The following is a 260,108-nucleotide window of genomic DNA, read 5'->3' on the forward strand; positions in this document are numbered from 1 at the left end:
GTGGGAGTGGCTGTGCTACTGGCATCTAGTGAGTAGAGGCTAACAAACAGCCCGACCCCCCGCCCCACAAGGAATAACCCAGCCCCAATGTCAGTAGTGCCAAGGTTGAAACACCCTGAACTAAAGTGACTTCTTTCTTCTGAGTAACAGGGCTCCTTCAGCATGTGTTACAGGACCTAAAAGTCCCTTTGTGGCAGATACTTTCAGCTTTCTTTGGCCTTCCTGTTAAAAAAAAAAGTCTCCTCTGCTCGCCCCTACGGAGGGCATGCTGAGGTCACTGGTTAGGGAAGGGCCAGCTCCACCTTACTTCAAGTGCTACTTATTTAAGCTTTTTTTAAATTAATTTTTATTGGAGTATAGTTGCTTTACAATGTTCTGTTAGTTTCTACCGTACAGCAAAGTGAATCGGTCATATGTACACATATATCCACTCTTTTTTAGATTTCCTTCCCATTTAGGTTACCACAGAGCATTGAGTAGAATTCCCTGTGCTATACAGTAGGTTCTCATTAGTTATCTGTTTTATGCATAGTAGTAGTGTATGTGTGTCAGTCCCAATCTCCCAATTCATCCCACCCCCCCTAAGCATTTTGAAAGGTAATTTTAGCATTATTCTGCATTTGTACCCTGCCAACAGACTGGAACACATTTTAGGCAAAAGTACGTTTCCTTTTTCAGAGGACCAGAGTGGTTCCCCGGAATTTTTGCAAACCTGTGTAACATGCCTGTTGTCCTGTTTAAGAAATCTAAGTTGTCCTTGGGTTAGTGATTTGTATCACATCTTAGGAGCGTCCAGCTCAGTAGATGCAGCTGCATGCCCACAGCGAGAGGAGGAGGGACAGGGACGGGAACTCCCCAAGGCTTCCGGCAAAAATGATTTCAGTATTTTTTAAAATGCCTATTTCTAGACACAAGCCAACCTTATCTGGTACTCAACTGACGATTGAGCCTCGGAGGATAATTTTATATAATAGTCAATTTTCATCTTTCCCAGAGACTCCCAGTCTTTACATGAAGCTTGTATAGCCTCGTCTCCTTTAACCTAGTTCAGATTTGCCTTAAGAATTTATCTTGATTTATGTCCAAGAAATACCCATATGTTCTAATAAACTCCTTAACTTGAGTGAATTTGAGCTTAAATAATGGCATATTGATTTCCTTCTCCAGAGTGCATGGGTTTCTGAGAAGAGCCAAGCACCATGCTGTAGGAGAGGCCAGTGGTCAGATCATGGAAGCTGGAAGGAAGAATTCTTTTGTTCTGTTTTTTTCATATCTTTTTTTTTTTTTTTGGAGTATAGTTGCTTCACAATATTATGTTTATACTGTACAGCAAAGTGAATCAGCTATACCTACAATCCCACTACTGGGCATATACCCAGAGAAAACCATAATTCAAAAAGACACATGCACCCCAGTGTTCACTGCAGCAGCTATTTACAGTAGCCAGGATGTGGAAGCAACCTAAATGTCCATCAACAGAGGAATGGATAAAGAAGATGTGGTACATATATACAATAGAATATTACTCAGCCATAAAAAGGAACGAAATTGGGTCATTTGTAGAGACATGGATGGACCTAGAGACTGTCATATACAGAATGAAGTAAGTCAGAAAGAGAAAAACAAATATCGTATATTAATGCATATATGTGGAATCTGAAAAAATTGGCATAGACAATCTTATTTACAAAGCAGAAATAGAGACACAGATGTAGAGAACAAACATATGGATACCGAGGGGGAAAGTGGGGTGGTGGGATGAACTGGGAGATTGGAATTTACATATATACACTATTGATACTATATATAAAATAGATAACTAATGAGAACCTATTGTATAGCACAGGAACTCTACTCAGTGCTCTGTGGGGACCTAAATGAGAAGGAAATCCAAAAAGGAAGAACTCTTTGTGTAGAAGGATTTGTGCTAACTTTCTGCCCTTTCGGGGTATTAGCACTGAGCAGGCTATCAATGTCATTCATTCATTAACATTAATGATGTTAATTAACATCATTTTTTAATTTATTTACTTATTTTTGGCTGCGTTGGGTCGTTGGGTCTCTGTTGCTGCGCGCGGGCTTCCTCTAGTTGCGGCGAGCGGGGGCTACTCTTCGTTGCGGTGCACAGGCTTCTCATTGCAGTGGTTTCTCTTGTTGCGGAGCATGGGCTCTAGGTACACAGGCTTCAGTAGCTGTGGCACGCAGGTTCAGTAGTTGTGGCTCACGGGCTCTAGAGCGCAGGCTCAGTAGCTGTGGCGCACGGGCTTAGTTGCTCCGCGGCATGTGGGATCTTCCTGGACCAGGGCTCGAACCCGTGTCCCCTGCATTGGCGGGTGGATTCTTAACCACTGCGCCACCAGGGAAATCCCAACATCATTAACATTTATTGATGTTTACAGCACTCCAGACACCTTACTAAGTGCTTTGCCTACAGGAAGTCCTTTAAACCTCACCACAACCATATGATGAAGGTCGCGGCATTAGATGAAGACACTGAGGCCCAAGAGGCCCACCGAGGCGGGGAATCACACCGTTGGGAAGTGGCAGAGCTGGGATTCTGACCCAGACTCTGTCTTCAGAGTACACACACACCAACCACACTGCATCTCACTGCGCCGGTTGATGTGGTGGATGAGATGGGAAACCCAGCAGGGCGTCCAGCAGAACACAGTCCTGGTCTCTGAGGAGCTGATGTTCCAAGGCCTCTGTTTGTAAGTTTAACTGCTTGGATATTACAAACACCTGAGTTAGAAACAATCATTATCAGATTTCTTACACTACCTTGGTAGGGCTATACCCTCAGAGCCTTTCCAGACTAGCACAGACATTCAGAAGTCGAGGAAAGGAACGGTGACTGGCAGAGAAGATGTAAGAGGAAGCGAGCAGATGCCGAGGTTGGGCCAGTAAGCGCTTGTGGTTTGTGCCTTCATTTTTCCACTTTAATACACACCTTAAACGTCACCAATTTGTAAATGCTGAAGAGGGTGTGGAGAAAAGGGAACCCTCTTACGTTGTTGGTAGGAATGTAAATTGGTGCAGCCACTATGGAGAACAGTATGGGGGTTCCTTAAAAAACTTAAGACAGAGTTACCATGTGATCCAGCAATCCCACTCCTGGGCATATATCCAGAAAAGACAAAACCTCTAATTCAAAAAGATACATGCACCCCCAATGTTCACAGCAGCCCTATTTACAATAACCAAGACATGGAAGCAACCTAAGTGTCTATCAACAGATGAATGGATAAAGAAGACGGGTGTGTGTGTGTGTGTGTGTGTGTGTGTGTGTGTGTGTGTGTATATATATATATATAGATATATAGGAATATTAGCCATAAAAAGGAATGAAATAATGCCATTTGCAGCAACATGGATGAACCTAGAGATTATCATACCAAGTGAAGTAAGTCACACAGAAAAAGGCAAATATCATATGATATCGCTTATATGTGGAATCTAAAAAAAATTATACAAATGAACTTATTTACAATAGAGAAATAGACTCACAGACATAGAAAACAAACTTACAGTTATCAAAGGGGAAAGGTGGGGAGGGAGGGATAATTTAGGAGTTTGGGATTAACAGATATACACTACTATATGTAAAACAGATAAACAATAAGGACCTACTGTATAACACAGGGGACTACATTCAAGATCTTGTAATAACCGATAATGGAAAAGAACGTGAAAAAGATATTTATATAGATATAGATATTTATAGATATAGATATCTGAATCACTTTGCTGTACACCTGAAACTAACAACATTGTAAATCAACTATACTCCAATTTTTTTAAAAAAGGCACGAATTCGTGACTTCTTTAGAGTCCCACACTTGCTCCTGCCTCAGGGCCTTTGCCCCTGCTGTTCCTCTGCCTGGAAGGCGCTTTCTCTAGATTGCTTCATGGCTAGTTCCTCCTCCTGGGTTCAACCGAAACACTAACTCCTTGTGCCTTCTTGGTGTCCTCCTCAGAGCTCACCACCATCTGTAATGATCTGTTTGATATGTCTCCCCCCACTGAAATGGGGGAATGGAGTGGGGACAGGAACCAGGGTTGTTTTGTTTATGACGGTCTCACCAACCAGAACACAGTACCAGGTATAAAATTCAGTGAATTTTTGGTGAAAGAATGTAGGGATTTTCAAAATGTTTTTTTAGTTCTTTTATTTATTTTTAATTTAATTTATTTATTTTTGGCTGTGTTGGGTCTTCATTGCTGCGCGTGGGCTTTCTCTAGTTGCGGTGAGTGGGGGCTACTCTTCGTTGTGGTGCGTGGGCTTCTCATTGCAGTGGCTTGTTGCGGGGCATGGGCTCTAGGTGCACGGGCTTCAGTAGTTGTGGCACACGGGCTCAGTAGTTGTGGCTCACGGGCTCTAGAGTGCAGGCTCAGTAGATGTGGTGCACGGGCTTAGTGGCTCCACGGCATGTGGGATCTTCCCAGACCAGGGCTTGAACCCGTGTCCCCTGCATTGGTAGGCAGATTAACCACTGCACCACCAGGGAAGCCCCGGGATTTTTTTTTTTTAAGTGGAAATTCTAGGGTGATCATGGGACAGTTCACAAACCCAGAGGAATTTGGTAATTTCCTGTGCTTTCTTGAGTTGCTGGCAATTCCACTCTCCATTTGCCTTGCTCAGCTTGAAGAGGAAGCTGCCACCCAAAGACCCCACTTGCCCTCTATACCTGCCATGGTGGAAATTAGCACTAGGTACCTGCTTCCCCTGAGAGCATTCAGGAAGATGCTCAGTCCTCAACTCCAAAGGTGCCCAAAGGGCTCTGGTTTGAAACTCCACACTCCCTGGATTCTTGCCGGCCTCACTTCCCCCTTCCTCTCCACCAAAGGAGGTGAGAAAGAGAACTTCATTTCTTCTGTTAGTCTTCCCTGTTGATCATTTGATATGCTCTTTGCCATTTCAGCCATTGTTCAGCCTTTTTTTTTTTTCCATTTCTGTGATAGCACCAGAGCAGTGATCATTTACTGGATTTTTAATGTGCGAGGCATTTGTTCTGCATATATTATCCCCTTTAATCCTCACAACCACTCCATAAGGACATAAGATAGCTACCATCATCACACCCCCTTTTTTTTTTTTTTTTTTGGCTATGCAGCTTGTGGGATCTTAGTTCCCCAACCAGGGATCAAACCACTGGGCCTCCAGGGAATTCCCATCACACCCCATTTTTTAACATGGGGCTCAGAGAGTTCAAGGAACTTGCCTAAGGCCACACAGCTAGATTTGACGCCCTGCAGTCTGGCTCTAGAGCCTGCCTCTTAACCACTGCTGCACACCACTTATCAGTGCTTGTGAGAGCCGTCACCTCCTGTCCGCATGCCTCTCCTCCACTACACCTTTTTTGGGGGAGGTGGCGGGGGGCCATGTGGCTTGCGGGATCCTAGTTCCCTGACCAGAGATCAAACCCCGGGCCCTTGGCAGTGAAAGCTCAGAGTCCTATCTACTGGACTCCCAGGGAATTCCCTCCACTGCATCATTGATGCTCCCTTCAGTCCCTCCCTAAGGAGGGATCTCACACAAGGGAAGGGCTATTTAATGTGCTGGAGAGCAGACGGATGGACGTATTGATAGATCATTGTGGCACTGGCTCCAGAGGGCAGAGAGCACAGCCCACTACTGACATCTGCTGGCTGTGGGGCAGAAATACAACCGTGGGCTCATGCAGTTAAGTCTACATATTTCAAAGTTATATGTCAAGCTATAAGCTTTCGAATAAAACAGACCCTAACCTCCTTCCTTGATAAATACCTTTGTAATACCTGCAAGTCCAGGTTCAAAAGTTGAATTCTCAGGCTCCCCAGAGTTCCCCATGCCAGAACAGAGCAGTGGGGGGAGAATTGGCCTTTGTCCTGCACCCTTTCTCCTCCCGCCTCAAGCCTCAACTTGCACCACAGGGCTTTGAATGTGTGTGTGGATATCCAGCTCTGTCCAAACCCGCTGCAGGGGCTTCCCTGGTGGCACAGTGGTTAAGAATCCTCCTGCCAGTGCAGGGGACACAGGTTCGAGCCCTGGTCCGGGAAGATCCTACATGCCGCGGAGCAGCTAGGCCCGTGCGCCTAGAGCCCGTGCTCCGCAAGGAGGAGTAGCCCCCGCTCGCCGCAACTAGAGAAGGCCCGTGTGCAGTAACGAAGACCCAACGCAACCAAAAATAAATAAATTTATTTTTTTAAAAAAACAGCTGCGAACACGCTGCCTCCCAGTCACACTTCCAGCTTAGAGGCGCTCACACCAGCTGTGTATTTGCTCTCAGAAGTAACTCAGGCAAGAGATTTCCAGAGACCCTGGAAGAGAGCTCAGGGCCTGAGGGTGGGGACTTCCCGGGTCCTGCACGACTGGAATGTGGTCTGAAAGGGGGTGGCACAGGTTCGGGTGAGCACGGAAGGGAACCCACTTGGCCTGTGGACCCCTGGCCTGTGGGCAGGGAGTGGCTGGAGGAGGGCCAGCGTGGAGTCCTCTAAGGCACAGTGGCCAAGGTCCAAAGGCTTGCCCAGCTCTAAAGTAGCGCACCTGGGAAAACAGAGGACTGGGGACAATGGGAGGGCGCCAAGAACACACTCCCACCGGCCACGGCAAAGGGTCATAACGGCTAACACTGTTGGGCGCTGCTTCCCCGGTGCCCTTCTGTGGGCTTCATGTATATTGGCTCTTTGATCCTCACTACCACCCTGAGGCAAAATAACATTATTACCCGGATGTTAGAGATTAGGCAACCAAGTTATAAGTAACTTGCCCAGTGTCACACAGATGGCATTGGGGTCTTAACCTCGGTAGTCTGGCTCAAATCCATGTACTTAACTAGCATGATACAAAAGGATGAAAGAATTCTGGCAATAAAGGGATGCTGAAAGATATGTCAGTTGTATCTCAAGGACTTCCCTGGTGGCGCAGTGGTTAAGAATCCGCCTGCTAATGCAGGGGACACGGGTTTGAGCCCTGGTCCAGGAAGACCCGCATGCCACGGAGCAACTAAGCCCGTGCGCCACAACTGCTGAGGCTGCACTCTAGAGCCCGCGAGCCACAACTACTGAGCCCGCATGCCTAGAGCCTGTGCTCCGCAACAAGAGAAGCCACCGCAATGAGAAGCCTGCGCACCGCAAGGAAGAGTAGCCCCCGCTCGCCGCAACTAGAGAAAGCCCGCGCGCAGCAACGAAGACCCAACACAGCCAAAAATAAATGAATGAATACATTTATTTTAAAAAATTATATCTCAATAAAATGGGGAGGGGAAGAGCCAGGAAATTGTTAACAGAAAGAAAGTAGGTCCAACCGTACTGATACCAGACAAGAATTGGAAGAGGAAAGCTTTGAAAGGGCCAAAGAGGAATATTTCACATTATCAAATGGTAGGCTTCATCAGGAAGAAAGGGCAGGAACCCTTTATCCACCTAACAGCTTCAAACTATAAATCAAAAGCTGACTGAAGTACCCTTTAACAATGACAAAGCCAGAACCAGATGGGAGACTCACACGCCTCTCAGAGAACATCAGATAAAGAACATTTAAAAAATAATAACATAAAGGGCTTAAATATTCAATATATTATCTACAGCTAATGTCCTGATTAGTGAAAGACCAAAAGCTGTTTGTACCATGTGAATTTTCTACCATGTGCACAAGAAAGAAAGGTGCCTCCGTTTAAAAAAAGGTAAGAAACAGCAATCTGACACGTCTCAATTTTAGCTGTCAACACTTTTCTGCATCTCAGCTGGGCTTTAAAAGTGAGATAGAACCAAAAGAAGACTTCTTCTTTCCAAGCACAGCCAGATGTGTCCATGGCCTTCTGAATCCAAATAAAATGTAAGAGTATCTTCCTTTTTTCAGAAAATCTTTCCATACAGTATATGCATTGTTTTATCAGGGTTTGGAAAGAAAGAAAACTACATGCATACTCAGTTCCAGCTCCTGAAAATGGCTGAATTATTTTCCTTGGTTTCCAGCACAGCAGCAGTTGTGGGAAACCTAAGAGTGTGTGTACGTGGCAGGAGGGAGGATGGGGATACCCAGGGAATCTTCATGGATCCCCCACGCCCCACAGAGGATGGAGAGAGAGCACCCACAAGCCTTTCTGTGGCCCTCACCCCTGTAGTTCTTGAGGCTGCTACGGGTGAGGGGAGAGCGCCCCGCTGGAGCCACGTCCACAGACATGATAACCCGGGCACATCTTGAGGGCTTCCTACAGAAACGGGCAGTGATGCTAGGCAGACACAAGATGCCAGCCAGCTTCCTTCCTGATTGGCTCTCGGAGATGAAAAACTGTTAAGTCATCAGGGTTGCTCTCCCCAGGACTAGAGGAAGATGTCCAGGAAAGCAGACTAGTATGATCAAGATGATTGCTTATACTGTTGCTGCGATGATGAAAATATATCTTTTCCACCAGTGTCCTAATAATGTACACCTTTCTCAATGGACTTCACCTATTTATATAGGGCATTTAATTCAACACTCAACAAATATTTATTGAACAGCTACGCTGTGCTAGGTGCTGGGAGTATAGCTGTAAATAAGAGAAAGTCCTTGTTTTAATAGCGTCCTTAGGCAGGTGTGGGAGGGACAATTGAAAAAGACAATTGGGGACTTCCCGGCAGTCCAGTGGTTAAGACTCCGGCCTCTTAACGCAAGGGCCACAGGTTCGGTCCCTGGTTGGGGAACTAAGATCCCGCATGCTTCACAGCGCGGCCAAAAAAAAAAAAAAAAAAGGAGACAATTGCAGGGAGTGATAAATGCTGTGAAGAAGATGATATAATGGAGGTAGGGCTGTCAGATAAAATACAGGACACTTGATTCAATGTGAATTTCAGATAAACACTATGATTTTTTTAGTGTAACTACGTCCCATGCGATATTTATACTAAAATATCATGCATTGCTTTTCTGAAATTCACATTGCACCAGGTGTCCTGTATTTCGTTTGCTAAATCTGGCAACCCTAAATGTCTTGTTATTGGGTGGTGAGGAGTGGGTAATTTCGTTTGGAAAAGAGTGGAAGGCCTCTTTGAGGAGGTGACATTTGAGCTGGAATCTGAAGGTGCAGAAAAGCCAGTCTTTCAAGGATCTAGAAGAGCCTTCCAGACAAAGAGGGGAGAGCATGTAGGAATGAGGTAGGAATAAGCTTGGAGCTTGGAAGAACAGAAAGGAAGGTAGGGTGGCTGAGCTGAGTGAGGGTGGAGGGAAGCAGAAAGGAAGGTGATGAGTCAAACGGGTTGGCAGGAGTCAGATCTTGTGGGGTTTGTGGACTATGATGAGAGAGGTTGAGTAACTTTACCAAAAACTTATAACTACAACCCTTCTACTCAAACAGAGCAACTTTTTACATTTTATACATAGGAGTTGCTTTTACATGTCTGTAGCCAGGGTGCAGTCAAAGATAAACACAGCCAGACATTGTTAAAGTGGTAAAAACAGATTTTGTTCTGTAATTACTGGTGGGGAAAGAGCTGAGCTCATTCTGGACTTGTGCGGAGGTGATTGGATGTTTTAAAAGGAGAATGAGGGAGTAAGGAAAGAACAGGGGCTCAAGTGAAAAGTTAGAGAGTTGGTCAGTGTAAATGTGATGAGGCCAGCAGTGTCTGCTAGCTGGGAATTACCAAAGTTAGGCTTCTAGCCTCCCACAGAGACTGGGAGACAGAGACCCTACCTTCCTGATGATTACATTTCAAAGGAAGGGCTTTCAGGTCCTTAAGAAAGACATTGCTGAAGTGTAGGAGATACGTATACCTCTCAAAAGGACAGAGGAAGGAGTTCACAATTGTAAGCCCTTTTCAGTAAATGCTTTAAGAAAGGGAGGTTGGAGCCCATCCTCAGATCTTGGTTAGAAAAAAACAGTAAATTCTCCTGGTGGCACTGAGTTTTCTCAGGCAGTCTTGAGGGGGTGGGGACACTGGGGTCACCCTAGGGACACAGCCTTGTGTTGCTAGAAGCCATGTTCGAGATTGGTCAGCGCTTAGTGTAGAAGTTTGGACGGAGTCACCACGGGCTGAGAGCTCTGCTGTCCTCAGTGCCTATATCCTTTTGTTCCTATATTTGTTTCCTCGAATGATGACCAAATAGCATGACATTCAGTCCCAGAAGTAGCAAGCTAGCAATTCCAAGGGATGGGCTCTGAGGGGAGACAGCTGAGCCTGTTGAGGCAGGCAGAGGAGGTGGCCAAAACAGAGGGTTGGGATTTCCATAAGTCACCATTGGTTCCTCTTTCCCACACTCAGTGTGACATAAGATCCTATGGGCTCTACCTCTAAAATATATCCTGAAGCTGTCCACTTCTCTCCACGTGCACTGCTATTCACCCTAGTCCAGGCCTAACGTCTCTTTCCTGGATGCCTCCAGCAGCTTCCTCACTGGTCTCCCTGCTTCAAGGTCTTTCCCCCATACAGTCCAAGCAGCAACTGGTGGACCTTTTAAAATATAAATTTGGTGGTCATCCTGTAATGGGTGCACTTAAGACATAACACTGGCTTAAGAGGCCTGCATCATCTGGCCCCTGCCGACCTAACTTCATCTCCTGCCATGCTCCACTTTATTTTTTAAGCCCCAGCCTAGCCCAGTCCTGCCTCAGAGCCTTTGCTATTAGCATCCCCTCCTCCTGGAACGGTCTGCAGGCTGATCCACAGCTGTCTCCTTGTTGAAATTCAAGTCAATTGTCACTTGTTTAGGGGTCTCCTCTGGCCATCCCATTGACATTCTACGTCACTGCTGCCACATCATTCTGTTTTTAAATCCTATGAGAAGACTCATAGCACTTATCAAATTTGAAATTATCTTGTTTATTCCGTTCCTCCCTCTAAAACATAAGCTCCATGAGGGGCAGGCAGTTCTCTTCGATTGGAGACGCTTTGGACATGACTTTGGGCAGTTCGTTCAACAGTTATATAAGACCTACTAGGTGCCTGACATCAAAATAGGCCACAATGCAGCGGCCACTCGCCAAATCTGTGCTCGTCTCAGAATCGGCATTGTGATGTCCGATGGAGCGTTCAAAGCCAAAGGGCAGGGCTTCCCTGGTGGTGCAGTGGTTGAGAGTCCGCCTGCCGATGCGGGGGACACGGGTTCGTGCCCCGGTCCGGGAGGATCCCGCATGCCGCGGAGCGGCTGGGCTCGTGAGCCATGGCCGCTGAGCCTGCGTGTCCGGAGCCTGTGCTCCGCAGCGGGGGAGGCCACAGCAGTGAGAAGCCTGCGTACCGCAAAAAAAAAAAAAAAAAAAAAAAAAAAAAAGCCAAAGGCCATTGTCGCTTGTGACGTCAGCACACACAGAGCGGGGCCGCGATTGGCGATTCCAGCCGAGGTGGAGCCGAGCGCCCTCGGCCCCGCCCGTTGCCTCGGCCCCGCTCACGCATGCGCCCCGACCACAGCCTCGCCGCCGCGCCATTTTGCCGGGGTTTGAATGTGCGGTGGAGCGGCAGCAGGGGTGGGTATTGCCGGCTACGGTCTGCGGCTGAGATTCCCTTCTCCGTACCCGTACCCCCACAAGGTAAGGCGCGGGCGTGCACGGCCTGGCACAGTGGCCTCTTGGGACCCGGCTGCGGGAGGGATGAGGCGCTCCCGGCACTTCCGAACGCTGGGAAGCAAGGACCGCACCTCTGGGCGAGAGCGGATTATGGGCCCGTGTCCCGGGCAGCGCCCTCGGGGAGGGTCTTCGCCTGCGGGTCTCGTCTCCTCTCGGCACCCCAGGTCTGAGGCCCAGGCCCGGCGGCCCCCGAGCCTGCGAGGGGCGAGGGCTGCCCAGGCGCGGCCTAACCAGAGCGGCCCAAGCGCCCGCCCCTTCCCCTCCAGCACCGCGCTGATTGGCCGCGCCGCTCGGGAAGGCCGCCTCTCATTGGTGGCGCCCGCGCGTCCGTTCTCGGCGCTCCGGGCCACCCGCAACGCGAGCGGAGTGCGGCAGCCAGGCCTGTCCGGCGGCTGAGCGGGCTTGCGGGCAGCCGCCCCGACCGCTTCTTCCCCTGGCCTCACTTTCTCATTAAGGAGGCGGTGGAGCGGCACCTCCCAGTGCTTCAGCCTCCGCGACTGTAACACGGGCTTCGTGGTCTCACTTTGGTGAGTTGCTCGTGAAGATTAGCTTGTAGTCCGTGCACTGGGGAGTCCACGCACCTGCGCGGTAACACGGGGTCCGCCTCTTGGGGGAGACGCTATGGCGTGGTATACCGTTCGGAGCGTGGAATTCAGCGTTGAAATGAGAAGGCCTGAGCCCATTCCAGATTTAGCCTCTCCCTAGGGGTGTAGCTTAGGGCTGGTCTCTTCATCTCTCCGGCCTCCACTTCCTTATCTGCACAGTGGGGTTGAAAACGTCTACTTCGTTAAGTGGCTGAGGATCCACAGAGTTACTACCGTGGTTTACAGAGTCCCGTCGGTGGTGACCATTGTCCGCCTCTCCCATCTGTCTCTTCTCCTTAGCCACTGTAGCCATACTGCTGACCTTTCTTTTTAAATGTTCCGAGCTCATGTCCTCCATAAAGCGTTTGGACGCGCCATTCCTCTGCTTGGAAATTACCAGCATCAGGTCTTTGATGGTTCCTGTCTTTCGAGTTTCACTCGCCTTACGCCTTTTTTGGCCAACCTCTCAAAAGATCTCTTTCCTTCAACTCTCCATCACATCACCCGAGGTTTAGTTACTTCACAGCTTTTATCATAATCTAGAATCACGTGTAGTTTGTTTATTGTCTTCCTCAACTGCTAGGATGTAAAAAAGCAAGGACCTCGCCTGTCTCATTACTGCTGTACGCAGATGGCTGTTGCTTGCCACGTGTTAGATGTGCAAGTATTATTCCTTGGAATAATAATGCACAGAAAGGGGATTTTTACTCTTAGATCCCAACAGTGCTCCTTTTCTCCTCCACTTGGGCCCCCATAGTCAAATTTTGGGCCCTTTTTTGTGTGTCTCCATATTTTTGCATAATTCTTGGGACTTGATCTACCCAGCCTCTTCCCTCTTAAGACCCTTTATCTTTCATTTCTTTACATCAGTGCAAGAGAGTTCTCTCTCCCCTTCTGTTTACTTTGATTTTTGCTGGTTGGAGACTGGGATAGAGGGAAACCATTTCCTATATAGTATTAGATGGGTTTGGGGGCAGTGTTCTACCTTTGGTATTAATTTGTTCCTTTATTCATTTAATAACTTGATTGAGCATCCACTTAATCTCTGTGAATACAGTGAAGAAACAAAAATGGACAAAGTCCCTTCCCTTGGGAAGCTTATATTCTAGTGGGGGAAAGAAACAAGAATACACATAAATGACCTAGATAATTTCAGATAGTGACAGATGAAGGCGACTTCTCTGAGGAGGTGGCATTTGAGCTGAGACCAGGAAAGATGAGGGAACAGAACATTCCAGGCAGAGAGAATAGACAGTACAAAGGGCTCGGGACAGGAACAAGCCTGGAATATTTGAAGAAAATCCAACTTGCACAGAGTAGTCTATGAAGGGAGAGGTATCCAGGGGCCAGATCACATAGGGCTTTGCAGACAATGTAAAAAGTTTGGATTTGCATCTCATTGGTATGTTCTTGTGATTAGAAAGCAGAGGGTGGGGCTTCCCTGGTGGCACAGTGGTTAAGAATCTGCCTGCCAATGCAGGGGACGTGGGTTCGAGCCCTGGTCCGGGAAGATCCCACATGCCCACTAAGCCCGTGAGCCAAAACTACTGAGCCTGTGCTCTAGAGCCGCGAGAGCCACAACTACTGAGCCCACGTGCCACAGCTACTGAAGCCCGCACGCCTAGAGCCTGTGCTCCGCAACGGGAGAAGCCACTGCAGTGAGAAGCCCGCGCACCGCAACGAAGAGTAGCCTCTGCTCTCTGCAACTAGAGAAAGCCCGCGTGCAACAACAAAGACCAACGTGGCCGAAAATAAATAAATTTTTTTTTTTTTTTTAAAAAAGCAGAGAGTGGATTGAGGTGTTGGGGTATGTTCTTGATGTGTGTGTGCACCAGATAGTTTTCATTTATTGGATCTCTTTCCCTTTCCCCAAATGTAGGGCTTCAGGAATGGTTCTCTAATGTGGAAGAAATATCTAAGGAAAAGGCACACATCTTGGATCAACTTATGTCACAGATGTCTGTGAGATGGCCTTGGAAAGCAAAGCTTTTATTCCAAAAATCTTCACCTGTAATTGAGGGCCAGTGAGAAGAGGCTAGACTTAGGCCCAGCCATTCTTTCAATAAGAAGAACTTGGGATTTAGATAAGTCTGTCATAATTGATTTATTGTGGTACATATTTTTTATTTTTTGTGTATTGGTAGGGATTTCCAAAAATAGCTCAGTGGAGAAGTAAAGTATCACGCCTTATTCAAAAGCAAAAGAGTGAATTTTTTCACTTCTAGTTTGAGTCTTTAAAGTCAGTAACACTTTTTACATTTATATATTGCTAACATTTCCAAGTGTCAAAGCCCCTTCACCTGTGGCAAATAAGATAATTTAATTAGACCTTGATCTTGCTGATATATTGTGAAAACCTGTGAAGTATTCTCTAAAATTACCTGATTGGTCATACTTTCCCAAATCAAGGCTAAGCTTATAAATTGGGTGTATAGGCATTGTCACTGAGGAGATAGAAAAAGGATTTGTTGACATTTAGTCCCTTAACTAACATTAAAAATATAGGACTTACCTAGTATTTTAACTTTCAGGGTTGTAGCATGCATATTTATATCTTCCCCCCCAACGCCTCACAGTTTTTCCCCCTACACACTTTTTTTTTTTTTTAATTTAAACATAGTCCCACCCTAGCACTTCAACTTTGTTGTTTTCTGGGGTCACTCTGTCATGTGCTCTTAGAATCAGTTGTCTCCAGTTCTTCCTGTTTGTCACAGTCAATTGACCAAAATAAATGTGAAGAATGATAGTGCTTTTTTTTAAAATTTATTTATTTATTATTTATGGCTGTGTTGGGTCTTCGTTTCTGTGCAAGGGCTGTCTCCAGTTGCGGCAAGCGGGGGCCACTCTTCATCGCGGTGTGCGGGCCTCTCACTATCACGGCCTCTCTTGTTGCGGAGCACAGGCTCCAGACGCGCACGCTCAGTAATTGTGGCTCAAGGGCCCAGTTGCTCTGCGGCATGTGGGATCTTCCCAGACCAGGGCTCGAACCCATGTCCCTGCATTGGCAGGCAGATTCTCAACCACTGCGCCACCAGGGAAGCCCCAATAGTGCTTTTCGATGGGGAAAAAAAAATCAGTAAAGGGTATGTAGCCTTTGAAAATCGTACAACAAATATGTAGTAGGTACCCATCACTGTTTTAAGGGTCTAGGGAGATAGCAGTGAACAAAACACAAAGTCCCTGCTCACATGGAGCTTACAGTCTAATGGAGGGAAAAGCATAGTAAACAAGAAAGCAATTCATATGCCTGATAAAATTGACTTGGAAAAACAGAGTAAGAGAATGGAGAGTGGCTGAGGTGGGTGCTCTTTTAGATATGATGGTCCAGGACAGCGCCTCTAAAAAGAGATGACATTTGCAAAGAGACCTGAATGAAGTGGGCAGTGAGCCACAAAGCTCTCCAGGGGCAGAGATATCCAGACAGACGGGACAGTAAGTGCAAGCCTCCGAAACAAAAGTGCTAGCACTGGCAGATATGAACAGTAATACAGGACAGATTTCAAATGCACATCTTTCTTCAAGCATTTTTGAATGAACAGAAACTAATTATGGCAGTAAGTTGGTCACTGTTTATCTGATAGGTGTAACTGAGTTACTACATTATGTCGGGCCTGCTAGTAACTGATCCGCAGAGAACAGTCTCCAATCCAAACTGGATCCATGTTTTAGCTGGTTCGCTGACATATTGTCTTAGCCATTAGTTCATGCAACAAATGCTTAATGAATGTCTGCTGTGTGCCAGGCAGTGTTGAAGGTCCTGGGTATACGGAGAGGAAGACCTACAAAGTCCCTGCCCTAAGGAGCTTACAAATGAGATAACAAGTCAAAGATCTCTCAGATGAGGATAAATGCTATTAACAGTACAATAGGGATGAGGTAGATGATAGTCACGGAAGGCTCTTTTGAGGATTTGACAGTGGGCTGACAGCTGAATGATACCTGATATCAAATTAGAAGGAAGGGCGTTATCACAGGCAGAGAGAACTGTCTTTGTCTGGTTTGAGGAACATAAAGAAGGCTTTGGGGGCTGGAACATAGGGGCAAGAAGAAGGTAGGAGACAAGGTTGACAGGTGCCAGATTGCATGGGACTCTGTCATGAAGAAAGTAAAATGCAGATTTATTGAGGAGTGTCTTTAAAAACTGAACAAAATAGATCCAGTTAACATCTATAATCCCCTCAACACACACACAGTTTAACGTGTTGCCTTGCATAAATCCCAAAAGGTAGAATAATTTGCATGTGGCAAAGTAAGTTTTTTTTTAGCTCATATATACTGATGTAAACGGTTTTGTTTGGCACAGCAAACTTTCATGATTTCATAACAGATTCAGCATTGCAACACAAAAAAGAATGGGAAATGAATTGATTAAATCACTGCTTTCCAACATGTGTTCCATAATAAAGTGGTTCGGTGGGCAAGTGATGGGAGGAACTCGATTAAAGAACGTTAAATGGATAACTTACTCTTTGAGTTCCTGAAGGCTTTGAAGTGAATCTCCAAAAGAGGGGGAATATGATGCGTAGCATTTTCCAAACTTTTGGTATAAAAACCAGAAAGAGTAGCCTCTTGATAAATTATGTGTGTGGTTAAGCAGGGCTTGGTATTCGTGCCCATAGAGTGGTTTGCCCTGGGTCAAAGGAGGTGAATATATAGGTGGGGGAATCTACTAAATCAGTCAGCATATTGGCTTCCCTTATGATAAAAACGACTGTACTGAGGAGAATACAAAGTTTCAAACAGATCAGTCTCCTAAGCAGGTTGTGGTTTCTGGCTGTGGAGGAGTACTCCGCACAAGCACAGCATTAGCTATAGCCCTTATAAAATCTTCCTAGCTTTTTTTTTTTTTTTTTTTTTTTTTAGTGACAAGACGAAGTGTTATGGCTTTTTTTTGTTTGGATCAGTCTTGTTCAAAATCTCAGTCATCTTTGATTTCTTCCTCTCCCTTCTTCTAATCTGGCTGTCTTTTCACGTCATCCTTTCTATCGCTGTCGCTGGTGCTTCCGCTCTAGTTCAGCCCTCTGTCGTTATTTCCACTTGAGAGGCAGCCTTGGGTAGTAGGAATAGGGTAGATCTATAGGGTCAGACTGATTTGAATCTAATCTTTATTAATTGTATGCTTGGGGAAAGTTAGTTAATCTCTCAGAGTTGCCTTCCTTGATTGTAAAATGGTTATTGTGTGAAATGATGTGAAGCATATCTTCTAGCACTGTGCCTGGTTCATGTTTGTGACCCTTCCCCCATTTTACAAAAGTGTCCTAATCTTCTGTTCTCTTCCTCGACTCCAGTCTGTAAACCATTACCAGCCCAAAGTACATATATTCCACTTTTATTAAGTTTTTACCCATTTCAATAAACCTTTAGTGCCTTCCTCTTGTACATTAAATCATGAAATTCTTCAGTTAAGTATTGGGGAACCTATATGATCTGATCTCAGCCTCCAAGTTCACTGTTCCCCAAAGGAGCTATGGATTCTTCCCATCTCTGTACTTTGCTCATACTATTGCCTGTATGAGATGGGTCCTCGTTCCACTTGGCCTATCCAAATCTATGTATCCTCTGGGAAGTCTTGGACCACAAATACTCCAGTGACTCTCTTAACCTAGCAGTTAAGTCGCTGTCTGTGTGATTCATTTGGCACTTACACTCAAAAGTGTTTCAGAATTCAGATTTTTTTTCTTTTGAAATGCACTTGCTGTAGATTATACTGCATCCCCAGTAGGGCATGCGGTATCGCCCCGCAATCAAATACATTATTTAGTAAAAAATTTACATACTAAGTGAGATATTCATATTTACAGCCTCGGACAGTTCAGGCCAGGTTTTGTTGCCAAGTGAGTTTGCCACAAACTTGTTTAAAAAAAACTCAGTTTGTAGATGTTTGGATCTCAGAACTGCAGGAAAGGGATTATAGGTCTGTAGTTGGTATTTCAGTTTTCTCTTGTCTTCCAACTAGGCTTTTATTTTTATTTTATTTTTATTTTTTTTTGGCTATGTCGGGTCTTAGTTGCGGCACTCAGGATCTTTTGTTGTGGCCCACAGGCTTCTGTCTAGTTGTGGTGCCATGGGCTTAGTTGCTCCATGGCATGTGGGATCTTCCTGGACCAGGGCTCGAACCCATGTCCCCTGCATTGGCAGGTAGATTCTTAACCACTGCGCCACCAGGGAAGTCCTCCTCGTCTTTTTGATGATCACCATTCTAACAGGTGTGAGGTGTTAATCTCATTGTAGTTTTGATTTGCATTCCCTCATGTTTAATGATGTTGAGCTCCTTTTCATGTACCTTTTTGGCCAACTGTATGTTTTCTTTGGAAAAATGTCTGTTCAGCTCTTCTGCCCATTTTTTCAATTGGATTTTTTTTCCAAGTTGTATGAGTATTTTTTATATATGTTTTGGAAATTAACCTTTTTATCAGATATGATTTGAAAATATTTTCTCCCATTTGGTATGTTGTCTTTTCATTTTGTTGATGTTTTCTTTTGCCATGCAGACACTTTTTAGTTTGATGTAGTCTCACTTGTTTATTTTTACTTTTGTTGACTTTGCTTTTGGTGTGGAAAATTGCTTTTTAATTATAATCACAGCTGTCATCTCATGAACCCCAAAATTATCTTCCCAGGTACAAATTCTCAGTATGTAGTTTGCTGTCAGTACCTATGGTTGCATGTTGTACACAAAGGAATGTATTCTAGTTTTTTATCTCAGAACTCTGTGGGATCCTTAGAATTAAGGATGCTTAGAATTTTAATTTTTTATTGTGGGGCTTTAAAAAAATAAACCTAGTGATTTGTGTTTTTAACCCTTAGCTTATGGTATGTTTTTCCTTCTTTGTCTCAAAATTATCCCACTACTGTTTCAAAAAAGCCCACCTTATCTTCTGGAACCTTGTCTCAGCTAAGAGTAAGCAAGGCTTATAGCCCACACATAAAATGTAACAAGTAGATGACTTTCAGAGAGAGGGACACCCGTAATATAAAATGATTCTTTTATGTAAATCACTGCGTCCCCATGTGACCAATTACCCAAACCTCATTTTTTGTTTCAGGTTCTGTGGCAATGGAGCTCAGCGATGCAAATTTGCAAACGCTAACAGAATATTTGAAGAAAACTCTTGATCCTGATCCTGCCATCAGACGTCCAGGTAAAGAAAATAAATACTGTTTTGTGATTGATTTATTCTTAAAGGACAGGTGAGGGAAACGTTTGTGCAATATGCCTGTTTGTAAATAAAATTTTGAATTCTTATGCATAGTTTATTTTTCATTCTCTAGCCATAAAGTCTTTAGTTGGCTGCTTATAGCTGCTGTAACATATGGTGGCGTGGGGTTTTTTTTGTTTTTGGTTTATTTTTTGAGTAAAATAGCTTTTATCCCTTCTGGGGTAAAAAGGACTGGTAAGTTTAGGATGCTTTGTCCCTTGACCTTTCTGAAAATCGCTATACACCTGCCTGTTTTAGAGATAAAATAATTAGGGCAGAGAGGTAAGAGTTAATTGCCTAAAAAGTGATTAAGTGAATGAAACTAGGTAATCAGACACTGTCTCTTAAATCACCATGTTGGGTTTGATTTAATTAATATATTTTAAGATCTAGGGTTCCTCCTACTCTCTCCCCCCTTCCAAATTTGACCAGTTTTCATTAGAAACTTAGTATAAGCTTAGAATTATAAACTCAGATGCCCGCAGGAGTCACACGTAAAGGTAAATGAAGGAGGCAGGCCAAGGGGGTTAAGTGCCTTGGTTAAGGGGCAAATATTATTTGGAACCAGCTAACTCTGGGGGATTCACACCAGTCTTTCAAGATCAGATTTCCAGCTTTGCTTGAAAAATAAGTATATTTATATGAAGTGTTCTCATCTTTTTTTTTTTAATTTTTATTTATTTATTTATTTTTGGCTGAGTTGGGTCTTTGTTGCTGTGTGTGGGCTTTCTCTTGTTGCGGCGAGCGGGGGCTAGTCTTCGTTGCAGTGCACAGGCTTCTCATTGCGGTGGCTTCTCTTGTTACGGAGCACGGGCTCTAGGCGCGCGGGCTTCAGTAGCTGTGACACCTGGGCTCAGTAGTTGTGGGTCGTGGGCTCTAGAGCGCAGGCTCAGTAGTTGTGGCACACGGGCTTAGTTCCTCTGTGGCATGTGGGATCTTCCCGGACCAGGGCTCGAACCCATGTCCCCTGCCTTGGCAGGCGGATTCTCAACCACTGAGCCACCAGGGAAGCCCGTCCCTCTCATTTTTAAATGATAGCAATTAACTTCAAAAATTTTTGAAACACCGTGCAAACCAAATAAATTTCTGGGGGCCACGTGTGTCTTGTGGGTAGTAAGTTGATGATCCTTCTTGTAAGCCGTGTTAACCGGAAATGCTGATGTGCATTCTCATAAAGAGGATTTTGGAAGCACCCCATGAAGACCCAGATGAATGCGTGCACATACATGTTATGTTTATATGTTATATATAATACGTAGAATCGTACACATGTTAATGCATCCATCCTAGTCTAGAGAGGCCTTTGTGATTTCTGTGAGGGAAAATTGTGATTTTCCTGTTAGTGCTTAGAGAAGTAATTTGTTCTTGGATAAAAGGAAATTAATGGCTCTAGTCTTAGACGTTCCCAGAAAGCCTCTGCCAACACTGTCTAATAAAAATTATTTTTAATAATTGTGTCTTTGTAAGGTTGAGGTGCTGTTGTCTTATGAATCAGGGACAAAATGTGGGAATAAATTGTTGTTTCTGAGAAGAGTTAAGAACAGAGCATTTCCAAGGGGTTGCTGGATGTGAAATACTGACCAGCCAAACATTGACGCAGCCAAAGCCTTCTGTAAACCTCACAGACCATACAGAACCAGAGTGTGTCCCGTCCTGAAAAATATTTTCCAGTTCAGCATTCTTCATCCTCCAAGGAACCACATGGTAGACACAAAGCAGGGCAGCTTTGAGGGTGGAAGTTAAACTCTTGGGACTCAATTTGGAAAGAAGAAAGGTGTTAAATCATATTAAATCGTAGAAGATAATACATGCTAACAGCAGACCTTTTCAGTAAATATCGGAACCTTGGAATGGATGTTGCCTTATGAAGAAGCTTAAGACAGGAAAAATTAGAAGTGCTATAAACCTTCATGGTGTGACCTGTAAACCTAGGAGATTTATTATCCCTAAGTGTAGTATGAGTTTAAAACGTATGGGTAAAATCTTTGTATAAATTTATTGCTGATATTAGAAATGTTTAATTCAAGAAGAAAACTGAGGGCTAGTATGGTAGAATAAGGACTGGACTAAAACGTTTACAGTGATGAAATCTTCTAGCTGTGTGATCTTACTTAACCTCAGTGGCCTCGTCTTTATTTTCTTTTTAACATCTTTATTGGAGTATAATTGCTTTACATTGTTGTGTTAGTTTCTGCTGTATAACAAAGCGAATCAGCTATATGCACACATATATCCCCATATCCCCTCCCTCTTGCGTCTCCCTCCCTCCCTCCCACCCTCCCTATCCCACCCCTCTAGGTGGTTGCAAGCACTGAGCTGATCTCCCGGTGCTAATTACACTATTTACATTTGGTAGTGTATATATGTCAGTGCTACTCTCTCACTTCATCCCAGCTTACCCTTCCCCCTCCCCGTGTCCTCAAGTCCATTCTCTACGTCTGTGTCTTTATTCCTGTCCTGCCCCTAGGTTCATTAGAACCGTTTTTTTTTTTTTTAGATTCCATATATATGTGTTATCATACAGTATTTGTTTTTCTCTTTCTGACTTACTTCACTCTGTATGACAGACTCTAGGTTCATCTACCTCACTACAGATAACTCAATTTCGTTTGTTTTTATGGCTGAGTAATATTCCATTGTATATATGTGAGTGGCCTTGTCTTTAAAATGAGGATAATACTACCTACCTCTCTGGGTAATAGTGACAACATATGTGAGTAAAGCACGAGATGCATATGGTTAATAATAATATGTATTAGCATAAATTAACTCATTTAATCTTAATCACAGTAGTATAAAAGAAATATTACTGCCATTACTAATAGTACTAATAGTAATCCTTCTGGAACAAGACGGAGTGTATGAATTTTGCCCTAAGGTCACTTAATCTCTCTGAGAAGCAGATTGTCCTTCACATGGGGTGATCATCTGATCAGGCCACCTTACAGGTTTGTGAGAATTGGGTGAGTTAACAGATGGTAAAGTGATCTGAAAACCGAGGTATTATATAAATTTAATGTAACATCATATATAGTTCATTTAATAGATAAGAGAAGTGAGGCACTAAAAGATAGGTTCCCTAAGGGAAAAAATATCCTAATCTTTCCATGATGCTTCAGTGAGAGATATGCATAGTTCACATATTCATGAAGTCTTAAGATTAGGTTGTAATAACAAATCTTCTAACATGGAAATTGTTTTACAGCTGAGAAGTTTCTTGAATCTGTAGAAGGCAATCAGAATTACCCACTGTTGCTCTTAACATTACTGGAGAAGGCTCAGGATAATGTTATCAAAGTGTGTGCCTCAGTAACATTCAAGAACTATATTAAAAGAAACTGGAGAATTGTAAGTATTTTGTGAGTACATAGTTTAAGACCCTGCATGTTTATAAGATTGATATATGCAGTGTTCCTGAACGATTCAGGCACAGATTAAAGATAAAAGCAGGACCCTCCTCAACAAAATATTAAAAAGTCAAATCCAAAAATGTATCAAAAGTATAAAAATACCATGACCAAGTGGGATTTATCTCAGATATGCAAGGCTGGTTCAACATTCAAAAACCTATCGACTAAGAGAAGATAAATCACATTATTATATCATTAGGTGCAGAAAAAGCATTTGTCAAAGTCCAACTCCCATTCATGGTAAAAACTCAGTAAATTTGGAATAGAGAGGAGTTTTCTCGGCAATGTAAAGACTGTGAAAAACCTATAACTAACATCATACCTAATGGTGAGAAACTTGAAGCTTTCCCACCAAGATCAGTTACAAAGCAAGGGTGTCCCCTCTTACCACTCCTTTTCAACATTGTGTTGGAAGTCTTTTTTATTTTATATATATTCTTTTGCCATGGCATGTGGACCTTAGTTCCCAGTCCAGGAATCGAACCTGTGTCCTCTGCATTGGAAGCACGGAGTCTTAACCACTGGACCACCAGGGATGTCCTTGATAATGCAGTAAGAAAAGGAAATATACCATTTGGAAAGACATAAAACTGTCTTTGTTCTCAGATGACATGATTGTCCATGTAGAGAATGCAAAAGAATTGACAAAAGTTAAACAGGGGCTTCCCTGGTGGCGCAGTGGTTGAGAGTCCGCCTGCCGAGGCAGGGGACACGGGTTCGTGCCCCGGTCTGGGAAGATCCCACATGCCGCGGAGCGGCTGGGCCCGTGAGCCGTGGCCGCTGAGCCTGCGCGTCTGGAGCCTGTGCTCTGCAACGGGAGAGGCCACAACAGTGAGAGGCCTGCGTACTGCAAAAAAAAAAAAAGTTAAACAGGACGTTTTTTATTTAAATTCATATCAGTTAAGTCAGCTTCATAACCCAGGCTGCTAGAGACTGTGAGACTTTGTTTTAACATCCAGTTTGGTTGAAATTTAACTTTAGCTTACTATCTACTGAAGAGACATTACATGGGAAGATACAGTCTAAATGAGTAATTGAAGCAATTTCTATTGTAAACAAGGAAGAATTATATAAAGCTGGAAAAAAACACATTTTATGTATATATATATGCATTCTACACATATATATGTGTAGAATGCAAAATAATTTAGATTTGAAGTTTTTGGTAAGGGATTTGTCCTGTGTCTTGTGGGATATGGGAAATATTTTCTAATCATAAGGTAAATCTTATTATGCTGCAAGTTTAATGATCAGTATAGCTATACATTGAGAAATGGGTATCTTCCCTACCTTAGCTTCTTCCCTACCTTAGCTTATGACAGTGGTTCTAAATTGGGGGTAGTTTTGCCAACCTGGGGATATTTAGAGACGTTCTGGTTGTCCACGCTGGGGGTGGGGTGGGGAGGGTGTCTGGCATCTAGTGGGTAGAAGGTGAGGGTGCTGGGAACCATCCTACAGTGCACAAGAAAGATCCCCATAACAAAGATTTATCTGACCCAAAATGTCAGTAATGCCGGGGTTGAGGTAACTCTGGGTTAGGATAAAGAAAAAAGTGAGAAATGTTTTTAGTAATAGCAGTAATGATACTTAGAAAGTATTAAAGTTGACAGAAAGAGTCAGTTTTTCTAAAAAATCAGCTTTAAATCTGGTTAAATATTTATTTAGAATCTTTTTTCCTCATTCCATAGAAGAATTCAAAAACAGTAAATATTGTTTTTAAGCTTAAGTCAAGCATTCTCACATGTGAAGAAATGACTTAGTGAATTTTAGAATGTTTAAAAATCCATTCATCTACTTGTAGACATGCAAGCCCTATCCCCTGTCTTGATTTGTAAAACTAGTGAGATCCAGAATCTGTTTGGGCGATGTAGTCCTGGATGCATTCAAACTGGTAATGGTCAAGAAGTTTTCATTGAAAAGACTTTTCTTTGACTTAAGGTAACAGTCAAATTGAAGCTTTTGAAGATGAATATCGGCTGAGTAGCATATATGTATAAAGATTCCCCCCCCCGCCCCGCCCCGCGGTACGCAGGCCTCTCACTGCTGTGGCCTCTCCCGTTGCGGAGCACAGGTTCTGGACGCGCAGGCTCAGCGGCCATGGCTCATGGGCCCAGCCGCTCCGCGGCATGTGGGATCCTCCCGGACCGGGGCACGAACCCGAGTCCCCTGCCTCGGCAGGCGGACCCCCAACCACTGCGCCACCAGGGAAGCCCTGTATAAAGATTTTTAACCACATGTTCTGATTAGTTTACTTACAGAACTGAGATTCTTTTCTTTTTTTTTTTTTTTGCGGTACGCGGGCCTCTCACTCTTGTGGCCTCTCCCGTTGCGGAGCACAGGCCATGGCTCATGGGCCCAGCCGCTCCACGGCATGTGGGATCTTCCCGGACCGGGGCACGAACCCGTGTCCCCTGCATCGGCAGGCAGACTCTCAACCACTGTGCCACCAGGGAAGCCCAGAACTGAGATTCTTAATTGGCATCAGGGAGTCAGAGAAGCTCCTTAATTTGTATGTAAAATATTTGCATTTGGGAAGGAAGGTACATTTTTCTGCAGAAAAATGCTTCCATCAGATTATTAAAGGAATCTGTGACCCATTTATGTAGAATGAAGGCCCTACCTTCCTCTATTTTTCTTAGGAAACCAGGAAATGAGAAATGGTTCTGTTTTATCTACAAACCCGTACAGTAATAGATATGGATTTATGTCACTTGCTTATTAATGTTTTGCTTTTAGGTTGAAGATGAACCAAATAAAATTTGCGAAGCCGACCGAGCAGCCATTAAAGCTAACATAGTGCACTTGATGCTTAGCAGCCCAGAGCAAATTCAGAAGCAGGTATGTGAGGCCCTGCTTGTTAGGTGGGCTTGTTTGTAGCGCTTTCAGTCTAATTAGTCTCTTTCCTCCCCACAGTTAAGTGATGCCATTAGCATTATTGGCAGAGAAGATTTCCCTCAGAAATGGCCTGACTTGTTGACAGAAATGGTGAATCGCTTTCAGAGTGGAGATTTCCATGTTATTAATGGAGTCCTTCGTACAGCACATTCTTTATTTAAAAGGTATTGATATATAAATTCATATTTTTAAAATACTTGTTTCAGATATTTTTGCTTGTGTGTATTTTTGTGATTATGTCATTCTTTATGATAATTCTAGAATAAGAGCATAAGCCTCTCATTATTGTGTTTGTTTCTTCTGAAGTGTAGGATGTTTATTTCATATTGCCCTATTACTTGTGAAATACCCGGTCTTGATAAACCGTGCTTGAATTCCCTTTTTATTTCAGAAAGCTGTCTAGCCATAGATGTTTCTCTAATCTAGCCTTGAAGACCTAAAGTCAGTTAACCAAAATTTGTAAATTTGCCTCTTTTACCTTAATTTTCTAGATATCGCCATGAATTTAAGTCAAATGAGTTATGGACTGAAATTAAACTTGTTCTGGATGCCTTTGCTTTGCCTTTGACTAATCTGTTTAAGGTATGTGATAACATCTTGGTGGTATTTTTAAATTACTTAATATTTTAAAGTGCTTGAATATTTGTATAAATTTTGTTTAAGAGATTGCTTTGAAAGTGTATTTGATAGGTAATGGTTTAGAGCAGCATTTCTTTTGAAAAATTTCAAATCTACACCAAAATAGAGAAGCTGGTAGAATGAAATCCCATGTATTGACTACACAAGTTTAATGGTTACTAGAATTTTATTTCTTTTTAATTTGTTCTCTCCCTTTGATTCCATACGAATAGTTAAAAGCAAATCCCAGGCGTCTTATTATTTCACTCAAGTATTTGAGTATGTGTCTCTAAAGGAATGGATCTGTATTTTGATTTGACTGTTTATGGAGTTTAATTTATATATCCGTACATCATCTTATAGCACATAAGGAACTTTCCTAGATATCTTTCTGAAACTCGTTTAAGATCGAAAGAGAAGTATTGTTAACCTTTTTTTCCAGATAAGGAAAGTGGAGGGTTCGGTATCACACAGCTAATAAAAAAGAGAGCCAGGCCTCAAACCTAGTTTTGCTAACTTGAGAAAAGCTGCTCATTTCCTGTTTTCAGAAAGCAAAGTTGTGTGATAATCACAACTTTCTAAATTACAGAGTATGCACAGGATTTTTCATGGTTAGGATATCTTACTGATAGTACATTTTTATTTTTAAAAATAAAATTGGACAAAATGTCAATATTTTTCACCTATTGGACTAGCAAAGATTTTTATTTCTTTTTAATGACATTAAAAGTTTTAGCCAGGAGCAGAGAGGGACGGGTGGGAGGAAAATGTTTTAGCCAGAGTCCAGTGAAATGAACACTAGTGTCCTGTCCATTGGGTTATAAATGGTACTAGCTTTCTGGAGTTGGACATTTCATTGAGAAAACCATAATATTCATATTTTCTAACTCTGGGATATACTTAGCAACGTTTGTTGAGTGTCTTTTACATTGTAGGTGTGCACAAATTACAAGGGCCTTTTATGTATATTTTCTCATTTTATTCTCATATTTTATGAGGTAGGCATTATTCTTAATTACAGACAGATATGGAGATGGGGGCGCAGTAAAATAACTTACTCAGAGTCATGCTTATTATGAGTAACAGGGTCTGGGTTGTATCCAGATCTATCTGGCTTCCAGAACTCTTACTCATAGCATACTGTTCTCTACTGGTAATACAGTTGTAGAATCTCAAACTCAGAAAACTAGAAGTGTGCCCAAAGTTTTATACATAAGCTTGTTTATTGCAGTTAGAATAACAAACAGTTGCAAACAACCTACAGGCCAGGTGGCAGGGAATTATTTAATGAGTGCATATAAAGACAGTTTTGTGTAATATAGTTACAGACATGCACAGAGGAGAGTAGAAGGATCTAGTCCAAAATATTAATATTGGACTTTACAGTAGTGCTGTGATGGACAACTTAAAAATATATATTTTAATGTGTTTTTTCAAAAATTCTAAATGACTGTATACTACTATTTAAAATCCAAATTTTGGAGAAGATGTATGAATAGTTTCAGCCTAATACAAGGCTTTTTCACTAAGGTTTACAATACACTAAAACTGTCTTTCTAAATTCCTTTCCAAGGCCACTATTGAACTCTGCAGCACCCACGCAAATGATGCCTCTGCTCTGAGGATTCTGTTTTCTTCCCTGATCCTAATCTCAAAACTGTTCTACAGTTTAAACTTTCAGGTAAGTTTCGTTTTATTTCTTGCTTTTGATTCTTATTCATTGATGTCATATATAAAGTTTTTCACTTGATAAAGACTTCTTTGCTAGCATTGATTTCCCCCCCTCACCCTGAAACAATAGACATTGGTTGCTTGTGTTCTGATTCCCCGCCATTCTTTTTTTTTTTTTCTTACAAGAGATAAATAAACTGACACCAAGCATTGTAAATGGATGACCACAACAAAAGCAACAATGATTGCAATTACCAAACACGAAACACACTCATACTATGTCATAATATTGACATTCAGTCCAGTAATCCTCCACTGTAACAGCTCCTTTACTTTGCAGTGAAAATTGATTTGTATATTTTTTGCCTCTGAGTCCTTGTGGGATTTTTTTTTTTTTATTCAAACAGAAAGTCACAATTATATAATCATCCTCATCAGTTCACTCAGTCCCATGTAATTAATTTTTTTTCATCTTGATCTTTTGTTAGCACTTTTATGAATTCATCAGTTTTCCCATTAGAGTTCTGAAAATGCTTATTCATTCAGTTCAGTAGTATAGTCAGTTACCAGAAACCTGTACTTGTCATAGTCTTTTCCATGAATTCCTTGAAGATGAAACCCTTTTATAGGAACTTTTTTTTTTTTTGTGGTACGCGGGCCTCTCACTGTTGTGGCCTCTCCTGTTGCGGAGCACAGGCTCCGGATGCGCAGGCTCAGCGGCCATGGCTCATGGTCCCAGCCACTCCACGGGATGTGGAATCTTCCTGGACTGGGGCACGAACCTGTGTCCTTTGTATCGGCAGGTGGACTCACACCCACTGTGCCACCAGGGAAGCCCTTATAGGAACATTTTTGCAAAAGCATCAGAGTACACCCAGAACTGTCTGTAAATGACAAAAGACTTAAAAATGACCATGGTTAAAGTTTTGATGGAAGTTCATAATAATGCAGTTGACAAGGAAATTTAGTTATTTCTGAGATATACATTTTAAAGTAATAACTAGAATTATGACTTATAACATTATACCGGAACGTATAAGATTCTTAGAAATTTCATGTAATGTCTGAAACATTTATATTAACATATTTCCATACAAATAACCCAAAGAAAGTTTAGTATTAGTTTTTTTGTTTGTGTATTTTTTTATACTGCAGGTTCTTATTAGTCATCAGTTTTATACACACAGTGTATACATGTCAATCCCAATCGCCCAATTCAGCACACCACCATCCCCACCCCACCGTGGTTTTCCCCCCTTGGTGTCCATACGTTTGTTCTCTACATCTGTGTCTCAACTTCTGCCCTGCAAACCGGTTCATCTGTACCATTTTTCTAGGTTCCATATACATGCGTTAATATACGATATTTGTTTTTCTCTTTCTGACTTAATTCACTCTGTATGACAGTCTCTAGATCCATCCACGTCTCAACAAATGACTCAATTTGTTCCTTTTTATGGTTGAGTAATATTCCATTGTATATATGTACCACAACTTCTTTATCCATTCGTCTGTCGATGGGCAATTGGACTCCCTGACTTCAGACTATACTACAAAGCTACAGTAATCAAGACAATATGCTACTGGCACAAAAACAGAAAGATAGGTCAATGGAACAAGATAGATAGCCCAGAGATAAACCCACGCACCTATGGTCAACTAATGTATGACAAAGGTGGCAAAGATATACAATGGAGAAAAGACAGTCTCTTCAATAAGTGGTGCTGGGAAAACTGGACAGCTACATGTAAAAGAATGAAATTAGAACACTCCCTAACACCATACACAAAAATAAACTCAAAATGGATTCGAGACCTAAATGTAAGACTGGACACTATAAAACTCTTAGAGGAAAACATAGGAAGAACACTCTTTGACATAAATCACAGCAAGGTCTTTTTTGACCCATCTCCTAGAGTAATGGAAATAAAAACAAAAGTAAACAAATGGGACCTAATGAAACTTCAAAGCTTTTGCACAGCAAAGGAAACCATAAACAAGACGAAAAGACAACCCTCGGAATGGGAGAAAATATTCGCAAACGAATCATCGGACAAAGGATTAATCTCCAAAATATATAACAGCTCATGCAGCTCAATATTAAAGAAACAAAACAACCCAATCCAAAAATGGGCAGAAAACCTAAATAGACGTCTCTCCAAAGAAGACATACAGATGGCCAAGGAGCACATGAAAAGCTGCTCAGCACCATAATTATTAGAGAAATGAAAATCAAAACTACAGTGAGGGCTTCCCTGGTGGCGCAGTGGTTGAGAGTCCGCCTGCTGATGAAGGGGACACGGGTTCATGCCCCGGTCCAGGAAGATCCCACTGCCACGGAGCGGCTGGGCCCGTGAGCCATGGCCGCTGAGCCTGCGCATCCGGAGCCTGTGCTCCACAACAGGAGAGGCCACAACAGTGAGAGGCCCACGTACAGCAAAAAAAAAAAAAAAAAAAAACACAAAAAAAACTACAATGAGATATCACCTCACACCAGTTAGAATGGGCATCATCAGAAAATCTACAAACAACAAATGCTGGAGAGGGTGTGGAGAAAAGGGAACCCTCTTGCACTGTTGGTGGGAATGTAAATTGATACAGCCACTATGGAGAACAGTATGGAGGTTCCTTAAAAAACTAAAAATAGAACTACCATATGACCCAGCAATCCCACTACTGGGCATATACCCAGAGAAGACCATAATTCAAAAAGACATATGTATCCCAATGTTCACTGCAGCACTATTTACAATAGCCAGGTCATGGAAGCAAAGCTTACAGCTTTTAATGGAAGCATATCTGGGAGACAAAAGACTGAAGAAACAGACTTGGGAAGGTGTAAGAACCAGTGGCATTTGAGAGGAAACACAGCCACGATCTTATAGCAGAAAATGCCTGGTCACCCGGTTGCTACTGAGGTGGTGGTCTCCAGTCATTCTTTCTGTTCTTGAGTTATTACTTTAAGATTCAGGGCTCCAGGAATGAGAAGGGAGTCTTACTGGTACAGACTCCTATACTGAGATGCAAGAGAAAGGATGTAGCTTTTTTGTTGCCTCTAGCCAGAGCCAAGTACTTGGACTTAATCCTCCCAACGTGATTGTACTCACAGTGGTAGGGAGAGCATTCCTCAAAAGGAATAGGTAGAATGAATATGAGATGAACAGCCCAAAATGGCATACCTTCAGTGTGCAGCTAGACAGCAATTTGAGAAATTCTTAAGGATACCACTGGGTTCTTGTATACCTTATTTTGAGTTCTGCTTCCTAGAAGTCAGGTAGAATGAGGTGATTAATAACTTGTTAGTCACGGAAGCCTGATAGGAAGGGAGGCATAATCTTTACCCTTGGATTTATCCCTCATTAAGAGGGCAGTATTGTGCCACAGGAAATCAGTAACTGTATAAGACAGTAAGCCTGACTTGGCGGTCATCTTACAGTAAATGCAGTAGTTCAGAAAGGAAAAGGAATGTGTTGGTAAGCACTGAGTTTTGTAAGGAAAGTTTTCAGTCTTAGCTGAACCTTAAAGGAATAAGTAGATTTACATTGGGACAGGAACAGGTGGCATCGTTTGCGGTTGAAAGCTTACTGAGACAGTCAGAATGGTTTACTTATCTGTCAGACCTAGCTGGAGCAGAGAATTCTTGTCAAAATAGGTATCCATTGACTTAGCTGAGAAATGTGAGCTTGAGTCTGTAGGCATGTGCAAAACATTTGGCGTGGTGGGGAAAACTTACTAAAATATAACAATTACTTCAACCAAAAGTCTCAAGTCACCATTTATTCTTTAGGATCTCCCTGAATTTTTTGAAGATAATATGGAAACTTGGATGAACAATTTTCATACCCTCTTGACATTAGATAATAAGCTGCTGCAAACTGATGTAAGTATTATTTAAAATATTTCCCAAGTAAGCTTTTTTTTAAGAATTATTTGAAATATAATGTTAAATGTCAATTATATCTCAATTTTTTTTAATGTTAAAAAAATTATTTGAGTGCCCTCAGAACACTGGAGGGAGGATAATTGTAATGTGCAGAATTACCCTTCTTATAGTCCTGACTTAAGTCACAATTTATGGATAAGGCTGTTTTATTACATTATTGAAAGTAAGGCCTCAGGAGTATTCACATTGTGAACATTTTATGAAATAGAAAATCATTTGTCATTGAAGATACTAAGAAAACTTAAACCTCTCTAATGGCCTCTTGAAAAAGTCATCTACAGTGTGGGAAAGAGGGGACATGAAAGTTTGTAATGTGTAAAAGTTTCTGATCTGAGTTTTGTAATATGTACTTTCAACATGTAGCACTCTGTGTTATTCGTTTGCTTGTTTATTAATATATTTATGATTTACCTCTTTCTCAACAAACAAAAAATGTAAAAAGTAAAATATTAAGAATATTTCAACACCAGATAAAAATTACAGTTGGTGATGCAGATCTGTTTGGGTGGCACGCAGAGGGAGAATCATTACTGTGGGTGTACAGCAAATTTTGTCTGAGATTTTTACACAACAAGAAGCAACCAAAAAAAAAATAGAGTTCCAATAAAATAACTCCTTCAGTCCACTAGGAAGAAACCACTCCCTCAGAAAACAAAGCTTGTCTTTACACTTAAGTCTAAAGGAAGTTTTTCACTTAGGATTCTTAAGGGAATTGTTTGCCCATTTAAATGCATCATCTCACTGTGTGACATCCCTTATATTTATGCCTTGAGGAGCTGTTCTTTTATCTCTTCTCAATTTGAGTTCTTTGGCACATAATATAGCTCAAAAAGTATTTGTGATTGCTGTTATATGTAGTAAGCATTATTATATCAGTCACTGTCATGGTTTCAGGTGGGGTTGGCAAGCTTTTCCTATAAAGGTCCGAGTAGTAAATATATTTGGCTTTGTGGGCTATATACTCAACTCTGCAGTTGTAGTTGAAAGCAGCCATAGGCAATACTATAAATTGTATAAATGAAAACAAAGAATGTGTGTGACTGGGTTTTAATAAAACTTCAGAAATTAGGCAGCAGGTTAACCCCTGCTTTAGGTTGTTCAACATTTTATAACCAGAATATTATTTGTGAGAATGTTATAGCATTAGCTTATTGGGAAGAGAACACATTTTAATATATTTGAAATGGGAACCTTTTGGGAGATAGCAAGACTATGTTACAAAGGAAAATGTGATACGATTTTTATTACTCAGGTTTTTGTAGGAATATATTATTTTCGATTTAATATGTAAATATTTTATAATTCAGCAACCAGAAGAAAAAGCTTTATTTATTTACTTAAAATATTTATTCACGCATGCATGCAGTGCCGTGTCTTAGTTGAGGCACATGGACTTCTTGGTTGCGGCATGCACGTGGGATCTAGTTCCCCAACTGGGGATCAAACCCAGGCCCCCTGCATTGGGAGCACGGAGTCTTACCCACTGGACCACCAGGGAAGTCCTGAAAAGGCTTTATTTAACTTGAAAACTTTTGAGAACTGCTCTCATTGATTAATAAATAAGAAGCATTTCGTCTTGTATTTGTTTGATAGACCAGGTGAATAAATTTACAGTGGCGTAGATGTAGTTCACAGCACTTGGCTTTGATGTAAAATTTTTAAAGAGTTCAGGAATTACAGCTACTCTCCATGTTTATGATAGCGTTGAAGTTGTATGTTTGAGTTTTCCGTTTTCTCTTATGTGAGGATGAAGAGGAAGCAGGCTTATTGGAGCTCTTAAAATCCCAGATTTGTGATAATGCCGCACTCTATGCACAAAAATATGATGAAGAATTTCAGCGGTACCTGCCTCGTTTTGTCACAGCCATCTGGAATTTACTAGTTACAACAGGTCAAGAGGTTAAATATGACTTGGTAAGGTGATGGTGGAGACAAATAATTAAGACATCCCCTCCCCCCCCATGAAATAAATGGTTCCGTTTGCTCTTAAAAATATGCTTATTTTTGTGTTTTATTCCAGTTGGTAAGTAATGCAATTCAGTTTCTGGCTTCAGTTTGTGAGAGACCTCACTATAAGAATCTATTTGAGGACCAGAACACGCTGACAAGTATCTGTGAAAAGGTTATTGTACCTAACATGGAATTTAGAGGTAATTGTGGCAAAGTGTAAAGCTTTTTCAGGAGATTAATTAAGAGCTTGTTTTTTAAAAGAGTATGTTAGTATAAATTTAAGAATTTAAGAAGTCTTCTCTGTGTTGCTTTTTGTGACATATTCAGTCTAAGTTTTGTTGGATTTAGTATTTCACCAAGGCAGAAGCTATTTTTGAACAGTTGACTTGAGACAAGAAGTGATTGATGACTTTTAAATACAGAGTTGAAGCCCACCTAGTTTGTGCTTAAGGTTAAAACAGTCCTAAGAGTCTGTATTTGTACAAAATGTCTTTCTGACAGTTGGGAAGAGCAGTCATTAGATCATTCATTCAGGAACAAAATGAGGAAATAAAAGTGTAACGTGGGGCTTTATTTCCTTTCCTTTTTTCATAAAACTATATGTAAAGGACAGATCTTTAATCTGATACTGTCTGTCCTACTTGTTTTGGTGTTGAAATGACTGTTTATGAAATAATGGTGATAGTAGTTGTTAGGTTGTTTGTTTAATGTCCTTATCTGGCAGAATAACAAGTTGGCATCCCTAGATTGGTCTCCCAACACTTTTGAAGGTTGGTGATGAAGTCCAGTTCTGTGGACGTTCACATTGGAACAAGTGAGCCTATCTCGCAGCTGTATGCATTACCTATTACCTAATCTTTCAGGGTAGCGTTTGCTGCTCTAATGATTAAGAGTATATGAAGTAGTCATTTGTTGGGAAAGAACACTTTGCTGTAAAACATGGCAATTCCACATACTCTTCTGCACACTCAACTGTAAAGGTAGAATGACTTGCCATGTCTTTCAAGAGGTGATCTGAAATGTCATCTTGCTTTGTAGCTGCTGATGAAGAAGCCTTTGAAGATAATTCTGAGGAGTATATAAGAAGAGATTTGGAAGGATCTGGTGTGTATTTTGGTTTTTAGCTGTTGGTCTCTTAGCAAGCCAGTTTTAAAGTTGCTCTCTGTCTAATAAATACGGGGAGGTGAGGGAGTCCTGATAAGTGTGTCATTTCAGCTGGCTTTCATTGGAGAACTGTTTTCCTTCTTTAACTTGTACATGGTAGAAAGCAGCTCTTTATACGAGCTATATCAAAGTATCAGATGTAGAATTACTTGTCTTCTCTTTTTTATATACTTATTAGTGTTTATCGTACTATTATGGTCTTTCAGTTTTGTTCTCATTTTACATTTGTGGGGAATTTTTTCATTGTTTTTGTTGCTGTTAGCTCTCAGATGGCAATTTGTTTTCTTATAAACTTGGTCGGTTGGTGGTGGTTTCTTTCTCCCATAATGTATTTCCCTTTGATTTTGTAGATATTGATACTAGACGCAGGGCTGCTTGTGATCTAGTACGAGGATTATGCAAGTTTTTTGAGGGACCCGTGACAGGAATCTTCTCTGGTTATGTTAATTCCATGCTGCAGGAATATGCAAAAAATCCATCTGTCAACTGGAAACACAAAGATGCAGCCATTTACCTGGTGACGTCTTTGGCATCAAAAGCCCAAACCCAGAAGGTGAATCCTTTCAGTATATTTTTATTTCTAAAACATAGTTGTTGGTACCACAGAAGTCAAAAAGAAGTGATATATTTCTGGTTATATAGCCTACTCTGTTAGATAATGTGTCAGTTCTGATTAGAATTCATATGGTTTCCAAAGATGGCTTTATACTGATGTATTAAGCACTTAAGTTTCTTATGGACCAAAATATCAACAGATGCCACACTTGCTTCCTTAGCTGAGACTCAGTATATAAAACGTGCTAAACTTAAATTTAGCTGTTCTTTAATTCAGGGAAGTTTCTTTATTATCTATTAGAATAGTCTTATATGTAAGTAGTTTGTGTTTTGAAGTATTCATTTCCATCTTCAACCTGGTTTTCTAAAGCTGCCTAAATTTGCAGTGTGGTAAATAATTACAGATTTTTCATGTTATTTCACTGTTATGAATTTGTTTTTTAGCATGGAATTACACAAGCGAATGAACTTGTAAACCTGACTGAGTTCTTTGTGAATCACATTCTCCCTGATTTAAAAGCAGCTAATGGTGAGTTTTGTGAAATGTTTTTAGTACAGCTTACACTATACCTGCAGTTATTTAAAAATACATTTATTTATTTATTTATTTATTTGTCTGCACCAGGTCTTAGCTGCAGCGTGCAGGATCTTTTAGTTGTGGCATGTGGGATCTAGTTCCCTGACCAGGGATCGAACTCACGTCCCCTGCATTGGGAGCGCAGAGTCTTAGCCACTGGACCACAAGGGAAGTCCCTACACCTGCAATTTTTATTTTTAACTAAAAAATGAGTACCGTTACAGCTCTATATCACCATGATACTGAAAGTGGTGGCTCCTATCCTTATTGCAGTTACTTTAGTGGATAAAATCTCAAATGGTTGCCCCAGATCTTGCCCAGGTGAAATTAACTTTCCATAAAGAAAATGTCTCTTATGTAGAAGGAAAACAGGAACAAGTGAGACTAAATTGTCACTGTATATTTCTAATGTACATATAATAATGCACTAGAAATTATACTTTGGTTTTTGTTTTCCTTCTCATTTAAAAAATGAACTCTTGGGGGACTTCCCTGGTGGTTCAGTGGTTAAGAATCCTCCTGCCAATGCAGGGGACACGGGTTCGAGCCCTCACCCGAGAAGATCCCACATGCCCCGGAGCAGCTAAGCCCATGCGCCACAACTACTGAGCCTGCGCTCTAGAGCCCACGAGCCACAACTACTGAAGCCCTCATGCCGAGAGCCCATGCTCCGCAACAAGAGAAGCCACTACAATGAGAAATGCATGCACCACAACGAAGAGTAGCCCCCTCTCACCGCAACTAGAGAAAGCCCGCGTGCAGCAACAAAGACCCAATGCAGCCAAAAATAATTAATTAATTATTTAAAAAATGAACTCTTGGGAATTCCCTGGCAGTCCTGTGGTTGGGACTCCGTGCTTCACTGCCGGGGTTCAATCCCTGGTCAAGGAACTAAGATCCCACAAGCTACATGGCGAAAAAGAAAATAAAAATACAATATTGGGTTGGCCAAAAAGTTCGTTTGGGTTTGTCCAAAATATGTTAAGGGACGAACGAACTTATTGGCTAACCCAATAAAACTAAAAAAAAAAAGAACTCTTAAAAATTGAAGTAAATTTAAAGTACTTGAAACTAATAAATACTAAGGATACTTTCATATGTTTACAAAAATATGTTGATCAAGAGATATTCTTCTAAAACTTTGTGGAAAATTTAAATACACTAATAGGTAGGGATAATATTACAAAGAACTTCCATGTTACTATCATTCAGCTTCAGGAACTTTTAACAATTGGCCGATATTTTATCCCTTTCACTAACTTACTTCCCACTACTAGTGCAAGCTCCTCTAGAGAGACTTGCTCTTGATTCAGAATAGCTTCAATTTTGGAAGAAGATACTACTGTTATTTCATGGTCCAAATCATTTTTGTTCAATTACATAAGTAACACACGTTCATTTGTAATGAAACTTAAAGATAAGGGGGAAAAATAAAATTATTTATAAACTTACCAGTATTAATAGCTGTGTAGTAGATCATTATATAATTAAGCTTTAATTACTTGACATTTTGTTTACCAGAACCATGTTTTTAAAATCTGATAATGTTGTCACTAGTTTGGGAGTTAACAGTCCTTAGCACTAAAATAACTGTGACTTTTTTTTTTTTATATAGTGAATGAATTTCCTGTTCTTAAAGCTGATGGTATCAAATACATTATGATTTTTAGGAATCAAGTAAGTTGCTTTTCATTTATATATTATATGCCACTTAATCTCTTAAGAGTTTTATTGTATACTGGCTTCTCTTCCCTTCTGTGCAATCATTCGATATCCACATCTAACAAAATTAACAATAACTCCTTGAACTTAGGATGCCAGTAGAGACTGTCATACAGAGTGAAGTAAGTCAGAAAGAGAAAAACAAATATTGTATATTAACGCATAAATGTGGAATCCAGAAAAATAGTACAAATGAACCGGTTTGCAAGGCAGAAAGAGAGAGACAGATGTAGGGAACAAATGTATGAACACCAAGGGGGGAAAGCAGGGGTGGGGCGGGTGGGATGAACTGGGAGATTGGGATTGACATACATACAGTAATATGTATAAAATAGATAACTAATAAGAACCTGCTGTATAAAAAAATAAAATTCAAAAAAATAAAAAAATAAAAAATTAGGATGCCAGACCATGATTAATTTTCCTCAGTTTCTCTAAAATACTGTTTTACAGTGATTTTATTAAAATTTGGGATCCAAACAAGGTCTACACGTTGCTTATGGTTGATTATGTCTCACGTCTTCTAATTTACAACAGAGGGGTCCTTCTTCCCCTTTCTTTATTCATGTCATTTTTTGGAGAAACCAGTCATTTACCTTGCAGAGTTTCTCATTCTAGTTCTGGCTGATTGCATCCTCAGAGGTATGATTTACCTCTTGTTCTCTGTTCCCTGTATTTCTAAATTGGTAAATCTGGAGGCTTGATTAGATTTTATTCCTCTGGTAGGTGGGGGGTGGCGAGAGTTTGTCACTGGTATACTTTGCTTCATTTCACTAGGACACGTACATTGTCTCATCCACTTTCAGTGATGTTAAGAGTGATCATTGACACATTTTTTAATTGAGATATAGGTAACCTAATATAATATTCACCATTTTTAAGTGTATACTTGTGTGGTTTTTAGTATGTTTATTTTTTTGTACAACCAACACCACTGCCTCATAGATTATTTAATTACCAATTTGAATGGGAAAAACAGGATAAATGTTTGTGTGTTTTTCCCGTGTCAGTTCAGAGTAATGAGTTTAAGTGCCTTACCAGCCTCCAGAGGACAAATGAGTGATTTTTTGACTCTCTAGTTGTTCCTTCTTTGGCCAGTAGGAGCCCCATTATGTAGGTTCCTGTGTCCCCTTGACACACTTAGTAGCCTTTAACAGTTTCCCTTCTTTCATATATGACAGAGTATTCCATGTTCATCTTGTACATTTCCTGCCCCAGACCTGAACTAGCCACACTTGAAGGTGGGAAATTTTATTTAGAGACTATAATCTAGGTGCTAGGGAAATTGGTTTTAGGCTTTTTCATAGGAGAGAGCCAGAAAATAAATAATACCAATATTATTACTAAAGTAATGGTGCTGAATGCTGTTTGATTTCTTTGTGTTTTTTATATCCTTCGTATATTATCCTATTAGGCATGTATAGTCAAGAAATACTATGTTTAAAGCAACCTGAAATTATTCTTTGTGCATTTTTGCCATTAACTTGATAAATAATTAGATTCTTCTGTTTGTGGGGTTTTGTTTTATTTGGGGGGGCATGAGAAAGGTTACTTTACACACCTCCAAAGTCAGGCATGGTACATTCAGAAAGGTCTAGCTTTCCTCCCTGTTCCTTCTCTCGTCCTGAAAGTAACCATTTTTTACCAAGTTTTGGTTTATGTTTCCATTAGTTAATTTTAAAAATATACCCTAATACTGTCCTAGATATATTTATGTATTTCCCCTCCTCCTACACAGAAGAGAGTATGCTAAACACGCTGTTTATCACTTTGGTTTTTTTTCTTTTTTGGCCGTACCACGTGGTTTACAGGATCTTAGTTCCCCAACCAGGGCTTGAACCCGGGCCCATGGCAGTGAAAACTTGGAGTCCTAACCACTGGACCACCAGGGAATTCTGACACCTTGCTTTTTTTCACTTAGTAAATCCTGGATGTCATTCCATGGTAGTATTTACACAGTTCCCTCTTTTTTTTTTTTTTAATTTAAATAGCATAGTACTCTGGGTGGCTCTCCTGTGGTTTACTCAACCAGTCCCCCAAGAGGTAGATGTTCTGGGTGTTTTCTAACTTCCACTATTTTAAATAATGCTAATTATTTGAAACAATAGCTTTGTATGTGTCACATAGTGTTTTTGCCATTGTAACTTTGAGATAGATTCCTAGAAGTGACGTTACTAGATTAGAGGGTAAACTTATATGTAATTTTGCCAGATCTTGCCAAATCTCCACAGGGGTTGTATCATGTTGCATTTAAAAAAAAAAAAAAGCACCTATTTCCCCAAAGATGTTGGAATTTTGCCATTTTGCCAAACTCACAGATGTGAAATGGTATCTTATTGTAGTTTTACTTTGTATTTTTCTTAGAGTTTAAAAGCTTATCTTGCCATTTATTTATTTATTCTTAGTTTTTATTGGAGTATAGTTGATTTACAATTGTGTGTTAAGTTTCAGGTGTACAGCAGAGTGAATCAGTTACACATATATCCATCCTTTAGATTCTTTTCCCATATAAGCCATTACAGAGTATTAAGTAGAGTACTCTGTGCTATACAGGAGTTCCTTATTAGTTATCTGTGTTATATATAGTAGTGTGTATATGTCAGTGCCAGTCTTCCAATTTATTCCCCCCCCCGCATCTTTCCATTTAAAGGGCCATTTTCATTTCTGCGAACTATCTATTCATATTTTTTGTCCATATTTCCATCTGATTGTTGGTCTTAATTTTTAGAAAACATGTAATTTCCTTCTGATTATTATTATTTTTTAATGGTAGAAGATATATTATTTCATCTACCTATATATGTTCTCAGGCGCGATCAATTTTATTGATTCCACTGGACCAATAAAAGCTAAAAGTCAGTCCAGCAAGTTCACTGAGACTCTGGATCCACCCCTTCAAGTCACTGATGGAGTCTTTTGGTCACAACCCTTTCCTTGTTAAAGCTCTTCACAACAGCTTCCCAAACATGTTCAGAATCAAAATACCCTTCACATTTGTCATTTCTTGATTCATATATTTTCCAAATAGTTTGAACCGTGAATAAGAATTTGTGGATCCTGAAGTATATAGTTTTACAACATAAATCTCCTTTATAAAACTTTATCTTCATATCATTCCCCATTTTGATCAATCACATTCAGCCTCCAGCCAACTGTAGCACTCTCGACCAGAGAAGGGAAAACAGACCCACACCTGGGGCTGCCCCTTGTGCAGAAGTACTCCGTTTCCTATGTTGGAAATGCAGTGGGCATTTTTAAACCACCGATTATTCCACCATTAAGTTATCTGCTGTTGTCTGTCTGAAGATCACAACATAGAAATTTATTAACAGCCACCCCCCAGGGAAGACAGATAAATTCTATTAGTTCTGTCTACTTCAGGGCTGAATACCATTTTGACAGTTAGCTGTGATGGAGAAAGAGTGTAGCTTACATTTACTAAGTTTTTACTGTTTGTCAAGTACAGTGTTAATGCTTATGATGGAATCCCACCTCATTTGACTTATACACATTCAGTTATTGGGCCTCAGCAAAGAGAATGAAAGAGAAAAACTCCACCACCTAGTGCCTGTCAATGAGCAGACACCCCCCAGAGTGGGGAGACTCCAATCTACTCTTCCCTCAGTGAGCCTCGTCTTTTTTTTTAATTGAGAAATAACTGACATTAATTTCAGGTATACAGCATAATGATTCATACTTGTATGTATTGTGAAATGATAACAGTAAATCTAGTTAACATGTCACTATACACATTGACAATTTTTTTTCTGTTGAGAACGTCTGAGATCTGTTCTCTACATGCAGTATAGAAGCAACTAGTCACTGTACATTGCATCCTCATGACTTGTTTTGTAACTGGAAGTTTTTACCTTTTGACCCCTGTCACCCATTTCATCCACTCCCCGCCTCTGGCAACCACCAATCTGTGCTCCGTAGGAGTTTGTTTTTCTGGTGTTTTTTTTATTTTTTTTTTCCTGTTTTGTTTTTTAAGGTTCCACGTGTGAGATACATGGTGTTTGTCTTTCTCTATTTCACTTAGTATAATGCCCTTAAGGTCCATACATATTGTCGCAAATGGCAAGATTTTCTTTTTTTATGGCTGAATAACATTCCATCTGTGTGTGTGTGTGTGCGCGCGCGCGCACGTGTGCACTCCACACTTTCTTTATCCATTCATCCACTGATGGACACTTAAGTTGCTTCCAAATCTTGGCCATTGTTAATGCTGCCTGTGAGCTTGCGGGTGCCTGTAGCCATCTCTGTGTCTTCTTTGGGAAAATATTCAGGGGAATTCCCTGGTGGTCCAGTGGTTAGGATTCAGCGCTTTCACTGCTGGGGCCTGGGTTCAGTCCCTGGTCAGGGAACTAAGATCCTGCAAGCCATGCAGTGTGGCCAAAAAAAATAAGAAAGAAAATATTATTCAGCTCCTCTGCTGAGTTAATTGGATTGTTTTTTGCTGTTTAGTTATATAATCCTTCTGATTCTTAACACTGTCACTTTAATTTTAGTGACACAGAAAACAAAACAGCACAGTTCGTCTTACTCCCTCCAGTACCTCCACCAAATTACCCTGCAGCCATCTTGTAAATTATTTTAAACACACAAGCAGGAATAGAGAATAATTTAATGATACATAACCACCACAAATCTTAACTCCAGGCCATAATTACTTAAACCTACACACACAGTGGAGGGACGCAGGGCACGCCCTCCCCATTCCCATTCTATTCTCTTTCTCCCCAGAGACAATGAATGAATTCAGTGTAAGTGATTATTTATGGCTTTACACGTTTGTTTCCACAAAAATTCTATAGTATTACATAGGTGTAAGTTTTTTATTTATTTAAATGATACCCTACTATAGGTATTGGTCTACATATCTAGTTTTCTTTCGTGCTTAACGTTGTTTTTAGTAGATGTGTTAGAGTTCATTTTTAATAGCTGTGTAGTATTTTTTTTTTTTTTGCGGTAAGCTGTGTAGCATTCTATCATAAGAACATGCCACCGTTTATTTCCTGTGGATGATTCTTCAGTTTCTTGATTTATACTTTTTATGTGTCTTTGACAGGTATCTACCAGGGTTACATGCAACCTTGTGAAGCTGTTCTGTTTTAAAGATTAAAGGATATGCTAAAGTTTTAGAGGTTTTTAGTGAAGATTAGTATGCTTATGTTTATGCCATTTCCCCCCCCCCTTTTAAGAGGAGAAAATGAGGCACAAAGAGCTTGAATGACTTTTCTAAGAAATACTTGCTAGTGAAAAGTATGGTTCTAAGATTAATGAAATCTCTGCTTCTCCATGATATTATTATTTTACCCTAACCATAGTTTTATGCTCAGAGAAAGAGAATTGGAAGAGTGAGTGTGAGCTGAACCATTATGTGAAGGTAGAAGTTTTGATTTTTTCACCTGTATCATCTCCATTGTAATAGTGGCTGAAAAAAAAAACACTTTTTAGAATCAGCAAGTCACTCTCTTAGAGCTGTCTTTTACTCAAGATAGTATCAGTGAGTTACAGCATGTATATTGTTTTTTTCAGGTACCAAAAGAGCATCTTTTAGTCTCTATTCCTCTCTTAATTAATCATCTTCAAGCTGAAAGTACTGTTGTTCATACTTATGCAGCACATGCTCTTGAGAGAATGTTTACTATGAGGGGGCCTAACAATGCCGCTCTGTAAGTATTTGATGCAATATATTTTTTCATCTCGGGGTGAAGACCATTCTGTACTGGTCAAAGATATCTCAGTATATTCATAATTTCATTAGTAGTTAAAAAAATAAATGTGTATATTTTACTCATTTATACTATGCCTCGTTCCAAAAGGATTTGAGACTGCATGCCAGAGTAGACACATTCTGACAATAAAGTTAAATGGAGGAAATTGGAGCAAAGGAAAATAACTGGGGTGTGAGGTTAATAAACAGAAGTGTGTCAGAGGATCCTGTACAGTAGGTAAAGAAAGAAACTTGTGGATTTTATGTGGAGTCCTCTAGCGGCCAAGGCAGAGAGAAACTTGGTGAGTTAAAATGTCCATAATGTCCGTGAGATTAAAATTAAAAGTTATTCAGAAGTGGGCCTTTGTTAAGGGAATACAGTGTAGTAGCCCTGTTCATAGCAACATCATGCAACAGAGTTATTTTCACCTTGCTGTTTTTGTGATCTTATTTAGTGCTGAGACATGACACAGCTGAGTGAAAGTAATTCTCTAGGGTCCAAGGCAGTAGCTGTTGTGGCCTGATCCAAGGATAAAATGCAGAGGATTGGGTGGTCTGCATGTCTTTCAGGCCTTTTCTTCAACAGTGTTATTTCTTGAAACAGCTTTAGGTAAGAGATGGAAAACATTCTAGGTTCTTTCTTTCATCAAGAACTTGAAGTACAGATATGTACAGTGGCCAGTTAAGGGTTGAAAGGTTATCCTTTAGGCGAGTTAAGCCAGTACCTGTCTTCAGGCCCAGAATTTACGCAGAAAACATTTCCGAACTTGCTCCACCTCCAGGAAAGCTAGATGACTGAGAGTCCGGGCTCTGTTCTCGATGGTGACAGATGTGATCCAGGGATGACCTCAACAGCCGTAGACAATGTTGGGTTTGCTGGGTTTGTTTAATTGTGTTTGGTCCCAGATATGCCTTCTTAGGAACTTAACATGAGCACTTATAAAAGCAATATTTTCCTAAGCTGTCTTCCGACTGTCAGTGGTGGGAGATGGCTCACTTTTATGCCAAGAAGTGTGATTTAGTAGTTGCGAAGGGTGTTCCAAAGTGACAAGCTCAAGAGTTGGTAGTGACTGAAAGCTGTTTTTTCATCTATAGCTTTACAGCTGCAGAAATCGCACCGTTTGTTGAGATTCTGCTAACAAACCTTTTCAAAGCTCTCACACTTCCTGGCTCTTCAGAAAATGAATATATTATGAAAGGTAGGCCGTTTCCCTGGTGTACAGACTATAAGTATCTAATTTCAGACTACAGGGGTGGTAAACACTCTGAGTTGTACTTCAGGTTATGTAGTCTATGAACCAGATACTGTTTGTCAAGCATTAGGTAGGTTTCGATATTTTTAAATGAAAAATAGTTTAGTTTGTTGGTGTTTTCAGAAAAAATTTTACCCTAACTTGATATAGAACTCCTCTTACTAAAGAAAAGGTAGCAAACTCCTTTTTTCTTTTCCTAGGTTGAAATTCTTGAGGGCAAAGATGAGCTCAGACAACATTTATTGACGGCATGTTCTGCTAGGTCTTGGTGTGAAACCTGGGTGTATTTGATAGACCCCGCACAGATCCTGCCTTCGTAGAAATACTGCCAGGGACACAGGCAGCTGTTAACAATCTGTCAGGTGCTCCATTAGGAGAGTGTTTTGGGAACAGCTCTGGGACAGTCTTAGTCTTACTTGCGGTTGCATTCCAAGAGTCTAGCATGGTGGATGACTCATAGGAAATGCTTTTTTTTTTTAAATAAATTTATGTATTTTTGGCTGCATTGGGTCTTAGTTGCTGCACACGGGCTTCCTCTAGTTGCGGCGAGTGGGGGCCGCTCCCCGTTGTGGTGCGCGCGCGGGCTTCCCACTGTGGTGGCTTCTCTTGTTGCGGAGCACGGGCTCCAGGCACGCAAGCCCCAGCAGTTGTGGCGCTAGGGCCCAGCTGCTCCGCGGCATGTGGGATCCTCCCGGAGCAGGGTGTCCCCCGCACTGGCAGGCAGACTCCCAACCACTGCGCCACCAGGGAAATCCGGAAATGCTTTTTTTTTTTTTCTTTTCGGAAATGCTTTTTAATTCCCAGTGCCTCTGGCTTGGTCAGGACCCGTGTGTGTGTGTGTGTGTGTGTGTTTTCAGGACTGTATTTCTCCCAAGAGTGATGTGTAACTACTTTTGTTGAATGTCCATTTCTGTGAGGTTGCTGACTGGTCCGTGGTCTTCATTGCTGTGCTCCTAGGGTTTGCAGGAGCGCCCAGTATGTAACAGCTTCCCAGTAAATACTGTTGTGTGAATGAATGTGAGGATTCTGTGCCAGCCCAGAGGAGGGGCGCTGATCCATCCTGTAGCCCTCAGCTTTCTCTAGCAAGTGATATCTAGGCTGAGGTGCGGGATAGGTAGCAGTTAGCTACTTGGAGGGTGAGTCTTTGGCATCACTGCAAAGTCGAGGAGGCAAGAAAGGATAACTTTCTATCTATCCTGTGTGCCTAGCATACAGTAGGTGCTCTACTTAGTAAACATCTATTTTGTTTGTGCAAAAATAGCCATCATATATTTTTAGCTTGATAATGTATTTCTCTCCTGTGCGCAGTGTTTTTAGGTGTCTGTTAATGAGCAGTTAATTCTGTAATATGGGCCTTAGCTTTACGTGTATTTTTGGATTTTTCTCAGGCTCCTAGTCTCTCTTTTGGGGGGTGATGGGCAAGTGGCCTTCTCTTTCAGCTTCTGGTAGGCTGTGATCATACTTCCAATAGGCTAGAGGTAAAATTTCATGCCACTGATTTCTAAGTAAAGGAGACTCAAAACAGACTCCCTTCCACCTGCTGCCCGCCGTGTCCATCCACTACTTCACCTGCCTCCTCTTGGTCTGCTTCTTTAGCCACTTCATTATTTTTTATTGTCCCTTAAGCCTTCTGGAAATAACACTTCCCAGCTAAATTTTGTTGCCAATTGTTGGTCTAATTTTAAAAGGGAGGGAAATTTAGATGATTTTTAAATGTAGAGAGCTATCTGGGGGTTGTGTAAGAGTCTTAAGATTTTAGTTTATGAATCAGTGGACTTTTTTCTCCCACTAATCACTCTTTTATTCTGAAGTTTAACTATTTGTTTTTGCTCTTTTCATATTTTACAGCTATCATGAGAAGTTTTTCCCTCCTACGAGAAGCCATAATCCCCTACATCCCTACTCTCATCACGCAGCTTACACAGAAGCTATTAGCTGTTAGTAAGGTAACAGAACCAGTTCTGAAAGTGCAGTTGCTTTTTAACCTAAATGCTTCAGACTGTTTGAGCCTCAGAACTCCCTGGCAGTCGGTCGGACAGAGAGAGCTCTGTGACTCCTTCCCGACCAGCAGTTAATGTGTGATTCTGAAAGTGTGGGGTGACAGAGATGGGAGCCTGGGCAGAACTCTCCTTTAAGTGTAAGCTCAGAGACTTCAAAACATTTTATTCTCGCTTTAAAAAGTAACGGGTTCATTGAAGAGAATTGAGAAAGTACAAACAATCTGAAATGATCTTAGATGGAAGAAGTAGGCTTTGCACCAAATGGACACAAAAGCAGCTATTCAGACTAATATAAAATGATGACTGAAGTCCTTGTGTCTGTTCTTCCTGACTCATTTCCCCAAAAATAAAATTCACTTTCTTTGATCAAAGATTTTAGATATTTTGATCCATATTTAAATATTAATACCAAGTTTTAGAAAATAAATCGGTTTAAGGCTAATAAAATTCCTTTGTAGACGCTTATTCTTAATTACTCTATGATAAGGAGATGAAGTCATAGGAAGTATTAGAGAGACTCAAAATAGTGATCCTGTTTGCACCAAATTCTGGGTAAGGGCCTTGGGCCTACTTGGGTTTGGGGGAATTGAGAGAAAAGAGACATAGGGCCTCTCCACTTTCACCTGCCCCTGTACATACACACTTATCTTCTGAGTTCATCAGCTTCATATGGTAGCCTTCCAAGAAGGATTTTGTTTGAAAAAGAAAATTGAAAATGATATGAAGGATTGTCACGGTGCAGATACAGACATACTGAGGCCCACAGAGGTTAAGGTTTGCCTGAGGTCCCACACACGGCTAGTGGCAGAGTCAGGCCTTTTATATCCCTGCTCGTTTCTCCCACCGCTGTTTACAGTGACGACTCTAGGAGAGCACACAGGTTTAAGAAAGCTCCTTGCAAGCGCTGGGAGCTTGGGCTTACGTAGTCACCTCCCCGTGATTCGGAAGTGTTTTTTCATAAGTAGACTTTTGCTCATTTAAAAAAAAAAAATCCAAACAGGTATTAGTATTACTTCATTTTCTGAATTTTAAAGGCACTGTAAAATTTTAACATATATGCAGGCTTTTTAGTGTAATTTGTGGGGTTTTTTTTAATATTGATTTAAAAAAAATGGCATCTCTTTCAGTGTGCTTTTAGTAAGGTTAAATGTTTTAGGTTATTTTTAATATAGTCAATTGGATTATTAGAGTCATAAGCTTTTTTTTTTAATTTCAGAACCCAAGCAAACCTCACTTTAATCACTACATGTTTGAAGCAATATGTTTATCCATAAGAATAACTTGCAAGGCTAACCCTGCTGCTGTTGTCAATTTTGAGGAGGCTTTGTTTCTGGTGTTTACTGAAATTTTACAAAATGATGTACAAGGTAAGTAAGTTATTTTTCTAGTTGAATAAAATTATTCAAGTGATTATAAAATGCAGTCTGCCTAAGAGATATGTGCCTTTTTTGTCAGAGTCATTAATTCTGAAGCTGACAGCTCTGTTTTTACTTTTATCAACAGAATTTATTCCGTATGTCTTTCAAGTGATGTCTTTGCTTCTGGAAACACACAAAAATGACATCCCGTCTTCCTATATGGCCTTATTTCCTCATCTCCTTCAGCCAGTGCTTTGGGAAAGAACAGGAAATATTCCTGCTCTAGTGAGGCTTCTCCAGGCATTCTTAGAACGAGGTTCAAATACAATAGCAAGTGCTGCCGCTGACAAAATTGTGAGTCAGATTTTGATGTAACTGTAATTTTCTAAGGTAACTGAGAAAAACTAGGGATGGCAGATTCTTTAAACTTTTTAAAAAATTTCTTAAACTTAATAAAAAGGGAATTAATTAGAACATGTAACAGAATTAATTAGTAGAAAACATTAATGTATATTTTATTAGAACTAGGTATCCTTTAGTAATATTTATCTCTGGTGGAAACTAAAAGAGTAAGAGCCAAATAGGTTAATTTCAGGAACTTAACTTTAAAGGCTTGTTGTGTTTTTTTTTTTTCCTCTACACTTCAGAAGTAAGAAAAAGAGAAAAAGGGTTAGATTATGACAGCATGCACCCTTTTCCAAAATATATCACCTGTTTAACTTCTGGAACAATTAATCCTTGTTGCTTCTTTAACTAATTATTTAATCTAATTTGTTGTAGCCTGGCTTATTAGGTGTCTTCCAGAAGCTGATTGCATCCAAAGCCAATGACCACCAAGGTTTTTATCTTCTAAATAGTATAATAGAGCACATGCCTCCGTGAGTATGAATATAACCTCATTGTACATTTAATTGAGGCTTCTGTTAAGTACTCAGAAAAATGCTGAATTTATATTGTTGCTTTTTATTCACTTCTTTAGTGAGTCAGTTGACCAATACAGGAAGCAAATCTTCATTCTACTATTCCAAAGACTTCAGAATTCCAAAACAACAAAGTTTATCAAGAGTGAGTAAAATCATTTTGGTGTTACTATAGAAATAATGAAGGAAAGAGGCTAAAAACCCTTAGACTTTATATGTACATATAAACCTTTTAACAGTTATAAATTTTATATATAAAATATTTTAAGATGCTCGTATTCTTCAAGCACTAAATCAGTTTCAATATATTGTGTTCCAGAGGTTAGTTTGTAAGTTTAAATATCAAAACATTTTTCATTTTTAATAGAAATATCATAAAGAAATATAAATCAGAGACTGTATGTAAAGCCTTTTTATGACTGTAGTGTAAAGGATGTTAAATTGTATTAAAAGGCCAGTATTGATGCCAAAGTTAGTCATTGGGTTTTAATGATTTGTGAATATTTCATTTGGCAGACTTTCACTAAATCACTTATTTAATGCAGTGAGTCCTCTGTATTGATACTCTGCACCTCCTTTCAACAGGTTTCTTAGTGTTTATTAATTTGTATTGCATAAAATACGGGGCGCTAGCACTACAAGAAATATTTGATGGTATACAACCAAAGTAAGTCTGTTTTCATTATTTATTATCCTGTTTTTAAAAGCAAAACATTTGACCTCTTAGTCTCTATTTTATAGATGACTTTATAGTTCTTGATGCACAGTGATAGTTATCTTTGTGGTTTCCAAAATATTCTTGGGGGGTTGGGTTGTAAAGGAAATACTGCAAACGTTTTCCTAATTCCCGAAGGTCTCCCCACACACACCCCCCCCCCCCCCCGCCCCCTGCCCCATCCCCCGGCATTCTCTACAGCCAGTGTTCTATGTTGTGTTTAGACAGCTGGCATTGTCTCCCGGAGCCTGCCTCTCTGTTAGGGCCAACTGTGATTTTTCAAATGAGAAGAGTTTGGATCAGTGAAATTTTGCTTTTGACTTAGTATATATGCATAAGAATGTAGTTAGGCAGCATTTCCCATGTAGTAGGGAAAGGAAGGATGGAAAGGAGGACAACTCCTTGGAGAAAAACTTTCCGCATCTGTATTGTACCAAAAATAATTCCAGATTGATTGAAATGTAAAAAAAATGAATTAACCTGAAATGTACCAGAAAATATGCTTTTCGAGCTATAGGAAATTGTGAGGAAATCAGCAGTTTCATTCAGTGCTGGTGGTGCCTAAGTTGGTATGGTCTTTCTGTAGAGCAAAAAATACGTACTTGTTACCTAGAGCATCAAAATGTCCATGCTCTTTATCTACTATTTCCACTTGGAAGAATTTAATAAAATAAATTCTTCATAAAATAATGAGAGTATAAATTGAGAATTTTACATTGAGAATCTTACAGCATTTAGAATTATTAAAAACTTTACTGCTAGGATGTTTGCGACAACATTCATAGGCCAAATCATTTTTTTAAAATACAGCCATTAACATTTACATACTTAAAGGTATGTAAGCATAGAAAGTTGGGAAGCTTATAATCCAAAAATGTTAAAACTAGTTAATGCTGGATGGTGGGGTGATGGTAATTCTTTTTTTCTTATCTGTTTTCTGATTTCTAATTTTTCAAAGATTTCATGAGTAATTTGTAAAAACATACAAGACCAAAAGAATGGCTGTAAAGATTTTCCTTGAGCAGAGGCTTAAGGTAGTATTCACAAAAGATGATGACAGTTGGTCACAGAGTAGAGGTTTGATGTTTTTGTTCTGTCATTTTTAGGTCTCTCCCATTCAGTTGACCAAAATTAACAGCCTTATTTTGTATTTTGTTATATTCATAAGGAGTCGCTGAGCATAAATAATGTAAGCATCTCACTGTTAAATTAGACTATAGTGGTATAATGAAATACTGAATGAATTTATTTTGCATTGATTCATAGAATGTTTGGAATGGTTTTGGAAAAAATCATTATTCCTGAAATTCAGAAAGTATCTGGAAATGTAGAGAAAAAGATTTGTGCGGTTGGCATAACCAAATTATTAACAGAATGTCCCCCAATGATGGATACAGAGTATACCAAGCTATGGTAAGTACTCCATGCTAAGGTGTTTTGGAAATTACAGTTTCTTTCCCCTGTGACTACAAAATTAACCAAGCTTATTCTCTTGGGAGCCAAGAGAATTTGGTTCTGACCTCAGCCTCCCCCCTAGCAACCATGAGATCCAAGACATGACTTGTGGGTTCTTCTGAGCCTACCTAGAAAGATCTTGTTTCCTGATTAACTTTTTTTTTTTTTTTTTGGCCGCGCTGCACAGCATGTGAGATCCTAGTTTCCCCGACCAGGGATCAAACCCATGCCCCTGGCAGTGGAAGTGCAGTCTTAACCACTGGACCTCCAGGGAAGTCCCCTGATTAACTTTTCTTTGTAGGGGAATTCATGGACCCCTTTGAAAAGCCTGGTGAAAGTCCGTGGTTTAGATGATCTCTAAGACTTTTATGATAGTCACTCGACTAAACCGGCCTAAGTCCTTAAGAGGAGAAACTGAATAGGCCAAGAGAAGGTTTATGTGCTTGTGCTTGATGTCTAGCTCGATGTGCAGACCTAGCTTTTCTTGACCTTTTGCCTCTCCCTTACTATGGTTTCACTCAAGTAGCCTTCCGTCAAGTGACCTGACAACTTGAAGCTTATTTCTTCTGACTTAGAAGCATTGGATTGCCTTGGTCTGGCTTGATGCCATATGGCCTTCTAATCAGCCAGGCCTGGGTCACTCACACAAGCCAGCTTTGGCGGCTCTGGGAAAGAGACATTGGGGTGCTGTGGCCAGAAGAACTGAATGGTTTCTGGTTAGGCATAAGCACCATTTCATTCGTAATTTCAAAGGTCCCTTATTACTCTGGAGACTACGAGTCTACAGTCTTACGTCTTTGAGGAAGCTGCTCCTTATTGTTTAAGTCTTCAGAGCAGTTACTTCAGTCTTTTTGTCATCTTCCAATCCAGGACTCCTTTATTACAGTCTCTGATCGGCCTATTTGAGTTACCTGAAGATAATACTATTCCTGATGAAGAACATTTTATTGACATAGAAGACACACCAGGATACCAGACTGCCTTCTCTCAGCTGGCATTCGCTGGGAAAAAAGAGCATGATCCTGTAGGTCAAATGGTGAACAACCCCAGAATTCACCTGGCACAGTCACTTCACAAATTGTCTACTGCCTGTCCAGGAAGGGTAAGTGTCTTTCTGGTCAAAGAACTCTGTCATTCATCTTCCCATTTTTGAAGGCATGAAAGCAGTTGAGTTACTTGGGGATCCCTTAAACCATTATTGGTGATGGACCGCCCTTCTCAGAGCTGTGGCAGCTCCCCCGTAGAAGGGCGGCAAGTGCGGGGGCGTTGTGTTTGTACGTTGGGATCTCTAGCAGCTGTACGTGTGCTTCCCATCTTGTGTAGGTTCCCTCAATGGTGAGCACCAGCCTCAACGCAGAAGCGCTCCAGTATCTCCAAGGATACCTTCAGGCGGCTAGTGTGACGCTGCTTTGAACTGTATTTTTTGAATTGGCTTAGTCCAGGATGGTTTCTGAGGACATCGTGGAGACGTCTGAGCACAGCCGTGTTAAAACAAAGCAAGTGTTCCTTTTGAACTTGTCTATTAAATGTTGCTTTAAGCTGAACCTTGAGAAAATTAGGTGGTTTGTGTGATCACAAATATAAGTGGGTGACTTTTTCAGTTTGCAGCTACAAAGACAAGTTTTACTAGCTTAGTGTATGACATTGAGTTGAGCATTTGCACAGTTTTGATAATTCTAAAATTTGACAGACACTTAACTGTAACTGTGGAGGTTTTTTTTCTGTTACTAAATCCTTTTGTTTTGAGGCTGTTCGTATTTCTCTCGTCCTTTGTGTTTTTGTCCGTTTCCTTAAGCTTTTATTGGAAATGTCAGTAAGCAAAGAAATCACTTATGTAACTTGCCAAGAAATGCACATTTCATAGTTTTAAATCTGTAATCAGCAATAATAATAAAAAAAAAAAAGAGCCCTAAAATCTGTATCTAAGAACATCTTAAGCCCAGGCTTTTGGTGCTGATATTTTTATAATGAAGAGTTTAATTGTTCCTCTCCTGGACTTCATAAAATCCTAATTTCTTAATAACTCAAACTCAGGTTACTTAGTCTTTTTTACAAGGGAAAGGGAACAATTACTGCAGACTTGGGGCTCATCTGTTAGAACTTTCTAGCTAGACCAGTTCCTGGACGGCAGCATGAACTTTATTTAGGTAGATGGTTTCCTCTGTGAATTGGAAAAGAAATGCTCTGCCTGGCTTCACAAGGCTGTTGGGACTGCTTTAGACAGTGCAGGTGTTTGCTCTTTTTTTGCAGTGTCTTTCTTCTCTGAAGATCAGAGGTTACAAGGAACTTTTCCAACGGTGACATCTTAGAACCTGCGGTCTAGGAGGAACCTACAGGTGTCAGTCCATCTTGGCAAAGGCTGCCAGTCTGGCTCCTCCCTGGACTGGGCCCAGGGGTTCCATGGCCTTTATCTTTAGGGGGTAAAAAGAATCAGACTGTTGACACTTGGAGAGGCACAGTTTCTATGTATACTTAGTGCAGTTAGACTGGAATCTCATTCTGTGCAGATTATGTGGATTTGTTTTTTTCAAATCTCAGGCACCTGACTTGAATGCTTTATTTTCTTCACATGTTGGTTTTGTTGTGTTGCTTGAGAGATTTCCAGCTTAATCTAGTGTACTGCACCATTTTTGTTTTGACCCAGTAATGGAAGTATTAAATCATATAATTACTACATGGCTTAAAAGTGGTCACTGGCAGGCAGATGTTGAGATAGCACTGAGATCCATTTTTCAACTATGAACATAATACAGGCGAAAAGTCTGAAATGGCAAACAGAATTGGTGATGGTTTACGTTTGGCGCTCAGACAAGCTCTCGTGTTTGGCTCTGTGCTTGCTAAAGCTGTTGGTTAACAGTTAAGTAAATGCAGGGATAGTTACTGTTCTGGAGGACCCTTGTTTCAGCATCTTGATCAGTCTTCTGAGTTTAAGTTCTGAATTTTTTCCTTCCTCAGTTAGAACAGTTGAACGGAAGGTGGTTTCTCTCTGTAAACAAGCGCACCTTTTTAAATAGTTCCTGAACAGGAAGGCTGGCACTTCTACTCTGGCATAATTCATGAATATTTTGTTAATGGTTTTTTAAAATGTTCTAAAGTGAGGTTGTACAGATTTTAAGAGATGGCAGGCTGAAGCTGCTGCGCTGTGTTTGGCTAAGTCTTAGTGACTGTTCCTCAACGGTGGCGGCAATTCTTCGTGTGCAGGAGGAGCTGGGCTCATACTCTGGGACCAGGCCAACCTGGGTTTGAATTCCACCTCTGCCACTGACTGAGGCCTTGAACAAATGCCTTGACCGCTATGCTTTTATTTACTCTTATGAAAAATGAGGGTACTACTACTTAACTTCACGACAGTTTTAAGAATAAAACAGCTTGGTGGGAAGACTCTGGAGGAGTCCTGGCCTAGGCAAGGCCCTCACTCTCAGGACACTTTTAGACACGGGGCAAACGTCATTGCAATGTTCCTCATGAGAGTCTTGTGTCGGATCCACGGATTCTCCGTGCTGTTTGATCATTATCTCCTCTTTTATGTGTATTTTCCTTGTGGAAAATACAGGAAAAGATTTGAAAATAAAAAATCATCCATACTCCTACCTTCTTTAAGCATTTTAATTTTCTTCTTTCCTGCCTAAACAAAGTTTATTTTTTTTGGCTGCGTCGGGTCTTAGTTGTGGCATGCAGGATCTTTGTTGTGGCGTGCAGGTTTTCTCTTCTCTAGTTGTGGTGCGTGGGCTCTGCAGTTTGTGGTAGGCTGGCTCTCTAGTTGAGGCGCACAAGCTCAGTAGTTGTGGCATGCGGGCTTAGTTGCCCCGGGGCATGTCGGACCTTAGTTCCCCCACCAGGGATTGAACCCGAGTCCCCAGCATTGGAAGGTGGATTCTTTACCACTGGACCACCAGGGAAGTCCCTGTAAATACAGTTTTATATGCTTTTTTAAAAACCTTTTAACATTTAAAACACTTACTTGGCAAATATATATATATATATTTTTTTTTTCTTGCTGTATGTGGGCCTCTCACTGTTGTGGCCTCTCCCGTTGCAGAGCACAGGCTCCGGACACACAGGCTCAGCGGCCATGGCTCACGGGCCCAGCCGCTCCGCGGCATGTGGGACCCTCCCGGACCGGGGCATAAGCCCGTGTCCCCTGCATCGGCAGGCGGACTCCCAACCACTGCACCACCAGGGAAGCCGGCAACTATATTTTTCAGTGGTTATGTATGGTGTTTATCATTTGGATATACCACTACCAAGTTATACAGTCACTGTTGGACACGTAGAGATTTTTTATTTTATAAATAATTCTTGAGGTGGACATCCTATATATGCCAATATTTGTCTACGTCTGTTTCCTGAAGGTGGAATTATTGGGCCAGGTTGTGCCGATTTCTGTAGCACATCCCTACCCACACCGGGCCTTACTTAGTTACTTCATTTATTTGTGGGGCATAATGAATGTGGCACTCAGTCAGACTATTAGCTGCGTGTGGTAGACGTCTAATTAATTAGTGAATAGGGCTTGTATCTGAGCGGCAAGTCTCTGCCCTCCCAGAGGCAACACCTTTCAACTAGTACTGCCTGTAATCTTCATTCTTCACCACTTAATTCTTCATCTTCTTGATACATCAACCGTAAGACTTCATAACTCCCTGCTATGACAAATCAGAACTTGGCTCACACCGCTTACTTCCAGCCTACCTTTTACAGTTCTCTTCATCTTTAATAATAACCCTAACTGTAGTCCCATCAACTGTGGCCCTCGTGTCGGGTCCTCTGTACTGATAACAGGACGTCTCCCACCGTCCACCTCTGCCTTCATTTTCACGCTGTCACAGCAGATGGCTTTTCATCCTGTGCAGTAGTCCTTTTGTGTGCTTCATCTGTAGGTATCTTTTAAAAGGTGAGAACAGATAAACAGTATGTGAACTGTTACAATGGTGTGAATAGTATTCAGAGCTGGAGCTGGGCAGTGTGTAGAGATTATATTTCTTCCTCTCAAGGTTTGACTCTTGCATCCATCAGAAGAGAATGTTCTTAGAGTCAAGGTCAAATGGATTGGGCTTTGCCCTCATATTCTGTCAGTTGCTCAGAGCAAACCATGCCCCATTTTATCTTGTGATACATTCGGATCCTGACTGGTTTTCATTAGCTTTCTTCATTCTGAGTGTTACATGGGAACCCTTCCACTCTTCTCTGAGATGTTCTTTTTACAGCTCACTGGCTCTCGTGGGCCATGCAGCTTCTTTAGGTTAATTGCTAGGACTCCCAGCTGAGCCTCCCTCTTCCAGTGTTTCATGGAACCTTGAGAACCAGATGTGAGTCTTCGGTCTGAGAATGCGACAGGTCCAAATCCTTCTTTCCTGAGAGGTGGAGGAAATTACCAGCTTGCACAGCTGGGTGGACCTGGGATTCAAACCCAGGCAGCATGGATGGCGTCCGGAGCACAGGACTTGGCCACTATACCATGGCTTTGCAAAAGTTAGAAACAGGTAATCAGTTAATAAGGGCGTGACTGTGAGGTAAACACTATGAAGAGCCACCATCATCCACCAACCTTTCTCTGGGGTTCCTGCATGACAGGTAATAAAGACTTTTTCAAAAGCTCACATGTGGTTGGAGAAGTCAACTTTCTCCCTTATAATGTGGATGATGTGAGAGAAAAACTGGACAACGTGGAAGGAAGAGCCACCGCAGACAGGTCAGGGGGAAGTTTCTCAGACCTGATGCAAAAGGAGGATGACCGGCGGAGGAGTGGAAAGCAAAATGAGAGTTTGTTTACCTTACGTCGGAAAGATGGTCCATCTCCTTGGCAAGCAGTTAAGGGTCAATCCTCCTGAGTCTAGAGAGGGAAATGCTACTCTCAGGAAACTGGATTTCTCAGCAGACGTCAGCTGCGAAGACAGATCCTAAACTGTCTCCTCGTGGGTCCGCAGGGCAGTGGGGAGGAACCTAGCACCCACCAGGTCCTGCCACTCTCAGACAGAGCAGGGCTTAGTGTCCTAGGCAGGCCATACAGTCCCACTCCTGAGAGCCAAAGTTGAGCTGGAGCCAGCCCCACGCAGAGGGCTGCCTCCGTCGTGACTGTAGATCTCAGGCTGGAAGAAGTCTCTGCGATGGTGCCTGCAGAGAAACCTTCCCAAGGAGAACCAGGGTGGCGGCAACGAGCTAAGCCAGCGGCTGCAGGTTGAGCATTCCAAACCCCCATCCTCCTAACAGGCTGTTGAGGACACTGCCTTCAGTCCCCAGGACAGACTGCCTCTGGGCTGGGACAGCACAGTGCAGAGCCTAAAACAGTGAGGCCAAAGCTGCCTGCCCTCTGTTTAGCCAAAGGCAGCATTTCTCAACATGATTCGAAGGATTTGGGGCTACCATCCAAAGAGCATGTATCATTTACAGTTGTATGTTTCGTATTAGAAAAGAAGTCACTAGCGACTTCATGGGTGTTACTGCTTGAGGACAGTTGTTCTCAAAGTACATCTACATCACCTGGGACTTTATTAGAAATGCACGTTCTTGACCCCAGACCTACGGCATCAGCACATCTGGGAAAGGGACCCAGCAGCCTTTTTAACCAACAGCCCTCCCAGTGAGCTGATGCTCATGAAGAAGCCAAGAAAAACCGAATCAGAAAGACACGCAGGCGCGGCACAAGCTGTGAACACTGTTAGAGTCCAAGGTTCCATGGCCTCAGAAGTCAGAAGGGATCATATTGTAAAGATAGGAAATTAACAAAGGGTGGCAGGCGGAAGACGGCTGTGGCAGCTTAGGGCCCAGAGGAGCCACAGCCTTCATGGGCCTCTTCCAGAACTCAACCACTCCCTCCAGCCGTAGCTGAGACGGACCTGAACTCCTGTTGTCATGGCATCTGTCTCCACGTTTTCTTGGGAGAGACCTGGAAGTGGACTACGGTCTGCAGCCCAGGGAGAAGAGCCCTGCCAGCTGGACAGGAGGACAGAATGGGGGAGAGGAGGGCTCCAGACGCCTCCAGCAAGGAATTGGGCCAATGCCTCTCCATCAGCCACCCTGAGCAGTGGGACTCTAGAAACTGCCTGGGAGCAAGCAGCTTCAGAGTCTGTCTCTGGGCTCCAAGAACAACAGAAGGTACTGACTTCTGCAGTGACCGCACTGCAGTCTCTGAGCCGCTACTTACATGTTGGTATTCACCCACCTACATTACAGCATCTTGGCCCTTCGTGAGGTGATCTATTTACAGGCGCTCTTCACAGCACGGAAGCCTTATCCACACCCAATCCACCGTCCACCAGGCTGCTCCTCGCTCGGGGCCTTGGGAAAATGTTACCTGGCCAAGGGGAGCAATGACAAAGGTGGTCAAACCACCTCAGAAAGAGTCGGGCCAGGTCTGGGGCCACTCAGGCTTTGGGGATTCAGAGGACACACTGGTTGCCAACAAACACTCTACACCGTAACTCCCCAAACACAGCCATACGACATGTCCAAAAATCATGGTCCCTGGGCTAAGGAAGGTCTGAGCGTTTGCAGTTTTCTTAGCTGGATTCAACCTGGTTTACATTATTCTTGTCCATGAGCCCAAGGAGCCAATCAGAGAGGAAAGTAAGCTATTAGGGGTCCAGAGGAACATTTTCAGATATGCGTCCTGAATCTACCAGGTGAGCATATGCTCAGCATACAGACCTGTGGGGAGGTGGCGATATTTACACAGTAAAACACAGGCCCAAGGGAATCTCAGGCCATTTCCTGGGGCAGGCTTTTGGCAGCTGGAGCCAATACACGATTAAAAAGGCAGGCAAGAAGAGTCTGAGGAAGCGACACAGGATTCTGTTAGATCTCACTCCAAAGTGGCACCAACTGCCCACTACTGAATCCAGGCTCAGCAATGTCAGAGGTCAGAGAGAGACACCCCTGTCACTGCTTCTACTGCAGCCTAAAGAAATGAGGACAGCCACAGTGAGCTGAAGGCTGGATCCAGCTGGCTCTGTAGGAGGGCAGCAGGGGACAGGCATACCTGATCCTCTCTGGGACCACCGAGCTCCAGGTTGTTCAGCTTTACAATGGGTGGCGCCACTGCATGTGCACTGCAGACACAATCATGAAAGAAGTGCGTGTGAAAGGGGGTGGAAATAAACGATAGGGTTTGTGTTTGGATAGAGGGCTTTTAGGGATAACTTACAAATTTTTCACAGTTTACTTTCAAAGGTCCTTTTTAAAATTACCAATACACAAAGACTGCTTTATAATTTGTCATCACAGGCCTACTTCCAACAAAGTAGGTTTTGATGAAAATATTTGTAAAAGAATGTACAAAGGAAATTACTTTTAAAATATCAAACAAGTTATCAAGCACATATTAAAGCAGTACCAATTTCCCAAATTACGTATAATTTTTCCTAATAAAAATTGGTATGCCAAGAAGTCTGATTAGAATATGGAGTTGTAAAAATTACAGTTTCATATGTATATTCTATATATACATTGTACATATACATTAAACACACCACTGCAAGCACACAGTGCCAAATACCAAGAAAACAGCTCTGCTGCTTTGATGACTAGAAACCACACCCTCTCCAGTCTCAGTTAGCCTTGCATCTTAACACACATCTCTTTAAAAGCCTATTTAAGAAAATTGGTTAACTCCTCCCTGCCAATCCAGCAGTGCTTAAGTGCTCAACAATCCATTATTTATGGATTTAGAAAGTTTTTCTTGTCTGTTTTTAAGGGTACACAGATGTTTAAGCACTTAAACCAGAGATGGTAATGTCGGAAGTTTCTGAAGTTAAGTTTCATACAAACAAACAGCTACACATCTCCATCCTCAGGTTTATTTCCTGGTGGTTGTAGTCTACTGAGCTCCTGTTAGCTTCTAGAGAGCAAGCAGCAGCATACTGCTTCTTGGGAATGGCCGGGTGTCTTTTCCCATGGGTCACAAGAACCCCAGACTCAGACCTTGGGACCCAGGCCAAGGTCTCCGTCACTGGGCATTCACCCTGCAAAGCTGGGCACATTAGCTCAGTGAGCTATGGAACAAAACCTAGATTCAGAAATGACACTTTTTTTAAGAGCTACAGTTCACATTGCTCAGCTCAAGAAGGCCTTTAAAAATACAAACCAGAACAAAACCCTGCTATGGGGAAATCATCCTTACTCATTAATATCTCCCTGTGATAAGAGGAACTTAACGAAATTGACCTAATGTCAGTGCACCTGTTGTGGGGTGACTGAATCCTAAGTCTGTCTTCCCCAAAGACAACAAGGAGCTGCTCCACCTTTGCAGATCGATGCTCCTCAAATCCTAAGACCCACTAGTCTTACTGTGGCTGACTCGCAGCTCTGATTTTTTCAGACCTGCCTCTCAGGTGCCTTCATGTCTGCTTTTCTGCCTGTAGTCTGGAAACCAGGACTGCATGTTGTCCCAAGGGCTAGTTTTGAGCCAAAGTTCTTGCAACTCTTAGAGATCATGTTGGGATAAAACTTAGTGCAAACTCGATTCCCAGGCAGTTCTCTCAAAGCCTGTTGAGACAGAGATACTGCAGGTAAGTGAGTCCTCAGCAGGCGATGACAGCTACAGGGCCTTCACAGAGGCAAGACTAGTTTGAGAGTTTACAATGTAAGAATAGTCAACGACATCCCATCTGGACAGCTTTCCAAAGCAACCAAAATACACCTTCAAAAAAATCTGTCAAAGAAACCTGTAGATCCTTCCTAACAATATCCCGGATATTAAGAGGAAACTTCCCCTTCTTGGAGTGCTGTCAATGAGGGCCAACTGGACTGCCAATTAGAAGTCATGAATTACTTCTAAGACTGTACTGTCCAGCCCTTTCCATCTTTCCTTCACAGTGTGGAGGGTCACCGGTTGGAAACACTGTGAGGCAAGGAGGCGAGAGCTGGGCAGAGGCAGCAAGATCTCAGGGCAGGAGTGGAGGGAGTGGCTGGCAAGGCTGGGACATTGGCTACAATCTCGATGTGGGAAAAGGTGCTAAAAACACAGCAGGGAAGGCTGTGAAGAACCCTGAGGTGCCAGAGGTATCAGGACCAACACATGGCTTTTAAGTAGATATACAAATCGGCAGATGTGTATACGTACACACAGATACACTTCCTAGCTGTCCACTAAGAGGGCCCAGACACAACACACCCCTAGCAGTGAGGTCTCAGAGCACCCAGACCTTGGTTGCTAAATGTCATCTATCACTAAAGAGGATCAAGGCTTCTTGCAGAAATGCTGAATCCAGGATTGGAAAGGGAAAAAATGCCTTTCCTTTCACTGCTTTTATCCCTGCCCTGCTGAGTCCCCTCATACCCTGTAGCATTTTTCCATAACCTCACTTCCGGTGCTTCTTGCAGTCCAGTCCACAGGCTGGTTTTATAGTGAACCACCTTTATGAGCATATTCTAAAATGAAAAAATAGAAAACTACCAGCCCCACTCCTCAGCCAGACTAGAATGCAACGCCTCACCTTCACTCTTCCAAGCGCGAGCCCGCCTGAGGGAAGTGACCAGGAAGCCTCTCTCCTCTCGGTCATTTCTTTGGGTGACATCGTCTGGTTCAGATGAGAGGCGCCTCCCTTCACCCGGGCACCCACTTGCCCCTCACTGGCAGCAGTGCCCCCCACGCCATGCTTCCATGCCCTCACATCTTCCCTTACTGCTTCAGTTACTGCTCGACAGGACCAAAAATTCATTAGTAGCTGTTTATTGATCAATGGTTTGATATAAAGTTATTTCAGAGCTTCAGAATTTTGCCCAAATGGAATCACAAGCATTACAAAGTTTTTTTCTTAAAAAAAGTATAGGGGGCAGGTTGGGAGGGACCAACCTAGCAGTAGTGGCATTTAAGAATAAATTAACAAAAAAAATTTAGTATTACTATTTATTGGTGACAAACACTAAGTTTTACTTACATTCCATGGGGAGAAAAAATTCCAGCGTAAACAATGAATCGAAGCAGTACTTAACTCGCAAGGCTACCGTGCTTTTCATCTGGACCATATGCAGGACCTCGCCGCACACATTTCTGTGCACAGCAACACGACATCAAAAGCAACACAGTTATAGAGATAAACATGGGTCATTCTTTTCAGCCCTACATGGAGATGTAATCAACAGTATAAAGCACTCAAGGAAAATCAATTTGCAGTTGTAGATGTGCTACATGGAGATCATATCCTGTAGTGTAGTGAAAGCTATGTGTCTTCAAGAGTCATATATATATATATATATATGTATGTATATATATATATACACATACATATATATATATATACACACACAAATTTTTTAATCTTTAAAACAAAGATCAAAGTTCATTTAAGTCCTGTTGCATTAACAAAAATAAAATAGAAAAGGAACCAAATGATCATTTAAAGTTTAAAATTCCTAAATTGTCCAATTTATACAACTATGGGAGACTTCAAGGTTTCTGAGAAGTGCACGACTGTTTCAGCTAAACCAGAGGGCACACAATTTTCATCACTGAAATGGTCCTGGGTTAGTCCAATGAAATAAAAATGTATAACCACATACACACGGATATGATCTTTGCCGGTTAGATTACTGATAAGGTCAGTCTCAGACAAGTTTCTAAACTGTGCTATGTAACTAAATACAACTGAGAAACTCTCAAATGAAAATTTTATATAGTGTCATTTCAATCAAAAGAAAATAATGAAACTAAGAATACGTATCTCTTGGAAGAGAGCAGTGGTGACGGCGTGGGTACCGCGGTAGGTGTGGGCCAGAGCACACCGAGGTCAGCTCAGGCTGAGTAGGAAGCATGTGATTTTCTCTGGTGCTTTCAGCTCTGGGGCCAGACTAAGGCCTCTCTCCAGCGTGGTGTCCAGGGTTTGTCCCAAAGTGTCTGAGTGAGCCAGTTTGAGAAGGAGTCGTGCTTTCTGTTTCTTCTTTCACACAGCAAGGAAAAAAAAAACCACCCCAAAAAACCAAAACCAAAAACCAACCCCCCCCCACCCTAACCAAGCGCTAGGGTGCCTGGGGCGTGGACCCGCTGGTTTCCCAGTGGCGCCGGGGTGCCCGGCAGGCCCGCCCGGCCCCCAGCAGCTGCTGCTGCATGAGGAGAAACCATAGCACAGGCGAGCGGCCATGCCGTTGCCTCCTCGGGGCCCCGCCTTCTTCACCACTGCTGTCTCCAGTCCTTTACCCATCATGTCTCTCGGCTCACTGGAGGTATCAGAAGTTCCAAATTTTCAAAGCAGTTTCAGTATTTTCAGTATGTATGTTGGGATTTTTCAATGGTTCGTGGCCAGATAAGGTTCAGCACCTCCCACACCTTTAAGGAAGAAAAAAACCAAAAATGACCCAAGTTTTGAAATTTAAGACAATTAAGCCATGTTAAAAATGAAACTAGCAGACATCGAGAAGTCCAATAGTTCAGGCCCCAGTTTATGATAACTGGATTAAGGTCTTCCCAGAATACACCAGCAAGTGAAAACAGCAAAGAAGAGAATGGGTATGTAGTATGTTATCTCTAGGAGGAAAAGGAAGAAAATAAGGAAATAAATGTATCTGCATAAAGAAACATACAGGAAAGGTACACAAGAAACTAATACAAATGTGATCTCTGGGTGGGGTGAAGAGAATGGTATGGATGAGGACTGCATGAGGGGCAAGACGTATCACTGTGGACACCTTTTAAAATAATTTTGACTTTTGCACCATGTGAATGTATTACCGATTGAAAGCTTAAAAAAAAAAAAAAGTGAAAGCTTAAAAAAAAAAAAAAAAGGGCTTCCCTGGTGGCGCAGTGGTTGAGAATCTGCCTGCCAACCCAAGGGACACGGATTTGAGCCCCAGTCTGGGAAGATCCCACATGCCGTGGAGCAGCTAGGCCCGTGAGCTACAACTACTGAGCCTGCGTGTCTGGAGCCTGTGCTCTGCAACAAGAGAGGCTGCGACACTGAGAGGCCTGCGCGCCGCGATGAAGAGTGGCCCCCACTCACTGCGACTAGAGAAAGCCCTCGCACAGAAATGGAGACCCAACACAGCCAAAAATAAATAAATAAATAAATTTAAAAAACAAAACAAACAAATTAAAAAGAAGTAGAGCTCTCTGCCCAAAACTTGGAAACCTTTCAGGGCAAAGGGACAGAAAGTGACTAAGACAAGTATTTCACTACTAACTTGAGCAGACAATTTGAATTTAATGCAAATGAGGAACAGAACTGCCTTTCCATGTAGATCAGCTCACTCACACAGACATTGGTCCATTTCCTGTTCTTGGCATCTCTGTATTTTGTTGGTCCAACTCAGACAGCAACTTTAAAATGTTCAGTGCAGCCTAGCAGGAATGAAAAGGGAAGTCAAACCACGGCCACCGCTCAGGACCACAGTATACGACACTGAATAGCAAGTCGAGGGCTTGTCCTACTGCCCAACAAAACAAGTGGTCCCACTAAATAACCCTTTCATGTTTGAATTTTTAATTAAAAATATAAATTAAAAAATGTTATCCATGGTTACCTCACTGAATCACAACCTCTGTTAATTTTATTATATATTGCCTTCTAACATTTTTAACCTGTGGTCACCAGACTCTACAAATTTTATATCCCACTTTAAAATAAAACCTTATCATGTTTCCGTGTTAGAATTAGAATACATTACCCTCAGTGACATTAATATGATGGGCACATTATATTACATCAGGTGAATATACCACAGTTTATGTCAATTAATTTAATCAATTCCTTTTCTTCTTACAATAATAATTCATCTGAACAGAACACCAAAACAAGGGGCTTCCTAAGTTGCCAGAACGTGGGCATGCAATTCCTTGTTCTGGTCAGAGATGAACTGAATACAGTATCTGGATGCGTTCCAGGACCCAAGTCCACCTCTCAGGTCAGCAAGGGAAGAGAGGAGAGGGGTTGGCCAAAGCCCATGAGTTCTGATCAACAGAATGAGAAATCAAGCCAGTAACCTAAGAAAAGTCCTCAGAAATATGAACCCTGTAGAACAATCAACTGTTCTCGAAGTCTGCAGGAGAATCCTTTTCCTGTCTTTCTGAGGCCAGCAACGAGCTGGAGCCAGGCCCACCGCGGGGGGTAACGTACCATATCGTGGCAGGACTCCACATCCTTTCCGATACCATGGCTGATCAGGGGCGGCTGAGAGGAGCAATTGATGAGAGATACGAATTCGTTCTTGTTGTTTTTGGGGAAGTCTTTGTATTCAACCTAAAGGGGAAAAGAAAACTGAGGCAAGGACAGGAAGGCGGGGAGTATGAGCCCGGCACACGGCTGCGGCTCTGGGCCCAGTGAACAGAGGTGACACCTCTCCCTGGTCTCAGCCTGACTTCTCTACACCAACTCCTGCTCAACAGGCACAAGAGACTCACAGTGGGGTCTGCGGCTAAGGGGCACTGAGGGCTGCAGGCAGGATGCCAGGGCCCCAGCTTCCAGAATCCTCCAGGAACCTAAATGTCTACTCAGAAACCCTGGTCTGGAAGAAGCCATGTCCTTTCCTAGCAGGTAGAAAAAGGGCCAGCACGTGAATCTGTTCTCACTGAAGTCTAACTTTGTAACTCCCACTGGATTCGAGGCCTTGTCATTACGGTTGGCCTGGATTTTTAAAAATTACCAAAGGTTGAGGATATTCTCTTACCATCCAGGGTTCTAATACTTCCCGTGCCTCCTCCCTTCCTCAGGACCACTCTTTACCATGCTTCCCCCAACCATCCCCCGAGACAAAGAACTTGACTTAAAAAAACAAGTTACTTAGTACTGAGAAAAACCAGAGATGACCGCACTGAGGTACAGACCACACAGCTCAGACCCAACAGTTACCTGGAATCCCTGGACTCTGGAAAGATAGTCCAACTGCTCTGAGGGTCTCGTGAGAGGTCCATGGGGTGCGTGGCCTGAAGAGATGTTATTCTTTAAAACGGTCTCGGCTGTAGGCGAGGTGCCCCCATACAACAATTCTCGGGCTATCATGGCAGTTACCGTGGCCTTGGCAGGGTTCGGGGCTACCCTGCTGAACTCTCTGGTGTGATGCCCTTGACTGACTCCTACGGCCTGGGCGACCTCGGGCACCATGGGAAGAATTCCAGCAGGCAGCTGCTGATGACTAAGATAAGGCATCCTGAACTCATCCTCTTTATGGCCTGGGGATGGACAAGCAGACAAATCAACCCAAGTCCACGCACGCCGCGTTGAGAGATGCTGTAAAACCCCACGCTGCCCCCCACCCCAGCACACACAACAGCACAGGCGTAATGCAGAACCAAGCACTGACCACTAACTCATTACCTAGGTTCCTGCTATTACCAGGAACCATGCAAAGCCCAGAATCACAGTCAGACCAAGACAATATTAACTTCACACTTACTAGTCCCATTTTCATCCCCAGAGCCAGGTTCAAAAAACGTTACTTTTCTTCCATCCCCTGGTTTCTTTATGGGTGTCTTAAAAAAAAACAAAAAAAAGGCCATGAGCATCAATCAAACTGTTGAAAAATTAGTTCCTTCTGTCCAAAACTAAACAAACTCCAACCAGCCCTAATCTTAGTTTTATAAACTTTTAAACGATGAGGGCACTGGCAGAAAGGCCCTCTCCCAAGGCCCCACCACTGGTCTGCTTGGGCCGCCAATGTGCCCACAGCAGAGCCCCCTGCTTTCTCCCAAAGCACACTCTCAGCCACATCAGCCTGTCCACGAACAGCATCTAAGGGATGGGGCCTCTGTTCTGTGCTCACGAGAGGGGAACGTTTAACCAGAAGGACCCTGAAGATGTTAGATTGAAGGAGCTGACCAAGAAAGAAACTTTTGGGGGCTTCCCTGGTGGTGCAGTGGTTGAGAGTCCGCCTGCCGATACAGGGGACGCGGGTTAGTACCTCGGTCCGGGAAGATCTCACATGCCGCGGAGCGGCTGGGCCCGTGAGCCACGGCCGCTGAGCCTGCGCGTCCGGAGCCTGTGCTCCGCAACGGGAGAGGCCACAACAGTGAGAGGCCCGCGTACCGCAAAAAAAAAAAAAAAAAGAAACATTTAGGTTGATGCTAAATAATTAAATAAACAAAGAATATTTCCTGGAGCACATGTCCCACTAAAAGATAAAATGACATAACCAAAGATAACAAATGTAGGGGGAAAATGTTACTAGATAAAAATTTTGGGGCTTCCCTGGTGGCGCAGTGGTTGGGAGTCCGCCTGCCGATGCAGGGGATGCGGGTTCGTGCCCCGGTCCGGGAAGATCCCACATGCCGTGGGGCGGCTGGGCCCGTAAGCCATGGCCGCTGGGCCTGCGCGTCCAAAGCCTGTGCTCCGCAACGGGAGAGGCCGCAGCGGTGAGAGGCCCGCGTACTGCAAAAAAAAAAAAAAAAAAAATTGCCAAACACAAAGGTCTCTCTTCTGAGAAGACAAAGCTGCCTATGATGCTCTGTAAGATTCTGGAATGAAAACCCCCAAAGCCAAGTCCAGGATCTCTACAGATTCTCTGATGAGTGTTTGGGATCCCAGTTATTGACTATGTGGCCACAGCTGCTGCCATTTCTCTCTGCTGACAGACATGACTGAATTCAGTCCTGGTGTTTTCAAGTTTATCCTGAAAGGACCATCCAGTGACTGGAAACAAGGTCGGCCAAGGCTTTCACTGAGGGTACTGCTTACCAACCTTGGCAGAAGTGCAATTTTCAATATGGGATCATTTTTGTCTAATGTTCAATTCACAAAGAGAAAGAAATCCCAAATCGAAACTATGGATCTGGCCCTGACTCTATCATCACACTGTCTCAGTGTCCCAAGCGTGTTCCACAACTAACAAAAGCCTAAGGCTGATGAGTCTTTTATGCAGGACTCACTCTAAGAGCACAAATGACAGAATCACACACACATTAATTTCAAGTCCAATTAATTACCCGTCATCCCACAAAAGGAGAGGAGCAAGCTGCCCTCCACCAAGCATCCCAGACCACAAAGATACTGAAACAGTAACGACTTAACCCAGCACCATGCTTGGAGCCATGGACATGCAACTCCCCTTCTGACCACATTATAATGAACCAAATGCTAGGACCCTGCTCAGCCGGGCTGCTTTACTGCCAGGAGGATGAAGCCTTGCCCTGAAGCTTAGCCCTGGAGGAGTCAGAGTCCTGAGGTGAGAAGGTCATCTTGCAGTTAGAGAGCAAGGACACAGAGCCCTGAGCAGTCACCTTCTCCTCTGATTTGAGGGCTGGTTTGGTGGGCTGAGCCTGTGGGACTTTGAAACCAAGGATTTCCAGCATGTTCTCGGCTGCATTGCGTTTGGCCACCTTCTTATTGGTGCCTGATCCTTCTGCAGTGTGGTTTCCCACCTTCACCTGCATAAAGAAGGCAGAACTCAGATCAGGGCTTAACCCTTTAGAATGAAGACTGGTCAGGAACTGAAAAGAACCCAGAATGGTCAGAAGATGGATGGCTTAACAGTGGTGCCCTGGGGCTGGCTTGGACCAGCCTGTGAGAGCCCATTATGAAATCCTGAGGAATTTGGAGAGGTGGCTGTTAAAGGTAGCTATTATTAAACACTGAAGTATATAAGCTTATAATTAAACAAATTATTTTAACAAACAGAGGGAATGAATACTTCAAATTCATCACTTCCTAACTGGACTCCAGTTTACAACTGTCTATGCTTTTGAGATTCTTTACACGTGTATGTGTATGGTGTCAATATGCAGCTACACATCTCTTTCCAACTCAGACAGAAAACGGCCCCAGTGAGAGTACTTACACCACAGAAATCTGCAACTACTACTTATCAAGGATTAAGTTATACTGTTGATTGTCTATTCTTAAGCTTAAGTGATGGAGAAAAGGTTAATAACGCAGATTAATCTTTAAATTTGTTGTCAAGTCTGCAGCCATGACGTAACTAATAGAAAAAACTGAAACTTCCAGTCTTGGAAAAGTATTATCTGATTCAGCAAAGAAGCCATTCATATTGTTTAAATGAGTGAAGTTCTGACATGTCTTTGTTGTTGATGTAAATAAAAATATCAACCAGTCCTCATGCTCGTACCACAGTCATTCAACAATGACAGACGCAAACCTCCTTGCTGAACCTGAGGGGAATAAAGAATTCACACGAGTCTCATTCTGTAACGCTGCTATTGGTGACTGTCACACACAGATGTATGAAATTTACAAGAGTATTACATATTTTTTGTAAATTGTATGCTACACTTCCTTCCTATCAGTAAAATTTATAATATACACATATGTACATATAATACGTGTGCATATACGCGTATAGTCTCCACACACACTGCCTTTCCCTAAGAGTTGGCTGTAACACATACTCCAGCACACATCACTGCTTACCATCCCCTTCCAAGCTGGTCTTGACCGCAGACCAAAACCAGAAGCCCCGTCACGAAAGAGTCAAGGAAACCCTCCCTGGCCTGTGAAGAGGGGCCTGAGGTTGAATCCCAACCAGGCATCTACCAGCCGTTTGATCCTAGGCAAATTACTGAGCCTCTCAATAAACTGCAATTTTCTCTTGTACGTGGAAGGGTCATTACTCTTCCTGCCCTCTGACTGCAGAGGTGAAACACACCAGGCTAACTGATGGTGCTTTATAAGCTATAAACTGGGCTTCCCTGGTGGCGCAGTGGTTGAGAGTCCGCCTGCCGATGCAGCAGATGTGGGTTCATGCCCCGGTCGGGGAGGATCCCACATGCCGCGGAGCGGCTGGGCCCGTGAGCCATGGCCGCTAAGCCTGCGCGTCCGGAGCCCGTGCTCCGCAACGGGAGAGGCCACAACAGTGAGACGCCCGCATACCGCAAAAAAATAAATAAATAAAAAATAAAAATATAAGCTGTAAACTGCTATGCAGAGTGAAGTATTCTGTTTTTCACCAGAAAACACTATTAAATTCAAATCAAACATTCAGGGCTTCCCTGGTGGCGCAGTGGTTGAGAGTCCACCTGCCAATGCAGGGGACACGGGTTCATGCCCCGGTCCGGGAAGATCCCACATGCCGCGGAGCTGCTGGGCCCGTGAGCCATGGCCGCTGAGCCTGCGCGTCCGGAGCCTGTGCTCCACAATGGGAGAGGCCACAACAGTGAGAGACCCGCATACCGCAAAAAAAAAAAAAAAAAAAAAAAAACATTCAGCTGCCCGTGTGAATAACTGTTTAATAAGCTGAGTGCATGGAGAAACGCTCTGTACAAATCTGAGGCGTGAACCCAATCCCCGAACTCCAGGCTCTACAGAAGGATCAGGAGAAGCAGACCCTTTCTATAATTCATAAAGCTTCTGAGAAGAACAATAGTAACTTTCAAGAAGTAACAAAGAAAAAAGTTACCCATGATTCCCCCACTCCTCTAAACAGGCGCAGTGAGTCCAGGCTCCTACCTGTTGATACAGCAGCATGTGTGCTGTGCAGACAAGCACGTTTTAAGGCATCAGATTAGTGCAGGCAACATGGTCTAATAACAGTGACATCTGGCGGCAGGGAGTGCCCACTGGACCTGGCCTCCTGGGGAGAGGTGTCCGGCCGCTGGACTACCTCAGGCCCTGAGACAGGAGGCGGTCAGAGAAGGGCCGCCCACAAGCCGGCTGACCCACCTGCATCACAAACTCCCTGCGGCGCGGGAGGCCTCGCTCAGTGAGGAGGAGGTACTCTGGCTCCTTCTCCTTTTTTGCCTGCTGGATCTGGGCCAGTCTGCTAATCGGGTTCATCCCCTGGCCGTACTCCGGGCTGCTTTGTAGCTGAGGAACAATGAATGTAGAAACCATGTGCCATGTTAGTCACAGTAAGGACCTTGCCAATTCAGAGACAAGGACATGACAGTTGATTACTTCTATGTTGTTCTAACGGCTCAGAATTAATCAGATCTTTTTTAAACCTTTCTTTAATTGAAAGATGCCTAATGATTTTCTATGATCGCTCTGAGGTGATTTTAAGGTCTTCTTAGCAAACCAACATCACCATTCATACGAGTAGGCAAGCATCACTGTAACATCTGCTTTTGAACAATAAATGTCAACATATGACAGTAAATGAAGAGGTAGAAAAAACATAACAAATTCTTTCTAAAACTTTCCAAAAGTCTACATTATAAGGATGGGTTCCCAGCTTTCTTAACAATGACTCAAAATCCAGAAACCATATGCTAACTTGTGTGTGAGAAAAACTTGGATTTTGATGCAACATGAAACGATACTGACAATCAGAACGGATCCTGGTGTTCATAACTGTCCCCGAATGGACCCCTGTCCCTTCTTTGGGTGGGTGAGAGAGAGTATAATTTTTGATAGGTCCTTTAACGTGACTCAAAAATAAGAAGAAGGTGTATACATCTGACGCCTACGCCTGCCCCAGACATCTCCCCGCCCAGGAGTATCCCGCGCGTTCAGAACCGCGCAGTGGGCAATGAGACGGAGGCAGCACAATTTAACTGTTCTCCCCGCAGACTGGCAGCGCGGCTGCCAACACACAGCTTCTCACTGTGACCGCACCCAGACGGGCGTGGCCGCCTGCGGAGGCCTCCACTGAAGCCAGCACAGTGTCCCTGTCGTTGCCTAACCTGGGACTCCTGTGGAGCAACCCAAGGTGGCCCCTGTAAAGGCTCTCCAAGGCCGGGCCTGTGCCTGCCAGCTCCCGACCTCCTTCACCAGCCTTCTAACCCCCCAGCTGCCTTTGGGCAATGAAAACGCCCTCTTCATTCAGAAAAGTCCTTACCCTGACTATGCATTTTGTTTTCTTTTTGATTCTGGGCTTCACTCGCTCAACTGTAGGCAGGGGCGGCAACTTCTTCAGCTCCTCAAGAACAGCTATAGCAGCATTTTTCTTTGAAATCTTCTTGCTCTTCCCTTCACCTTCCCCCACAAACTCCCCAACCGACACCCTGGTCACAAAGCTCTTCATGTGGGGTGGGCCACTCTCCCGGGCAACCTGTTTTAGAGGGAAAGACTGAGTGAAAGCGTGACAGGCACTCATTACCAGCTGCACGGCACACTGGTTAGCACACTACTTCACACGAAACACAGGAAAAGGGGAATTGAGGACAAGACCCATTAAATGAAGGGAGTGTAAACACTGATAATCCTGAATGCTTTCTCTTCCCATTTCTTTTTCTTCCCCCAAACTTGTTAATGTTCTCAGGTCTGATGAGTCCAAAACAGACATGGAATAGGGAAACATTTTCTACTCCCGCCCACCCAGGGTCACAGACTGTCCTGAATGTAGTGAGCTCCCCTGCAAACGGCAGAAAGGAAACTGGCCCAGCAAAGCCCAGAAATAAATGCATCACACAGAGGTCAAGTTCAATATTTGCTCTGAGCTGCCAGCCAAGATTGAGCTTATTAAATACTGGCTGCTCTACAGCTGTAAAAAGGAATAAGAAAATCTCCAAGCACATAAAGTGATCCCCAGTACACAGTAACTGAAAAAAGCAAACTGCGAAAGAGTGTACAAAGGGTGGGGGGGGGTGTTAAATCTATGTATACATATACACACACATATAAATAGACACACAAGTGTGTGTGTTTATATGCTTATTTTTGCAAAAAGAAACTCAAGAAGGATAAAGCAGAAACCAATGGAATCAGTTTCCTACAGCAGGTGGGAGGGATTGGGGTAGAAAGGGGACGAGATGACACTTCTGAATATATCTTTTTGTGTAGTTTTGACTCTTGGAACCATTTAGTATAACACATGTTAAATATATAAGAATAAGTCAACAGAGATGGGGAAAATACTAAAATATGAACATGAAACCTAACTGTAATTAAAGTGATTACATAATCACACAGAAGGAAAATAAAAATCAAATCCAACCTACATGAGCCAAGATACCCTTGAAAAGAACAACTGAGTTAGCAGACTTACACTGCCAGATTTCAAGACTTTCTGTGAAGTTACAGCATCTACAACATCATGGTATTGTTTAAGCATAAACCAAAAGATCAATAAAACAGAAAAGAATGTAGAAACAGACCTGCACATAGACGGTCTTGATTTTTGGCAAACACACCAAAGCAAATCCAAAGTCTTTTTTTTATAATGACATTGGAGCAACTAGATATCCACATGGGGAAAAAACTGAACCAAGATCCTAAACTCAACCAAAAACAAAAATTAACTGAAGCTAGAACACAGACCCAAACATGAAAGCTAAAACTATAAAGCTTTCAGCAGAAAACACAGGAGAAAACTTCATGAACATGAGGTTGGCAAAGAATTCTTGAACACAAAAAACACAAATTAGAAGTCCTCAAAATTAAAAACTGCTCATCAAAAGACAATATTTAAAAATTAAAAAAGGGAACTCATAGAATGGGAGAGAATATTTGCAATATATGTACCAAAGGAATTATATCCAGAACATTTAAAGAATTCCTACAAGTCAATAATAAAAAGACAAATATTCAATTAAAAAAATACTTCAACAGGTACTTTTGGCAAGGATGTGGAACAAGTGGTGGGAGTGTAAATTGGTACAATCACTTTGGGAAATAGTTTTGAGAATTTTTATAAACACCTACCCTTTGACTTAGCAATTCTGAGTGCACATGCACCCAAGAAGACTTATCAACCTTATTTATAATGGTTCCCAACTATCCAATATCTATCAATAGGACAATGGATAAATTAAGAGTTTTATATTCTTACACTGGAATACCACTCAGCATTAAACTACTGATACACATGGATAAGACTTAAAAGCATTCTGTTAAGGATAAGAAACTCGACCCAACAATCCATATTATATCTATTTTTATTTAACATCTTTATTGGAGTATAATTGCTTTACAATGTTGTGTTAGTTTCTGCTGTATAACAAAGTGAATCGGCTATACGTATACATATATCCCCATATACCCTCCCTCTTGCATCTCCCTCCCACCCTCCCTATCCCACCCCTCTAGGTGGTCACAAAGCACCAAGCTGATCTCCCTGTGCTATGCAGCTGCTTCCCACTAGCTATCTATTTTACGTTTGGTAGTGTATATATGTCAATGCTACGCTCTCACTTCATCCCAGCTTACCCTTCCCCCTCCCGGTGTCCTCAAGTCCATTCTCTACGTCTGCATCTTTATTCCTGTCCCGCCCCTAGGTTCATAAGAACCAGTTTTGTTTTGTTTTAAGATTCCATACATATGTGTTAACACACTGTATTTGTTTTCTCTTTCTGACTTCCATATGACCCAGCAATCCCACTACTGGGCATATACCCTGAGAAAACCATAATTCAAAAAGAGACATGTACCACCATGTTCACTGCAGCTCTATTTACAATAGCCAGGACATGGAAGCAACCTAAGTGTCCATCAACAGATGAATGGGTAACGAAGACGTGGCACATATATACAATAGAATATTACTCAGCCATAAAAAGAAATGAAATTGAACTATATGTAGTTAGGTAGATGGACCTAGAGTCTGTCATACAGAGTGAAGTAAGTCACATTACATCTTTTTATTTACATGAAGTCTAAGAACACAGAAAACAAAATCTATAGTGATTACAGAAAGCAGCTTCTTCTGGCTGGAAAGGAGCACAGGGACTTACAGAGGTTATGATAATGTTCTGTATCTTGATCTGGGTAGTGAATCATGGGTTTTTACACATGTTAAAATTTAATGGGCTGTGCACTTAAGATACATACATTACTGTGTAATAGACTGTTAGCATAGGGAAAAAAATAATCCAAGCAAGTTAGGAAAACAATGCTCTGAATATACACATTCAGTGTAAAGATAAAAAGAACTGCAAAGATAACTTAAACTTGGACTTCCCTGGTGGCGTAGTGGTTAAGAATCTGCCTGCCAATGCAGGGGACACGGGTTTGAGCCCTGGTCCGGGAAGATCTCACATGCCGCAGAGCAACTAAGCCCGTGTGCCACAACTACTGAGCCTACACGCTGCAACTACTGAAGTCCACGCGCCTGGAGCCCATGCTCCGCAACAAGCAAAGCCACTGCAATGAGAAGCCCTCACACCGCAATGAAGAGTAGCCCACTGCAAGTAGAGAAAGCCCGCGCAGCAATGAAGACCCAATGCAGCCAAAAATTTTTTTTCTTTTTTTTTTGCGGTACGCGGGCCTCTCACTGTTGTGGCCTCTCCCGTTGCGGAGCACAGGCTCCGGACGCGCAGGCTCATTAGCCATGGCTCATGGGCCCAGCCGCTCCGCGGCATGTGGGATCTTCCCAGACCGGGGCACGAACCCACATCCCCTGCATTGGCAGGCGGACTCTTAACCACTGCGCCACCAGGGTCGCCCGCCAAAAATGTTAAAAAAAATTTTTTTAATTAAGAAAAAAAAGAAAATGTTCTTCAACTGGTAAATGCATGAATAAGTTGTGGTACATCCATACAATGGAACATTATTCAGAAATAAAAAGAAATGAACTATTGATACATATAACATAGGGACTCAAAATCTGCATTATGTTAAGTTAAAAAGCCACACAAAAGGCAAAATACTCTTGCCAGTAGATTTGTAATCTTGCAATCTGGAAAGATCACAAACTTCCAAATGGACAACACCGAACACACTGTATCTGGTTGGCCATTTGTTAAAAGGTGAGAGGCCTGAGGGAAGGAACCGTACAAGGAACTTTGGCCTTTGTTATCATGATTTACAATTATGGAAAGGTCATGTCTGGGTTGTGTTTTCTAAGATGGCTTTATATTTTTATGTGCTCCCTCCAGGCTTCTCAAAATGTTATTACGCATCCCGTTAAATAAATAGATAAAGGGAAAGCCCAAAAGGGGAAAAAAAAAAAAAGGCAATAAATTCTCTAATTCCATGTACGTAATATTTTGAAAATAAGCAAAACTGTAGGGACAGACATCAGATCAATGGTTGCCCAAGGCTGAGGATGGAGGGAAGGGATTGACTGCAAGGGGACACAGGGGAAACTTTATGGGGTGAAAGATGTTCTTTATCTTAATTGTGGTGATAGTTATACAACCATACCATCAAAACACATCAAATTACATACTTAAATAGGATGAATTTTACTTTATGTAAATTATACCTCAAGGAATCGGACTGCACAGCCCCCCGCCCCCCACACCCCCCCAAGAAAAGCTGATAGAGGCATATCAAAGGATACAGGAGCTAGTCTGAATGGCAAGTTGAACATCAAAATGATTAGCAACAATAATGGAGTAACACTTTGAATGCATCTATACTAATATAAATTAATATAATATAAGGCAGGAGGAGATTTTCTTTGGACATGCAGAAAATCAATGTTTGACATCCACCACAGTAATAACTGGTGCCGGGAAGCATTATCAATGACTGCTAGAAACACTGGGGAACTCTGAAAGGGCATAGCCTTCAAGCATCTCCCCATAGGTTATGGGTTAACTATAAAGGGAAAGGAAGTCTCCACAGAGTGGCACACATCTGGTGTAGGCAGTGAAACTAACATCACTAACACTCGGATAAAATGACATCATGTGCTGCTGAGAACCAACATTACTTCTGTAGTGTTCCCTGCCAAAAAACGCACAACCCGAAACTAATCCTGAGGAAACAATCTGACAAACCCAAATTGAGGGCCATTCTACAAAATAACTGACTTTTAAAAATACCAATATCATATATACAGATTGCCAACAAACACATGAAAGAATGCTCAACATCATTAATCATTAGAGAAATGCAAATCAAAACTACAATGAGGTATCATCTCACACAGGTCAGAATGGCCATCATCAAAAAATCTGCAAACAATAAATGCTGGAGAGGGTGTGGAGAAAAGGGAACCCTCTTGCACTGTTGGTGGGAATGTAAATTGATACAGCCACTATGGAGAACAGTATGGAGGTTCCTTAAAACACTACAAATAGAACTACCATACGACCCAGCAATCCTACTACTGGACATATACCCTGAGAAGACCATAATTCAAAAAGAGTCATGTACCAAAATGTTCATTGAAGCTCTATTTACAATAGCCAGGACATGGAAGCAACCTAAATGTCCATCCACAGATGAATGGATAAAGAAGATGTGGCACATATATACAATGAAATATTACTCAGCCACAAAAAGAAACGAAATTGAGTTATTTGTAGTGAGGTGGATGGACCTAGAGTCTGTCATACAGAGTGAAGTAAGTCAGAAAGAGAAAAACAAATACCGTATGCTAACACATATATATGGAATCTAAGGGGGAAAAAAAAGGTCATAAAGAACCTAGGGGCAAGACGGGAATAAAGACACAGACCTACTAGAGAATGGACTTGAGGATACGGGGAGGGGGAAGGGTAAGCTGTGACAAAGCGAGAGAGTGGCATGGACATATATACACTACCAAACTAGATTGCTAGTGGGAAGCAGCCGCATAGTACAGGGAGATCAGCTCGGTGCTTTGTGACCACCTAGAGGGGTGGGATAGGGAGGCTGGGAGGGAGGGAGATGCAAGAGGGAAGAGATATGGGAACATATGTATATGTGTAACTGATTCACTTTGTTATAAAGCAGAAACTAACACACCATTGTAAAGCAATTATACTCCAATAAAGATGTTGGAAAAAAAAAAGAAACTAACATAACATTGTAAAGCAATTATACTCCATAAAGATGTTGAAAAACAAAACAAACCAATATCATAAAAGACAAAAAAAACACAAAAAAACGCTGAGGAACTGTTACACATTAAAGGAGACTAACGAGATGCATCAGCTAAACACAATGTGTGATCCTGTACCAGACTCAAGACCAGGAAAATACTTTCTCTAAAGGACATCATGGGGACAAGTGGCAATATGTGAATCTAGGATGTATATTAGGTAACAGTATTACAGCAATGCTAAATTTCCTGTAGTGACAATCAGATTATAGTTATTTTAAGATAATGTCCTTGTTCTTAAGAGGCACATACTGAAATATTAGGAGTCAAAGGGCATGATGTCTGCCACTTGCTCTCAAATGAGTCAGCAGAATGAAAAATAGAAAAATATGTACATTTACAGAGAAGAAAAAAGCAAATGTGCTAAAATGTTAACCACTGGTGAATCGATGTGAAGGATACATTCACTGTCCTACGCTTGCAACTTTTCCATTGGTTTGAAATGTTTCAAAATAAAAAGTTGGAAGGATGGCTAGGAAATCTGTGTGAGCCCAAGAACTGGCTGTGCTGTGCTCAAAGGTGAGAAAGGGAGGCATCTCAGAGAGCGGCCTCACTGCCCTACAAAGGAAGAGGTTTGTTGGGAAGAGCCCCGCTCGCATAGGCGCTTGCAGACTGATCTTAGAGAGCCCCCCAGGGGGCTTTTCTGGTGGCGCAGTGGTTGAGAGTCCGCCTGCCGATGCAGGGGACACGGGTTCGTGCCCCGGTCCAGGAGGATCCCACATGCCGCGGAGCAGCTGGGCCCGTGAGCCATGGCCGCTGAGCCTGCGCGTCCGGAGCCTGTGCTCCGCAACGGGAAAGGCCACAACAGTGAGAGGCCCGCGTACCGCAAAAAAAAAAAAAAGAGAGCCTCCGGGATGCCCTCCCACACTGACAGCCTATATTCCAAATGCTCCCTCCTTGAACAGTGCTCTCCGCATCCTCAGATGAGACTCGAAAAGTAAGGGTAGCCACCCTGATGGCTCACTTCAGATTCACAGTCCATCCTGGTCCCTCAGCAACCATTTTCATTGTCTGCTCACATCATAATCCCACCAATCTACATCTGCAATTTAACCTAGAATGTATTTAGTGGGATCAAGTCACAACTGCCTCCCAGTAACTATATCAACCAGCACCGTAACATTTTCTAACTAAAACTATGTATTTTATCAAAAATCTAGCTGTATACATTTTTCTGAAAAGCTGTATGAATGGCTCCTGTATTCTCTATTGCACACTTAACTCAGTTTCCAACATGACGTATCTTGCTATCTGTCAAAATAAAAAAAAAAAAAAACTATTCTATTCATTTATTCAATAAATATTTCCTGAGCATCCAATATAGGCAAGGGAATCTTCCAGGTGCCAGAGACAGAACTGTGGGGAAAAAATAAAAGCTTTGCTCAACCTAATAATGGAAGCTAATATGAACTTTTGATATGTGAGAGCTATTTAATATAAGCACTCATATTAACAAACTCAATGACACTACCTACACACAAACTGTCACGTTTTAAATTATTACTTCAAGAGATATTCACCACCACAGGGCACTCCCACAATTTCTTTTGTGACTACCTGACAATACCCTGCTAAGTGTTACATATTCCTGAACAGAAGTATGAAAGCCAAATCTAAAACCTAAACAGAAGTATAGGTAGGACAGAAGCAATCTGGTCCCCAAATCCCAAAGAGCAAAAATATAAAATGGCAATCCCTCACTAAGGTCCAGAAAGCTCTGTGACTCTCAGGCAAAGCAGCAATTGGTGTGGGCAGGTGCCAAGCTTCACAAGGATCTAGGGCCCTGGCCCCAGCAGTCACCTCTGTAACCCCTAGGTGACCCGAGAAGCCAGGCATCTCCCATTCCCACAATCTTTGTACCCCTCCCTCCAATCTTTAAACATCCATTCTTGTGCCACACTAATCCCTCATCAGGAGGGAAAGAAGCATTTCTTCCCTTTCCCAAAACAGGTTCCCAGGGAGACCATGAGGCTTCTCCGGGTGAAGCTCCCACCTAGTTCCCACTCAACAACTAGCCCTATTATTCTGTGTGTCCCCTGTCTCACTGCCTCCCCAGCCACCATCTCCCACCCAGAACAGAGGCAGAAAGGCTGGAAGGGATGTAGGGCCAGGTACGATGCCAGCCCGAGAGCCATCTGGTACACTGCACTCTAGAAAGGGGACAATATAAACTGATCCTGCCTGCCAGGAAGGGGCAGGGATGGGTGTGGGGGGGGTGTGGGATGGCCCTGTGAGCCAAGTGCCACTCTCTACCCCCACCTGTGCCTCATGGCAACAGATGAGTTTGGAGGTCAGAAATCACCATCACCATCACTCAGCTGATGGCATAAGGACTGAACTCAGGAGCCAGTTTAGGGCACTAGCACATAATAGAAGAAGGCATATATTTCATGAGAGTCAGACATGAAATTTGGGGATCACCTAACTACAAAATTAAAGTATTATACAGGACAATAAACTTCAGGTAGACTTTTTTTTTTTTTTTGGCGGTACGCGGGCCTCTCACTGTTGTGGCCTCTCACGTTGCGGAGCACAGGCTCCGGACGCGCAGGCTCAGCAGCCATGGCTCACGGGCCCAGCTGCTCCGCGGCATGTGGGACCTTCCCGGACCGGGGCACGAACCCGTGTCCCCTGCATCGGCAGGCAGACTCTCAACCACTGCGCCACCAGGGAAGCCCCAGGTAGACTTTTTAAAAAAGAAATAGGCCAAAAGAAGTTAATGAACCACTTAAAATTGTTTTAAGCAGATGTCCCACCTCAAATTACATTTGCCTGAAGTAACAAATACATTGGGTTTTAAAGCTCTTTGGAAGACTAAACCTATACTCTTTATAACTTTGAAAGATCATATAGTTGATAAAGAAATCTATTAAAACACAACCTTGCATAACCAAGCACAGAAATCAAAAGAAAGAATTTGCAAAGAATTTTTGAAAATTATGGAAACTTTAAAAAAAATTCCCCCTTACCTGCCTAACCTATCTCGACTCACTGTGTCTTTGAAAGAAACACATACTAAATGTACTTTATTTTCCATTTTGAACTAACAATCATTAATTGTCGTTTTTAGGCCACAAAGTCTCCAACAACAAATGAGGTTATTAAATGGGTGAACTGGGAGGCACACACTGGGCAATGACAAAACTTATGTCTTTTTAACAATTACTCTGACATTTTTAGGGACCATTTAAGGAGATTCTTAATATTTGGAGGGTAGCAGATGCTTCTGAGAATCTTATGAAACCAACGGACCCTCCCGCCAGAAGAAAACACACGTGAACAACAAAAGGATCCCCTTCAGACCATTTTAGGAGGTTAATGGACCTACAGAGGCCAGCTGTGGACCGCCTAGAGATCCATGGCTGCCCTAGGAATAAATACTGCTTTGCTAAATAAATATAAAGTTTGAATCTTCGATGGAAAAATCAAAAGCTTTACAGACAAGCAAAAGCTAAGAGAATTCAGCACCACCAAACCAGCTCTACAAATGCCAAAGGAACTTCTCTAAGTGGGAAACACAAGAGAAGAGAAGGACCTACAAAAACAAACCCAAAACAATTAAGAAAATGGTCATAGGAACATACATATCGATAATTACCTTAAACGTGAATAGATTAAATGCTCCAACCGAAAGACACAGGCTTGCTGAATGGATACAAAAACAAGACCCATATATATGCTGTCTGCAAGAGACCCACTTCAGACCTAGGGACACATACAGACTGAAAGTGAGGGGATGGAAAAAGATATTCCATGCAAATGGAAATCAAAAGAAAGCTGGAGTAGCAATAAAATACTCTCAGATAAAATAGACTTTAAAATAAAGAATGTTACAAGAGACAAGGAAGGACACTACATAATGATCAAGGGATCAATCCAAGAAGAAGAGATAACAATTATAAATATATATGCACCCAACCTAGGAGCACCTCAATACATAAGGCAACTGCTAACAGCTATAAAAGAGGAAATCGACAGTAACACAATAATAGTGGGGGACTTTTAACACCTCACTTACAGCAATGGACACATCATCCAAAATGAAAAAAATAAGGAAACAGAAGGTTTAAATGACACAACAGACCAGATGGATTTAATTTATATTTATAGGACATTCCATCCAAAAACAGCAGGTTACACTTTCTTCTCAAGTGCACATGGAACACTCTCCAGGATAGATCACATCTTGGGTCACAAATCAAGCCACAGTAAATTTAAGAAAATAGAAATCAAGCATATCAAGCATCTGTTCCGACCACAACGCTATGAGATTAGAAATGAATTACAGGGAAAAAAACGTAAAAAACACAAACACATGGAGGGTAAACAATACGTTACTAAATAACCAAGAGATCACTGAAGAAATCAAAGAGGAAATCAAAAAGTACCTAGAGACAAATGACAACAAAAACACAACAATTCAAAACCTATGGGATGCAGCAAAAGCAGTTCTAAGAGGGAAGTTTATAGCTCTACAAGCCTACCTCAAGAAACAAGAAAAATCTCAAATAAACAATCTAACCTTACACCTAAAGGAACTTGAGAAAGAAGAACAAACAAAATCCAAAGTTAGCAAAAGGAAAGAAATCATAAAGATCAGAGCAGAAATAAATGAAATAGAAACAAAGAAAACAATAGCAAAGATCAATAAAACTAAAAACTGGTTCTTTGAGAAGATAAAATTGATAAACCATTAGCCAGACTCATCAAGAAAAAGAGGGAGAGGACTCAAATCAATAAAATTAGAAATGAAAAAGGAGAAGTTACGACAGACACTGCAGAAATACAAAGCATCCTAAGAGACTACTACAAGCAACTCTATGCCAATAAAATGGACAACCTGCAAGAAATGGACAAATTCTTAGAAAGGTATAACCTTCCAAGACTGAACCAGGAAGAAATAGAAAATATGAACAGACCAATCACAAGTAATGAAACTGAAACTGTGATTAAAAATCTTCCAACAAACAAAAGTCCAGGACCGGGTGGCTTCACAGGTGAATTCTATCAAACATTTAGAGAAGAGCTAACACCCATCCTTCTCAAACTCTTCCAAAAAATTGGCAGAGGAAGGAACACTCCCAAACTGATTCTATGAGGCCATGATCACCCTGATACGAAAACCAGACACAGATACTACAAAAAAAGAAAATTACAGACCAATATCACTGATGAATATAGATGCAAAAATCCTCAACAAAATACTTGCAAACAGAATCCAACAACACATTAAAAGGATCATACACCAGTGGGATTTATCCCAGGGATGCAAGGATTCTTCAATATATGCAGATCAATCCATGTGATACACCATATTAACAAACTGAAGAAGAAAAACCATATGATCATCTCAATAGATGCAGAAAAAGCTTTTGACAAAATTCAACACCCATTTATGATAAAAACTCTCGGGATTCCCTGGTGGCGCAGTGGTTGAGAGTCCGCCTGCTGATGCAGGGTACACGGGTTCGTGCCCTGGTCCGGGAAGATTCCATATGCCGCAGAGCAGCTGGGCCCGTGAGCCATGGCCGCTGAGCCTGCACGTCTGGAGCCTGTGCTCCGCAATGGGAGAGGCCACAACAGTGAGAGGTCCACGTACCGCAAAAAAAAAAAAAAAAAAAAACTCTGCAGAAAGTGGGCATAGAGGGAACCTACCTCAACATAATAAAGGCCATATATGACAAACCCACAGCAAACATCATTCTCAGTGGTGAAAAACTGAAAGCATTTCCTCTAAGATCAGGAACAAGACAAGGACATCCACTCTCACCACTATTATTCAACATAGTTTTGGAAGTCCTAGCCACGGCAACCAGAGAAGAAAAAGAAATAAAAGGAATACAAATTGGAAAAGAAGAAGTAAAACTGTCACTGTTTGCAGATGACATGATACTATACATAAAGAATCCTAAAGATGCCACCAGAAAACTACTAGAGCTAATCAATGAATTTGGTAAAGTTGCAAGATACAAAATTAATGCACAGAAATCTCTTGCATTCCTATACACTAATGATGAAAAATCTGAAAGAGAAATTAAGGAAACACTCCCACTTACCACTGCAAAAAAAAGATTAAAATACCTAGGAATAAACCTACCTAGGGAGACAAAAGACCTGTATGCAGAAAACTATAAGACACTGATGAAAGAAATTAAAGATGACACCAACAGACGGAGAGATATACCATGCTCTTGGTTGGAAGAATCAATATTGTGAAAATGACTATAGTACCCAAAGCAATCTACAGATTCAATGTAATCCCTATCAAATTACCAATGGCATTTTTTTATGGAACTAGAACAAAAAGTCTTAAAATCTGTATGGAGACACAAAACACCCCGAATAGCCAAAGCAGTCTTGAGGAAAAAAAACGGAGCTAGAGGAATCAGACTCCCTGACTTTATACTACAAAGCTACAGTAATCAAGACAATATGGTACTGGCACAAAAACAGAAACATAGATCAATGGAACAGGATAGAAAGCCCAGAGATAAACCCACACACCTATGGTCAACTAATGTATGACAAAGGAGGCAAGGATATACAATGGAGAAAAGACAGTCTCTTCAATATAAGTGATGCCGGGAAAACTGGACAACTACATGTAAAAGAATGAAATTAGAACACTCCCTAACACAATACACAAAAATAAACTCAAAATGGATTCAAGACCTAAATGTAAGACCGGACACTACAAAACTCTTAGAGGAAAACATAGGAAGAACACTCTTTGACATAAATCACAGCAAGGTCTTTTTTGATCCATCTCCTAGAGTAATGGAAATAAAAACAAAAATAAACAAATGGGACTTAATGAAACTTCAAAGCTTTTGCACAGCAAAGGAAATCATAAACAGGACGAAAAGACAACCCTCAGAATGGGAGAAAATATTTGCAAACAAATCAACGGACAAAGGATTAATCTCCAAAATATATAAACAGCTCATGCAGCTCAATATTAAAAAAACAAACCCAGTCCAAAAATGGGCAGAAGACCTAAATAGACATTTCTCCAAAGAAGACATACAGATGGCCAAGAAGCACATGAAAAGCTGCTCAACATCACTAATTATTAGGGAAATGCAAATCAAAACTACAATGAGGTATCACCTCACACCAGTTAGAATGGGCATCATCAGAAAATCTACAAACAACAAATGTTGTTGTTTTTGTTGGGGTGTGGAGAAAGGGAACCCTCTTGCACTGTTGATGGGAATGTAAATTGATACAGTCACTATGGAGAACAGTATGGAGGTTCCTTAAAAAACTAAAAATAGAATTACCATATGATCCAGCAATCCGACTACTGGGCATATACCCAGAGAAAACCTAATTCAAAAAGACACATGCACCCCAATGCCCACTGCAGCACTATTTACATGGAAGCAACCTAAATGCCCATTGACAGACGAATAGATTAAGAAGATGTGGTACATATATACAATGGAATATTACTCTCCCATGAAAAGGAATGAAATTGGGTCATTTGTAGAGACGTGGATAGATCTAGAGACTGTCATACAGAGTGAAGTAAATCAGAAAGAGAAGAACAAATATCATATATTAATGCATATATGTGGAACCTAGAAAAATGGTACAGATGAACCGGTTTGCAGGGCAGAAATTGAGACACAGATGTAGAGAACGTATGGACACCAAGGTGGGAAAGCGGCAGGGGTGGGGTGGGTGGGGTGGGATGAATTGGGAGACTGGGATTGACATCTATACACTGATGTGTATAAAATGCATAACTAATAAGAACCTGCTATATAAAAAAATAAATAAAATTCAAAAAAAAAAACAAAAATTGGGGGCTTCCCTGGTGGCGCAATGGTTGAGAGTCCGCCTGCCGATGCAGGGGACACGGGTTCGTGCCCCGGTCCGGGAAGATCCCACATGCTGCGGAGATGCTAGGCCCGTGAGCCATGGCCGCTGAGCCTACGCGTCCGGAGCCTGTGCTCCGCAACGGGAGAGGCCACAGCAGTGAGAGGCCCGCGTACCATCAAAAAAAAAAAAAATTTGTATATTCTTCTGTTAATAAAACATGATTACTTAAAAATAAATAAAGTTTGAATCTTAAATTTGAAGATTCACATATATATGATTATCATTCCAATGTTATTTAAGAAAAATACAATTCCGATGATGAACACCAACAGTATAATAGATGTGTAAAATAAGCTTACCTCAAAATTCACAGGCAAGTTCCGTTTAAGTGCAATCTCAAACACTTGACTTATTTCAGATTTATTGAGATTTTCTTCTTCTGATTCTCTTCCGTTCACCTAAAGGAAGAATAATTGGTTAGTAGTGAACTCTTGTTAAAGCGGTCAAGATCCCAGCTGTGATGATAAATCTTAAAAGCACTGAAACTAGGCTTTATAGATGCAGCAGTAACCCCGTGAACAGAGCCACATGTGTTTCATGTGTCACTGAAATTAAAAGGTTAAAAAAAAGTGTCCTATCCAACTTTGGCTAGTTTCTACCTCATAAATCCAACATAAACAGTCCACACATAACAGGCCTTTGGGTACGGATCAGTCTAATCGCGTTGTAGTGAGCCACGGCCGCTCAGGGAGAGGGACTCCCGAAGCCTCCTCAAGGACTGGCAAGCCACATTCTGGAAAAAGTCCAAGTACAGTCTGTGTGGGGCATGGCAAGGACAAATGTAAGTCTCTCCACCTAGGTATGTGGGTTTCTTATTTGGACAAAAAAATCCCTGGAAACCACTTTTTTAAAGAAGTTGCAGTGGAACAATTACAAAACCGCCACATGTCTCATACTTCACTGCTGCTGGCAAAAATGCAAGGTGCAGACTAATAAAGAACCTTGAACAAAAGCTGACTCCAGCTTTGTAACAACGTTCATTTACAGTCCTCCACAGGCTGGGACTACAGAGGGGCAGAGATCTTCTCTGTGCACACGGACCACATGGAGTCTATACTGTGTGGCAGTGATAATACAAGCAATGAGATAAGTTCAGTAATAGCAAAGTGACCCCAAAACATGGCAAGACAGCTGTGTTTTTCTTATTACTGGGATTCTTCTGTCAAAGAATTTGTAAAATCCTATTTCCAAGATAAGAACTATATGACAGGAACCCAAGGCTGAAATCACTGGATAGGCAGATGTAGCACCATCCAGGATTTGATGTGTTGTGCATTTCCTTAGGTTTATCAGGTAGATCCTAACCCTAACACAGGATCCATATTTCAAGCTATAATTAAAAGAAAGAAAACTCTAAATAAAAAAAATTAATATAATTAAGGATATAATCCTGTATAAGTAAATTTAACCAGACACTGTAATTCTTTCTCTCCTTCCACGATGATAATGTTTTCTTTCCAATCTGGTTTCACTTCACTCACTACCTGGTCGAAACTGTTTGCATAGCAACTTCTGTGATTAATTATTAAGCCAAACACACTTTCATGCTTGTTGTTTAAATCATAAGGAGAAAGAGGGCCTGCCTTTTTATGAGTGAATCCTTAAAGCCAGAAATGTTCAAGCAAGGTATCTTAGAAGGCTAGAGTTCCAAAGAGGTTTGGTTTGAAATTTATTTTTTAAATAGGTTTAAACAAGAACAACAAAAAAAATACTGTATTTTAAAAAGTAAGCATGTTCAACAATAGTGCTGAGAAAACCAGATACCACACACACAAAAATGAAGTTGGACTCTTACCTCATAGCACATACACAAATTAACTCAAAATGGATCAAAGACCTAAGCATAAGGGCTAAGAGTATAAAGCTTTTAGAAGAAAATACAGGGGAAAAGCTTCATGACACTGGATTTGGGAATGATTTCTTGGATATGACACCAAAAGCATAGGCAACAAAAGAAAACCAACAGGACTTCCCCGGTGGCACAGTGGTTAAGAATCCGCCTGCCAATGCAGGGGACACGGGTTCGAGCCCTGGTCCGGGAAGAGCCCACATGCCGCAGAGCAACTAAGCCCATGCGCCACAACTACTGAGCCTGCGCTCTAGAGCCCACATGCCTAGAGCCCATGCTCCGCGACAAGAGAAGCCACCGCAATGAGAAGCCCCGTGCACCGCAATGAAGAGCAGCAGCCCCTGCTCGCCGCAACTAGAGAAAGCTCGCACGCAGCAACGCAGACCAAACACAACCAACAAATTAATTAATTTTTAAAAAAAGGAAATCAATAGATGAATTGGGACTCAAAATTTAAAACTTTTGTACAAAAAGAAACCAAAAAACACTTCAGTACATTGAAGGACACAATTAAGAGAGCAAAGACAACCCACAGAATGGAAGAAAATATTCGCAAATCATGTATCTGATAAAGAATTAATGTCCAGAATATATAAATAACTACAACAACAAACAATGCAATTCAAAAATGGAGAAAGAATTTGAATAGACATTTCTCCAGAGAAGATATACAAACGCTCAACATCACTAATCATAGAGAAATGCAAATCAAAACTACAATGGGATACCACTTCACACCCGTAAGGACAGCCACAGACAATAGCAAGTGTTGTCAAGAATGTGCAGAAATTGGAATCTTTGTACACTGCTGGTGGGAATGTAAAATGGTACAACCTCTGTAGAGAACGGTATGGTGGTTCCTCAAAAAGTTAAACTTAGAATTACAATATGATCCAGCAACTTCACTGCTAAATATATACTCAGTAGGGACAGATACTTGTACATCAGTGTTCATAACAGCATTATTCACAATAGCCAAAAGATGATAACCACCCAAACATCCATCAACAGATGAATGGATAAACAAAATGTGGAATACTGATACAATGGAATATTACTCAGTCTTAATAAGGAATGGAATTGTGAAACAAGCTACAACATGGATGAACCTCGAAAACATTACGATAAATGAAATAAGCCACACACAAAAGACAAATATTCACTTATACAAGGTATCCAGAACAGGCAAGTGCGGAGACAGAAGCAGGACAGAGGTTTACAGGGGATGAGGACGGGGGGGAAGGTGGAGTTTTGTTTAATGTGTACAAGAGTTTCCGTGTGAGATGATGAAAACGTTTTGAAAATGGACAGTGGTGATAGTTACATAACATTGAGAATATATTTTATGTCATAGGACTATACACTTAAAAAATGGTTAAAATGGCGTTCTTTATATTATCTATATATTTGACCTTAATTTTTTGAAAAGCAACAAAGAAAACTATGTGTTTCATACCAAACAGTAACACACTAGAGACCATCAACACATTAACTTGTGCTAACAGGCTAACTCATTTTTGTACACAAACAAGTTTTCTGACAGCTGTTTATTTGAAGAGTATCCACAGATTTTTTAAATAAATGAGTTATTTTAAAAACTGGTCCACTCTCATGATAAATAACTATGTCAATGAGAATGTTTTCCTTAGGTGCAACAAGAACCAAATTTGGAAATAAACCAGGTGATGAGGATGATAATGCTTCTATTGCCATGCATGTACCCCAATTTTCATTTTTTGTTCACTATATCAGCTCAATTCCTTTTAACTTTTATTGTTAGTTATGACCTATTTCAAACATACAGAAAAGTACAGATAATAATGTAACAGGCAATTGTGCTGGATTTAACAAATGCCAACACTAGACACTACTGACATCAATTTTTTTTTTGCTTTTATAAGGAAAACAATGAATGAAGCCCTTCTCACTCTTCTCCCCATAGAAGAGTTAACTGCTATTCTAAAATGGGACTGGATCTTTCCCAGCCATGTGGCTTTCTTTTTCAAATGGACCAAAACAATATATAGTATAATTTTGTGTTGTGAAAATTCACATAAATCATTCTCATTGACTGCCTTTTATAAATATTCTGAAGTTCAAACTTGTAAGTTTTACTAATGAAATGTTATTTTTCTATTTTGCATATTGAGGTTCCACATAAGTCTGATAAAAAACAATGGTCTACTACTAAATTTTAAACTCTCAGCCAGCAGTCCTCAACCATAGCAGCATTAGAATCACTTGGGAGCTTTACAAATACAGATGCCAGAGTCCTGCTCCAGATAAGTGAACTCAAGTTTTTGCAGATAGGGCCTGGATTTTTTTTTTTTTTTTTGGCTGCGTTGGGTCTTCGTTGCTGTGCATGGGCTTTCTCTAGTTGTGGTGAGCGGGGGTTACTCTTCGTTGCGGTGCACGGGCTTCTCATTGCGCTGGCTTCTCTTGTTGCAGCGCATGGGCTCTAGGCACGCAGGCTTCAGTAGTTGTGGCTCGCAGGCTCTAGAACGCAAGCTCAATAGTTGTGGCACATGGGCTTATTTGCTCTACAGCATGTGGGATCTTCCTGGACCAGGGTTCAAACCCGTGTCCCCTACAATGTTCTTAACCACTGCGCCACCAGGAAAGTCCCAGATATCGTTTTATATATAGTATTTGATTTTTTTTTAAGTCCCCACGTGATTTTACTAGCAAACAGAGTTGAGATTCACTGCTCGAAGGTACTACTTCTGAAGGAATTGCAAAAGGGACAAAGCAGCCAGTAAAATAAAAATGCAAAACAGGAAACAAAGATATACATTTATCTGGAAGTGAGATTATGTTGCTCTTTTACATAAATAATTTTAATATTATCTGGACTGGACAAAATGTTGCAATGGGGGAAGCAGCAAATGACTCAAAACAAATCCACAAATACCATTCCCAGTGAGATGAGGAAAGTGTAGCGGGCCCTCAGTCTTACCTTCATGAAGTGGGAATTACTGTTAACATCAATCCCATAGTGTATGGTTCAGCAATAAAATCTAGGCAACATTAAGAAAAGAAAAAAACACTCTGAACCATGCTTAACCCTCAATATGCCAGGGAAAAATAGTAATCACCATTTACCATCTGGCTCCAATGGGCCCTCTTTATTTTTCTATATTTAAAGACATTTTACAAATAACATACAGAATAAAAGGACAACAAAAATCATTTCATTAGAGACTTTAATAAAAAATTAAAATAACAAACCTAAGTTTTTATTCCAGGTTTGTAGTCAGGAATGAAGGTACATATACCCAAAATGGGCAAGGTCATTAAATGCAACTAACAGCTGTCACGCCTGAACTTTGAGCACTGCCCATAGTAACGATGCCAGATTTCAAATCCACCTCCAATGGGTTCTAGCTTATGACTCTGATTCTTCTTGTACTGGTATTGTCAAAACACATTACTTTTGAAACTGGCTCATAACTTTGTTGAAGGGAGAAAAGCCATCTTCTTTGCCCCGTAACTACTGGGTTGGCCAAACAGTTCGTTTGGTTTTAAGTAAAAATAAAAGACACATTTTTCATTTTCACGAAGAACGTTATTGAACGGATTCACTAACCGAACGAACTTTTTGGCCAACCCAATACAAAATGCTTTCATTTCTAGATTTATAAAGACCAAAAGAAGGATCTAATGATTTTTTTCATTGTTGTATCATCAATTTCCTTCTAATACATACACCTCTTTCTATATGTATCCAGTTATTTTGTGGACATTAAGTGGTGAGAAAACTCTGGTGGCCAAACATCATATAAGATGAGAGAATGTTGCCACACAAATTTTTTAGAAAAACAAAACAGGATGGTCCAGTTCTTGTTGCAAAATATTGTGCAGCGAAGTCCTTCCTGTTGAATGACTGACCAGAAGAGAATGCACATTTCTTTTTCATACACCAGAGAAATACACAGTTCACCTGCTCACTCTTCAAGTCTGGGAAAACTTATCTAAGGTATCAACTGAAGACTCCCAGTCTGAGTCACGTCAACACTCAATCTCACCATCACCATTAGAGTCTAGAATGCTGCTATTTTTCTCTCTGCATTCATCTTCTGATTTACCTAATAATGAAAATGTCTTCCTCCATCAATTTTCTTCTCTTTGCCAGTACGGATGGAAAAAGAAAAATTCTGAAGTCTCTCCTGGGTTCAACAAAAGCTAAAAGTAGAGTAAAAAGATGGTGTCTCCAATCTTCTTTTGTATCTTCTTGAAAGATAATGTGATACATTAGGCAATGCAGTAAGAGCATTAAAGGATGATGCAATAATGACGATTATTTCACTACTGTATCATCCACCAAGGATTTCATCATTCTTCCACTTTACTATTATTTTAGTCTTGTTTATTGCATATTTGGGAAAATATGATGAAGAGTGTTGAAATGATATGTAGGAGGACAGCAGCAAAATGTTTTTCAAAGCATAGGAAAATTAAGATTCCATAATGTAAAGATTTATAAAAGGATCCAAAGGACCCACATGATCATTTTAAGACAGAAATCATTATTCTACTTTCAAAAATAAGTATGTTTTCTCTTTGTTCTTTTTAAAGCCTCTAGAAAAAGAATAAAAGTCATGCAATATCAATTATTACAGAGGTAGAGAAAGCTCAAAAATGGAAATTGGGTCCAATGGACCCTGATAGTATAATGAAGATTAAGGTCTCCAATTTTAGTTTTAGTCCTACTTAAATACGTCCCTGGCTCAAGTGAAGATAAGAACTCAAGACCAGGAAGAACTGCATTTATTTATTTTTTCAGAAGTAGTATTTAAAAAAAGAAAACTTCAAACAATACAACTTTTTTAAAAGTCTGTCCTCTACCACCACCACCAAGAGAAAACTACTTTTAAAGTTTGCTATAAGCTTCAAGATAGAAACTATGCACATGCAAATATATACAGATACATGCACACACAGTTGGCAATTTTGATTACTTAACACAATCACACTATACACGTAGTAACAGCTCTGGATCATGATTTCCCCCCCCCATTCATTCATTATGGGCCTCCTTTCACATCCACGTAAATAGATATACCACACTCTGATACTCTTGGGATAAATGTATTCATTTATTTAACCATTTCCCTACTAATGGACATATTAGGCTAGCTCCTGTTTTTCTCTATTACAGATACTGTAGTTATGACCATCTTACTCCTAACACCTCAACACTGAATAAGTCATCCTTTATTAGCACAAGCCATGGACGGGACAGGAACAGAACAGAATAGAATAGAATAGAGGTGCTTTCCCAACGCAGGGCCTCTGCTCAAGCTGCTCCCTCTGCTGGGAATGTACTTCCCCTGCTCTTCTGCTCATCTTCAGTCTGAGCTTAAATGACTCTTCCTCAATGCACCATCAGTACTCCTACCTAAACAAGACATGTTATGCTCTCATGATACTTGCTACTTCCATCCTAGCACTGCACTTTTTGATGATACTCCATTCAACCAAGCTCCACATGGGGAGGGGCAGTGCTGCTGTTTACCTTTAGGGTCAGCCAAGCACAGTGCCTGTCATCAAGGGACCAAACCACACCTGTCTTAGACAGAAACCGCCAGATTTAGTGGCTATATTTTAGAGAAGGTGAATCGATCCACCACATGAGCTAAAAATTTTTAATAGCAAAATGGACAATTCGTTTAAAATGATAATTTCCAGTGCTGGCAGGCTGTGGGCAAACAGGCTGCTCAGGCCCTGTTGGCAGAGGCCTAAAATGGTACCATCTTCCTGGTGGGGAACTTGGCCATATACGTTACCATGCAATTCCACTTCTAGGACTGTGGCTCATAAAAATAATCACGGACATACACAAAGATTTAACTACAACAATGTTCTTCACTACCTATTTTTATAACAGGAAAAACTGCAAACAACCTAAAAACCAAGCCTCTGTTGCTGAAAAAATAAACTGGTATGCTCACACAATGGAACACTGTGCAGCCATTAACAAGTGCTTAAGGGACATCCCTGGCAGTCCAGTGCAAGGGGTGTGGGTTCGAACCCTGGTTGGGGAACTAAGATCACACATGCTGTGCAGTGTGGCCAAAAAAAAAAGTACTTAGAACCATGTTGAATTTGAGTCCCCCATGGAATTATAAGTAAATGGCATTACAACACATTCATAATGAGCACTTCAGTGAAAAAAAGGTGGTTACTGTACAATATCATCCCATTTTTGTGAAACAGGTGCATGTGCTTACTTATATGTGCACTGACATTCACAAAAATGTTTACAGTGACTATCTACAAGTGGTAAATTTATACAGCATTTGTTTTTCTTTTTGAGTTTTAAAATTTTTATAGTTCACAGGCATTACTTATAAGAAAAAAAATTAAAGCTGTCTTTTAAAAATGTCCTTCTCCCCTGCTGCCCACCCTCCAGGGGGCCTGGTAGACCAGGCGCAGCTCATTTAGGTGGGAAGCCAAGTGTTTCACTTATTACCTCAAAGAAAAGGTCATATCCTAGTTAATGACCCTAATTTCTGAAGTCTCTACTTCAAACCATATAGAATTAGAAAAGGGGCAAAGAGGAGGAAACAAGGGGCACAAGTGATGATCATGACTCCCAGCCAAGCTGCTTATAGAACGTCAGGTGAGCCGAGGACAGGGTGTCCACTACAGCCCCCTGACCTTAAGACCTGAGCCAACCAACTGCTCTGTGAGTCACTCTGAGACACTGACGGGCGCTTTCCCTTTGCAGCGATATGGTGAGTACATACTTCCAAGGAGGATTCCAAGGGGGAAAACTGCCTGGGAAGCACTGAAAATACTTAGGACCTGGGATTCCCAAACCCTGACTGTGCTTTAGAGGTACTCTAAGAGCATGTTAAAAAAGAAAAAAAAAAGCAGGACTTCCCCGGTGGTCCAGTGGTTAAGACTCCACGCTCCCACTGCAGGCAGCGTGGGTTCGATCCCTGGTCAGGGCGCTAAGATCCCACATGCCGTGCGGCACAGCCAGGAAAAAGAAAAAGGAAAAAAAGAAAAAGCCAGACTACTGGCTAGACCCACTGCATTAGAATCTAGATTCATGTGGGTTAGGCCAAGGAATTTTTTTTTTAACTTCTCAAGTGATTCTGAAGCAGACAACCCACATACCACTGTTCAGCGATCGTTTAACAACTGCTGGCTAGAAGGAACCAAGAAATACCTACTCCATCTGACTCCAATTATATTAGCACCAAAGTCAACTCAAAAAATGAAGCCTCCAAAAATAACTCAGATTTCACTACCTTTGGTGTTTTTAACAAATCTCACCACTGAGAACTTCATCCTTTCACTTCACTAAATTCTCCTCTTCTAAGCTATAGTCCATTCTCCTTTATTTGGTCCTCAGTGGACCCAGGAAACAGATCATCTCTGTTAAAATGCATGATGACACTCAAGATGGAAATGCACTGCAACAGAAGAAAAACAAAACCGTCCTGCACAGCAGCCATGAAGCCACAGAGCACCACCCTGAGCTGGGTCACCCTGGGGGACAGCTGGACACAATGGACCTCAGCAAGCACCCTGCCAAGGGTCCCTTCAACTTCAAACCTATCATCACCCATTTAGCCCTACGTTCTGTGCAAGATCTTCCTATTCTTTGAGGACTTGTTTCTTGATGAAGAAAAGTCAAATGCTTCCCAGGGATGTTTTCAGGAAGCATTTCATACTATGATTAAACAGAATCATGAAATCTCAGTGTTTTCTAACTCAGTGGGTTTCTCCTGGAACTCTGGACCCTCAATGGCATGGAATCACTGACTTTTTAAGACCCATATTCCTATTTAGTCACAGAGTTCAAATCCTTTACCTGTTGTGATAATTTTAAAACACAGTCCCCAAGGGAGTTCCCTGGCAGCCCAGTGATTAGGGCTCCGCACTCTCACTGCCGAGGGCCCGGGTTCAATCCCTGGTTGGGGAACTAAAATCTCACAAGCTGCATGGTGTGGCCAAAAATTAAAAATTGAAAATAAAAAAATAAAATGTGTCTCAGAGTGACTCACAGAGCAGTTGGTTGGCTCAGCCCCCAAGTTCTTTGATACTCCTCTCATCCAGAAGTGGGGTTCTCAGCATTGTGAACGTACTAAAAGTCACTGAACTATATACACATAAAATGGTTAAAATTGTGAAATTATGTTATGTGAATTTTACCTCAGTACAAAAAGTGAGATTCTGTACCTCTTGTTTTTGAATCTGGGCTCTGTGCCTGCTTGACCTACAGAATATGGCAGAAGTGACGCTGTGCTGACTTCTGGGCCTAGGTCCTAAGAAACTGGCAGCTGCTTCCATTTCCTGTCTTCTAGAATGCTCAACTTTGGAACCTAGCCACCACACTGTGAGGATGTGTAAACAATCTCTGCATAGGTTAACTAGGAGAGGAACTGAGGTCTCCGGACCAAAGCCCCCTCTCAGCTCCCAGGCGACAGCCAGCAACAACTCACCAGCCATGTGAAGGAGTCATCTTGAAAGAGATCCTCCAGCCCCTGCATAGCTGCCTCAGCCCAAGCTACGTGTAGCAGAGACAAGCTCCCCGTGCCAAGCCCTGCCTAAACTGCAGGCTTGTGAGCAAAATAAAGGCCTGTAGGTGTTTAAGCCACTAATTTTTGTGACAGTGTGTTAAGCAGCAATGGATAACTGGCACTTCAAGATAATAAAGAAAGAAAGACTGGTCAAAATGGCTTTAGAAAACCCTCTAACCTGGTACCATAAATCACAGATTCTGACAAGCATAATCTTCAGCACCAAAGAATTCTGCCATGCATGTTCTTCACAACTCAAGTGAGTCCACAATCTTTCTAACATGTTCACTCAAAACTATGCCATTGAGCACAAAAGAAGGCACCTGACTTTCTTGCTGAGACATTTTTTTTAAGGGGGAAGAAAGGCAAGAAAGCTACAGGGTATAAAAACTTGTAAGCTATCAAATAACAAACATTATGGACAACTCTCAATACATCCTCTTAGAGAAAGCAACTTGAGATGGTGTCTTCCCTACCACCTTCCTGCTACACCCAAGGCGTCAAGGAGCCCCAGCTCTGCTCTCTCCTCACCTCCAGCCTCTCGGGTGGGGGCTCGTTCTGCAGGGTCCTCAAAGCTTTTGCAGCAGCGTCGTGTTTCGCAGCCTGTCTCGTCTTTCCTTTCCCATTAAATTGCTGTCCTCCCACAGAAAGTTCAACTTGATAAAGTAAAGGTGGCACTGGAAATGGGTAAAAGTACCTAAAAATAGAGGGGGGTAAGGAAAATGAGTCTCAGGTAAGTCACCATACGTTCTCTGAAAAACTCCAGGTATTTCCTTCATCACAGGTCCTGATCACATCAGCGTTTACTCACCAATAATGACTCCTCATCAGTACGTCCAGAGATTTCCCATGTTTACGCTGCATTAGAATTGCCACACGGTATGAGCAAATACTGTTTATGTTCCACAAAATACACTGCCTTACAAATTATATGAGTTCAATTTATAAAGCTAACCCGTATTTACAAAATCTAAAATAGATTAGACTTTGGCTGAGACAGAACACTTAACTTGCTCTACTTTCTCGTACCTGAGATTCACGCTTCCGGGTCTCCAGAAAAGGATGGAAATTTTTTAACAGACGTCTTTTAGAAAGGACCCTCATTTCTGTAAATCCCAATATCCTATAGCCTGGTGGAGGCTGGTTTCTATTTTTAAAATTCTACCTCCCTCCTACCCCAAAGTAGGGAAGGGAAATGAAAAATGAAGACCTCCAGTTTGATCATCAATCTATCCACTAGTGTCTTATGACCACAAGCAGAAGGTTTTTAACACATGGCATTTTCAGGTTTCGATTAATATTTTACTGCATCCATATACCAAGGCTATTTACAAACACATATGTAAGTTCAACAGTCAAAAAGTACCCAATAAACAATAATCAGGAAATCTGTGAATGATGAGAATTGTGGTATTGCAGGAATCATGTTCAAATATGACTCAGTTTGGGACTTTCCTGGTGGCACAGTGGTTAAGAATCCGCCTGCCAATGCAGGGGACACAGGTTCGAGCCCTGGTCCGGGAAGATCCCACATGCCACGGAACAACTAAGTCCGTGCGCCACAACTACTGAGCCTGCGCTCTAGAGCCCACGAGCCACAACTACTGAGCCCACGCGCCACAACTACTGAAGCCCGCATGCCCTAGAGCCCGTGCTCTATGACAAGAGAAGCCACCGCAATGAGAAGCCCACACACCTCCAAGAAGAGTAGCCCCCGCTTGCTGCAACTAGAGAAAGCCCGCGCATAGCAACGAAGACCCAACACAGCCAAAAAAAATTAATAAATTTTAAAAAATAAAATAAAAATCATTAGGCCATCTTTGTTTAAAAAATAAAAATATGACTCAGTTGCACAAAGCAGTTAGAAGGGTGATAGCTTTAACCAGATAGCTTGGGGCATGAGCCGTACTGCTCGTGAGGAATGTGCTCAGGCCCTTTCCAATGACAGGAGTTAAAAGAGCATCAAGATACAGTTCCAATGACACCAAGACAATTAAGACTGACTTTAGCATTTGGCAGGCCAAAGAGGACCAAACCATTTTGTGCTCTACAATCTAAAGATCTTATTATTCTACGTAAAAGATCAAATATATCTTCACCTGTATTGAAAACAAAACAAACACATACCTTGGGGGATAAGCACCTCCTCTCATGTTGTAGTTATAGGTGGACTGCATCCGAGAGTAAGGGTCGACAGGCTTATACATTGGTTTTTTTCCAAGTTTCATGCACAGTGCATTTAGCTCTACAGTAGGGGTTATGCTTTCTGCAACACAGAATCAACACAAAGAATTGGTTTTTTCTGATGTGAGAATGACACTCACTAAAATCAAAAAGAATAGCATGCTTTCTACTAATTGAATTCATGATGTATTTCAGGAAAAGATCTAAATACTTCACTGCTAGGCATCAGGTCAGGAAATCCAAGAATCTGCTGTGATTTCTAGGTATTAATACACAGTCAGCAGCACAAAATATACTGTAACGGCTATTAAGGGAGCATCAGTGTAACACAAGATGTTAGCAGTGAAAGCCAGTTGTCAGAAATAAGTTCCAATACACATCAAATTCCATGATTAAAAAATCCCACAGGACCATCCAAGTCATTTCATTGTTTGGGAATACTCAACGAACATAACTTTGGTTGCACTGACTGGCTGGCTTACACTTAGAAGGATGTTTGTACACACTATTTCATAGAACAATGCATTTATTCAGTACTAACTGGAGGCAGAGTACTGTGCTAAGCTTGAACACAATTCTTGCCCCAGAGGAGTTCAAAGAACACAAAACACACTCAAAGAACTACAATACAACATTATGTGTGCTATAAGGAAAGGTGCAGTATCACTGAGGAGGAGACAAGTAAATTCTATCTGGAGAAGTCAGATGAGACCTACAAAATATTTAGAGGTTCCCATTCTTAATTTTTTTTGGGGGGGCGGGCCACACCGCACAGCATGTGGAACTTCCCTGATCAGGGATTGAACCTGCACCCTCAGCAGTGGAAGCACGGAGTCTTAACCACTGGACCACCAGGGAAGCACTGGATGTTTCATTCTTGATACTTATAATGGGATCTGACTTGTGGTAATACTTGTTAGAAAAATGAGATCTGTTGCCGTATACAACAGGAGCAAGTATATCTTGGGTTATCTCAGAAATAGCAACTTTAGAAAATATTCATTATTCATCTTCCTTTTTTTCCCCTCTCATTTCATCCAACTCATAAACCTTTAAAAATCATTTAAAAAGAAAACCAGCCTGGAAAGATTAGTGTAGGTGCACAATCACATTTAAAAATAACACTTTAATATCAAACACAGAACAACACTAGCAATGGCAAAGTTCGATTTAAATGCACACAAAAATCCATTTTAAAATGCCTCTTTAGGGTGTATGTAGAGGAAAATAAAAATGACTCGATTCTGTACCATAACTGGTTTGACTAAGTTTAGTGCATAAATCAAATTTATAAGAATATCTTTGAGTTTGCAAAGTCAGAGGGTCACATGAATAACCAACCTCTCTCTAGCTAACATCAGAATTATATTTTTTACACAATTCAAATAGTGCATTTTAAGTAAGAGCAGCTCTGACCCATAAAATTTATCTGCAGTAGAGAATAAATTTAAAGAAAGAATACCACAAAGCAATCAAAAGCAACAAGAAAGGTGTGACCGAGATCTTTTGAGATCTTCCCAGATCATTCCCGAGTGCAAAGGGCCTGGAATGACTTCACGTACTGGAGCAATAACTCTCCTAAAACAGCCACTTCTACCTACAGCCTCCAGGTCAGTGGTTCTCAAGCTCCCGCCAGACACTCCTCTTTATCAGTATTCTCCCCAGTTGGGCCCTTGCTTGAAGAGATATTACCTACTGATTTGTATTTAAGAAACAAATATTTAAAATATTTTCTCATTCTTGTTAATGATCAGGAAACATAAAACTGATAATCAGGGGTTATGATCAACATGTTATAATCAATATGACCACACGGAGTTGAAGTGAGTTTAGCTAAAACCCACATTCTTGGCATCTATACAACCTTATCAAAAGAAAACATGTATTTTCATTAGGCTTTTCTAAAAATCTCGGAAATCATCTGGCGACATCCTTCACCGCCCACGACCACCTTTCCAGACCAGCAGGAGTGGAGGGACTGGAGCCTGGGAACCACTGCTTTAGAGTAAGGCTAAGACCTGAAAAGATAAGCATTTGCCACTGGTAGTGCAGACTCTGTGCTTTCAAAACCAACAAGTTAGTTAAGAAAGAATTCATATACATACTAAACAGATACCTCTAGACACACTTTTGAAAGGAACCTGTCTTGGCCCACGCATAATACCTGGATTCCTTCCTTCGCTACGAAAAGGGCGGACTATAGGTTTAGGAAATTTTGTTCCTTCCAAAGCTTTGGCAGCAGCTGTGTGTTGGGCTTTTTTAATACTAGTTCCTTCAGCTTCCCAGTGCTGATCTCCAAGTGTTAGCTGTACTGTAAACACCTACAAATGAAAATTGTGAGCTCTCAATTCATGAAACCTGATGTTGACTATAATATGTCACTTGGTCCTTGAACATAATTTATGGTCATGGTTTAAAAGGCCTGGTCATTATCTTGATAATTTATCCCTTCATCCCCTTTTTCGTTGTTTTTATAAACACAAAAAGATACACATATCATTGACTTGTACTGCATAGCACTCCATGAAAAAACTATGCTTTGAAAGATGGGGGTAAGTACAGAGATTAAAAAATGTTCTCTTATATATTAAAATATTAAATGCTGATGATTTGGAAGCCATCCAAATAGAAAATTGTCTTCCCATTATTTCTCATGGAAGAAACTTAGCAAACTTGATTTAGACACACAGTAGTACCTCATACAAATGAAGACAATATTTGTTTTGATGTTGTAATTTGTTTGTGGACGCTTGTCTGAAAACACAACCCCATTAGAACGAAAACTCAAATAAATTTGGGAATGTCAGCCAGGTTCGAAAATGTTGCCTTTTACTTTCCTAAGACTGCACTAGTCAGACACTGCTTCCACTTGCAGAAGCAAATCAGATTCATAGCAAGTAAAGATCTAAAAACGTTTCTGAACTCAATTCTAAGGAGGCAATCAAAACAGCTAATTCCGTCCTCAACAAATACTGACAATGGCAAGCCTCTTTCTTCCTTTTTAAGTATAAAGGTAACTCATGTGCACACTCCATTCGTAAAATTAGGTTACGTTAATCCGATCAGAACTGGACTAATACTCTATCAAAAAAAAAAAAAAAAACCATGACCCATCACAGCTCAGTGATTCTTTAACTTTGGTGTGCATCTGAAGAATAACCTGGGAAGCTTGGTAACATACACATGCCCAGGGATTTCGACTGAACAGCACCAGGGAAGCCCAAGCATGTGTATTTTTAACAAGCTCCCAAAGTGATTCTGATGCACTTCAACGTTTCAAACTCACTACTTTGGAGCTTTCATTCTTCTCATCTTCTTTATCACAGAATATCACTTTATTTCATTGACAAATAATTCACATGAGAAATGTCAATCTGAGTATGCCTAGGTCATTTAAATTTGGTGCCTAAAGGGATGGGGCCAACTTGCCTTATAGCTGATTTTTCTTATAGGTCTTAACTTCAGGATTCCCTCAGTGCACAGCTTCCACTAAAGGGGAAAAATTAAAGAATCCTTCATCCCCCTTGAAATATTAGGGGTCTCCTATATTTATGCTGCAGTTCATAAAGCTACTCACTTAAGCACCAATAGCATGAACTCAAAACCCTGGCTGGCATGAAAGGTCAAATGGCAGAAGAAGCCTGCAATCCTGTGCAATCCCTGAGTCATTTTTGTGATCCTTTCATGGAAAGACATTGAAGGGGAAAATGCTAAAAGATAGAAAACAGTTAATTTCATGATCAGTCTTGCCTTTCTCCAGGGCTGTCCCCGTCGGCGCTGCTGCCACTCTGCTGCCTTCTGTGTGGAGGGTTGGTAGTGAGGTTAGATCTTGGTTCAGACAATTAAAAGTACACCAGACCTCTGACTTTTTAAATAGTCTAACAATCATCTAGGAGGGAATAACTTTTCCTCTTTGAACAACTTGTAGGTAAAAAAAAAAAAAAATGCAGTTACAGATTGAACACACAGCCAAATTACCTAAAGTACTAAAGTTCAAGTGAGAAAGTACATATTTCCAAAAATATCAAAACAGTTAATAAAGGGAATCCCAAAGTTAAGATCTGCAAAAAAAATCCTGTAGAAGAAACAGAACAGTTATAAAAAATGGCTAATTGCCTTCTAAAGGTAAAGAAACATTTCAAATATAATTATGCTTTAGAATAATATTAAAACTAGCTTCATGTGAGTGGGAAATTTCTGTTTTTCTTAAATGCATAATTGCCTAATAATAATAAGTACCATTTCTCAAGCATTTACTATGTGCCAGACATTGTGCTCCACACTTTAATATATCTCACAATAGACTTATTTGGTAGGTATTATTATCCCCATTTTACAGATGAGAAAACTGAGGTTCAAAAAAAGTAGCAACTTGCCCAAGGTCACACAGCTAGTAAGAAGCTAAGATTCAAACCCAGATCTGTCTGACTCCAAAGGCAACTCACCTAACTGTGCTATCCTGTGGTGCCATTTATGATTGTGGTTGATGTTAATTTTAGTCAAATGAAAAGAGAAACCTGGTATCAGTCAAGGTTTGAGGTTTGCATGTCAAGAAAAATGAGGCATAAAGAGACAAATAACTCATCCTTATAAAAAGTATATCATCTTACTGCAAGGCTAGGATCAGAAACAGGAGGCCCAATTCCTTATGTCTCATACTACAGCTGCAAAAGATAAAGCCAGATATGCAAACATTTAAGTTCCAAGATGTACTGATACATTAGCACAGATATCAAACAAGCTTAAAAGACTGAACTCCTGAATAACAAATAGGAAAAATTCAAATTACAGTCAGTCTTTCATCCTCTAAGATGAGGGGAATGAGAAGGGTACCTGAAATCAGAGATAATCCAAAATACTCACTGGGAGACTAATTTTACCTCTCATATTCAAAACTTGTTATCTGATTGCCAACAAGTGGCAGAACTGATTTCCCATTCACCTCCTCTCCCTGCCCAGTCTAAGGTACACATGCACTTTCAAACAAGCAGGAAAGGAGCCAGAGGTAGGCAGAAGCCAGGAGGCCCAGAGCCTGGAAAACTCACAGGAAATCAATCACAGGTGCTTGGGAATTGTCTCTATTCAGAATGCTAAACAACCACACACTAACTGGAGTTTTAAAGGCCAAATATCCCCCAAAGAAGCACATCTTTTCTTTGACCCATTCTGCAAGGATGAAAAAAGAAGCGACTCGCCAACAATCTGTACTTTTGCGTCTCTTTAACACAACCTCAGCAGTTTGAAAATATATATATTTTGCATCACAGAACCACTTGCAACTGTATAAAAAGAAAGAAAACATTCCTAGTGGGTTATAAATGCACAAGCAGTATGGACAATATTTACCTTACAGTGAGCTGGACCTTGCTCACGCAAAAGCTTATACTCAGGTTGAATCTTGTTGAAACGGGCTAACTCATTCACAAGACACATTGGGGTTTTCTCTTTGGGGTGTGCCATGTTAGAAGGAACTGAAAAATAACGTAAGAGCATTGAAGTCAACTAGCAGTATTTAAGACTGCAGCTCTCCCAGGGATATGAAAAAAGAGGGAAAACAAGCTGAAGGTCTAAGGATTTAAAGCAGCAGTGATGCAATACTGCAAACCACACTGGGGGCACATATCTGAAGACACAGCTGGGATCTTTTCTGAACCAGTTGAAGCCAGGTAACCTAGGAGGGGGTGTGTCTTCAAAAGAGAGAGAATAGAAGTCAGAGGAATAACTAAACCATGGCAAGCACACAAGATTTGAAATCAGATGAAGCACTGCTATTATAACCAAGGGAATAACAAGGAGGTCTTTTGAGTAGAGACACACACACACACTGGTTACCGCAACAGCTGTCAGCTGTACCCTGTTCGTTATTTCATAAAAACTCAATATGCCAGTACCATTTCTCAAACCACGACTGTCCTTTTCCACACAGCTAACTTCTCATTCCTAGGGCGTCCTCTAGTCTTATCTCCAGAGGCTGCCATCCTCAGACCATATCCATTTCTGATAATTATAAGTAAAATAAAATGGCCTTTGTGGGTGGGAGTTTTATGAAGTCAAAAAAATGTGGATATAAGAACACATTAGAAGAAAAAGCAATAAATCCCAGAGGACTGAAATAGTCTGTGCCATTTCCTATTAAGATGGTATTCAAATGGCAAATATGGGGAACACTGAATCTCTAGGGGACCATGACAAGTCAAGAATGCTATTTGGTGAGCCGGTCCAAGGAAGTCTAGAGGTAGCAGCATGATAGATGCCATTCTGCCGAGAGTGGGACAAGCTAACACTCTAAGAACAGATTTACAAAGTAAAGGAAACGAGACGATGAAGGAAGAGGAGGAAATGCAAGGGAAACTGTCAGGCTTAAGGTTGAAAAGAATTTTTTATTAGGTGACTCTAGCATAGAGACACCTATGCTGACACCCCATTTAATTGGTTTTGCAACTTGGGGGAAGGGGAGGTTTGGGGAGCAGAATATTGTTTTTAGGGTTTTTTCCCCAGAGGTTTCAAGTTTTTCCTGATCAATGAGCACATTTATTTCATTTTTATTTTCCTAATATTTAAATTTGAATGCTTCTAAACTTATTTCTTTTTTAAAAATCTCTGCTTCTTTGTTCAACTTCTAACTGGTCCTCACTATGATTTCTTAGCCACCTCTGGAATCTCAATTTAAGCTTACTTATTCAAAATAAAAATTATCAAATGCGAACACACTCTTTTGCTTTCCAATAAATCTGCCTGCCCCCTTGCTTGGGAAAAATCTTATAGACATCCAAAAAGGAGGCTTACACCTACAAATCAATTCTGGGAAATAATGATAAAAGCAGAATTTTCCCATATAACAATGAATATCCAAAGTGGTATTTACTGTTCGATTCTTTCTGCCAGCTACCACTTTATAATAGACAAGGCTTTATAGTTTAGTTTCCAATTTTCTTTCTTACACTTTGAAATGGTCTGTCAAAGGCCTCCATCAACCCGATATACAACCAAGTGTGTTCTATATCTGGGATAAAGAAGCGTGGGTGGTATACTTTCTTCCGCTTCTTGAAGGTAAATGTGTGTGAGAGCTCCCTACATCTGCAATCTACTTATCAGATCAGAAAACAGGCTAAGAAAACATTTGAAACAGAAGACACTTGGAGTCATACGCTTACCTGCAGCTGCACTGGTGGATGTAATAGATGCAGAGGGTAAAGCAGAGTTTTGAATAGGTCTACCTGCATTTTCAGAGGGCAGAGAGCTAGTAGTAGAAGGAATACTCATCAAAGGCTGTGAGAGAAGAGACTGGTTCTTGTTCAGTATTTGGCTCCCTGAGAGAGCGGCAGATGGGTTCTGAACTTGCACTTGAACTTGAGACATGGTCACTTTCAACAAAAGTGAACAACTGCAGGTAAACAGCTTTCAGTGCAGGTTAATTCAGTGCTATGAAGTCTAAAGTTCTACCTGAAAGTTGTAAGGGAAAGAAAATAAAAAGATAAATTATAGAGGAGATATGTAATTGCCAATATTCAGTCAAAATTGGTGTCACCTACTCTAGTATGATAATGGCCCCGTTTAGTACGTAGCTATGTTGATGTATTAGAAATGTGTCTCTCCTTCGTATACAGTAAGGTTCACTAGCCTTGTAAATTTCTCAAAGTGTTTTTAAATGACTTACAATACCCACATGCCCTGCATGTTCATTTTACAAAGAGAATCAGCATGGTATGATAATATTTATTGTTGAATATTAAGAATTATAAACTATAGTTATATTCAAAAATGCAAATTAAAAAATATGAAGAGGTTTTCCATTGCATATGGGATATGGTAAAGGTTTCTGGTTTCAAATTGATAAGAAACTGAAAGCAAACTGGGTTTATAACACCATTAACAGGTGAATGTAAACACTGCTTCCATTTTAGGGCCATATGCTCAGATTGGCAACCTTAGAGCTTTCCTTTACATTGACTGAAGAAAGAGAAGAATTCCTCACTTTTCCTTTTTCTTTTTCCTTATGATGGTAAAAGATCTCTTTGTTTTCCTACAAGGTTTGTTTGAGATAGTCTCATTTATTTACAGATCCCAAACAAGAATTGCTGCACCCACATCAATGCTCATGATCCTGAGAAATCATCTGAATAGCAAAGAACATTCTATAGTATTTCTATCATTAAAAGCAAAAGCGGAGAAGATGAAGAAGAGAGGAACAGATTTCAGACAGATGATTTTACTAGCGTGGCTTGTAGGGGTAGAGCCTACGGAGCAGAGATTGTTTACTGCATCTTGTAAGTTCCAAAGGCATTAATCCTAAATACATTTAAATTTCTTCACAAGTCAAAAATAAGGACAGTTCTGCTCATTTTTATAGTCATAGTTCAAAAAGTTGAAAATGTTTAAGCAAATCAAAAGTACTCAAAAATAACCAGTAAGCAACAAGGAACAGAAAAAGCCAACCAAAGCAGAAGCCAGCAAGCTAACAAACTGGAAGTTCTATTATAGAGTAATTTTTGTTACTTTATTTTTTTTAAGTCTCAAAATGATTTTTAATTAACGCTGGACCTCTAGAAAGAGATGAATGACCAGAGCAATTAAGTTACTTGAGGAGTCCTGGCACACCCTCTCTTGTTGAAACAAAAAGGACTACAAAGTTCAAAACAAGACAAAAAACAAAAGCAAACCTCAGCTAAACTATGACTTTGGTTAATAGAGGCATAAACATTACCTTATACAACAAAATTCTCCAATACTGCAGTTGTTCCTTGCTTACTTTTGAAATCAGAACAAAATAACGGAGGAGATGCACTGAAGATCTAGGTAATGGTCTTAGCAGATAAGTTGCCAGTGTCAAGAAACAAGTCCAGAACCTTTCAGAAGTCAGCTATGACCCTGTTTCATTGTTCTTATTTCATTCAGCTGCCAAAATATAAACACTTCTCTCTCAATCTTCCCCCTCCTTCTTTTATTCACTCTCTCCCTCTCTTTCTGAACTCTGTCTTGAGGGCATTTTTCTAAAGAGTATACTCACAACTTCACAACACCAACCATAGGTCACAGGTCAAAACATAAGCCAAAAGCCAAAGTGTTTGCTCCACAGTCTACCTGCATCCAGAAGGAGCAACCCAACTCTGCCCTGGGTGGCTCTGGAGAGTCTGAGACTGAATGAACTAAATTTAGAAAGGGTGGGGCCCAAAGGGATCTCTTTTGGCTAACGTTCTCTACAGCAGGCCCACTGCCAGCATTTCCAGTCACAGACATAAATTCATAGGTTTTCTAGAAGTTGAGAAAGGGAACAAACAAGTTATTAATTAAAACTGCCCCAAAAATGTCAACCCCAGGTACACCTGGAGGAGTTATGTCTTTAAAACAACTGGTTGAAACCAGTAGCTCAGAACTGCAAATTAAAAAAATTTTAAACCCTCCTAATAAGGCTCTGTATTTTACAAATTTTTAATTTCCAATATGACCAATAAAAATTCAACAACCAGTACTCATTTTTAGTCATTTACTAATTTAACATTTCTACGTGTCTTTAAGCCTGAAAAGAGAATCTGAAGCAGTAGTTCTAAAGTGGGGGCAATTTTGCTCCCCAAAGACATTTGACAATATCTGGAGCCATTATTTGATTGTCATATTTGGGGGATGGCAGATCCTATCAGTATCTAGTGGGTAGAGGGGCAAGCATGCTATTTCTAGTACATATATAATACGAATCCACAAACTAAAATCTTACTAATGTATTAAGCTGTATTAAGCCAGGCAGCTATCATAGCTATAAATGGGGGGAAATATATGGTTTACTCACATAATTCAAAGAACAAATAAAGTTTTTCATTACTGATATCTATATAGTTCACAGAAGTATTCAGGGCAATCACAGAATTTCAGAGATATTACTTCTGTATAAATTTAGAACCTGTTGCTCAACAGTGCTCCATACTGAGATTAAATCCTTAAATGAAAACTTATCTTTTCCTTTACACCTGTCTTTAAGGATTGTTTTCCAACAGATAAATTAGGGACTTAGAAGAGATTAAAATGCTTTATTAGAATCTTCTTACAGAAGAACAATATTTCACACACAGTAAAATTAGGTTGAAAAGTTTGAAACACAGAGACTCCAGTTTTCCCCAGCGTTGGAAACACCTTGACTGTTAAGCCCGTGTTGTGCTATTTCCCTGCCTCCAGCACAGATGAGAACCTTTAATCTCCTGGGTTTTTTCCTATTTGAAGAGCTTGAGAAACCAACTCAAGAAAACATTTTCATCCTGTTCTCAAATCCTAAATTTGTGGAGTACATATAAGAACTACGACATTATAAGGGGTGAGATGATAATTATGGGTACCTCTATAAAAGCATTTTTTTTAATTGTACATGATGTGCTAAAAAGTGATCAGGCACAAAATGCATATTCCTAACTCAGCAATGAATCTACCAAGACTGGGCCATACTGAGTGCACAGTCTGAGAGATTTAATACACAAAAAGGCAGATCCTTCTAGAAACAGTTTACAGAAACACCTACAATACTACTTAGTCCTAACCATTTTCAACTAACAGATTGTTAAATTGTTGCAGTATGAAATACCTACTTCAGCAATTAGGGAAGATCATTTTTAATATCCAATTTTTATCAGGATTTACACATGACATAATGAAGTATCTATACTTTTGTGCAATCAACACATCATTCCCCTTTGTAATAAGTGATGTTTCCAAACAAGATGTGTTTTTTAAAAAACAGGAAGGGAGGGAGGGAGGGAGGGAGGGAGGGAAAAAGAAAGTCATCCCAATTCTGAACAAGCTTTTAAGATAGCCAAGACACTGCAAGAAATATCTCCCCTTCTCTTCTTTATTATATTTTATATAGTATGGGTACACAGATACAAAGGAATATTCCAGTTCCTCACCATGACAGAACATTAACAGTACCAACAGCAATTTTAGGATATATTTATTCACTATTCAACAAAAATTTATTAAGCATCTAGTACGTGTGAACCCTTTTATGGCAGATTGTACATTCTCAAGTGCTAGAAACTACTTGTTAAACTTTTCCTCAAAGACACAAGAAGAGCTCTTTAAGCAACCAACTGTACGTCTATTAATCTGTTCTCTATAGCTTCTGAGAGGCTTCACTCTCAGAGAAACTTTGTCAACAACAAAAAGTTAAGGAATAAACCACTTTTCCTATAAAAGCCTTGAAATACACCTAAAATACCCACGTCCTTCCCTTACATCCAACACTTACTTCCAAGATCCCTGTCCAATACATCTTTCTAGCTGCAATGTGGTTATGTTTTCTGCAAGTGAACTCACTCCCCCACCACCATACCACCCTACCTTCACCTCCCCCTACCAGCATCCACCATCTCCTGCCCCCTGGAAACAGCAATTCACTGACTCCAAATGTTATCCAAACACCTGCAGGCAGGGCAACCACAAGTACAGAAACATGGCAATCACTATCATCCTACATAATCATTTCCAAAAAGACAATGTCAACGTCAAGCAAATAATGTCCAACAGCAGGCCCATATATCAAATCACACAATAATAAAAGGTTCTTGAAAAGAAATATGACCAAACTACTTAAAAGAAAAAAAAAAAGACCACAATGTACTTGGTGCTCAAGAGAAAGACACAGAACAAAAAGCCATGATGAGGCACAATCACTCGCAAGACAATAAAATGAGCCAAAAATAATGCCTGGAAACAACCCAGACTGTTCAAGACCTTTGCATCCAATACAAGTGACTGATTGCAGGGCCAAGCAGGCAATGGAGGATTTTCTTTACACACAGATGTAACCATTAGGTGGTCCATTTAAAGAAATACTTCCTAAAGGAGAATTCACTATTGTTCATCATAGAAAAACCATCACACCATACTGTGCACTAAAGGGGAAAAAAAAAATTTACCTGTGCAGCCTAACAAGCTGAAAACCTTATTTTCTTTTCTAGGTTTGAAACGTTATCAAGTTCCCCTCCTCCCTTCCCTAGGAGAACTTCTTAAAAGTAAGTCAACACAAACACTTATTATTTTTGTAAATATGGAAGTTTGGGGTTTTTTTTTTTTGGCCATGCCGTGCAGCTTGCGGGATCTTAGGTACCCAAGCAGGGATTGAACCCAGACCCTCGGTAGTGAAAGTGCAGAGTTCTAACCACTGGACCGCCAGAGAATTCCCAAAATGGAAGTGTTTTTCAATCAAAATGAATATCTGTGTGTGATTTGCTGGTGATTGTTAAGAGTAATACTGTGGGACTTCCCTGGTGGCGCAGTGGTTGAGAGTCCGCCTGCCGATGCAGGGGACACGGGTTCGTGCCCTGGTCCAGGAAGATCCCACATGCCGCAGAGCGGCTGGGCCCGTGAGCCATGGCCGCTGAGCCTGCGCGTCCGGAGCCTGTGCTCCGCAACGGGAGAGGCCACAACAGTGAGAGGCCCGCGTACCGCAAAAAAAAAAAAAAAAAAAAAAAATTCTTGAATAAGAAGGGGCTTGGTTCAATACACTTAACTGTCTTTTCTTTCAAAGAAAAAAAATTGTAGTCTGTAGCCATGTGCCATCTACGTAGAAACCAGCCTGCCTGCTAAGTAGCAACAAACAATGTTAAATCATGTCAAACTTCTGAGTTGTGGCTTTCAGTTCTACTCCCAACTCAGATAGCAATTATATGCCCAACTCTTGCCAATCCACTGCTTGCTGCCTCAGTTTCCCCAAAGCAATCTGTAATAGGCTCTTTGACAAAGCCTCAGTTGTAGCAATCTGAGAGCTAAAACACTGAAGGAATCCTGAGGCACTGGTAACAGTTACTCAGTCCTTTGAAAAGAAAAGCATTATACAAATTCAGTGTGATGAGTGCAAATCCATTCCCCGAGCTTTGTATAACTTCTCTAAATTCCTTATGCATCAATTTCCTTATTCCCAAAGAAAGCAAGGGTTAACTTGTCTATTAATTACCACCTCAGAGATAGGGTATGATCATGTGCTTTCAGCCCTTAGAGGGAAAGTGCTAAAAAACACAAAGCAGTGTCAATGCTTGCAGTGTCCTGACAAAGGACTGTAAAATCCTGAACACTCTTACAGTAAAACTTTTTGGGTCCAGGCGATCACAAGCAGTCAGTGGTAAATGGAACTTGTTTTCATTCACAACAAAAAACAATGTGGAATTATTTCCACAAGTTTGAAAACCAGGTTTAACATAAGCAATCTGTGAAATCAAAGGCAAACTACAAAAGTTTCTATGACCAAGATGCTATTGACCAAGTTATGTTTAACAACACTTCAGTGGTAAATTTTCACGTCTCTACATTTAAAGTGTATGGCAGTGCTGGCTAGAAGGTTTTACATTCTTGCCAACAATTTTCCCTGTATTGACTTTCTAATTAAATCTCAAGAGTAAAAAGAAATCAAACTGCATAAAATTTCTTGTTTCTCTAATACTATAGCCAGAAGTAAAAGTCATTTTCCACACAAATCACTGAAGAATCCAAAAACATTACAGATTATGAACAGGCCTGAAATTACAGAGCCAAATTACGCGTACCTTAAAAACAAGCGCTCCAGCAACAATGTTGTTTTGGTTCAGAGAGGTTAAGTGGTTGGGAAACTCCTGGAAAATAAGAAACAGTAGCAGTTTACTAGAGTAGATCTTTTTCTGAAAATGAAGATATATATTGCTAAAGTTTTGGGGAAGCCTAAAATTTACAAGTAGGGAAGGAAGTTTCTGAAAGCATGATGTCATGGCTTGAAGCAGCACACTGTAGAGTCTACAAAAGAAACAAGTGCCTGGGAACTAACTGGGTAAAAAGTGCTTTGCAGAGACACAAACATATGAGACAGTAAAAATTTCCTTTTTAAATCTTAATTACTTCCTGCTAAGAGAACTATGAATACCTCGGAGTTAATTTTTTAGAAAGGAACTGGAGGGAACTTCCCGGCATTCCAATGGTTAGGACTCCATGCTTGCACTGCTGAGGGCGTGGGTTGAATCCCTGGTCGGGGAACTAAGATCCTGCAAGCTGCACAGCATGGCCAAAAAAAAAAGGAACTGGACATCATATACCATCCAATCACACAAGCCTGATTTTTAAATTTGCAGCCTTTAACTCCTGATTAAATATTTTATTCATAAATGTCCTTACCATATGCTTGGTGATGCAAATGCAATTACATGGGAAAATTTACAAAAAGGAACTTGTACATAAATATTCTTATATTAAACTGCAAAATATGAAAAAGCACATTACCTCTAGCAAATCCAAATCATAATCATTCTTTAGAACTGGATTTCAGATGACATAAGAGTTTAACTCTCAAACTCTCAGGTCTCATTTATCTAGAGGTGCCCCTTCTGTAAACTGGCAGTAGTCAGTAACAAATAGAATTCTTTACCTTGAGATGCTTTTTGTGTTTTTACAACATAAAGTAATTTTGCTCATTTCAATTTCACACTGCCACTGTGACTTAGTAAACAATAAAAAGTAGCTGTTCACTGTCCAAATAATTTCAGAAATAAAATTATGAGCCTTAATTGGTTCTACAGTATTTTAACAACCCAACTTCTTTCTGTAAACAGTACACTATACTAACAATTCTCCAATCTAGAACCCTATTGTTCCGCAATCTCACCCATTCAAAAGACTAGCATGAATGGAAAATGAAAAGGCCTCTGCACAGCCCAAACAAATGTCTAAGACCACTTAATAGAGGCCATGCCTTTTGCCAGTGCGGGCTTCCCTCAATTCAAGCTCATCTAAATCTATGCTGAACGCTTCTGGTAGGTTTGGTTATCTAGTTTTCTAGCCCAAGCCTGAAGTTAAAAAAATAAAATGTTAAAAAGGAGGTGCTAGAATCAGACAACAGTGAGAAACAACTGTTAACAACTTAACAGCAAAGAAAAAAAGGGGGAGGGAGGAGAAAAACATCAGTCTACAACGCCATGGATTTCAAACATCTCAACACAACACAGGTGATAGCTGAGATTCATATACACATTCACACTTCCATGAGCAAACTTTTTTTTTAATCCCCAACCATTTCCAAAGCCATCATGATTACTACCAGTGTATCTTTATACCACTTACTTACTCCAAGCAGCAGCAGAGAAGAAAGACTATGGGATAAGCCCAACTCCCTTTCTTTCCCACTCAAGAAGCACACTAGAACACAAGAGAGTGAATTAAATTCATTGTTTTATTCACTCAACAAATGATTCCTGAACACCTAATAAACAGCAGGCACTATTCTGTGCACTGGGGAGAGAGGAGTACACAAATAAGATGTAGTCTCTGTCCTCATGGAATTCACATTTGTATAGGAATAACCTTGACTCCAACACAAACTTAAATAAGTAATTCACAGTAGCATTTTAATTAGTAGTAACATCATTTATAATACACATTACCTCATAACTAAAGGAGACACAAAAGAACATAAAAGGTCCCCTGACTGCAAGACACTGATTTAGGATAAGGGCAAACAAGCCATGACATGGCTGTGTGGGTGACGTAGAGAAAACTCTCGACTGGGGATTTGAGTTTGGGTGCCAACTCAGGTGCTCAGCTGAACTACCCTGAGCAAGTTACTCTGTAGACTTCAACCTTTTAATATATCAAATAGGGTTACCACCACCAATTTCATATGATTAACAAACAATAATCATATTATTCTTGGGTGGATGAACTGGTAATGTAGGTGAAATGCTTATAAACTACGACAAAGTTAGCTAATAAACATCACTTTCTTAGGGTACACAGTAACCAATATTATAAAATAATATTAATAAATTATGTTCAAAACACACTATTTAAGAAAGAAAAAAAAATGTAGCAAACTTAAGAAGAACCTCGTCCCCTCCAAAAAAATTTTTTTACTTTATACTTTTTTATGTTTGGTGCTTAATAAATTCTGAGTTAACAGGGAAATAGTTCCTTGGCAGTCGTCCTCTAAATGTTTCAGACTGTAAAGGTTCACTCTACTACAAACCAAAAGGAAACTTATTTGCCTGACTACATTTGACTGTCATCTAGGTAAAGGGTCATGGAGCCTCAATGAGCAGGTTAAACTGCGCAACAAAGAACGTAAGCCTCCAAGAATAATCAGACTTATCATTACATATAAATTATCTACTAACAGAGGAAAGGACTGCCTTGCATTTTGTACCAAATCACAATGGCACCGGCCGACAATGGTCCTATTCGTATCAGGATGGAATCTGCAAGGGTAGAAAATTCATGTCTTAATTTTAATCTACAGAAAGCATGGACTTCAAAAGAGCAAAAATGTGCGAGAATCAGACAAGATCTAGGTAGATCATAAAGCTCATGCCTGAGAGGAGCTAATATAGTAACACCTTAAGAAGCATTATCTGCTCATTTCATTCCCAGAAAAGACACATTTCCAACACCTTTTCATGATTAATGAGACACACTTATGCCTTGGTTGAGGTTAAACACAGAATGGAAACTCATATACCAAATCCAAACTCATAACCCCAAATCCAAAGGCACATTAAATTTCAGTGAACTAGCCTTTTAAGACTAGCCATAAGGGTTGCCCTGATAGCGCAGTGGTTAAGAATCTGCCTGCCAATGCAGGGGACACGGGTTTGATCCCTGGTCGGGGAAGATCCCACATGCCGCAGAGCAACTAAGCCCACGCACCCCAGAGCCCACGTGCCGCAACTACTGAAGGCCGCATGCCTAGAGCCACCACAGTGAGACGCCCACGCACCGCAATGAAGAGTAGCCCCCTCCTGACACAACTAGAGAAAGCCGGCGCACAGCAACAAAGACCCAAAGCAGCCAAAAATAAACAAATAAAATTTTTTAAAAATGGCTGGAAAGCAAAGAGGGCAACAACCCTATAAAGTTAATTAGAGGCTTAGTTAACTCATTTCCAGTAAAGCAGAATAATATAATTCTAAAGAAACTAAGTTTCAGACTTCCCTGGTGGCGCAATGGCTAAGAATCTGCCTGCCAATGCAGGGGACACAGGTTCGAGCTCTGGTCCGGGAAGATCCCACATGCCACGGAGCAACTAAGCGGGTGCACCACAACTACTGAGCCTGCACTCTAGAGCCTGTGAGCCACAACTACTGAGCCCGCAAGGCACAACTACTGAGCCCACACGCCTAGAGCCCATGCTCCACAAGAACAGAAACCACCGCAATAAGCCCACGCACCGCAACAAAGAGTAGCCCCCGCTCACCGCAACTAGAGAAAGCTCGCGCACAGCAACAAAGACCCAACGCAGCCAAATAAATTAAATAAATAAATAAATAAATTTATATATTAAAAATAAAAAACTGATTTTCTTGGCAACAACCTTGTCTACAGTTAATAAATCATTTTCAATAAACTTCATGAAGGATTATAGCAATAATTTAGGGGACAGCATCCTTCAACACAAAGGCTAATGAAACATCCTCATCCCCATTTACCTCTAAGGCCCACCCCCAACCTTTGAAACAGCTTAAAAGTTTTAGTTTAATTTGACTACAGTAATCTGTCACAACAAACAAAAGGAAACTGAAAATCTTCCAACTATTTCAAGGAAATCATGAACAGCATTCATTTGAAAGACTGAGTACTACCGAGCCAGACTTTTTTCCAAATTGGTCTGAAGTCCTAGTGAACAAAATTCATCCTAACTGTGGTGGGTGGGAGAACTGGGGAGAAAGCACTGGTGACACCCAGAATAAATTACTCTAAACAAAAAGCACCTGAGAATAATTAGAGACGTGTTGTGCTTCAGTGGAAAGAGCTCAGGACCCCACTCCAGTTACTTGGCCTCCCAGATGGGCCTCAGCACCTCAGCTATTATGACCCTTCCTTTGCAAAGACGTTGGGGAGTAACAGAAATACAACACAAAGCGTCCACTTCAACCTCTGGCACAAAGGAAGAGCTCGGTGAACAGCAGCTTTTATATTATTAGATAAATTCAATCTGACCTTTCAGATTCCTTTGCTCCATCAAATAACTCTCACCCTGTAATCCTAACCTGGCACATGGTAAGAGCTTAATAAATAGTAGCAAATATTATTATCCAGCAGATTCACTGATCCTGTCCTCAGTCACATATAAACATCTACAAATATAAACTTAATAGTTACACACCACTTGTAAAAAAAACATTTTAAATGGGAATAGAGGACATGCTGACTAAAATCAACCCACACTCACTGGGCAACCAATTTTAACGCTACTTCAAATATAGAGACAATCTGATGAGCAATCATTTTCATTTTGGGAAAAGACCCCAGGGCACTTAAATAGATTTTCTTAGACTTTGTAGTCCAGCAGACATTTCAAAAAGCCTCTAGGACAATTATGACCTCTCTATTATAATACAATTATCTGTTTTGCTTCCATTACTGTTATAAACTCACAAAGTCATCACATTTTTCCAAATTAGATTCCAGATTAAACAGAAGCAGATGGGATACAGATTTAATATTTAGAAGACTAATTCTTAATTGAAAGCAAACACATTCTTGGATAGATTTTTCTACTTTTCCTTTCAGTAAATTACTCTGAGGGACCCCCTGAATATATTCCTTTAACAAATAATTGAACATGTGTTATTCCAGAAAATATAATTAAGTCTGAAGAGAATTTGTTTCTACCTCCATTTATCTGGTGACATAAATCACTTAACATCAACCTTATTCACTACTATAGGAATGTAAATATTTTAAAAAGTAAATAAGCTATTTGCAGTAATTTCCTCATTTTACCATTTTATTAAAATAAATAATTCTCTTTGGTAAAGTTTTTTAGTTCAGAGCATTAAGCTGTCAGCAAAACATATCCAAGCCATCCATCTAGTGGCATTTGTTAAGATCAACATAGCTGCATATTTATAATCTTATTATCTCCTTATGTGAGAAGAAAGGATTTGATCAACATTATTCCAACTTCATAATACGTGATTCGTAGGTAAGCACAGCTTGGTGCAAAAAGTTCTTTAAACAATTTCCTTTAAAAAGCAAAGAGTTCTGGGACTTCCCTGGTGGTCCAGTGGTTAAGACTCGGTGCTTCCACTGCAGGGGGCACAGGTTTGATCCCTAGTCAGGGAAGTTCCACATGCCTCAGGACGCAGCATGAATGAATGAATGGATAAATAGATAAATATAGATAAATAAATAAATAGGTAAATAAACAGATAAATAGATGAATAAATAGATATATAAATAGATAAGTAAAGATAAATAAACAAATATATAGATACATAAATAAACGAATAAATAAAATTTAAAAAATAAAATAAATAGCAAAGAGTTCTGTAATCAAAGTAAAATTGGAAACAAAAGTCAACAAAGCTCTTGGCTTTTAAAGATCTAGGAATACCTTGTAGAACTGTCTCACTTTTAAAATTAACTGTGGGGCTTCCCTGGTGGCGCAGTGGTTGAGAGTCCGCCTGCCGATGCAGGGGACACGGGTTCGTGCCCCGGTCCGGGAAGATCCAACATGCCGCGGAGCAGCTGGGCCCGTGAGCCATGGCCGCTGAGCCTGCGCGTCCGGAGCCTGTTGCTCCGCAACGGGAGAGGCCACAACAGTGAGAGGCCCGCGTACCGCAAAAAAAAAAAAAAAAAAAAAAATTACCTGTGATGCAGGCTTCCCTGGTGACACAGTGGTTAAGAATCCGCCTGCCAATGCAGGGGACACGGGTTCGAGCCCTGGTCCGGGAAGATCCCACATGCCGCGGAGCAACTAAGCCCGTGCGCCATGGCTGCTGGGCCTGCGCTCTAGGGCCCGTGAGCCACAACTACTGAAGCACACGTGCCTGGAGCCTGTGCTCCGCGACAAGAGAAGCCACTGCAATGAGAAGCCCGCGCACAGCAACGAAGACCCAATGCAGCCCAAAATTAATTAATTAATTAATTATTTAAAAAAAAGGATGTTAAAAAAAGTTACAAAAAATAAATAAAATTAACTGTGGTAGATATGCATGCTGTGTGCTAATGTTATAATGTACTTGGAAATGTATCGAACAATAGAATGGATTAATGAATTAAAAGAGATGGACAGATGGAACAGACATGTAATAAAGTAAATACAGTAAAATAATGGCAGAAAGTAGGTGGTAAACATAGAAGTGTACACTGAAATTCTTTAAACTTTCTTATGTGTGTGAAATTTTTCATAACAAAATGTTGGGGGAAAATAACCATAGCAAATAACATGTCTTCTCATGGTTCAACCTCTAACCTACAAATTATATTTTTGGAATGGCATAAATAAAACCTGGTCAAAATCAAGCATTTACGGAAAAGCTCATGCAGAAAATTACACCAGAAGCATTTTAACCACAAAGGTCTCTGTCACAAGAAGTTAATTTAAAACAATCTGTTATAGGTCTAGTGTGAAACAAAAATCTGTCATAAAATTCTCTAAACATTTTTTGAGGTTAATTTGTGCTTTTATTTGCCAGTATAACTTAACTACAGTGGCCTGCAAACTTTTTTGACCTAAAAAATACATTTTACATGACAATCCAACAAACACACACATATATAATATACATACATATATATGTAAGTGAAAAAAAAGTTCTCTAAACATTTTTGAAGGCCACAAAATCCTATTCTGAGAGAAATAAAGCAACTCCAAAAGCTCTCATCTGAGGGGATAGAATTTATATTTCCCCAAATTGAGCAAATGTTTGTCACTAAGTATGACATCAAGTATGATCCAGTTTGGAGGTTCATAAACAAGGCTCCTAGAATTTTGATTTATGACATTCTACAGAAAGATACATTTTTCATGAAAGTTCCATCTTTATGCTGGTGAATTTCACTCTTTCTTACTCCATGAGTAAAAAGGCATCAGAGAAAACTGTCCCACAAGCTGAGACCCACTCTGTGCCGCCTTACATTGTCACTGTCATATTGGGGAGAAGCTGTGGATGAAGCAGCACAGTGCAGCCCCATGTTTAATGATCACACCCAGAACGTTAATGGGTTAGACTTCAAGAACTGGGGGCGGGGGGGAGTTCCATGCCTCATGCTCATTTCTAAACTTAAGATAATCTGTATATAAATAGGCTTTCTGGCTGAATCTTAGAGCACTTTAGTCTGAACAAACTGTATTAACGGTAACAATTCCAAATACTTAAAAGTTTTACTGAAAGCCTACTGGGAAGCACTGAGCATTTTTTAAAATAAAGTACATATTGTGTCCTTTCTTAGATGCCAAATTGGTTGGGGGTTTTTTTCCCCCTAATGTTAAGAGGTATGCATATCCCTCCTCATCTCCCAAGTTGTAATAACTAAAACATAAGTTAACTGTAACTGATCAAGCTCAAAAGTAAACCTACACAAATGAAATGATGACATTACAGGTCTACGAGTTGAAAACTGTTCATGACCAGAAATTTCAAAAGTAACAATGACAAACATAATATTCCTGTCAACTTCCATTCTAGGAGAGATCTCTTTTTAGATGAGAAAGAAAAATATGATCATTTATGCTGTGAATTCATTCATATTTACAAAATTGGTTTGTAAATACAGCAGATTGGGGGGGGCGGTCTTTAGAAAATAATTCTACAACACTTTTGAAATCAAATATCTTTTGCTTGGGCTTCCCTGGTGGCACAGTGGTTGAGAGTCCGCCTGCCGATGCAGGGGGCGTGGGTTCGTGCCCCGGTCCGGGAAGATCCCACATGCCGCAGAGCGGCTGGGCCCGTGAGCCATGGCCGCTGAGCCTGCGCGTCCGGAGCCTGTGCTCCGCAACAGGAGAGGCCACAACAGTGAGAGGCCCGCGTACCGCTTAAAAAAAAAAAAAAAAAAAATCTTTTGCTTAATTCTTAACCTAAAGTGACAGCAGTATATTTACACAAATACTGTAAAGAAACTTTACAAGTTTCATTATGAACTATTAACTGTATTTTAACACAAAGGTATTCTCCATCAAAAGTGGTTTCATTTTATAGGTAAAGGTAAACTGGAACAATCTCTTTGCCAAATATCTCAGTTCTCAAGTTAAAATTGATGACATTTTGCTAGAATTAAACTTTAGGTAATAATCATCTCCACAGACCAATGACTTCATCATTTAAAAATATCTTAGCTTTCCATGCAGTAGAATACACGAGACAAAAATAATGAAATAGATCTGTGCTGAAATGGGAAGCTGCCCATGATATAGGAAATTAAAAAGTTCCAGGAAATTAAAAAAAAAAAAGTGGTTTCATAGGTAGGCCTCCACCAAACAGGATTAGGTATATCTGTATTTCTGATTGCTCCTCAATTATAGTCATTAATAGCTCAAAAATTGTTGCTCTTGTACACAAAGAAGCAAGGCAGCATCCTGGATATGACTTTGAGGGGGATGAGGATATTTTTTTCTGCTGTAATCATGCATAAACAGAGATAAGAAGCCCCACAAAGCAAACAAAATGAGAACTATGATTCCACTAAAAGTAATTTTGCGACAGATTATGAGCCTGGGGCAACCTGGCAGAATTATATGATATTCAGGATTTATGTCAAAATAACCCAGTTTGGGGGAGGGAGTACTACATGAAACAAGATTGACCTTGGCTATGCGTTAATAATTATCAAATCTGAGTAACCAGTTCAGGGGGGGTTCTCTATACTATTCGACTTTTGTATGTTTTCCATGAGAGAAAGTTGTTCAAAATTAGATTATTGACTGAAATGTTAAAACATCATTTCCCTAACACTACTGTTTTTGATATGGCAGAAGACATGCTTTGTACTGCTTCTACAGCTGTTTGCTTAGGTGTTTTTAGAGTCATCCAAACGAAGACTTTAAACTATTTCTTGATGGTAACACTGTGTCAGAAAATTCCAGGAAAATGTAAAAACAGGGAGGCCACTTTGCATCCTGTGTGTTGCTGAGAGATGAGTGTAAATCAAAAGAGTTTAAATTTAGTAAGGAAATTTACTACCTAAAACAATGCTATGACACAGGAGGATCAGTCAGTAGAGCAAACACACACTCCTTCCTCTTTTGTAAATTTGAACCTCCATAAATTGAATTTCCTTAATGAAGAGTACACCTATACAACTAAGAACAGAATTAAAACAAACTCAGGGGCTTCCCTGGTGGCGCAGTGGTTAAGAATCCGCCTGCCAATGCAGGGGACATGGGTTCGAGCCCTGGTCCAGGAAGATCCCACATGCTGCAGAGCAACTAAGCCCGTGTGCCACAACTACTGAGCCTGCGCTCTAGGGCCCGCGAGCCACAACTACTGAACCCGCGTGCCACAACTACTGAAGCCCGTGCTCCGCAACAAGACAAGCCACCGCAATGAGAAGCCTTCACACCTCAACAAAGAGTAGCCCCCGCTAGCCGCAACTAGAGAAAGCCTGCACGCAGCAACGAAGACCCAACACAGCAAAAAACAAATTAAATAAATTTTAAAAAATAAAATTAAAAACAAAAAAACTCAGTATCTTTAAATAATGTTTTAAAAATCCCACCTGTCACCAGGATGACTGAAACTACCCCCTCTACAATCCCACTGTATTTTTAGTTTTTACTTCAAGCTGCAATGTAATCTACTGAATACATTTGGTAAGCACACTGATTCCTGAAAGTCCAAAATCAACCAAAAATCTGGTCTAACTCTTTTTCCACCACCCTCTAAACAATTAAAGCTACAAGCAGGAAGAGTGACCTTAAAAACGTCCCCACAGCAAGAGAACAGAGGCAGAACAGACTGAAGCACACATCTTCGCCCGAACAGAAGAAAACTTCCACATAAGCAATACTGCGACACGGAGGTGGGGCAAGGGCTTAAAAGGAAAGTCGGCCAACGGGGACGGAGGGAATAAAAGCAAAGCTGCCGTGAGAAAAAGTCAAAAGTTAGAAATGCAGCGGCAAAAAAAAAGACAACTTTTCCAGCTCCGTACACCCTCCCTCCAGAGCCTGACACACAGCAAGTGCTCCAGAAAGGTTTGCTAAACTCAAGGAAACTTTCCCAGAAATGGAAAGACAACAAGAAGCGGATGACGGCAGGAAAATGGACAGGTTGCTCATACGGAGGGAGCTGGTGAAAATCCTGCAGTTGACTCAGCGGAGGACGTGGAAATAGCAACACTATCTTTTACAGACTGCCTACTTACAGAGTGTCCCAATTAAACGTACGCCCCTTTCAGCTGTTAACAACCCAAAACAATGCCCCGGCGCTGGCGGTGGGCAAAACGCTGAATGCTTCGGCCCCTAAAGAAACCCAAACGGCTAGGTAGGTCAACTTTGGTCCACTCTACCCATTAAGTTATACCTTAATATCATGCTAATAAATTATGCAGACGGTTTATTGGGACACGCTGTGCGTCTGGCACTCTGATAAGCGCTTTATACGCCCCATTTCACTGAACCTTAACAGCCTTCAGAGGCAGGGACGGCATTAGCCCCTTTTTCTAACCAAAACACAAAGACTTCAAGTGACTTGCCTAAAGAGACTGCGCTGGGATTTGCACCCGCGCTGGACACCTGGGCCGTGTGCGTAACTATAACGCTACAGGCCCGGCTGGGGAGATTTAAGTGCTCCGGCCCGCAGGGACTTGAAGCGGGGATCCCCCGCCCCGCCCCCGCCCCGGGAATAACTTCGGCATCGCAGCGCAATCAGAGGAATGAGGAAAGGCGGCGTGGCACCTGTTTCTGGGCCCAGCAAGGGGTGGAGGAGCTAGGGACGCCCAAGGTCCAGGCCGCTGGGCGCCCCGAGGCGGGTGGCGCGGGAGAACCCGCCTCCTCCGGGAAGGCCCCGCGGGCGGGAGAGAAGCCCGGGGAAAAAGGCCGAGCGCGCGGGCCCGCCGAGGCCTAAACCCCGCCCGCCACCCACCTCCCAGCGGCCACGGCGCCCGCGCGGGCCCCGCCAGGCCTGGCCCTGCCGCCTCACCTGGCTGCTGCCCCGAACTCGTCTCCCGGCCGGCAGTCCTGGGCGGCGGCGGAGGTGACGGCGAGGAGGGGAAGGAGGAAGGAAGAGGAGGAAGGGACGGCGGGAGGGAAGAGGCGGAGTGGCCGCGGAGGAGGCGGGCGCCGCCGGGCCGGGGGCTAGAGGGAGGGGGAGCCGAGCCAGACGCGGCCGCTACCGGCACAAACACTGAACAGCCGCTCGGGCGCCCGCAGCCCGGCAGGAAGTGACGGGGGAGGGGCCTGCGCCCGCCCCCGGCCCCCGCCCGCCTCCATGCCCAGCCCCACCCGCGGCCCGGACCACAAGTCCCGGCGGGCCCTGCGGCGACGCCTGCGCTCGCAAAGGCACGCCGGGAGCCGGGCTAACCCTCGTTGGTCCCGCCTGAGCCTCCTAGGCCAGCCTTTTGGGCCCCGAGGCCTGCTGGGAGTTGTAGTTCTACTGGGAGTTGCAGTTCTACTGGGAGTTGCAGGCTGCCCGCTAGACGCGGACGCTGGGTCTTCCTTCTTTTCTCCTTCCGCTTCGTTCTTCCCTTTTTCCCTTTCCCTATTCCTCTTCTCCGGCCTTTGTTACTCCTTTCTCTCCTTCCCTCAATTGCTCCTTTCGTAAGTGTTTATTAAACGCCCACTACTTGCAAAGCACTGCTCGCAGAGCTGAGAACATAGTGGTGATCAAACAGACAAAAATCCCTGCCCTCATGGAACTTAGGTTCTAGTGAGGGTGAAACAATAAAATCAGTAACTTTTATAGTGAGTTAAAAGGCAAGAAGTGCCAGATTGCTATTTCTTTCACCCAGTTCTAGATAAACTAAGTAGTTTTTTGTAGCCCTCTTATATGACAGGTTGAGGTTTGGGCGTGGGGAATGTTGACCCTCTAGAATCACACTCAGCAAAGAATTATACACGCATTGTGGTAGGTTCAGGGAACAGTGAGTGAAGGGACTGCAGATGTCCAGGCAAGCTCTCTCTTGCTCACTCTAGGACTGCTTCCCCACTATTTAAAAATAGTTTCTCTATCTCTCAATATCTCTCAATTTAACTCCTGCTCAATCTTCCTTGCCAAGGCTATATAGTTTAATTTGCATAAGTTCATGATATGAAATGTGTGGCTGACGGGGCCACTCCAAACAGTGCTTTGGGACCTTGCCCCAGCCTTGGAGGACTCCCTTCTCTGGACCAGGCAGGCCTCCTTACTTCGCTCCTTATAAAATACATTGAGACTGAATTTCAGGACACCAAAAACAGTCAAAGGAATTTCACTGTCCATTGAGTGCCAGTCTAAGACAGTACTAAGCAACATTCAGATATTGTCCAGCCCTCTGCTAAAGGTGAATTTTCTTCTTTCTATCTTCCAAGCAATCTGGATCCCATAGGTCGCTGGGGTGAAGGAGCAGACACAGAGGGGTTTCCCTAAACCCAAAGCTGAGGTCCCTGCACAATCAGACAATCTCTTCAAAGGTTTAAAGGTAGAAGGGGGTGTTCTGACCCATTTTACTATCACCCTTGGGCACCCAAGTGATGGGCCTATGACTTCTAGTCTCAACTTTCTTCCCTCCTTCCATATATTGAGGGGAGATCTCTCTTTTCCTTCTCTAAGCCAGTCTTTGGATTTTATCCTGTGACTTGGGCCTCAACACAGCTGGGCCTTAGTTTTCCTCTTAGTTAAACGGGAAAAACAATTTCCTGTTTTATCCAGGGGTCATGAGAATTAGTAGAGTTCGATGACACCCTGTCTCAACTTCCCCATCTAAAGAGTGATAGGACGCTCCTTAGTGAAGTCCTCAGTGTGCTGCTCTGAGCAACCAAGGCTACTACATGCTCTTGGTTTTTTTGTTTTTTGTTTTTGGCTGCTCCTCGCAGCACGCAGGATCATAGTTCACCGACCAGGGATTGAACCTGTGCCCCCTGCAGTGGAAGCATGGAGTCCTCACCACTGGACCTCCAGGGAATTCCCTACCTGCTCTTGTTAGTGACTGATCACCCGTCATCCTAGGGAATCACTTGTTCTCAGAGCACTGCCTTCCCCTCCCTCTCCCATTCCCTGGTAACCGCTGATCTTTGAACTGTGTCCTGCAGTTTTGCCCTTCCCAGAATGTCATATAGTTGGAATCATGCAGATTGGCTTGTTTCACTTAGTAATATGCATTGCATGTATGTGGCCTTCATGTCTTTTCTTTTCTCTTCTTTTACTTTTTTTTTTGGCCGCAACGCACAGTTTGTGGGATCTCAGTTCATCAAGCAGGGATTGAACCCAGGCCATGGCAGTGAGAGCGCCGAGTCCTAACCACTGGACTGCCAGGGAACTCCTGCCTCCATGCCTTCTCATGGCTTCATAGCTCATTTCTTTTTCTGTTTTTTTAACAGACACATTAACTAACAAGAAGCATAATCTTTAGATAAAAATCAACTTCTCACAGGGTTTTTATGAGCTTTGCATGTTCCATTCCTTATTACAAACACATATATAATTTATCTTCTGGCAAGGAACACACAGGATTTAGTGTAACTTAATGGTCACAATATCTTACTTCCATCTGCTTCCTAAAGAAAAATAAATAATTCCTAAAAAATAATTATTATTTTATTATTAAGCAAGAGTCAAGAAGCATTCTGGCCCTTGGAATAGATTTTGACTGACAGTCTCTAGGTACAAATAGAGAAAAACAAATCCAAGTGACCCGCTCCTGAACCACAGCCAGCCCACGGCTAACCTATGCCTCAGTTAAATACAATTTCTTGGTTACACAAAGTAAGAGTTCAGCGTTCTCAGATAACAAGGAGTATTAAATCTTCAGGTGGTGGTTGTTTTTCTTTTCTCTCCTTTTCTTTCTTCTGGGTTTTTACTTTTAATTAGTTGCTATCACTTTAACATACACATAATAATCTGGGTTTGTGTCATCTCCTTAAAAATGAGGCAGGGACTTCCCTGGTGATGCAGTGGTTAAGAATCCACCTGCTAATGCAGGAGACACAGGTTCCAGCCCTGGTCCGGGAAGATCCCACATGCCGTCGAGCAACTAAGCACGTGAGCCACAACTACTGAGCCCGCATGCCACAACTACTGAAGCTCACGTGCCTAGAGCCCGTGCTCCACAACAAGAGAAGCCACTGCAATGAGAAGCCCTTGCGCCACAACTAGAGAAAGCCCGCATGCAGCAACGAAGACCCAACGCAGCCAAAAAAAATAAAATAAAATAAAATTTTAAAAAAGGAGGCAGATTAGGCTGCACAGAGCCTGCTGAGTGGCAGCTGTGCCCTAAAGATGGGTACTTATATTTTACCACAGTCCCCACCCTGCCCGCATCTCTCATTTATGTTACTTTCCTGTACCTGTTGATATTTGAGTTTGCAATGCCTGGCTTACTGTGTAACTGCATGGACTGAATGCTGGTCTATGGAGCTGAAGACCTGTCAGAAAGACAGTGAAAGAATCTCCAAATACAACTGTGACAAGTATAGGAAGTAAAGGTACCTGATGTTATGAAACCCTGGTTTCAGGGTTTAAGGATGGAGCATCCAGAAGCACTGTAGCTTTAGCAAAGGTCTGAAGAGACACGTTGGTGGTAACTAGGCAAAAGCAGTGCAAGTGTTCCAAGTAGGAGGGAAAGCATGTGCAAAACCCTGTGGTAGGACACGTGGCCCAGGTCCCAGTTACTATACTACAAAACAAGCTGCTCCAAAATTTAGTACTTTGGAAGAACAGCAATTATTGTATTATCTCTAGTAGATCTGTGGGTCTGGAATTTAGAAAGAGCTTGGCTAGGTTCTTGTAACTTGGGGGTCTCTACTGTGGAGTGGACCACTGGGGGACAGAGTGCCTGGGTGCTAGCTGGGCCTCTCTCTCTTCCGGAAGCCTTAGGGCCTATCCATGTGGTCTCTGAATGGGCTACTTTGAGCTTCCTCACAGTATGGCAGCCTCAGGGCTGTCAAATTGTTTACATGGCAGCTGAAGGCTTCAAGAGTGTGTGTCCCATACAGCAAGGCAGAGGTGCACTACCTCATGTGACCTAGCCTTGGACGTAACATAGAGCCACATCATAACAGACATACAGAACAATGGAAAGAAATAAACCTACATATTTACAATCAATGATCTTGGACAAAAGTGCCAGAGGCATATACAATGAGAAAAGGATCCTCTCTTCAGTAAATTAGTGGGAAACTGAATATTCACAAGCATAAGGAAGAAATTAGACTCGTATCTCACACTACCACTGTAGTTAATTGGCTACAAGCAAAACACAAGCCAGTCCAGATCAGGGTAGGAGAATTAGACTCTGCCTCCTGATGGGGAATTGGAAATGGAGTTTAGAGGAAATTCAGGACTGGAGACACAATGTATGCGTGAGTAGCATTTGGGAGGTAATTGAAGCCTTGTGTGTGGATGTTAATGGATGTTAACACCTGACCATTATCTCTGCTCCAATCTCATAGCCCCTTAGCAGAACTTTGCACCCTTATAATTATTCAATTATTTGCTGAGTTTGCTCTGTTTGGCTAGAACTATGTGATCAACTTTCATGAGGGCAGGGACTCAGGCTGTCTTGGTCACCATGGTGTCCCTGACCCTCAGTGCATGTCTGGTACACATAAATTTCCATCAGCTGCTGAAGAACCACAGCCTCTTTCTCTGTTGGAGTCTCTAAAAAACAAGGAACACCTGTAGGATTGACTGGCCTATGTCAAGGTCACCTATAGTATGTGTTGCAAGGGGAAACAGGTTGAGAACTACTTGCTAGTCTAGGTAATTCTCGGGATTATTTAAGATAGTGTTATCTCCTAGGGCTATTTCAGAAATCTTAGGGATACAACAGAAGATATAATGGAAGCCTCCATTTCCAAAGAAATCTTTTAAAATTCCTAGGAATAAACTTTACAATAAAGATTCACAATCTATGTGAAGAAAAAATTTGATTCCGCAGAAGGACACAGAAAAACTGGAACAAACAGAAATATAAGCTATGTTCTTGGCTAGAAAGACTCCATATCACTAAGATATCAGACAGTTGATGAGATTTAATCTAGACATTTAATGACAGCCCAAGAAAAACACAAATAGGATTTTGTTTTGGAACTAGATGAGCCATGTCTAAAATTCTTCTGGAAAAATTAACAAGAAAACATTTCTGAAAACGCCTGACCATGTAGTGAATATATTATAAAGCCTTATAATTACGACTACTAGGTACTAGTACCTAATTAGTTCCACAAATCAGTGGAAGAGAAGAAAAATTCCCAGATAGACTCAAATACATGTAGACATTTAATATTCAACAAAGGTGGTATTTCAAATTGGCTAAGATAAGATGGATTTCATTCAGTAAGAGGCTTGGGACAACTATGCAGCCTCTGCAAGTGAAAAACAGAGTTACATCCATACTTTATATCTTATACCTGGAAAAATGCCGAAAGGATCAAAGATTTAACTGGAAAGAAGGAAACCATAAAAGTACCAGGAAAATCCCTGGGAGAATTCTTTTACAACCCTGAAGTGGAGAATATCCTTTTTTTTTTTTTTGAGAATACCCTTTTAACTATAACACAAAATTCAGGAGGCTTAGGGGAAAAGATCAATGAAAATACAAAAAATAATCATGTGAAGTAAAAAGATAAATGACAAACTGGAAAAAGAAGTGCACCTCAATTATGGAAAAGGCAAATTTCATAACACATTAAAAGGACCTAAGGAATGGGGGGAGGGGAATTAGATGAAGATAGTCAATATGTATAAACTTCCAGTTAATTATAAGGAACTACTAGGGATGTAATATACAACATGATAAAGATGATTAATGCTGCTGCACTTTATAAATAAAAGTTGTTAAGGGCTTCCCTGGAGGCGCAATGGTTAACAACCTGCCTGCCAACGCAGGGGACATGGGTTCAAGCCCTGGTCCGGGAAGATCCCACATGCCTTGGAGCAACTATGCCCGTGTGCCACAACTACTGAGCCTGCGCTCTAGAGCCCGCGTGTCACAACTACTGAAGTCCGCGCGCTTAGAGTCCGTGCTCCACAAGAGAAGCCACTGCAATGAGAAGCCCTCGCGCCGCAACTAGAGAAAGCCCGCACGCAGCAACAAAGCTCCAACACAGCCAAAAATAAATAAATAAATGTATTAAAAAAAAAGAAGAAGATCAAATTAAACCCAAAGCAAGCAGAAGGAAAGAAATGATAAAGGTAAAAGCAGATATCAATAAAATTGATAAATCTTTAGCCATACTGATCAAGAAAAAACAGCCAGAAGTTTTGTGGTAGGTGCAGAACACATATATGTTTATTAATGAAGAGACCACCTCTGGATTCCAGAGGTCTGGAATGAGACATTAAAAAAGTGATAACAGGGGACTTCCCTGGTGGTCCAGTGGTTAAGACTCCATGCTTCCAATGCAAGGGGGCATGGGTTCGATCCCTGCTTGGGGAGCTAAGATCCCAAATGCCGCATGGTGTGACAAAAAAAAAAGTGATAAGAGTATTTACCTCTGGAGACAAGGACTGAGTAGCTAGGGATGAGGTGGAAAAAATACTGAAAATACCTTTTAGTATTCTTTTGAATGTGCATATATAATCACCTATTAAAAGTAAATAAAATGCTTTTTTTTTTAAAGAAAACATCTTCATTTGGGGGCTGGTAATTCTAAAAAGCATATTCATTCATTCATTTAACATTTAGTATTTCTTATTTCCATGCATTTTTATACTTACACTGCAAATGAAGGCTTCTTAAAACAATATTGTTTTGTATATTTTAAAACTTTATATAAATGGCATACTAATATTTGAATTCTTCTATGACTTGCTTTTTTCCCTCAACGTTACATTTTTGGGTGGTTCATCTATATGCGTATGTGTAGCTCTAGCTTGTTCATTTTCATTGCTATAGAGTATGCCATCAAATGAGTAGACCATCTTGTACTTACCCAGGCTTCTATTGATGGACATTTAGGTTAGTGCCATTTCTTGTTATTATAAATAATACTACGGTCAACATTTTTGCGTATCTCCTCACACACTTGGTAGATTTTACATTTCCAGTATTTGTAATTGGCTGTTTCACAAAACATCCAATGGGGTATCCTTATCTAAGGGCTATCTTACCTGTTGATTTTTACAGATCTATGAACTGTAAATATAACATAACTTTATTCCAATGCACATAGACTTTGAGAAAAGTGGGGAATTAGGATCACTCATTGATTTATTTATTCAATAGATTCTTACATACTTACTGAGCATTAACTATGTGCCAGACACCGAGAATACTAAAATGAACAAGAAGGGGATTTCCCTGGCGGTCCAGTGGTTAAGACTCCGCGCTTCCACTGCAAGGGGCACCGGTTCGATCTCTGGTCGGGGAACTAAGATCCTGCATGCTCCGCGGCGCAGCCAAAAAGTTTTAAAAAATAACAAACAAATAAATAAATAAATATATAAAACGAACAAGACAGGCCCCTGTCCTCGTGGAGGTTACATGAAGAACATATCTCTGTTTTTCTCTCTTGGTCTTTTTCTCTCACCCATTGTCCTAAAAAATCTTGATAGGGTTTCATCATTGGGATGTTAAGGGCTCCAGGATAAGTGAGGTGAGAATTAGTGATCATGGGTTAGTTATAGATCGACAAGGTAGCCCCTCTTGGCTTAGCTGACCTGGTTATTTCTCACATTTAATACTAAGTAACCCAGTGGGAAAAACAAATCCCTCACGATATAATTTTTAAGTATTGATCTCGTAGGAGAATCCACTGCTTATCTCAAGGTTATCTGGAAATAGGAGGGTGTATTTTCATATTATACTAGAAGCAGAAAGCTAAAGGGGTCATTTTCCCTGTAACATTAGAAAGATTTTGGTCACGCAAAATAACTTTTGGCTTCATGCAAATCATTTGTCGTTAAGAGACTAAGTGCTAGGGAGATCAGCTCGGTGCTTTGTGTCCACCTAGAGGGGTGGGATAGGGAGGGTGGGAGGCAGACACAAGAGGGAGGAGATATGGGGATATATGTATAGCTGATTCACTTTGTTATACAGCAGAAACTAACACACCATTGTAAAGCAATTATACTCCAATAAAGATGTTAAAAAAAAGAAGAGTACAAGTGCTCTTGTTATATTGAAATATTACCTAGTCTCTAGATAATTTCTATGTTTTATTACAGTTTTTTAAATTAAATTGCTTAATCAAAGTAATGTGTTCATAGTTTAAAGAGTCAAATAGCTTTAAGAAGCTTATCATGAAACAACATCCCCACCCACTCACTTTGAACACTTTCAGCTCTCTGGTATCTCCCTTCATGTTTCTAAACGACATGCCTGAACAGATAATCCTTGATTCTTCCATTTAGACTTCTTCTGTTGCTTGCTTACTATGGTATATGAGAATTTTGTTCTCTTAGTCCTGTTCCCACTCACTCCAACACACAAATTTCCCCTTCTCCTATCCTTCCAATGTGTTTGTACCACAATTCTTGATTCAATCAATATTTACATTATTAAGATTGTACAAGTAGTATTCACCACTGAGTATGTAGAGTAGTATGGTTAAATTTCATTTCTTACATAAATTTCCTTGCCTAAAGTTATTAATTGCCTTGGTTTTTCATTTTCTTGTGTAACAGGATGTAATAGAGAACTATTTCCATCTCAGTTTCAAGTGATGCTTCCCCATTCCAAAGTAAGTCCACCCAGGTGGGACTTGTAAAAGCGGTGATTAAAAACTGGTTATAGCAGCTTTATTTATAATTGCCAAAGCATGTGAGCAATCAAGATGTCCTCCAGCAGGTGAACGGATAAATTGTGGTACATTCAGACAATAGAATATTATTCCACACTAATAAGAAATGAGGTATCAGTCCATGAAAAGACATGAAGGAAACTTAAATGCATATTACTAAGTGAAAAAAGCCAATCTTAAAAGGCTACATACTGTGTGATTCCAACTCTATGACATTCTGGAAAAGGCAAAACTATGGAGATGGTTAGAAGAGGATCAATGGTTGCCAGGGGTTTGCGGGAGAGGGAGGGATGAATAGGCAGAGCACAGAGGATTTTTAAGGCAGTGAAACTATTCTACGTGACACTATAATGGTGGATACATGCCATTATATATTTTTCCAAACCTACAGAATATAAAACACCAAGAGTGAACCCTAGTAAACTATGGACTTTGGGTGTTAATAACGTGTCTGTGTAGGTTCATGACTGTAACAAAAGTACCACTCTGGCGGGGGATGCTGACACTGGAGGAGGCTGTGCATCTGTGGGGTAAGAGGATGTACAGAAAACCTCTGTACCTTCTGCTCAATTCTGCTGTGAACCTAAAACTGCTCTAAAAAATGAAGTAAATTAAATCTACTAAAATAAAAACACAAAAACTGATTTTGTTATCTTTGGTCCCTTACCCATTCAAGAGCATAAAAGGGCTAAGTTTGAAACTTCCAGAGACTATAAAGAAAATGTTTGGAGAGAGAGCTGCTGATGAGATGACAGTAAGTTTGCCCAATTTATGGGAAGGGGAAGAGAACGATGCTTTTTCTTCGAGCCTAAAGAAAGACACTTCCATCAGACCTCTTGAAGAGCTTGAAGTGTCTCTGGAAGCTCAGGTGACACAGTAAGTGGTGTCTGACTCACACCTGAGAGGTATAAATGAAAGGCACTGTGGCTGGTTAGCTGCTTTGATAGCGGCAGAGGGAAGGGGTGGTGGTGTTCAAGGGTGCAGGACAGTGTCCTGAGGACCAGATTGGGCTGTGCTGGGGAAACACCAGCTTGCATCTTGTCTAAGAGGTTTCCCCCATGGTGTGAGGTGACCCTGTCAAAAGAGACTGCATGCCTGGGGGCTAAAGGTGGAATTGTAAGCAGTCATCAAATCAAGGGATCTTCAGGTTGACAGAGGCCTGACCCATCCAGAGGAGTGCAGAGTGGGGGCTGAGAGGTGGAGGAGTATCTCTGAGCATCACAGATGCCAAAAGTACCCTGAGAGAGGTAGAGTCCATTGGAAACACCTGCCAAGGTCAGAGAGCGCCCACCCCACCTCCACAGAGGCTGACTCCTGAGTGGAGGAGGGTGGTGGAAGGCCTGGGTGGGGAAACAGAGAAGCCCCCCAGGCCTCTTCTTCTCACCTCAGGTGACCAGTCCAAAGTGGCAGAAGGGGAGATGGTTTAATTTTAAATAAATTTGGAATTGTTGACTCATTAGAGTGAATCAAATGAAATTGTTAATATTCAACCATCTATGCTCACAAAAATGGCAATTTCATGTGATTCAGCTTAATGCGTAAGAGTGGACATTTTAATTACTGAACTGAGACTGTTTGGGAGTTTTAAGTGATGGAGAGAGTTTTATTACCTGAGAGTGAGATTTGCCCTAGACTTCATCCAAGAGTATGAGGGAAGAACTGGCTTCCCAGAGACAATTTGACATGCAAAGAATAAACTTTACATCCAAGAATAAACTTCTTTTCTGCCTACACCCCATAGGCCCCATCTGTTCAACAAATTGGCTACACTTCATTTTCTATGTGTTTATCACCAGTCGACCCACAAAGTCTCTGACAGGAATAGAAATCTCTCAATAAATTCAAACACATCAGAAATAGGTAACCTATTTCTTTCCTTCCTTCCTTTCATCCTTCCTTCCTTCTTTCTTCTCTTTCTCTCTCTCTTTCTTTCTTTCTTCATTTTTTGTCTTGGAGACATTACCCCATACCTCTCTGTTCTCCTGCTCTGATTGGGACTGATTCCTCTCTAGACCTGCTGGAAGCTGCAGCGCTAGCCCTTCCTTTTGCCTTTTTCCTGGGCTGGAACTCCTGTTTCCTGGATTCCACAAGTTCCTTTTTCATGGCTTTCTCCCTCATGCTCCATTCTCTTTCTGAGAAAGAGAAAATTTTGAGAGATTACATATTTGGAAATATCATCATTCTATCCTCTCATTTCATGGGTAATTTGGCTGGGTATAGAATTCTAGGTTAGAGATCATTGTCCTTCAGAACACAGAGGTTTTCTATATCATACTGGCAGAGGGAATGGGGGGTTGGAAATCTGTTCCTTAGAACTTTACACTTAGATGGGAAACCAAATTTTCTCTTATTTCTTCCCTGTATTTCTCTCTCTGTCTCTCTTTCTTTTCCTCCCCCTCCTCTCCCCCTCCTTCTCTTTCTTCTTCTTGATGGTGGTGGGGAAAAATTCTACATCACTGGGTTTTCAAACTCTAGACCTGTCAAAAAGCACACAACTGTTTTCCTAACATAGACTTGTATTTATTTTTACTTACTTACTTATTTATTTATTTTTATTTGGCTGTGCAGGCTCTTAGTTGCAGCACACGGGATCTTCGCTGTGGCACGTGGGATCTTTGTTGCAGCATGCATGATCTTTAGTTGTGGCATGTGGGATCTAGTTCTCTGACCAGGGATCGAACCCAGGCCTCCTGCATTGGGAGTGCTGAGTCTTGGCCACTGGACCACAAGGGAAGTCCATAGACTTGTATTTATATAGCAGAAAATAAATTTGGTGCTTACACTTTGCGCTGTGTTTGAATTACTGCTGTAGTGAGAACATACAAACAATCATGTACTGCTTTTTTCAGTTAAAAATTTTGCTTGGGCTTCCCTGGTGGCGCGGTGGTTGAGAGTCTGCCTGCCGATGTAGGGGACACGGGTTTGTGCCCCGGTCCGGGAAGATCCCACATGCTGCGGAGTGGTTGGGCCCGTGAGCCATGGCCGCTGAGCCTGTGCGTCCGGAGCCTGTGCTCCGCCACGGGAGAGGCCACAACAGTGAGAGGCCCGCGTACCGCAAAAAAAAAAAAAAAATTTGCTTCTACCTTGATAAGTGACTTTTCTATCATTCCTAATACTACAGCTCTTCCCCTTAATTTTTTTTAAATTGAGGTGAAGTTCATATAACATACAATTAACCATCTTATAGCGAACAATTCAGTGGCATTTAGTACATTCACAACGTTGAGCAACCGCCATCTCTAACTAGTTCCAAAACATTTTCACCACTCCTAAAGGAAACCTTGTACCCATTAAGCAGTTACTCTCCATTCTCCCCTCCCCCAAATCTCTGGCAACCCCCAATCTGCATTCTGTTTCTATGGATTTACCTATTCTGGATATTTCATATAAATGGAATCATAAAATTTGTGACCTTTAATGCCTGACATCTTCCACTTAGCGTAAAGTTTTGAAGGCTCATCTACCTTATAGCATGTATAGGTAGACCTTCATTCCTTTTTACAGCCAAATTTCCGTTGTACGGATATAACACAATTTGTTTATTCATTCATCTGTTTGTGGATGTTTGGGTTGTTTTCACCTTTGGCTACTGTGAATAATTCTGTTATGAATATTTGTGTACAAGGATTTTTTTTGAGTACCTGTTTTCAGTTCTTTTGGGTATATACGTGGGAATGGAATTGCTAAGTCACACGGTAATTCTATGTTTAGTTTTCAAGGAACTGCCAAGCTGTTTTCCACAGCAGCTGAACCACTTTTACATTCCCACCTGCAATGTACAAGTGTTGTAATTTCTCTACATCTTCGCCAATGATTGTTATTTTCCTTTTTTTAAATTATGGCCATCCTAGTGGGTGTGAAGTGGCATCTCATTATGGTTTTGATTTGCATTTCCCTAATGTCTAATGACGTTGAGCATCTTTTCATGGGCTTCTTGGCCATTTGTATATTGTCTTTGGAGAAAAGTCTATTCAAGTTCTTTCCCCATTTTTTAAGTGGGTCATTTGTCTTTTTGTTTTGAAGAGTTCTTTATATGTTCTAGATATTTATCTTAATTTCTAAAGCTACCTGAATTTTCACTGTTGAACCAATCTGTTAATATTTGAGTGTTCCACACAATGTGGAAGAGACCATTCGTTGCCTAATGATATCCATTTTCTCATTTTTTTGCAATAGAACCCTAACTTTATTTTTGAAAGAACTATGTGCCCAGGAAAAAAAAATGCTATATTTTCTGGCCCCTTTGCTTCGAGGCTTAGCCACACTGTTAAGTTGAATATATCTATTAGACATCCAAGTGGAGATATTGGATAGATAGCTGAAAATTCAAGAATGGAGTCCAGGAGAGACGTAATTCAGCTCTAGCCCAGTTGTCCCTTCCCCACTGCCTTTATCCATCACATTTTGGTACTTGGCTCATATAACTCCCCTCCACTCACCATCCTAGTGACCTCGACATTCACACACACATACGATCAAAGACCCTGGTCATTGAGTTATAGGACCTTCTCATTTCCAGCGACCTCCTCCCTCCCACCTCAGTCACTCATCCTATGGCCATACACTGGGTCTTGACATAAAAAATAAACATATCCAAAACATCATTCTACATTCTGGCGACATCCCTTCCAGCTTTCATATTCAATGACCACTAAGACTGTTCTTCTAGCTCATCAGGACTCTAGTCTATTTACCTATCTAGCTTCTCCCCTTCCAACAGTTTTCTTCATTCTTCGTGCCCTTCCATATTTAGTAAGATTTCATGGTCCATCATTTCAAGAACACTCTTTCCAACACCCTAAACTCTCGTGACCATTTGTATTTTGCTGTACTTGCCTGTCAAAACCCATCTATCTGCTTTGCCAATGTCTATACTGAAAAACTCATTCATCTTCCCCAAACAAAACAAAACCCTATCTACATTTGAACCAATCTTTTTCCAGTTGCCATAGGAGTGGTTGGTGTCTCTCCTATCCAAACCAACCCTTATCTCCTCCTCTCCTTCATATAAACCTCACACTTTCAATGATTCATTTTCTCTTCTGGATATCTAAGCATTAGCTCTCAACTAGATTCTTCCAATCTTTATTTAAGCATTCTCAAGTCTCTCTTATATAAAGGACAAAAACATAACAAACAAACAAAAAATGCCTTAGTCCCATTTGCTCTCCAGCTCTATCCCATTTTCTTCTTTCCCTTCACAGCCAAACTTCTTGAAAGCTTTGCCAATACTTTATTAAAAGAGGTCACTAAGTCCAATGGACTTTTCAGATCTCCTGTTGCTCGGTCTTTCACAGGCATTGGACGTGGTCCATCACTCCCTTCTAGAAATAATCTTCTCCCTGGGCTTCTGGACCTGACTCTCTTCTAGTTTTCATCCTATTTCTCTGATCACTCCTATTCTTTTCTTTTTTAAAAAATATTTATTTATTTGGCTGCGTCGGGTCTTAGTTACGGCACGCAGGATCTTTGTTGCAGCATGCAGGATACTCGTTGCAGCGTGAAGGACCCTTTGTTGTGGCGTGCGGGCTTACTTGCCCCGCGGCATGTGGGATCTTAGTTCCCTGACCAGAGATCGAATCTGCATCCCCTGCATTGGAAATGCAGAGTCTTAACCACTGGACTGCTAGGGAAGTCCCTTTTCTGTCTTTTTAAGGTCTCAAAATGAGATAGATGAAAGTGTTTTGCAAACCTGAACACTGTAATTAGCAGAAATCGTTAATAGATTTTTGTTACTCATATAAAGAGAGGAATGCATATGGAGCAAAGTTGGAAGGTGGACTGGAAAATGAAAGTGATGGTTTTGTTGAAATGGTAGATTACAGGTGTCATCTTCTCTCTTTCTCTAATTTCCTTTATACTGTAACAGTGTTTTGTACGATATATATTTTATTTGGGTATAATTAACACGCATTAATAGTATTTTAACAACATATATAAATCAAGCATATTTTTTAGAAAATAATCAATTCATAGTACGTTCTAAGAATGTAGATGTTAGCAATAGCATGGTAAAGTTGGTGGAAATGAGAACGAGGCTCTTCCTCAAGGAAAAAGTTTATTTACTCACAGGTCCGCCAGAGAAGGGATCACTCTATACCATGCAGGACCACAGGGGAAGCACCTGGGGTTGGTCAGGTGGCAGAAGACAGGAGAGAGGGGAAAGCCTGGGCCAGAGCCTTTATTGGAATAGGGCTAAACCGTTTAGGTTTGGTTAGTTTGAATAATCCCAGTGGGCTCTGGGCTATAGGGGTGGTCTCTAGTTGCCTGGTACCTAGCCTTGGGATGATGTAGGGCAAGGGAAATATTGGCTTGATGAGTGAGTTAGATAAGGAGGTGATTAGAGCTATAGACTTGAGATTGGTTGGTTTGTATCTGAAAGACGTGCTCTGAGCTGAGTCCTCTGCTATCGCTAAGGATTGAGTAGCCCTGGGAGGAGCAGCCTCTTCCCTACCAGCAAGCTTTTTAACATGTCAAAACATCAGAAAATTTAAAACATGATTAATACTACACCTTCCAGGGAACTGCATTACTCTTTCAGATGCTGACCTGATACATCAGATATGAGAAGGAAGGATAATGCTTAGATAGATAGACAATGCACGAAGCAAGCATGTTACTCACAGCTGCAGCTGTTGCAGGCCTAGGTCAAAGACCATGGACAGTATTACTTACATTAAATGTCCTCCATACTTAAAAGAATAACATTACCCAAGGCAAACAAAGTGTACCAGTGAAGCAAAAGCTTTTGGAGGGTGTGGGCAGGAACTGAGCCGCTGAAAGGGTGGAGCTGGCTTGACAAGTTTTTGTGTATAAGCCCTAGGAGAATGCAAGAGGAAGTAACTGCTCGTGGGGTGGGAGAAGGAACATCCTTCAGTTTTCATCAACGTTTACGAGAAAAGAGGGAGAATCACGGCTCACTTAATGTTGTGATAAGGGGTTGCTGGCAAGTTCAGGTTTTTGTTTCCGGTGGACTTGGGTTCAAATCCTGCACTGGCCACTCAATGGCTTCTTTGGACAAGTCAGTTAATGATCACAAATAACACTTATGGAGCACTGACTATGTGTCAGGCACTCTTTTAAGTGCTTTACATGTATTAATTAATTTAACCCCCACAACAATCTCATGAGGTAGGTACTATAATTTCCTCCATTTTAGAGATGCAGAAACTGAGGCACAGAGTAAAGTCATTTGCCCAAGATCAACACACTTTCATTAAGTGGAGGAAACAGTTAAAACAGAGCCTGCCATATACCCCATATTCTTCCAGTAAATTCTTTTTCCTGCTTGAGTTAGTCAAGCAGAAAAAAGAATTCAGAAACCTGAACTCTAAGTGACACAATAAATTACAGGGTTTTTCATGCATGTTGTCACACGTGTATAAAGAATTTTGTGCCACATAAATGGTAGATATTATTTATATTCAATGAGATATAAGAGATTGTAAGGTGCAGAAAAGATTAACGTTAAAGTAAGTTAACTGAGGGGACTTCCCCGGAGGTCCAGTGGTTAAGACTCCGCACTTCCAATGCAGGGGGTGCGGGTTTGATCCCTGGTCCCTGGTCCCTGGGTTAATTGAGAAAGTATGAAACCTCACTGGAAATTGGTGTATTTTTTTTTAATTTATTTTTATTTTTGGCTGCATTGGGTCTTCATTGCGGTGCACGGGCTTCTCATTGCAGTGGCTTCTCCTGTGGCAGAGCACGAGCTCTAGGTGCGCAGGCTTCAGTAGTTTTGGCACGAGGGCTCAGTAGTTGTGGCTCGCTGACTCTAGAGCACAGTAGTTACGGCACACAGGCTCAGTTGCTCCGTGGCATGTGGGATCTTCCCAGACCAGTGTTCGAACCCGCATCCCCTGCATTGGCAGGTGGATTCTTAACCACTGCACCACCAGGGGAGTCCTGGTGTATTCGTTTTTAAAAACAACCTCGGATCTACAAGCAAAAAAAGTTGTGAATATGGTTCGGATCTTTTTTTTTCGTCCTGAACCATTTGAGAGTAAATGCTGACTTGATACCTCGTCATCCCCAAACACTTCAGTGTGTATTTCCTACAACAAGGACTTTGTTCTATGTGATACACACATCCAAATAAAATAATTATGATACAGGGCTATCATCTAACCCTCAGACACCTTTCAGGTTTGCCAATTCACCCAACAATGTAACTTCCAGCAAAAAGATCTTTGCATTCAGATTGTTCTATTTCTTTCAGTCTGGAACAGTTCTTCAGTCTTTCCTCAACTTTCTCGTCCTTCACACTTTTGAAGATTTCAGGGCAACTATCTGGGGCACGTTCCTCCATCTGGGTTTAACTGAGGTTTCCTCATGATTCGATTCAGGTTTTTGGCAGGAAAATCAAACACTGCTAATGGTGTTTTCTCATTGCATCTTACCAGGTGACATGTGACTGCGATTTGTCCCCTTGCTGATCATGTTCACTCTGATCACTTGATTAAGGTGGCATCTGCTGGGCTTCACATCTGTATAGTTACTTTTTTTTTCTTCTTATTAAGTATTTTGTGGAGAGGCACTTTGAAATTAGGTAAATATGTTATTCCTTATCAGAAAATTTTTTTTCCATTGAGGTATAGTTGATGTACAATATTATAGGTTTCAGGTGTGAAACATAGTGATTCACAATTTTTAAAGATTATACTCCATTTATAGTTAGTATAAAATATTTGCTATAGTCCCTGTGCTGTACAATATATCCTTATAACTTATTTTATGAACAGTAGTTTGTACAGACTTCAATTTCTTTATTTTTCTCTTTTATTCAATGGGTTTAATCTGTTACTTTTTTTTTTTGGCCGCACCATGCAGTGTGCAGGGTCTTAGCTCCCCAACCAGGGATCGAACTTGTGCCCCCAGCAGTGGAAGTGCCGAGTCCTAACCACTGGACTGCCAGGGAAGTCCCTGTTACTTTTTTTAAATTGAGATGTAATTCATATACCATAAAACTCACCTTTTTAAAAAACAGTTCACACTTTTAAAGTGTACAATTCAGGAGTTTTTAGTATACTCATACCTTTCTAATTCCAGACATTTTCATCACCCCAAAACAAACACTGTACTCATTAGCAGTCACTCTCTGTTCATCCCTCTTCCCAGCCACTGGCAAACACTAATCTACCTTCTGTCTCTATGCATTTGCCTATTCTGGACCTTTCATACAAACAGAATCATAAAATATTTGGTGGCTCCTTTCACTTAGCATAATGTTTTCCAGGTTCATCCATGTTGTAGCATGCATCAGTACTTCACTCCTTCTTGTTGATGACTAGTATTCCATTGTATGGATATATTTACCACATTTTGCTTATTTATTCATCAGGTGATGGACATTTGGGTTGTGTCCCATTTGGGGCTATTATGAATTAAGGCTTCTATGAACATCCATTTACAGGTTTTTGTGTGGATAGATGTTTTTAATTCTCTTGGGTATGTAGCTAGAAGTGGAATTGTTGGACCATGTGATAACTCTGTGTTTAACTTTGTGAGGAATTGCCAAACTGTTTTCCAAAGGGGCTGCACCATTTTATACTCCCACCAAATATGTATGAAGGTTTCAGTTTCTCCACACTCTTGCCAACAGTTCTTATTGTCAGTTTCTCTTTTTATTACAGCCATCTTAGTGGATGCAAAGTGACAGTGCCTGTGGTTTTTATTTACATTTCCCTAATGATTAGTGACGTTGAGCATCTCTTTGCCCTCATCATCTCCAACAGGCTCTTTCTGACCTTTCAAGTCTCAGAGTAAAGGTCCTCTTCTCACAGAGGCCTTCCCTACGTCTTTTATGTAACATTCACTGCAGCTGCCGTTATTTTTTTTTAAGATTTTTTTTTGATGTGGACCATTTTTAAAGTCTTTATTGAATTTGTTACAATATTGCTTCTGTTTTATGTTTTGGTATTTTGACTGCAAGGCATTTGGGATCTCAGCTCCCCAAACAGGGATCAAACCCGCACCCTCTGCATTGGAAGAAGTCTTAACCACTGGACCGCCAGGGAAGTCCCGCAGCTGCCATTATTAACATCATTCTGTAAATGTCTCTAGTTCTCCTTGTCAGCACTTTAGGTAAGACTGTACTTTCCTGTCCCCTTGATGTTGAGTGTGGCTCTATGTCTTGATTTGACCAGTAAAATGTGAACAGAAGTGATTTATATTATTTCTGGACAAAAGTCTAAGAGGCAGTTCAATCGTTGTCATATATCCTTCTCACTGCTGCGGTAATCATCACATCCCATGTTGAGATAAAGCCTTTGTAAGCCTGGGCCCACGGGTGATTACAGTGAGCAGACTTCCCAACCTGATGATCCCAATGTTGTTCTGATGAGTCTGGCAGCTATTTAAGAATTTAAACATAGAGTTAACATATTCCCAACAATTCCGCTCCTAGTACCCAAGAGAACTGAACACGTATGTCCACATAAAAACTCATACATGTTCACAGCAGCATTATTCATGACAGCCAAAAAATAGAAACAACTCAAATGCCCATCAACTGATAAGTGAAATCTGGCATATCCATACAATGGAATATTATTCAGCCATGTATAAAAGAATGAAGTACCGATACATGCTACAACATGGATGAACCTGGAAAACATGCTAAGTGAAGGAAGCCAGTCAATATATTACACAATTACACGATTGCCCAGAAGAGGCAAATCCATAGGGACAAAAAGTAGATTAGTGATTGCCTAGGGCTGGGGTGTTTGTGGGAGGATTTCTTAGAAATCGACATTTGGTGCCTCTTTCTCCACTTTCAGTTCTCAGCTTTGGGACAGTCCCTCTTATCAACCTGCCTTTTCTTCATCTCGTTTATTCAGTTTGTACTGATTCTACAACCTACCAAGGGTGTGACCTTGGGCAAATTCCTTTATCTCCCTGTGCCTCAGTTTCTTCACCTGTAAAATGAGCATATGATAGCACCATTAGGAAGGTTACACTTCGAACTCACGAGAATGGCTGGCTCTGGCGAGAGGAGAGAGAAGGAATGAGAAGGCAATATCCCCAGTGTGTAAAACAGAGGCTGAAACAAAGCAGGAGCTCAATAAATAGTTGTGGAATTAATGAAAACGTTTGGTACCACTGTTCAGTAGTAGAATATTGCTCAACACTAATTATTGAGAATATCCACCTTGACTCTCTGAGAACGAAATCAGTTGGAAACTCTGCGTTGAATTGGAGGGGGAAAACTTGATTTTCCTAAATACAGCTTGAGTTCTGGGGCTGGGTACCTTCCCTGGTGGCACAGTGGTTAAGAATTCACCTGCCAATGCAGGGGACATGGGTTCGATCCCTGGTCTGGGAAGATTCCACATGCCCCAGAGCAACTAAGCCCGGGCGCCACAACTACTGAAGCCCGCGAGCCTAGAGCCTGTGCTCTGTAACAAGAGAAGCCACTGCAATGAGAAGCACGCACACCGAAACGAAGAGTAGCCCCCGCCTGCCGCAACTAGAGAAAGCCCGCGCGCAGCAACAAAGACCCAACGCAGCCAAAAATAAATAAAAATAAAGTTCTGGGGCTGATGTTAGACCCCCAAGGAGAAAAATAAGCAATCTCTTTTCCTTTTCTCCAGTCTGTTCTTCTTAGACTTTAGTTTGGAGAGGAGATAATAAATTAAGTGGGAATGGTGAGGAGGAAGGGTGGAAGTGAGAGTCCAGATGGATTTTACAAGGAAGTGCAGCAAATCTCCAAAGCTCCCAACATCTTTGACCTCCAAAGATTTCAGAGGACTTGCTCATTCTTGGGCAAGGTTGTTAAGATTTCCACATCTACCCAGATCTTATCAATCGCAAATCATTTCAGGGAATTAAGATGTGAAGGCAGCCTGGATCTGGCTAATAAATAGTTAATGAAGCTTAAGCCGGTGGGGCACCACGTGCAGGGAAATGCATAGCACTCCTGGAACACAGCCTGGTGGTTCGAGAATCAAGGCAAGTAGATACGCGTCAATACAAAACATTCCTCGTGCCAATGACAAGTCCTAACACATCATCCTGGCATTCTGGGGAGGAAGAGGTCTTATCTGTAGGTGGAGAGAGCCAAGTAGGGCTGCTAAAAGAAGCAGCATTTCCAGGGAAGTTTTATTTCCTTGGGAACACTGCACAAGAGAGCAGATGTGTTTCTTTAAAAATTGCCTTAGCTCTTGGTATCACTTTGAAACCATGCAACTCAGGCTGGGACTTGAACCCACGTGCAGGGATTTGAACCCGGCCAAAACCCTGATTGGGACTTGAACCCACGGTCTTTTTTTTTTTAAAATTAATTAATTAATTTTTGGGGCTGCATTGGGTCTTTGTTGCTGCACGCGGGCTTTCTCTAGTTGCGGCAAGCGGGAGCTACTCTTTGTTGCGGTGCGCAGGCTTCTCGTTGCGGTGGCTTCTCTTGTTGTTGAGCACAGGCTCTAGGTGCACGGGCTTCAGTAGTTGTAGCATGCGGGCTTAGCAGTTGTGGCTCGCAGGCTCTAGAGTGCAGGCTCAGTAGTTGTGGCGTACGGGCTTAGTTGCTCCGCGGCATGTGGGATCTTCCCGGACCAGGGTTGAACCCGTGTCCCCTGCATTGGCAGGCGGATTCCCAACCACTGCGCCACCAGGGAAGCCCGAACCCACGGGTGTGTGTGTGTGTGTGTGTGTGTGTGTGTGTGTGTGTGTGTGTGTGTGTGTGTGTGTGTGTGTGTGTGTGTGTGTGTGTGTGTGTGTGTGTGTGTGTGTGTGTGTGTGTGTGTGTGTGTGTGTGTGTGTGTGTGTGTGTGTGTGTGTGTTATGCGGGCCTCTCACTGTTGGGGCCTCTCCCGCTGCAGAGCACAGGCTCCGGACGCGCAGGCTCAGCGGCCATGGCTCACGGGTCCAGACGCTCCGCGGCACGTGGGATCTTCCCGGACCGGGGCACGAACCCGTGTCCCCTGCATCGGCAGGCGGACTCTCAACCACTGCGCCACCAGGGAAGCCCCCCACGGTCTTTTAATTGAAGTCACACAACTAGTCTCAGGACTTAATGAAGCTCAGGGTCTTGATGTCTCAACGCAGAGAAAATTCAGTGAGAGACAAAGTGACAGGTAAGAAGTGCATTTATTTAGAGAGAAACATACTCCATAGAGTACGGGCCATCTCAGAAGGCGAGAGGCCCGGAAATATGGCATGTTTAGTTTTTATAGGCTGGGTAATTTCATAGACTAATGAGTGGGAGGATTAGTCCAACTATTTTGGGGTGGCAGGGTAGTGGGGATTTCCAGTAATTCAGCCACCACCCAATTTTTGGCCTTTTATGGTTAGCTCTGAACTGTCATGGCACTGGTGGGTGTGTCATTTAGCGAATGTATTACAATGAGCAAATAATGAGGCTCAAGGTCTACTGGAAGTCAAATCTTCCACCATCTTGGATGTAGTTAGTTCTAACCAGTTTTTGTCATGTCCTATGGCTATGTCATTCTTTTAAAGGTTGTGCCCTGGCCTCTTCCCTCCTGTTTCATTTTTACCGTTTCTTTTACTCATATTGTATTTCCCCCTCAAACTGAAAAGAGTGACAATGCTTCCCCCTCCCCTCTGATTACAAATATATGGTCAGTTTTTTAAAAATCAAGTATTATGGAAAACTATAAAGAAGTAACTAAAAATCACCCATAATTTTACCCCCTTTCCAGAGATAAATTTTGGTGTATGTACCTCTTGACTGTAACAGATTTCCTGTTGCCTCCAGTAGCTGTTATCCATTTCTTCCATTGAATTTTAGTTGGGCATATGGCTGCTCAGGATAAAACCTGTATTTCCCAGTTTCTTTGCAGGTAGGTATGCCCACAGACTAAGTTCTGGTCAATGGGATGGAAGCAGAAGTCCTATAAGTGTGATTAAGGGTAGGATATGTGTTTTTCTTTCCCTGCCCCTTCCTTCCTGCTTGCTGGAATGAGGCCTGATGGCTGGAGGTTTAGCAGCTATTTTGGACAATGTGGTGGAAGCCACGTGATGATGATATGGAACAAAAGGGTGGGAGGAGCCTGGGTTCCTGATGACTTTGTGAAACCACCCTACTTGCCCTTTTATTCAAAAGAGAACTCAGTGTTGAATTTATTTGATTCAGTCTCCATTCACCAAGTTTGTCGGTAAATCCAATGTCAGCTCTTTTGCAGGGCTCTTTCCCATCACTTGGAATCATGCAAAACCAACCAACCAACCAACCAACCCACCAGCCCGGGTTCCCATAATACAGGAAAAGTGGGGAAGGCCCAATTTAGTTTTCTGCTCATGATCACTGCTGATTTGCTCAGAGACCAAGTCCAGACCAAGTCCCAAAAAAGTTAGATGGCTCTGCTCTCAATATCCACTTCCTCTGTGCAAAGCCTGGCCATGCAGAGACCCCAATCAAGGAACTTGCTGCTTTGCAGGGCACTGGGAGCATGAGAGATGTAGGTCTTGAATACTCAGAAATTCACAACTCTCTGTCCTTCCAGCTTTCCTGTAGTGAATGTCTGTTATTCTTTATCGCTGCTCAACATCCTTGGATTCCTTCCCCTCCCAATGTTCGGGAGTATCCCACCTCATCAATTCATGCCTATCTAAGATGGAGACTAGATCATCACTTTTTCAAGATCCCTGCATCTGGAGTACAGGCTTGTGACCTAAGCTCCGCCAATCAGAGGATCAGTGCCCGTCTTCCATGGGAAGCAGACAGCCAGTCAGAATCCACTGTAGCCAGCATGGCAGAAGAGACTCTCAACTTCGGAGACAGCAGGGACCTCTGGTTCTTTAGTCAGAGGACAAATCATGATGTCTGGAAACAGCAGTGGCTTCAGTGGTAGCTCAGTCAAAGGAGATTTACAAAGTAATTTGGCCATTGTTTCTGGATGTAGCCTTCAGGTCTGAAGATTTTCTTTTCCTTTCTTTTTCTTCCCTCCCTCCCTCCCTTCCTTCCTTCTTTTTCTTTCTTTCTTTTCTTTCCTGCCTTCCTTCCTTCCTTTCCTTCCTTCTTTCCCTCCTTCCTTTCTTCCCTTCCTTCCTTCCTTTCTATCTATCAATCCACCCATCCACCTAGAGATACCTATATGGCTATACAGATACAGAAAGAGACAGAGACAGAGGAAGAATGGGAGAGGGAGAGATAGAGATTGTAAAGAACTGGTTCATGCAATTATGTGTCTGGCAAGTCCAAAATCTGTAGAGCCAATGTCCCAGTTTGAGTCCGAAGGCTGCAAATTGTTTTGGAATCACAAGAATTCCAGTTCCAGTTTGACAAATGCCCTGAGGCAGGAAGAATTCTCTCTCACACAGGGGTCAGTCTTTTGTTCTATTCACACCTTCAACTGATTGGATTAGGCTCCTTATGGAGGATAATCTGCTTTACTCAGTCTAGTCATTTACCTTAATCTCACCCCAAAACACTCTCACAGAACCACCTAGAATGTTTGATCAGATATCTGGACATCTTGTGGCCCAGTCAAGTTGACACATACAGTTAACCATCACAATGACCAATAAACAACTTTCTGGGATTGGATTAGTTGTCCGTCTTCAACCCAAAGCAGGAGCTTCCACCTCTTTCCCATTTTAGAAAACCTATAACCCAACATAAACATTAGGCCACACTCCTCTCACAACCCTGAAGCCACACACCTCCATTGCTTTCTCCGCTGTTTCTCTTCAGTTTAGCCTTTCTTGGTGGGCCTAAAATCCCATTGCCCCCTCTTGGTGAGTCCACAGCAGCAAAAAGCACAAAATACCAACCGTTTTCTTAATAACTTCCCCATATTCCAGACATAAAAATGGAATCTTACCATACACGTTGTTTTATAATCTGCTTTCTTACTGTATCTTAGATATTATTCTATGTTAGCATAAACGGAGCTACATATTTTTTAATGGCTACAGTATTCCCTTGTAAAAATGTACCACACCTGAGTGAACTATTTCTTTATTGTTACACAGTAGGGTCATTTACAACTTTTTACCGTTGTAAACAGTGTTTTGATGTACATATGATTGTGTACACTTGTCTGAATATATATATATATATTTAATTTATTTATTTTTGGCTGCATTGGGTCTTCATTGCTGCGCGTGGGCTTTCTCTAGTTGCGGCGAGCGGGGACTACTCTTCGTTGTGGTGCACGGGCTTCTCATTGTGGTGGCTTCTCTTGTTGCGGAGCATGGGCTCTAGGCTTGTGGGCTTCAATAGTTGTGGCACGAGGGCTCAGTAGTTGTGGCATGTGGGCTCTAGAGTGCAGGCTCAGTAGTTGTGGCACACGAGCTTAGTTGCTCCGCGGCAATGTGCGATCTTCCTGGACCAGGGCTCAAACCTGTGTCCCCTGCATTGGCAGGCAGATTCTTAACCACTGCACCACCACCACTAGTCCTATACTAGTTATTTTAACGGAGAAAATTTAATGTAAAGAATTGTTTAAGACCCCCCAAATAGCCAAAGCAATCTTGAGAAAGAAGAACAAAGTTGGAGGCATCATGCTTCCTGGTTTTAAACTATATTACAAAGCTATAGTAATCAAACCAGTATGGTATTCATATTTTTAAAAGACACATAGATCAATGGACCAGAATAGAGGGCCCAGAAATAAACCGACATATATATGGTCAATTAATTTACGACAATGGAGCCAAGAATATACAGTGGGGATGGGACAGTCTATTCAATAAACAGTGTTGGGAAAACTGAACAGCAACATGCAGATGAATGAAACTGGACCACTACCTCACACCATACACAAGTATTAACTCAAAATGGATTAAAGCCTTGAATGTAAGACCTGAAACCATAAAACCTCTACAAGAAAACACAGGCAATAAGCTCCTTGACATCAGTCTTGGTGATGATTTTTTGATTTGACACTAAAAGCAAAGGCAATAAAAGCAAAAATAAACATGTGGGACTACATCAAACTAAAAAGCCTCTGCACAGCAAAGAAAAACATCAACAAAATCAAAAAGCAACCTACCAAATGTGGGAAAATATTTGCAAATCACATATCCGATAAGGGACTAATTAATTTCCAAAATATATAGAGAACTCATACAATTCAATACCAAAAACCCCAGAAAATCTGATTTAAAAAATGGGCAGAGGATCCAAATAGACATTTTTCCAAAGAAGACATACAGATGGCCAATGGTTACACGAAAAGGTGTTCAACATCATTAATCATCAGGGAAATGCAAATCAAAACCAAAAGGTGATACCACCTAACACCTGTTAGAATGGCTATCATCAAGAAGGCAAGAAATAAGTGTTGCTGAAGATGTGGAGAAAAAGGAACGCTTGTGCACTGTTGGTGGGAATGTAAATTGGTGCAGCCACTATGGAAAACAGTATGAAGATGCCTCAAAATATTAAAAATACAACTACCATATGATCCAGCAATTCCACTTCTGGGTATCTATCCAAAGGAAATGAAAATACTAACTCAAAACCGTATCTGAACCCCCCCATATTCATAGCAGCATTATTAACAATAGCCAACACATGGAAGCAACCTAAGTGTCCATCAATGGATGAATGGATAAAGAAAATGTGGTATTTATACATAACGAAATATTATTCAGCCATAAAAAAGAAGGAAATCTTGCCATATGCAACAACATGGATGGACCTTGAGGGCATAATGCTAAGTGAAATAAGTAGGACCGAGAAAGATAAATACCGTATTATCTCACTTATATGTGGAATCTAAAAAGAAAAAAGCAACCCCCACTGAAACTCATAGGTCAGAGAACAGTGGGTGGTTGCCAGAGGCGGGTGAAATGGGTCAAGGTGGTCAAAAGGTACAAACGTCCAGCTATAAAATAAGTCATGGAGATGTAACATATAGCATGGTGACAACAGATAATAATACTGTATTTTATATTTGAAAGTTGCTAAGAGAATAAATCTTTTTATTTTTATTTATTCAGCCGTGCTGTGAAAGCACTGAGTCCTAACCACTGGACCACCAGGGAATTCCCCATGTATTTTATATATAGTAGTGTGTATATGTTAATCCAAAACTCCTAATTATTCCCGCCGCCGTCACATGGCTATTGTAATTAAAATAAAAACAGAAAATTCAATTCCTCAACTTGCTACATTACAAGTGCTCAATAGCCACTTGTGGCTAGTGGCCATCATATTGGATACCACAGATAGAAAACATTTTAATGCTGCAAAAAGTTCCAATGGACAGTATTAATCTAACAATTGGCATTTATCTGATGTTTTGTAGTAAACAAAGTCTGTTCACCTCCATCTTTGTCTTTAATCTCATGTGATGCTGTCTTGGTTTTCTAAGAGTTCAAGGCAGTGTGACTCAAAATATGGACAGTGTGACTTAAACTGTAAACTGTTCATTACCTGCTCAGGACACTATAAATATAGAAATTGAGAATAAGCTTTCAGAAAGTTTTCTAGCAAGCTGATCTTGCCACACATTTTTATTGTATTTTACAGAAGTACCAGTCTGCAATGGATTGGAAATTTCAAATGCTGGTCCTTCACTATAGATTGTGCACTTGCAGGTACAAGTGCTCCAAGGTGCAAGGATGACTTGGACATGGTTCCGGCCTTCCAGAGCTCAGGGAAGAAGAGTGGAGGGAGCCAGAGTTGACATAAGGCTTATTTGAATTGAGCAAACATTGACATATACACTTGACGGACGTCTGAAAATGATTCAAAAACACATAAGGACATTCATTCACTCATTTATTCATCTAGTAATTACTGAATGCCTACTATATACTAAGCACTAGGGATACAGCAGTGAACAGGATAGAAAGTGGAGTAACTGGAACACTAATATATTACTGATGTAAAAAGAGTACAGCCGCTGTGGAAAATATTTTGGTGGTTCCTCAAAAAGCTAAACACAGAATTACCATATGACACAGCAATTTCACTCCTAGGTATACACCTGAAAGAATTGAAAACAGAGACTCAAATAGATCCTCGTATGCCAATGTTCATTGCAGCATTATTCACAATAGGCAAAAGGTGGAAACAACCCAAGTGTCTATTTACAGATGAATGGATAAACAAAACGTGGTATATCCATACAACAGAACATTATTCAACCATAATGAACTTGACACATGCTACAACATGGATGAACCTTGAAAACACTGTGCTAAGTATAATAAGCCAGACACAAAAGGACAAATATTGTATAATTCAACTTACATGAAATATTTAAAACACGCAATTTCATAGAGACATAAAGTAGGTTAGAGGTTTACCAGGACTGGGGAGAGAGAAGAATGGGGAGTTAGCTATTCCTTAATGGTTACAAGGCTTTGGCTTGAGCTCATGAAAAAGTTTTGGAAACACATAGCAGTGATGGTTGCACAACACTGTAAATATAATTAATGCCAATGAACTGTACACTTAAAAATAGTTAAAATAGCAAAAAAAAAAAAAGACAACTGAACCTACTTTTATGACACAACTGCAATTCTGCTGCAAGTACAAAGTGTTAAACACGGAAGGAGCAAACAGCTATGAAGGAGGATAGGTAGTCCACGAAGGCTCCAGGTAGGAGGTGGTGTTTAGGAAGTTAAGATTCAGTGAGATTTCCACAAGCAGAGAAGAGATGAAAACTTCCTGGTAAGCTGTGAGATCTACTTTCCTTAAGGACCCTGAAGCCACTGCCTCGGTTATAATCTTGGCTCTGTAATTAACTGGCTCTGTGACCCTGGGAACCTCTCTGCGCCTTAGTTTTTTTTTTTTTTTTGCGGTACGCGGGCCTCTCACTGTTGTGGCCTCTCCCGTTGCGGAGCACAGGCTCCGGACGCGCAGGCTCCGCGGCATGTGGGATCTTCCCGGACCGGGGCACGAACCCGTGTCCCCTGCATTGGCAGGCGGACTCTCAACCACTGCGCCACCAGGGAAGCCCCATCGCCTTAGTTTATCTGTAAAATGGCGACAGTAATGGTACCTTCTGCTAGGGTTGCCGTAAGGATTAAATTAGTTAATACATGTAGAAGTGCTTAGATCAGTACTTGGCACAGAGTAAATGTTATACAAGTGTTAGCTATTCTTAATTTTTGGCCTCACAGCGGTGGCTTGCGGAATCTTAGTTCCCCGACCAGGGATCGAACCCGCGCCCTGGGCAGTGAAAGTGCGGAGTCCTAACCATTGGACCGCCAGGGAAGTCCCAGCTATTCCTATTTTTAATTTTTTCTTTTTTTATGAAAATAAATGTTTACTGTGGAAAAAAACCTAAGACGAAACTAAAAATCGCTTAAAATTCTACCACCCAGACAATCACTGCTAAGTGTTTAGTGTATTTTCTTCCACAATTTTTTTGTACATAAATATACGGAGCTCATCCACGCACCTCTTTAGACTTTCTCCTCCGCAACTCGCACACGCCTCCAACCGTCCCACCGTTTTCTGAGCACCAAGAGTACGGATTTTGTTTAACACAAACGCCGTGCCTTGCCTTCGTCACACAAACCACGCCCCAGGTTGCCGCTCGCGCGCCGCGAGAGTTTGCGAGAGGGGGCGGGCCAGGGAGGCCTCCGAGAGGAAGTGACGTAAGCACAAGCGCAGTGATTACGCGGAGGTCGGGGAAACAGAAGAGCAGCCTAGCGCGCCGCTCTGGTTTCCGGAAGTGGCTGCTGCGGCGACATGCTTGCGGAGCTGGGTTTAATCGGGACCATAGGCGAAGATGATGAGGTGCCGGTGGAGCCAGAGACTGACTCCGAAGACCAGGAGGAGGAGGTATGAGCCGATCGGGGTGGGAGCGCGGCGGCGGGCAGCCGATGTCCTTGACTGCTTCCCTTCCCCGTGGTGCCTCAGGTCCCTGCCCCCAAGGGCTCAGCAGCCTCTGCCAGGCCGGCAAGTGCCCCTGGGTCTCACCCGGACCCCCAGATCTTCCTCAGTTTGCTCGCCACTAGCTTTTCCTCACCTCCGCGCCTGTGCTCGTGCTATTCTGTGTCGCCTTGGTGAACTCAGTACCCATTCACTGAATTGATATTTAATCCAGGCGCTGTGTCATAGAGATCCAGAGAGAGAGTCAGTCCTGGTTCCTAGTCAAGGAGCCATGGTTATCCATGCGTTCATTAAGTCAGTATTCATTGACTACATGTGCTACACCTAGTGTTAAGCATTCAGGACACAGCAGTGAACAAGAAGGGCAAGGAACACCGCTCTCCTGAAGCTTATGTTGTGGTGGGGAGTTAGAGACATTAAACAGCATGGCAGTTAAAAAGGGACCGGTGTCACAAAAAGGTGCTCATCCTTTAAAGCTCCAGCTCAAGTGTTTTCACCTCTGTGGCCTCATCTGCTTACTGACACCTCTGGTTTGGGTGTCCCTCGGCCTCTACAAATTCAGCTTTTCCAAAGCTGAACTCTGGTCTCCCTCACCCTCCCAACCTGCTTTATCTCAAGCCAGAAACCTTGGAGTTATCCAGCCTCTTTCCCCTCCAGTGTTCTGCAGGCTACCTCAGAAATCTCTCTTAAGCTTCTTTCTCCCTCAGTCCACATTGCTTCCACCCTAGTCCAGGACACACTGCCATCTTGTACCTGGATACCTACAATCCTAACATACCTGGTCTCTAACTGTTTCTCTTGTCGCCCCCCCCCCAAGTGTATTTTCCACTTAGCAGCCAGAATCTTTTTGTTTCTTGAATGGAAAACTGTCACAGAAATATCATCACTTATATGTGGAATCTAAAATACGACACAAATGAACATATCTACGGAACAAAAACAGACTCACAAATATAGGGAACAGACTTGTGGTTGCCAAGGGGGGGTGGGGGGAGGGAAAGACTGGGAGTGTGGGGTTAGCAGATGCAACCTATTATGTATAGGATGGATAAACAACAAGGTCCTACAGTATAGCACAGGGAACTATATTCAATACCCTGTGATAAACCATAATGAGAAAGAATATGAAGAAGAATATATATGTATAACTGAGTCACTTTGCTGTACAGCAGAAATTAAACACAACATTGTAAATCAACCATACTTCAATAAAATTTTTTTTAAAAATTGTCATAGAAAAGGACTGAAGGAAATATGGCAAATGATAATGCTAAACTTCAAGTTTAGCTTGAAGTGCTATACAATTACCGATTTAAACTAGGTACTGGAGAAATGAGATATAATCATTACTAATAATAAAGTTTAGGGTCAGAGTTCTTATGAAATTGTTTAACTCAAGTAAGAAAAAAAAATCAGTATAGCACTTTTTAGCTCTCAGGGTTTTTTCTTCTGTTTATCCTCCTGAAGCCATAGTTCAGCCAGTTCTCCTTCCTTTCCCATTTCCAAATGTATGAGTTAAAAAAATTTGTTGCTGTTGTTATTTATTTCTAACTTAATTGAATTGGGGTCAGAGAACAGAGTCTGTATAATATTGATTTTTTTGAACTTATTGAAGATTTGCTTAAAAGGAATACTATGTGATCAGTTTTTGCAACTATTCCACGTGTGCTTAGAAAGAATGTACGTGCTCTAGTGCAGTGTTCTCTATATGTTCATTGGAATAAAGCTTGTTAATTGTGCTGTTCACATTTTCTATGGACTTACTCATTTTTTTTGTCTGCTTGATCTGTCAGTTATTGAGATGTGTTAAAATCTCCCAGGACAATTGTAGATTATTCTACTTCTTGTCATCTGTCAGCTTTTGCCCCGTATATTTCTGTTCTCTCATTGGGTACCCTCATTTCCTTCTTCTTTTTCCAGTGTTCTTTCATCTCAGTCCCATAGTCATCCTGCCTCTTCCTCTTCCCAGGGGCCCATTGTGCTGGGCAGAAAGCAGAAAGCCTTGCAGAAGAACCGCAGTGCCGATTTCAACCCTGACTTTGTTTTCACTGAGAAGGAGGGGATGTACGATGGCAGCTGGGCCATGGCTGACGTCATTAGCCAGCTCAAGAAGAAGGTGAGACTGACACAGATAGGCAGTTCCATGCCGTAGGCTGTTAGGGTTGGCCAGTGAGCTTCAGGGTCTAATGGTTTAGGAATGCCAAATGTTACATATAAATTGCTTAAAAAATGGACATAGCTATGTTACAATCGTTTATTTTCTAGGTATTCGCTCCTTGTTTTGAGTATTAGAAAGAAACCTTAGTATTAGAAAGAAACAATCTAGCAGGCATCCTCGGTAGTGGTGTTTTTGAAGGCTTGACTCAGCCCCACAGATACTATCACTCTTTGTCACTTGCCAGGTGATCTCATGTGGCCTTTCTGTTTAGGGTCCCTGGTTCCCACACATCACGGCCAAAACTGCCGTGAATGTCTCTGTCATCTGCTTGTTTGCCAAGACCCTGTGCTTTTCTTTGAATCTGGTTAACAAGCTAGAAGGTGCTTAAAAGTTATTTTCCATTTCACATGCTTCTGAGGGAAATACTGCCTGCTCAGGGCAGTTTAATCCATACCCTGCTGGTCCTTGTTCTGTTTCAAATAAAACAGCATTGCCTTTTCAAAGTCATCTTGAGTGGGTTTTTTTTTTCCTTTTCATGTGTACTTCATGTAGTTACAGACTTGGTCTTATAGCGCTTACATTCTAGCAGGGTAGAAAATGACTAGACAAACAATTAAGCCGTTCCTTATGGCTGTGGTAAGCGCTGTAGTGGTTCAGGGTGCTTTGAGCGTGCATCAAGGGGGCCTGCCATTACCTCACCTTTTGAAAGTTTTAGCAAGATCCAGCGTTACCTGAATTTGCTCGCCTTTCAACAGTTTGATAGGCTAAATTATGTCCGATGGGCAAGGGGAAGAGTTTTTCCAAGTAGCATTCAGATACAATGTGACATCTCTTGGTAACTATCATTCTCGATATTAAACACCGACAATGTGGGTGTTCTTACTGGTTCCAGGTAATTTGAAGTTTTTTCACAAAAAGACCATTTATTTAATGGTTTTTTGTTTGCTTGTTTGTTTTGTTGTGAATAATCTATGGATTGATTAACCTGTCCAAGTCCAGATGAGCTTTTTCTAAAGATGAGCTTTTGTCCAGATGAGCTTTTTCTATATTTGACATCTGAGACCCTACCTTAAGAAGCCCTTTGCTTTATCTCTTTCCCATACGTATGTTTCTTTTTCATCTCTTTATTTTTATCTGTAGAGGGCAGCCACAACATTAGATGAGAAGATTGAGAAAGTTCGAAAGAAAAGGAAAACAGAGGTGAGTAAGCAAAGCAGTTACTTCTCTTTGTAGGTGAGCCCTGAGCTTTACTCTCAGCGTGACCACACCGTTTCTCTTGGAGCCTAGGTTGCAGTACGGCTGGTGCAGGCAGGCTTTCTCTGTGTGCCTGTGGTTCATAGTCACTAAGAATCCGCATAGTTTTCTCCCAGGCCTGGGAGCATAATATTTTTCCCTTCCTTCCCTTCGCTTTCCCTTCACAGGTTCTGGATTTCCTGAAGTTTGTAGTCGCCTTGCTTTATTACAGTTTCTTTCTCTAGGGTAAAGAAGCCAAGTCTGGGAAGTTGGAGAAGGAGAAAGAAGCAAAGGAGGGCTCTGAACCGGAGGAGCAGGAAGACTTTGAAGGGAAAGACGAGGAAGCCACAGAAGATGAAGAATCAGAGACTGACTACTCGTCAGCTGATGAGAACATCCTCACCAAAGCAGGTAGGCAATACTGTCAGAAATGGGGACAGGAAATTGGAGTGTTCGCTTTTACTTTGTAGGTTATCCTATGCTCTTCTACACAGTTAAATTTAAGATCTCTGGGTCGACCGCCTTTCTTTTTTTTTTTTTAATTTTTTTCTTTTTTTAAATGAATTTATTTATTTATTGGCTGCGTTGGGTCTTCATTGCTGTGCACGGGCTTTCTCTAGTTGCCGTGAGCGGGGGCTACTCTTCATTGTGGTGCGCGGACTTCTCATTGCAGTGGCTTCTCTTGTGGAGCACAGGCCCTAGAGCGCGTGGGCTTCAGTAGTTGTGGTGCGCAGGCTCAGTAGTTGTGGCACACAGGCTTAGCTGTTCAGTGGCACATGGGATCTTCCCGGACCAGGGTTCGAACCCGTGTCCCCTGCATTGGCAGGCAGATTCTTTAACCACTGTGCCACCAGGGAAGTCCCGACTTCTTTTCTTTTAGCTTCTCTCTCTTTTTTTTTTTTTTTTTGCGGTACGCGGGCCTCTCACTGTTGTGGCCTCTCCTGTTGCGGAGCACAGGCTCTGGACACGCAGGCTGAGCGGCCATGGCTCATGGGCCCAGCCGCTCCGCGGCACGGGGTATCTTCCCGGACCAGGGCACGAACCCGTGTCCCCTGCATCGGCAGGCGGACTCTCAACCACTGCGCCACCAGGGAAGCCCTAGCTTCTCTTTTTCCTTGGGATTTTGGTAGGGTTGTTGTACTTTGCAGTCAGAGTTCACTCTTTTTCTTTTTCCTTTTCTTTTTTTTTTGGTCATGCCGCGAGGCTTGCGGGATCTTAGTTCCCCGAGCAAGGATCAAACCCAGGTACCAGCAGTGAAAGCTCCAAGTCCTAGCCACTGGACTGCCAGAGAATTCCCACGTTCACTCTTTTCCTCATCTCCAGCCCCACACAGCTGTTGACACTTCTATGACTCAAACTTATTTGGGGTGATAGGTCCCCCACCTCAGATGAGTCCAGCCACGTAGTAGGTGTTCCATTAATATCTCTTGCAGAAATGAGTGCTAAAGCATCCTTATATAGCACAGTGGTTGGGAGCCTTGTCTCTGGAAGCTGCCAAGTTTGCTTCCTGTCTGACCTCAGGTGAGTGACTTACCTGCACGGCTGCACAGCCTCCTCTTCTGTGAGGCGACGCTGGTGACAGGAGCTCCCTCAGGTTGTTGCATGGATTCAGTGAGGTGTCCATCTACGTAATGCACTTAGGACAGTGTCTAGCAGACTGAGTGCTCAGGAAGTATGAGCCCTGATTATCAGCTCTCTTTTTCTCCATAGATACACTCAAAGTAAAGGAGCAGAAGAAGAAGAAGAAAGGACAGGTGAGCGTGGGCTTGGACAACAGTGTGCAGCTTGTTTTTACAACCTGAAAGAATTTTAAGGTCATTTAGTTCCCTTTTTGCTGAATTCTCATTCTGTCTTTTGATTTTCTGATGTAGGAAGCAGGAGGATTTTTTGAAGATGCATCTCAGTATGATGAAAACCTCTCATTCCAGGACATGAACCTTTCCCGCCCTCTTCTGAAGGTAGTGGCTTCTTTTGTCAACCATGGGATTCTTGCAGTCGCCCCGTAACCGGGCTGTCTGCCCTAAACTGGGCTCGTGGCCTCCCTGAACTCTGTTGTCCACACAAAGAACCCTCTTACACAGAGGTTTTCGTCTTGGCCTGCACGGCCCTGCCCCTTCGGGGCCCCTCTGATGATGTCTCTCAGCAGCCATTCTGCTCTGGTCGCACTGGCCTCACTGGCCCTCACACAGGCCAGGCATCTTCTTCCTCAGGGCCTTCGTGCTTGCTGTTCCCACCACCTGGAAGATCGTTCCAGAAATCTGGTTGGGGTGCTCTTCGCCTCTTTCAGGATTCTACTCAGTATCCCCTGCTCAGTGAGACCTTCCCTGACAGCCCTTCTGTAAATTGCACTCACCCCCTCCCCCTGCCCTTGCCAGCCCCCTTGACTGCTGTAGCTCTCTCCATAGCATTTATCTTCATATGACACTTGTTTGTTTTCGGCCTGTTTTTTCTACCAGATTCTAAGGGCAGTGTTGTTCCTTTTGTTTATTACTATATCCTCAGGGCCTAGATAAGTGACATACAGTAGGTGGATTGAATGACTGGGAGGGATTGAAACCTGTTTGGAAACCTGCCTTGTTTGTTTTGTGCTGAGACTCCCCCTCCTCTCCTCTCTGACCCTATCTTTTCTTTTTCTTCAGGCCATCACAGCCATGGGCTTCAAGGAGCCCACACCGATCCAGAAGGCATGCATACCTGTGGGTCTGTTGGGGAAGGACATCTGTGCCTGTGCAGCCACTGGGACAGGTAAAAAGGACAGGGACTTGGGGGTGGGGGAGGGAGAGGAGGAGGAAGAAGGAGGATGTGCAACATAGAATAGACTCTGGGTTGACTTACCAAAAGCCCACTTTGCTAAATATGCAAATATAAATTTTAATGCAATAACATTGTATATTCTGTGTAGTAACTTCCCTTTTAAAAAAATATTAATATATATTTTTCTATTTTTTTTTAAATACTCTTTACTTCTTTTAAATAGGGTAGTCACAGGTTACAGGTTTCAGGTGATCTGGTGAAGGTCATTTTTGTTTAATCCTATCAGGGTGTCTCTGTAACCATGACCTCCTGTCACTCCCATGATAAGCCCCTGTCATAGGAGTAAAGATTTTATAAAAGGGATGTTTATCACAACATTGTGTGTTAGTGCAGTTAATTATATAGTCATGTAATAGAATAGAATAGAAATAGTCATGTAATAAAATACGATGCAACCATTTAAAAAAAGTAGAGTACTTAAAGAAATAGGAAAATGTATGTTTTTTTTTAAAGGGAAGTTACTAAACAATATATAGGGTTATTGAATTAAAATTAACATTTCTGTCCATTAAAAAAAAGATTGGTAATATAGATACTGTTTTGGTAATGCTTACCTCTGGTTGGCTGAACTGCGGGTGATTTTTATTGCTTTTTTTTTTTATTTTGTATTTCCCAGATTTTTTACATTGACCATGTGATTGATTGATTGATTGATTTTTTTGTTTGTTTGTTTGTTCTGCGGTGTGTGGGCCTCTCACTGTTGCGGAGCACAGGCTCTGGATGCGCAGGCTCAGCGACCATGGCTTATGGGCCCAGCCGCTCCGCGGCATGTGGGATCTTCCCAGACCAGGGCACGAACCCGTGTCCCCTGCATTGGCAGGTGGACCCCCAACCACTGCACCACCAGGGAAGCCCAATTGATTGATTTTTAAAATTTATTTTATTTATTTATTTTTGGCTGTGTTGGTTCTTCATTGCTGCATGCGGGCTTTCTCTAGTTGCGGTGAGCGGGGACTACTCTTTGTTGCAGCGCACAGGCTTCTCACTGCGGTGGCTTCTCTTGTTGCAGAGCACGGGCTCTAGCCATGAGGGCTTCAGTAGTTGTGGCACGCAGGCTCAGTAGTTGTGGCTCGCGGGCTCTAGAGCGCAGGCTCAGTAGTTGTGGTACACGGGCTTAGTTGCTCCGCGGCATGTGGGATCTTCCTGGACCAGGGCTCGAACCTGTGTCCCCAGCATTGGCAGGTGGATTCTTAACCACTGTGCCACCAGGGAAGCCCTGACCATGTGATTTAAAACCAGAAAAAAAGTTTTATGAAAAATAAGTTGCTTCATTTCCCTCTGAGTAGATATTTAGGTTTTCTGTGTGCAGGTGAAAACCTGGACCTGAGAAGGACAGAAGCTTTTCTCATTTTGCTTTCCTGCTGCCCTTCCCTCCAGGTAAAACTGCAGCTTTTGCCCTTCCCGTCTTGGAGCGTCTGATCTACAAACCCCGCCAGGCTCCGGTGACCCGTGTGCTGGTGCTGGTTCCCACCCGGGAACTGGGCATCCAGGTGCACTCCGTCACCAAGCAGCTGGCCCAGTTCTGCAGCATCACCACCTGCCTGGCTGTGGGTGAGTGTCTGGCTGAGGGCTGGCTGCCTCTGACAGAGTGTGGCACGGTGGAGGGGGGATGTGCACCACTGTCTGAGGGTGGTGGGTGCAGGAAAGCCTTCATGTGATTGAAACCAGTTAAAAACCAGATGATGTTTTCACAGTAGATAGTGAGGGCGATGGGGAGGGCTTTGACTGAGGCTTCACCAGCCTTGCAAAACGAAACTTCAAAATGATGAAACAAATTTTTTCTTGATACTGAACAAATTTAGGATATAATTTTGTCTTGCATGAATAATGAATCAGATATTTATTGGGGCAGAATCTTTCTGATGATGTTATATGATAGTGTTATCTAACCTTCATTTTACCCTCCTTATGCAGTAGGAAATTGTAGGTGATTTAGAAAGATTATCAGTTTCTCAGCTGCATCTCTCAGTTGGTGGACGGTTGAATTGTTGTATTCTGAAGTGGCTTTGTGTCATCATCGTTTTAGATTTTTGCACTTGGCACAATTGTAATTAAATAATCTGTCTCTCCCACCATATCGTAAAATCTGCGCAAGTGGGGCCTCTGTCAGTCTTGTTCTCTGCCGCTTGCTCGGCATCTGCTGCGGGAGCTGGCAGGTAGCAGGGCTCAAGGCCGTACTGGTGGGTGACTCAGCTGGCTGCCTGGTGGGCTTTGCTTTTTGCAGGCGGCCTGGACGTGAAATCTCAGGAAGCAGCCCTCCGGGCAGCGCCTGACATCCTCATTGCCACCCCGGGCCGGCTCATTGATCACCTCCACAACTGCCCTTCCTTCCACCTGAGCAGCATCGAAGTGCTCATCCTGGATGAGGCTGACAGGTACACCTGAAATGGTGGGGTCCCCAGGGCCACACCCCGGGGCGGGAACCTGCACTCTGCCTCGTCCTACCTGGCTCTGACCAGTTCAGCTGTTCACGTTTGAGCCTTTGTCCATCTTAGCCCGGATTATCCTGCTCTTTTTCTGTAATGTGATGGTTAAGAGGGAAGGCAAGTTAAATTCTGGCTCCACTGCTTCCTGAGATTGGGAAACGTTATTTAGAGTCTTAAAGCAAATCTTTTCTTGTTTGTAAGTGGGGGATAAGTACCCACCTCATGCTGTTGAAGAGTCAAGGAGTAACTCCGGTATAGTGCCAGTGCATAGGGAGGATTCAACCGACAGCCTCGATTACTCTGCAGGCTCCCCCTCCTTTCCCGCTCCCTCCTCTTCCCTCCCTCCCTCTCTTCCTTCCTTTCTCTCATTCGTGTCTCATCTGCTCACCTCTTTCCTTCGTGACTCAACAGAATGAACTCTTAATGAACTGGACTGCTGTGGAGGTGGCAGGGTAAGGAGGCTGTTCAAGTTTACTCTCAAACTGAAGCATCTCCAAACTAACCAGGTCCTTAACCAAGTTTCTCATCCTCTGTGCCCCTCTCCCGCTTCCCATCCCACTGAAGGGCAACTCTAGCCTTCTAGTTGTTCAGGCCATATTCTCAGTGCCATTTTTGTCTCCTCATTTTCTCATCCCCCCAGGATATCCATTGGTAAATCCCATCCACACACTCGCACTTTGGGGCTTCTCTTCTGCATCGTTGTTCCCTCAGCTTGGAATGACCTCCTGTACCTCCTCAGGTTTCTGCTCCAGCTGTCACTTTGCTGGCCACTCTATAACAGTTCCTGGGACTTCCCTGGTGGTCCAGTGGTTAAGAATCCACTTGCGGGCTTCCCTGGTGGCGCAGTGGTTGAGAGTCCACCTGCCGATGCAGGGGACACGGGTTTGTGCCCCGGTCCAGGAAGATCCCACATGCCGCGGAGTGGCTGGGCCCGTGAGCCGTGGCCGCTGAGCCTGTGCATCCGGAGCCTGTGCTCCGCAATGGGAGAGGCCACAACAGTGAGAGGCCCACGTACAGCAAAAAAAAAAAAAAAAAAAAAGAATCTGCTTGCCAATGCAAGGGACACGGGTTCGACCCCTGAAGATCCCACGTGCCGCGGAGCAACTAAGCCCATGCGCCACAACTGCTGAGCCTGCACGCCACAACTACTGAAGCCCGTGCGCCTAGAGTGTGTGCTCCGCAACAAGAGAAGCCACCACGATGAGAAGCCGACGCACCGCAATGAAGAGTAGCCATCGTTTACCGCAACTAGAGAGAAAAGCCTGTGTACAGCAACGAAGACCCGATGCAGCCCCCCAAAATAAATAAATAAATAAATGAAGTATTTTTTAAAAAACAAAAAAAAAACAGTTCCTCCCTTCCCCCCACACCCCCGCCTCGTCCTTCCCTTCCTGCCTTATGTTCTCTGAGGTGCTACACCTCCTTGACCTCCCGCATTGTTACCTGAATGCTCGTGTGGTGGCTGTGTCCCTCTTCTCCCCAGAACTTCATGTTCGAGAAGGGCCGACTTTGTGTTTGTGTTGCCTGCTGCCACATCCCAGTGCCAGGGCCGTGTCTAGAATCTAGCAGGTGCACAATAGGTGTTGAATAACTGGTAGACTGCCTCCCCCGAGCATTCTTGAGGCCTGAAGGAGGTAAAGGAGATCGTTCTAAGCCAAGGGAACATGATCAGATTTAGGTTTTAAATATCAAAAATATCAATGTCTCAAAAGACCAAGAAAGGCTGTGGAAGTTTCAGACTGAGACCAAAGAGACACGACAACTAAAGGTGATACCTGTCCCTCAACTGCAGCCTGAACTGGACGAGAAATACTGTAAAGGATTGGATGGGTTGAAAAAATTGGAGTCAAAGTAATCTCACAGATGACTATTATCTGCAAAGAGAAAGAGGTTCCTTTCCTAGTGGAGAGAGCTGGTAGACACCACTTCAACCAAGTGACCAAACTGCGATGCTGGAACAAACTGTCTGTCTCCGGATGGAGTGAGAGTGAGGTGCACAGCTGCCCCCCACCCCGCTCCCAGCAATGATTGTTGAATCCAGTCACTGGGGGATAATTAGACATATTCAGAGTGTGAAAAAGGATGAGAGGACTTTGTAGACTAAGGGAGACTAAAGAGATGTGACAACCAAGTACAACGTAGGAACTGTCATTCCTGGACTAAAAAAATAAAAAGACAGCTCTAGAATGACGTTTGGGGGACAGTTAGGGAAAACTGAATATACATTGTACTTTACTTTAGATATCATTCAGACACTTGAATTTCTCAGATGTGGTAACGACATTGTGTTTATGTAGGAGAAAGTCACCGTTCTTAGGGAATGTGTGCTGAAATATTTAGGGGTCCGGTGTCATGATATCTGCAACTTAATAGCATATGATTCAGCAAAAGAAAAAAAAGAAAGACTAAGCAAATATAAAATGATAATGATAATTCTTGGTGAATCTTGGAAAAAGGGTAAAATAATGCTAATAAAATAAGTAAATAAATGAGCCTGAAACATAACCAATGACAGTATCGAAACATCATCTGTGCAGTGTTTTCTGTCCTTCATCGATACAGATGCAAGCCCAGTCCATTTCTCTTGATTCCTCCCCTCCCCTGCTTGCCAGGATGCTGGACGAGTACTTCGAGGAGCAGATGAAGGAGATCATCCGAATGTGTTCCCACCACCGCCAGACCATGCTCTTCTCAGCCACGATGACGGATGAGGTGGGCTGTAGGGAACAGAGGGGCGGCGCAGAGGACCCCGGGCTGAGCTGGAGCGCCGGCTTGCCTCCCTCCCTGCCTCCTGACAGGCTGGTCAGCGCCCCTGCCTTTGTGCCTGGCAGGTGAAAGATCTGGCTTCTGTCTCTTTGAAGAATCCTGTCCGGATATTTGTGAACAGCAACACGGACGTGGCCCCCTTCTTGCGGCAGGAGTTCATCCGGATCCGGCCAAACCGGGAAGGGGACCGGGAAGCCATCGTGGCAGGTGAAAGCCCAGGGTGGGACTGAGCAGGGAGGGCTGCTCAGCTCCCCTGAGCTTCACACCGAAGTGTTGGCTTTTCCCCGGCGACTCCTCCATCCGGTCTCCCGTGCCCCAGCGTGTGGTACTGCTGTTCCTCTGCTCCACGAGTTCTTCCTCCCTTTCTTTCGTCGCTTCACCTCCCTTCCACCGTCCAGTCCTCTTTATGTCCTGCTGAACTCCTAGCCACTTCCCTCCAGCTGCCCCTCTGGCCCTTCGTCCAGGCCACTACTGTGTCACCTGGATTGTTGCAGTGGCCTCTGACCTGGCCGTCTGCTTCCACCCTGTCCTGTGGAAGATGCCTTCTCCACACTGCAGACCATTTAAAAGGATCATGTACAAACAAGCATTCGCTCCTGTTCCTTCGCTGTTTAAACCCTCTGGTGTCTTCCATTGCTCTTAGACTGAAATCCATGCTCCCTAGCGAGTCCTGTAAGACCCCTGGACCTGCCCCGGCCTGCCCGGAGCCCCCGGCCTTGGTGCCTTAGCTCATGGCCCTCCAGCCACACCCGCCTGCTTTCGCTTTCTCAAACCCCCCAAGCTTTTGCTCTTTCCTCTGCCTGGAATCTTCCCCCAAATCTTCTCGTGGATGAGACTGCCTTGTCATTCAGCCTAATGTCACCTCCTCAGAGAGGCCAGCCCTGAAGCTGCCGCATCTTCTCTTCATTCTCTCACGGCATTTACCGCCCTTGAGAATTGGGACTCGGCCTCTCCGTCTCTGCCCTGGAGTGGGAGCTCCCCAAGGCAGGGGCCTCACCTGCCACCCCCGAACCAGGCACAGCAGCCGCTTTGCAGGCGAGGAGGGAGGACGTGCTGGAGGCAGCCACCCGCTCACTCTTCTCTCCCTGGCAGCTCTGTTGATGAGAACCTTCACCGACCACGTGATGCTGTTCACCCAGACCAAGAAGCAGGCCCACCGCATGCACATCCTCCTGGGGCTGATGGGGCTGCAGGTGGGCGAGCTCCACGGCAACCTGTCACAGACGCAGCGGTTGGAGGCCCTCCGGTAAAGTTTCGGGGGCTGAGGCTCCCACCCATCCTTCAGAGAGGGCTCTGTTCATTCCAGAGACGGAAAGTACCCTCCAGAGGTCATGTGTGAGCGGTACCAGGGGATACAGTACAGTTCCCCACTTCACAAATTCTAGCCTAACCATTCTAAGGTCAGGTCTTAGAGACATTCAGAACTCTGACTTTGTACAAAATGATACTCTTGCCCCAGGATTTGAGCGTGGGAGCTGCTGAGCGGGGTCACAGCAGGAAATTGACTTGGGATGATGCAGCACACACTCTGATCTCTGCAGCCTTTCCAGAGCAGGGGACATACCCAGGTCTGCTAGAATGAGATCCTGAAGCAAATCCATTCGTATTTCTTGAGCACTTACCTTGCCAGGCCCTGTGCTTTTCCACGTGGTTTCTTGTTTAACTCTCGCAGAATCGAGTCAGCTTGGTAGGCAAGGAGGAACCCTTTAGGACCCTCCACTGGTCCTTATTCACACAGGCAGCTGAGAGTTGTTTCTTAAAGGCTGTTTTCAATGCTGAGGCACTTGCCTCTGCTCTGTGTTATAGTCTAGCTCTGTGGTTCCCAAGCTTCTCTATTTATAGGAATTGCTGTTTAAAGTGGTACACACAAAACTACATTTGCTCTATGTCGTGGGATGTTTGGGGGGCATGTGAGTGTTGTTAGGCTGACACTTAGGATCTGTCTCCACTGCGATGGTCTGTACTCTGCTGCTTGACTCCAGAAGGGTTTGTGTTCTCTTCGCTGGCTCAGGCTTCTGCAGAGTATTGACTGGGGTCAGGTATTCAGAGGAACATGTTTGTGGCTGTTTCCAGGCGCTTTAAGGATGAACAGATTGACATCCTCGTGGCCACAGATGTAGCAGCCCGTGGACTTGACATCGATGGGGTCAAAACGGTGAGCGGGCCCCATCTTCCTTGAGTTTTTGCTGGGAGTCCTTTTGCCTCCTCATGTCCCCCTCTCCCCGCCGACTCCCAGGTCTGACTGATGCTTAACTTTGGCCTTCCAGGTCATCAACTTCACGATGCCCAACACCATCAAGCATTATGTCCACCGGGTGGGGCGAACAGCTCGTGCCGGCCGGGCCGGGCGCTCAGTCTCTCTGGTGGGAGAGGAGGAGCGGAAGATGCTGAAGGAGATCGTGAAGGCCGCCAAGGCCCCCGTGAAGGCCCGGACGCCGCCCCAGGGTGAGCAGGCGTCAGTGCCGCGGCTCAGGGCAGTTCGGGTGGGTGGGGGAGCATCCTAGCTCAGACCCCGAAGGACGGGGCAGCGGGCAGAGGGTAATGGGTGAGAGCAGGCGCTTTGCAGTTAGGAGCCAGATTTGAATCCCAGCTCTGCCACTTCCTTGCTGAGGGGCCCTGGGCAGGTCTCCCCTTGCCTCTCTGGGCTTCATTCTCTCTGTGTGTGAAACGGACTGAGGAGAGACTTGTGCCCCAAGTGCTTAGTCATAGGTATTCACCAGCCTTTGGGAAGAGAAGGCCTCTTTTTTTTTTTTGCGGTACGCGGGCCTCTCACTGTTGTGGCCTCTCCCGTTGCGGAGCACAGGCTCTGGACGCGCAGGCTGAGCGGCCATGGCTCATGGGCCCAGCCGCTCCGCGGCATGTGGGATCTTCCCGGACTGGGGCACGAACCCGCGTCCCCTGCATCGCCAGGCGGACTCTCAACCACTGCACCACCAGGGAAGCCCAAGAAGGCCTCTTAAGGCACCACCCCCACTAACCCTTCACCACTTCCTCTTGGTGGGGGCCCCGGATGGGGAGGAAGTCAGCACTTACTCTTTTTGTATATCTTTCATTCCTTTTTTACTCATCTGTAGCGGTCATATAATGCACATCGTTAAAAAAAATTTTTTTTAAGTTACAAAAGTAATATGTATTCAGTGTTGGAAAAAAGTAAATCAAATAAGAATAAAAATGTAATTGTATGTGAAAGAGCTCACCACTCATAGCATTTAGATACACATCTTTTCAAGACCTTTTTTTCCATTCATAGGTCTTTTTTTTTTCCTTTCATTTAAAAAAATTTCATTTAATTCATTCAGTCTATTGCTGTTTGTTGTATTCTAAGTATTGGGGATACAGCAGGAAACAAAACAGCTGACGCTGTTGGGAAAAAGACACAATAAATAAGCTAATTGTAGGTGTGATTGAGAACGACAGGAGAAGTGCCTACTTTAGAAAAGCTGCTGAGAAAAGGCCTCTGACAGATGGCATTTGAGCCGAGTCCCGGATGACAAGAATGAGATGGCTGTGGGTGGTCTGGGGACAGAGTGTGCCAAGCAGGGAAAACCAGGGCAAAGCCTCAGAGACAGGAACACACTTGATGTGGGAGTAGAAGACAGGGAGGGCCAGAGGCCCGAGGCCTGTGAGCAAGGGGTAGGCAGAGGTCAGAGAGGTAGGCAGGGGCCATGCTGAGGAGTTTGGAATTTATTCCACGAGCATCAGGAAGCCTTTGGGGAGGTGTTAAGCAGAGCAGCCACACATAAAAAACCCCCCAAAAACCCAGTTTTCTGCGTCACTAAATACCCATCTGAGGGCTTCCCTGGTAGCGCAGTGGTTAAGAATCTGCCAATGCAGGGGACACGGGTTCGAGCCCTGGTCAGGGAAGACCCCACATGCCGCGGAGCAACTAAGCTCACGCGCTGCAACTACTGAGCCTGCGCTCTAGAGCCCGCGAGCCACAACTACTGAGGCCGCATGCCAGGACTACTGAAGCCTGTGTGCCTAGAGCCCGTGCTCCACAGCAAGAGAAGCCACCGCAATGAGAAGCCCACGCGCAGCAATGAAGACCCAACACAGCCAAAAATAAATAAATAAATAAAGAAAAATCGCCGTCTGCGTTGTTTGCATCAGCTACACCATGTTCATCCTTATTTTAAAATCTTTTTCGTTCTTTTCCCCTGAGATGTCATCCTCAAATTCCGGGACAAGATTGAGAAAATGGAGAAGGATGTGTATGCAGTTCTGCAGTTAGAGGCTGAAGAAAAAGAGATGCAAAAGTCAGAAGCCCAGGTGAGGCTGTGAGGAGCGCTCTGGTCCACATGCTGCTTAGTAAGCAGACTGCATGGGCCCCGGCTGGTCTGCCTTCTGATATGTTGTGTCTGCCAAACATATCATCAGAGCCCCAAGTATTTACAGGCAGTGGCTTCCTGCAGCCACCATGTTCTGTATTATCAGATGTAGGTTTCATGGCAGGCATCCTTTTGCTGTCCCCACAGATCAACACAGCACAGTGGCTCCTGGAGAAAGGGAAGGGGGCACCAAACCCTGAGCCTGAAAGGAGCTGGTTCCAGACCAAAGAAGAGAGGAAGAAGGAAAAAAGTATGTTGGGGAGGTTCCTCAAAAAGCTAAACATAGAATTACCATCAGGCCCAGCAATTCCACTTCTAGGTCTATACCCCAAAGAACAGAAAACAGGGACTCAAACAGATACTTGTATGCCAGTATTCATTGAAGCATTATTCACAATAGCCAAAGGGCGGAAACAACCATGTTCATCAGCAGATGAATGGATACACAGAATGTGGTAGGTACATACAATGGGATATTAATTCAGCCATAATGAAGTTCTGGTACATGCCATAAGGATGAACCTTGGAAACATGCTAAGTGAAATAATCCAGACAAAGGGACACATCTTTATGATTCCATTTATAATAGGTACCTAGATAGGCAAATGCATAGACACAGAAAGTAGAATAGAGATTACCAGGAGCCATGGGGAAGCTCTAATGGTAATAGAGCTTCTGTTTGGGATGATGAAAAAGTTTTAGAAACAGATAATGGTGATGATTGTACAATATTGTGAATGTCATTAATGCTACCGAATTGTACACTAAAGAATGGGTAAAATGGCAAACTTTGTTATATATATTTTGCCACAATTTAGAAAAAGTAAGTCAGAAAGATATTTAGATATATATATTCCCTTTTCTCTCCCTTTAAAAAACAAACAAATTCACATTGTCTACACCTTGCTTTTTTCAATGAATTTTGTAGTTTGGAGATCATTTTATATAGGCACATATATAGCTGCCTTTTCTTGTTTTCAGTGGCTATGTGGTCTTCCATCACATAGGTGGATTATAGTTTATTTTAATTAGTTCCCCATTGAGGGACATTGAGGTTGTTTCCAATCTTTTGCTATTATAAACAAGTGATGTAGTAGATAGCTATACAGATGCCCTTTCACAATTAAGCAAGCATATTTGATTTACAAGGTAAGTTCCAAAAAGTGAAATTGTAGGTCAGAGGCTATGTGTATTCATTATTTTGTTAGGGATTGCAAAATTACCCTCCAAAGAGGTAGTACCAGCATTTAAGAAATACTGTCTGTATTTGATGGGACAAAAAATTAAGGTGATGTATGTTAAGTTTCTGTGTTATAAATAGAGTTATAACTATATTGTGGGAAGGGGTGGGAAGTATATCTTTCATAATATGAGGCAGATATATAATGAATGTCTCAAGTAGATTAATTAAGAAATAGTGGAACCAGCAGGTTATTTAGTGAGATGGAGGTAACTGCCAGGAGAGGAAGTGACTGCTGCTTTTCATTTTAAGCCCTTAAATGTATCACTTTTAAGTATGTACACTTCTTTTTTTTTTTTTTTTTTTGCGGTACCTGGGCCTCTCACTGTTGTGGCCCCTCCCATTGCGGAGCACAGGCTCCGGATGCGCAGGCTTAGTGGCCATGGCTCATGGGCCCAGCCGCTCCACGGCATGTGGGATCTTCCTGGACCGGGGCACAAACCCGCGTCCCCTGCATCGGCAGGCGGACTCCCAACCACTGCGCCACCAGGGAAGCCCAAATATGTACACTTCTTATTGTAAGTTTAAAAAAAGATTTTATGAAATGGTACCTGGACTCTCGTGCTCTCTTCTCATCCCAGTTGCCAAGGCTCTGCAGGAGTTTGACTTAGCCATAAGAGGAAAGAAGAAAAGGAAGAAGTTTATGAAGGATGTCAAGAAAAAGGGGGAGATGACAGTGAGTAGCCTCCCCTTTGGAGTTGGGTCCCTGCCTGAGGATGTGGGTCAAGGCTGCCAGGTCTGTTCCACACTTACATGTCATCCTCTCCCCAGGCAGACGAAAGGTCCCAGTTTGAAATCCTCAAGGCACAGATGTTCGCTGAGCGGCTGGCCAAGAGGAACCGCAGAGCCAAGCGGGCCAGAGCAATGCCCGAGGAGGAGCCAGCGAGGGGCCCTGGTAGGCAGATGGGGAACCTGAAGGAGCTGGTAGGAAGGCTCTGCCTGAAACCTGGGCTTGTGGTCAGGGACAAAAGGGGAGGGATGATGATAAGAGCCCACACTTTTTGACTAATGAGTATGTAGGTGTGTACAGCTGTCCTTTATTGGCTCCAAGGGGTGAAGTGACCCCATGTTTAGTAGCATTTGAACACAAGCCTTTCTGATTCTGGAGCCTAAATCCTTACCAGCTGCTGCTTGAAGGAATGGGTCAGGGTGGAATGAGGGGAAGATGTTTTCAGCCCATTTTATGTTTACATGGTCCATTCCACCTTTGGACTCTGCAGGCATCCTTTGGAGTGGTTCTTCACACCTGGTACTTATGATTCCTTATCTCTTTTCTGCTGGGATCTGATGTCTTGCTTCCATGTCAAAACATCAGGCCAGAGCATCCACTGAACTTGGAACCATTACCTTGAGCTTAAGGGGATTTAGGAGCTTGGGACAAAAAGGCCATATCTAACCCATTCTCTCTGTGCACAGCAAAGAAGCAAAAGCAGGTGAAGAAATCTGTATTTGACGAAGAACTCACCAACACAAGCAAGAAGGCCCTGAAACAGTATCGAGCTGGGTAGGGTTTTAAGTCATCATGGAGCTCTTGGTATTCTGATGAAAGCTATGAATCTTCTCCCTCCTTCCTTCCCCACTCCCAATTCTCATATACCTACAGCTTTATAATGCAGGCATGCCTCATTTTATTGTATTTTGCTTTATTGCACTTCGCTTTTTGCACTTCGCAGATATTGCAGTTTTTACAAGTTGAAGGTTTGTGGCAACCCTGCGTTGTCAGATGATGGTTAGCCTTTTTTTAGCAATAGAGTATTTTTTTTTTTTAATAGAGTATTTTTATTTTTTAAATTTTTATTTATTTATTTTCTGGCCGCACCACACACTTGCAGGATCTTAGTTCCCCGACCAGGGATCGAACCTGGGTCCCAGCAGTGAAAGTGCGGAGTACTAACCACTGGACCACCAGGGAATTCCCAGCAATAGAGTATTTTTAAATTAAGATATGTGCATTGTTTTTCTTTTTAGATGTAATGCTATTGCACACTTTATTAAGACACTATAGTATAGTGTAAACGTAACCGTTACATGCATTGGGAAACCACTAAATCCGTGTGACTTGCTTTATTGTGATACTCACTTTATTGCAGTGGTCTGGAGCCAAACCCTCAATATCTTTGAGGTCTGCCTGTATATAATTTTAAGGGCTCCTGTCTGTCCCCTTCCCCGCCAGCCCATCTGTGGATTCCCAGGGTGAGAGTAAGAGAAGTGTTAAGGCCCTCCTGCCTTGGAGGTGAAATAGCACATTTTTGGTTCAGAAATAGAGCTTTCTCTCAGGGGAGTGATAGAACCCCAAAGAAAGGATTCTGGTGTGCTCTTGGGAATGTGCTTTCCTCCTCATATCCTCTGGGCTGGGGTTGGTGGCTGGGTAAACTAAGTTACCCCAGCAGTTTTATTACATACACAAGAAGGAAGAGCCTCTTCGTCTTGTTTTAGTGCTGGGCCCTGACTTCCATAAACCCATATTATCAGGTGGAAGAACACAGACTTAGAACCTCAGGCCCTGAAAATGACACATCTGTGGTGCTGCTGCTTTGTGTGGGAGCTGGTAGGATGGGGGGTGAAACATTGCCTGCTTGTCCAATATTTTGCCATCTTCTCTCATTCACAGCCCCTCCTTTGAAGAAAGAAAACAATTGGGCTTGCCCCACCAGAGACGAGGAGGAAACTTTAAATCTAAATCCAGGTAATGTTTATAGTTCTGGAGGACCAGAGGCTATGAGTTGGGTTGGAGAGGAAAGCTTTCCTGGGAAAGGAGCTTCTCCTTCCTCTTTCTGGTCTTAGCGTTGGTCTTTACTCTGCTCATTTTCTTCATAGGTACAAGAGGAGGAAGTAGCCGTGGTGGCCTGAAGAAGTTCATGGGGCGGCTCTTAGATCCCTTCTTTGTGGGAAGTCATCCTGGTTTGGTCTCTCTTTTCTGTTTGTAAAAAAATTATTTAAAACTTTAATACATCTTTGTCATTTGTACATTAAAGAAACGGAAAAGTTGGGGGTGGTGGTGGTACATAGCTGTTTCCTAAGCATCCTAAGCATCCTTGTCAGCAAAGGTTCTTTCCCGTTTTTTTTTTTTTTTTTTTTGCGGTACGCGGGCCTCTCACTGCTGTGGCCTCTCCCGTTGCGGAGCACAGGCTCTGGACGCGCAGGCTCAGCAGCCATGGCTCACGGGCCCAGCAGCTCCGCGGCATGTGGGATCTTCCCGGACCGGGGCACGAACCCGTGTCCCCTGCATCGGAAGGCGGACTCTCAACCACTGCGCCACCACGGAAGCCCCAAGACTCCTTTCTTGATTAGCTTTCACATAAAGAAAATACTAGGGGGCTTCCCTGGTGGTGCAGTGGCTGAGAATCTGCCTGCCAGTGCAGGGGACACGGGTTCAGGCCCTGGTCCAAGAAGATCCCACATGCCGTGGAGCAACTAAGCCTGTGCGCCACAACTACTGAGCCTATGCTCTAGAACCCACAAGCCACAACTACTGAGCCTGCAAGCCACAACTGCTGAAGCCCGCACGTCTAGAGCCCATGCTCCACAACAAGAGAAGCCACCACAATGAGAAGCCGCATGTAACAACAGAGTAGCCCCCACTTGCCGCAACTAGAGAAAGCCCGCGCGCGGCAATGAAGACCCAACGCAGCCAAAAATAAACTAATTAAAAAAAGAAAATACCAAATGGAAGAAGTATTTTTGGGAGGCTGAAGAGACCAGTCTAATTGTATATCTTATCCTTCTGTCTCTTCCCTCCATAGCACAGTCTACGTCGTCTGCTAGCTTGGCACTGCCATATATACTTGGTATGCATCTCTATGCTTGTAGAGGAGCTGGGTGTGGAATAAGGATATTCGTGCTAGAAGTTCTGTCAATGTCCTAAAACAAAAAGCTGTCATCTATTGAGCACCAGCCGTGCGCCAGACATTTCTGTGTACTGAGCACTGTTTCATTCAGTTCACTACAGCCCTATGAGGCAGGTACTGTTATCCCCATTTTGCAGATAAAGAAACAGAGGCTTAGAAAGATGGAGTAACTTTCCAAAATTGCACAGTTGGGAATTCAAGTTTTTGAAATCGTGGTATATCTCAACCTATACCTTTACTATGGTGTGGAAGTGCTACTGGAGAGACGGAAGCTCAAAGGGGACAGAAAGGGTACCACATAGGGGCTTACCTGGTGGTCCAGTGGCTAAGACTCTGCGCTTCCACTGCACGGGGCACAGTTTTGATCCCCAGTAGGGGGACTAAGATCCTGTATGCCATGCGGCACGGCCAAAAAAACCCAGAAAAGGGTACCAGATAAATTAGCTCTTTGTTGCAAAAAAAACAGGTTGTACCCTGTAGAATGGTGGTTCTCATCCTTTTCTGAATCACAGGTCCCTTTGACAATTAGATTGAAAGCCAGAGGACACTCCTTGGGAAAATTGTGATTGTAGTTTATGTCATAATTTTAAGCAGTACACAGACCTTTTTCTTTCAGCTCAAAAATTATTATCCAGTAGCATATACCCTCAAGATTAGAGTATGTTTAACGCTATTCATTTAGGCTGTACCTAAAAGTTGCCAACAGAGGGTTCCAGTTCAGTAAATACTGGCACACACACAAGATGGAGACCAGGGATTGAACCCGTGCCCCACGGAGTGGAAGCACAGAGTCTTAACCACCGGACTGCCAGGGCAGTCCCAGACTCACCGTTTTGTTCTTGTTTTTGCGGTACGCGGGCCTCTCACTGTTTTGGCCTCTCCCGTTGCGGAGCACAGGCTCCGGTCGCGCAGGCTCAGTGGCCATGGCTCACGGGCCCAGCCACTCTGCGGCATGTGGGATCTTCCCGGACCAGGGCACGAACCCGCGTCCCTTGCATCAACAGGCGGACTCTCAACCACTGCGCCACCAGGGAAGCCCAGAGTCACCGTTTTTACATGCTTACAGAAAGATCCCCAAGCTAGATCGTTAGGCCAAGTGCAGAACTACGTACTTTTTTAAGGGTTAGATATTGCATATGCACAGATTGATCGATTTTCTCTGGGAGAACTCATAAAGCTGTTAATAGGAGTGCCTCTGGGGAAGGAAACTTCAAGTATACCTTTGGAGTTTTCTTTTCACCAAGAGTGAAAATGACTTACCAGCCAAAGACAGACAGACACAGAAGTATGACCTCCTCGTAGGCACTGCCTCCATTCCCATCCTCACTGTCTCAAGCTGCTTGAGCTGCTTTTAACAGTTGAGGACAAACACAGACCACTGATTTTTCTCACTCTTTTTATTAATTGGCTTTATAGGCTAAAGTGCATAGTAAAGACAAAAAAGGAAATGTATACATAGCAAAGGGACGTTTTCTCGCCAACATTAGAAAGACCTGAGATGCCTAAGTATCAGTTCTAGGGAACACTGGACTGAGGGAATACGTATGCAGGCAGCAGGCCTGGGGGCTGGCTTCTGGTATGGACCTGGGACCTACAGAAGCTGCTGGCATGCGAACCCTGCCCAGGCAAAAGCTGCAATAGAGGGTGTTGGGACAAAAGGGTCACACTTTGGATAGGCGCTGCTGGTACTAAATGAGAGTTTAGTCCTTTCAAGGCCCTGGGGAACCAGCACAGCTACTGAGCCTCTCCTATTGCAGGGAAAAAAACCTCAACCATTCCAAAGTGCAAGTCCCAGGAAGGGTACAGGGATCACTCCTTAGTTGGCCTGGGCCTGCTGCATAAGCCAGCAGCTGTGGTCTATCACACTTTCCCCCACTCTCAGTGAATATGTAACATCAGGATTAGTCAGTGAAGTCTTTGTCTCATCACGTGCCTCCGTCTCCTAGAATGAGGGTGCCCGAGGAGGAGGGTAGGAGGGATTCTTGTGCTCCTTGAAAGGATAAGCAGCTCATAAACAACTCCTCTGGGCCTCTTTATTAGACTGGAAATGAGTGTGCAAGTTAGGTCCTGGCAATTTAGAATGAGTCTGCTTCACTGAGCTCCTATCTGCCTCTGGAGCACTGCGGAAAAAAACATGTGACTGAGTCAGGATCCAGAGACACTACTAGGTAGCCTGGGTGGAAGCCCCAAACGTGCTTCAGGCAGTCTGTCCACTAACTTGCAGAAGAGAGAAGAGACCTGTTAACTTCGCTCTCAGTTCTGGAAGTAAAGTGCTTACTCTAGAGCAGGGGTAAATCTAGAAACAAATGTGGGCAAGCCCTAAAAGTGGATCCTTAAATAGGTGCTAAGACTATAAGGACAGTAATAAAAAACAAACTTCGGTTCTTTCATGGGGGAGCCGGCCCCAGCCATACGGTGGCTGGGGCAAAAGGCAGCGGTATGTCATCTTCCTACATCATCCTCTGGATCTCCTCAAAGTTCAGCAGGTTGTTGGCCGTGTCAGACCAGGCAGGGTGCTGGGCCCCATCCATCTCGGAAGCAAGCTGATTGCTTCTTTCCAGAGTATGGTTCACGCCCCCAATCACCTCCTTACAGTCAGGACACGTGCCCCTCTGCATGGCTCCCCCACAATCACTAATCACATAGATGTGGCCATTGGGGCACTTGAACCAGTGGCCACGAGGGTAACCTATGGCTTTGACGATCTGCGCTCGTTCTTCCTCTGAGATGCCCAGGCCAGAACAGGGAAGCGTGGCTTTCAGAGCCTCCATCTTTCTCTGCACAAGCTGTTCATCCTCCCGGGTGAACTTACACGTCCCCTCGAGGATCTTCCGGACTCTGGAGACCTCTTCTGCTACGCGGCCTCTCACCTTCCCCTCTGCTATCTTGCAGCGGGTCAGCAGGTTCACCAGGTATGTGAGCCTCTGGATTTCACTTTGGAGGTCATCCAATTCCTGGCTGGTGAAGCTCAAACGCTTCTTGGCCAGCCACTCATGGACCTGGTCTAATCGAGTCCTCACCTGCTTCTGTTCTAAGACATGCACTTTTTTCAGGGAATCATATAGGCCAGCCAGGTGGTCATAGAAGCTGATATAATTCTCAACAAGGCCCAGGTCCTTCACTGACAGATTTTTCTGGGCCAGCTTCTCTTTCAACATCAGGAAGTCTTCAGGGAGCAGCTGGTAGAGGAGATTCTTCCTCTCCAGTAGGGCCTTAAGTTGTTCCTGGCTGACTGCAATTTCCCCTGCTGAGCCCAAGATCTTTTCCTTGACAACTTCAATCTCTTCCAGCCGCTGTTTGATGCTGGTTCCATACCTCAGATTTTTGCGGATGGGCACCTGGCAGATAGGGCAGACCTTCAACTTGATGGCAACTTCGTCATCCTTCTGCTCGTTCATGTAGCGGTCCAGGGCTTGCACCTCAAAGATGTGGCTGCAGTCTTCCAGCTGTACAAAGCGGGCATCTGGCTCATCCTCAAAGCCAAAGAAGATCTGGGTGACTTCTTCCTGGTGGCAGACACGGCACTTCTTGGGGCATGGTTCCCCACACAAACCAATGCAGGGGTGGCCGCAAGCCAGCAGCTTAGTACAAGGCACGTAGCAGGGGGGTCGGTCACAGGGCTCAGAGCAGAGTTTGGTGCACTGGTAGTGCTGGCAGCGCCAGTCACAGGGTTCTACACAGGGACTGCACAGTTCCCCACACTTTTTCTTGCACTGGCTGTGGACGCAGCGGTTCTGACAGGTCCGCTGGCAGGGCGGGCACTCACCAATGCACGGCTCCTGGCACTTGTGTGAACAGATGAGCAGGCGATTGCAGGGCTGTTGACAGCGCTCGTGGAAGCGCCCTTTGAAGCAGCTGTGGCAGGAGCCGGGACATGGATGCCCACAGTCCAAGATGGTGCCACACTTGGTGGTGCATTTGACTGGCAGGTCATACCTGAGGTCCTCCACATGGCCACACTTCACCTTTTGGCTGTGCCCACACTTGAGTTTCACGGTGACCTTTTCTGAACACAACCGCACACAGTCTTCACCACATGGGTGGCTGCACCTGTGCCCACATTTCAGGACCTTGGGGCAAGGCTCTTGGCAGCAGAAATCTGACTCAGGCATGGAACAAGGGACCATTTGTTCATGGCCACACCGGAGAATGACTTTGGGCACCTTCACCTGACAAGGCTGACACTCCTGGAAGCAAACAAGGGGGCACCGGTGCCCGTCTTGGCAGATCACCTTCTGGCATGGCTTCATGCACTGGAACTCCTTGTGCAAGGAGTCATAGGGGTGGCAGGCACGGGTGCAGACGTGCCCACAGCCCAGCCGGAACTCACAGGGTAGGCTGCAGCCTCCTTCGGGCACTTTTTGGAAGTCAGAAGCTTTGGATACTGAAGTGTGGATAACAGGGTGGTTCTGGCAGCACAGCCGGAGGGCAGAGCCTATCTGATTGTTCTCTCGAAGGGTATGGATGATCTTGCTCCACAAGGGCACCTTGGCCAGCATCTGCATGTTTCCAATGCAATACATTCCCTTCTTGGCACGGGACAAGGCCACGCAGATGCGGTTGGGTATCTGGAGAAAACCCACCTTGCCTTCCTGGTTGCTGCGCACTAGTGAGAGGAGGACGATATCATTCTCCTCCCCTTGGTATTTGTCCACCACATGGACCTTGACACCAGCAAATGTCTTGGCAGGCATGAGTTTGCGCAGGCAGAAGAGCTGCCCGGTATAGGTGGTGAGGATGGTGATCTGGGAGGGCAGGTACTCCTGACACAGGAAGTACTTGCACAGCTCCACCACAAAGCGAGCCTCATGCTGGTTCTGGTGGCTTTTGCCTTCTTGGATTTCCTGTTCAGGAAAGTTGTGTTCTACAAAGAAAAGGTTGGAAGAGACCCCCTGGAAAGAAAAAGAAGAGAAGGTACATTCATGGTAGTTTTTTCTACCTTCATGTGCGTTGGCCACTGACCCTGTCCCAGGGAAGGACCTTAGAAGGCTTCTACATACTCTGTACCATAATCTTTAATTTAGGAGCATTCCACTGTGCTGAATGCTTTATATACCTTATCTCCTTCAATACAATAATATTACGAAGCAGCAACCATTATTCTCATGTACAAAAGAAGACCCTGACCCTCAGAATTGGTATATAATTTGCTAAAGGTTACACAGCTACTAAATGGCAGAGCTGGGATTCAAAAACCCAGGTCTGTATTCTCAACTTATATTCTATTCCTCTTCTTAATAACTAGCTTTTTACTGTTTTGATTTTTGTTTTTGGCCACATCACATGGCTTGAGGGATCTTAGTTCCCAACCAGGGATCGAATCCAGGCCCCGGCAGTGAAAGCACCAAGTCCTAACCACTGGACCACCAGAGAATTCCCAATAGGCAGCTTTTTAAAAAGCTGGCTGTTTTCCCTTCTGAAAGCCCTTTTTTGTCCTGAGGAAAATATAACCTCCTAGGTTGCTGACAGCATCAGAGAAAGATCAGGTAGGGCAGATTCACCTTAATCTTCTCGTATTTGAGAACAGAGGGATGGTTTTCCAGATCCTGGTAAATGTGGGGTGTCAAAAGCCGGGCAATTTCAGGGCACATGCGGTGCTGAAACAAGACATGTATGTCATTAAAAACATGGGCAGTGCTGAAACAAGACACGTATGTCATTAAAAACATGGGCAAAGAGTAAAATGGACAGTTTTCTAAAGACTAAGTTGCTAGTGGAAAATCTGGGGCAGTAACATTTGAAAAGAATAATAGGGAAAAAAGAGCAGAATGTAAACAGCTCCTTCATCTGACACAAACTCAACACAGGCTGAACTTGCGGTATTTTAAAACAAAAAAACAAAATAAATCTGACAGAGTCATTTCATTACTAAACTAGCAGTATTTTAATGAAATAAAAATGCCAAGCTTTCTTGTTGGCATTTGGCAGGCTCCCAGGAGCCTTCCCTTGGACATTTGGTAGTAACAAAGGTCTAGCTTCTCACCTGGTAGTTCAGACGGACAAAGGGAATGTTTACTTTCACCAACCGTTCAAAGAGGGACACCTCAAGGTTGAAATTCTTGGCCAGATCATACACATTGGCACTGGGGCGCAGCTGAGAAGAGAAACACGTCTGAGGATTCTCCACTGAAAATGTATTTTAACCATCCATCCATCTACCCACCTATCAAATGTTTTTCAAGTGGCTTCTGTGTTCCAGGCACTGCTTTAGTTGTTAACAGGCTAAGGACAAAGAGTGACAAAGGCCATGAAGCCAAGAAATAAGGGTGATGGGACAGAATGCCCAGGGGTGGAGGTCTTTACATAGGCCTCTCTGAACAGTGACATCTGAGTTGACACCAGCATGGAGGAAGTCACCAGTCATTCAAAGAGCAAGCCATAAGAGAGAGCAGAAAGAAGAGGGTGGGAACACAGTGAGCAAATGAGATAGATGGTGGTATGAGGTGAGGTCAGAGAAGCAGGCTGAACCCTGAGAATACTGGCCTTTGTAGGCCACTTTAAGAAGCCTGACTTATTTATTTATTTATTTTTGGCTGTGTTGGGTCTTCGTTGCTGCGCACGGACTTTCTCTAGTTACGGCGAGCGGGGCTACTCTTCATTGCGGTGCGCAGGCTTCTCATTGTGGTGGCTTCTCTTGTTGCGGAGCATGGGCTCTAGGCACGTGGGCTTCAGTAGTTGCAGGACGCAGGCTCAGTAGTTGTGGCTCACGGGCTCTAGAGCACAGGCTCAGCAGTACTGCCGCATGGGCTTAGTTGCTCCACGGCATGTGAGATCTTCCCGGACCTAGGGCTCGAACCTGTGTCCCCTGCATTGGCAGGCGGATTCTTAACCACTGCGCCACCAGGGAAGCCCCAGAAGCTTGATTTTTATTTTAAGTGCAATGGGAAACCACTGGAAGGTTTTAAGCTGGGGAGTAACATGACCTGATTTACTTTTTAGCTCCTTTATGAAGAATGGATTAGAAGGTGGCAAAAATGGAAGCAGTGGGATGGGGAACACGCTGTTTTAACAGGCCACTTAAAAGGCCACGGTAGGGCTTCCCTGGTGGCGCAGTGGTTGAGAGTCCGCCTGCCGATGCAGGGGACACGGGTTCGTGCCTCAGTCGCGGAAGATCCCACATGCCGCGATGCGGCTAGGCCAGTGAGCCATGGCCGCTGAGCCTGCGCATCTGGAGCCTGTGCTCCACAGTGGGAGAGGCTACAACAGTGAGAGGCCCGCGCAGCGCAAAAAAAAAAGGCCACGGTAGATTATTAAAAAGTAGTAAAGGGGGGGCTTCCCTGGTGGCGCAGTGGCTGAGAGTCCGCCTGCCGATGCAGGGGACACGGGCTCGTGCCCCGGTCCGGGAAGATCCCACACGCTGTGGAGTGGCTGGGCCCGTGAGCCATGGCCGCTGAGCCTGTGCGTCTGGAGCCTGTGCTCTGCAAAGGGAGAGGCCACAGCAGTGACAGGCCCACGTACCGCCAAAAAAAAAAAAAAAAAAAAGTAGCAAAGGGAACCTGAAATGGATAATGCTACCTCTAAAACATGCCCCCAATCTAAGAGCACCTGCTCTTAGATTGAACATGGGAGGTGAGGAAAAGAGGTGTCACAGACAGCCACTAATAAGCTTGAGGACTGGTAAAGCAGAGACCAGGGTCTTCCTGTCTGATTCCTGATTCCACTCCTGCAGAGAGCCAGCCTATCTTCTAGGGGCCCCTGGCCTACCTGCTGGTGGTCCCCAATCAGAATGAGGTGCTGGCAAGCTTTGCTCAGGGTGGCAATGGTGTGGGCCTCAAGGACTTCAGCAGCCTCTTCCACGATGACGATCCGAGGCTCCACCTTCTGCAGGATCTGGCGATATTTGGCAGCACCTCGAGTCAAGAGAACAAAGAGAGTTCTCTGAGCGGATGTACTAGACTCGCTGTGCCACTGGGCTTCTGGATTGGTGACCCCCGAGCCTGGGTCTGTTACAACTGAGTCCTCACATTCACCCAGGGCCACGGTGACCACTGCATGAGAATGAGTGCTGCTGGGTGGTCTCCAGAGCACCATCCCCATGTTGTCACTGTTGAGGTTCTAAATGCAGTAGAAGCAAGTGGGTGAATTTCACCAAGAGAACCCTAAACACAGCTTGCTTCCAATAGCTTTTCATGGTATTTTCCTCTAACCTACTAAAGAAGTTTCTCTTTACCTGTCCTAGATAATCTGATAGGCATTGGCAACAGTAGTGAACTCTATGCTTTCTTACCTGTTGTTGTCATTCCTACAACTTGGGCATCTTTCAGGATGTGCAGGTCTTCCTGGAGTCTCAGCTCTGCCATTCTCTCTGCTGATGTGCGGTACTGACGTTCATAGCTGAGGATCTTTCGGCGGGTGTCAGCCTGGTACATCTGTAGCCACAGCCTGGAGAATGTGAAGAACCAGGGAGAGGAAGCCATGTGCTTTTTGAGAAGGTGGAGGAAGCCCCTTCAGTGTGCCCTGTGCATGAAGTGGAACCTACACCCTAGAGGAAGTTACAAGCCACAGAGAAAGGAGAGACCCAGATGTGCAGGGACCTGAGAGTCCAAAATGGCCAACAAAATGATGTGCAGGGAGATGTATATAAGTGGTCAGGAGCTAAGGAAGGAGGGGGCTAAAGAACAGAGGTTAACTACTGGACAAGAGCAAGGGACTTTAAAAGCTTCAGGAAGAATTTCTCACAAACTGTCCCTACTCCATTCCTGCCCGAGTCCCCACTCCTTCCCTCACAATTACTTGTAATTGTGGAGAATTACTTGTAACTCTCCACAAGTAAAACAGATCATTTCACCACTCTGCTGTAAAACCTTCCAGTGGTACTCTTCAGCCCTAAGAGGCCCTGCACAGTCTGGCCCCTGCCCACCTCTCTGACCTCACTTTCTATTTGTCTGAGATACAGCCATGCTGGCTGCCTTCTTTCAATTTCTCAAACATGCTCCCTCCCCCCTCGAGGCCTTTACCCGTGTGGTCCCTGCAAGCTCATCTGCTCCCCCTTCCCAACTGGCCTTATTAATGCCTACTCATCTTCCAGATCCTGCCTCCAATGTCACTTTCCTAGATATCTCAGATCAGATCAGCTCCCATGTTAATATTCTTAGCACTCCTTGCTCTTTTCTTCCTTGGTGTTGATGCCTGTTTGTAACTTTTTATTTGTGGAACTAACTGATTTGTCTTCCTGGATAGCCTCTAAACCCTGTGAGGGTAGAACCAAGCGTGTCTATTCTATCCCATGGCTGCATCTAGCACTCAGCTCAGTGGGGTGCTCAATCAATCGTCGGTTAACACTAATATTGAAGATCTGAAGGGCTTATATTCTAGGAACAGGAAAGGAACCCCCTGGGGAAATTACATGGGCTGGCTGGGGCTGGGGGTAGGTGGGGGTGGGGTGGGCACAGTACCTATAAAGCTGCCAGCGAGAATTCAGGTCCAGCTGCCAAACATCCTGGATTTCATTGGCCTCGGCCTCAGTCATGGTGTTCAGCTTGCGAAGTTCAACCTTCACCTTCTTTTTCATTTTCTTTTTCTGGTTGCGCTGGGTCTGTGGATATCAATACCAGTCAGAGCCACTGAGTAGAGGTGGGCCTGGTTCTAAGCCCGAGGCGGGGGCTAGAGCACATTTAAAAAAGGAGCTGTCATCTCTGATGAACTTCTCTAAGTGTCTCACACTCTCCCAACAGATATTTCATTGCTAAATGAGGGCTCTGGAGCCAGTTTGTCTGGGTTCAAAGTCCCATCTACCTCTTATATGTTGCGGGACCTAGAGTAAGTTACTGAACCTGAACCTCTATGTGCCTCAGCATCCCCTTCCATAAAATGGGAATAACAATAGTACCTCTTCACAGAGCTGCTGGATTGACTGAAGGAGTAAATACATGGAAAGCACTTTAGAAGAGTGCTGGCACTAGTCATTACTGAACATCTTTGACCACAGTCTGCTTCTCATTCCTAAAGCATATGTCATGACAGTAGTGGAGGTGCGTCTCTCTCGTTAAATGCCATACAGGTCCTGCTAAGATGGTCTTAATGCCGTTATATCAAGATAGTACCTTTAACAAGTGGGTAAAAGGCACCATTTCGGAGAAAGTGCTCCCCCTGGCTCTGCATGAGCCTTTAGAAGGACTGGCATGCCAGATAGATGTCACAATACTATGGACCCCCCTCCGCTTCAAAACCAAACAATTCAACTCCTCCAGAGGCCAGATGGCAGATGCCCAATCCATGCTTCCAAGTATTGGGCTCATGATTCTGTCCCTCGCATAGAGATGTTGAACTGAACTAGGAGATCAGATTCAAAGCCAGCAGACTGGAGAAAGCTGCATTCAAAGCTGCCCTTAAAGTCCCTTAAATCATCAGTGGGGTTCAGTGTTCTACTGTCAGAGTAAGACACGGTAAATTCTGAGGACCACTAGGTTCTACCAAAGGAAGGAGCGGACAGAAAGTCTGGGCATTTATACTATCCTGGCTCTAAGAGAAATATCAAATTTCAGAGTGATTGAAGGATAAATATTCCATCCAGTCTACATAGCTTACTTCATTCTGTTTTACTTGAATCCTCTAAAATCTTAATGCACAGACTTGTTTGTAGTTGAAAAGAGAATATCCATGAAAGCACCAAGCACTGAGACCGTAAGTGTTTGATCTGACTCATATGTGCTGCGCTTCCCTAAAAGTTCAAGAGAAGCACTTGGCTACCTACTTCCTGTCTTTCTAAGTTAGCATTTCTTGCCAGGGCCCCTCTAAAAGGCCATAATTTTTATACTCTTGGAAACTGGACCTATCTTTTTTTTTTTTTTCCTGCAGTACGCGGGCCTCTCACTGCTGTGGCCTCTCCCTTTGCGGAGCACAGGCTCCGCGGCCATGGCTCACGGGCCCAGCCGCTCCGCGGCATGTGGGATCTTCCCGGACTGGGGCACGAACCCGTGTCCCCTGCATTGGCAGGCGGACTCTCAGCCACTGCGCCACCAGGGAAGCCCTAGACCTATCTTATACTAGGATTAGGTTGTAAAAGGGTAAATTAAGCTAATTATGAGGATGCAGTGAATACGGTGCAACAGAAGTGAGTGAAAATCAGGGGCTGCGGTTCTGGTCAGAACATATGCTCTCAGGCCTGTTTAGGAGAGTTACCCACACCCACCTGGCAATAATAACTGAACTCCCATTTCCTACTCTGTTAGGACTTGCAGGGGCTACGAGGAAGTGAGCTTACCTCCCACTCTCCTGCAGCCTGCTCCTGCCCGGCTGCTGTCCCGGGGCCATAGTTGTCTAGCCTCATGGCCAGAAGCACTTTAGCCAACTCCTGTACTGCCCCATTCTCTTCCTTCTTCCGTCGCCGGGGCCTCACCACCTCTTCCTCCTCAATCATCCGGTCTGCTTGAATCAGTTCAGCCTCCTCTGCGATCTCAATCAGCGAACCCTCCTCTTCCCCTTCTTCCTCCTCCTCCTCCCCTTCTGCCTTGGCTAAGAGAGGAAAGCAGTCAGGACAGGGATGGAGACTCTTGAAGCCAAAGGATGAAAAAGGGTACCTATAAGAGCTTAGATGCATGAAGACATTCTTAAGGGGTTTAAGTGGTTACCTCTGGGTAGGGAAATGGGAGGAATGACAGGGGAGAGAGACTTAGGTTTCCTTGCATACATTTTTGTTACATTTAAAAAATCACATGAATGTATTCCTTTTTAAGGAAGGTTTTACTTATGTCAAATACATATACAAAGGAAAGTATACAACGTAAATGTGCAACTTAAAGGATTATAAAAGTATATAAAATGAACATCCAAGTACCTTCCACCCAACTTAAGAAGCAGAAAGTTACCAATTTCTTTGAAGACCCTTGTGGGCTCTACTAACCTGAATTCTATATTAGTCATACCTCCCTTTTAACTTTACCACATATATAATATATATATATCTTCAAACAACCACCATCATCTAGTTTTGACTTTTCTGAGCTCTATATAAATGAAATCATACTGTATATATCAATATTTTCCTATAACTTGCTTTTTTCATTCAGCATGGTTTTGGTTTTTTTTTTTGCGGTATGCGGGCCTCTCACTGTTGTGGCCTCTCCCGTTGCAGAGCACAGGCTTCGGACGCGCAGGCTCAGCAGCCATGGCTCACAGACCCAGCCGCTCCGCAGCATGTGGGATCTTCCCGGACTGGGGCACGAACCCACGTCCCCTGCATCGGCAGGCGGACTCTCAACCACTGTGCCACCAGGGAAGCCCAAGCATGTTTTTGAGTCATACATATTGCTGTATATGCTGTAATTCAATCCTTTTCACAGTTGTGTCCATTATCTGAATAGATTGTAATTTATCCATCTGGTGTACAAGTGTGGATGGATATTTGAGTTCCTTCTGCCTTTCTTTTATCATAAAGTGGTTTTGCCAATTAATATCGCCATTAGCCTCATATCAGAGTTCCCACTGCTCCACATTCTTTCAATGTGGGATTATATCAAACATTTAAATTTTTGCCAATCTAGTAGGTGTGTAATAGTATATCATTGTAGTTTTAATTCCTCTCATTTCTAATGAGCACTTTTCATGTTTATTGACCATGAGGATTTATTTTGTGATGTGCTTATTAAAAGTCTTTTATCTGTTTTCCTATTAACCTATTATTTGTCTTTTTCTGATTGATTATAGCTCTTTATTTTTAAGTCCTGCTCTTCTAGTCTTTACCATTCCACCTTAAGATGTGATTCTAGGCAGACATGCACCTCTTACCTGTATTTTCAGGTCCTGCTGGAGCAACACTTTGGGTGAAAGAACCAACACCTAGACCCAGCCACTCCAGCATCATGGAATGCTTCCAGCCCTGGAAGCAAACCCATTCATTCTGAGGAAAGAATTATTAGTCATGAGAATTCTATGACAACTAGCATGAGGAAAGGTCTTCTCAAAGGATCAAGAGGTAATTCCCTTAAAATTCTCTTAAAAATGCAACGTTTGGGCAACTGGCTCATTTAATATGACTTGCATAGATTTAAAAACAAAAATTTCCTGCCTCTTTTGAAAAAATCAGGAGCTATGGGAGCAATGAGCCTGCATTCCTAAATGGCAACAAATGGCCGAAGTTGGCTGCTGCCACCCCTTTTCCAGTTTGCCTCAGTCCTTGCTACTTCCCAACGCCTCACATCTAGCCTGCTTCAGTCCTTTATAGGACTCTGACTGACCCTTTTAGGCTTTGGGGCTTGAAACCCTGGAAATCACCAACCCATTGATAGTAGAGCTACCATCTCACTGGATTCCTGGCCAACCACTTTACAGAGATCGTGTCAGGTACTTCCCTGGTGGTCCAGTGGTTTAGACTCTGTGCTTCCACTTCAGGGGGCACGGGTTTGATCCCTGGTTGGGGAACTAAGATCCCTGCATGCCGCGCAGTACAGCCAACAAAGAAAAAAAAAAAAAAACACAGATAGCAGATGCTTCTTATAATATCCTTTGAAGGCAGGCGTTATTATTATTCCTGCTTGACTGCTGAGGGACCTGAGGATCACACTGGCTCAAGTCACAAGTCTGTGTGACCAGTCTGTCAAGTCCCAGACCCTCTATATGTGCTAGGTTGCCTCGTTATGATTTTGTTTAATTTAACAAGCACTTAGAGCACTTATTAAATCAAGAGGTTTACAAATATTGACTTGTTTATTCAATAACAATCCTATAAGAAATAAGTTGATCTGTAAGAAACTGCCATTTTTGCAAGTTAAATTTAAAAATATTGGCAATTTCACGGGGTTCAACTTAATGTTATTAGCCGCACTTTTTTTTTTTTTTTGCCACGCCTCACGGCTTGCGGGATCTTAGTTCCCCGACCAGGAATGGAACCCGTGTCCCCTGCAGTGGAAGCCTGGAGTCTTAACCACTGGACCTCAAGGGAAGTCCCTATCCCCACTTTATAAAAGAGGAAACAGGAACAAGAAAATTAAGTAACTTGCCTAGAGCAAAATCAGTATTCACATCCAGCAGACTGGCTCCAGAGTCTTGTTTCTGACTAGTATATTCAGCTGCCTTTTCTCACGAAAAGGAACTTTTCACATCACAGCAGCATCTTAGCAGATTATAGCTAATGCTTTGGACTTCTACTTCTGCTGCCAAATATGGGGACAAGAGAGATGCTTGTGCCCCACAAGATGACCCCTACCTGTACTGGTCCATTCATCAGGCTTTTCCAGTGTTGGAGGGAGATGTACTTCTCCAGATGCTGTTCCCGTAGTACGCCACGCATGGTGCACTCCAGGGTCTGGGCCCCTTCATGCAGCTCTTGCTCTGACTCTTTCATTTGTGTCACGATCTATCAAGAACAGAGGGAAAGAAATGATGAAGAAGTATCATCATGTCCCAAACTCAGTCTCTGCCTTGAGGGAAAACAAAGCTAACACAGGAACAGCCGTCTTTATCCAAAGGATTAATATCTAAAATGTCTAAAAACCTCCTACCAACTAGTAAGAAAAGGAAACAAATAATACAACAGAAAAGCAGGCCAAATATACTGTGGTAGAGACTGCTCTCTTTTTTCCTTAGTAATAAGAACTCAAAGTTTTGGTTGGGCACAATGCTGCCCAGCTAGAAGATGATACTTACCTGGTCAACAGGCCGTAAGTAAAAGTGCTATGGGTGGTTTTGGGGAAGTAGCTTTAAGGCCCTGGCAGGGGCTGGGAGGGGTGGTGTGCCCTTTTCTGTCCTTTCCCCATCTTGGATTATGAGAGCAAAGATCACACCGTAGGATTACCCGAATGGAATGCTGGAAGGAACCAGGGTCCTTCACAGCTTTGTGGAGCCTCCCTATCTCCCCTGGACTGCCTACCCAGAAAGCCACTGCTATCTTGGTTAGTTCTCCCTTGAGCTACCTCAGATCTCCAAAGCTGGGACTTACACTCATGTAGGCCCTTCGGAGGTGCATTGGGAGGTTGCGGCGGAATTCCCGCTTGTTCCTCAGCTCCCTCAGGGTGAACTGCTTCAGGATTTCACTGTTGCTCCTTCCACCTACCCGCACAATGCTGGTCTTTTGACACTTATAGATGCCTGTGGAGCAAAGCAGAGCATGGCAGAGTTAAGAGGAGCTATGCTGGATTCTCTCAGGTGAGAGCTGTGTATGTTTGGGATGTTGTTGCAGCCGGTCCCTTAGGGTACAAACTGGTACTTACAGGGAACCTACCCCACCAGTGAACAAGAAGGCCCCAGAGATGATGTGACCTGCAGAGCAGTAAAGTGTGGTGCTTAAGAGCACAGGCTTTAGAATCAGACACTTGGGGACCCAAGTCTTGTCTGCACACTTACTGCTATGTAACCTGGGGCAGGTTACTTAAGTTGAGCCTCAGTTTCTTTGTCTGTGATTTGAAGAAGGTAATACTTTCCTTATAAGGCTATAGTCTGGATAAATGAGAGAGTATCCTTATAGCTCCTAGGGAGGGCCTGGCCCAAAGTAAGCATTAGTAAATGTTCTCTATTATTCACTCTACAGATATTTACTAATTGCTTATTTTGTGCCAGGCATGTGTTAGCTTCTGAAGATACAGTGGTCAAAACACAGGTTCAGTTCCTCATTTGTTCTCATGTCTCACAGTCTACCAGAGAAGATACATATTAAACATTTTATCATAATAAAACTTAATACTATAAATACATGCTAAAAGTGTATAACAGGGGACCTTAACTAGCTTGGGTGGGGCAGAGATCTAATTTTTAAGGATCTAATTTAAACTGATACTCTAGGAATAAGGAAGATTTAATCTAGGTGAAAGGAGGATATGAAAGAGTGGAAAATAATAGTCTAAGCATTATTTTCCAGAGGAAAAACAAATACTTATTCATTCATTTATGCAATTAGTATTGTTTGAGTGTCAAGTATGTGCCAGGATCTGTGAATATAGCAAGAAACAGGACCAATCCACTTAGTGTTTATAGTCTAGGGTAGAGACACATACAAATAAACTGGTACATATATGCTAATTAAGTATTTGAAGGAAAAAATACAAAAGGAGTCTTAACCTTGTCTGGGGCCAAGAGGGCAAGTCCACATGAAGTGAGACCTGAGGAATCAGCTGGAGCCATCCAGGCTGGGTGCATCAAGATGGAGACAGCGGGAGAAAGAAAAAGTACATGCTAGGCAGAGGGAACAGCATGGGCCAAGGGAGAAGCTGGAGGAAGTCAAGAAACTGTAGACAGTCAGGGTTGCTGGAGTTAGAGAGAACAAGGGAAGAGGTAGGAGATGAGGTTCAGAATTAAGCTGGAGCAAACCACACACAGCCATTCAGGCTGTGGACTTTATCCAAAGAGCAATAGAAAGCTACTGAACTTGCTGATGGTTCAAAGTCGAGAACTTTTTTTTTGGCCACACTGCACAGCCCGCAGGATCTCAGTTCCCTGACCAGGGACTGAACCCGGGCCACAGCAGTGAAAGCCCAGAATCCTAACCACTAGGCCACCAGGGAACTCCCAACAGAGAACAATTTTGCCTACAGATATTACCTTCCAGAAACTGGTCCAAAGCATGATTAGTATAACACACAACCAAGATGGGGAACTTCTGGAGGCTAATTTGCCAAACAGCCTCGTTGGTTAGAAGGGCCTGAACAATTTTTAGACCCACATAGGTTTTGCCTAAAAAACAAGGAAAAAGGAGAGTTAAAAAACTTAGAGACTTTCTAAAAGGAGTAATTATGTACAGCAAATTATTATTATTATTTAAAAATTTAAGGTAATATATTGAGATGGTTTAAAATCCTAGAAGCGCAAATGGGTGTGTTATGTCCTCCTCACTCTTCTGCCCCCAGCCACCTAGTTCCTCTTGGAAGCAACCGGCGTTACTAGTTTCTTGTGTAACTTTCCAGAGGTAGTCATTCTATGCACAAACAAAAACGAATATACAGTCTTTTTCTAGCCTTCCCCTTCCTTTTTAAAATACAAACAGTAGCAGACTATTTTCACCGTTCTACATCCTGCTTTTTTCACTTAATATAGTTCTCTATCAGTACATAAAAAGAATCCTCTTTTTGTTTTTCAGGGCTGTAAGGCATTTTTTTAGCCAGTTTTCTGTTGATGGACATATACATTGTTTCCAATCTCACACAGCAAATTATTTAGAAATGCTTTTTTTAAAAATAAATTTATTTATTTAATTTATTTTTGGCTGTGTTGGGTCTTTGTTGCTGAACGAGGGCTTTCTCTAGTTGTGGTGAGCGGGGGCTACTCTTTGTTGTGGTGCACAGGCTTCTCATTGTAGGGCTTCTCTTACTGCAGAGCACGGGCTCTAGGCACACGGGCTTCAGTAGTTGTGGCATGTGGGCTCAGTAGCTCTGGCTCGCGAGCTCTAGAGCGCAGGCTCAGTGGTTGTGGCGCACAGGCTTAGTTGCTCCGTGGCATGCGGGATCTTCCCGGACCAGGGCTCGAACCCGTGTCCCCTGCATTGGCAGGTGGATTCTTAACCACTGCGCCACCAGGGAAGCCCTAGAAATGCTTTTAATATACCACAGTAGACTTGCCTTTGTGATAGGAGTGAAAAACTCACAGAAATCAACATCGGAGTTAGAGTTATGGGCTCATTAATAAATGGTCAATAATTAATTGTTTACAAACAGCTAAATTCTTACATTGTGTCAAGCTGAGAAGCCACTGTCCTAAAAAATACTCAATGTTGAGTGAGCAATACAAGAAAATAAACATTTCAGTACAGCTGAATACTTTTCAGTATAGATAAATAACAATTTCTTGCTTCCTTTTTTTTCTTCAAATAATATGTATTGAGTGCCAAACAGGTGTTAGACACTGGGTTAGGTGCAAGAAATACAATGGTGAGCAAAATAGCCATGGTTCTTATCTTCCTGGACCTGACAGACTTGCAGAAGAGAAAGATAATCACACAAACAAATGCAAAAATCACAAATGTGGGAAATGAGAAATACAAGGTACCAAGAAAACAAATAATTGGGATTCTGGCCTACTCAATGAGATTAGAAGAGGCTTCCCCGGGAAAGTGCTAACTGAGTAAGAGCGGGCAAGGCGGAACAGGGAGGGACTGGTTGGGAGGTTCCTGACATCTTCCAGTGAGTGAGGACAAGGTCTGGCTCCAGCAGTTGAGATAATTACGCAGACTGGGGAGAAGCTTCAGAGATAAACTTGATTGGAACTTGATAATGGTTTGGCTGGGGTGAGGAACAGAAAAGGATAACTCCTATGTTTCTAATTTGGAGGACTGGATGGCTAAGGAGTCCTTCGGAGGAAAGAAAATCTTTATAATTCAATATTTACCCCATCCTCTCCTACTGCTTCCTTCCCCTTGGAATGGATACTTTTCGGGATTTCCACCTCAAAAATGACCCCCTTTGTCACATCCCTCTCAAACTCACAGGCTGTTTCTTAGTAGCTCTGCGTGTGTGTGTGTGTCAACCTAGCGTGTTGTCACATTCCTCTCAAACTCACAGGTAGGCTGTTTCTTAGTAGCTGTGTGTGTGTGTGTGTGTGTGTGTGTGTGTGTGTGTGTGTATCAACCTAGAGTGAAATGATTATATTACTATACTTGGAGCTAAAGAGTCTCAAGTCAAATGATAACATTAGGGGAAATTAGTTGCAACATGCATATTTTGAAAATACAAACAGCTTCTATAAATCAGTAAGAAAAAGAAACCATTCAACAGAAATATGGCAAATACGAAAAGGCAATCTACAGAAACAGTTATATAGATAGCTAATAAAAACAAGAAAGGATATTTAATCTCACTCTTGATTAAAGAAATACAAATTAACCACTGTGATATACATTTCCAGAGGACAATTTGGCATTATCTATTAAAATTACTAATTCACATATTCTTTGATTCAGTTAGGGATTTCTCTCCTGGATATACTCTGCTTCTGTGTGAAATGACTCACAAACAAGGTTATTCACTGACCTATTGTTTGTATCAGTAAATCTTTCCATAGGGAACTGGTTAAAGAGATTATGAGCTATCTATACAATGGAATATTATGCAGCCACAAACAGGAGTGAGATAATACTTATGCACCAGTATGAAAGGATCACCAATGTATTTTATAAGTGAGCAAAGCAAAACACATGCAAAGTGTTTTCTAGCATAGTGAGTCAAAAAAAAGTGGGGGGAAATAAATATAAGTATGCATTTGCTTGAATATTCATAGACTATCTCGGGAAGGATAAACAGGAAGACAATAACATTGCTTTAGATAAAGGTACTGGGTGGGATGGTGGGAGGAGAGAGACGTGGAATTTTTAAAATATTTGAACCATTTTTTATTAAAACATAAAGTTAAAATTAATAATGAGCCAAAAACTCTAACCTCTCAGATCAGCAAAAACTGCTGATGAGCAAACATTGATAACATACAACAATGCTGGAAAGTATATAAGGAAATGGGAACACTAATTCATTCTCGGTGGCAGTACAAACTGGTACATCCTTTTTCTTCTTCTAAAGCCCTGAAAGCATCACTTTAATTATGCACATTTTCCCATCATATGGGTGTTTCTTATCAGAAAGAACTTTCCATTTTGTTACATTAATTTTTTATCATGAGTTGCCATTCTTTTATCGTTATTTTTAAAGAACCTCTTCCTGTTTTGTTTTTTATTTTTTAAATATTCTTTTGGGAGGGTAATTTAGCAGTACCTACCCTAACTATTAATGTGAATTCCCACGTTAGGAAAAAAACTACAGAAATAATAAGCAGAGTACTCAGAGATAAACACACACAGATATAGATTATGAATACTTATTAAGCACTGTCTATGAAACCAAAAAAAAAAATCTTGGTGCATTCATGCCATGAATGCAGGCATGGTAAAAAAGAGTGAGGTATATTTCTAAATGTGACTGTAGTGTAAAGAATGTAAAAATATCCGTACATGTTATACACATATATATAAACTGTAGGCCAATATATAGAGCATAATCTTGTTTTTGTTATTTAAAAAATAGGAAAAGTGTGCTATGTAAACATATAAATACCCATAAAGACACAAAGATATATCAGTTTTAACTTTGGAAAACATCTCAAAAGACACATGTCAAACTGCTAATAGTAGCTATCATCTCAGAGGAGGATTAGAGAGTGGCACACAGGGAGGAAGATGTAGGGAAGTATATTTCCAAGAGAAGAGAGAGAGAAGCCAGGAGCCGGCTTCTAGACTGCCTGAGTTCTAGTCTTAGGTCTGTCACTTGTCATCTGTGTGAGCTTCAACATATTATTCAACCTCTCTTTGCCTTAGTTTTTTCCATCTGTAAAATGGAATGGTTTCTACCTCACAGAGTTGCAATGAGTTAACAGATGCAAATCATATACAGCAGTATTTGGTGTCCAGTGCTATTATATACCTGATATTATTTAACTTAAATTTATATAAGATCAAGCAAATTAATATAGCCTGCAACGGAGCAGAAGTAATGCATCTCCCTAAGTCTGACCCCTCAGCAGTCTTACTACGCACACCAATGGGTCCTCACTGGAAAATCACTATGAGAAGCTGCTTTTTCAACAAGTTCAATGCCCATTTCAGGGCAATGTTTTAAACTGAGACATTCCAGAAACCTAGAGTCAAGCCTCCCTTGCCTATCTCACAGGGCAGATGTCATGTGCTCTGAAAAATTTTCTCTTACCTGTTCCAGGAGGTCCTTGAATAATAGCCAGTTCTCTTGTGAGAGCAAACTGCAAGGCTTCCATCTGGGAGTCATCCAGCTTCAGGGTTTCTTTTGAGGGCCACTGGCTGGGGTCTAAGACATTAACTCTGGGATGTCTCAAGCCCTCAGTATTCCTCAGAGATTCCCCAGTGGCAGAGGGATCCTTTATTAAGGGAGTGAAATCATATCTGCCCCCCATTAGCAAGTACCTTGGCTCCTTCACATAAGAGTCACATTCCACGATGTTCCTCTGGAAGGGGATGTCTTCCTCTTGGACTTCCTGGAGTCCTTCCAGGACGTGCCTATAGGCCTCAAAGTATGCAGTTGTCTCCACCATGAGGAAAGAGTCAGAGGGCTGGACATCTGTTAGCAGCTGTTGGCTCTGCTCATTGAAGCAGAGCTGGACAATTCCTCGGCAGAGATCTTCCTGCTCCCGATTAGACACGGTGGCAAAAAGAAATGTCTCAAAGTTGTCCTTGGACATGCACACCAAGGACCCATAGAGCAATCGCTTGGAGTTCTGCCAGCGAACAAACTTCAGTGATTTTGTGTCAAATTGCACCTTGTAGACAATGCCTGTTGACGAACACACGGGGGTGATGATCCTGGTATCAAAGTAGATTCGGATGTCATCAAACTTTCTCTTCCTCAGGCCTTGGTCTTCAAAGCTTTGGAGAAGTTCCAAAATGCCCTCCCGCAGGGGTCTGACAAAATCCTCTCGCAGGAGTCGGAAGTGGGTATCCAGATAGATAGCAGTGCTGTCGTATTTTCCAGAAATGATGTTGGGGCGAAGGAATGGCCTCTCATCCAAGTGCACTTCATTGTAAGTGGGGTAAATGGGCATGGTCCGGTAGCTCTCAACATGGTCTTCTGCCTCAGGCTGCACGAGAGTGTAGGTGTCCACTCTTAAAGTGCCCTCTCGTCTCTTTTCCTGCAGATGTTCGATGATGGTCTGGACCTTTTCCAGGTTCTTCTCTGTCTCTTCTCCTATGTCAACACCAGAGGCTCTCAAAGCATTAAGAGAAGCTGGCAGGAGAGAAATGAGCATGGAAGTTTCCTGCACAGAGCTGGCAGGGAAGACACTTACAAGGTCCTGGAGGAGGGAGATGATGTTGCTAATGTGTTCTGGATACTGGTTTCGAACATGGGGGATGGATTCAGTGATCATCCCTACCACATAAGCCGGCAAGCAGACTTTGAGGAATGTGGAATTCTTCAATATGCCCAGAACATGGAGAACGCTGTGGCGGTCCATTTTGGAACTGCAAGCCTTCCGAAGAACTTGGCAGATGAGCTCAAGGAAGTTGGACTTCATAAAAGAATGAGACAAGAGCTCCCTCAGTCCTAAACTTGTGGCAAGTGTGATGACCACCTCAGAGGGATCTTTCTGCAGAAGACTTTCTAGGAACTTGTAGCCCAGTTTCTTCACCTGCTGTGGCTGTTCTACAGGCTTTTGGTGGGGGTTCCGCCACTGCTGAAAGTTTTCACCGGATCGTGGTGGTCTGCGGTTCCTTCCCTCCTGGTTGCCACTTCTCTGCCTGGTGTCATTTTCCTGACCATGTCTTTGGCCTCTAGGTTCATCATTGGCATGCCCCTCCTGGTTTCTCCTTCCCTGATGTGGGTTCCTGCCCACTGCCCCAAACCTCTCTTCTCTTTGCCAATGAGGAACAGGATGGTTGTTGGCCCTAGGATGCCTTCCGGGCTGGTTGGCTCCTCCTCTGAGAGCACTGGCCGCTGGATTATCGGCCTGATTTCTAGCTCTTGGTGGTAATTCTCCATCCATAGGCCCTAAACACAATGGGAATTTTGGGTAAGCACAATGATATGGACATACTTTCATTTTCCAAAACAACTAAGGAGCTTAGGTTTTATTTGGAGAGAAAAAAGGTTTCCGACCAAGTCGTGATAAATATAAACTAGTTTACAAGGGTTGTTGTATATATTACAAAAATATTGTTTTTTCAAAGGGTGCAACAGAAAAAATAAACATTTGTTGAGTGCCTAATACATGATAGAGGATAACTACTCATTTAATCCTCACAAGCTGGGATTATTTCAGAGGCTCAAAAAGGTCATCTCATTGCTTTCAGTCTCTTGGCAGTACCGAACAACAGTGAGAGCATGAGTTTCACAGCTGAACAGACCTGGTTCAAACCTTGGTCTAGGTACTTCCTTACTGTATAACCTTGGCTAAGTTGCATAATTTCTCTAAGCTTCACCATCTGGGTTGCTGTAAAGATTAAATGTTTATAAAATGCTTAGTATACTACCTGACACATAAAAAGCTCTCATTAATGTTAATTACTAACAGAAATACTAATAATTTTTTATTGGGAATACCCTGCTGATCTCTAGGACCATTTGTTCTGCCTCTAAACAATTAGGTCATAGGCAACAGAGACATCAAATGGGATAAAACCATAAAGGGAAATGCTTTTTGAACCTTCCTCAGCATCAGATGGCAAAGGGGAAGGTAGGGCTTCCTTTATCAAGATGTTTTTGAGCCAAATAATAGATTGTGAAGGAAACTGAAAAATAAAACTCAAGTTCTATTTCAGGAAACTGAGAAATGAAACTCAAACTGTGATTCAGGAAACTGAAAAATGAAAATTAACTTTTCCTCCTTTCTGCAGCACGAGTTCATCGACCTAGTACTTATCTATTCCCAAGCCTCAGACAAGGAGGTGTGGGGAGAGGAAGGAGACATACCCAGCACACACAGGAAAGCTAACATCATCCTGTGGCTGAAGCTGAATTTGTCTTCCTTGATCTGCCACACATTTCATAAGTGACCTTTGCAAACATACCCAAGCCCTTTTTCTTTCAATTTCCTTTTCTCTAAAACGGATTCTAAAGCTGACCCAACTTAGCAGAATGACTTGGAGATTTTAAGAACAAATAAACAAAAGAAGACTGTATGCCATGATTGGATGATAACAAATGTTATGAAAGTTTCAAATGCACATCATATTCAAGATGATTGTACCATTTCATGCCATCAGATCCTAAATCCACTAATGTACATTTCCTTGTTTTGTACGTTGTCGAGAAAATTTTAATGTGACAAGACAAAGGAAAATTTGGTAAAATATAAATACTGTAATACCGAACTTTAAATTTTTATAATTGTTACTTTTATATTTACTTTTCAAACTCCCAAGACATCATAAGAAAGTCCTACTTTTAATAATCTGATCTGATTAGAAGACTCAGTATTTTGGAAGAATGGAAAATTGTATCATTTCTCATCCTTTCAACATTCACATAGCTCATAAAATAAAGTTCTACAGTTCCTCCTCATTCGTTCCATGACTGATACTCAGAAGACATGTTGCAAACTTAGGGAAAGGCAAGAATCCATTCAGTTTAGTTTCGTTTTAGAAAGTTCTGAGCAAACAGAATAATCACTACAGTAGAGTGATGCTTTCGGAACTAACTTTGCTTTGGTGCCTAGGACTCTAGACATGTACTATCAAATACACGGTGACTAGCTATGTGTAGTTATTAAGCATCTTAAATATGACTAGTCTGAATTAAGATGTGTAAAATGACACATGGAATTTTAAAGACTTAACAGCAAAACATGTTAAATACCTCATTAAAATTTTTTATATTGATAACATCTTAAAATTATAATATTTGAATATCTGGGGGGAGTCAATACAAATATTAAGATTATTAAAGTACTATGAACACTAATTAGAAAAGGTATGTGCACCCCTAGGTTCACTGCGGCATTATTTACAATAGCCAAGATACAGAAGCAGCCTAAGTGCCCATCAACAGAGGAATGAATAAAGAAGATGTGGGGTGTACACAAACACACACACACACACACTATATATACACATACATATATATATAAAACGGAATACTACTCATCCATAAAAGAATGAAATCTTACCATCTGCAACAACATGGATGGACCTAGAGGGCATTACGCTAAATAAGACAGAGAAAGACAAATACTGTATGATTTTACCTATATGTGGAATCTAAAAAACCAAAGAAATGAACAAACACAAAAAAACAGAAACAGAATTATAGATACAGAAAATAAATAGGTGGTTACCAGAGGGGAGGGAGGTAGGGGGAGAAGATAAATAGATGAGGCAAATTAAGAGGTACAAACTTACAGTTGCAAAATAAATGCATCATGGGTATGAAATGTACAGTGTGGGGCATATAGTCAATAATTATGTTATATCTTTGTAGGGTAACAGATTCTGTAACTAGACTTACTGTGATTATTTTGAAATATATAGAAATACTGAACCATTATGTTGTGTAACAGGAACTAACATAATGTTGTAGGTCAATTATACTTCAAAAACAAAGTCATAGAAAAGGAGATCAGATTTGTGGTTTCCCGAGGCAAGGAGTTGGGGGAGGGGAAAATGGATGAAGGAGTCAAAAGGTACAAACTTCCAGTTATAAGATAGATAAGTACTAGGGATATAAGGTACAACATGATAAATGTAATTAACACCATTATATATTATATAGGAAAGTTGTTAAGAGAGTAAATCCTAAGAATTCTCATCACAAGGAAAAAATTTTTTTTCTATTTCTTTAATTTTGTATCTATATGAGATGACAGATGTTCACTAAACTTATTTCAGTAATCATTTCATGATACATGTAAGTCAAATCATTTATGCTGTACACCTTAAACTTACAGTGCTGTATGTCAATTATATTTCAATAAACCTGGAAAGAAAAAAAACTCCAAGAAAAGTACTATAATAGTAAAATATATTCAATTATAATAAAATGATATTATTTGGATATATTGGCTTAAATAAGACAAATACCAAATTTTATTATATTAAGTTTTTAAAATGTATATTACCTGTTTCTTTTTGTTTTTAATGATGCTACTAGAAAATTAAAAATTAAGTTTTGGGCTTGCATTATGTTTCTACTGGATAATGCTCCTCTAAACCAGTTACTTCCGGGGACTTCCCTGGTGGTCCAGTGGCTAAGACTCTGCGCTCCCAATGCAGGGGGCCCAGGTTCGATCCCGGTCAGGGAACAAGATCCCACGTGCTGCAACTAAGACCTAGCGCAGCCAAATAAATAAATATTAAAAAAAAAAAAAAAAACAGTTATTTCCATTTCTGACACCTCAACACTACCTTTGCTAAAGTGAACTGCACCCATTTAGAAGCTCTCTTAAGGAGAGGGGACGGTCGTCTAGTCTGAGTCATTCATGTTGTAGCTAGTGAATAAACCATTCTCTTTTTTTTTTTTTTGGGCCATGCTGTGCGGCTTGCAGGACCCTAGTTCCCCAACCAGGGATTGAACCTGGGCCTTGGCAGCGAAAGCATCAAGTCCTAACCACTGGGCCATCTGGGAATTCCCAGGAATAAACCATTCTTTACTTGAGAGATGCAGTCTATTTTGGTGGGCCTGCTCATTCATAAGTAACTCAATTTCCTTCCCATTACAGATTTTCTTCAACGTACAACTGGGTTACTTCCCGATAAACCCACTGTAGGTTGAAAACATTAAGTCGAAAAAGCATTTAATACACCTGATCTATCAAACATCATAGCTTAGCAAAGCCTACCTTAACATGTGCTCAGAACACTTACATGAGCCTACCATTGGGCAAACTCATCTAACACAAAGTTTATTTTATAACAAAGTGTTGAATACCTCATGTAATTTACTGAATAACGTACTGAAAGAACAGGATGGTTGTCTGGGTACAGAATGGTTGTAAGTGTACTAGCTGTTTACCCTTGGGACAGAGTGGCTGACCGGGAGCTGCAGCTCACTGCCGCTGCCCAACATCACAAGACAGTATCTTACCCAGGAAAAGTTCAAAATTCAAAATTTGAAGTATGGTTTCTACTGAATGCATATTGCTTTTGGACCATGTTGCAAAGTCAAAAAATCATAAGTGGAACCATCATCAGTCTGGGACCATCTGAAGGTAGAAACCCTTGCTCACCTCTGTGGTTAATATGAGGATTCCTGGGCCGGGCCTCCGGACAAGGTCTTCGGTTCTCCATGTCTGAGTCACCTGATTTCTTCCACGTTCACGTTACTTTCAGTTGTCTGGAAGTCTGCACAGGTTGACAGTTATTAGTGCCTTTTGAAATACAGCATCCAGCAGGAAAAAAACCCAAATAGTATCAAGCTAATCCTTTCTACCTCTACATCTTAATGATTCGTTAATTAAGAGTCAAACATAGATTTTAATCATGTGCACAAGTGTTCAATTCTGCGAATGCTCAATTATGATACAAAACACTAAATTCACAATCTAGGATCAAATTTCAAAGGATCAAATTCCCCCTTCCCTTTATCCTTGTACTTTCTTGGGGTTAAGGGAGTGTCATCAATTCCCATTCAAAACTCCTGTTTGATTTATGCCTTTAGCCAAGATACTTAAGCAGTTGCTAGGTTTCACTTTCCTCTCCTATAAAGCAAACAAATATTGTTGCCACAACAGAAAGAAGTACATTTTTATGAACCCCCAAACCATGTATTTACCATTCCATCCAGCATTTATACTATATAATACTCTATAGCTTACAGTACTCTATAGTACATAAATAATTAGTGAGCAGTTATCCCTATACTACTCTTTGGAACACAGCCAAACGGATTAAGTCCTCCGCTCTATTGAATCAAGAGAAAGAAATTACGTTTCAATAACCAGGAGGCTTAGCATCTACAGGATGCTGTTTCCTCAGGACAGCTAGATATCTGCAGTTCTTTCCTTCTCCTCTTTCTTTTATCTTGATGGTTTTCGACAGTAGTCCTGTAAGAGAAAGAGGAAGCCCCTTATAAGGAAACTTCTCCATCCTACTCATACACATCATGTGGGCTGGGGCTAGGGAAAGAGTGGCTAACTGAGAGTCCTCAGCAAAGGGACTTTTTCAACTGTCCCTTTCACTGAGTTTTAAAACATTCATAGTTGGAAACTGTGAATAGATCTGGCATTACATGAGGAGTAGCTTTTACCCTCATCAGAGAAAGGAGTCCCTTTCCTTCCTGCTGGGAATATTTTTGGTGAATCTCATCCCTCATCTTATCAAACCCAGCTCTCATGGCACAGGTTCAATATTTAGAGGGTTTTTTGTTTGTTTGTCTAATTAGAAAAAAATGCTCAGAGGAAAATTCCTTCTTCCTCTTGTTGAATAGAAACTCACAAATTTTCTGGGATAAAAGAAACAAGAAAAGAAAAAAGAAAGGCAAGGAAAGGGAGGAGCAGAGAGGAACAGGAAATGCTACCACAAAAGCAGAATCGAACGGGTTTCTTTGGGAATCAAGGCCTGTAAGGGCAGGATGAAGAAAATCAGTGATGGTCAAGCTGCTGTAGTGGTTAAATTAGAGAGGAATATTAATTACCAGGATGGGATGAAAGAGGTTAGAGCTGGGTTTCAGGGGGAAGTCTCCAGGGTCCTGAGAGAGTATAAGAAAGGATGGAGAAGTCCCTGTCACCCAGGCGCCCAGCAGCTCCTGATAGAGATACTGTAGGGTCAAGGGAGAGCCAGGGCTGTGTGCGGCAGTGAAGAAGGTGCCAGGGCAAAGCTGAAGCGGGGAGCCGCTGGGGAGGTGGGGGACAGTGGAAGAGGTTTGGGGGCCTCAAGGAGAGGGTGGGGCTGAGCTCAGCTGGGGGCTGTTTGCTAAAGTGATGAGGGCCTGGAAATAGGAGTGGGGAGTCTAGGTGCGGAGGGTGGTTGTACAGGATGGGGATGAATGAGGTGATGAGGGGAGCTGAGGACGCTGGAAGATGAAGGGGGAGCTGTGGCAGAAAATGAGGATGGAGATGGGGGGACAGAGGAGAGCTAGGTGATGAGGCTGGAGGCGGAGGTGGTGATGGAGGCGCTGAGGGGGCTAAGAGGGGCGCTGAGGAGAGGGGCCAGGGGCTCAGGTGGGTGATGGGGGCGCTGAGAAGGTGACGGGTACTGAGGCGGTGACGGGTGCTGAAGCGGGTGATGGGGGCGCGGGGGCTGAGGAGGTGGCGGGGGCGCTGAGGCGGGCGTCGGGGCAAAAGTGGTAGTGGAGGGGCGGCGCGGGCGCCGGGGGTCGCGGCGGGCGGGAGCAAATGCGTGACCGGGGCGCGGGGCGGGGGTCGCTCACCGGGCTCCAGCGCGTCCTCTCTCTGCCAGCGAAGCCGCCGCCGCCGTCTGCTGCTCGGACTCGGGCCCAAGCAGGTCAGCGGCCCCGCCCGGCGCAGCTTACTTTCGGTTTCCTTTCCCCGCAGACACTGGGCGGCCCAAGGGGCCGGCCCAGAGGAGGAGGGAGGGGAGCAGGAGGGGGCCTGGGACGGCGAGCGAGGGGGCCGGGCCCTGGCGCAGCCGGCGCCCCCGCCCTTAGGCCCGGCAGGGGCGGTTGGACCTGCGGGCGTCGCCTCAGCTCCCCGCGGCGGCGGGGCAGGCGGTCTTGGGCCGGCGCCGCTGAGGGGAGGGGACTGCGGGGGGCGGCTTAACGGCACCCGAGGCCGTTGCAGGCCTCAGCCGTACCCAAAGGAGCGGGGACCCAGCGGACAGCTTGGTGCGTGTGAAGCGCGACATGGCGGCGAGGCCGACGAGCCCGGGTGGCCTCGTGTGTACCGGGAAGGGGCGGGGCTAGTGTCGCCTTGACAACCATTAGGCCTCCTCCGCCTGGGCGGCGCGGCGACTACATTTCCCAGAGGGCCTCGCGTGGCGCGGCTTGGGGGGCGGGGAGGAAGCGCCTCGGGCCCAGTGCGCAGGCGTGAGTCCCCTCTGGTTATATAAGGGAGGCTTTGGAGCTGCTTGTTCTTTTCCGTCCTCGGTGCTGTCCGTTCTTCGCCGTAGCTCCTCTGTTTCTCCTCCCGTGTCGTCCCATCCCGGCAACCAGGGTTTACTACTGTATGTGGTGAGTGGAAACCTCGCTTCGAGATCTCTGTGCCTCTTTTTCCCTTTTTTGTGCGGTCGCCCCTACCGGTGGCCCCCTCTCCTCGTGGTTGCCTCTGCTCTGACTCTAAATAGGCCTCAGCGCCTTTGGGGAGATCAGTTAGAGCTGGAAAAGCCCGCGCCTTGTGCTCGGGCCTGAGGAGTCTTCGGCTGGTGTAAATGATGACTTCACTTTTTTCCCCATCAGATCGACAATGCTGATGTCTTTGAATACTTGCCAGTTAGTTCTGAGACACCGGCCTCAAAAGGCGCTGCCATGTTGTCTTCCGACTGTGGGAAGATGGCGCTTGATGACCTTTCTTTGTTGGTTCGCAGGTTTGCGCGATCACAGCATACAGAATGGATCTTGGAGGAAGGGGTCCCTGCTGGGCCTTCAAGGAAACCACGTGTAGACATGAACAACCTTCAATCTCCTGACCTCTGGAGTAAGCATTTGTCTTTTGGCCTATTGTAAGAAACGCATGCTCTAAGGAGCCTCTTAGTTTGCTAGGCAGCTTGGAGGGAAAGAAAAGATGATTAAGGGCAGCCAATTAGCATATTTTAGTTACTAGGTTTTCTTTGAGGTGTTCTGGGTGCTTGGTTTTATTATAATTCACAAAAACATATCTTATTACAAAGTGAAATAAGTGAATTATCTCTTGAAAGTGAATAGGTGTTAAATTTTAAATGTCTTTGTAATGCTGTTTAAGGCACATTTTCAGATGCCATTCCTTCACTTGTTTCTTAATAAACAGCTTTCTTTTATACTTAAGCTTCCAAGTGGATGGATAATGTGATGACATTTTTTAAAAATTTCTATTGGCGTAGAGTTGCTTTACAATGTTGTGTTAGTTTCTGCTGTACAGCAAAGTGAATCAGTTACATGTATACATATATCCCCTCTTTTCAGATTTCCTTCCCATTTAGGTGTGATGACATTTTTAAGGAAAGCCAAATGTGTTTCTGTTGGCCTATTTGCTTTAATTACCAACTCCTTAACTTAACTGAGTCCAGAAATGCACTTTAAGGGTGGGACTTCTTGGACGAAGTGTTCCTTAAACCTTGCTGTCCCAGAGTATTAAGTCGCGTTTTAAGTGATGACATCTTGCATTAAAGTGTAACATCCTAACACATAGTCGAAACCCTGCAGTCACCTAAGTAAAACCCAGCCATTTCCCCACAATTCTTGCCAGCCACGCTGGCCTCTATCAAATGTAAGCACAGAAGTCAGAGGTATTTGTCTTAGCTACTATCTTATTGCCGAGAACAGGACACAGAAGTGCTGAAATACTGCATGAAGTCGAAGGTAGAGAAACAGACGAACCAAATCTTATTCCTAGTTCAGGGTTCTTTCTTTTTTTCTTCCTTCCTTCCCTCCCTCCTTCCTTCCTTCCCTCCCTCCCTTCTTTCATTGGGCGTTCCGTTGCTGCGCACGGGCTTTCTCTAGTTGGGGCAAGCGGGGGCTGCTCTTCATTGCGGTGCTCAGGCTGTAGGTATGTGGGCTTCAGTAGTTGTGGCACAAGGGCTTAGTTGCTCCGCGGAATGTGGGATCTTCCCGAACCAGGGCTTGAACCCATGTACCCTGCAATGGCAGGCGGATCCTTAACTACTGCACCACCAGGGAAGTCCCCAGGGTTCTTTCTGTAGAGGCGAAAAGCTTCCTGCTGGCATAAATGATGACTGAACTTTTTTCCCCGACAGATCGACCATGTTGATCTAACTTCTCTAAGCCAGTTTCTGTCTGATACGCCAGTTTGAGCATCTCCTCTGTCCCCCACTCCTTTGGGTATCTAGCTGACTGGCGGTCATGTTTCTGTTTTCATCTCAGGTTCACTGTTGGCAGAAAGCAGACTTTGAATGGACCATGATGGATCCAGGATTGGGAGAGAATTGGTAAGTCACGTCCATTATTAACTGCTTTTCTTTGAAAGGTTATCCCCATTGCTTTCTACTTTCTGTGACTCGTATGGCCATTGCAGCTGATGACTTTAACTTTTTTCCCCGTCAGATCGACCCTGTTGATCTAACTGAACTATTAGCCAGTTTTGTCTGATGCATTGGCCACAAAGATAACTTCTGTTTATCTGTTTTCTGCTTAACCACCAACAGACTACTTTCTGTGGGGCTTTTTTTAGTGGGAATTGGGCTTGCCTTATGGGGTTTTTCCCTCCTCCATCATTCAAGTCATTTATCTTGGCTTCATCTGTTAACTTCCTACAGGACCAGAGCCCTTTGTGCGTCAGGGCGTAAGTAGGTTGATTGCAGCCTGATCTCAGCTTGGTTCAGTCTGTCCTGTAACAGGTGAGGTTTCTGCAAATTGTTATCTAGGTGTTAACCCCTCCTTAGTAAAATGATTACTAAATGTGCTCAGGGTAGAGAGGTGTTGGGTTTGCCCACTTGGGAGTAACTTGAGTACCCAGTTCCAAGTTGGGCAAAACAGGAGGGGAAGATCGTGTCCTTGGCAGTACTGTTGACCTATTGGTACTACCAGGTCTTTCCCTAAGAAAGGGGGAAAAATTAAATGAAAACTTAATTCTGCCTTGGCAGATAATACGAGATGAGGAGCTCCAAGCCATCTTTTGAGTTGAGATTGAAATTGGTTGTAATTTTTTTTTGAAAGGTTGAATTCTTCACACTGTTAGCTGGAGGCCAACCTCAGTTCCTTACCCCATGGGTAAGGAACACAGTGGCTTGCTGCATCACAGTGAGCAAGCCAAGGAGACAGGCAGTCTCTATCTCCTGCCTCCTTTCTTTTTAAACAAATAACACTTTGTATCCCTAATGTCTGCTTATCCACTTGATATTTCAGATGCCCCCATTTGTCCCTAAAGTATCTTTTGAATGAGTTTCATTTGTGTTAAGTCCCTCTAGAATCAACATAACTTTTGGTGTGGTCCTGGGTTTGTCTCCCTTACCTCAATTTACTGTACCTAGAAAGGCTGTAGATTGATGATGAACATTTTGACATTATCAGGAACAACACAGACTTCAGTGAGGTGCCAGACTCGAGAGGTTGGAAGTCTCTCCTCGGTCTGGTACTTAATTCAACATCCACCTAGTTCCTGAAGTCTAGATACTTCCACATCCCAAACAAGTAGCTGTTTATATCAGTTTACATCAGAATGAAGTCCTGATCGTGATGTATCTTTTTTCTTTTAAGGAGTTTCTCAACTGTGGAGTTGGAATGCAAGGTCTCTTGGAAAAAGATGACCCTGTTTACTGAGAAAGCATGAAGGTTCCAGTTGAATCAGTCTCATAAGGTTGCTGTGTAACCCGAGTGTCCAGAGCTGAAAAGCCTCTGGCTGTTTTGAAGAATCAAGTATTATATTAAACTTAGATAAAAATTTCTAACTTTGTAGCCTTCCTATCTGGAGAAAGAAAATAAAATCCTTTGAATCAAAATACTGTTGTATTTGGTCATTGGAGATAGAGACCTTGAACCAAATGATACTTAAGGTAAAAAGCTCTAGGGGCAGAGAGAGCTTTTAATATTAAACTTAAAATTTTAATGTTTAAACATGGAAAGTTCCAAACAGACTAGTGACATAGGGCTAATCTGGTTTCACTTTAACTTCCCTACTCTGTCCCAGATACTTGATCTGACTAATCTTAGGAAGATAGGATTCCATTGTGGGTTTTTTTGACTTTGTACCTTCTAATCTGATTCCTGATGTTGACTCCAAGTCCCTTGAGTGTGTGGACCTAGTGCATCCGGTAAATAGAAAACTCGCTAAAGGGGTATATTACTTTTTTTTTGCCACACACCACGGCCTGATGCCCCTGCAGTGGAAGCTCGGAGTCTTAACCACTGCTGCACCAGGGAAGTCCAAGAGGGGTATTACTTCTGATATTAGGTTATAAAAGACTTGTTGACATCCTCTTGCCTAGTTCCCTTCCTGTCTTATTCCTTGGCTTGCTCACTTTAGTGAAACAAGCTAGTGAGGAATTGCAATTGGCTTCCAGCCAATAATGTGCAGAGAACTGAGTCCTGCCAACAACTGAGTTTGGGAGCAGATCCTCCCCTGGTATTTGGTGACTAGAAACCTTACTGACACCATGATGCCTGTGAGCATTCAACTTAACATGTCCAAACCTGAACTGACCCCCTTCCACCAAGGCTGCAGCTCCCACAACCATTTCTATTCCAGGTGTCGCAACACTGTCAGCTAGGTGCTCAGGCCAGAAATCTTAGTTATGCTTGACGTTTTGCTCCATTCCCCACGTTGGTTTACCTTTTTTTTTTTTTTTGGCTGTGCCATGCAGCATGCGGGATCTTAGTTCTCCAACCAGGGATTGAACCCAGACCCCAGAAGCCAACGGATCCCCAGGGAATTCCCGGTTTACCCTTAAAATACATCTGACATTCACCCCTTTTCCCACCTCCATTGCTACCATCTTCCGGATCCAAGCCGCCATCATCCAAGCTTTGATTACTGGTCTGTACTTCCACCTTTGCTCCCTGAGATCTAATTCTCTATATGTAGCCAGAGTGCCCTTGAAAACCAGAGATCACACCACTGTCCTGCTCAACCGTCCTGTGTCTCCCCACCTCACACAGTAAAAGCTGGACTCAATGGCCTGGACCATCTTCCTCTCCATTAACCTCTGACCTCATCTCCTCCCTTCTCTTTCAGTCACACAGGTCTAACTCCTCCATCACTTTAGGTGCACTCCAACCTGGAATGAATGACCAGGCCCAGCCCTGCCAGATCTTTGCATGGTTCCCTTTGTTTACTTAAATGTCACCTTCTCTGGGAACCTATCTAAAACAATCTTCCCCATCACTTTCCATTCCCTTATATTTTTCTTCGTATTATTTTCCACTGCCTAATAAATAGTGCCTATGTGTATACAGTATACATACATTATATGTGTATGTTTATGTAGCATATATATTTGTCATCTGTCTCCCTACATTAGACCATGACTCCATGGTAGATAGTACAAGAGATAGATAGTGTAGATAGCAGCTGTCCCTCCTTTGTGGCCCCTCCATGGCACGCAGCACAGATCCTGGCACATGGTAGGCCATTCAATAAATATTAAATGAAAGAATGAATCTGGGATTTCCCTGGTGGTCCAGTGGGTAAGACTCCGTGCTCCCAATGCAGGGGGCCCGGGTTTGATCCCTGGTCAGGGAACTAGACCCCACATGCATGCCGCAGCTAAGAGTCTGCACGCCGCAACGAAGAAGCCGGCATGCTGTGATCCCGCAGCTAAAGATCCTGCATGCTGCAACAAAGATCCAGTGTGCCGCAACTAAGATCCGGCAAAATAAATAAATATTTAAAAAAAAAAAAGTGAATCAGACGCTTGCCTTGTGGCAGGACTGCTAAGGTACTTGACTGGCACACCTTTTTAAAAGGTTTATTCTTTTTTTTTCTTTTTGGCTACGTTGGGTTTTCGTTGCTGCGTGTGGGCTTTCTCTAGTTGTGCATGGGCTTCTCACTGCAGTGGCTTCTCTTGTAGAGCACAGGCTCTAGGCGTGCGGGCTTCAGCAGTTGTGGCACACGGGCTCTAGAGCACAGTCTCAGTAGTTGTGGCGCATGGGCTTAGTTGCTCTGCAGCATGTGGGATCTTCCCAGACCAGAGCTCGAACCCGTGTCCCCTGCATTGGCAGGCGGATTCTTAACCACTGTGCCGCCAGGGAAGCCCTTGACTGGCACACTTTGTTACTCATCACAACAGCCTTGTGAGGTGAGAACTAGCATGATTCTCACTCTTATTGCACAGATGAGGAAATTCAGTCTCTATATGAGACAGAATCAGGTCACAAACTCTGACTTATTTGACTCCTTTTCTCTCTCCAACTTAACTGCCTTTTACCAGAACAAGAAGTGTTTTCAGTTCTTTGTATCACCTGCAGTTTCTAAAGTCTGGCTCTTGAGTTTGTAACCCTTGGCTTAATTGCAGCCTCTTACTGAAATGCAGTCTGACTGATACAGGAGGGAGCCAATTTCCGGTTCTGAAAAGTTCAAATGCTTTTATTTATTTATTAATTATTTTATTTATTTATGTTTTGGTCGCATTGGGTCTTCGTTGCTGCCTGTGGGCTTTCTCTAGTTGTGGCAAGAGGGGGCTACTCTTCGTTGCAGTGCGCAGGCTTCTCATTGCGGTGGCTTCTCTTGTTGCAGAGCACAGGCTCTAGGCGCGCAGGCTTCAGCAGTTGTGGCACATGGGTTTAGTTGCTCCGCGGCAGGTGGGATCTTCCCCGACGAGGGATCAAACCTGTGTCCCCTGCATTGGCAGGCGGATTCTCAACCACTGGGCCACCAGGGAAGTCCAGTTCAATGCTTTTGACTTCCTTGTTGGTGAGACACCTCTGAGGTCAGAAGTGGCCCCAAATGCCTACCAGCCAGGGGTCAGAGAAGTTCCCTAGAGAGCTCCCACCCCCTTAAGTCTCTAGGCTTTGCTATCACTGCTTCCCTGAACCCCAAAGGCAATGATAGGCCTCAGATGCTCAAATTCTTTGCATCTTGTCTCCCCAGCTTCAGTCCCACAAAACATTTGATGCCTCAGACTAATTCTACTTCTTTGTCCTCTTACCTGAGGGATCTTGGGCACATTCTTTACCTCTATCAGCCTCAGTTTCCTCATCTGTGAAATGGGGTTCATAACAATGCCTGCTTCAGAGAGTTGAAACCTTCAATAAAATCAGGTCTGTAAAGCACTTAGCCCAGGCCTGGCACATTATAGGGACACAATTCATATCTAGTGAATAAACAAATCTTCCTGCCACATTGAGATGGGAGAAAATCTGTGCTGGGGAGATGTAAGAAGTGTGCTCATTGAGTGCTTACCATGTGCCATATTGTATCATTATTTCATTAATCCATACCCCACCCTTGTTCATTACAATCCCATTTATCCCTTCCAGAACTTGCAGCTCCAGCCTGTGTCTGCAGGGGGCGCTGTGGACACACGTTTCTCCAGCCTGTGCGCGATGCCTCCACTCTCCGGCTAGGAAGAAGGAAGATGGCCCGCAGGGGAGTTTTCATAGTTAGGCCAGATTTTCAGATCCTGCAGCCAGCACTTTGCGGGTTGGCTGTCACAGGGGAGTCTGAGAAAGGGCGAGTTCCCCGGGCCTGAATCATGGGCTGCTGATCGTGCAACCACCACTCACAGTGTAAGAAACCAACCAAAAACAAATTTACCCACGATCCCTTCATCTAACATGTCAGTAATCAGTTTTCACTTTTCCGTGTTCCCTTCTGTTCTCGTTGTAGTGGAGCAGCTACCACCAACATGGTTGGAGCTTCCAATTTTTAAAGAAAGCCAGAAACCCTTAAAATGTTGGCAACTGATTCCAATTTTATAAACTGTGAAGACTGAACAATGCACACGTGTGAGCCTCATATAGCCCAGAGGCCACCAGTGTAAGACCTCTGGAGTTTGAGCTGTGACCCTTTCAGCACCGCCCTTGTCATTCCTGGTGCAGGTAAAACACATGATGCCCAGTTATTATACATTTGAATTTCAGATAATTTTAACCATGTCCCAAATATTGCATGGAACATACTTACACTAAAAAATCGTTATTTATCTGAAATTCAAATGTAACTGGGTGTTCTGTATTTTTATTGGCTAGATCTGGCAACCTCATTCCAGGGAGCATCTGGCTTGGGATGGTGCATCTGTTCTTTAAGATGAAGCCTTGATGGACCTCATTCCTTCTGAGTAACTTGTATCTCTGCCAACTTGAACTTTCCTCTCAGATTATTTGGCGGGGGGGGGGGGAATTGGGGTTTCTGAAATTTCCCGATAGTTTACAATTTGGCTGTAATGCCTGGATGGGTAGAATTGGCAGGTCCTATGGTCCCCTGGGCTGGTCCCCTGATCAGTTTCTCCCAAGGTCCCAATGTTGATTAATTGCAGGTTTGTTTAGAAGGCAACTGTCTTTTCCTTTATCTGTTAGTCATGGCAGAAACAGACCATCTTGGGCTTATTTATATCTGTGGCTTTTTTAAAAAGAGAGAAAAGGAGAAATCTGGATCCTTTCACTTGGCAGGCTCATTTAAACAAATGGTCCTTTTGCTAAAACAGACTGGCGCCACAGGGCCACAGTTTGCAGGTGGGAGGGTTTGGGATGGGGGTGGTCCTGGTGGGTGAGAGCATTTTTTTCTTTTTCTTTTTTTTTTTTTTCTCCAGTGTTAAAATGGTGGCATGTGCAAACTGGGACTTTGTCGTCACTTTTGGCTGTGCCCAGGTTGACCTGGTGTTTTTACAGCTAGAGGAGCTACCTGCTGAGAGTGGTGGTATTCATCAAAGTAAATGCTAGGCTGCCTCAAATATTTCACTGTCGCACTGTATGATCAAGTCCAAACATTCCTCTGTAAGCTCCATTTCTCCCTACTTGAATCATAATAGTAACAGCACCATAACTGCAATGCCATTTATTGAAATTTCTTACCAGCCTCTAATCTAGGGTACTTTACATTTTAAAATAATTTATTCCTCACCTCAACTCTGCAAGGGCAGTAATATTATCATCCTGACTTTACAGATGAGGAAACTGAGGTTTAGAAAGGGGAAGTGACTTACCTAAGTCACACAGTTAGTAAATGGCTCTACCAATGCCTTTCCTTGTCCATCCAGGTCCCCTCCTTACCCTAGTCCACCTTGCTCACCACTCCTAGAGCAGGGACACATCAGCGTCAGCTCTAAGCCCTGTGGTGGGAGCTTCAGCAGGAGATGGAGGTGGGGTTGGGGAGTGAGGATGACCTATGCATCCCCCTGGCCGCACCCTGTGGGGACACCTCTCCAGATGTTCTTCTACCTGACCCTCCTTCTGGGCTCTGATGCTCCTTCCCTGGCCCCTTCAGATGTAGGGGTATCCCCTCTACTTCCAGCTCCAAGGTTTTGTACTAGCTCCTGTGGTTTCCTTATATTCTGTGAGCACCACTGTATTCTTCTTGAATTATACTCTGCTTAGAGTTATTCTATTTCCAGTGGGCCAGGACTGGTAGAGAGGCAGAGCTGGGATTCGAACCCAAGGACTCCAAAATAACCTCTTTGCTAATGGCATCCTAGAACTGCTTGCTCCTGCCAGCCACGGTGTTTTCATTCTGGCTTGGACCAGGATCTACTCTCATTTCTATTCTTTCTCCAACAATTACAGGAAATGTTGCTAAGTGCATTTTCTGTGCCTGCTAGTATATGGACTCTATTAAAAACAAATAAAAAACAATGCTAGCTTGACGTGACTTGTTCTTAGGAACAATCTCCTAGTGAAGTCTTGCACACCCACCCTCACCCTACCCCCAAGTTCTTAATGAGAATCATTTTGAGAAACATTTCCTGGGACTTCTCTGGTGGCGCAGTGGTTAAGAATCCGCCTGCCAATGCAGGGGACATGGGTTCAAGCCCTGGTCCGGGAAGATCCCACATGCCACGGAGCAACTAAGTCCGTGCACCACACTACTGGGCCTGCGCTCTAGAGCCCGCAAGCCACAACTACTGAGCCTGTGAGCCACAACTACTGAGCCCACGTGCCACAACTACGGAAGACTGCGCACCTAGAGCCCATGCTCTGCAACAAGAGAAGCCACTGCAATGAGAAGCCCGCGCTCCGCAACAAAGAGTAGCCCCCACTCGCTGCAACTAGAGAAAGCCTGCATACAGCAACGAAGACCCAACGCAGCCAAAAATAAATAAATTTTTTTTTTTAAAAAAGGGTAAAGAATTCGAATAGACATTTCTCCAAAGAAGATTTATGAATGGCCAACAAGGACTTGAAGTGATACTCAGCATCACTAATCATTTGGGCAATGCAAATCAAAACCACAATGAGATATCACGTCACACACACGAGGATGTCTACCATACAAAAAAAGCAGAAAATAACAAGTGTTGGTGAGGATATGGAGAAACTGGAACCCTTGCACACTGTTGGTAGGAAGGTTTAGCTGCTTTAGAAAATGTTATGGTGGTTCCTCAAAAAATTAAAAATATGACATATGATCCAGCAATTCCACTTCTGGGTATATACTTCAAAGAATTGAAAGAAGGGTCTCAAAGAGATAGCTATACACCCATGTTCACAGCAGCATTTTCACAATAGCCAAAAGGTGGAAGCAATCTAAATGTCCGTCGACAGACGAATGGATTTTGTAAATGTGGTATATACGTACAACAGAACATTACTCAACTTTAACAAGGAAATTCTGGCAATGCTACAAGATGGATGAACTTTGAAGACAGTATCCTTGAAATAAGGCAGTTATGAGAAGACAAGAAAATGTATGATTTCACTTATATGAGGTACCTACAGTAGTCAAACACGTAGAAACAGAAAATAGAAGGGTGGTTGCCAGGGGCCGAGGAGAGGGGACAATTGGGGGTTATTTATTGGGTACAGAGTGTTAGTTTTGTAAGATGAGAAAGTTCTGGAGATTGGTTGCACAGCTTAACACTACTGAATTGTACACTTAAAAATGGCTAAGATGGTACATTTTATGTTTATGTGTATTTTACCACAATTAGAAAAAAAATGTTCAAGGGCAACAATAAACTCTGGTAATATGGAAGGAGCAGTGTCTGCCACAGTGTTAACATAAGGTAACTTTCCATGACCCACATAGGTGTAAAATAGTTCCACCCAAATAATTCATCTTAGAGCTGGTCCCCTCTGGTTTTTACTGTTGTGGGTCTACTAGCTTATGACCCTTATGGAAAAAAGTATTTGCATCACAGCTTATAGTCATTGGCTGTCAGAGATGTAAGAGCTGTTGGAAAAGGGCCCTCCCTCAACCCTATCCCCATTATATAGATGAGTAAACTGAGTCCCAAAGAGAGAGCTTGCTTTGTTCAAGGACATAGTGAGTTTCTCCTGACATCTGGCCCAGGGTCCTTTCTCAGTGAGAAATAATGAACTCTCCTCTGGCAATGCTGGTGTTGGACATATCATTAGAATATGAACTTCTGCTGGCAATGGAGTTATTAGAATATGTCATTTTCTGGAACTTCCTTGGTGGTCCAGTGGTTAAGACTTCACCTTCCAGTGCAGGGGGTGCAGGTTTGATCCCTGGTCAGAGAGCTAAGATCCCACATGCCTCTGGGCCAAAAAACCAAAACAAAAAACAGAAGCAATATTGTAACAAGTTCAATAAAGACTTTTAAAATGGTCCACATCCAAAAAAAAATTAGAATATGTCATTTTTGAAGAAATCTTCCATTTAAAAGACAGTCTTGGGGACTTCCCTGGTGGTCCAGTGGTAAAGAATCTGCCTTGCAATGCAGGAGACACGGGTTCGATCCCTGGTCGGGAACTAAGATCCCACATGCTGCGGGGCAACTAAGCCCACATGCCCCAACTACTGAGCAGACACACCTCAAACTACAGAGCCCACGTGCTCTGGAGCCCGTGTGCTACAACTAGAGAGAGAAAACTCACAAGCCACAACTAGATAGAAGCTCTTGCGCTACAACAAAGAACCCACGTGCTGTGATGAAGATCCCATGTGCCGCCACTAAGACCCGACACAGCCAAAAATAAACAAAACCCCAAAATGCTTTAAAAAAAAATAGGCAGAAGACCTAAGTAGATATTTCTCCAAAGAAGACATACAGATGGTCAAAAGGCACATGAAAAGATGCTCAACATCGCTAATTACTAGAGAAATGCAAATCAAAACTACAGTAGGGTACCACCTCACATTGGTCAGAATGGTCATCATTAAAAAGTCTACAAATAACAAATGCTGGAGAGGGTGTGGAGAAAAGGGGACCCTCCTGTACTGTTGGTGGGAATGTAAGTTGGTGCAGCCACTATGGAAAAGAGTATGGAGGTTCCTCAGCAATCCCACTCCTGGGCATATATCCAGACAAAACTATAATCCAAAAAGATACGTGCACCCCTATGTTCATAGCAGCACTGTTCACAATAGCCAAGACATGGACTTTTAGGTTGTTTCCATCCACAGATGAATTGATAAAGAAGAGGTGGTACCTATATACAATGATATACTATGCTGCCATAAAAAAAAATGAAATAATGCCATTTGCAGCCACATGGATAGACTTAGAGATTAACGTGCTAAGTGAGGTAAGTCAGAAAGAGAAAGACAAATACCATATGATATCGCTTATATGTGGAATCTAAAATATGACACAAATGAACCTATCTACGAAAGAGAAACAGACTTACAGACGTAGAGAACAGACTTGTGGTTGCCAAGAGGGAGGGGGGTGGAGGAGGGATGCGTTAGGAGTTTGGGATTAGAAGATGCAATCTATTATATATAGAATGGATAAATGAGGTCCTACTGTATAGGAAAGGGAGCTATATTCAATATCCTGTGATAAACCATAATGATCCCACATGCCGCAGAGCAATTAAGCCTGTGAGCCACACTACTGAGCCTATGCTCTAGAGCCCGTGAGCCACAACTACTGAGCCCACGTGCCACAGCTACTGAAGCCTGCATGCCTAGAGCCCGTGCTCCGCAACAAGAGAAGCCACCACAATGAGAAGCCCGCACACCACAACGAAGAGTAGCCCCTGCTTGCTACAACTAGAGAAAGCCCGCGCACAGCAACAAAGACCCAACGCAGCCAAAAATAAATAATAAAAAATAAATAAATTTAGGGGCTTCCCTGGTGGTACAGTGGTTAAGAATCTGCCTGCCAATGCAGGGGACACGGGTAGGAGCCCTGGCCCGGGAAGAGAAAGCCCACGCGCAACAATGAAGACCCAAGGCAGCCAAAAATAAATAAATAAATTTATTTTTAAAAATTTTATAAGAAACAGGGCTTCCCTGGTGGCGCAGTGGTTGAGAGTCCACCTGCTGATGCAGGGGATGCGGGTTCATGCCCCGGTCCGGGAAGATCCCACATGCCACGGAGCGGCTGGGCCCGTGAGCCATGGCCGCTGAGCCTGCGCGTCCAGAGCCTGCGCGTCCGGAGCCTGTGCTCCACAACGGGAGAGGCCACAACTGTGAGAGGCCCGCGTACCACAAAAAAAAAAAATTTATAAAAAACAAAATAAAACAAAAAACCACTTATCAGACCTGGACTCTTGTTAATGTGGAGTAAAAATGGAAAACTCCAGACATTCTAAACACTTGTGTTTCATTTGCTTTGAAGGAATTTTCCTCATCTCTAACTAATGGGCCTCCAATTTCTCAGACTCTCTCTGCCAGAGAGGGAAATTGAGCTGGAAGTTTAACCGTCCAGAGAGGGTCATGCACCTGGCTCCACCCTAAACTTCATCATTTACCAGTGGAGCCCGCTAGACATTTGGCAGGAAATGGTGAAAATAACATTTTCCTGGTGGCTGAGGGTACCATATGCATTTTGGCTTGGGTGGTATCCAAAAGCAGCTGGGAAAATCCCAGTTTTCTCAGGCATCCATCTGTCACTCTGGGTGTGGCTATAGCCATACAGGAAGTCACACACACACGTATTGCCCACTGAGTTAGCTCTGTCCTTCAAAAACATATTATTTAAGATATAAACACACGCAAAGGGCGAGAGGAAAGCAGCTTGAGGAAGTGGCTAGATCACTATATTGGACATCACGGTTCAAGGCCCAGCTTAGGCACTGACTCAGCCACCTTCATTTATAAAAATTTACCAGTTTTCTACGAAGTGGCAAGTACTTTCTAGCTCTGTGACTGTAGGCAAGTGACTTCACACCTCTGAGCCTTGTCCAATCTCTGCAAAAGTCATTAATAATATTTATTTGTGGTAGATACTGCTGGTTCCTACCTAACAGCCATTTCCTTGCCTCGTGTCCTTGCTGGAACCAGTCTCCCACTCTAGAGGCAGATGAAGCCAGCCACTCACCTTCCAAGCCTCCTTTGCATTAAGGCACGCAGCTCAGTTCTGACCAATAAGATGCAAGGGAAACTTGGCCAGGGAGTTTCTAGATGCAGTGCCCATGGCATCTTTTCATATGATTATTAATAATCATGAAACTGAGTCTCCCTAAAACCAAGTTCCCTCACTGAGTTTATGATTAATCTCTCTCTCTCCAAATCTTTATTCCCTTTCTTGTCCCCTCTGACCTCAATCCTCTGCTAACCACTCATCAACCAGACGAGTGACTACAATTGCTGTTGTGACTACAATTGTGACTACAATTGCTGTTGTCAATAAGATTGTTAACGTACTAAAATCGCTGTTATAGATACGTCATCATTAACATACAAACTCAGGTTGTTTCTTCAGGGCAAGGTGAGTTAACAGACCCCCAAGTCATGGACCACCTGGCCAGAGAATCATAAACCAGAGACATTCTGACTCTCGAAACTAGGATTAAGAAATGTCACAAGATAATGATTAATCCCAACCTCTTTGTTCTTCCCCTTTAAAAAAAAAAAAACCTAATCAAAGACCAAGTTGGAGTCATCTGAGGCTTGTCTCCCACTCCCTTGCTTGGCGCCCTGCTTTGCTGCAAACAGCTGTCAAGACGTTGGCTTTCTGCGCCAAGGGCACAGGAGCCCTTGCGTGGTTGCAATAGCATGATTGCATGCAGCTATTAGGTGGGGCAGGCAGCCCGCCGAAAGGCCCAGAATATTCAAAGCATACGTGCTGCTGTGTCGATTAGAGCAGTGCTTCTCAGGCCTTACTGTGGGGGTAATGTGCATTGTTCAAAGGCAGATTCTGCGCCGGGACCCGAGGTTCTGCATTTCTAATGATAAAGTGAATTTGTATATCAGGACCCACAAAGTGAGGGCTGCTTCAGTGGCCTGGCTCATGTCACAGATCCAAACCTAAGTCTGCCTGCACTTGTGGGAAACACCTGTCAAGGAATCCTAACATACACCAATCACAATCCTCCAACTTCATGAGCTGACCTTAACCCTAGAAAGCAGGACCTTCTAGCCCATCATGCCTTGTTTTGTATTTTTTTAAAATATTATTTATTTTTGGCTGTGTTGGGTCTTCGTTGCTGTGCATGTGCGGCGAGCAGGGGCTACTCTTCGTTGCAGTGTGCGGGCTTCTCATTGCGGTGGCTTCTCTTGTTGCAGAGCACGGGCTCCAGGCGTGCGGGCTTTAGTAGTTGTGGCTCGCGGGCTCTAGAGCACAGGCTCAGTAGTTGTGACACACGGGCTTAGTTGCTCCGCAGCATGTGGGACCTTCCCGGACCAGGGCTCGAACCCGTGTACCCTGCATTGGCAGGCGGATTCTTAACCACTGCGTCACCAGGGAAGTCCCCCTTGTTTTGTATTGCCTCCTCTAATGCTCTATAAAACTTGCTCTTGCCCCAAACCCCTCAGGAACAGTGTCCCATTGCTCGGGAGGCGCTGTACTCCCCCACTCCATGGATTGTTTGCCCTTCAACAAAGACATCGAACACGTTACTAAATTGTTTTAGTTTTGCCATTTGATACAAGCAAGATTTCGGGCGAGACCAATGCTGCTGGTTCTAGGACCACACTTTGAATAGCAGGGTGTTGCATACCTTTGGACACAAATAAGAGAGAAGCCAATTATACGTGACAAATAAAAAGGAAAGAAGTTCCCAAGGAGGAAGTTCAGGGTTGGTTGATCCAGCAGTTCAACAAGTTCTTTAAGGACTCAGGCCCTCTCCCGTTTTCCTGTCCCCCATCCCGGGTGGTTGGCGTTTAGTCTTCAGGCTTGTTGCCTCAAGGTCATGAGACAGCTCCAGGGGACACCCACACACTACTGAACTTCCAAGGGAAGAGGAGAGCATCTCCTCCTGTGCCTTTCCCACTATCAGTGGGAAAGTCTTTCCCAGAGCCCCCTGCCCATCGAGGGCTACTGATATGCACAGCCCAGGGGTACCACTTTAATAAACTTTACCGGAATGCTGCCTCAGCTCCCAGCGGTCTTCTCCTCACGTCTCCGTCTCCGTAGCCAGAAGAGCGTCCTGCAGTCAAGGCTAACCCGTCATTGGCAAGGAGATAGGATGACTGTGATTGGCTTAGACAGCTAGTTCTTAAAGGAAGGTGCTCAGACCAGCAGGATCAGCACCACCTGGGAAACCTGTTAGATATGCAAATTCTTGGGTTCTACCCCAGGCCTAGTGAATTAGAAAGGCGAGGGATGAGGCCCAGCAATGGTTTCCCAAGGTCTCCCAGTGATTCTGATACACACTGGATTGAGCCCAGGCTACACACTGAAGTCATCAGGGCAACTCTTAAAATTACCACTGGATAGAAATCAGAATGGTGGTTACCTCTGGAAGTGGGCTGGGGTATAGACCTTCAAGAAGTGTGACCAACTTGTCCCACTTTGCCCTGGACATTCTTTGTTTTAGTACTGAAAGTCCTACATCCCAGAAAAAAACCCCAGTCTTGGACAAATCAAGACAGTGTGTCATCCTACTTTGAAGGGGCAAGAGGGAACTTTCTGGACATGTTCTATGTCATTATCTGGGTGGTGGCTACATGGGTGTACATGTGTGTAAAAATACCAATCTATCCATTTAAAGTTAGTGCACTTAACTCTACTAAATGTAAAAAATACTGATGTCCAAATTGTATTTCAGATCAACTGAATCAAAATCTCAACTGAGAATCTCAGGTACTGGTATTGGGAAAACTCTCTCTGGGGCTTCTAATGTTCAAGTAGGTTTGACAACTAATGTGTACAAATCACCTGAGATCTTGCTAAAAAAAAAATGAAGATTCTGGGGACTTCCCTGGTGGTGCAGTGGATAAAACTCCACGCTCCCAATGCAGGGGGCCCGGGTTCAATCCCTGGTCAGGGAACTAGATCTCACATGCCTGCCGCAACTAAGAGTTTGCATGCCACAACTAAGGAGCCCACGTGTTGCAACTAAGGAGCCTGCCTGCTGCAACCAAGACAACCCACACAGCCAAATAAATAAATAAAAAATATTTTAAATGAAGATTCTGGGTCTGTAAGTCTGGGATGGGGCCTGAGATTCTGCATTTCTGACAAGCTCCCAGGTGATGCGGATGCTGGACTCTGTTCTGGGTAGTGAGGGCCAAGCCGAATCAAGATTTACCTTCTGGGTCTGAGGGCAGGGGGAGGCGGCCGTCTCCTGAAACACCTTGATGCTGTTATTGAGGAAGGGAGAAAGTTGGGGGAGAGGTAGACTAGCTGTGGGGTAGCCCACTCCTGTGGCATTCAGTGGAACCAGTGTTTAGGGTGAGGTTAGGAAAAATAGAAGCACACACATGGGCAACATCACAAATACAGAAGCTCAGACAGCTGTTCCCAAAGCCCTGACATGCCAAGAGGTCCATGTTTGCCTGAGTCCTGGCCTTAGCCAAGTCAAGACCAAGGACCCCAGCCTTTGTTCAGTTCGCTTGTCCTAAAGTCATCCAGGAAGCTGCCCCTCTGGAGAAGTCAAGTGCGGCATCCAGAGGTACCCTCTCCCTCTGCCCCGCAGATGCTGTGGAGACTGATACCAGGCTGCCAGCTGGTTTAATTACTCAGATGGGAAGTTGGCTGCGAGAGCTCAGTCTTGGGCAGAGATTAATGACTCCATTATCTTCCTGGGCAATCATCCCATGTGGGCCTCAGTCTGGAATGTAGATATAAGGTGTAAATAAAGTCCCTGTTCTGAGGGAGAGCATTTTTCATTGTCTCCAGATGGGAATTTGGCCCAGAAACCCTTGGCTCAATTCCAGGAGGTGTCTTTGTTTAGCGGAACAACCTGGTCCACTGGGGGCATGTGACACAGGTCTCCTGAGCGCTGGGCTGAGGTTTGGGGCAAAAAATGTATTACTCTTTTTCTTAAGCTCATTAGTAATACATGCGTGTTGGAAAACATTTAAACTAGGAAGCTGGGTGCATGTAAGGTAACAAGTGATAGTTCTTGCCCCCCCTTCCCACTCCCTGCAGGTAATGATGATTAACTTTTGGTGTGTATTCATCCAAACACATGTCTTTTTTTTGGTCCTTTGTTCTTTTCCTTTGAGTCAACTTTACTGAGGTATAATACACTATATTATACACTCTACGGTACACATTTAAAGTGTGTTATTCGATTAGTTTTGCTACATGTCAAACCCATGGTAACTTCACCACAATTAAGATAATGAACATATCTATCACCTTCCAAATCTGTTATCCATCCTTGTGCCCTTTTGCAATCCTCCCTCCCTTCCTCCCCCCACCCCCGAACATTGACCTACTCTTGTCACGATAAATTAGTTTGCACTTTCTAGAATTTATGTAAATGAAATCACAGTGTATGTACTCATTTTTAGGTGATGGAGGTTGGCTTCTTTTATTCAGTATGATGATTTTGAGATGCCATAGGTATCAATCCTTTTCTTTTTTTTTACTGCTGAGAAGTATCCCATGTATGGATGTTCCATGATTTGTTTATCCATTCATCCGTTGATGAACTTTCTAGATTGTTTCTAGTTTTTGGTGATTACAAATAAAGCTGCTCTGAACATTTAAGTACAAGTCTTTGTGGACAAATATTTTGTTTCTTTGGGTAAATGCATAGGAGTGGAATGGCTGGATGGTATCGTATGGTGGGAACAGGTTTAACATTTCAAGAAACTATTTTCTAAAATGGTTTAGCACATTTTGCATTCCGCCAGCAGCGTATGAGAGTTCCATATGCTCCCTGTCCTCACCAACACTTGTTATGATCAGTCTTTGTAATTTTCGATGTTCTAATGGATGTGCAGTGGTATCTTATTGTGATTGTAATTTTCATTTCCCTAATGACTAATGCTATGGTGCATCTTTTTATGTGCAATTACTGGCTATTCACATATACTCTTTTGGGAAGTGTCTGGGAGCAGGTGGTTGAAGGTGTTTTGTGTTTTTTGTTTTTTGTTGTTGCGGTACGCGGGCCTCTCACTGCTGTGGCCTCTCCTGTTGCGGAGCACAGGCTCCGGACGTGCAGGCTCAGCGGCCATGACTCACGGGCCCAGCCGCTCCGCGGCATGTGGGATCCTTCTGGACCGGGGCATGAACCCGTGTCCCGTGCACCAGGGAAGCCCTCGAAGTTATTTTTAAAGCTGCTGACATTGAGGTCCCCATGTGATACCCAAGCACAGATGTCAATTAGGCAGTTGCATGGTTAGTTTTATTTTTATTTTTTGGCCACGCCATGTGGGATCTTAGTTCCCGAACCAGGGATCAAACCTGCTCCCCCTGCGTTGGAAGCACAGCATCTTAACCACTGGATTGCCAGGGAAGTCCCAGGCAGTTGGATATTAGAGGCTAGACTTCAGAGGAAAGGTCCAGGTTGGCGATGTAAATTCAGGAGTTGTCAACTTATCGGTGTTTTGAGTCGCGAGACCAGATGAGACCAGTAAGGGAGAGTGTGTAGGCAGAGAAGAGGCCAGATCTGGGTTTGGGGGCACTCGATTAATCTGAAGCCAGAAGATGAGCAAAAACCACTCAAAGCAACTAAGAAGGAGTGGCTGGTGAGGTAAGAGGAGGAGGAAGAGAAGAAAGTGTTTCCTGGCAGGCAACACTATAGTGGCTGGCCTCCAAAGATGGCCCGTAGAGAACCACACACTCTGCTCTTCACACTCCGGTATGGCCCCTCCCACTTTCATTCTGGGCTGACCCTGCGAAACCAACAGAATGGAGTAAAAGTGACGTGCCTGACTTCTGAGGTTGTAAGAAGCCCTGTAGCTTCCACCTTGGCTTTTGGAACATTGCTCTGGAATAAATTAGTTGCCATCGAAGAAGTTTGGCTGTGAGACTACCATGATGGGAGGAAGCCCGAGCTAGCCACGTGACAAGAAAATATGGAGAGAAAAAGATGGCCCGCTAGTCCTTGGTTGTTCCAACCATCTCAGTCGAGGCAGCAGACAGGTGAGTGAAGAAGTTGCTTTGGATGTCTGGCCCAATCAAGCCTTGAGATGACTTCAGCAGTAGCTGCTTATTTATTTATTTGTTTGTTTGTCTGTTTATTTTAGCAGCTCGCGGGATCTTACTTCCCTGACCAGGGATTGAACCCGGGCCCCCTGCAGGGGAAGTGCGGGGTCCTAACGGGACCACCAGGGAATTCCCGGCAGCAGCTGCCTTCTGACTGCAGTTGCATGAGAGACCCCAAGTGAACCACCGAACCAACCCACAGGACCATGAGTGATCATAATAAATTGTTGTTTTAGGCCTCTAAGTTCTGGGGCAGTTCGTTATGCAGCAGCAGATAACTGAGACAGACGTGAGCAGTGAAGGGAGACTGACAAGCCCCCCTGCCCCCACCCAGAGCCCAGTAGCCTTCAGCCCGGACCCATGGAGAGAGGGGTGTTCCGCCTCAGCTGGACGGCTCTCTGAATTCTGATGGGTCCCCCCTCCCTGCTAAGAGGAGAATAAGCTTCTCTTTGTGTCCACAGATGTGGCATCTGCCAAGAGCCCCACAGCCCCCAGGGCCCTTACAAAGGGACAACAAGGGAGATTTTCTGGGAACTGGGTCACCAGTTACTTGGATGCTTCAAACCTGGCAGGACAGAAAGAAACCAGATAAAGGAGTCTGGAAACTACAGGAAGCCCCTGGTCCTTGTCAAGGGGACATGCCATGGTCAGGAGTGGTTGCCTGCCCCCAACTGACCCTTACATCAATAGAGACCACCTTTCTCTGTTTCTGTATCTCTTTCTTCTTTTTTCCTTTCTTTCTTTTTTCTCGGTAGTTAAAGCATTTGTAAATCAATATTTTATATATATGTAATATTGTTACATACATATAATATATATTTTATTATATATATGTAATTAAAAGCCACCATCCCATTCTACCCTTCCCACACCCTATTCAGTTCTCTAGGGGCAATCACTTAACTTTTTTTTTCTTTTTTCACATTTATTTGAATAGGTAATACGGGCATGACGTAAAAATTTCAAAAGGTACCACACAGCAGCTCCTCTCTCCAAAGGCAATTACTCCTACCAGTTTAGTACATCTCCTTACAGAGATATGCTATGCATATGTCAGCATATAATATAAATATTCTTTAAAATAAAGCAGAGATGGTAACAGGCTACACTGTCACGCACCTTGCTTTTTCACCTAATAATGTATCTCCAAGATCTTCTGTACCAGTACATAAACAACTGCTTTGTTATTTTAGGAGACTGCATAATATCCCATTGTAGGGATGGACCGTAACAGATTTAACCAGCCCCTATGAGGGACAGTGAGGTTGATGGCAACTTTTTTTTTTTTTGGTACGCGGGCCTCTCACTGTTGTGGCCTCTCCCGTTGCAGAGCACAGGCTCCGGATGCGCAGGCTCAGTGGCCATGGCTCAGGGGCCCAGCCGCTCCGCGGCATGTGGGACCTTCCCAGACCGGGGCACGAACCCATGTCCCCTGCATCGGCAGGCGGACTCTCAACCACTGCGCCACCAGGGAAGCCCGATGGCAACTTTTTGATATTATAGTGAAGCAGCAAAGAACCTTGTACTCTCATTTTCCTGCACACATGCCTCTACCTGTAAGGATTCCTGAGTCCAAAGATACACATTTTTGTTAATTTTGATAGATATTGATGGACTGTCTTCCAAAGAGACTGTGCTGATGTACTTGTCCACCAACTTCATACTCAATATCCTTTCTCCATACCCTCCCCAATTCTATTCAAAGAGAAATCAACGTTTTTGATTTTCCCTAATTGGTAAGAAATGGTGTATCTCTGTACTTTTACATTTGAAATGTCTTATTAGGAAGTTTGACTATTTTCACAGTCTTAGTTGGCATGGCAACTGTGTCTCGCCCTTGTAGCTATTTCTTCTAGTTGTTATTTCCATAGACCTAAATAATGTACTCCTGTGGACCTTTGTTGATTTACCAGCTTTAGACATTATCTATTGATTTTTGCTCCAATAAATGAGGATTTAGCGCACTTACAGTATCCTGTCTTACATGTCCTCTCTCTTTCCAACCTTCCTTCCTTCTCATTCTATTTATGAAAAAAAATATTATCGGCTTTCCACTTATGGTAGTGATATGTTTTCTTTTTAAATAGACTTTATTTTTAAGAGCAGTTTTAGACACAGTCAAATTGAGCAGAAAGTACAGAGTTCTCATAAACTCTCTGCTCCCCACCCCTGCTCAGCCCCTCCCCCATCAACATCCCCCACCAGAGCGATCCATTTGTTGCGATAAATTGAAGCTACGTCCACACAGTCTTATCACCCACAGCCCATGGTTTACGCTACGGTTCGCTCTTGGTGTTGTAAGTTCTATGGGTTTGGATAAATGTATAATAACATATACCCATCAGTATGGTACCATACATGGTATTTTCACTCTACTAAAAATTCTCTGTGCTCCGCCTATTCACCCCTCTTTCCTCCTTAATCCCTGGCAACACTGATCTTTTTACTGTCTCCATGGTTTTGCCTTTTCCAGAATGTCATATAGTTGGAATCATACAGTATGTAGTCTTTTCAGATTGACTTCTTTCACTTAGTAATATGCATTTAAGTTTCTTCCATGTGTTTTCATGGCTTGATAGTTCATTTCTTTTTAGCAGTGATTTATATTCCATTGTCTGGATGTACCACAGTTTATCCATTCACTCACTGAGGGACATCTTGGTTGCTTCCAAGTTTTGGCAATTATGGATAAAGCTGCTATAAACATCCATGTGCAGGGTTCTGTATGGACATAAGTTTTCAACTCATTTGGGTAAATACCAAGAAGCACGATTGCTGGCTTGCGTTGTAAGAGTGTATTTAGTCTTGTAAGAAACTGCTAAACTGTCTTCCATAGCGGCTGTACCATTTTGCATTCCCATCAGCAATGTACGAGAGTTCCTTTTGCTCCACATCTTCACCAGCATTTGGTGTTGTCAGTGTTCCAGATATTGGCCATTCTAACAGGTGTGTAGTGGTAGCTCATAGTTTTAATTTGCATTTCCCTAATGACATGATGTGGAGCATCTCTTCATATGCTTCTTTGCCGTCTGTATTTCTTCTTTGGTGTGTGTCTGTTTAGGTCTTTGGCTCGTTTTTAATCCAATTGTTTGTTTTCTTCTTGAGTTTTGAGAGTTCTTTGCATGTTTTGGCTAATAGTCCATTATCAGATGTGTCTTCTGCAAATATTTTCTCCCAGCCTGTGGCTTGTCTTCTCATCCTCTTTTTTTAATTATTATTATACTTTTCTTGTTTTCTTTTATTTATTTATTTTATTTTCCTTTTTTGTTTTTGGCTGCGTCGGGTCTTAGTTGCAGCACACAAGATCTTTCTTTGTGGCGTGCGGGTTTCTCTCTAGTGGTGGCGTGCAGGTTTTCTCTTCTCTAGATGTGGTGGCACAGGCTCCAGGGCGTGTGGGCTCTGTAGTTTGCGGCACGCAGGCTGCCTCAGTGAGGCACCAGAGCTCAGTAGTTGTGGCACGTGGGCTTAGCTGCCCCAAGCATGTGGGATGTTAGTTCCCCCACCAGGGGTCGAACCCACGTCCCCTGCATTGGAAGGCGGATTCTTAACCAGTGGACCACCAGGGAAGTCCCTCTTCTCATCCTCTTGAGTGATACAGGTTTGTAACAAATAAATCATTTAAAAATTTTAAAAATGGGTCAACTTAAGGATAAATATTCAGGAAATGATAGTTAAAGTGGTAGGAATATAGCAAAAAAGGAAGGTGTATCCAAGGGACTCGGGCAATACTGACGATACACAAAGGGCCTGGTACACAGCCTGGCTCTCAAGCTTACCAATTATTATGCCCGTTATTACTATTTAAATAATATTGGCAGCTATCGTTGCTCTTATAATTATGGCAGAGCGGCTGTTACTATTATTAGTGCTATAATAATACACTATTGTTATCTATTATAATGCATTGTTTTGATGAAGCTCTGTATCGCTTCTAACTCCCTGGAACCTGGGGGCAATGGGATACGCTGCAAAGTTGCTGCGGTTATTATTACTGTTATCTTGATATTTCACCGCCTCAAGCCGCGCAAAGTTTTTATAGGACGAATGGGGGTGGATAACAGTTCCTTGACAGGTAGGAGGTGGGTCTGGGGAGGGGTCGGGCCAGGAGCCTCCGCCCCACAATGGGGCGGGCCGCTTAGGGTCGGTCCCGGTCGGCCTGCGGTCCCCAGCCTGAGCCCGGCTATGGCCCCGTGCGGCGCGGCGCCGATCCTGTCGCTGGCGCTCGCTCTGACCGCCGTGGCCGCGGTGTCGTGGGCACGGGGACCGTCGGGCACGCTCTGGTCCCGGCAGGGCTGCGCCGCGCTGGGCCGCTGCTGCCCGGGCCGTGACCCGACCTGCGCGGCCCGCGGGCCCCCTCGCTGCTTCTGCGATCAGGCGTGCAGAGAGGTCCGGGACTGCTGCCCCGACTACGCGCGGGCCTGTCCAGGTGCGCCCCCGGGAGCACGTGGCATGGGCGGAGCTCCCAGCGCGGAGGGGAGCAGGGTACCGGGGTGCGACGGTACAAGGAAGAGAGGAAGCCGCCCTCGGAGGGGGTTCTGGACCTGGAGGGGCGCAGGAGCAAGGGGGACGGGGACGCTCAGGACACCAGGCGAAGAGTGGGGCTGGAAAGGTGCGCGCGGAGAAAGATGCTCGGGCGGGCATGGACGCCGCTGCGCGAGTCTGGGGGAGGGGGCGGAATGGAGACGGATGCGAGGAGAATAGAGGGGCGTTTGGGTGGAGAGGGTGCGAGAGGCCTCCCCTCGCGCGGGACTTGGGAGGACCGCGCGAATATGGAGGGCTCGTGGAAGAGGCGCGCGAGCCAGGCTCTCGGGTGAGGGACGCGGGGCCCCCAACAGAAATAGGCTCGTGCGGGCACTGAGGGATGCAAGAGAGGAGGGGGCGAGAGAGAGCAGGGGGCGCACTCGCTAAGGAGGGCGCACGCGGCTGGAAGGGGTAAGAGGGAGGAGGGGGCGTATGCGATCATCAGGGCTCGTGAGGCGTGGAGGGGTTGCGAAGGCGCAGAGGGCGCTTGGGTGCCAGATTTAGCAAATAAAAATCCAAGATGCCCAGTTAAACTTAAATTTCAGTTAAATAACAAATACTTTTAAAGTATACATATGTCCTCAATATTGCACGGGCCATACTTACATTAAAACTTATTATTTTTCTGAAATTCAAATCTAACTGGCTGTCCTGTATTTTATCTGGCAACCTTAGCTGGCGGAAGGGCGTGGGGCATAGGGAGTGCGAGTGGGATCACGCACCACATCGCGGGCAAGGAGGTCACAAGGCAGATGGAGGGGGTGTTGAGAAGCCGAGAGAAAGGCTGAAGCCTGGAGAGGGTTTGGAGTGGAGGGACGCTGAGAGCCGAGAGAGGAAACGGGCTGGGTGGTCCGGAGAGGGGCGGAAGAACTGGGTGTGTGTGTGGAACAGGTTAAAACTTAGGTGAATGAGCCGGGGGAGGTATGAGGGGGTTGGGATGGGATGTACTGATCCCTGGGCAAGTAAAGTCCGGGCACTGCTCCCAGTGCCGGCCGTGGCCACCGGACCAGGGTCTAGGTCATTCCCTCTAGAGACCCCTGCCAGAGTGGTATCCACCAGGCTTTGAAATTAGGGTCCACTTTTGTTGAGCCCCCAGTGGGGAGGACTCCATCCTTTTTAAATTCCAGGAATAACCTTTTCACACCCATTGGACACAAAAATCTAAATTCTGTCACCTTGTCAAGCGGATATGATCTAACTTTCCTTTGTCAGGGAGAAGAGTGATTGATTGGAGCCCTCTACCTGGAGATATCAGTGGAGCTTCCTTCAGGAACTTATACTTAAATGAAGGCAGCTTTAAAACAATTCAAAATTGAAGGGATCCAACATTTATTGATCACCAACCTACTCTGTGGGCTGGGTCTCTCATCCAACCCGATTACTGTCTCACAGCACTCTGGGGCTCTGGTCTATAATAATGTCCCTACTCAGCAGATGGGAAAAGCGTGGCTCAGAGAGGAGCGGGCTTTGGCCAGCCAAGGTGATCCAGTAGGATTTGGACCTGGCGATCCCCTTTCTTCTAGCCCCTTGCTGCTTCTCACAACTTTGAGTGGCAAATGGTGGAAATTCAGGTAGCAGAGATGAAAAAGTAATTTTGGATGTGCTGTCTTCCCAAATCATAGCAAATGAGACTCCCCCAGATTAAACTTGCAGAAGGACTATCTTGGGAATGCTTTTGTACTCATCTGCTTCTGTGCAGAGAGCGCATGCAGCCGTGTGGTCATTCAGAGTGTAGGGCTGAGGTTCTTAGTTCAGCTGCACCCACAGGGGCTTCCCTGTCACACGGCAGGAGTGGGGACCCAGGAAGGGAACCAGGTAGAGGGATCAGTGATACTTTCCCACGGTTTGATCCACGCTGACAGAATCACACGATGTTATCAGCTCCCCGGGGGTTCCCGTTACATAAAGAGCTTGGACTGGTGGGCCCAGCAGCCTCAAAGCTTTGCCCACCTCTTTGTTTTGCTCCTTTGGGAAGGTGTCAAAAAGGCAGTAGGTCTAGGATCTGCCCCCTTGTCTAGGCTGGGCAGAGCTGAGGTCTTATGAATAGACCTGGGAAAAGTTCACTTTTCCACCTCCCAGGGGAGCAGAGCAGAAGGGGACATGGGGACCAGTTAGGAGGCAAGATATGTTTTTTCATGAGTGATTTAGGCGATAAAGTTGACTAACTTCAGGAATTGATTGTGGTAGAGGGAGGTGTTGAGGATGGCTTAAAAACAAACAAACAGGACTTCCCTGGTGGCGCAGTGGTTGAGAGTCTGCCTGCCGATGCAGGGGATGCGGGTTCGTGCCCCGGTCCGGGAGGATCCCACATGCCACGGGGCGGCTGGGCCCGTGAGCCATGGCCGCTGAGCCTGCGCGTCTGGAGCCTGTGCTCCGCAGCGGGAGAGGCCACAGCAGTGAGAGGTCCGTGTACCACAAAAAACAAACAAACCACTAACATTTACTGAGTACTTATTACCTGCTGGGGAGGTACTGTTTTAGGTGCTTTAAATAAATTGTCTCCTTTAAGCCTCATAACAGCCCGAAGGAATAGATAGTGTTATCACGCCCATTTTACAGATGAGGCACGGAGACATGGAGAGGTAGCGAGCTACTCTGACTTGCCCAGCTATTAGGCAGTAGATCTAGGATTTGAACCCCAGCAGTCTGGCTCCAGATCACAATACCATATGGTTGCTTGAGGGTGGGAGGACTTAAGCCTGTCGCAGGAGGGAAGCTCGAGCCCTCAGGTGAAACAGGAGCCCTTGACCTTGCCCACCTTCAGTTCAATTACATTGCTGGCCACCTGCTATGTGCCCAGCTCAGCTGGGACCAGTGGGGGCCAGAAAGATGGGACTCTGGTCCCCCTCAAGCTTATATTCTATTTTTGGGCAACAGGGTGGCTTGCTCAGTTAGAGCAAGCGGAGGCTTGGAAATGATTGGGGAGGATGGGGTGGGGTCAGGAAGAGGGTGGGTCTGGAGCGGCTAGTAAAACCTTAAAGGATGGACACCATTACTTCATGTTTTTCAAGTTCCTTACTGAATGTTTTTAAGTGTTTTATGCTCCTTAATTCTTACTTCAACCCTGTAGGGATCAAAGTCCCTACTTATGCACTTATGTGTTCATTGTGCTAGTCAGTACTCTGAGGGTTGTGACACAACTCGTATTACTTAAGCTAATAAGGGGATGTATTAGGACAGGTAACTGAGAAACAATCCATGGATTCTGACTTCAGGCATGGCTGGATCCAGGGACTCCAAGGATGTCATCGGGACTCTTTCCACCTCTCAGCTCTGCTTGTGTTAGTTTCAATCTCAGGCATGCTGTCACCGAGTGTTGATAAAGACAGTACCTAGTAGCTCCAAACTGGTGTCCCTAGTGGAATGAGAGATCCTTTTCCTAGTTATTCCAGCCAAACTCCTAGGGATGGTTCTCATAGGCCCAGTTTGGGTTGCATGCTCATTCACGATCCAATAAATCACTGAGCCTAGGGAGAAGGAATGTGTCAACGGGTCATGTCTGGGTCACCTATATACCCAATCCCAGGAGTGAGAAGGTGAGGTCAGTCCTACCCAAACTATGTGGACTGAGAGTGGGGAGGGTTGCTTCCTCAAAAGAAAACCGAGGCGGTGTTACCAGAAGATGGGGGTAAGGAGGCTGGGAGGGCAGAAATGACAGCTGCCCACTTCCAGCTGTAGCGGACCCTGCATTTCAGGGAACTCGAAGTAAAAGTGTGCTGAGACATCAAACAGGAGGAAGAGGAGGCAGGGGGTGACTGTGGATGCACTGGGGAAACACATTTTTAGCCGCTAGTGTTTACAAAAGACATTTTGTGAAAACACCTCAACAGGAGATGGAAACCAGTAAAGGATTTCAGGTGACAGGTCAGAACTGCATTCCAGAAAAATCCTTTTGCTAGACAGTGAGGAGGATGGACAGTCAGGGGGCTGGGCAGTGAGGTTCAGAGAAAAAGGTCGGGTTTGAATTGTCCAGAAAGGCATTTCCTGCTGAGCCTGGGCCTGTTGGCGGCAGGGCAGAGGGATCCAAGGGGACTGTGGGAAATTCAGCCTGGCTCCAGCAGGCTCTGCTGACATGATGTTATCTGGGTCTCCAGGGCTGGAAGAGCAACCTTAAAAGCTCCTCGCATCTCCCTCTTTTTCAGCTGCACTGATAAGCTAGAATTTCTCCTTTACTCAGAAAAAGGTGGGATGGCCTCTGTTTTGAGAAACGCTGCCATCTGGTGGTACCTTTCTGGAATGCCAACTTGCGGTCACATTTCCTTTGTGGTCGCTAAGGCACAATTTGCTCATTCAGAATTCACTGACTCTTTATTTACTGGGTCCCTATGTGTCAGGCACTGTGTTTGGTCCTGGAATTCAGCAGGGAACAAGGCCCCCGCCTCCACAGAGCTGACATTCTAGTTGAGGAGGCTGACAATATATGAATAATCACATGAACCGAGGTTGTGACCCTAGGTCTAGGTGAGGTGTGATGACAGTTCCCTGGGGGTGTCAGCTGTGCATCCTGCTTGGTGACATCACAGATGCCAGCGACATGGAAAGAATATGCGTAGGGTGGCATCTGCCTAATTTTCTGCAAAATCTCTCACCTGCCTGGCAGGGGATCATGGTGGGACTTTGGAAATTCCCTTGGTCCGGCTGCCCAGCCAGTGCCTGAATCTGGGCTGCCATCTCCTTGTCAGTTGTCCAGCCACTCTGTGAACACTGACACTAAACTCACTTTTTCTAGTAGATTTTTTTCTTTTCTTTTTAAAAAATATTTATTTATTTATTAACTAAGAGCAGGTTGCACCAGGTCTTAGTTGTGGCTTGCTAGCTCCTTAGTTGCAGCAGGTGGGCTGCTTAGTTACAGCATGCATGTGGGATCTAGTTCCTTGACCACGGATCGAACCCAGGCCCCCTGCATTGGGAGCACGGAGTCTTAACCACTGCGCCACCAGAGATGTCCCCACTAGCAGATTTTTCTATTGTAGATTATACTCTCTCACCTGGACAACTGCAGTAGCTGTTTTATTGGTTTTCCTGATTCTGCCCTGACCCCCATCCGGCAGCTAGAGACATCCTTTTAAAACCTTAATAGTGATAATGTCACTCCTCTGCTCAGAACTTGGCAGTGGCTTTTCTTCATGCTTTGAATAAAGTCCAAGTTCCTTACAATAGTCATCAAGGCCCTGTATGCTATCACTGCCCGCCTCTGTCTGACATCACTTCCTGCCACTTTCCTTCCTGCTTTTTATGCTCTAGCCACACTGGCCTCCTCACTGTCCCTCCAGCATCTAACCAGGACTCTGCCTCAGGCCCTTTGCACTGCCTGTTCCCTCTCCCTGGAACATTTCCCCTCAGATACCTACACAGCTCCCTCCCTTACCTCCTCAGATGACCTTTGTCATGTAGGCCCTCCTTGACCCCTCTATCTAAAACAGTTTCTTGTCGCCCTGCACCTGCCACTCTTATCCTTCTTTGGATTTTCTCAGAGCATGGATTGCTAGTTGAAATTACCTCATATATTGTATTGTTTCTTGTCTGTTTCCCCTACTGAATGTCAGCTCCTCCAGGGCAGGCGCTTTTTCTGCTTTGCTCCTCTGTGTTCCCGGCACCCAGGCCAGTGCTTGGCATATAGTAGGCCCCAAATAGTTGTTGAATAAATGCAGAGAGTCCCCTGTTGTATTGAGTGTTTACTATCTTCCTAGTGCTGCACATCTGTCATTGCACCAATTCTGTGAGACTATAGCTGGAATCCAAGCTTGTGTGACTCCAGCGTCTTGGCTTGACTCAGATATTCAGTCTCCTTAAGCTCCACTTGCCTCTTCTGTGAGATGGATTTGACAATAACGCAAATACATACATATATATATATATATATGTAGGAGTTGGGGTTCTGGCGAATGACAGGTGGTACGCCCAGAAGAGTTGAATGGAACATAATTTGACAAGGGTTCCATTCGCTATGGTGCGGGCAGGGGGAAGTGGTGTTATAGGAGCCTGGTGAGGGCAGGATCCATGGCTGAGGGGCCCCTCCATGCAGGACTGAGGGTGAGGTGGGTGGAGGGGCAATAAACACCTGGGCTGAACTCTCCTCCCCATGGGTGCCTCACTGGCTAAACTCAATCAGCGGCCAGGGGGCCTCTCTGATGCACAGGCTTCCCTGGGGGGCAGAGGGCACAAAGAAGGACCCTAAAGTTGTTGTGAGGATTACATGAAGTCCGGGACTTGACCTGCCTGGTCCAGCAGCAGTGACATAATTGACATCGTTATTAGGTGGGTGTTGAAAGCAATAGATGATTGTTCTGCTGTCGTACTTTATTTCCTCCTTCCCTCCTTCCCCTGAGCATTTCAACTCTGCTCAGAGTTGAGAGCCATGCAAGGAGTATGTGACTTCCTGAGGTGCCAGAAGCAACACTGTCTGTGTTTACAACACAATCACCTCCTTCCCTCAGTTCAAGAATATACACTTTTTTTTTTCTTCGCATTTTCAAGTTGCTGAACTAGGATATGTCTCATAGCCGGTGAATGTTTGTCATGAGGACAGACCTGGTCTTTCTTGTTCCCCACGGTGTCTCCAGCACCTAGGACAGTGCCCAGCTCACAGGAGATGCTCGGTAAATGTTTGTGGAATGAGTGAACTAATTCTGACAGCAGTAGTGCCCTGTGTGTTCACAAGTGTCTGTGTGTGTGTGTGTGTGTGTGTGTGTGTGAGAGAGAGAGAGAGAGAGAGACTGTCAAGGCCTGTCAAGAAACGCTTGACAATTTCTTTTTTTTTTTTTTTTTTAATATTTAGTTAGTTTGGCTGCACTGGGTCTTAGTTGTGGCACGCGGGATCCTCTAGTTGTGGCATGAGAGCTCTTAGTTGCAGCATGCGGACTTAGTTGCAGCATGCATGCAGGATCTAGTCCCCGACCAGAGATCAAACCCGGGCTGCCTGCATTTGGAGCATGCAGTCTTACCCACTGGACCACCAGGGAAGTCCATGGCTTGACAATTTCTTGTCAAGAAATTCTGAAGATCCCACGTTTTGGCCAGATGGCCTTCCCTGTCTGGTTTGGCCCAGTCCTGGTCTGGGACTGTGGACTTGGGTGAAGAAGCTGAAGGTCTCAAAGGCCACATCACCAGAAAATACCTACTCACTGGGCCCCTGACTGTGGTAGCACAGGGAGCATCTCATGGACATGGACACCCAGCAACTTCCTTCTTTTTTTATGGTGAAATATTTCAGACCTAGCCCAATGTGGAAAGAACAATATAATAAACGCTCATAAAAAGCTAAGAAATAAGCCTAGATGAATACCACTGGAGCTTCTGCATTCCTGCCCTTTCTCCTCAGAGGTAACTGCTATGCTGAATTTGGTATTTATAATTCCCGCGGAGGGGTGTGTGTGTGTGTGTGTGTGTGTGTGTGTGTGTGTGTGTGTGTATATATATATACACACACATATATATATTCAATGTATATAAAATATATACAGTCAGTTCTCATGATGGATGGTAGTTACAGCCTATAAAATCCCCATGAACACTGAATTGACAAGCACTGAACCGTTGCTCCTAGGGGAAATAGGTACACACCTATCTCACACAGATTATAATCTTAAATCCTAAATACAACTCATTCTCGTAGATTCTCTTTTAAAAAAGGGAAGAACAAGATTCAGAGGTATTAAGTGACTGGTCCGAGAGTGCCCCACTAACAGGTGTCAGAGCTGGAATTCAAACCCCGTCCTCCTGGTCCCGGAGCTGGAGCTCCTTGAACTGCACCACACAGTCACTGGCTCCCTCCATCCAAGAAGGCAGATCGGGGCCTTGTTTGACCTCAGCTGCAAATGTGCATGTTGGGTGACTCCGAATTTTTGCTGTTCTGCATATGTCTGTGCATGACTACAAAAGCGCCTCAAATATTGGTTCGGAGGTTACAAATCAATTTTTAGCAAATAGGTAAATTCACAAATACCAAATCTGTGAATAGTGAAGACTGACATATATATACTTATGTATATATATATCAATACAATATCATATATATGTGATATATACATATATAGTATCATATATATGTAATATATGTATATTACCTATATGAGTTCTTAAACACTATATAGCACTCTTTTTCATTTTTTAAGACTGTATCTAAATAGTATCACACCAGAAATAGCTTCTGCAAGAGGCTTCTTTCCATCCACGTTGTTGCTAGTGTAGTCATGGTTTGCTTCATGGCGGCAGAGGAATAGCTAGTGTTTACTGAGCGCTTGCTGTGTGCCAGGAGTGAACGCTTTATACGTCACATCTGGTTGAATCCTCAAGGCCACACTATCAGGTGAATACTATTCTTATACCCATTTGACAGGGGAAGAAACTGAGGCACAGGGAGGTGAAATCAGTTGTCATAAGTGTCTAGGAAATGTTAATTGGAGGAATGGGTGATGGAAACCACTGGAATGATTGCCAACAGGATGATGGGTAAATAGAACGTGGAATTCTAAGTTTAGGTAGACGTATACGTCTACCAAATTTGTCATAGAGAAACTTTTAAGGCACACATGGATTCAGGTTTGCTGAAGTTCTGGTGCTCACTGTGGTGTTTTGGGGGGTTCGGCTTGTGGGGAAGGTGGACAAGACCTGGCCGCTGCCCAAATTCCATAGCAGTTGTCCTTGGAGACGCCACCTTCTCTTCCAGCGGTCTCCTGCGTCGTGGCAGAGTGGAGCAGCTGGAGTCGCTGTGTCAAGCCCTGCCAGGTCTCTTACCGTCTCCGCCAAAGGCATGTCCTGCAGGAGCCAAGAAACGGGGGTGCTCCCTGCCCCCCACTGGAAGAACGGGCTGGCTGCGTGGAGTACTGGAGCCACCAGGGGGTGGAGTGCCAACAGTCCTTGCGTGAGTTGGGGTGGCCTTGGGGGCGGCTGTCAGAGGGAAGAGCCTGGCCGGACCACAGGGCCCTCCATAAGTTTCCGTGTGGGGTCTGAGTTTAGGGTGGGACTTTGCCCTCCTTTTCCCTCATCCCCCTCCTCACCCTCTGAATGAGGTAAGAAGCTCTGACTTCCTCTGGGCATCTCGATGTCTTCTTTCTGCTCATCTCCCATTGTGAATCAGTCAGGGCTTTGTTTACATGAAGATGACAGGAAACCCATTTTAAACTGACCGGAGCAAAAATGCGTGGCTCATGTAACTAAGATCTCAGGGTCTCCATTCAGGCATGGCTGGATCTAGGAGCTCAAGCAATGTTGCCAGGAACCTATCTCCATCTCTCAGCTCTGTTTTCTAATGAGTTGGCCTCATTCTCAGGTAGGCATTCCCCCTGTAATGGTCTTTGATAGTTCCAGGCTTCCCTGCAACCAGCCTAGCAGCTGGAAGAAAAGGCCTCTTTCCCCTTAGTTTCAGCACATGTCCTTCGTTTCACCAAACCTTACCGCAGTGTCACCCTCCTGTTTTAAATTCTCCAATAGGTATCCCGCACCCTCGTGAAGCCCAAACTCATCATCATGGTCTACAAGCTCAAGTGCTCTGGCTCTTACCTCCTGTGACCTCACCTTCCTTCTTCTGTCTACATTTTAAAGGATCATTCTGTTCACTGTGGGGACAGGAGACTGAAAGGGGTCAGAGGGCAGCAGGGAGGCCAGGGAAGAGGTGACTGCAGTGGTACAGGCAAGAGAGGAAGGTGTCTGGACCAGGATGGTGGCAGTGGGGTGATGAAAGAGGGAATGTCATTTCCTCTGCCTGAAATCCTCCTCCCTCTCCTTTGCCACCCACATCTAACTTGCCTGGTTCATCGCTTCCTGTGTAGATGTCAGTTTTCTCCAGGAAGATTTTCCTGACTGCCCCTACTACTGCCCCTACATGCCATCTGCCATGCACTTGGCCACATTACTTGACTATGTGAGGCCAGTGTTACTATGCATTTTACAGAAGGGGAAGCCAAGGCTCAGGGAGGCACAACACCTGCCCAAGATACATGGCTCATCCTGCATCATTTTATTCAACGCTGACAATAACCGTATGATGTAGATTCTAGTATTATACTCATTTTTTTTTTTTTTTTTTTTTTTTTGCGGTATGTGGGCCTCTCACTGCTGTGGCCTCTCCCGTTGAGGAGCACAGGCTCCGGACGCGTAGGCTCAGCGGCCATGGCTCACGGGCCCAGCCGCTCCGCGGTATGTGGGATCTTCCCGGGCCGGGGCACGAACCCGCGTCCCCTGCATCGGCAGGCGGACTCTCAACCACTGCGCCACCAGGGAAGCCCTAGTATTATACTCATTTTGCTGATGAGGAGACTGAGGCTCTGAAAGGACCAAGATCACTGAGATGTAAGAGGGGGAGCTGGAACCAGAATCTGGGCTTCTCTGGGGCTCTCCTCGCTGCTCTAGGCTACGCCAAAAGCAGCACTGGATGTTGGAAGAGAAGAGAAAAGGGAAGTTGTGTATTAAGTGTGTTACCTTCTCTCGATCACAAGCATTAATTAGTTCAACACCATATCTTTGATTCAGCCCCATCACTCAGAATGGGCAGGGGTAGGGACATCTTTGGGCTCTTTTTCCCCCTAAGGAATCACCAACCTCTCATGAACTGACCCTCAATTCTCCTCTGTGTTCTCCTCTGTCTGCTCCAGGAAGGAAGAGGCTTGGAAGTTGGCCCAACAAGACAATTTTATTAATTCATTTATCTGTCCATACCTCTGTCCCCCTTTTCTTCCATCCTTACATTTTCCCACCTATTCATTCATCTATGCATCTGGTTCTTTTATCCCTTCATCTGTCCATCGACCTATCATGTCTTCATCCATCCTTCTTTCCATTCATCATCTCTGTCTCTCCTTTTTTCCATCCTCCCATCTTCCCATTTACTCATCACCCATCCATTCTTCCTTTCTTATATCATTTCAGCCACCCAACCATCCATTCAGTTATTAACTCATCTCTTTTTTTCTCACTCACTCACTTATTCATTCATCAAAATCATTCATTTGAAGAACTTTTTATTGAGACTCACTATACAACCCACTGTGCTAGGCCCTGAATCTAAGAGATAAATATGATCCTGCCTCCATCATTGCATAAGGGGTACTTGTGGGGACCATCTACCCAGTTACAAGACCCCACAGTCTCCTTAGGGCTACCATAGACATGACTCTGACACCAGGAGTACCTAATCGTGCTTCCTGTGGTGTCATAGCCTTGGGGGCGGTGGTGCTGGGCTACCTGACTCTGTTTTCTCCTTGGCCCACAGTCCCTGCTCTGATAACCACAGGCAGCTACGGGAAAGAACGAGAAAAGCGAGGTGTCCCCAAGAAGCAGGAGACAATAGGGTAAGTGGAAGCAAATGAACCCAAAGTCAAACTCAGATTTGTGAACATTTTTCCTTGGATTAGACTTTCATCATGTTTCTCTCTTCCTTTTTTTTTTTTTTTTTTTTTGCGGTACATGGGCCTCTCACTGTTGTGGCCTCTCCCGTTGCGGAGCACAGGCTCTGGACGCACAGGCCCAGTGGCCATGGCTCACGGGCCCAGGCACTCCACGGCACATGGGATCTTCCCAGACCGGGGCACGAACCCGTGTCCCCTGCACTGGCAGGCGGACTCTCAGCCACTGCGCCACCAGGGAAGCCCTCTCTCTTCCTTTAACATCTCCCCATTTCTTGTCCTGTTACATTTGTAAACCCATGAACATGAACTTTGAGTCCTTAATGCCTGGTCTCTATTCAGCTTCATTCACTTACTCATTCACTCAGTGTTTATTGTTTATACGACAGGTATGTTTATGTTGTTTATATGCGTTAGGCCTTGGGTCTACAGCAAGGAAGAGAAAAGGACAGAAATACTTGTCCTCATGGAGTCAGACAATAAACAAACACATAGCCTGTCAAATGGTGCTAAGTGCTATGGAGAAAAATGAAGCAGGGAAGAGGGTGGGTGTGCCAGGGACATCCTTGTTTAGAGGAACTAAGATATTGAAGAGGTTATCTGGGGGAAGAGCATGACTGGCAGAGGGACTAGCAAGTGCAAAAGTCCTGAGGCAGGACATGCCCGGTGTTCAGGGATCAGCAAGTAGTTCAGGCTGGAATTCAGGGAGAGTGAGAGAGAGTAGGAAATATGATATATTGGGGGGAGGGGGGTGGTCAGATCACACAGGGTCTACAGGCTGTGGTGGGAAGTTGGGTACTTTCTCTGCATGAGTTGGAGTCATGGGAGGGTTTTGGGCAGAGGAATGACAGGATCTGACTTAGGTTTTCACAGGGTCCCTTTGGATACTATTTGGAGAATGGATCGTAGAGAGGCAAGGAGGGAACCGGGGAGACCAATGCGGGGCCTACAGCAATGGTCCACATGAGAAATGAAGGTGGTTTGGACCAGGGTGGTAGCCCTGTGCCTTTGAAGGGTGGATTTCAGGGACTGGAGTCAGACAGTGTGTTGCCGATGGTGGTGATGAGGTCAAGCATCTAGGACAGTGCCTGGCACATGACAGATACTCAACAAATATTAATTGAAAGAATAAGGTCTGAACTAAGGCAGTGCTAAGGGAGATGGAGAGGAGAGCTCTATTTGCTAGGATACCTTTCACTGCAAGGCACAGAAACTCAGCTCAAACTGGCTCAGGTGAAAAGGAGAATTATTGGTTCCTATAACTGAGAGGGAAGTTTTGAAATAATATTACTTCAAGCATGAACTGGAGCCAAGAGGTCAAATATTATCAGGACTCCCTCTCCCCTTTCTGCCTTCATATACTGGCTTCATTCTCAAGCAGGCTCTCTCCCTGTAGTAGCCAAGATGCCCACGAGCAGCCCCACATCCTCCCAGCTTAGCAGCCCCAGCTGACGGGGTCCTTCCTCCCAGTCTCATTGTGTAATTTCTGGAGGAGGTTGATTGGTCCTGCTTGGATCCTAGGCCCATCCCTGAACCAATCACTGTGACCCCGATGATGGGACCTCTGATTGGTCAGCTTGAATCATCTGTCCACTCTAGGGGCAGGTATGGGGAGCCAGGACCAGGCATCCTGATTGATTGCCCCTCCAAGACCACGTAGGGTGAGGACAAGAGTTCCCCAAATAAACCACCAAAAGAGCAAAGAGAAAGAACGTTGGGAAGGCGAAAATTCCAATTATCACAGGCTTCTGGCAAGGACAGGTTCCTGAGGCGTTCTGGGGCAGCTGAGAGGAAAGGGCTCTGGGCCGGCTTTGGGCTGTTCCTGGAAGAAAACTGTCCAGTCCTTGGGCTTCCCAGAGGCTGCAGCCACCAGGGGGCAGCAGCCCCACACAATAACCTCCCGGGGTCCTTGACAAGCTGCATCTCTTGCAGCAGGGAGTGCCATTTACCACTACTTGTAAAAAAAGTTGGGTCGAAGTAAAATTTTAGCAAATTGGGTCTTAATTCAGATACTCCAGAATGGGACAGTTATTTAAATAATTCTTGCAGTGACTCTTTTCTGTAAAATAGGATCTTTTGCGAAATGTGGTGGAGTGCTTATTGAGGCTTTTGGGGTTAGGCGGTTCCATTTTAGGCAGTACCACTTATTAGCTGTGTGACTCTGGACAAGTTACCTTTCTGCTCCTCGGTTTCCTAATCTGTAAGCTGGGGCCAAGATCTACCTTGCAGGGTTTCCCTATTCCATTGGACCAAATGATTCGGCAAATTTTTGTCGAGCCAGGTCCTAGTCTAGGACTTGGACACAACAGTGAACAAAACAGATACAAATTCCTGCCTTTGTGGAGCTGACATTACTGCGGGGGAGAGAGATGAGAAGTAAACAATATCATCTTTTGGATAAGGTGTTTGAAGAACTGACCCATGGAAGCCCTCAATGATGTTAACTTGAAAAAGCAGGAGCCAAGTCTCATGGACGCAGATTGAGTTGCCCAAAAGGTTTCTTCTGTAGCAGGGAGAAATTGTATCAACCTGAGCCTGCATAGGGCTAGGTACACAGTAGGTGTTGCATAAATGCTCACAGGTGTTTGGGGTGGTGTCTTCCTGTGTGGCTGCAGGTACTGTGTCCAGTTCCGGCTGGGGCCCGTTCCAGGGAGCTGCCAGCAGGTGAGGGCGCCCCATGCCCAGTGGACAAGGTATCTGACCCAGGGCCACACAGTTTGTGTGAGGTGTGAGTGGCCTGCCCAGGATGCCAGGAGCCAGCGCTGCTACGGGGATGGTGGAGGGGCCGGAGGGTAAGCCATGGGACTCGGGCATGGGGAAGTACGACTGTAGAGCCTGGGGCCTCTCTGCAGCCTGAGAGATGAAGGTGCCCAGGGAGTGGGAGCCTGTTTCCTGGCCAGGGCAGGGCGCAGGAGGGTTCTGATCCCAGTGTCTGAGGAGGAGCAGCTCCTGCCATTTCCAGCTGTGTGACCTTGGGCGATCTCATAACCTCTCTGAACCTCAATTTCCTTATCTGAAAATGCAGATAATAAGAGGACCTCCTCATGGGGCAATGATGAAAGTGAAGTGAGATTGTGCAAGTTGAAGACTTAGCATAGCTCCTGACATCCAGAAAGTACTCAAGAAAAGGGAGCTGGTTTCGTTGTTGAATCCTTACAATTCCCTTAAAAGCCAAGTTTGGTTACCCTCATTTTATAGATGGGGCAACAGAGGCTCAGAGAGGCATTGTGACTTAGTCAAGGTCACACAGGATTTGACCCAGATTTGGCTGTTATCATCCCCCTAGACTCCTCCCACAAGGGCAAATGTCTTGGAAAGCACTTAGCATTACAATAGTAGCTAAAGTTTATTGAGTGCCTACTATGTGCCAAGCATTATTCTAAACTCTATATTCATTCATTCATTCAATACATATTTGTTGAGCACTTACCATTGAGCATGTGCCAGACAATGTTTTGGGTACTGGGGAGATGCAGTGAACAAAGGAGCTGTGGTCCTTCTCTTATGGAGACACATTCTGCTCTGAGGAGGCAGACATTAGGCAAGTAAACCTGTAATTTGTCAGATGGGAGATAAGTGTTAGGGAAAGAAAGCAGAATCGGGGAAGTTCTGGGGATTTTTTTTTTTTTTTTAAGGAAGGTGACACTAAGGAGGTGACACTTGGACAGAGTTCAGAAGGAAATGAGGGAGGTAGACATGTGGAGGTTTGGGGGAAGGGTATTCCAGGCAGAGGGAACAGCAAGTGCAAAAGTCCTGAGGCGGGAGCGTGCCACCATTGAGGCTGGCGTGGAATGAGCAAGGGGGAGCGTGGAAGGAGGTGAGGACACATTGACACACAGGATGCCCTTGAAACATTCCAAGAGCCCAAAGTGGATACTTTCGGGATCCTCTCCTTCTAGATGAGGAGACTGATTCACAAAGAGGTGCCCGAGGTCACACACCTAGCAAGTGGCAGAAACAGGCTTTGAACCTAAATTTCTCAGACTCCTTGGCCAAGCTCTAAAGACAAGTCTAGACTGTTTTCCACTGACTGTACTTTTCCATGCAGGGATTATTAGACTGTAGGAACAAGAGCTCTCTCTGGGGTCTCTCCAGGGAGTTCTCCCATTTCTAAGGATGTTAGTTTCCTGACTTTTAAAATTGAGCAGCCCTGCTCACTGTAAACCTAGAGCAGGGAATGCCAGTGCCTGTTGGGGTGTTAGGGACAGATGTATCTGAATGAGAGGCATTGGGACTGCACAGATCTGGGTTCAAACCCCACTTCTGGCCCTTACTAGGTATGTGACTCTGGGCAAACCCTTCTTACCCTGACAGTCCCCACCACTCAGATGGTGGGAAGGATCCTGAGCCCTTTGCACAGCACCTGGCTCCTCATAGATGCTTAGTAGTGGAAGCTGCTCTTGTCATGTTTAACCTATAAAATGGGTATAATAATATATGTACTTTGTGAAAATGACACGTGATAAATGTGATGAACCTGGCACATAGTAGGTGCCCAATAAATAAATGGCAGACAATAGGGAGGCCCTCTCAACCAACCTTCCTCCAACCTCTCCCCTCCACCACTTACTCGTCCTAGACCTGAGATTCTACCATTAGAGATTCATTCTTTGGACTAGATGCTCACTTATTAGAGCCTCAGTTTACTTATCCATCTTTGAATAAGCCTTTCTAGCCCTAAAACTCTGATTAATCCCAAACTTCTCTTTTTGGATGCAAATACTCCAGGAACATGGCACTTTGGTGAGGCTGAGATGAGGGTCGCAGGGACTGCCGCCTCTACCAGGCATGGGTAGAGATGGAAAGCAGAGTCAGGTCTGTGCCAGGCAGGGGCATCTTTCTCTGCTCCCACCCCAGCCAGGCCAGGCTCACAGAACAGGTGACGGAAGGTCTGATTGGGGGCATGAGCTCACCAGGCAGGACTGGGCAGAGGAGGAGGATCAAAGTGAGGATGGAGAATCGAGCTGCCAGCCAGATTCTTTCCGTGGGCAGCTGGTGAGGGCGGGCATGCGAAGGGCCCAGCCCCGGGGAGGGTGAGCCTGCCATTTGGGGATTTTAGGACGGTTTATTTAGCATGAGAAGTGTCTCTGAGTTTGGGACAAGCAGAAGGAACACCTGCTATAGTCATGCACCTACTGTGTGCTGGGCACCAAGTGGGTGCTTTAGATGTGAGCTCCCACTCAAGCCTCACAAGCCCTGTTGAGACAAGGGACATTCATTCCATTTCATACACTGAGGATGGCAATAACAATGGTAACTTTAAATGCTATCGTTTGTGAAGTGCCTATTAGGTGAGAGGCACTGTGCTTAGAAGCTTAGAACAGTGCCTGGCACATAAGACAATCTGTGTGTGTTATTATTGCCATTATTTGCATTTTTAAAAGATGTGAATTATACCTACAGAGAATTGGCTAAAACATATATGAACAGGTTAATAAATGTTTGCAAAGAGGACACATCTGGGTAGTCACCACCCAGGCAAGGAACAGAACCTGGCTAGCCCCGCAGTCCCACCCCCAACCGCAGCCCCTCCCCTCCCCACAGAGGAGACCACCATCCTGACTTTTATGGTAATCCACTGTACAGTTTTCTTTATAGCTTTACTCAACTCGGTACAGATCCCTAAACACTACAGTTTAAATTTTCCCCCCCAAACTTCACATATATAAAGTGGTACAGGATGTACCTTTTAGAATTCGACTTCCTTTGCTCGACATGCGGTTTGCAAGGTCCGTGCACGTGGCTGCCTTGTAGCACTGGATGGTTCATTCTTGTTGCTGAAATGGTTAGCTATTATTGTCATGATCATTTTTACTTTCTCTGCACACAGCATCTCATCAAACCCTCCCAACATTTCAGAGGGGTGGAGATTACAGTTATCTGTTATTCATTGAAGAGTCAGAGGCTCCTAGCAGCTGGGTCATGAACCTCCCCACCCCACCATTCCAAAACCTTTCTTAATCACTCCACTCTGTTAAGGATGTCTTAGTGTTAAGGATGTCTTAGTTAAGGATGTCTTAGTGTCACCAGACCCTAAGAGCCAAGTCTGGATTGCCCCGGGTGGCCTCTAGGGTCAGCAGTTCTGCGGCCAGCCCAACTTCTTCATCAGACACAGTAGACACAGGGCCCAGTGCCCACACATGTTCAGGCTCCACAAAAATGCTTTAATTTTATCCTCTTAAAATCAGAAGAAATAAGATGTAATAGTAGTGAAGATCTGATACTGACTCCAGCCCGGATTATATTTATCTTTTTATAATGCAGTTGTAAACATTTTTGCATGGAGAAGGGGCCCCTGAAAGCAAATAGCCCTGGTGCCCAGGGGAGTCATGACGCCGCTGAAGCAGCCCCATGTCTTGCAGGCACCAGCTGTCGCTGTGGCAAGCAGCCGGCCACCCCCGGTGCCGAGGGACCTGGGAGAGGCTTGGGCAGCTCCGGGACTGTTCCTGCCCCGAGGTCCACAGCCTCGTCTTCCTCTAGCAGCGATGACCCCCGTCTGTCCAGAGCCCTTCTTTCCAAAGCCTCCCTGGGTGGCAGGGAAACCCCCAGGGCTTGGGATCCTCCAGGACGAGGGAGTGGGGAGAAACCTGCACATTTGAGACTGAAGGAACAAGCCTTGTCCTTATGCTGACACTGAAAATAGCTTTATGTTTCCACTGGGTGCCAGCTGAGTCACAGCCTTACTGCCATCTCCCTCTAGTTCAGGGCTTCCCAAATTTCATCTCCTAAATACACCCTTCTCCATTTTGCCCTATTTTCCTTACCTGTACCTTTTTCTTTTTGACACCCCAACTCACTCATCCTTTTTTTTTTACTTAAATAAATTTTTTTTAAAAGGAAGCTTATACTTACATATATGTGTATAAATAGGAAATGTTTTTTTCAAAAAATCACAACTAGAAATGAAAATAAATAACAGTAGCAAACATTCATTAAGGTACAAGTACTGTAGGTACAGTGTGCCAAGCCCTGTCCTGGCCCTTTACACATACTGACTCACTGGATCCTGAGTTAGGTGCAGTTATTATCCCCATTTTACATGGGCCGAAACTGAGGCACAGAGAGGTTAAGTTACTCGCCCCAGGACACAAAGCTAGTGAGTGGCAGAGTGGGGATTTGAAACCCATGAGCTATACCTACTGCTAAGATTTTCTGCACGAGCAGTACATCAGCTCCAGGAGGGCAAGGTTTTTGGTCTGTCTTGTTCCCTGCTGTGTCCCCTGTGCCTAGAATAGTGTCTGGTACGCCATAATGCTCAATAAATATTTGCTGAATAAATGAAATGAATAGCTGAATGATCAGCTGCCATAATTAGAAGGCAATCAGAAAAACAAACACGATGGAAACCAGACAAGTCTGGCGAGGTATTGTTGCCCAAGGAGCCGAGCATGAAGCCTGCTCTCTCGTTACGCAAACAAGACATTAGCACGTGTGTGAGAGGGAGTGAGGGGACACCAGCATCTAATGGAGACTAGGCCCTTGACAAACTAGAGGAATTACAAGGGACTTGAAAGGGAGCGGATTTTCTCCCCTTGGGAGTCAACTGTAATTACTAAGCATTTTAACACCTTTATTGAGCTAGAATCCACAATATTTTACCATTCCCTCAGAGTGTACAATTCAGTCTTTTTTAGTATATTCGTAAGATCGTATAACTTGGTGTCATTTTAGAACTCTCTGTGCCCCCCTAGAAGAAGCCCTTGTACCCATTAGCCGTTCCTGCTCATTCATCAGACCCCTCCAGCCCTAAGCAACCCCTAGTCTACTTTCCGTTTCTAGGGATTTGCCTATTCCGGACATTTCATATAAATGGAATCATACAAATGGTCTTTTGTGTCTGGCTTCTTTCATGTAGCATAACGTTTTCAAGGTTCATTCGTCTTGTAGTCAATTATTTAATGCCCTGTCCTGAATTCGTGTAAAACGATCTCATTTATTAGTCCCTCACTTTGGGAAGCACGGTGATAGTGAATAAAGAACTGTGGGGGAGTCCTGGCTCACTTCCTGTCCTCATGCGAGTGTGCTGACCCAACCTTCCCAGCCTTTGGACCCAGGAGCTCCGAGGATGGAGTTGGGGGAGGGGTGTATCTTTCCGCAGTCCTCGGGGCTGGGCAGGGACTGGCCCACATGTTCCTGCTACTCAATCCTCCTTCCTAAATCAGGACTCCGGGCACTCTTGGGAATCACTGTCTGTTCCCCGTCTCTGGGAGTGTGAATGAGTCACTGGGCAAGCATTTCAGCAGCACCTGTGTGTGTCTGTCTGTCTGTGAGGAGCTGGGGCAACGCAGGGGAAAGAGGTGCTGACTGGTCAGGAGGCCAGTGAGGGGGCTGCCCCGGTTCACATCCAGGCCAGGTTCCCTAGAAGCAGGCTTTCTCTGCCTCTGCCCCTACACTTGTTTTGGCCGCAGGAGGTCGTTTGACATGGAAATTATCTTATGTGTGTTTAACTGCTGTCTTCCCAAGCAGACTAAGTGTCTGAGATGCCCCGGCTCTGTAGTATAAACTTTCTGGAGTCCCTCATAGCTACCGTTGAAAAACCAGCCCCTAAGGAGTGATGCCTGTTTTAATCCCCTCAAGGATCCTGGAAGGCGGGTGATCTTTCTCCCATTTGCAGAAGGAAAGACTGCGGCTTAGGAAAGTCAAATGACCAATACGAGTTCTCATTACCAGGAAATTCTGGAGCTGGGATTCGAACTGGGCTCCAAAGCCTGTGCTCTTGACCGAACAGGAAGGCAGAGGCTGTGGTGGAAACACCGGGTTACGGGTACCATGAAACGGGACATTTACCTGGGGTACTCCTTCTGGAGCGTGTTGCTTTGTCACCGAACCAGCTTCATTTTGCCTGACTCACAGCAAGCCAAAACGCTGAGATACCGAGGTTTGCAAACCTCGTGGAAATAGGAGAACAAGTCTCAAATCTGCCTCCCAGAGGAGCTCAGGGTATTTATGGGAAAAACAATAAAGCAGCAGGGCGGTCTGAGGCATGGGGAGCGGAGGGAAAGGTGACTGGAAAAAGGTGCAGTCACTGTTGTTCTGCGCAGGTGCAACCAAGCTACAGGCCTCTGTATGTTAAAAACGAGGGCACTTAGCACCATCTGAGGGTGGAGTTTTCGACCCTCTGACGTCAAAAAGTCACCAAAGGAACACTCACGAATACCCAGTTGAAGGGTCAGTGGTCCTGTCCCGTCTTAACAGGCTCAGCTAGAACTAGACACAGCCAACTCCAAATTCCTGGAAAACAACTGGGTCAAACGTCTTATTGTTTAGGCTACGAGCTGCTTGGAGGACATGGAAGGCCTTGATTAGTGAAGCCAGGTGAAATGGATTTGACTCATTACCCCCAGTTTCAGCTGGAGTCTGTGCAGAGTCAGGGAATCTGCTAGGGGAAGGGGAGGTATTTCCATGCAGCCAATACAAAAAACCCCACAAAGTTCAGAAATGTGTTGGAGACAGAGGTGGGAAGCATGCAGTGTGATGTTCCTGGAGCCCTGCCCCACACCTAAGCACTTCAAGTCAAGGACCTTTGAGGGGTAAGGGACAGAACTCAACCAACTGTAGCAGAAATGGAAATTACATTACATGTAATTAATGTCAATAATTACATGTCAGTAACACATGTAATTAACATATTCAGGATAGATCTCCTGGGTATGGCTAGATCCAGGGGTTTCAAGGTTGAAGCTGTCTTATCGCTATCTTTTGGCCCTGCTCTCCTCTGTTTGGCTTTTTTCTTAGCGGGCATCTTGTGGTGGCATAGATGGCCATCAGCATCTCTAGGTTTTCTTCCTCCCAGTTTAGTAATGCCAAGTGGAAGAGAGCTTCTCATTTCCAATGGCCGTAGCTCTGGCTAAAGTCCTGGGGTTGCTGCTTATTGACCCGGCTCATCGTACATGCTCATCCCTGAACCAGTAGGGCAGTGGGCTCTGATTGGCTGGGACTGGGTCAGTCCTGGGGGTAGGAGAGGGCTTAGTCCTACTTTAACCACATGGACCAAGGGGAAGGGATAGTTCCCCTAGGAAAACTCAGGGTGCTGCTATCAGAAGCAGCAGGAAGTGGGCTGGACAGGTCCCAGACGACATGGGAGGTGGAGGAATTACCATCCAGCTCTCTGGCTTTGCCACCAACTAGCTGTGTGAACTTGAGCAAGCCCCTTCCCCTCTCTGAGCCCCAGTTTCCCCATCTGCACAGTGATGATCTCCTTGGACTCATCCAGCTCTGAACTTCTGAGACCAAAAGATTTCATTTAGCCAGCGGCCCAGCATCCTAGCTTGACAGATCCAGGCTCTGTGGCTTAGGAATGCGTGGCCTTCACATACCCTGAGATTGAACTTGGGACCGGACATGCAGCCTCCTGTTCCTGCTCATCCCGGCAGGGTACAGCCTGTGTTGGTGGGAGGGAAGGGCTCCAAGGAGGTTTCTTTGCACATCCCCAGCGTTCTCCATCTATAATTGGCTCCAAATGAAATGATCTCATCCCTGAACACTGAGGAAGATGGATGGGGGTGGGGGTAGGGAAAATAGCTCACTGGCAGCATCTGACACTGTTGGTGACTAACCCGTTTCCCTCTGAGAGAGACAGTCCGCTCTCTCGAAGACGACATAAAAGTTTGGAAAAAAAAGTCTTGGTAATAGATTGAGGAAGGCTCCAGCTTTGGGGACTCTGAGAGGCCCAAGGCATTTCTTCACTCTGTCCACACCAGGTACCTTCTGACTGTTGCTCACAAGTCAACGTGACCACTTGTCGTATCAACCCCCGGCCGGTGAGGAGGTGAAGCATGGCCAGTCGTCGAGCGATTTGTCCTGTACGGATTCTCGCTGGAGTTTTGTGGCTGACTGAAGCTCGTTTAAATGCCCATACATTAATTGTGAAAGATGAGCTCCTGATCAACTTTTAAAAAGCTTGTCACGGCACCATCTGTTTGGCGTTTGTCACTATTGCATTACATAAGAGGAAAGACATTTTTAAAGAATGCGGCTGCATTTAGTAATTGGATCGCTGGAGAGCAGCCAAGCTGGGGCGGATGGCACTGTGATCTGGGGTGCGGCGGCCTCCCCAAATTCCACTCGCTCTTGGCAGAGGCCTGAGTGCAGCCCAGCTTGGGAGACAGGCCCGCCCGCGGTGGCTTCTTTTCCTCTTGCGTTTCTCTCTCTCTCTTACTTTTCCTTCCCCCCATGTGTTCTAACTCACCCTGCGACTGATCAAGTATTAACGATAACCAGAGGACTTCACCTCCCTAAGCCCCAATTTCCTCATCTGGAAAGCGGGAATAATAATATAGTGCTGCTGTGAGGTTTAAATGCATTAACACAGTGCCTGGCACGTAGTGACTGCTTGATAAGTGTGAGCTGTTATATAAAGCTGCGTCTGATATATCAAGGGGCCAAATACATGTCTGTTTTCCTTCCTTTTCCCTTGTCTTCCATTTGATTCAACAAGTATTTAGGAAGTGCCTACCTTAGAGGCAGGGCTGGCTTCATAGATGTGCAACTTGGCCGGTTGTACAGGGCCCTGCACTTGGCTTATTGCTCTATCGTTGCTGTCTTGAGATATTTATATATATTTATAATTTTAAAAAACATATATATATATATATTTTTTTTTTTGCGGTACACGGGCGTCTCACTGTTGTGGCCTCTCCCGTTGCGGAGCACAGGCTCTGGACGCGCAGGCTCAGTGGCCATGGCTCACGGGCCTAGCCGTTCCGCGGCATGTGGGATCTTCCCGGACCGAGGCGCGAACCTGTGTGCCCTGCATCGGCAGGCGGACTCCAACCACTGTGCCACCAGGGAAGCCTCCCCAAAAATATATTTTTAAATTTATTTTTGGCTGTGTTGGGTCTTCGTTGCTGTGCATGGACTTTCTCTAGTTGCAGCGAGCGTGGGCTACTCTTCGTTGCAGTGCACGGGCTTCTCATTGTGGTGGCTTCTCTTGTTGCGGAGCATGGGCTCTAGGCATGCAGGCTTCAGTAGTTGTGGTGCGTGGGCTCAGTAGTTGTGGCTCACAGGCTCTAGAGTGCAGGCTCAGTAGTTGTGGTGCATGGGTTTAGTTGCTCCGTGGCATGTGAGATCTTCCCAGACCAGGGCTTGAACCCATGTCCCCTGCACTGGCAGGTGGATTCTTAACCACTGCACCACCAGGGAAGTCCCTGTCTTGAGATTCTTAATCATTTTTGAACAAGGGGGCCTGCGTTATCATTTTGCTCTGGTCCCTGCTGGTCCCACCTGGATATCTAGAGTGATGCTATGTTTTATTGGACTGCTTGATATTTAAAATAAACAATTCATGGGACTTCCCTGGTGGCACAGTGGTTAAGAATTCGCCTGCCAGTGTAGGGGACATGGGTTCGAACCCTGGTCCGGGAAGATCCCATATGCCATGGAGCAACTAAGCCCGTGAGCCACAACTAATGAAGCCTGCGTGCCTAGAACCCGTGCTCCACAACAAGAGAAGCCACTGCAGTGAGAAGCCCGCGCACCGCAACGAAGAGTAGCCCCCACTCGCCGCAACTAGAGAAAGCCCGCGCATGCAGCAATAAAGACCCAACACAGCCATAAATAAATTAATTAGTTAATTAAAAAATAAAATAAACGGGTTCGTGCCCGGGTCCGGGAAGATCGCACATGCAGCGGAGTTGCTAGGCCCGTGAGCCGTGGCCGAAAAAAAAAAAAATAAATAAAATAAACAATTCAGTCCACATTTTAAAATTTGGAAAGTTCACATAAAAATCTGATGTATTTTGGAAAATTAGAGCGTCTTGCCATAGTGAGTCTATATTCCCACATGTCTCCAAAGATGGGCTGGAGCTGGGTGGCAGTACCCTCTACAAAGGGCACATGCTTTAGTTCACCACTGTCCCCACCACTCCTGGAGGCTTTGAACTGAGTCCATTTGCTCATTTACGTAGCATCTGGGATGGTGGTTGGGGTCATGGGCTTTGAAGCCAGGTATGTTTTCAGCTTTGCCAGTCAACAGCCATTGACCTTGGGCACGTAGCTCTTTGCCTTAGCTTTCCTTCTATAAAATGGAGATGATGAGAACAGTAAACTCTCCCTTAGGGATGTGAAGAATAGACTAGTTAATACATGGAAAGCATCTAGAATATGTTGTATTGTTTCTGTTCTTTTACTCTTCTTACCTGGTGCAGAGGCTCAGACTCCAAGTCTGAGGGCTGCCCTCCAAGAGCTGGAAGCTGGACCTGCAGCAGCTGGCTATGAGGTCATCTTCATCCTGCCACCGTGAGCAGCATGCCTTGTCAATGTTCACTTTCTCTCCCTCAACCTGCAGTGTTGGAGTTCATACCTCAGAGCTGCTTTCCTAGCATTATAAGCATCATTCTGAGGGAAGGGCCTTCTGTTCCTTAAATAGTCTAGTTCATCCCTGCCTCAGGGCCTTTGTACATGCTGCACTCTCTTCCTGGAACACTCTTTCCCTATATATTTGCATGGCTATCTGCTTATTCTGGTCTAGCTCAAGTCTAGTCACCCGTGAGAGAGGCCTTTCCTGACCACCCTAAGTAGTCTCTGCCCTGATCCCTCCACTCATACACATTCAGCTATATTATCTCCTTCCCAGAACTTTTTTGTTGTCTGAATCCCAGAGGACCTGGTCTATCTTGGTCACTGCTGTACCCCCAGTACCTACACCATTGCCTGGCACATGGTAGGTGCTCAATAAGAATTGTTGCCTAAATGAATGAATGAGCACATTAACTCTTCACGGCCACCCTGTAAAGCAGGCACAGGAGGGGAAGCGACAGCTTAAGGTCACGTAGCCAGGAAGGGAGGTGGGAACAAGGTGCCCTGCTTCTAAGCTTCCTGTGGCTCCCCGGTGGGATAGACATGTGGACCTTCGGGCACACCCAGCCACCCAGAAGGGATCAAGTATGAAGCAAGGCCCAGGGAACAGCTTCTAAGTATGGTAAGAGTAAGCCAGCCCAGCAACCAGGAGGTAGGACTGTTTATAGGAGCTGGAGACCATCGCCATGACAACTGGACAGCCTACAGCTTCCAGCTGTCACCAGGGATGCAGATTTGCATTTGGCTGGGATGCAGTGAGGACAATGGGGATGGGACTGGCAGAGGGTGGGGACTCCACACAGCCAGTCTGGGGGAAGGAGGTTTCTTTTCTGAGAGTTGCCTAAAAACTGAAAGGACTTGGTGGCACAATATAATTGTGTGTGTGTGTGTGTGTGTGTGTGTAGGAGAGTCTGGGCTATGTGGAGCCAGGGTGCTGGGTTTGAATGCCAGCTTTGCCTACTTCTGCACTGTGACACCTTGTGCAAGTGATTTAACCTCTCAGTGCCTTGGTTCCTTCCAATGTAAACAGGGGATAGGCAATAGTATGGATAGCTTATGGGGCTGCTGTGATAATTAAATGAAATAATACTCTTACATCACTTAGGATGTATCTTGCATTGTTACTAAGTTCTAGAAATCACCTTTTGATACATCCGACTTTTGATTGCCTTTCTGCTGGGGTAGTGGGAAATTTGGTCTCAGTCATTCCCTGGCTTTATTCATTCATTAAACAAATATTTATTGAGCACCCAATCTGTGTGAGGCAATGTTTTAGAGGCTGGGAATACAACAGTGAACAAAGCAGACAAAAATCCCTGTCTGCGTAGAGCTGGCATTTTAGCAGGTAGACATTAAATAAGATAAAAAGGAAAAATACGTATTATGTCCGATGATTTTAAATGTTCAGGAGAAAAAATAAAGCAAGGTGATGGTGGGGGGGATATGGACTGTGGGTGAAGGTTTGCACTTTTAGACAGTGCTAGGGTGTCAGAGCCTCGTTGAGAAAGTGACCTTTGAGCACAGGTTGAAGGAGGGAAGAGAGGGAGCTATGTGGTTATCTGGGGCAAGAACATCCCAGACAGAGCAAACAGCAAGTGCGAAGGCCCTGGTGCAGGAAAGTGAGCATGTATGAAACCATATTGTGCAGTTATATCTCTTGCCACGTGTGCACGTATGGTGTTATGTGGCACACACTTAGTGGTAGATGGGTGGTTGTGCCGTGGATGTGGATGTGTACACATGGATGGAGATGTGCGTACATGTTTGTTCACACGAACATGTGGCTGTGCTTGGCCACGGATGCTGTGCCTGCACAATGCAGGGGATGCCATCCATGCAGATCACAATGCGATGGGACCTCCTGGGGCTGTGCCGTGCAGTGGCCCTGTGCAGATTTATGAGTAAATATTGAAACATAAAAACATGTCTGTGAGAGTAAAGTCAGAAAGAGAAAAACAAATACCGTAAGCTAACACATATATATGGAATCTAAAAAAAAAAAAAAAGGTTCTGAAGAACCTAGGGGCAGGACGGGAATAAAGACGCAAACGTAGAGAATGGACTTGAGGACACAGGGAGGGGGAACGGTAAGCTGGGACAAAGTGAGAGAGTGGCATGGACATATATACACTACCAAATGTCAAATAGATAGCTAGTGGGAAGCAGCTGCATAGCACAGGGAGATCAGCTCGGTGCTTTGTGACCACTTAGAGGGGTGGGATAGGGAGGGTGGGAGGGAGACGCAAGAGGGAAGAGATATGGGGATATGTGTATATGTATAGCTGATTCACTTTGTTACAAAGCAGAAACGAACACACCACTGTAAAGCAATTATACTCCAATAAAGATGTTAAAAAAAACAAAAAAGCAAAAAAACACGTCTGTGAAAATGTCCATATGTGCATGTGTCTGGACGCTTGCATATAAGTGATATGTAAATGTGTGCATACGGATATGTCTTTATTTAAAATGTTAATATTTTGAATATCATGGATTTTTACAATATTGATTTTTTAAAATATTATTTATCTTGATCACTGAGTTTTTCGGTCTCCCCTTACAATTTATGCCACACACTCCTTACCATAGTCCTGGCCCTGCTCTGCCCTGGGGATGTATATAAAATGAATGTGGGGGAGGCCTGGCTGAGGCAAGGGAAGCCTTTCCTTCTAGTTTCTTCCAGCATCTGTGCTCATCAGCACATGACCAGAATCCAAGCCCAATCTGAGCACCTCTTGTTCCTCTAAGACAAGATTTATTAAGTGCTTCTATGTGCCAGGGACTTGCATACATATTTTCATTTCATCATTACAACCATCCTCTGGGGGTAGATATTTGTTCATTCGATTGCACATGTATTTATTTATGGCCTACTATGTGCCAGGAGCACCATCTGGTATTCCTGCTGGCCCAGTATACAATGTTTCTGGTAACAGCACCCCAGTTTTTTGGGGGGGAACCTAGCCTCTCCCCCTCACAGTCCAAATGTCTCAGACTTTGGAGTTAGGGGGAGGGCTTTCTGCACCCCTTCCCCTAGCTCCAGGGGTGGGCACGTGGCCCAGGTGGCCCAATCAGCATAGTCCATTCCTCTGGCTATAAAGATTGGTTATAGAATGAGCATGTGACCCAAGTTGGTCCAATCAGAGTGAATCCTAGGACTTCTGCTGCCCTGTTGGGAAAAAAGCTCTCTTTCAACCTAGATTTCTAGCTATAAGAAATCTGATATAATCCTGGAAGGAGGGTCCACTACATGGAAAAAGAGAAAGAAAATGAGCCCTTGGCATCTTTAGAGCCTCTGGATCCAACAGTACCTGAAGCTATTGCCTGAAGAATTTCCAGTTCTAAGAGTTTACAATTGGTTTTTAAAGTTAAATCGGTTTGAGAAGGCATCTGAAGTCCTGTGATTGGCATCTTTATATATTATCTCCCTTAATTCAGAGATGAACTCGGTGAAGGGGCTAAGATTATAAAGGAACTGAGCCTCAGGGAAGGAAGCAGCTTGCCCAAGTTCACATAGCAGATCCGTAGTTGAAGCTTGGATTCGAACCCAGATCTCCCTGCCTCCTGAGCCTTTCTTCCATTTCACTTTGTCTGAGCTCTGGACAAGAGGGTCTGTGGGGATAATAGACAAAAGACCTGAGTCCTATTTTGGCCACTATTTTGCTGTGTGACCTTGATCGCATCATTTCTCCAACATGAGCCTCAGTTTTCCCATCTATAAAATGGGGAACATAGTAGTGCCTACACTATCTGGTTGTCATGAAGGTCAAATGAAATAACCCATGTAAGTAAAGCGCTTAGAACAGGGCTGGGAAGGTAGCAGTGAACATGAGCTATTATTATCGTGGCTCTTTTTTGGAGGAAATGAAGGAGGTCTGGGGGCTTCGTCCTTGCCTGCAGCCAACATGCTCTCTGCCTCCCTGCTGGTCACAGGTTCCCTTGGATGGCGCCTTCATCCAACTCCTGCCAGATGAGCAAACCTGGCTCACTTACCCAGAAAGCAGGCACTTAAGGAGCTGCTTCCCCAGTTTCTCTTTTAATTTTCATTACATAAATTTCACATTTCCTGGAATAAAGATCTTGAGCGGCTGGACTCATTTGGAAATCAAGTCAGCAAAGACCTCATTTATTTTAATGGGGCTGCTAGGTGGCCGAGACAAGGATGGATGGTGGCGACTCCCGGCTGAGCTGCTCCTGGCTGAGCTCTCAGATGCTGCCTTGGAGGAGCAGATTCTTCTAGGTTCAGTGGGGACAGTTTTCATTATGTGAGAGGCTCCTGGATGCACAGACTGTGTTGTTCCCTGGCTTAAACCTCCCAATGGCTGCCCATTGTACTCAGAGTTACCCTGCTTAACAAGGTGTTGTGTGATGGACCCCTGCTGACCTCTCCCACCTCCTACCCACCACTCTTCTCCTCACTCATCCCTCTCCAGCCAAGCTGGCCTCCTGAGAGTGTTCCTACCTCAGTGCCTTTGCACTTGCTGTGCCTTCTACCTGAAAAGCTCTCCCAGCTCTTCTGGTGGCTAGCTCCTTCTGTCAATCAGATCTTGTCTCACAATCACCACCTCTGGGCAGTCTTCCCTGACTGCCCAGTCATCCTATATCACCACCTGTTTCATTTTCTCCATAGCACTGAGCAGTTTATATCTTTTTGTTTACTTATTTGCCTATTTGTTTATTGACTGTCTCCTCTATGAGAATACAAACCCATGAGAGCACAGATGCCTACCTCATTCACCTTTGTCTCCCTAGGACCTGGCACGGAGAAGGTGCTCAATAAATATTTGTGGAATGAATGCCTGAATTCATTTAGCAAACTTTTACTGAGTGCCTTCCCTGTGCCAGGCTCTGTGCTGGTGCTTGGAACAGAGATAAGACATGGTTGTTGCCTGCATGGGACTTACAGTCTGGTGCAGAGAGGGACAAGCCACAGTAACTTTTATTGACTGTGACAAGGACTTTACAAGAGACAGCACACTTGATCCTCACTACAGCCCTGGGAATTAGCTGTTACAAGTTCATGAAGCACAGAGAGGTAAATTAACTTGCCCTAGATCACACAGCAAAGAAGCAGTGTAGGCAGAATTTGCACTCAGATGCTTCAGACCCCAACATTTCTTTTCTGAACCACTAGATTGAGCTGCAGCTTGAAATCCCACCCCCTCACCCCAAAGGCCCTCTTTCCCCTTCAGCAATTTCCTGTTTATTAGCACAGGGTTAATTGCCAACACATCTGACAGCCGATTCATTTGTTTCCTCATTTCCCATCTGCAGAGGGTCAAACCCCCTTCCCCTTGGGAAACCGAGAGTAGATTCCCTTAGAACTTTTGTTTTTCTGATTCCAGTAACCTCTCCCTGACTCTCTTCTTTGATATCCAGGATGGGCAATAAGAAGAACACACACACATTTCAGAAAAACACAAGAATATCTGCCCGGCCTTAGCTTTCTAGAGTGTTTCATCACAGGCTGTTTAATTAGCCCCAAACCTTTGCAGCCCGGCACCTCCAGACATGCTGCCAGCTGGCTCTGCACAAAGAGCTTGCCTAATATTTGCTGTGGGGACACGTGGCCATCAGGAGGGGCATGTCCCCAGGCAGACAATGAGCTCAGGACATGGGCATTGCCACACCTGCTCCTCTTTCTGAGGACGGGGGAAAGAGCTGTGCAGCCACTGACAACACAGTGTTTTTTGAGCTTGGGTCGTGTGTGTACACTTGTGTGTGGGCAGAAATGTAGACAGAGGCCAAACCCAGGCGGATGAGGGCCCAGAGGGAGGGACATGGAAGTGTGTACCTGCAGTGTGGCAGGGCCAGTGGCTGTGCTGGGCCTGCTTTCCCTTGTGCCATTGCTTCTCAGATATTTTTGACCATGAGTTGCAGGAAGAAGTATTTTTGCATCATGACCTGTAAAACACACACACACACACACACACACACACACACACACACACACACACACACACACACACACACACACACACACACACACACACACACACACACACACACACACACACACACCAGTGAAATGAAAGTTTCATGAATCTGTACTCACTTTATTGTGAGCAATGCATGCTGATCTATTATGTTCTGTTCTAATCTGGTCTTGTCTATATCATTCTTTCATCAAAAAAGTGCTAGTTGTGACCCATGAGATAGATTTCAAAGTCCCCTAATGCAGGAATTTGTAATCTGGGTCTGTGAGCTTGGATGGGACAAAACTCTATAGCTTAATTTTCACTGACTTCTAGCTGAAATGTAGCACTTCCTTTAGTTAGAAATTTGGGCAAAAAAATCTTAGTCATAAGCAGTATTTGTGACATTGTCACTAACAAACACTATAGATTATTTTGCATCCCATTATAGCTGTTTCAGATGCCTTGAAACAGCCTATAAATGCTTCTCTACCTCAAAATTATGGTAGTTACTAGACCCACTGCTAGGTCCTGTTATTTGATTTGCTAAGAAGCACATGTATCATTGTATCATGTATTAAAAATATTTTGATAATTGCATTTCAACAGAATAGGTTTCTTTTGTAAACCTAGGTATTTTATTTTATGCAGTTAAAATGATTATTTGGGAAGGGGTCTGCGGGCTTCACTGGACTGCCTGGGGGTCCACAGCACACAAAGTTTAAGAACCCTGGCACCAAGGGGTCCCAGCTCACAGTTTATGAAACACTGCCCCAAGCTGTAAGCTCCGGGAGAGCAGAGCCCTGGAGTCTCTAACTGGTGTGCGGCCCCTGAGCCAGCCCTGAAATCACATTAACGGCCAGTGTTTGAGGAGCACTTACCATGTGCCTGCCTCTATACTAGGCGCTCTATGTAGACCATTTGCTTTCATCTTTACACCAACCTTGTGAGATAGGTACTATTTTTTGCTGTGTCTCTTTCTGTCTCTTTACTCAAGTTCATTTTTCTTCTTAGCACCAGATGTGTCATACATTTTAACTCTGTTGATTGGCAGCCTTCCCCTCTAGAATATGGGTCTCTCTCTTTAAGGCAGGAATTTGCTTTGCAAATTCCGGGTGGGGGGCGGGGGTGGAAGGGCCGACATCAGGGTGAGGTGAGTGAGGAAGTCATCTCTCATGCGATATTTGAGGGTGTGCCCCAAACTCAGTAACCAAGATAAAGCATATTAAAAAAATTAATACAAAAAATCCACAATGAACAAGATATCAACATTTCAAATAAAGACAGAATCCAACTCTGCACTGGTACAATTCTGCCTCTGTCATCTCATCCCATTCTTGGCCCTGAGGGACTTAATTAATATATAACCGTTGCTTAAGGGAATTAGCCTTATTCTGCAGATGGGAACACTGAGGCACAGAAGGTAGAGACCTCCCTGATGCCATATAACTACTAAATGGAGGAGTCAGGATTTTGAACTCAGGCAGTCTGGCTCTGTACAAGCCCTCTCAAATCCTGCACTGCTCTGTCTGCTGAATTATTGTGCTTGATCCTTTTGGTAGAGGTAGTAACCTGCTAAAATTGACAGACCTGGGTTAAAATCTTGGCTTTGCCTCTTCCTAGCTAGGTTACCTTGGACAAGTCACCTTACTGACCTTTGCTTCAGTCCCCTTGGCTGCAAGATACAGGTAATAACAGTGTTTTCCTAGTAGTGCTTCGTGAGGATTGGGGGAGATAACATATGGGAAGGGCTTAGCAAAGCATCTGGGACGATAGGAGATCTTGGGTCACATCCTGTTTCTTGCAGGCACCTGTGATCTGTGTGTATGCATGTGTGTGTGTGTGTGTGTGTGTGTGTGTGTGTTTTCGAAGCCCCCTTACCTGTTTCTAAGGTGAATGAGTGTGGGTTCCCTCTTTAGATTGTTACCTTCATGAGGGCAGGGACTCTGCCCAATCCAGCACCAAGCAGAGGGTCTACTACACAGTAAGTGCTCAATAAATGTTTATGGAAGGCAAGAAGGCCTGAAGGAGGGAGGAAAATAAAGAAGAGGAAGGAAGGAAGGGAGGAAGGAAGGAAGGAAGGAAGGAAGGCAGGAAGGAAAGGAGGGGGAGAGGGAGAGAAGAAGGAAAGAAGAAAGAAACAAAGGAGGGAAGGATGTCTTATTTTATCTCAGAATTGCAATGCTTATCCATAGCTGACATGTAGAAGATGCCAGTATATGTGTGTTGAGTGAATAATTATAGCTTTAAAATAAGTCTTGAAGTTGGGTCGTGTCAGTTCCCTAATATTTGTTCTTCTTCAATATTGTGTTTTCTACTCAGGATCTTTTACTT

At 43.5% G+C, this 260,108-nt stretch overlaps 5 protein-coding genes, 1 long non-coding RNA gene and 3 other non-coding genes across 29 annotated transcripts; 7 read left to right on the forward strand and 2 right to left on the reverse strand.

Moving 5' to 3' along the window:
• The first annotated feature begins 11,347 nt into the window (after positions 1–11,347).
• Positions 11,348–53,131, forward strand: CSE1L (chromosome segregation 1 like). The gene is made up of 25 exons (XM_030839014.2): positions 11,348–11,483; positions 19,150–19,245; positions 22,508–22,650; positions 25,449–25,550; positions 25,626–25,771; positions 26,099–26,189; positions 27,799–27,906; positions 31,684–31,776; positions 33,586–33,753; positions 33,860–33,989; positions 34,828–34,893; positions 35,304–35,506; positions 35,953–36,037; positions 37,701–37,762; positions 43,346–43,482; positions 44,619–44,722; positions 46,625–46,722; positions 47,993–48,143; positions 48,280–48,488; positions 48,915–49,012; positions 49,114–49,199; positions 49,640–49,721; positions 51,036–51,182; positions 52,095–52,326; positions 52,548–53,131. The coding sequence occupies exons 1-25, from the start codon at positions 11,348–11,350 to the stop codon at positions 52,635–52,637; spliced, it is 3,063 nt and encodes a 1,020-aa protein (XP_030694874.2). The 3' UTR covers positions 52,638–53,131.
• An 8,746-nt stretch (positions 53,132–61,877) lies between these two features.
• On the reverse strand, positions 61,878–152,258 carry STAU1 (staufen double-stranded RNA binding protein 1). 20 transcript variants are annotated; one of them, XM_060285567.2, is made up of 17 exons: positions 123,098–123,166; positions 111,767–111,832; positions 105,398–105,686; positions 103,590–103,714; positions 101,994–102,038; positions 100,360–100,564; positions 98,187–98,325; positions 96,591–96,756; positions 85,976–86,074; positions 71,877–72,107; positions 70,760–70,903; positions 68,365–68,511; positions 66,546–66,621; positions 66,002–66,321; positions 65,270–65,392; positions 64,409–64,494; positions 61,878–63,486 (listed from the first exon to the last, which is right to left on the reverse strand). In XM_060285567.2, the coding sequence occupies exons 3-17, from the start codon at positions 105,600–105,602 to the stop codon at positions 63,471–63,473; spliced, it is 2,127 nt and encodes a 708-aa protein (XP_060141550.1). In that variant the 5' UTR covers positions 105,603–105,686; positions 111,767–111,832; positions 123,098–123,166; the 3' UTR covers positions 61,878–63,470. The 20 variants fall into 20 exon arrangements, with proteins under 20 accessions (XP_060141550.1, XP_030694882.1, XP_030694880.1 ...); XM_030839022.3 differs by having other exon boundaries at positions 71,877–72,089; positions 100,408–100,564; positions 101,994–102,041; XM_030839020.3 differs by having other exon boundaries at positions 100,408–100,564; positions 101,994–102,041.
• Positions 152,259–152,366: 108 nt separating this feature from the next.
• Positions 152,367–172,500, forward strand: DDX27 (DEAD-box helicase 27). Of its 2 annotated transcripts, none has more exons than XM_030839017.2 (21): positions 152,367–152,536; positions 154,557–154,703; positions 155,886–155,945; positions 156,224–156,389; positions 157,689–157,732; positions 157,850–157,936; positions 158,618–158,723; positions 160,170–160,343; positions 161,017–161,167; positions 163,831–163,930; positions 164,050–164,191; positions 165,077–165,230; positions 166,058–166,139; positions 166,252–166,429; positions 168,147–168,253; positions 168,460–168,562; positions 170,134–170,228; positions 170,324–170,447; positions 170,969–171,056; positions 172,164–172,238; positions 172,370–172,500. In XM_030839017.2, exons 1-21 carry the CDS (start codon positions 152,444–152,446, stop codon positions 172,386–172,388), a joined length of 2,295 nt encoding a protein of 764 aa, XP_030694877.1. In that variant the 5' UTR covers positions 152,367–152,443; the 3' UTR covers positions 172,389–172,500. The 2 variants fall into 2 exon arrangements, with proteins under 2 accessions (XP_030694877.1, XP_069899857.1); XM_070043756.1 differs by having other exon boundaries at positions 164,080–164,191.
• Positions 172,501–174,779: 2,279 nt separating this feature from the next.
• Positions 174,780–202,595, reverse strand: ZNFX1 (zinc finger NFX1-type containing 1). Its single transcript, XM_030839013.2, has 15 exons — positions 202,134–202,595; positions 200,693–200,808; positions 199,993–200,107; positions 194,013–195,821; positions 189,871–190,002; positions 188,276–188,424; positions 187,544–187,693; positions 186,127–186,238; positions 184,604–184,854; positions 182,796–182,935; positions 181,628–181,782; positions 181,105–181,250; positions 179,384–179,494; positions 178,902–178,997; positions 174,780–178,292 (listed from the first exon to the last, which is right to left on the reverse strand). The coding sequence occupies exons 3-15, from the start codon at positions 200,051–200,053 to the stop codon at positions 175,851–175,853; spliced, it is 5,754 nt and encodes a 1,917-aa protein (XP_030694873.2). The 5' UTR covers positions 200,054–200,107; positions 200,693–200,808; positions 202,134–202,595; the 3' UTR covers positions 174,780–175,850.
• Positions 202,596–202,737: 142 nt separating this feature from the next.
• On the forward strand, positions 202,738–206,311 carry LOC115843203 (uncharacterized). The gene is made up of 5 exons (XR_004035655.2): positions 202,738–202,892; positions 203,246–203,355; positions 204,738–204,802; positions 205,130–205,210; positions 206,070–206,311. It is a non-coding gene; the product is annotated as an uncharacterized lncRNA (long non-coding RNA).
• On the forward strand, positions 203,080–203,170 carry LOC115843279 (small nucleolar SNORD12/SNORD106). Its single transcript, XR_004035701.1, has one exon. It is a non-coding gene; the product is annotated as a small nucleolar SNORD12/SNORD106 (small nucleolar RNA).
• On the forward strand, positions 204,573–204,663 carry LOC115843280 (small nucleolar SNORD12/SNORD106). The gene has a single exon (XR_004035702.2). It is a non-coding gene; the product is annotated as a small nucleolar SNORD12/SNORD106 (small nucleolar RNA).
• On the forward strand, positions 204,879–204,971 carry LOC115843278 (small nucleolar SNORD12/SNORD106). Its single transcript, XR_004035700.2, has one exon. It is a non-coding gene; the product is annotated as a small nucleolar SNORD12/SNORD106 (small nucleolar RNA).
• Positions 206,312–226,882: 20,571 nt separating the features above from the next.
• LOC132593509 (somatomedin-B and thrombospondin type-1 domain-containing protein-like) lies at positions 226,883–246,428 on the forward strand. Its single transcript, XM_060285333.1, has 5 exons — positions 226,883–227,126; positions 235,890–236,084; positions 238,431–238,509; positions 241,179–241,355; positions 244,926–246,428. Exons 1-5 carry the CDS (start codon positions 226,883–226,885, stop codon positions 245,041–245,043), a joined length of 813 nt encoding a protein of 270 aa, XP_060141316.1. The 3' UTR covers positions 245,044–246,428.
• Positions 246,429–260,108: the final 13,680 nt, after the last annotated feature.

Source organism: Globicephala melas, chromosome 15 (genome assembly GCF_963455315.2).
Source record: "Globicephala melas chromosome 15, mGloMel1.2, whole genome shotgun sequence".
In the NCBI taxonomy this organism is placed as follows: domain Eukaryota; kingdom Metazoa; phylum Chordata; class Mammalia; order Artiodactyla; family Delphinidae; genus Globicephala; species Globicephala melas.

What these genes read in the sequence shown, in the direction of transcription:
- CSE1L (XM_030839014.2), top strand. Translation starts at nt 11,348, where the DNA reads ATGCGCCCCGACCACAGCCTCGCCGCCGCGCCATTTTGCCGGGGTTTG. An exon ending in TTAAAAGAAACTGGAGAATT is followed by an intron (nt 22,651 to 25,448) that starts GTAAGTATTTTG and finishes TTTTGCTTTTAG; the next exon opens with GTTGAAGATGAACCAAATAA. An exon ending in AAATGAATATATTATGAAAG is followed by an intron (nt 44,723 to 46,624) that starts GTAGGCCGTTTC and finishes CATATTTTACAG; the next exon opens with CTATCATGAGAAGTTTTTCC.
- STAU1 (XM_060285566.1), bottom strand. Translation starts at nt 105,602, where the DNA reads ATGTCTCAAGTTCAAGTGCAAGTTCAGAACCCATCTGCCGCTCTCTCA. An exon ending in ACTTGCCTGTGAATTTTGAG is followed by an intron (nt 72,108 to 85,975) that starts GTAAGCTTATTT and finishes GCTTTCACTCAG; the next exon opens with TCTTTCCCTCTAAAACAGGT. An exon ending in TGGGGATGAAAATGGGACTA is followed by an intron (nt 66,322 to 66,545) that starts GTAAGTGTGAAG and finishes GTCCATCCCCAG; the next exon opens with GCCATAAAGAGGATGAGTTC.
- DDX27 (XM_030839017.2), top strand. Translation starts at nt 152,444, where the DNA reads ATGCTTGCGGAGCTGGGTTTAATCGGGACCATAGGCGAAGATGATGAG. An exon ending in TTAGCCAGCTCAAGAAGAAG is followed by an intron (nt 154,704 to 155,885) that starts GTGAGACTGACA and finishes TTTTATCTGTAG; the next exon opens with AGGGCAGCCACAACATTAGA. An exon ending in CTGTGCAGCCACTGGGACAG is followed by an intron (nt 158,724 to 160,169) that starts GTAAAAAGGACA and finishes CCTTCCCTCCAG; the next exon opens with GTAAAACTGCAGCTTTTGCC.
- ZNFX1 (XM_030839013.2), bottom strand. Translation starts at nt 200,053, where the DNA reads ATGGAGAACCGAAGACCTTGTCCGGAGGCCCGGCCCAGGAATCCTCAT. An exon ending in TCCGAAGGGCCTACATGAGT is followed by an intron (nt 187,694 to 188,275) that starts GTAAGTCCCAGC and finishes TGTTCTTGATAG; the next exon opens with ATCGTGACACAAATGAAAGA. An exon ending in TGATTGGGGACCACCAGCAG is followed by an intron (nt 179,495 to 181,104) that starts GTAGGCCAGGGG and finishes TTCTCTTCTCAG; the next exon opens with CTGCGCCCCAGTGCCAATGT.
- LOC132593509 (XM_060285333.1), top strand. Translation starts at nt 226,883, where the DNA reads ATGGCCCCGTGCGGCGCGGCGCCGATCCTGTCGCTGGCGCTCGCTCTG. An exon ending in CTACGCGCGGGCCTGTCCAG is followed by an intron (nt 227,127 to 235,889) that starts GTGCGCCCCCGG and finishes CTTCTCTTCCAG; the next exon opens with CGGTCTCCTGCGTCGTGGCA. An exon ending in GATGGTGGAGGGGCCGGAGG is followed by an intron (nt 241,356 to 244,925) that starts GTAAGCCATGGG and finishes CATGTCTTGCAG; the next exon opens with GCACCAGCTGTCGCTGTGGC.